General features: G+C 35.8%; 2 protein-coding genes across 13 annotated transcripts in view; both read right to left on the reverse strand.

Annotated features, from left to right (window-relative positions):
* Positions 1-1,823: 1,823 nt before the first annotated feature.
* Positions 1,824-133,040, reverse strand: ADAM18 (ADAM metallopeptidase domain 18). Of its 11 annotated transcripts, none has more exons than XM_081221046.1 (21): positions 132,959-133,040; positions 132,154-132,233; positions 125,170-125,225; positions 122,698-122,776; positions 122,348-122,424; positions 121,359-121,533; positions 120,385-120,450; positions 109,641-109,712; positions 109,278-109,441; positions 108,800-108,881; positions 80,427-80,563; positions 76,130-76,313; positions 73,132-73,227; positions 68,214-68,409; positions 42,020-42,110; positions 41,173-41,302; positions 24,768-24,854; positions 23,900-24,011; positions 8,524-8,686; positions 7,213-7,263; positions 1,824-1,990 (listed from the first exon to the last, which is right to left on the reverse strand). In XM_081221046.1, the coding sequence occupies exons 1-21, from the start codon at positions 133,011-133,013 to the stop codon at positions 1,978-1,980; spliced, it is 2,166 nt and encodes a 721-aa protein (XP_081077172.1). In that variant the 5' UTR covers positions 133,014-133,040; the 3' UTR covers positions 1,824-1,977. The 11 variants fall into 11 exon arrangements, with proteins under 11 accessions (XP_081077172.1, XP_081077168.1, XP_081077171.1 ...); XM_081221042.1 differs by having other exon boundaries at positions 41,173-41,392; XM_081221045.1 differs by lacking the exon at positions 109,641-109,712 and having other exon boundaries at positions 41,173-41,392.
* Positions 133,041-137,477: 4,437 nt separating this feature from the next.
* Positions 137,478-288,358, reverse strand: part of ADAM32 (ADAM metallopeptidase domain 32) — a 177,831-nt gene continuing 26,950 nt past the window's right edge. The window contains exons 4-24 of one of the 2 annotated variants that reach the window (XM_081220688.1): positions 288,102-288,177; positions 285,288-285,364; positions 283,804-283,981; positions 270,720-270,788; positions 267,457-267,528; positions 266,859-267,025; positions 243,468-243,549; positions 223,180-223,316; positions 212,549-212,726; positions 199,506-199,598; positions 197,711-197,909; positions 182,962-183,067; positions 182,422-182,602; positions 178,345-178,428; positions 166,529-166,628; positions 165,349-165,402; positions 157,566-157,598; positions 145,007-145,045; positions 141,060-141,098; positions 138,990-139,028; positions 137,478-138,204 (exon numbers count right to left, since the gene is read on the reverse strand). In XM_081220688.1, coding sequence (XP_081076814.1) covers positions 137,978-138,204; positions 138,990-139,028; positions 141,060-141,098; positions 145,007-145,045; positions 157,566-157,598; positions 165,349-165,402; positions 166,529-166,628; positions 178,345-178,428; positions 182,422-182,602; positions 182,962-183,067; positions 197,711-197,909; positions 199,506-199,598; positions 212,549-212,726; positions 223,180-223,316; positions 243,468-243,549; positions 266,859-267,025; positions 267,457-267,528; positions 270,720-270,788; positions 283,804-283,981; positions 285,288-285,364; positions 288,102-288,177 — 2,230 coding nt within the window. In that variant the 3' untranslated portion in view covers positions 137,478-137,977. Of the gene's footprint in view, positions 138,205-138,989; positions 139,029-141,059; positions 141,099-145,006; positions 145,046-157,565; positions 157,599-157,987; positions 158,053-165,348; positions 165,403-166,528; positions 166,629-178,344; positions 178,429-182,421; positions 182,603-182,961; positions 183,068-197,710; positions 197,910-199,505; positions 199,599-212,548; positions 212,727-223,179; positions 223,317-243,467; positions 243,550-266,858; positions 267,026-267,456; positions 267,529-270,719; positions 270,789-283,803; positions 283,982-285,287; positions 285,365-288,101; positions 288,178-288,358 lie in introns of those variants that run through there. The other variant, XR_014014083.1, reaches the window with a different exon arrangement.

Here is a 288,358-nt window from a genome sequence, read left to right on the forward strand (position 1 = left end):
GGAATTGGCTCATGTGGTTATGGAGGCCAAGAAATCCCATGATCTGCCATCTACAAACTGGAGAACCAGGAAAGCTGATGATGAATTCCGCCCAAGTCTGAAAGTCTAGAATGGGAATAGGGCTGGTGACAGTATAAGTCCCAGTCTGAAAAGCACGAGTGCCAATGTCTGAAAGCAGGAGAAAATAGAAGTCTCAAATCAAGCACAGAGCAAATTCACTCTTCCTCTGTCCTTTTATTCTATTCAGGAGCTCAGTGGATTAGATGCTGCCCACCAGCATCCTTGAGAATGGTCTTTACTCAGTCTTCTGACTCAGATGCTAATCTCTTCCAGAGACTCCCTCACAGAAACGTTCAGAAATAATGTTTTAATCAGCTATCTGGGCATCCCTTAGCCCAGTTAAGGTGACACATAAAATTAAAAGTCACAAAAATTATAATATTTTATAGATCTTAGTATAACTTCAATATACATAACGCAAATTATTGTCAGAAAAAAATTAGAAAAATCAACAAATATAGTGAGGGATTTGAAAAACATGATGAAAATACATGACCTACCTCGGGCTTCTCCGGTGGTGCAGTGGTTGAGAGTCCGCCTGCCGATGCAGGGGATACGGGTTCGTGCCCTGGTCCAGGGGGATCCCACATGCCACGGAGCGGCTGGGCCCGTGAGCCATGGCTGCTGAGCCTGCGCGTCCAGAGCCTGTGCTCCGCAACAGGAGAGGCCACAACAGTGAGAGGCCCGTGTACCGCAAAACAAACAAACAACACATGACCTACCTCATATAGAGAACAGTATACCCAACTTCTGCAAAATACACATTTTAAATATGTATAAAAGATTTAATGATATATACCACATGCTTAGGTATAAAATAACTCTTAACCAATTTCTCATGACTGAAATATTTCAAATTATGTTCTCTAACGAAAGTTAATTTAAGACAAATATATTATAAAAATATAAAAATCCCCAAATATTTGATATAACACTTTTCTAATTAATCCATGGATCAAAGAGGAAAATTCAATGAAAATTAAAATATTCTTTGGTACATACTATAAAAATACTAAAGAAAAATCCATGACATAGGTAGGTCTTGCTTAGCGGGAATCTAAGCCATCTGAAAACTGTTGACACAAATAATCAATAATGAATCTATAATAAGGAATAGAGGGGGAAAGGGGTGGGGTGGGAGGAATTGGGAGACTGGGACTGACACACATACATTGATACTATGTATAAAATAGACAACTGATGGGATCATACTGTATAGCACAGGGAATTCTACCTAATGCACTGTGGTAATCTAAATGGGAGGGAAGTCCAAAAGGGAGGGGATATCTCTATGTGTATGGCTGATTCATTTTGTTGTGCGGTGGAGGCTAACACAAAATTGTAAAGCAACCATACGCCACTAACAATTAATAAATTAAAAAAAAGGAATCTGAATACACTAAAGCGGGCATACAGCTTTCAAAGAGGAGAAGCAGTAACAAGGGAAACACTGGATTCAACTCCTAGCTGAGTAAATGCCACTGGGACAAGTCACAGGCTAGCTGAAGTTTAGAAGCTCTTCAAGGAAGGAGGAAGGTAAGACTTCTGGGGGTGGGGAGGAGATTCAGGTCAACCTAAAGAGCAGAAAGGAAAAGGGTTGCTCTCTATCCTGGGGTCATAAGGCACAACTGGCAGGCCCTCATGGCTTTATGGGGTGAGGGTATTTGGCTGCTTTTAACTGATTCAGAGTCTTTTCTGGATTCAAGTTAGAGTAGATAGGTTGGAAGTTGGAACTGAAAATACAGAGAAAACACCAGACATAATTCAGGTGATTCAGGTGCAAATGATTTATTATTTCATCATTTAAACCCTCAGCAGTGACAACAGAGGCGAGGGAGAAATATGTTTTTTTCCTTCTTGGTTTAGGCCAGTTTCTGGTGATTTATTTGGTACCATCCTCTCTTCAGGCCAAGATTGTTAGAGACTGTTACTGTGAGGGAAAACAAGACAAAGCACAACACAAAATACCAGTGTTATTTATTTATTTTTGGAGCCCACATATTTCTAACACAAGAATTTATTTAAAAGGCATGGAAAACTGAAGAGAAAGGATGAAGAAAATAAAAATTGATTCCAGAAAAAAACAATCATCTGTTACCTTCAACTGCAAATATTCTTAGTCTTCTACTAGAGTGGCTTCCTAAAATATCCTAAGTGTTTATCTATTTTTGGTAACTAGGTCAATAAAGCAAAGTGCCTTTAAATTTCCATTCTAAGTATATAAACTGACTTTAGAATAAAAAAGAAAAATTGTGATGTTTCTAAGTACAATCACATTTTATAAAAGATAAAACACCAACATATACACACACATGCGTCTGTACATCTATATATATATTGAAATATTTTAAAATGATCATCCTAGGTGCTAAGATTAATGATTTTTTTATTCTTTTGCATATTTTTAAATGAATGTTTATTACTTGTACTGCTATAATAAGAGACAGAATGATTCACCCACTCACAAGCACATGCAATTTACTGAATAAATCAAGAGAAGAGAGTCAAGGTAAGATTTGGGTATCCCAAGCTCTGCGGACTAAAAAGAATCTTATTGTCATTAAAATCTAAAATAATCCATCAGAATTATGAATAATGAAAACAGTTAAGCATAAAATAGAGTCAAAATGTTTGTTGTAAACCTCAGCACAAAACTGAAAACGATAAATGTTTTTGGAACCAAGAAAATAATGTTTAAAAAACAGGGATTTATTAACATTAGGCTAGGTCTAAACTCCCAACTTACATAACAAAAAAATCAGTGGAGAGAGAGAGATGGGAGAAGGTAAACGTATACTAAGCATCCCTCATACTAAAGGAAGTCTCAAAAATGCCTCTTAGCCCTTACTTTTATATTATATATTTTTCTTTCTATGCCATACTCATTTAAGAAACAGCTCATTACTAAGAGACACAGTGGAAAATACAGAAAATTCAATACGATAGTGAAAGAAAGTAAAATTTAAGATATGTTATAACTAGAAAGCACATCACTCAAATGTACAAATGACTAAAAATAACTAACTTATGAAGGTTACAACTTGATACAAATGGATTGGTGGTGATCATTACAATCAGGTAATTTGGCAGTAGATATCAAAAAGCAAGAGTGTAAATATTATATTTATGCATTGATCAATCTCTCTTCTAGGGATTTATCCTGAGGCTATAATTTATATAGCCTTTATAATTTATTAATTATTTAGACTATTATAATTTATATAATAATATAAGGATGTTTATTACAGGGTGTTCATAATACAGAAAAACTGGAAGTAGTTTACATATTCATAATAATGGATTTTTTTAATGTTATTTTTCTTTTTTTTTTTGTGGTACACGGGCCTCTCACTGTTGTGGCCTCTCCCGTTGCGGAGCAAAGGCTCCAGACGCGCAGGCTCCGGATGCACAGGCTCAGCGGCCATGGCTCACGGGCCTAGGCACTCCGCAGCATGTGGGGTCTTCCTGGACCGGGGCACGAACCCGTGTCCCCTGCATTGGCAGGCGGACTCTCAACCACTGCGTCACCAGGGAAGCCCTATTTTTCATTTTTAAGTTGAATACTATTTGTCACAAAATGATGATGTAGGCCTAGATTTTAGGATATAAAAGTTTCCCATAACAGTCTCTAAATAAAAAAAAAGTACAAATAAGTAATTTTATGTTTATTCTTTAGAAAAATTTTTTAAGAATATATACATCTATATTGTTAATGGAACTTTTCTTTGGCTACTGTGATTATGAGAAATTTATCTTTAATTCATATACCTACCAAGGTATTTTAGATATTTTAATAAATACTTGATAATCATTAAAAATCAGAGAGATGCGTTTTGAAAATAAAAAGATCTATATTTTAACTAATTGTTAGTTCTAAAGTTTACCTGGTTATCCCTACTTTCCTTTCATATGAATTTCAGAATCTTTTTCTCAATTTTTCCTACCCTTTTATATAAAAAATATTTAGTGAATTTATGTTAAATATACAGAAGCTTACCTATATATAGATTATTGATATTTGAAAAGAAAAGAATAAGATTTAAAGTTAAAAGTATAAAAAAAGAATTAAGGCCAGCAGATTCAAATTAAATGGAAAAGGAAAAAAATATTTTAGGTAATTAGACTCAAAATTTATGGAAAATCTCCTTTGCAAAATTCTAGGAAATAAAAGTTTAGTTATAATATAAAGTAAATATAAAATGTAAGCATGATAGTTCTAAAAATGAAAATTAAAATTATAAACAATTGAAACCTGATAGCTTTAGAAGATGCTAAACTGCTGAACTGTAATAAAAGTATTAAAGTAATAAAATATATGCTCCTGCCTGCAGTGTGTGAGAGTCCTTGTTGCTTGATATTCTAACCAACACTTGAGGTTGCCTGTTCTTTTAATTTTAGCCACTCTTATAGGTGTGTAGGGGACATTCGTTTTTATTTTAATTTGTCTATTTCTGATGATTAATGATGTTGAGCAATTTTTCATGTTTTGAGCTCCTTTGATATCATCTTTTGTGAAGCGTCTTTTCAAATATTTTGCCTATTAGGCTTTCCCGCGTTTTGTTACTGGTTTACAGGGATTCTGTATATATTCTGAGTATGAGTCCTTTATTGGAAATATGTATTACAGACATCTTCTCCCACATTGTGGCTTCCCTTTTCCCTTTCATAAGGGTGTCTTTTGTGAAGCAAAACTTCCTCAAGGTTTAAAAATTTTATTCTACTGTGCTTAAGAACACTTAAATGAGATCTACTCTCTTAACAAAAATTTAAGCATACAACATTTTTAACAATACGGATAACGTTGTACAGCAGATCTCTAGATTTTGCACAATTGAGACTTCATTCTCATTGATTAGCAACAGCCCACTTTCCTGTCATCCCAGCCTGAGGCAACAACCATCCTCCTCTCAGTTCTACGAGCTTCACTATTTGAGATATCTTAAGTGGACTCATGCAGTTATTTGTCCTTCTGTGACTGGCTTATTTCACTCAGCATAATGTCCTCAAGGTTCATCTATGTTGTCATAGATGCAGGATTTCCTTCTTTTTAATGGCTGAACATTCCATTATATGTATATACCACATTTTCTTTATCCATTCATCCAATGATGGACATTTAGCTTGTATTCACATCTTGACTATTGTAAGTGGTGCTGCAATGAACACGAAAATGCTAATACTGCTTTGAGATCCTGATTTCAATTCTTCCAGAAAAATATCCAGAAGTAGGATTGCTGGGTCATACAGTAGTTTTATTTTTAATTTTTTGAGGAATCTCCAACAGTTTTGCACAGTGGCCACAATATCTTGCATTCCCATCAACATTGTACAATGATTCCAATTTCTCCACATCCTTGCCAACACTTGTTGACTTTTGTGGGTTTTTTAAAATAATAGCCATTCTAACAGGTGATACCTTATATGGTTTTGATTTGAACTTCCCTGATGATTAGTGACCTGAGCTATCTTTTCCTATATCTGTTGGCCCTAAGTATGGTATTTTGAGAGAAGCATCTATTCAAGTCTTTAGCCCATTTTAAAATCAGGTTTTATTATTTCTTTTGTATCGATGGTAGGAGTACCTTATGTGTTTTGGTTATTAACCCTTTTTCTGATACATGGTTTACAATATTTTCTCCCATTCCATAGGTTGCCTTTCACTCTATTAAATGTTTCCCTTGTTGTGTGGAAGGCTTTTTAGTTTGATGGAGTCCCACTTGTCTATTTTTTGCTTTTGTTGCCTATACTTTTGGTATCAACCCAAAAATTCATTGTGAAGACCAATGATATGAAGTTCTCCCCTATGTTTTCTTCTAGGAGTTTTACACTTTGGGGTCACTTTTAATCCACTTTGAGTTGATTTTTGTGTATGATGTAAGGGTTCAATTTCATTCTTTTGCATGTGGCTATCCAGTTTTCCCACCGCCATGTCCCACTGCATATTCTTGGTACCCTTTCAAAGGTCATTTGACCATCTATGTGGGGATTGAATCCTGGGCTCTCTATTCTGTTCCATTGGTCTTTATCTGTCTTTATAACAGTACCATACTGTTTTAATTCCAGTAGATTTTCAATATATTTTAAAATCAAGATGTATGATGCATCCAGCTTTGTTCTTTCTCAAAATGTTTTGGCTATTGAGGGTCCTTTGTGGTTCCACATAAATTTTAAAACTTTTTTTATATCTCTGTGAAAAATGCCATTGGAATTTTGACAGGGGTTTCATTGAATTTGTAGATACCTTTGAGTGGTATGGATATCTTAACAATATTAATTGTTTCAGCCCATGAACACAGGATGTCTTTCCATTTCTTTCACTGCTTTCTTGGCAGGTTGTATGTTTCCAGGAATGTATTCATTTCTTTTTGGTTCTTCAGTTTCTTAGCATACAAATATTCACAGTAATCTTTCATAAACTATAAACTATAAAAAGATTATTTGTATAGTATCATTTGTAATGTCTCCCCTCTTATTTCTGGTTTTATTTATATTAGTCTTCTCTCTTTTTGTGTTAGATGGTCTAGCTAAAGGTTTCTTTCTTTCTTTTTTCAAAAAACATGCTTACTTTTGTTGATGCTTAAAATTGCTTTTTTCTTCTTCATTTTGTTCATATCTCCTCTGACCTTTACTATTTCCTTCCTTTCACTTACTTTGGGCTTAGTTTGTTCTTTTCTTCATTCCTTGATGTGTAAAGTTCGGTTGTTATTTGGTATCTTAAGACAGTAAAATGAATGAAAACTCCAAGGCTCTATCTTATTAGCAATAATTTTTTTCTGAGATAATATTATAACTATAAGCACATCTGACATTTTTATAATATCAATTCTCTTTTTATTGCCAGTAAAATGTCATCAACATATAAGTCCTGTTTACCAAACCTCAAAAAAAAAATAATCCTAAAATTTATGAGGTCATAAATGCTAGTGTGGGTGCACAAAAATCACTCCTTTGGTGTAGGTCAGGGAGGAGAGGTTGAGACATAATGAAATCAAGTTTTATTGTTTAGCATTATAAAATCACCTACAGTGGGAACCACAAAGAATATTATTAACAAATGTTTTGGTTTCAAGCTAACAATTTTTAAGTGCTCCTTCAATAATTATCAAAAGGTATGATGCCGAATGGTTAATCAACCACTCATTCTACACTCACCTTACACTGAGTGACAACTTGCTGTTACTGCTGCTTTCTTCTGACACAGATCTATAACATCAATAAAGTTTATTTTAAATAAGTGGGGGAATTTAAAAATGTTGAACATTTAAGTGACTATTTGAACGAAAAATGTTCTTCAAAGAAACAGAGTGATTCACTACACAAAATGTCTCCTTCCAGCAAAATAAGACAAAACAAATAAAACTGGTACCATCTCAATATTACAACAAATGCCATCAGCCACCTTGCTTTGTTGACAAAATCCTCTCATCCTCATTTTACATTTACTCAATTTTTACAGATAGGCCCCCTGATTCTATGATATCACTAATTCCTCAGGCCAAATTAAACCAAAACCATAAAGTAGCAGTCAAAAATTTCTGTTAATTTTTCCATATATTTCTACAGATTTCTTTCATTCTCTCATAACATACTCAGATCTTCTCTTCATATCACTTCTTGGAAGGTAAAACTAGAGGTAAATACCTCTCTGGAAGAATACAGTAAATTATGACTAAGGGGCTCAATAATGATGTTTAAATAGTTGTGTAACTGATTACAGATAATATGGTGATTTCATTTATTAATTTGGTGTACCCAAAAGTTTATGATACATTGGAAAGCTATTATCTCACATTTTGTAGAGTTATAGAGAATAATTTTAAGAACATAAAGATTAAATCCCTTGCTCAAGATATCATACTTAGTAAGATATGCAAGATTTAGGAGTTGAAACCAGGATTTCTGAGGCTAAATATAATTTTCTCACCACTCCATGATGCTTCCTCCTGTCTCCTAACCTGATTAGTATGAATTACACATGTAATTTCTAGTTGAGAGATGACTGGACAAATCAGCAATAATTAGGAAAATAAATATTATGCAGGCAGGTTCACAGATATTATATCTAGTTGAGTGGGGTGTTCTGATAAAGTTATTTACCACTGGTCTGATGATCTATATCTTAAAATTTTATTTGTTTATTTACTTTTTAAATGCAGTGTTATTTATTCTCATGAGGCTCATGGACACTATGACTATTTAGACAGAACCAGTGGATTAAGAGGCCGAATAAACCTCCACAATACCCTTGGCACCCATATCTCCTCCTCAAGTGATACTGGTGGTAAAATGAATGGTTTTAGTAATGAGTAAAACCAGAGAAAACATGAAAACACCAAGCTAGTTTGAAATGTATCCCTGGGCCATCCTCATATTGTTTTACCTACAGTCTTAGCTTATTCCTGATGAAACTTGACTACTTTTTTCTTGACTTATTTAATTTAATAAGAATAAAAACATACATACCTCTCACTTTCAGGTTCTCCTCTGTAGCATAGCTCCCTTATTTTACTCTGGCTTATTATTATAACAGCAATAGTAATGATGAACACAGGTAGAGAAATGTAGAAAATGAGTTGTAATCTGTGTTTTGGATGACTGAGAGATATCTCCCGCAAAAGCTTTTTACCTAGAATGCAAAGCATCCATTTCAAATTATGTCAGAGATTTTATTAACCAAATCAAAAGGTGGAGGGGTATCATTACCAACAATATTCCTCAAAACTAAAAATTTCATTCACATAGACCGTGAATATAATAAAATCTGAAAACCTAAACTAATATATAAAAGGGGCTGTTACTAGCGCTTTACTGATGTTTTTGAGTTTTCAAACTTCCACCATATGGTGATTTCCTTGACTGAAGGTAATGTTCTTTCATGGACCACATATTTAATGCTTACAAATATTTCTTCAATTCTGTTCTGATACAGGGTTTCCGAGGCTCAAACATGTATATCACAAAGAGTATTGGATTGTACCTGTATGTGAGCATTAAATCTGGGGTATCTGGCATTTAATTTCTCTTACATTACTACAATTTTTTTCCTAAAAATTAAAAATCAGTAGTCTCTAAACTTATTTAAGTTCGTTAATCAAATATGTCAAATATGCAGCAATAGGAAATTGTTAAAATGGCTCTAGAATTATTTTATAGAATGCATGGCTAAGCTTGGCTTTGACCCACTTCTGACTGACTAGTGCTAATATCTACATTTTCCTCATCTGTTCTTGTAGATTCTCAGCTGACATCTGCATTCACCTTTCCGGATTCATAATGCACCGAGTTCTGCTCTCTCCATAACTTGTTGGTATGCTTCCTTTTATTTGATACGAACTGTGACTCTATCGCTTCTTTGCCACACTGGAGGAGCTGAGAGTCAGAAGAGCAATTCCCCAGCTACAGTGTGGATGATCGCTGAGGCGCAAAATCCTCCTCTTACTACTGTCCCAGCACTTCTCCCTTTTCCCCCATGTGTTTGTTTTAAGCAAGTTCAAGGTAGGAGCAACATTTTCTTTTTCAGTCAGCTTTGTGCATGCGCTTGGGGTTCCCAGTATCTTCGAGACAAAGATTACATGATATTTGTAATTAGAAAACAAGTGAATCAGATGAAGAGATCAGCCTCTCTGGCCACATACTGCAGATTGATTCTCAACTATGTGTATAGTCTTCTGGGTAATCAGTGATACCACATGGGTTATTTGAAAATGAATGTAATATATGCCCAGGTGGCCTTGGAAGTCTAAGTAGGAAAAATTGGTCTCGCTTCTTTCGCTTATAGTGTCTAGTTTTAACAAGCACTACTTATTTATACCAGCCAACAAAGAATATTTTCTACTAACTCTCCTCTCAGTTTGGTGACCTTCATTAAGTTAATTACTCGGAATCTCCATTTCCCATTGGTTAAACTAGTCCCCAGTAATCTGCCTCAAGGCTTCTACCTCCTTCTAAAGATGCCTCAGGGAATCATCCAGTCATTTAACTATTATTCATGGTTTTTCACCTCCTTCCTTTTATGACCCCAAAGTGTCTTAGCCTTTATGACTCAAGCGTTTAACTGTCATACCAAACTCCCCAAAACATAGATCTTACCCATACCAAACTTTATGGGTAAATATCAGGTATAGAAATAAAAGATTTTTCCCTGGAGGAGCCAGCATGCAACAGCGGCAGCTCCCAAAGCTTCCCTATCCTCCACCCTGTGCCACATTCAGACTGATTACAGAAAACACAGACGGAGAGCTTTGTGTAAAGCAGACACAAGATTGCTCATAGTCATTTCACTTTTGCACTGTTACACAGTTTACATGATTACCCAGTTTCTCCAGCCAGCTATTCCACCATAAATCAGTAACTCCAGGTTTACTTAGAATAATCTATGTATACGGATGAATATATCCTGCCAAAAACATTTTATAGAGAGGGACTCCTGTTATCTTTCTCTAGCAAACACTGTTCATACATGTAACAGTTAATTTTATGCATCCGTTTGACTGGGCCACGATGACCTCAGATATTTGGTCAAATATTATTCTGGGTGTTTCTATGGGGTGTTTTCAAATGAGATTAACATTCAAATCATTAGACTGAGTAAAGCAGTAGCTTTCTTTAATGTGGGTGGGCCTCATCCTGGAGGCCTTAATAGAACAAAAACACTGACCCTCCAGTGGACATGGGAAGAGTCTTCCTGCCTAAGGTGCCCAAACTGAGACACCAGCTGTTCCTGACCTTCAAGCCTGCCGTCCTTCACACAAACTGCACCATCGGCTCTCCTGGGGCTGCAGGTTACTGACTCACTCTGCACATCTTGGGATTTGTCAGCCTCCATAATCACATGAGCCAATCAATTCCTTCGAAAACATGTCTCTCTCTCTCTCTCTCTGTCTCCATACCATTGATCCTGTTTCTCTGGAGAATTTTGATTTTGGTACCAAGAAGCAGGGTGTTGTTATAACAAATACCTAAATATGTGGAAATGGCTTTGGGACTCGTAAGGGGTAGTGGCTAGAGGAATTTTGACGCACATTTCCGAAAACTCCGAGATTAATCTGAAGACTGTTGGTAGAAACATGGACGGTGAAAGCAACTCTGGTGAGGGCTCAGGGAGAAAAGAGGAGAGCAGAAGAGAAAGCCTACATCTTCTTAGAGAGTACAAAGGTAATCATGAACAGAATGGTGGTAGAAATAGTTACATGAAAGTTGTTTCTGGTGAGATTTTAGACAGAAAGGAAAATGATTAAGAAAAGGCAACTACTGCTGTAAAGTGGCAAAAAACTTGGCTAAATTGTAACCTCGTGTTTTATGGAAGATAGAACTTGTGAGCCATGAAACTGGATAATTAGCTGAGAAGATTTCTAAGTGAAATGTTGAAGATGTAGTCTGGGTACTCCTGACTGCTTACAGTAATATGTGAGAGGAGGAGATAAATGGAAGAAGTAAGCGTTACACACGGAGGTACCAGAACTTAAAGATTTGGAGAATTCTCAGTATATCCATATTGCAAAAAATGGGAAAACATGTTTTAGAGAGAACATAGCAAAAGTGTGGATGGAAAAATCATCTGATAAAGAGACTGTGCATGTGATCCACCTCAGGAAAAGTCAGGAATAAGGATGAGATTACACCAGCAGAAACATTGCCAGGCTGGACCAAAGGGAACAGCATGGGGCAATAGAGCTATGTGGCTGCCAATATACTTTATCCTTCAAGAAAAGAGAAGGACGCGAAGGTGATTCAGAGATCATCAAGGCTTCCTCCCCCATCACAGGTCCAGGAGCTGTCCCCTCCTTGGTTTTGACCAGCCAAGCTCCCCCACCCAGTGGTTGAGAGGGGCAGGGCCACTCCAAAGAGCATATGGATGGGGCCTCTATCCAGAGCTGAAGGAGTGGGGTTGACTCTACTTCAGGCTCTGGGGTTATGCTGCTACCCCAATGGGCCTGGAGGGCAGAACATCAACCCTAAGAGGATTATCTTCCAACCTTAAAATCGAATTGAATTTGCCTTGCTAGGTTTTATTTGTATTTACTGGGATCTGTCACCCCTTTCTTCTTTCCAATTTCTCCCTGTAGGAACAAGAATGTCTATCCTATGCCTGTCTCACCTTTGTTTTTTGGAAGCACATAACTTGTCTGATTTCACACGTTCATAAATGGAGAAGAATTTTGCCTCCAGATGAATCATACCTCAAGTCTCACACATTCCTGATTTAGATGATATTTAGAAGAGACGTTGTATTTGGAATTTATACTGAAACGGGTTAAGACTTTTGGAGCTACTGAGATGGGGTGGACGTATTCTGCATAAAAGGAGGACATGAATTTGGGGAGCCATACGATGGAATGTTATGGACTGAATAGTGTTCCCCCAAATTCATATGCTGAATTGAATCCCTAAACCCCAGTGTGATGGTATGTGGAGATGAGGCCTTTGGGAGGTAATTAGGGTTGAGATCATAAGGGTGGGGTCCTAATCTGATGGAACTGATGTTCTTATAAGAGGAGGAGGAGACACCAGAGAGCTTTCTCTCTCCACACACACAGAGGACTCAGCAAGAAGGCAGCCATATGCAAGCCAGGAAGAGAGCTCTCACCAGAAACCAAATTTGCCAGCACCTCGATCATGGGTTCCCAGCCTCCACAGCTGTGAGAGAATAAATTTCTATTGTTTAAGATACCCAGTCTGTGGCATTTTGTTATGGCAACCAAGCAGACTAATAGTGTATTTTCATGAAAGAATGGATGAGGTCATTTATTCCCTAGGCCATCCACTGAAGGAAGGACTAGCTGTGGAACACCAAACAAACGAGTGATTACCAGCGGAGAGTGGGAAGAGGGGAGGGGAAAGGGATTAAAAGGCATAAACTTCTATGTAGAGAATAAGCTACAAGGTTATATTTGTGCAGCACAGGGAATAGAGCCAATATCCTAATAACATTAAATGGACTATAATCTATAAAAACTTTGAATCACTATGCTGTAAACGTGAAACTAATACATTGTAAATTGACTACTTAAAAAAAAACCTTCCTTCCTAGAGATATTCATTACCTAATAGTCTAGAGAACTTCAGGTTAGAAGATGGTTTAGTATTAGAAAATCTTCAAAGGCAATATAAGACACAATATAATCAGTTCAATAGATGCCTTCCACATATCTAATAAAGCCCAAAATACATTCCTGATTTTAAATAAAATTGGGAGAGATTAATATTTTCTCAACAAGATGAATATTGAATCAAAAGGAGCAGCCTTTTCATGAGACAATATTAGAGGTATTCCTAAGAAGTAATGATAGCCTCTTTCATGATGATTTCCTGTTATTCTAAATGGATTACCCAATACAATTATGAAATGAGAGAGAGAGAGAGAGAAGGTGAAATTAACTGAAGAAGAGGAAAGAAAGGAAAATTATTATTAAAAAGGTGTGGCAAAATTATTATTAATTTCAGTTCATATCATTTAAAAAATATAAACCCCCTAAAAAAATCAACTAAAAGCCTTTTGAAAATGATGACAGTCCATTGATAAAATGTACGCACAAAAATCAGGTTTCCTATAATTAAAAGTAGCAATTTAAAATACAACAGATCTTCTGATATCAATGTTCAACAAAATGATGATATTCTTAAAAATTAAACTGGTAACTTTTGATCTATAGATCCTGCTATACCCATAGAGATCAAAACCACAATGAGTTATCACTTTACACTCATTAGGTTGGTTACTATAAAAAGAAGAGTTGGTGAGGACATGGAGAAATTGGAAAACTCGTTGATGAGAATGTAAAATGATTCAGCCTCTATGAAAAAGAGTTTTGTGGTTCCTCAGAAAGTTAAATATAGAATTACTATATTATCCAGCAATTCCACATTTAGGTATATACTCAAAGTATTGAAAGCATGGACTCAAACAGATATTTGTACACCCACATTCACAGCATCATTATCCACAATAGTCAAAAGGTGGAAGTAAGCCAAGTATCCATCAACAGATCAATGGATAAAGCAAATGTGATATATACATGCAACCGAATATTACATGGCCTTAAAATAGAACGAAATTTTGACATGCTACAACATGGGAGAACTTTGAAGACATTATGTTAAATGAAATAAACCATAAATAAAAGGACAAATAATGTATAATTCCACTTCTATAAGGTATGTGAAAGTGGTCAAATTCATAGAAACAGAAATTAGAATGGTGGCCTCCATGGGTTGAGGAAGAGAGGAATGGGGAGTTATCATTTAATGAATATAGAGTTCCAGTTCTGCAAGACGAAAGAGTTCTGGAGATGGATGGTGGGTTTACAACAGTGTACACCAATATATTTAATGCCACTGATTCATACATTTAATAATGGTTAAAATGGTAAATTTTATGTTATGCATATTTAACAATTAAACATATACATATAAAAATGTATGTGTGTTAGGTCAAAAATATCACTAGAAGTGATTGTCAAGGGTAATGAAAGAAAAATATGCAGAATAATTATAAATTTCCTACAACCATAAGATAAATGGGAAGCCTCATGAAATTAAAGAAATGCGAATGGAATTTTTTTTACTATTGGCTTGTCATAGATTTAAAAGGTTGATAATAACACCTGAAAATCAATAATAATATATAATATTAGTAGTGGTTAACTTCTGGGGTTAAGATTATATAAAATTATTAAAAGAAAAATTATAATATAAGATTAAGTAAACTTGATGTATAAATTTTATATACCAAGTAGACAAGTTAACAAAAATATATGAGGATTTAGATTCTAGAATATGCAAACAAGTAAGTCATACACACAATCACATATATATTTAATTATATTTAATTATGTACATATGTTATATCTTTGCATGTAATGCTGTAAAAACAGATTATACATTCTTTGAAAATATCCATGAAATATTAATAAAAGACAATAAGGTACTGGTTACAAATAAGGCCAGGATAAATTCCATAATTTGAGGTTTCCCCAGGCCATATTCTGTTAACATAAGTCAGTGATATTCAAAATAAATAAAATGAGGATATAAAGCAAACTTGGATTCCTTGGGATCACCATGCCTCTCAAACTCTTTATGCCCCCAAATGCATTCAGCATCACAAGGGCTTCTCCCACATTGAGTCCAGGCCCATCAGCAGCCCAGGGCTTCCTTGACTGGGTACAGGGCCGCAAGGAGATAATTTGGGCACAGAACAGGCAGTCAGCTGGCATACCAGCCCAGGGCTTTCGGGGTAGACCTACAGGTCCCAGAATAGAGGGGATGAATACAGCCTACGGCAGCTGACTAAAAGAAACTAGTTGTATTGGAAGGTTTCCTCTGAGCCCAGGCTCAGGTGCAACCACAGTACTGCCATTTGGACCTAAAGTGGCTTAGGGTAACTAACCATGATTGTTGGCCTGGCACTGTTCCAAGTGTTGTAAGGAAAGCCTTATATACCAGGGTATCCATTAACAGGCTGGGTAATTTTCTGATTTTTAGAAACTGGCTTGGAAGTTTGGAAGGAAAAAACAAAATTCATACAGAAGCTTAAAAAAAATACCCAGGAACTAAAAGCAACATTGTTTTGGTGTCAAGTGAATATAGCATAGATTATCTGCAATTGCTGTTGCTGTTTTTAACTCTGACTACTGATGTTCACTCTGAGTGATGTGACTTAAGTGTGCAACCTAAGGGTACTGAAATCATTAATGTGAACAGTACATCTTTGACTTAGTCTGTGGATTAACTGTTGTGCTTTGTGTCAAGATAGCACTAATTTTTCATATTGTCAATACTGTGATCTTTTCTAAGAGCTCAGATAATGAAAATCAGAATGATGACAATACTAACACCAGCATGACCCAGACATCACTGAACAAGAAGGCTAAACGACTGTTCCTAGTGACAGATGGAAGAACATATACAACTAGATTAGATACGTAAGTAACCAAACATAGCGTATTGTACAACATGCCAAAAATAATTTGGACCTAGAAATAAACCATGCATATATGGTCAATTAACATATAACAAAGGAGCCAAAAATATACAATCTAGAAAGGATAGTCTCTTCAATAAATTGTGTTGGGAAAACTGAACAGCTACATGTAAAAGAGTGAAACTGGACCACTGTCTTACACAATACATAAAAATTAACTCAAAATGGATTAAAGAGTTGAATGTAAAACCTAAAACCATAAAACTCCTAGAAGAAAATATAGGCAGTAAACTCCTTGACTTTAATCTTGGTGATGATTTTTTGAATCTGACACCAAAAGCAAAGGCAACTAAAGCAAAAATCAACAAGCAGCAAAACATCAAATGTAAAAGCTATTTCACAGCAAAGGAAACTATCAACAAAATGAAAGGACAACCTAGTGAATGGGAAAATATATTTGCAAATCATACATCTGATAAAGGGTTAATATCCAAAATATACAAAGATGTCATACAATTTAAGAGCAAAACAAAAAAAAAGTCCAATTAAAAAATGGGCAGGGCCTCCCTGGTGGCGCAGTGGTTGAGAGTCCGCCTGCCGATGCAGGGGATACGGGTTCGTGCCCCGGTCCGGGAGGATCCCATATGCCGCGGAGCGGCTGGGCCCGTGGGCCATGGCCGCTGGGCCTGTGCGTCCGGAGCCTGTGCTCCGCAGCGGGAGAGGCCACAACAGTGAGAGGCCCGCATACCGCAAAAAAAAAAAAAAAAAAAAAAAATGGGCAGAAGATTTGAATAGACATTTTTCCAAAGAAGACATCCAAATAGCCAACAGGTATATGATAAGATGCTCAACGTCAAAAATCATTGGGAAAATTCAAATCAAAACCACAATGAGATATTACCTCACACCCGTCAGAATGGCTATTCTCAAAAAGATAAGAAATAACAAGTGTTGGTGAGGATGTAGAGAAAAGGGAACCCTCATGCACTGTTGGTTGGAATGTAAATCGGGTTAGCCACTATGGAATACAGCATGCATGTTCCTCAAAAAATTTAAGAATATAACTACCATATGACCCAGCAATTCGACTTCTGGGTATATACCCAAAGGAAATGAAAACACTAACTTAAAAAGACACATATACCTCCATAGTCATTGCAGCAGTATTTACAGCAGCCAAGACATGGAAACAATCATCTATCATCCTGACCAAAAAATGTGATACATGTGTGTGTATATATATATATATATATATATATATATATATATATATATATATATATATATATATATATATATATATATATATATATATATATATATAATGAAATATTATAAAAAGAATAAAATCTTGCCATTTGCAAGAACATGGATGAGCCTCGAGGGCATTATGCTAAATGAAATAAGTCAGACAGAGTAAGACAAATACCATATGATCTTACTTACATGTAGAATCTAAAAAACAAAACAAAACAAAAAACAAGCTCATAGATACAGAGAACAGATTGGTGGTTGCCACACATTGGGGTGGGGGATGAGCAAATTGGGTGAAGGGGGTCAAAAGGTCCAAACTTCCACTTACAAAATAAATACATCATGAGGATTTAAGGTACATCATGGTGACTGTAGTAAATAATACAGTATTTTACAGTTTTTTTCTTATAGTTGATTTCTAATCTCATAGCACTGTGGTCAAAAAAGATGCTTGATATGATTTAAATTTTCTTAGATTTACTGAGGCTGCTTTGTGGCCCAAGATGTGAGCTATCCTGGGAATGCTCAGTGTGCACATGAAAACAATATGTATTCTGCTGTTTTCAAATAGAATGATATATAGATATCAATTAAGTCCACAGGATCTAGTGTGTCATTTAAGGCCTGTATTTCCTTATTGATTTTCTCTCTGGATGATCTGTCCATTGGTGTAAGTGGTGTGTTAATGTCCCCCACTATTATTGTGTTACTATCAATTTTTCCTCTTATATCTGTTAACATTTGTCTTATATATTGAGATGTTCCTGTGTTGGGTGCATATATATTTACAATTGTTATATCTTCTTAGATTTATCCCTTGATCATTATGTACTGCCCTTCTTTGTCTCTTGTAACAGTCTTTATTATAAAGTCTATTTTGTCTGATGAGTATTGCTACTCCAGCTTTCTTTTGATTTCCATTTTCATGGAATAACTTTTTCCATCTGCTCACTTTCATCTGTATGTGTCTTTAGATCTGAAGTGGGTCTCTTGTAGACAGCATATATATAGGTCTTGTTTTTCTATCCATTCAGCCAGTCTATGTCTTTTGGTTGGAGGATTTAATCCATTTACATTTAAGGTAATTATCAATATATATGTTTTTATTGCCATTTTTTTAATTGTTTTTTTTTGGTCTTTTTCTTCCCTTCCTCTTTTGTTCTCTTGTGATTTGATAACTAACTTTACTGTTGTGTTTGGATTCCTTATTCTTTTTGTGCGTGTATCTACTGTAGATCTTCAGTTTAGGGTTACCACGAGGTTTTGATATAGCAGTCTATATTTAAACAAGATTGTTTGAAGTTGCCAGTCTTTTAATTTCAAATGCATTCCCAATATCCTGCATTTGTACTATCTTCTCACAATTGCCGGTTTTGATATATTTGTGTGCAGATTATTTCCTACCTTTACTATATATTTGCCTTTACTGGTGAGCTTTTCCATTCATATATTCCTTGTTTCTTGTTGTGGTCTTTTCTTTTCTGCCTAGAAAATTCCTTTAGCATTTATTACAAAGCTGGTCTGGTAGTGCTGAATTCTCTTAGCTTTTGCTTGTCTGTAAAGCTTTTGATTTCTCTGTCAAATCTGAATGAGAGCCCTTCTGGGTAGAGTATTCTTGGTTGCAGGTTCTTCCCTTTCACCACTTTAAATATATCATGCCACTCCTTTCTGGCCTGTAGAGTTTCTGCTGAAAAATCAGCTGATAACCTTATGCAAATTCCCTTACATTTTATTTGTTGCTTTTCCCTTGTTGCTTTTTATATTTCCTCTTTTATTTTTGTCAATTTGACTACTATGTGTCTCAGTATGTTCCTCCTTGGGTTCATCCTGCCTGAGAGTCTGCGCTTCCTGATTTGGGTGACTGTTTCCTTTCCCACGTTAGGGAATTTTTCAGCTATTATATCCTCAAATATTTTCTCAGGTCCTTTCTCTCTCTTCTCCTCTGGGACTGCTATAATGAGATGCATTTAATGTTGTCCCAGAGGTCTCTTAGACTCTCATTTCTTTTCATTCTTTTTTCTTTATTCTGTTCCCTGGCAGTGATTTCTACCATTCTGTCTTCCAGGTAACTTAGCCATTCTTCTGCCCCATTTATTCTGCTATTGATTCCTTCTAGTGTATTTTTCATTACAGTTATTTTACTGTTCATCTCTGTCAGTTTGTTCTTTAGATTTTCTAGCTCATTGTTAACCATTTCTTGTCTCTTCCCAGTCTGTGCCTCCATTCTTTTTCCAAGATTTTAGATATTTACTGTCATTACTCTGAATTCTTTTTTGGGTAGACTGCCTAGCTCCACTTCACTTAGTTGTTCTTCTGGGGTTTTATCTTGTTCCTTGCTCTGGGATATATTCCTCTGCCATCTCATTTTGTCTAACTTTCTGTGATTGTGGTTTCCGTTCCACAGGCTGCAGGGTTGTCATTCTTCTTGCTTCTGCTGTCTGCCCCCTGGTGGATGAGGCTGGTCTAAGGGACTTGTGCCAGCTTCCTGATGGGAGGGCCTGGTTCCTGCCCACTGGTGAGTGGAACTGGGTCTTGTCCCTATGGCGGGCAGGGCCATGTCAAGGGGTGTGTTTAGTGGGAAGCTGTGGGCTCAGGAAGACTTTAGGCAATCTGTTCACTGATAGGTGGGGTTATGTTCCCATCCTGCTTGTTGTTTGGCATGAGGCATCCCAGCACTGGAGCCTATAGGTAGTTAGGTGGGGCTAGGTCTTGGTGAGAAAATGGCAGCCTCCAGCAGAGCTCATGCCAATAAGTATGCCCCAGAACTACTGCCACCAGTGTCTTTGTCCCTGCAGTGGGCCACAGCCACCCCCAGCCTGCACAGGAGACCCTCCAATACCAGCAGGTAGGTCTGGTCCAGGCTCTTATGAGGTCACTGCTTTTTCCCTGGGACCTGGTGCACACAAGACCTTGTGTATGCCCTCCAAGAGTGGAGGTTCTGTTTCCCCAAGTCCTGTGGAATTACTATGATCAAACCCCGCTGACCTTCAAAGGCAGATGCTCAGGGGGCTCCTCCTACCAATGACAGACCCCTAGGCTGGGGAGCCTGACATGGGGCTCATAACTTTCACGCTTTGGGAGAACCTCTGCGATATAATTATTTTCCAGTTTGTGGGTTGCCCACTCAATGGGTATGGGATTTGATTTTATCACTACTGTGCCCCTCCTACCATCTTGTTGTGGCTTTTTCTTTATATTTGGATGTAGGGTTACTTTTTTGGTAGGTTCCAGTATTTTTCTGTTGATGGTTGTTCAGCAGTTAGTTGTGATTTTGGTGTTTTTGTGAGAGAGGGTGAGCTAACTAACATCTTTCTACCCAGCCATCTCGTCTCTGCCTCCTTTTTTTTCCCTTTGTGCTTAGTCTTGTTTCACTCCCTCATAAGGTGCCGAGTGCAGAGGCTTTGCACCCAGCACTTCAAACCAGAGTGCCCAGTGTGAAACGGCTGTGCCGACATCTCCGCTCAGTGTGCAGAAGCATTCAATAATACAGTGTTGCTTATTTAAAAGTTGCTAAGAGATTAGAATTTAAAAGTTCTCAACACAAGAAAAAAAATTTTGTAACTATGCATGGTGACAGCTGTTACCTAGACTTATTATAGTGATTATTTTCCAAGGTATACAATAACAAATCATTATGTTGAACACCTGAAACTAATGTAATGTTATACATCAGTTCTATCTCAATTAAAAATATTTGGATTTGGGTATGGTGGAGAAGGAGTTGTGAAAGCAACATATGGAGATGGAATCTCAAATGTCTGCAGTGAGACAAGAAAGTATTTCTAAGTCAGTCATATTTTTCTGTTTCCTAATGAAAAAAAACAAATTGTCTTCCCAAAAGATAGCAATGTTCAAATAAAAATAGCTACCACTGAATTAGTTTGGGTACACCACAAGAACAAAAATATTTTCTCTATTCATTCAGTTTCTTGATTGCTCTACAAAACTGAGTGAAATTACATTTCTAGATTCATAAATTGCAACTAAAATGCCCAATGGGAGAAAAAAGAGTTATTTTGATAACATCTGTTGACTCCTCACAGTGAAGTAATGATTCTGTCACATTTTACCAAGTGAATGTGGCAGCAAAATATTGTCCTCAGCTCTTAGGTAATTTGGTTTCCAGAACAGAGTTTCAAATAGGCTTCTGAATTTCTATGAAAATTTTAATAAAACCATATAAAACAAAAAGATTTTTGCTATCTTGCTCAAATACAAACTAGACTTTGCTCATCTATATGTGTAGTTAGCAGACAGGGCAAATGTAAATTTTTGCAAGTTCCATTCAGTCTATAAATTTCTTTTTTTTTTTTTTTTATAAATTTCTTAATGAAGAAAATAAAAAGATCTCACTTGCCAAATGTCCTGTACACCTGGTACACAACACCAAAATGGGTGTGATTTGTTTTCCTGTGATATAAAGGCTTTCATAATGAAAGGTTCAGTCAGTTTCAGTTTCCTCAAAACGCATAAGCACTTACCAAGAATTTTTTTTTTAACTTCACAAAATGGAAAGAAATTGCTTCCTTAAACAAGTGTAGAAGATGGCTGTACTCCTCACTGACCATAAAAGATATGTTAAAATATTTAAGATGTAAAATCTTATTTTTAAAAGTTTGGACAAGAAGAATGTACTTCTCTAATTTTGAAATTCATGGAGGATGAGAATAGGAAAAAAAGTGTGTAGTGAAGCAGAAACTTATGTGCTATTTCTCCAAAACAATCTGATGATCTGTGATGGGGCCATCAGGATTATAGAAAAGGATGCACTGACTGCACCTGGGTAGTTCTATGATTTGCACAGGTTGTGACAACAACTCATACAATGAAAAAATGACTCATATTTTTGGAAATAAGACTGCTTCAGAACTCAAAAAAATGTAACCAGAGATGGGTTAAGCAAGTTCAGAAGGACCCTCTCAGTTCCTTTATTAAAACTGTAATTTATGTGGAATTCAACTTAGATTTCACTAATTAAGATTACTTCTATGCTTTAAAGCATGCTCCCTGAGAAAGAGAGATTTAACACATGACATCCAATGTGCTTTGGAGTGTATAAAAATGATGGGCCTTATAGACGTGGACAGCCTGTAAGATGAATTTAAATATGCAAAGGAGCTGATTGACAGAGAGGTGGCCTACTAGAATAAGCCTGTAGAAAAAAAGAGAATGATTTTTGAAGAGCTGCAAAATAATATTTCCAAGCCTGAAAACCTGCTGTATCTAGTAAGTAAGACCCAAGTATCCCATGCTCAAATGCTTTTGTCAAGATACTTAGCTTAATGCCACCACGATGGACTGACACCAGAATTCAGTAAATGTGGGTTTGTTAAAACAAGAGCTTCAAGTCAAAATGAATTTTACATTTGATTCTATTCCATTTTGCTACTACTTAAAAGAAGAATGTCTTACAGGCTGCAAGAGCAGTTCAGAAAAGTATAACTGGAAAATGAAACCAAAAATCAAAAATATGTCTGACTGTATTACGGCACAGAAGGAAGCATGTCAATGCTATTTTCATTAAATATGAGCATATCTTTAATCATTCCTATCATATTTATATTCTTTCTCCTTTCTAAAAGTCCTGTGTTTATGTATCTTAAGAATAAACAATAAGATAGCCGTGTAAAATTTAAATATCTAGTAAAGAATTTTTTAAAAGAGGTAAAATAAATTGCTGTATCAGAGGTTACATTATAAAATATTCTCATTATAAAGTATTGCTGTTTTTACTCACGTTTTATTTTTTAATTGGTTGTTCTATAAACTACTAATGTTCAGCACTATTTACTAATTCTATTGCTATTTCACTTAAATAATAGCAATTTATGTAACAAAAGTACACAGTACAGAATAATATACAATTTCAAATAAATGCCTATTCTTTCAACATATTTATGTGAAAATAATAATATACGTGTAGTTGTATATTATATGTTAAATGATTATGTTTATTTTTTGGTCTGATACACAGTCTGATACAGCTGTGTTTTAGCTGTCTAAAAAGTTACTCACCCTAGGTATGCCCCCCCCCAATAGTCAAGCTACACATAAGTCTGCCCAGGAGTTCATCATTTAATTGCCCCAAAAGAAGAAGGGTTTGTAAAGGTAGACAGACCTCCTCTTCTCCCAGGTTAGTTTAGGTGGGTTCCAATAACCTTCTGGAACCAGGGACTATCCCCCACCTGTTCCCAGTCTCATCCAGGCCTGCTTGATCTCAAAATACTACTCAGGAACCCTAGAGGGGATATCCTAAAGGGAAATTTCTAAAGATTAGATTGTAGCCCCTAAAATGCAGGAGAAAGGAGTAGCCTTGAAAGATTCTGGTGGCATTAATATTACAATGACTACTAACATCATTTAAAACTAGGAATATATGAGACAATACAAAGTGAATAATCTAAATTAACCAATCAAATTATATGCACTGGAATTTCTACTTTAAAATTTCCTACCACTAGTTACACTTTTTCTTAGACAATGTCAGTGTTGATATAGAAAGAAGAGTTCAAACTTAACTGTCTTAGAGTCTTTTAAATATTACAAGTAAAGTAAAACCGTAATTGTTGACATTAGTTGCTTTGCAATGTGACTTAGAACCTACAACCGTAATTTATTGTCTTACATATTGTCTTTGATTAATAAAGTTTTAAAGACACTAACCAACTTTGCCCCTGTGTCCATCATCAACACTTCCAAAATCTCCTGCCATCGGCTTGCAATGAGGAGGAGCAAACCCCATTTTACAATGGCAATTGTTAAAATTGTTGCAGACCTAGAATAATCAGAAAATAGAACAATTTTTATGTACAAAGATGGTTTTCAATAGAGACCAATTAATATTCTACACGTATTCAACAGAGAATTTATTCCAGAGAATTTATCCATTCCAGAGAATTTACCTTAAATAGACAAATTCAACAAATTTTCTCTTGACATTTCCCATACTGTAGAAAGTATATCTGGCTTCTGTTGCCAAATCAATTTTTTGCCAAATAAATTCTTTTCCCAAATAAATTCTCTCAACTCTCCCCACAGCCAGACCAAAATATTGTCAATCACCAGTAACATGCCTCTAATTATCATTTACTTCCTAGCTTCACAGAACAGCCCAGACACTAAATTAATGAGCAAGACCAGCAAGAAAATCCTAATGACCTTTATTTACCATTTCCTGCCTTCTCTCTGTAAAAATAAGATCATTTTGGTTAGATGGTAACACATAGTGCTTATAGCACATCCAGCCCACATATTTACCAAACATCTTATAGATGTTTGGTAAATCTATAAGGTAAATAGATTTGGTAAATATAGAATCATCTTAAATGTTTCTACTTTATCTTCTCTAATAAACAGTTTGGCAAGATTTCTCAAGAAGATAAGATTGAAGCTATAAGTTACAAACTGTTAAATGACACCAAGCAGCATGAAAGTGATCAAAAACATTATTCAAATGATTTCTTTAAATCTCCAAACTGTTTATTGAATTGTTCAAAGCATGTTGCTTAAAATGAAAACTGAAATTACTTACTCCACTTGAATTACAATCTCTGGTAGAATTGCAACTCTGAAAATTGACATGGTATTTAAGTTCTACACAGTTAAATCTCAGACAATACTGAAACAAAGCAAAAGAAGTAAAAAACAAGTTCAGTCAAACCATCAGATTGTGTGCATAGATAATACATAAGAAAAAATTCAAGAAAATTCAAGAATTTGTATTACCAAGAATTGGCATAAAAATCCAAAACATAAAGTAATAATTGTGACTGCATTGAAATAAATGTGAAATAAGCTATATGCTTTCAGATTGTAAAGATATAGTCTTATATAAGAAGTTGAAACTTTTATTTTCTTACTATCTAGCACCAGAAGTCCTCTTAGAAAGAGAAATATCTGGAAAAATAATTTGATTAGTCCCTTCAGTTCAATAATTATCTGAGAAGCATTTAAAAAATACCCAGGCCTGGGTACCTCCTGAGACCATTATATTAAAATCTCTGGGTCCAGGGTCCAGGCGATTATCATGTGCAGTCAGGGTTAAGAAGCATCGAGTGGGAGGCTGAGGTATTGAAATCATTGGTATGAGGAGCAAAGGAAGGTAAGTTACTATTTCATATGGGGGAAAAAATGAGGAGAAAGCAAGGATAACAGGTAGTTATATGAGGTAATAGGATAATGAGAGACTCCCATGGGTGAGATGGCTAAAAGGCCTTCTAAGAAAAGGAATGTTTAATGTGTGAATTACATTGTCCTAATTTATGGCATTAAATTGTGTGACCTTTCCCAATTATATAAAATTTTTCAGTAAAGTCAATACTTTATGAAAGAGTTTTGTTCTTCGGTGAGTTGTGTCTTTGGATCATAATAACAGGGTATGCAGAAAGAAGAGGATCAGAATTCTGAAACAGAGATTTGAGCCAATATCATTTACATTTCAAGGGGAGAGAGATCTCAGGTCTTATTTGTATCTATATGTTTCCAAATGAGCAAGATGTGACAGATACTTGGATTATTTTCTTGCGCTATTATCAAAGAGCATTATATAAAAATAAATTTGAATTTAGCAAGCAAACCTTGAGACTTTCTCTCAAAAGAAATGTAAACTTATTTAATTTTCCAGAGTAGCTCTTGGAATTAATAATTTCTAGGATTAATTAGAACATTAAATGGTTGTTAGATATATTGTTTGTTTATAGGATATTAGAACATTCTAAAATTATAGTATGCTATATTATTAATTGTTAATACTGTTCTCTTGTTCTTATGTATAACATAAATGATAACTATAATATGTGTTATAGCAGAATATTGTAAAAATAGTATTCAATTTAATTAAAACATTCATCTACCAATCAGAAAAAAATCAGAGTTGATTATACGAAGTTAAAATCAGTGTAAATTTGGAGGTTCTATTGAAACAATGAATACAATTCAAGAAAGTTGTTACAAAAACATTCCAAAGGAGGAAAAATGCTTGATCATATAATACCTTACTCGTGCCAAACTAGTATTCACATGCGATCTTCAAATGTTAGCTAAAAAATTACTCCCTACAGTGCATGCAAAAGCACTTGATTACATATTGCAGAACATAAAAAATGATCTGTATAAAAATTATTTTAAAGTAATGTTGCTGTTAAAAAGAGGTGTGGAGATCATTAAAAACAAATATTGCTGGAATATTGCTAATATACCTGTTAAAAATTGTCCACACTTGGGGGCTTCCCTGGTGGTGCAGTGGTTGAGAATCTGCCTGCCAATGCAGGGGACACGGGTTTGAGCCCTGGTCTGGGAGGATCCCACATGCCGCGGAACGGCTATGCCCGTGAGCCACAACTACTGAGCCTGCACGTCTGGAGCCCATGCTCCGCAACGAGAGGCCATGATAGTGAGAGGCCCGCACACCGCGATGAAGAGCGGCCCCCGCTTGCCACAATTGGAGAAAGCCCTGGCACAGAAATGAAGACCCAACACAGCCAAAATAAATAAATTAATTAATAAACTCCTACCCCCAACATCTTCTTAAAAAAAAAAAAAAAAACTGTCCACACTTGAAAATAGAGAAAATTGGAGAACCATATTTCTTTTCAATGTCATTTTTGAACATTCATTAAAGGACCCATCTAAGGTAAACCTAAAGATTATTTAATTATTTAAGGGAATGTACTTTGTATAACTTGCTAGTCAGTACTGATAAGAGCCTAGATTTTGTGAACTTATATGCTAACATAGTTTCTGTCTGGCCAATATGTAAATGAGTTTTGTCTGATTGAAACCATAACCCAAAATTATGGTTTTATTACACTATAGGACATTAGCAGATTTTACTTCGAACCTAACAAGTGTATTTCAACATTCTTTTACTTAATGCCTCTAAAGTAGGGTGATTCCCAAGTGGCATCAAAAATTTAACTTGGCTGACTCTCCATTTCTCTAAGTTTTTTTCTTCTCATTTTGGTTTTTTGTTGCTTTGTTTTTGTTTCCGATTCTTGACCAAGTCAGTAAGTCTGCCCATGATGTGTATATATTTGTGAGTGCTTGTATATATGCATATACACATGTGCATACACATACAATTTTGCTTAGTTTATATATTACAGAATGGCTATAACTTTGGGTTGTATTAATTAACTTGTTCGTTTTTGTCACTTTAAAAAGAAAATGAGTGTGACTGTAAGGGATTGTATTAGGTGTGTATGAGTTTTTAGGCTGCTAACTAGCTTCTGTATGAGAGGCAGAAATAAATTATCTACCTCTCACATCTTTCTGAAATATAACTTAATTGGGTTAAAAATTATAATTACTACAATTAGGACATGCCAGTAGCAATAATGGCAGAAGACAATTATGTATCAGGATAATAGGATGTGTAACTGCTTCTCAAAAGACAAAACTGTTTTATCGTAATGCTATATCTGGTTGTTTCAGAATATGAAAGAGGACAGTGAAAGTCAAGGCCTGAATGAATATGGAAAATTATAGACATTTTGTGCAAAGTAACCTTGGTTTTGTTGATAATACCTATGCACAAGAAAATAATGAGTCTGAAAAAAATTTAGCAACAATTGTTCAATTTTGGTGGGGTCATTCATAAGATAATTTTAAAAATATGCTTGTGAATACCGTAAAGCCTCATACTATATTGATGCAAAATTAGAATTTGGGTTTTAAAAATTGTATACATGGAAATTGCCTGTGAAGTATTCAATTTGCTCTTAACAGTGGTAGTACAAGGTTTTTGTTTACTTTCTATAAATTTACCTGGATGGCAGAGATTCAATATTTCACCAGAATAATTTTCTGTGCTTTGTATTATGTAAATGGTTATTTTTTAAAACTTCCCCTTTTTTTTGAAAGAGCTAAAGTTCCCTATAATTTTACTACCTTTTCCTATTTTATGTAAGCTCTTGCACTGTCACTTTGATTAACAGGGAGTTAAGCAATTTTTACTAGATACCAATAATCCTTTTTAATTAAGTAACCACCTTGGACAACTCTGGTGATTTTACCTTACCAAGGTCAGAGTCTAAAGTCAAAACTATGGCACAGTGGTTGGGAGTCTGCCTGCCGATGCAGGGGACACGGGTTCGTGCCCCAGTCCGGGAAGATCCCACATGCCATGGAGCGGCTGGGCCCATAAGCCATGGCCGCTGAGCCTGCGCGTCCGGAGCCTGTGCTCCGCAGCAGGGGAGGCCACAACAGTGAGAGGCCCGCGTACCGCAAAAAAAAAAAAAATTTTCTTCATGATTTTATTAACACCTAAAACTATCTTTGAGATTTCTGAGATTGCCATCAGAAAATAACAGATTTGTTCTCTTATCTCATAAATATAAGAATGCTAGAAATAATTACAGTTTGTTTGGTATTCTCCATTATTTATTTATTTTTGTAAGATATTAATTTTTTAATGAAAACTCATCATATTGTAATGGCTTTTTACAAAATAAGAGAAACTATTGTTCCTAATTGCAGCTGGGAAGAATTTTACAATATCTTTCTTTTTTTAATCCATTTTTAAATTTAAGTAGTTAATTTACAATGTTGTGTTAGTTTCAGGTGTACAGCAAAGTGATTCAGATATATATATATATATGTTTTCTTTTTCAGGTTCTTTTCCATTATAGGTTGTTACAAGACCTTGAATATAGTTCCCTGTGCTATACAGTAGGTCCTTGTTGTATACCTAGTTTATACATAGTAGTGTGTATATTGTAACCCCAAACTCCTAATTTATGATATTCTCCATTATTTCCTAATAGATAGCAATGTAAGAGCTGCATAGGAAGAACTGTCAAAGAACTTCAGCCAGCCTTCCCTAGGTTAATTTTAAATATTATTAATATAAGCATAACTAACATTCTCAGCATAAATGTTTCATATATTGTACATGTAACAAGAATGGATTGAATGCTTATAGAAGATCAAGTCCACTTCTCTTCATAATATTTTCTTATCGTCAAGAGAAACTTTGATCAAACTCTTAATAAATAGTTATTATCACACCCCTGTCTTCAAAATAAGAGATTTTGCTTTTCTCCATTCTCATACTATTGATGACTCTAATAAATGAATCATTCAAACTTTTCAGGCTTTTGATCTACTGGTAGTTTCTGCTTTTCTCTAATGTTTACCTAAAGTTTCTGCTTTAGGTAGAGGATAGAAACTAGGTCTTCACTGACATGTAGAAAAGATCACATCAGGTATTCTAAACTATTTGAATTCAAGAATTAGACTCACAGGTACAGGATATGGTGCTTAAGCTGATACTGAGTAGACAATTTTAGAACACACCATATGGCTGAATCAGGCTTTATTGGAATCCTTTATATCCAGGAATATAATGCCATATGAAAGCAAACTGCTAACTCAAGATCCACAGGAATAAGAATCAATTATACAGGGCTAAATTAAATAATGAGAAAAATTAACTGTGGTTATACATTTCTGATGATATATCAGAAAGCCCTTTTTCTTTCTTCTTGATGCATTTCTAATCCTCAGTTTATTAGCTATGCTTTTATAAACTGAAATGAAACATTTTAAAACTAGGAACTGGTTCTCACTAGTGCCCCCAAATTCAGAAACAATACATTTACTGTTCCTTCAGTTTTTATGGTAATGCAATTATTTATAGGCTCAATAATGGTCCACCATTACCCTCCTACCATAAATAACTAGAAAACTAGACAAATTATAGAAAACAACTATTTTTACACATTGGACTACAGGCAGAACAAGACTATGATTTCTGAGAAAAAAAAAAAATGAGGTGAGCCCTCCTATTTTCCAGGCTCTTTGCTTGGAGGCAATTTCCTGACTAAGGTGTAGTGAGGAGGAACCCAAACACAGTCGGGAAATCTTGTTGAGTAAAGGAGATGGAGGTTCAAGTATGTGAAGGTTAAGAGGCTGTGGAACCTAGAATTTGCTGAGAAGACTATTCTAGAGGAGGGAACTACAAATGAAAGAGTTCTATAAACCTACGTAGGAACTGCCTTCTGTCTTTGGCTGAATACAATCTGCACCTGCACAGGGCTAACATCCATAAGACTGAATAAGAACTACTTCCAGAGGAAAAAAATTAGCAAGGAACTATAAGATGAATAGTTCCTGAAATCACACAACCTGGAAATCATACAAGGTCCTATCAGAGTGAATGTACAGGCCATGTTGAATGCACAGAATATTCAACAGACACCATAGAAGGGTCACAACTCAGAACTGGGGCAAATTTAGCCTAAAGTAAAATTTAGGCCCTAAAATATTTACTCTATGCTTTCAAAGAGCTTAACAACAAGTCTTGAAAGGTTTAAAATGATCTGCAAGTTCTACCCAATAAAGAATTGAAGGTAATGATCAAAGGACTCAGGAGAAGATTGGAAGAAAAAAGTGAAAAGTTAGAAGTTTCTAAAAAAGAGTTAGAAAATATAAGGTACAACCAAACAGAGATGAAGAATACAATAACTGAAATAGAAAACACACTAGAATAAATCAATTATAGACTAATTGATACAGAGGAATGGATCAGTGAGCTGAAGACAGAGTAGTGGAAATCACTAATGCTGAACAGAAAAAAGAAAAAAGAATAAGAAGAAATGAGGAAAGTTTAAGAGACCTCTGGTACAATATTCTGTGCACTAATACTCATTTTATAGAGATCTCAGAAGAAGAAGAGAGAGGGAAAGGGACTGAAAACATATTTTAAAACATAATAGCTGAAAAAAATCCCTAACCTGCAAAAGGAAGCAGACATCCAAGCACAGGAATCAGAGAAAGTTCCAAATAGGATCAACCCAAAGAGGACTACACCAAGACACACTGTAGTGAAAATGGCAAAAATGAAAGACAAAGAATATTAAAAGCAAAAAGGGGAAAACAACAAATTACATACACGAGAACTCCCATAAGGCTATTAGCTGACTTTTCAGCAGAAACTTTGCAGGTCAGAAGGGGGTGGCACAATATTTTTAAAGTGATGAAAGGAAGAAAAACGACAACCAACAATACTCTAGCTGGCAGGGCTTTCATTCAGATTTGATGTCAAGATCAACAGTTTTACAGACAAGCAAATGCTAATAAAAGAGCACCACCAAACCAGCTTTACAAGAAATGTTAAAGGAACTTCTCTAAGTGAATAAGAAAAGGCCACAACTAGAAATGTGAAAATTACAAAACAAAAAATCTCACTGGTTAATGAAAATATATAGTAATGGTAGTAAAAACAAAAAATCTCACTGGTTAATGAAAATATATAGTAATGGTAGTAAATCAACCACATATTTATCTACATGAAAGGTTAAAAGACAAAAATAGTAAAGTCACTTATATCCACAATGAATAGCAAAGGGATATGAAAAACAAAAATACGTGAAATATGTCAAAAATGTGGGGGAAAGGGGAGTAAAATGCAGGATTGTTAAAACGTGGTTGAACTTCAGAAATCAGCAATTTAAAATTATATATATATATATATATATATATATATATATATAGTTTTATATAAACTCCATGTTAACCACAAACCAAAAATCTATAATAGATACACACACACAAAAAAAGATAATGAGTGTGCAAACATAACACTAACTATAGTCATTAAATCAGAAGGTAAGAGAGCAAAAAGAGAAAGTAACAAAAAAGAGAAGTACAAAAACACTCCAAAACAAATAATAAAATAGCAATAAGTACATGACTATCAATAATTACTTTAAATGAAAGTGGACTAAATATTCCAATCAAAAGACATAGAGTAGCTAAATGAATACAGAAACAAGATCATATACATGCTGCCTACAAGAGACTCACTGCAGAACTAAAGACACACACGGACTAACTGTGAGGGAATAAAAAAGGGTATTCCATACAAATGGAAACAAAAAGAAACCCAGGATAGCAATAATTATATCAGATAAAATAGACTTTAAAATAAAGACTGTTACAAGAAACAGAGATGATAATATAAATGATGACAATGACAAAGGGATTAGCACAAGATATGAAAACCTTTAAATATGCATGCACCCAACATAGAAGCAATTAAACACATAAAGCAAATATTAACAGACATAAAGGGAGAAACTGACAGTAACACAATCATAGTGGGGGACTTTAACTCCCCACTTACAACAATGAACAGATCATACTGACAGAAAATCAGTACGGAAACACTGGCCTTAAATAACACATTAAAACAAAGAGACTTCATAGATATATATAAAACATTCCATCTAAAGCAGTAGAATACACATTCTTTTCAAGTGCACAGGGAACATTCTCCAGGAAAGATCACATGCTAGGCCACAAAACAAGTCCAGGTAAATTTAGTTGAAATCATATAAAGCATCTTTTCTGACCACAAGGTGATTGACTAGAAATTAACTATCAGAAAAAAAAAAACGTGGAGCCTGAATAATATGCTACACAACAAAAATGGATCACTGAAGAAATCAAAGAAGAAATTTTAAATGCCTGGAGACAATGAAAATTAAAACACTATAATTGAAAATCCATGGGATGCAGCAAAGGTAGTTCTAAGAAGGAAGATTATAATGATACAAGCATACCTCAGGAGACAAGAAAAATCTCAAACAACTTAAACTTACTTAACAACTTAAACAACTTAAACTCCTTTAGTTACTTAAAGGAACTAGAAAAAGAACAAACAAACTCCAAAGTTATTAGAAGGAGTGAAATCATAAAGATCAGAGCCAAAATAACTAAAATAGGGACAAACAAAACCCCCACACAATAGAAGAGACCAATGAAACAAGAGCTGGTTCCTTGAAAAAGAAACAAAATTAATAAACCTTTAGCCAGACCCATCAAGAAAAAGAAGAGAGAGGGCCCAAATCAATAATACCAGAAATGGAAAAAAAGTTACAACTAATACAACAGAAATACAAAGGATCATAAAAGATATTCCAAAAATTATATGACAATGAAATGGACAAAGTCCTAGAAATGTACAATTTCCCAAGACTGAATAAGGGGTAAAAACAAAATCTGAACAGACCAATTACCAGTATGAAACAGAATCAGTAATTTAAAAACACTCCCAACAAACAGAAGTCCAGGACTAGATGGATTCACAGTAAAATTCTACCAAACATTTGGAAGAGAGTTAACAGCTATTTTTCTCAAATTATTCTAAAAAATTGCAGAGAAAGAAATGTATCCAAAATCATTCTAAGAGGCCATATCACCCTGATACCAAAAGCAGACCAAGATATCACACACAAAAAAGAAAATTACAAGGAAATATCACTGACAAACATAGATGTAAAAATCCTCAACAAAATATTAGCAAACCAAATCCAACAATATATGAAAAGGATCATACATCATGATGCAGTGGGAATGTATTCCAGAGATACAAAATGGTTCAATACCCACAATTCAATCAATGTGATACACATATTAACAAATTTAAGAATAAAAATTATAGGATTATCTCAATACATGCAGAAGAATCTATTGACAAAATTCAATGCCACTTATAATACAAACTCTCAACAAAGTGGGAATAGAAGGAATATACCTCAATGTAATAAGGGACATACATGTTAATTCCATAGCTAACATCATACTCAATGGTGAAAAGCTCAAACCATTTCCTCTAAGATCAGGAACAAGACAAGAATGCCCCCTCTCACTACTTTTATTCACCATAGTATTGTAAGTCCTAGCCAGAACAATCAGACAAGAAAAAAATAAAAGAAATCCAAATTGAAAAGGAAGGAATAAAATTGTCACTGTTTGCAGATTACATGATATTATGTATAGGAAATCCTAAAAATACCACAAAAACTACTAAAGCTAATTCAGTAAAGATGCATGATACAAAACTAATATACAGAAATCTGCTCCATTTCTATACATTATCAGAGAAATTTTTTTCAAAATTCCAATTTCAGTTGTGTCAAAATAATACAACACCTAGGAATAAATCTAACTAAGGAGGTAAAAGACCAGTACTTAGAAAACTGTAAGACACTGATGAAAGTAACTGACAACAATACAAACAGATGGAAAGACGTACTGTGTTCATAGATTGGAAGAATATTGTTAAAACGTCCATACTACCTAAAGCAATCTACAGATTTAATGCAAGCCCTATCAAGATACCCATGACATATTTTCACTGAAATAGAACAAATAATTCTAAAATGTATATGGAACCACAAAAGACCCCAAATAGCCAAAACAATCTTGAGAAAAAGAACAAAGCAGGATGTATAACTCTCCCTGATTTCACACTATATCACAAAGCGACAGTAATCAAAACAATATGTTACTGGCATAAAAAAAAAGACACACTAATTAATGGACCCATATAGAGCCCAGAAGTAAACCAACACACTTATGGTGAATTAATCTATCACAAAGGAAGCAAGAATAGACAATGGTAAAAAGACATCAATAAGTGATGCTGGGAAAACTGGACAGCTACATGTAAAATAATTAATTTAGAACATTTTCTCACCCCATAGACAAAAAATACACTGAAAATGGATTAAATACCTAAATGTAAGACTGGAAACCATAAAACTTCCTGAAGAAAACATAAAAGAATGCTCTGTCATAAATTGTAGTGATAATTTTTTTTTGGTCTGTAACCTAAGGCAAAGGAAACAAAAGCAAAAATAAACAAACAGGACCTAATTAAACTCAAAAGCTTTTGCACAGCAAGGAAACCATTGACAAAAATGAAGAAAACCTACTGAATGGGAGAAAATATTTACAATGATATGACCAACAAGGGGTTAAGATGCAAAATATATAAACAGGTCATACAACTCAATATCAAGAACCCAAACTACTCAATTAAAAAATGAACAGAAGACCTGAATAGACATTTTTCCCAGGAAGACATAGAGAAGGCAAACAGGCACATAAAAAGATGCTGAAAATTCATAATCATCAGTTGTAACTTGTCCTTTTTCAATTTTAATTTTATTGACTTGAGTCCTCTGCTTTTTTTTCTTGATGAGTCTGGCTAAAGGTTTATCAATTTTGCTTAACTTCACAAAGAACCAACTTTTAGTTTCATTGATCTTAGCTATTTTTTTCTTTGACTCTATTTCATTTATTTCTGCTCTGATCTTTATGATTTCTTTTCTTCTACTAACTTTGGGTTTTGTTTGTTCTTCTTTCTCTAATTCCTTTAGGTGTAAGGTTAGATTTATTTGAGATTTTTCTTGTTTCTTGAGGTGGGTTTGTATTGCTATAAACTTCCCTCTTAGAACTGCTTTTGCTGCATCCCATAGGTTTTGGATCATCATGTTTTCATTGTAATTTGTCCCTAGGTATTTTTTGATTTCCTCTTTGATTTCTTCAGTGATCTCTTGGTTATTTAGTAGCATATTGTTTAGCCTCCATGTGTTTGTATTTTTTACAGCTTTTTTCCCTGTAGTTGATATCTTGTCTCATAGCATTGTGGTCAGAAAAGATGCTTGATATGATTTCGATTTTCTTAAATTTACTGAGGTTTGCTTCATGACCCAAGGTATGGTCTATCCATGTGCACTTGAGAAGGACGTTTATTCTGTTGCTTTCAAATGGAATGTTCTATAAATATCAATTAAGTCCCTTTGGTCTATGTGTCATTTAAGGCCTGTGTCTTTATTGGTTTTCTGTCTGGATGATCTGTCCATTGATGAAAGTGGGGTGTTACAATCCCCCACTATCATTGTATTATTGTCGATTTCTCCTTTTATGGCTGTTAGCATTTGCCTTATATTTTGATGTGCTCCTATGTTGGGTGCATATATATTTACAATTGTTATATCTTCTTATTGGATTTATCCCCTGATCATTATGTACTGTCCCTGCTTTGCCTCTTGTAACATTCTGTATTTTAAAATCTATTTTGTCTGGTATGAATATTGCTACACCAGCTTTCTTTTGATTTCCATTTCCATGGATTATCTTTTTCCACCCCCTCACTTTGAGTCTGTATGTGTCCTTAGATCTGAAGTGGGTCTCTTGTAGACAGCATATATATATATAGGTCTTGTTTTTATCTCTATTAAGCCATTCTAGGTCTTTTGGTTGGAGTATTTAATACATTTACATTTAAGGTAATTATTGATATGTATGTTTTTATTGCCATTTTTTAACTGTTTTGGATTTTTTGGGTTTTTTTCCTCCCTTTGTCTTTTGTTCTCGTGTTGTGATCTGATGTCTATCTTTAGTGATGTGCTTAGATTGCTTTTTCTTTTTTGTCTGTGTATCTATTGTATATTTTTGTTGTGTGGTTCCCATGAGGTTTCGATATAGCAGTCTATATGTACACCAGACTGTTTAAAATAGTTGATCTCTTAGTTTCAAATGCATTTCCAATATCCTGTATTTGTACTCTCCTCTTCTCACAATTGCTTGTTTTGATATCATATTTGTGTGTGGATGAATTCCTACCTTTACTTTTTGTTTGCCTTTAATGGTGAGTTTCTCCATGCATAATTTTCTCTTTTCTTGTGGCTTTTTCTTTTCTGCCTAGAGAATTTCCCTTAGGATTTTTTGTAATGCTGGTTTGGTGGTGCTGAATTCTCTTAGCTTTTGTATGTCTGGAAAACTTTTGATTTTTCCATCAAATCTGAAGGAGAGCCTTGTTGGACAGCATACTCTTGGTTGTAGGTTTTTCCCTTTCATCATTTAAAATATGCAGAACCATTCCCTTCTGGCCTGCAGAGTTTCTGCTGAAAAATCAGCTGATAGCCTTATCAGGGTTCCCTTGTGTGTTATTTGTTGACTTTCCCTTGTGGCTTTTAATATTTTTTCTTGTCTTTAATTTTTATTTATTAATATGTGTCTCAGTGTGTTAATCCTTGGGTTTCTCTTGTATGGGATTCTCTGCATTTCCTGGACTTGAGTGACTGTTTCCTTCCTCAAGTTAGAGAATATTTGGCTATAATCTCTTCAAAAATATTCTCAGGCCCTTTCTCTGTCTCTTCTCCTCCTGGGACCTCTTTACTGCAAATGTTGATGCATTTAATGTTATGCCAGAGGTCTCTAAGACTGCCCTCTTTTCTTTTCATTCTTTTTTCTTTATTCTGTCTTCTGGCAGTGGTTTCTACCATTCTGTCTTCCAGCTCACTTATTCGTTTTTCTGCCTCAGTTATTCTGCTATTGATTCCTTCTGGTGCAGTTTTCATTTCACTTATTGCATTGTTCATCTCTATCTGTTCTTTAAATCTTCCAGCTCTTTGTTAAACATCTCTTGTAATTTCTTGGTCTGTCCCTCCATTCTTTTTCTGAGATATTGGATGATCTTTACTATCATTACTCTGAATTCTTTTTCAGGTAGTTTGTCTATCTCCACTTCATTTAGTTGTTCTTGTGGGTTTTTATTTTGCTCCTTTGTCTGGAACATTTTTCTCTACTCTCTCCTTTAGTCTAGAAATACACCCACACACCTGTGGTCAATTAATCTATGACAAATGAGGCAAGAATATACAATGGAAAAAAGACAGTCTTTTCAGTAAGTGGTGTTGGTAAAACTGGACAGCTACATGTAAAAGAATGAAATTAGAACATTCTTTAACATCATATGCACAAAAAAACTCAAAATGGATTAAAGTCCTAAATATAAGACCAGATACTATAAAACTCTTAGAGGAAAACATAGGCAGAACACTCTTTGACATAAATCAGAGCAAAATATTTTTTGAGCCCTCTCCTAGAGTAATGGAAATAAAAACAAAAATAAACAAATGGGACCTAATTAAACTTAAATGCTTGTGCACTGCAAAGGAAACCATACACAAAATGAAAAGAAAACCCACAGAATAGGAGAAAATATTTACAAACAAAGCTACCAACGAGGGATTAATCTCCAAAACATACAAACAGCTCATGCTGCTCTATTTCAAAAAAGCAAACAACCCAATAAAAAATGGGCAGAAGATCTAAATAGACATTTCTCCAAAGAAAACTGAGAGATGGACAAAAAGCACATGAAAAGATGCTCAACATCACTAATTATCAGAGAAATTCAAATCAAAACTACAAAAGGTATCACCTCACACCGGTCAGAATGGCCATCAACAAAAAGTCTACAAACAATAAATTCTGGAGATGGTGTGGAGAAAAGGGAACCCTCCTACACTGTTGGTGGGAACGTAAATTGGTACAACCACTGTGGAGAACAGTATGGAAGTTACTTAAAAAACGAAAAGTAGAACTACCATATGATCCAGCAATCCCATTCCTGGGCATACATCCAGAGAAAACCATAATCCGAAAGGATACATGTACCCCAATGTTCATTGCAGCACTGTTTACAATAGCCAAGACTTGGATGCAACCTAAATGTCCATCTAGAGAAAAATGGATAAAGAAGATGTAGTACATATATACAATGGACTATTACTCAGCCATAAAAAGGAATGAAATAATGCCATCTGCAGCAACATGGATGGATCTAGAGAATTTTCATATTAAGTGAACTAAGTCAGACAGAGAAAGATAACTATCATATGATATCACTCATATGTGTAATCTAATTTTTAAAATGAAACAAATTCTTATTTAAAAACAGAAACAGGGCTTCTCTGGTGGCGCAGTGGTTGAGAGTCCGCCTACCGATGCAGGGGACACGGGTTCGTACCCCAGTCTGGGAGGATCCACATGCCGCGGAGCGGCTGGGCCTGTGAGCCATGGCTGCTGAGCCTGCGCGTCCGGAGCCTGTGCTCCACCACGGGAGAGGCCACAACAGTGAGAGGCCCGCATACCATAAAAAAAAAAACAAAAAAAAAAAAACCAGAAACAGACTTACAGGTATCAAAACCAAACTTATGGTTACCAAAGGGGAAACATGGTGGGGAGGGACAAGTCAGGAGCTTGGGATGAATATACACACACTACTATATATAAGATAGAAAACCAGCAAGGATCTGCAGTGTAGCACAGGGAACTCTACTCAATATTCTGGGAAAACCTATACAAGAAAAGAATCTAAGAAAAGAATGAGTATATGTACATGTATAACTGAATCAATTTGCTGTACAGCTGAAATTAACACAACATTGTAAATCAACTATACTCCAATAAAATTAAAATTAAAAAATAAATGTAAAAAATTGTTAATGATCAGAGAAATGCAAATCAAAACCACAATGAGATTATCACCTCACACCTGTCAAATGTTTATCATCAAAAGTCTACAAATGGGGCTTCCCTGGTGGCGCAGTGGTTGAGAGTCTGCCTGCCGATGCAGGGGACACAGGTTCGTGCCCTGGTCCAGGAAGATCCCACACGCCGCGCAGCAGCTGGGCCCGTGAGCCATGGCCACTGAGCCTGCGCGTCCGGAGCCTGTGCTCCGCAACGGGAGAGGCCACAACAGTGAGAGGCCCGCATAGCGCAAAAAAAAAACCAAACAAAAAAAGTCTACAAATAATAAATGCTGGAGAGGGTGTGGAGAAAAGGAAACCATAGTGCACTGTTGGTGGCAATGTATTTTGCTATGGCCACTGTGGAAAACAGTATGGCGGTTTTTCAAAAACCTGAAAATAGAATTACCATGTGATCCATCAATTCCATACCTAAATATACATCCAAAGAAGATGAAAACACTAATTCAAAAAGATATATGCACCCCAATGTTCATAGCAGCATTATTTATAATAGCTAAGATATGGAAGCAACCTAAGTGTCCATCAACAGATGAATGGATAAAGAAGATGTGGTGTATATATATATAATAGAGTATTACTCAGCCATAAATAAAAATGAAATTTTGCCTTTTGTGACAACATGGATGGACCTTGAGGGTATTACACTTAATGAAATAAGTCAGAAAGAGAAAGACAAATACTATATATTATCACATATATGGAATCTAAAATATGAAATGAGTGAACACAACAAAACAGAAACAGGTATAGAAAACAAACAAGTGGTTACCAGTGGGGATAGGGAAGTGGGGAGGGGAAAGAGAGGCACAGGTGATTAAGAATATATATAAAACAAAGAAACTGCAAGTATATATTGTACAGCAAAGGGACTATATCCAATATTTTATAATAACTTGAGTATAGTCTATAAAAATGTTGAATCACTATGTTACATATCTGAAACTTTTATAATATCATAAATCAACTATACCTCAATAAAAAATGTATGTATATCCTGAGCCCTCAATAAGACAGAACATAACTTCCTACTTTTTAAGTCTGGTATATACATAGTGACTTTTTTCAATAAAGTGCAATATGGAAAGAGGGGGAAAAGAGTAATTTTACAGTGAGAAATCTGGAAACATTACCTCAGCCAGGTAATCAAGGTTAACGTCAACATGCACATATACTTGATATGATGAAAGGGCACTTTACCTGTGCATTTTCCTCCCAAGAACACATAAACCCAATCTAATCACAAGAAAAACATTACACAAATCCAAATTGAGGGACATTCTACAGAATATCAACCAGTTCTACTCCAAAGTGTCAAGGCCATCAAAAACAAGGAAATTTTGAGAAATTGTCAAGAGGAGCTTAAGGACACACATTTAATAAATGTCCTATGGTATTCTGAGTGGAATCCTGCAAAAGGACACTAAGTAAAAGCCAAGGAAATCTGAATGAAGCATGGAATTCAGTTAAAAATAGTGTATCAACATTGCTTCATTGATTATAGCAAATGTACCATACTGTTGTTAGATGTTAATAATAGGGGTGTTGCTTAGGGGTGAGGTGTTCAATATGGGCAACAGGGAAATCTGGGGGGCGATAGCATGGTCTAAAACTGAATGTGGTGATGGTTGTGCAACTCTATAAATTAATCAAAAGCAGTGAATTGTACACTTATCATGGGTGAATTTTATGGCAAATGATACCTCAATAAGGCTGTTTTAAAATGCATTGGTTGGTATATTGGCAAAATGAGTATAAGCATAAAAAATAATTTTTAAAACACTTAAAATATTTAGTTATAATTACCATTTCAGGACCACACATAGTGCCATCTTCTACAAATGTCTGATCTCTGTCTTCGGGTTTTTCAACTGTGGTCAGTGTATCTCTAGGTGTCTTCTCTGTGTTTAGAAATGTTGATGTACACACGTCATCTCTTACATGTGTATAAATCACAGATAAATTTGTGCGTGTTACTAAAGCTTTGTGAGGCCAGGTACAAACTAATTTTCCACATAACATATTGCTAGAAGCATAACGAAGAAGAAAAGTTTCTTATTATTTACAGAAATAATGTAGATTGCTGATATAGCTAAATTTTTAAAGTATTTTACTAACTTAAATCCATATTTCAAAACTTTTCTCTAAGTAAATTTTTTTGAGCACACTGACTCATGTATGATGTGGCTCTTTTTGTTTTGTGCAGAAATGTAGCAAGGGAAAAATTAATCATTTTTGTAATCTGACAGCCATGATCTGTTCTATATTAGCTTCTGAAATTTGAGCAAATGATCATTGGTCTTTGACTTTTTTCATTAGTACAATGGGATAAATAATTCTAACTACAAATATTTGATGTATATAAATATATATTTATAATGTATAGCATAAATATATAATGAATATAAAGGACCTAACAATGCCTACCTCATCCCATCAATAAACACAGGTGATTTTTATGGTCATTATTCTAACATTACAGGTACTGAACACATGTTGTTTGTAGGAAATAGGTAATACTGTTCAGCTCAGATCATGAAACAAGAGGAAACTTGTTATAAAATGGCATCTTAGCTTGTACATAATATGTTCCAGAATCTGAGCAATATACAACCTACATTCCAAACAAAATTATAATTTTCTAAATACATACGGGTAATTACAATAGTTTCGGCCACAGTTTCCAAATTTATCTCCTCTTGAATTTATTTCATCAAAACAAGCAAATGGAGCACCTCTAGATGCTAAAAGAAAAAAAGAAACTTAAGTAAGTAAATTACAACACACAATTCCAATTATCATGATAGAAATAATAGACTCAGTCTGGAAATTATAATGTTATCCCTAGGAAGGTTTATAATTACCTTGCATTAAAAAGTTGCTGGAGATAGATCAAGATTAATTACACAAAGAGCAGCATTACTCAAATGTCTATACACTATTAGAGAAATAAGCAGTCATTGCCTCTCTATTCCTCTAAACTGTTTATGTTCTGTCTTAGTTACCTACCAAATGTGAAAATAAAGTCTGCTTTTACTACAAAAAAAAAAGAGGAAAGAGATGGGATTTATAATGCAATACTGATAAGAAGCCCAAAGAGCATTTGATTTAACTCTTCCTATTCCATACTAGAGTCCTCAGCTGTGTTCCCTAGTATCCTAACAATCACTAAACAAGAACTATTGAATTTTAAAATTAGGAAGGATGTGAATGTTCATCTACTTTGGCCATTTAAAATACTTATATCTAATTTTAAGATCATGAAAAATTAAAAGATATTTAAAGTTGCCCCATCACTTTGACTTGATGATTTAGAGGTGGGTAGTGCTGCTCATTTTAATCACATGTAATAAGAACTGAGATCTTTTGTTGTCACTACTTTTAATTGACAAGGGAATTCTCCTTAGCAATTTCACAGATTTTTATAGTTGGAGAACATGATCGATAAACTTCACTCTCTCTCCTGAAAGACGCAATCGGTACATATACAGTATGCTACAAAACAGGCCAAAACAGATTTGTGAGAAGAATCCACCATAATTAGCAATTCTCTTTTGAAAACACCAGCTCCTTAACTCACCAGTAAGTACTTAGCTTCTGATTGATTTGCTGCAGTCAAAATACTGATTTGATTAAATTTAATTTAAACTTCCCTACACCCCCAGATTCTATACAGGGCCAGCATTAAGATGATGCAAAATTTATGGTGACCCTTTCTTCAAATGTGCAGACACCTATGCAGGTCTACAGGGATCATGAAAAATATGACACAACCAAAAGAACACAATAAACCTCCAGAAAATGGCCCCAAAGAAGTAGAAGTCCAGGAAATGTCTGACAAGTAATTCAAAATAATTGTTCTAAAGATACTCAGAAAACTACAAAAGAAAACAGGTAAACAATTTAATGATACAGAGAAAATAATATAAGGATGAATTAAGAGGTTCAGTAAAGAGGTTGAAAACATTAAAAAAAAACAAATTTTGGAGATAAATGAATACAATGACTAACTGAAGAATTCAATAGAGCTTCACTAGCAGACTTGAACAAGTAAAGAGAGAATAAATGACCTAGGAGACAGATCAATTAAAATGACCCAGGAATGTGGATCAAAATGGCAGAGTAGGAGGTCCCTGAGCTCACCTCCCTCATGAACATATCAAAACTACAACTACTTATAGTGTTACTCTCACTGACAGTGACCTGAAGACTAGAAGAAAGACTCTTCTACAACCAAGGCTGTAAAGAAAGAACCACATGAAGTCTAGCAGGAGGGGAAGAGAAGTGAGCTAGTAGGGTCCCAGACCACTACTAGGTGACCCAGAAAAGGAGGGGGAAATCACAGCCTCAGGGATCCTCCCTGGGTAACAATGGGTTTGAGTCACATATTAAGCATCCCAGCCCTGGGGTGTGACACGTGGGAGAAAAGCCCCTTTACTTGGTTTGAAAAGCGGTGGGACTTCCAGAGAGCTGTAAGAAAATGAGACTCAACTCTTTCTATTTTTTTTTTTTTTATTGGGGTATAGCTGTTGGGAGACTTTACTCTTAAAGAGTGATACACAGACTGGCTTACTCCCATTTCCAGCACAGAAGCAGCATATTGAAAACACATTTGGGAAAGAATGGATCCGAGCACAGTAGTGTGGCTCCAGCCCCTCTGGCACAGACCAAGCCACTAACCAAGATGCAAACATTGGAGAAAAACTGGAACCGGCTCAGAAGTGCACCCACAAGCCCTTGTTCGCAACCAAGGTGGAGGCTGCCATTGCAACTGAGAGAAACCCAACTCCCTCAGGGCTCCTGCTCCAGCTCCTTAGGCCTCAGCCATACCCTCAATAGGGTGGAAACTACCACTGAGCCTAGAAGTCCCAGCTCCCACCTGGCTCAGTGGGGAAGATGTGGCCCATGCTCACTTTAGTTCCAGCTGTCCCACTAAAGCCACTGGGCACACGTGGACTTGTACAGTGACAATCCCAGACAAGGACATGCCTTCAAGACTGGGATAGGTAACTGTCTCACCTAATTTCATAGAGACAAACAAAAAAAGTTAAACAAAATGAGAAATGGGAATGTTAAAAAAAAAGATAAAGCCCCTGAAAAATCCTAATGAAATGGTGACAAATAATTTACCTGATAAAGAGTTCAAAGCAATAGTAATAAGAATGCTAACTGAACTTGAGAAAGAATAGACTAACACAATGAGCACTTCAGCGAAGAACTAGAAAATATTTTTTTAAAAGAACCAGTCAGAGCTGAAGAATACAAGAGTGAAATAAAAAATACACTAGAAGGACATAAGAGCAGATTAGATGATACAGAAGAACACTGAAATAACCTGGAAGACAGGATAGTGGAATACACCCAATCAGAAAAGCAAAAACAATTTTTAAAAAACTGAGACAATCAAGTATATTAACATTTGCATTGTAGGGTATTCACAAGGAGAAGAGAGAGAGAAAGAGGTAGAAAATATGACTGATGAAATTATGGCTGAAAACTTCCCAATCGTGAAGAAGGAAACAGACATTAAGGTACAGGAATCCACAGACTCCTAAACAAGATGAACTCAAAGAGACGCACATCAAGATACATCACAATTAAAATGGCAAGAGTTAAATATAAAGAGAATTTTAAAGGCAATAGGAGAAAAACAAAGTCACATACAAGGGAACCCCTTAAAGGCTACAAGCTGATTTTCTCTAAAAAATTTGAAAGGCAGAAGGAATTGGCATGATATATTTAAAGTGCTGAAAGAAAAAATCTACAACCTAGTATACTCTACCCAGCAAGGTTATCATTCAGAATTGAAAAAGAGTTAAGAGAGTTTCCAAGATAAGCAAAAAGGAAACGAATTCATCACTACTAAACTGACCTTACAAGAAAGGTTAAAGAGTCGTCTTTAACTGAAAAATAAAAATCACACAAAAAATAAGAAAATATAGGAAGGGAAAAATCTCCCTGGTAAAGACACATATAGTAAAGGCAGTGGATCAACCACATAAATTAGCTAGTACAAAAGTTAAAAGACAAAAAGTGTAAAACCAACTTTAACCAAAATAAACACATAGGGATAAACATGAAGATGTAATATATGACATCAAAAAACACAAAACCTTAGGGAAGGGAGTAAAAAATGTAGATCTTTTAGAATGTGTTAGAACAGAGAACTACAAAAACAACTAGAAAAGCAAGAAAATGTCAACAAGTACATACCTATCAATAATCACTTTTAACTGTCAAGGGACTAAATGCTCCAATCAAAAGACACAGAGTAGCAGACTGGTTTTTAAAAAAAGACCCATTTATATGCTTTCTACTAGAGACTCATTTCAGACCTAAAGACAAACATAGAGTGAAAGTGAGGGGATGGAAAAAGACGTTTTATGAAATGGAAATTTCAAAAAAAGCCAGAGTAGCAATATTCATATCAGACAAAGGAGACTTCAGAATAAAGTCCATGATAAAAGACAAAGAAGGTCGTTATAAAATGATAAAGGGGTCCATAGAGAAAAGAATGTAACATTTATAGACATATATGCACCTACTATAAAGGTACCCAAATATATAAAGCAAATATTAAAAAACATAAAGGGAACAAGTGACAGGAATGCAATCATAGTAAGGAACTTTAACACCCCACTTAGATCAATGGATAGGTCATCCAGATAGAAAACCAAATAAGGAAACAGTGGCCTTAAATGACACATTAGACAAGTTGGATTTGATAGATATCTACAGGACATTCCACAGAAAATCAGCAGAATATACATTCTTTCCAAGTGCACATTTCTAGTCTCTAGGATGGATCACATGCTAGCCCAGAAAACAGGACTTAGCAAATTTAACAAGTTGAAATTATATCAAGTATCTTTTCTGACCAAAACGGTATGAAACTAGAAATAAATTACAGAAAAAGCACAGAGATGTGGACACTAAACAACATGCTACTAAAAACCAACAGGTCAATGAAGAAATCAAAAAGGAAATCAGAAATTACCTTGAGACAAATGAAAATTAGAACACAACTTTCCAAAATCTAAAGAACACAACAAAAGCTGTTCTAAGAGAGAATTTTATAACAATACAGACTTACCTCATGAAACTAGAAAAAATCTCAAATAAACAACTTAACCTACCATTTAAGGGAATTAGAAAAAGAAATAAAAACAAAGCCCAAAGTCAGCACAAGGAATGAAATTATAATAATCAGAGTGGAAATAAATAAAACAGGGTCCCAAAAAACTATAGAAAAGATCAAGAAAACCAAGAGATGTTTTTTTGAGAAAATAAACAAAATGGATAAGCCTTTAGCCAGGCTCATTAAGAAGAAATGAGGGAGGACTCAAATAAACGAAATTAGAAATGAATAGCAGAAGTTACAATGATATCTCAGAAATACAAACAATCATATAACAATACCATTATACATAAACAAATTGGGCAACATAGAAGAAAGTGATTAAGTCCTAGAAACATACAATCTTCCAAGACTGAATCAGGAAGAAACAGATAAACTGGACAGACGTGGATTACTGGTATGGAAATTGAATCAGTAATCAAAAAAACCCAACAAACAAAAGTCCAGGAGCAGACAGCTACACATGGGAATTCAACCAAACATTTAAAGAAAAGATAATGCTTATCTTTCTCAAACTATTAAAACAATTGAACTTGAGGGAAAACACTCAATCTCGTTCTATGAGGCAAGCATTTCTCTGATACCCAAACAAAAACACTACAAAAAAAGAAAATTACAGGCCAATATCTCTGATGAACTGAGATGCAAAAATCCTCAACAAAATATTAGCAAACAAAATTCAACAATACATAGAAAAGATCATGCAACATAATCAAGTTGAATTTATCCTAGGGACGCAGAATGGTTCAATATCCACAAATCAATCAATGTGATACACCATATTAACAAAACAGATAAATATCACCTAATTGTCTCAATAAATGCATAAAAAGTATTTGACAAAATTCAACATCCACACATAATAAAAACTCTCAATAAAATTGGTAAAGAGGGAATGCATCTCAACATAATAAAGGCCATTTATGGCAAACCCACAGCTAACAGCATACTCATAATGACAAGCTGAAAGCTTGTCCTCTAAGATCAGGAGCAAGACAAGAATGGCTACTCTGACCATTTCTATTTAATGTAGTATCAGAAATACTAGCCACAGCAAACAGATAAGAAAAAAAAATTGCACCCAAATTTGAAGGGAAGATGTAAATCAGTCACTATTTGCAGATGATATGATACTATATATAGAATATCCTGAAGTCCCACCAAAAAAACATACAGACTAACAAATGAATTCAGTAAAGTTGCAGGATACAAGATTAATATAGAGAAATCTGTTGCTTTAAAATAAACAGTAAAATATCAGTAATGGAAAGCAAGAAACAGTGCTGCAATGAACACTGGGGTGCACATATCCTTTTGAACCATGTTTTTCTCTGGATATGTACCAAGGAGTGGGATTGCTGGGTCATATGGTAGCTCTATTTTTAGTTTCTTAAGGAAAATCCATACTGTTCTTCATAGTGGCTGCACCAATTTACACTCCCACGAACAGTGTAGTATGGTTCCCTTTTCTCCACACTGTCTCCATCATTTACGGTTTGTAGATTTTTTGATGATGGCCATTCTGACTGTGAGGTGATATCTCACTGTAGTTTTGATTTGCATTCCTCTAATAATTAGCGATGTTGAGCATCTTTTCATGTACCTCTTGGCAATTTGTATGTCTTCTTTGGAGAAATGTCTATTTAGGTCATCTTCCAACTTTTTGATTGGGTTTGTTTTTTTGATATTGAGCCACATGCTGTTTGTAAATTTTAGAACTTAATTCCTTGTCAGTCGCATTGTTTGCAAATATTTTCTCCCATTCTGTGAGTTGTCTTTTTATTTTGTGTATGGTTTTCTTTGTTATGCAAAAGCTTATGAGTTTAATTAGGTTGCAGTTGTTTATTTTTGTTTTATTTGCATTACTCTAGAGAGAGCTCAAAAAAAGATATTGCTGTGATTTATGTCAAAGAATGTTGTGCCTATGTTTTCCACTAAAAGTTTTATAGTATCCGGTCTTACATTTAGGTTTTTAATCCATTTTGTGTTTATTATGTGTATGGTGTTAAAGGATGTTTTACTTCCAAGTTTTTACATGTAGCTGTCCAGTTTTCCCAACATCATTTATTGAAGCGACTGTCTTTCCTCCATTGTATAGTCTTGCATTCTTTGTTATAGATTAATTGACCATAGGTGTTTGGGTTCATTTGTTGAGTTTCTATCCTGTTCCATTGATTTATATTTCTGTTTTTGTGACAGTACCATACTGTTTCGATTACTGTAGCTTTGTAGTATAGTGTGAAGTCAGGGAGCCGGATTCCTCCAGCTCCATTTTTCTTTCTCAAGATTGCTTTGGCTATTCAGGGTCCTTTGTTTCTCCATACAAATACTAAGATTTGTTCTAGTTCTGTGAAAAAATGTCATTGGTAATTTGAAAGGGATTACACTGAATCTGTAGATTGTCTTGGGTAGGATAGTTGTTTTGACAATATTGATTCTTCTATTCCAAGAACATGGTATATACTGTTCCATCTGTTTGTGTCATCTTCGATTACTTTTATCAGCATTTTATAGTTTTTGAAGTACAGTTCTTTTTAATTTTATTCTTTTTGATGCAATGGTAAATGGGATTGTTCCTTAATTTCTCTTTCTGATCTTTCTTTGTTAGTGTATAGAAGTGCAACAGAATTCTTTGTATTAATTTTGTACCCTGAAACTTTACCTAATTCATTGATGAGCTCTAGTCGTCTTCTCGTAGCATCTTTTGGATTTTCCATGTATAGTATCATGTCATCTGCGAACAGTGACAGTTTTGCTTCTTCTTTTCCAATTTGGATTTCTTTTGCTTTTCTGATTGCTGTGGCTAGGACTTCTGAAACTATGTTGAATAAAACTGGTGAGTGGACATCCTTGTCTTGTTCCTGATCTTAGAGGAAATGGTTTCAGCTTTTGACCGTTGCGTATGTTGTTAGCTGTGAGCTTGTTATATATGGCCGGCATTATGTTGAGGTATGTTCCTTCTATACACACTTTCTGGTGAGTTTTTATCATAAATGGGTGTTGAATTTTGTCGAAAGCTTTTTCTGCATCTATTGAGATGATTACATGGTTTTTATTCTTCAGTTTGTTAATGTGATGATTCTCATGGATTGGTTCACGTATGTTGAAGAATCCTTGCATTCCTGGGATAAATCCCACTTGATCATGGTGTAGGATCCTTTTAATGTATTGCTGGATTCGGATAGCTAGTATTTTGTTGAGCATTTTTGTATCTATGTTCACCACTGGTATTGGCCTATACTTTTCTTTTTTTATGGTATCTTTGTCTGGTCTTAGTATCAGGGTGATGGTGGCCTCATCGAATGAGTTTGAGAGTGTGTCTTCTGCAGCAATTTTTTGGAATAGTTTCAGAGGGATAGCTGTTAACTCCTCTCTAAATGTTTAATAGAATTCACCTGTGAAACCATTTGGTCCTAGACTTTTGTTTGTTGGGAGTGTTTTAATCTCAGTTTCAATTGCAGTACTTTTGACTTTGCAGTCCTGTTCATATTTTCTATTTCTTTCCACTTCAGTCTTGGGAGATTGTACCTTTCTAAGAATTTGTCCATTTCTTCCAGGTTGTCCAAGTTATTGGCATATAGTTGCTTGTAGTAGTCTCTTATGATCCTTTGTATTTCTGTGGTGTCCATTGTAACTTCTTTTTCATTTTAATTTTATTGACTTGAGTCCCCTTCCTTTTTTTTTTGATGAGTCTGGTAAAGGTTTATCAATTTTGCCAATCTTTTCAAATAAGAAACTTTTTTTTTTTTTTTTTTTTTATGGTACGCGGGCCTCCCACTGTTGTGGCCCCTCCCGTTGCGGAGCACAGGCTCCGGACGCGCAGGCTCAGCGGCCATGGCTCACGGGCCCAGCCGCTCCGCGGCATGTGGGATCCTCCCAGACCGGGGCACGAACCCGTATCCCCTGCATCGGCAGGCGGACTCTCAACCACTGCACCACCAGGGAAGCCCCAAATAAGAAACTTTTAGTTTCACTGATCTTTTCTATTTTTTTCATTTGTTTCTGCCCTCATATTAATGATTCTTTCCTTCTACTAACTTTGGCTTTTGTTTCTTCTTCTTTCTCTAGTTGCTTTAGTTGTAAGGTTAGGTTGTTTACTTGTGAATTTTCTCATTCATGAGGTAAGGTTGTATTGCTATAAACTTCCCTCTTAGAATTTCTTTTGCCACGTCCCATAGGATTTGGATCATCATGCTTTTTCAACTGTTTCTAGGTATTTTTTAAATTTCCTCTTTGATTTATACAGTGATCAATTGGCTGTCTCATAGCACATTGTTTAGCCTCCATGTGTTTGTGCTTTTGCAGTTTTTCTTTCTTCTAGTTGATTTCTAGTCTCATAGTGTTGTGGTCAGAAAATATGCTGGATATGATTTCAATTTTCTTAAATTTACTGAGCCTCAGTTTGTGGCCCAGCATGTGGACAATCCTGGAGAATGTTGCATGTGCACTTGAAAAGAATGTGTATCCTGGTGCTTTTGGGTGGAATGCTCTATAAATATCAATTAACTCTGTCTGGTCTAAGGCCTGTGTTTCCATACTGATATTCTGTCTGGATGATCTGTCCATTGATGAAAGTGGGGTGTTGAAGTCCCGCACTATTATTGTGTTACTGTCAATTTCCATTTTCATGGAGTAACTTTTTTCATCCCTTCACTTTCAGTCTGTTTGTGTCTCTGGATCTGAAGTGGGTCTCTTGAAGACAGCATATATACAGGTCTTGCTTTTGTATCCATTCAGCCAGTCTATGTCTTTTAATTGGAGCATTTAATCCATTTACATTTAAGGTAATTATCAATATGTGTGTTCCTACTGCCATTTTCTTAATTGTTTTGCATTTGTTTTTGTAGGTCTTTTTTCTTCCCTTCCTCTTTTTTTCTTTTCTCTTATGGTTTGATGACTAACTTTAGTGTTGTGTTGGATTCCTTTTTATTTTTTGTGTATCTATTGTAGATTTTTGGTTTGTGGTTACCATGAGAATTTGATATTGCAGTCTATATATAAACAAGGTTGTCTTAAGTTGCTGGTCTTTTAATTTCAAATGCATTTCCAATATCCTGCATTTGTGCTCTCCTCTTCTCACAATTGCAGGTTTTGATATTGTATTTGTGTGTAGATTATTTCCTATCTTAGCTTTGTGTTTGCCTTTAGTGGTGAGCTTTTCCATTCATAATTTTCTTTTTTATAGTAATGGCGCTTTCTTTTCTGTTTAGAGAAGTTCCTTTAGCATTTGTTGCAAAGCTGGTTTGGTGGTGCTGAATTCTCTTACCTTTTGCTTGTCTGTAAAGCTTTTGACTTCTTCATCAAATCTGAATGAGAGCTTTGCTGGGTAGAGTATGCTTGATTGTAGGTTCTTCCCTTTCATCACTTTAGATATATTGTGCCACTCCTTTCTGGCCTGCAGAGTTTCTGCTGAGAAATCAGCTGATAACCTTATGTGAGTCCACTTGTATGTTATTTGTTGCTTTTCATATTTTTTGTCTTTAATTTTTGTCAGTTTGATTCCTATCTGTCTCATCAAGTTCTTCCTTGGGTTTATCCTGCCTGGACTCTCTGTGCTTCCTGGACTTGGGTGACTGTTTCCTTTCCCATGTTAGGGAAGTTTTCAGCTATTATCTCTTCAAATATTTTCTCAGGTCCTTTCTCTCTTCTCCTTTTGGGAACCCTATAATGTGAATGTTGGTACGTTTAATGTTACCCAAAACGTCTCTTAAACTGTCTTCATTTCTTTTCATTCTTCTTTCTTTATTCTGTTCTGTGGCAGTGATTTCCACCATTCTGTCTTCCAAGTCATTTATCTGTTCTTCTGCCTCAGTTACTCTGCTATTGTTTCCTCCTAGTGAATTTTTCATTTCAGTTATTGTACTGTTCATCTCTGTCTTTTTGTTCTTTAGTTCTTCTAGGTCTTCATTAAAGATTTCTTGTATTTTCTCATACTGTGCTTCCATTCTTTTTCCAGGATCTTGGATCATCTTCATTATCATTACTCTGAATTCTTTTTCCAGTAAATTGCCTATCTCCATTTTACTTAGTTGTTCTTCTGGGGTTTTACCTTGTTCCTTTATCTGGGACATATTCCTCTGCCATCTCATCTTGTCTAACTTTCTGTGTTGCAGCTTCCATTCCGCAGGCTAAAGGGTTGTAGTTCTTCTTTCTTCTGCTGTCTGCCCTCTGTTGGTTGAGGCAGGCTAAGGGGCTTGTGCAGGCTTCCTGGAGGCATCATTCTCTCTGACTTCAGACTATACTACAAAGCTACAGTAATCAAAACAGCATGATACTGGCACAAAAACAGACATAAATTACTGGAACAAAATAGACGGCCCAGAAATAAACCCACACACATATGGTCAATTAATCTACAGCAAAGAAGGCAAGAATACACAATGGGAAAATGACAATCTCTTCAGTAAGTGGTGCTGGGAAAAGCTAGACAACTACATCTTTAAGAACGAAATTAGAGTGTTTTCTCACTCCATTTACAAAAATTAACTCAAAATGTATTAAAGACCTAAATGTAAAACCTGAAACCATTAAACCCCTAGGAAAAATACACAGGCAATACATTGGTCTTAGCAATATTTTTATTGGATCTGTCTCCTCAGGTATGGGAAATAAAAGCAAAAATAAACAAATGAGACCTAATCAAACTTTAAAAATTTTGCACAGCAAACTATCAAGAAAATTAGAAGCCACCTACTGATTGGTAGAAGATATTTGCAAAACATACGTCTGATAAGAGTTTAATATTGGAAATACATAAAGAACTTACAACTCAATATAACCAACCAAACAAACAACCAAATCAAAATGGGCAGAGTACCTGAATAGGTATTTTTCCAAAGAAGACATGCAGGTGCCCAACAGATAAATGGAAAGGTACTCAACATCACTAATTATCAGGAAAATGCAAATGAAAACCAAAATGAGATATCACTTCACACCTCTCAGAATGTGTATCATCAAAAAGCCTACAAATAACAAATGTTGGCACAGATGTGGAGAAACTGGAACCCTTGTACACTGTTGGTGCAAATGTAAATTGGTGCAGTCACTATGGAAAACAGAATGGAGGTTCCTCAAACAATTAAAAATAGAACTACCATGTAATTGAGAAATTCCACTCCTGGGTGTTCATCAAAAAGAAAAATAAAAACACTAATTTGAAAAGATACATGCACCCTAATGTTCATAGCAGCTTTATTTGTTACATAGCCAAAATACGGAAACAAATAAGTGTCCATCAGCTAATGAATGAATAAAAAGTATGTGGTATATGGTATACAATGAAATATTACTCAGCCATAAAAACTAATGAAATTTTGCCATTTGCAATGATATGGATGGACCTGGAGGGTTATGCTTAGTGAAAGTCATATAGAGAAAGAAAAATACTGTATGTTTTCACTTACATGTGAAATCAAAAAAATAAATAAAACAAGCAAATGAATGTAATGAAAAAGAAGCAGAATCACAGATACAAACTAGTTACCAACTGAGAGAGGTTTTTAGGAGTGGCAAGTTATAGGAAGGGGATTAACAGTTACAAACTACAAGGTATAAAAATAAATAAAAAATGTGAATATAAAATACACCACAGGAAATGTAGCCTATATTTTGTAATAACTTTATATCAAGTATAATTTATAAAAATATAAAATCAGGAATTCCCAGAGAGTCCAGTGGCTAGGTCTCTGCACTTCCACTGCACTGGTCAGGAACTAAGATAACATGTGCCACATGGTGCAGCCAAAAATGAATGAATGAATGAATAAATAAAATCACTATATTGTACACCTGAAACTAACATAATATTGTAAATAAACTATACTTCCATAAAATAAAATAAACAAAATTATTGAATTAGAGGAGACAAAAAATAGAATGAAAAGGAGTGAAGAACACCTACCTGACCTATGGGATGCTGTCAAAGAAATGACGAACACATCATTGTAGTCCCAGAAGGAGAAGAGAGTGAGGAAGGGATAGAACGCTTCTTTAAAGAAATAATGGATGATAATGTCCCATGCCTGGGAGGGATTTGGATATCCAAGTTTATAAAGCTAATAGATCACCTCAAAATTCAACTCAAAGTAATCTTTTGCAATGCACATAATCATAAGACTGTCTAAACCAAAGACAATGAGATAATTATAAAAGCAGCAACAGAAAAAACTTTTCTCATACAAGGAAACTCCCATAAGGATATCTAAATTTCTCAGTAGAGACTTTGCAGGCCAGGAGAGAATGGGATGATCTATTCAAACTGCTAAGAGAAAGAAACTGTCAAACAAGAATGTTTTAACCAGAAAAGTTGTTCATCAGAATTGAAGGGGAAATAAAGACTTTCCCTAAGAAACAAAAACAGAGGGAATTCACCACCACTAAACCTGTCTTACAGGAAATGTTGAAAAGAGTTCTACAAGCTGAAGTAAAGGGATGCTAATTAGTAACATTAAAACAAATGAAAATGTGAAACATACTGGTAAAAACAAGCATATTGTCCAATTCAGTGTGCTCTAATACTGTAATATGGTGATGTGTCAACTCCTTGATTCTAATATAAAAGTTGGAGGAAGACAGTATTAAACATAGCTATAGCTTCAATAACTTTTAGTGGGTACACAATATGAAAAGATGTAGTTCTCAGTACAAGAAACATTGTAATTATACATGGTGACAGATGTTAACAACACTTATTATGATCATTTTGCAATATTTAAAAGTATTGAATCACTATGTTGCACAACTGATATTAATATATTTCAATTATACCTCAATTTAAAAAAATGTAAATGGTGACATCAATAATATGAAAGGGGGATAAAAGGATAGAGTTTTTAATGTGATCAAAGATAAATTATCAGTGCTATATATATATATATATATATATATATATATAAAATACACATATATATATGTATGTAAACATGACTTACATATGTTTTATGTGAGCCTCTTGGTAACCACAAAGCAAACACTTAAAGTAGATACAGAAAAGATAAACAGAAGGGAATCAAAGTATACCACTAGAGAAAATCATTAATTTACAAAAGAAGGTAAAAAGAAAAGAATAAAAGAAAAATAGAGTTACAAAACACAAAACACCCAGAAAACAACAAATAAGATGGCATTAGTTGACTGTTAAGTATCGGTAATTCTTTAAACATTAATGAACTGAATTCTCCAGTCAAAAGGCATACGGTGGCTGGATAGAAAAAAAAAGACCCTATTATGCAGCCTACAAGAGACTCAGTAGAGTTTTAAGGACACACAGAATGTCAAAAGTAAGACATGGTAAAATATATTCCATGCAAGTGGAAGCCAAAAGAGAGCAAAGGTAACTATATTTACATCAGACAAAATGGACTTCAGGCAAAAATAGAAACAAGAGACCAAGATGGTCATTATGTAATGATAAAGAGGTCAATTCATCAAGAAGATATAACAATCATAAATATATATGCACTCAACAGTGGAGCACCTAACTATATTAAGCAAATGCTAAGAGATATGAAGGGAGAAATAGATAAAAATACAATAATAGTAGGGGAACTCAACACACCACTTTCAACAATGGATAGTTCATTCAGACAGAAAATCAACAAATAAACGTTGGACATGAACCATACATTAAACCAAAGGGATCTGACAAACATATTCAGAATATTCCATCCAACAGCAGCAGAATTCACATTCTTCTCAAGCACACATGGTACATTCTCCAGTATAGAGTAGTGTTAGGTCACAAAACAAGGCTTAGCAAATTTAAGAAGACTGACATCAAAGTAATTATATTTTCTGACCACAAAGGTATAAAACTAGAAATCAATAACAGAAGTAAAGCTGGAAAATTAACAAATATGTGGATATTAAACAATATGCTCCTGCACAACCAGTGGGTCAAAGAAGAAATCAAACAAGAAATCAAGAAATATCTTAAAACAAACAAAAATATAACATATGAAAATCTCTGGGATGCTACAAAAGCAGTTCTAAAAAGAAAGCTTACAACAACAAATGGTACATTTAAAAAATAAAGATCTCAAAAAACCTCACTTTCCTTAACAAGGAAGTAGAAAAATAACAAACTAAGGCAAATGTTAGCAGAAGGAAGGAAATAACAAACATCAGAGAAGAAATAAATGAAATAGAGACCAGAAAATAATAAAAAGAAATGAAGAGCTGGTTTTTTGAAAAGAAAGAGATTTGACAAAACTTTAGCTAGACTAAGTCAGAAAAAAAGAGGAGGCTCAAATAAATAAGAGAATTTAAAGAGAAAATATTACAACTGGTACCATAGAGCACAAAGGATCCTGAGAGACTACTATCAACAATTATAAACCAACAAACTGGAAAATCTAGAAAAAATGGATAAAATCTTCAAATACCTACAAACTACCAAGACTGAAACATGAAGAAATAGAAAATCTGAACAGACTAATTACAAATAAGGAGATTCACAAAACTTCCAACACAGAAAAGCCCAAGGACCAGGTGGTTTCACAGGTGAATATCAAACATTTAAAGAAGAATGAATGTCCATCCTTCTCAAACTCTTCCAGAAGACTGAAGAGAAGGAAACATCTGCAAACTCAATTTATGGGGCCAGAATTATCCTGCTACCAAAACCAAAGTGTAAGGATACTACAAGAAAATTACAGACCAATAACCCAATAACCCCCATAAATACAGATGCTAAATTTCTCAGTAATTTTAGCAAACCAAATTCAACATCACATTAAAATAATAATTCACCATGATCAAGTGGGATTTATCTCTGGGATGCAAGGTTGCTTCAACGAATGGAAATCAATAAATATGATATGCCACATTAAGAGAACGAAAGATAAAATTATATAATCATCTCAATAAATGCATAAAAGGCATTTGACATAATAAAACATCCTCTCATGTAAAAACTCTCAACAAATTGGGACTGAAAGGAACATACTGCAACACAACAAAGGCCATATATGACAAACTCACAGCCAATGTCATACTCAGTGGTGAAAGGTTGAAAACTTTTCTTCCATGATCAGGAAAAAGACAATGGGACCCATTCTCACCAATCCTACTCAATATAGCACTGGAAGTCATAGCTAGAGCAATTTAGAAAGACAAAAAATGAAAAGCATCCAAATCAGAAAGGAAGAAATAAAATTGCCCTTGTTTGCAGATGATATGATCTTATATACAGAAAATCCGAAGACTCTACAAAAAAATTCTTAGAATAAACAAATTTGTTTAAGTTACAGGATACAAAACATATATGAGACAGTTGCATTTCTGCCCACTAATAACTAAACATTTGAAAAAGAAAAAGAAACAAAGAAACCAATCCAATTTACAAAAGGATTTGAAAGAATAAAATACTTAGGAATAAATTTAACCAAGGAGGTGAAATATCTGTCCACTGAAAACAAGGCTTTGATGAAAGAAATTAAAGAAGACACAAATGGGAATATATCCCATTATCATGTATTGGAAGAATTAATATTATTTAAACATCTGTATTATGCAAAGCTGTCTATAGATTCAATGCAATCCCTATCAAAATTCCAATGGCATTTTTCAACAGAAATAGAAAAACAATCCTATCATTTTTGTGGAGCCATAAAAGAACCTATATAGCCAAAACAATCCTGAGAAAGAAAAATAACAAGCCAGGGGCTTCACCCTTCTTGATTTCAAATTACACTAAAAGTTATAGTAATCAAAACAATACGGTATTGCCACAAAAATAGACACATAGAACAATGGAACATAGTTGAGAGCCCATAAATAATCCCCTACACACAGTCCACTAATATTTGACAAGGGAGCCAAGAAACTCAATAGGGAAAGGAGCGTCTACTCAATTAATGCTGTTGGGAAAACTGCATAACCACATGCAGAAGAATGCAATTTGACCTCTATCTTACACTGCTCAGAAAAATGAACTTGAAATGGACTAAAGACTCAAAGATAAGACATGAAACAGTAAAACTTCTAGAAGGAAACATAGGAAAAGAGCTCCTTGACATTTATCTTGGCAGCAGCAATTTCCTGAATGTGACACCAAAAGCAGAAGCAACAAAAGCAAAAATAAGTGAGACTACATCAAACTAAAAAGCTACTGCAGAGCAAAAGAAACAAGTAATAAAATAAAAAGAAACCTACAGAAGGGGAGAATATTTGAAAATCATATATGTGATAAGGCATTCATATCCAAAGCATATAGAGAACTCTTACAACTCCATAACAACAACAACAAAGATTCGAAAATGCACAAAGGATCTGAATAAACATTTTCCATAGAAGACATGCAAATGACCAATAAGTACATGAAAAGGTGCTCAACATTATGAATTACCAGGAAAATCAAAATCAAAGTGAGACATCACGTCACACCTTTTACTTTTGCTATTATCAAAAAGGTAAAAGATAACAAGTGTTGACAAGGATGTTGAGAAAAGGGAAAACTTTTACACTGTTAGGGGGAATGTGAATTGGTGCAGCCACTATGGAAAACAGTACGGAGATTCCTCAAAATCTTAAAAATAGAACTACCACGTGATGCAGCAAACCCACTTCTGGGTACACATCAAAAGAAATTGAAATAAGGATCTCAAAGAGATATCTGCACTTCCATGTTCATTGTAGCTTTATTCACAATATCCAAAATATATAAACAATTTAAGTCTTCAGCAATGGATGGCTGTAAATAATATACATATGTATAACAGAATATTATTCAGCCATGAAAAGAAGGAATTCCTGCCATTTGAGACAACCTGGATGAATACTGATGGCATTATAAGTGAAATAAATCAGATCAAGAAAGGCAAATATTGTATGATATCACTTATATGTGGAATCCAGATTCCACATATCAGTGATATCAGAGAAAGCCAGATTCAGAGAAAGAGAGTAATGTGGTGGTTATCATGGGCTCCAAGTAGTGGAAATAGGGAGATATTGGTTGAAGGGTACAAACTTCCAGTTATAATATTAGCAAGTTCTGTGAATCTAATGTACAGCATGGTGATTACAGATAAGAATACTGTGTCATATACTTGAAAGTTGCAAAGAGAGTAAATCTTTAAAGTTTTCACCACAAAAAGGAAATGGTAATTATGTGACAGGATGGAGGTGTTAGCTAATGCAATGGTGAGAAACATTTTTGCAATGTTTAAATGTATCATAGCAACAATTTTTACACTTTAAACTTACACCTTATTATATGTCAATTATATCTCAATAACATTGGTGGGGGGAGATTCCCAAGGGAGAAAGACACCAGCAACATAGTGGTGTAGGAAGCACTAGAAGAAAGCCCTCTCACAAATACACTGATTCAGCAACAATTCATAAATAAATTCCCTTTGTGATGAACCTGAAAATAAATGAAAGTCTCATCTTCTTTGGGAGAAAGCAAAACCACTGGAGTCAGTAGGGAGATTCAGGAACCCTCTTGCCAGAAACCTGCCCTAGTGCAGTGCTTACAAGCAGGAAGCTCTCAGCTTCACCCAGAAGAGAGAAGGTATTTGTCTGCAGGTCCAGCACCCATATATTTCCAAGGAGGCTTTCCATAGATCTGGAATTTGCTTTTCAAGTTCTGGGAGCTCTGATGGGTCTGGACAATCTAACTGCCTGGGGGACAACAAGGACAGCATCTTGGCATATTTGACACCAAGGGTACTCCCCCCTGCTCACCAAAGGGTGAGTGGATGAATAATCCCAGCTCTCAATTTCCCCCTTGAAAGGGAAAGAGAAGATCCATTTGTCCAGAGCCCCAAATATCACTTCTACAAACTGAACAGAAAAATGCACTAGAGGGGTTCAACAACAGACTAGATCAAGCAGAAGAAAGCATCAACAAACCTGAATACAGGTCATTGAAAATTATGTAGTAAGAAGAGCAAACAAGACAAAAGAATGAAAGCAAGTGAAGAAAGCTTAAGGGACTTATGGGACACCACCAAAGGCACTAATATATACATTATGGGGGTTCTGGAAGAAGAATAGAGAAGGAAAGGATCAGAAAGTATATTCCAAGAAATAAAGGCTAAACATTTTCCAAAGTGGAGAAAGGAAGTAGATGTTCAGTACAAGGAAGGCCGAAGAAATTCAAATAAGTTGAACCCAAAGAAATCCATACCAAGAGACATTACAATCAAATTCTCAAAATTCACAGACAAAGAGAGGATATTGAAAGTAGAAAAAAAGTGACTTGTCACATAAAAGGAAACCCCCGTAAGACGATGAGTGGATTCTTCATGAGAAACCTTACAGGCCAGAAGGTGGTGGGATGATATACTCAAAGTACTGAAAGATAAAAACTACCAACAAATAATATTATACAGGGGAAAACTGCCTTTCAATTGAGGAAAGGAGATGGCAGAGTCAAAAGACCCTGAGCTCACCTCCTCTCATGAGTACACCAAAATCACAACTATCTGAGAACAACCATTGATGAAAAAGACCGGAACCTACCAGAAAAGATCTTCTACGACTAAAGACATAAAGAAGGAACCACAACAAGATGGGTAGGAGGGGCAGACTCCTGATATAATCAAATCCCATACCCCTGGGTGGGCAACCCACAAACTGAAGAATAATCAGAGGGCAGAGGTTCTCCCACAGGAGTGAGAGTTCTGAGCCCCATACTGGGCTCCCCAGCCAGGGGTCCTACACCAGGAAGACAAGCCCCCACAGCATTTGGCTCTGAAGGCCAGTGGGGCTTAATTTCAGAAATCCCAAAGGACCGGCAGAAATAGAGCTTTCACTCTTAAAGAGCGTACAGAGAAGCTCACGCACATCAGGACACAGGGCAAGAGCACTAATTTGATAGGAGCCTCGGAGAGATCTACCTGCTGGTCTTGGATAGTCTCCCAGACAGCCAGGGGTGGCTACAGATCATCCTGGGGACATAGACACTGGCAGCAGGCCTATTTGGGAGCATACTACCGTGTGGACACTGCTGCTGGTGGCCACCATCTTGGGATACTCCGTTTATCTCATTCGTGCCAAAACCTGGCCCCCTCAAACACCTGTAGGCAACCAGTGCTGGGATGCCTCAGGCCAAACAACTAACTGGGTGTAACACAGCCCCATCTCTCAGCAGACAGGCTACTGAAAGATTCCTGAACCCACAGCAACTCTAGACAGGCCACTAGACATGGCCCTGCCTATAAGAGGGCCAAGACCAAGCTCCACACACCGGTGGGCAGGCACTGGCCCTGCCTTCCAGGAAACCTACACTAGTCTCTAGACCAGTCGCAGACACCAAACACAAGAAAACCACAATCCCACAGCCTGTGGATACAGCCTGTGCATGGTAGGCCAGACCCTACCCTGGGACCAGCTGTGCCATGGCGCTGCCCACTAGCAGCCCAACAACAAGCTTTAAGACACCCCAGTTGCCATACCCAACTGTATCAGAAATCGACCACTCCCACCAGCAATCTGACACCAGCTCTGGGAACCGTGGGTCCTGAAGCCAGACTCCAGGACCTAACTCTGCCTTGGTAATCCAGCACATTAACCCCAGGACATGGTTTCACCCACCAGTGGGGAAAAACATCCCTGGAGTGTTCTGGACCCTGACTCTGTCCACCAGCGATCCAGCACTAGATCCAGAGCTCCCTGGGGTTCTGCCGTCAGCTGCCTTGTAACCCGGCCTTACCACCCAGCAGCTGAGTGCCTTCACAAAAGGCAGGGCCTGGCAATCAACCAGACCAGGGGCCAACCAAGCCTACCACACCAACCACATCGTCAGTCCACCACAAAAGAAGGGCCCACACAGTTCTCTTAGGGCAAATCCATAGAGCATATGGCTTGGCTATCAAGAGGGGTGTGCACTGCTAAGGCACATAAGACATCTCCTACGGAAGTCCACTTTTCCAAGGTCAAGAAATGTAACTAACCTACCACACAGACAAAAATACAATAGCAACTTAAACAAAATGAGGCAGCAGAGAAACATATTTCAGATGAAGGAGCAAAATAAAACCCCAGAAGAAGCACTAAGTGAGGTGAAGATAGGCAACCTATCCAAGAAAGAGTTCAGAGTAATGATTGTAAAGATGATAACAGAACTTGGGATGGGAATGGATGTACAGAGTGAGAAGTCAGAAGTTTTTAACAAAGAGTTAGAAAATATAAAGAACAACCAAAGAGAGATGAAGAATACAATAACTGAAATGATGGGCTTCTCTGGTGGTGGAGTGGTTAAGAATCTGCCTGTCAATGCAGGGGACATGGGTTCGAGCCCTGGCCCCGGAAGATCCCACATGCTTCAGAGCAACTAAGCCCGTGCACCACAACTACTGAGCCTGCACTCTACAGCCTGCAAGCCACAACTACTGAAGCCCGGGCACCTAGAGCCCGTGCTCTGCAACAAGAGAAGCCACCACAATGAGAAGCCCACGCTCTGCAACGAAGAGTAGTCCCCACTCGCCGCAACTAAAGAAAGCCCGCAGGCGGCAATGAAGATCTAACACAGCCAAAAATAAAATAAATTTTAAAAAATAACTGAAATGAAGATACACTAGCAGGAATCAATAGTAGACTAAATGAGTCAGAATAACAAATAAGTGAGCTGGAAGACAGAGTAGTGGAAATCACTTGTGCTGAAAAGAAAAAATAATGAAAAGAAATGAGGACAGTTTAAGAGACCTCTGAGACAACATCAAGCACATAATATTCACATTATAGGGGTCCCAGAAGGAGAAGAGAGAGAGAAAGGACCTGAGAAAATACTTGAGGAAATTATAGCCAAAAACTTCTCTAACATTAAGAAAGGAAACATTTGCTCAAGTCCAGGAAGCACAGAGAGTCACATACAAGAGAAACCCAAGGAGCAGCATGCTGAGACACATATTAATCAAACTGCCAAAAATTAAAGACATAGAAAAAAGCAACATATTAAAAGCAATAAATAACATAGAAGGGAACCCCCATAAGGCTATCAGCTCATTTTTCAGCAGAAACTGCAGGCCAGAAGGGAGTGGCTCAATATATTTAAAGTGATGAAATGGAAAAACCTACAAAGAGAATACTCTACCCAGAAAGGCTCTCATTTAGATTTGACGGAGGGAGCAAAAGGTTTACAGACGAGCAAAAGGTAAAAGAGTTCAGCACCACCAAACCCACTTTACAAAAAATGTTAAAGGAACTTCTCTAGGCGACAAAGGAAAGGCCACGACTAGAAACAAGAAAATTACAAAATGAAAAACCTCACTGGTAAGGTAAAGGTATAGTAAAGGTAGGAAATCATCCACACACAAAGCTAGTATGGAAGTTAAAAGACAAAATAGTAAAATCATTTATATCCACAATAAGCAGTTAAGGGATACACAAAACAATTAGATATAAAATATAATATCAAAAGAATTCAGAGAAATCAGTAATTGCAAGGGGAGGAAAATACAAATACAGGATTTTTAAAGTGTGTTTGAAATTAAGAGATCAGCAACTTGTAACAATCACGAATATATATAGACTGTTATACAAAAATCTCATAGTAACCATGAACCAAAAATCGATATTAGATATACACAAAAAAGAAAAAGGAATCCAAATATAACACAAAGATAGTCATCAAATCACAAGAGAAGAGAACAAAAGAAGAAGAAAGGACCAAAAAGACTGAGAAAGACAAACCCACAACAATTAACAAATGGCAATATGAATATACATAGCAATAATTACCTTAAAGGAAAAGGAATAAATACAAAAACAAGACCCAGTATTGTGAAGGCACAAAAACAGACACACAGAACAGTATAGAAAGCCCAGAAATAAACCCATGCACTTATGGTCTACAATAAAGGAGACAAAAATATACAACAGAGAAAAGACAGTCTCTTCAATAACAAGTGGTGCTAGAAAAACTGGACAGCTACCCGTGAAAGAATGAGAGTAAAATATTTTCTGGGCTTCCCTGGTGGCACAGTGGTTGAGAGTCCGCCTGCCGATGCAGGGGACGTGGGTTCGTGCCCCGGTCCAGGAAGATCCCACATGCCGTGGAGCAGCTGGGCCCGTGGGCCATGGCCGCTGAGCCTGCGCGTCCAGAGCCTGTGCTCAGCAACGGGAGAGGCCACAACAGTGAGAGGCCTGCGTACCGCAAAAAACCCCACAAAAAACCATTTTCTCACACCAGATACAAAAATAAACTCAAAATGGATTAAAGACCTACATGTAAGACTGGATACCAAAAAACTCCTAGAGGAAAACATAGACAGAACACTATTTGATATAAATTGCAGGAATATTTTTTTTTGGATTCATCTTCTAAAACAAAGGAGATAAAAGCAAACATAAACAAATGGGACCTAATTAAACTTAAAAGATTTTGCACAGCAAAGGAAACCATAAACAGAATGAAAACACAACCTACAGACTGGGAGAAAACATTTGCAAATGATATGACAGATAAGGGGTTAATATCCTACATATATAAAAAGCTCAGACAACTCAACATTAAAGCAAACAAACAACCTGATTAAAAAATGGGCAGAAGAACTGAATAGAAATTTTCCCAAAAAAGAAATGCAGATGGCCATCAAGTACATGAAAAGATGGTCAACATCGCTAATCACGAGGGAAATGCAAATCAAAACCACAGTATCACCTCACACTGGTCAGAATGGCTATCATCAAAAAGAAAATGAATAACAACTGTTGGGGAGGATGTGAAGAAAAGGGTATTGGTGGGAAAGTACACTGTGGTAGCCACTGCGGGAAACAGTATGGAGGTCCTAAAGAACTAAAAGTAGAACTACCATATGACCCAGCATTTCCACTCCTGGATATATATCCAAAAAAACCCCCCACAAAAACATTAATTCAAAAAGACACAAGCCTCCCAATGTTCACAGAAGCACTATTTACAATTGTCGAAGCAACCAAAGTGTCCATCAACAGATGAATGGATAAAGAAGATGTGGTGTACGAGTACGCATACACACACACACACACACACACACAATGGAATACTACTCAAACATAAAAAAGAATGAAGTTTTGCCATTTGCAATAACTTGGATGCACTTGGAAGTCACTGTTAACTGAAATAAGTCAGAGAAAGACAAATACTGTGTGACATCACTTATATGTGGAATCTAAAAAATATATCAAAGTAGTGAATATAACAAAAAAGAAGCAGACTCACAGATACAGAAAACAAACTAGTGGTTACCAGGGGGACAGGCAAGGGGAGAGGGTCAATATAGGGGTAGGAGGTTAAGAGGTATAAATTAGGTATAAAATAAGCTACAAGGATATATTGTATAACGTGGGGAATATAGCCAATATTTTATGGTAACTATAAAAGTAGTATAAACTTAAAAAGTGTGAATTGCTATATTGTACACCTGTAACATATAATATTACTGTATATCAACTATACTTCAATTAAAAAATTAAGGAGAGAGAAAATCTCTCCAGACAAACAAAAGCTGAAGAAGTTGATGATCACTAGACCTGCCATATATGAAGTGCTGAAGTGAGTGACATCAGCACTGTGTTGGCATAAGGGATCCTTCCTTTTTGTCCGCCTGCTTAAAAAAAATCCACATATATTTACTACCTATGAATTCTATTTTAGATGCTCATGAAAGCACAGAGGATGGGAGGAAAGAGTTCCCAAGCTTCAAGAAATTAAAGATTTAGATCTAACTATACAAAATATGATGGTACAATGGTAAAACACTAATTGCTAATGGGCTTCAGAGTAAGGAAATTATGCAATGAAGCTTTAAAAAATATGGAGTTGGATTATTTTAAAGAAATTTTAAAAGAGGTAGGTACTAAATATCAAATAAATTGGTTTTTGTTTTCTACAAATTTTTATTGTGTTAAAATACACATAAAGTTTACCATCTTAATTATTTTTAAGTGTTCAGTTCAGTGGTTCATTGTACATTCACATTGTTGTGCAACCATCACTACCATCCATCTCCATAACTCTTTTTATCTTCTAAAATGGAAACTTTATACCTATTGAATAACAACTCTCCATTCTTCCCCTCCCCAAGCCCCAGCTACCACCATTCTACTTTCTGTATCTGTAATATTGATGATTAAGTACCTCCTTTCAGTGGAATCATACAGCATTTATCTTTTTGTAACTGGCTTAGTTCATTTAGCATAATGTCCTCAAGGTTCCTCCATGTTGTACTTTGTTGCAAAATTTCCATCCTTTTTAAGGCTAAATAAGATTCCATTGTTTATATACACCACAGTTTGCTTTATCCATTCATCCATTGATGGACATTTGGGTTGCTTCCAAGTTTTAGCTATTGTGAATAATGCTGCTATGAACATGAGTGCATAAATATCTCTTCCAGACACTGCCTTCAATTCTTTTGGGTATACCCAGAAGAGGACTTGCTGGGTCATATGGTAATTCTATTTTTAATAATCTGAGGAATCGCCATACACAGAATAGTGGTGATGCCATTTTACGTTCCCACCCACAGTGCACAACCGTTGCAATTTTTCCACATCCTCATCAACATTTGTTGTGTTCTGTTTTTTTTGACAGCAGCCATCCTAATGGGTGTGAGGTGGTATCTCATAGTTTTGATGTGCATTTCCCTAATGATTAGTGATGTTGAGCTTCTTTTCATATGCTTATTGGCCATCTGCACGTCTTCTTTAGAGAAATATCTATTCACGTCATTTGCCTGTTTTTGAATCGGGTTGTTTGTTTTCTGTTGCTGAGTTTTAGGAGTTTTCTATGTATTCTGGATATTAATTTCTTATCAGATGTACGATTTGCCAATATTTTCTCTCAGTGGAACTACAAAACAGCCAGAAAGCAATTAATGAGATGGCATCTGGTAAGTCCTTATATTTGGGGTCAGATCATTCTTTCTTATAGGGGCTGTTTTGTGCATGGTAGGATATTTAGTAGCAACCTGGACTTCCACCCTCTAGAAGCCAGTATCAGTTCCACCCCAGCCGTGAAAACCACAAAGGCCTGCAGGCATTGTGTCTGGAAGGAAAAGGCCATGAATGCTGCTAAAAATGCTGAAGTACACAGGATCCCACACCCCTCACAGCAAGAAATGCCCAGCCTAAGATATCCACAGTGCTGAGGTGGAGAAACCCTGACGTAACTGTTCGTTTTGCACTAACATTGCTTTATGTGTCAAAACAAAAAGAGCAATGTTCTCCTGGCATCAGCAAGATGACTCCTTAGGAAATAACATTCCTTTCTCAATCCTGTAAGGGTTCACAATGAACCACTACTTGTCTTCTACATGCAGATCTGGACTATGTATACTGTCAGTATGTTACTTTCATGTATAACCCTTTGTCTTGAAAACATATATAACTGTGCCTTGACCTCTAATGGGCAGAACAGTTCTCAGAGCTTTTTGGAAGACTATCTCCTGGGTTATAATCCTCAGACTGGCTTGAATAAAATTCTCTATTTCTTTCTTAGGTTGACTATTACTTAATTTTTTTGTCAATATAATCTTCCAAGAAGCTGCATTTCCACTTGAGGTTTCTCCCTTGTGCATATATGGACTCCTTATAAATTCAGAAGTTTTTTCTCAGAATCAAGAAAATTTTACTTCCTTTAACACTAATATACATTAGGCCTACAAACAGGATACACTTATCTTAAAATTACACTTACATTTTTGTTTTATAGCATTAAATAACAGAGCTTGGATCATCAGAATTTAGGAACTAAGAAGAAAATTGTGTTCGTTACCTCCTCCAATTAATTTTCTGCACTGTCTGGTAAACGACCGACATCGTCCTCTATAACAGAAGGAGTCGCCCGAATCACAACTCTGTCCATCACGTGCATAAGTGTCAGGCACACAGTGTGCGTTATTCCCATCACAGAATTCTAGAAAATCACATTCATCAACTGGTTGCCTACAAGGTGTATTAACTGGTTTTATCTGGAAGAGAAAAGAAACATATGAAAAAATTACATACAAATGATACCCAAGTTTTCTTTCTCTTCAGGCTTGAAGTTTCCATCCATTTTTTCTAACTTGCTAACAGCAATGAGGAAATTGCCTTCTTGTTAACTACTTAAGCATTGCACAGACATTTAGGTGATTGAATTTGTTGTGCGTAAAGGAGTGGGAGATATGAGAAATTCAAAGATAAGCAGACTACCATAATTATAAAAAAGAAAGAAAGTAGAGCTAAGTAATTATTATAAAAATTACTTTCAACCCACTAAGGATATGCTCACATGGGCAGACTCTGGTTTCTCCAAATGCCATCCTTAAAGCAGAAATCAGCAACCACTTAACAAAACAATAAATATGCCTCATAAACATTTAGAAAAAAGTTTTCATATGAAAGAAAAGAGAGAAGAATTACAGAAACAACCAGAAAGCAAGAAACAAAATATCAATAAGTACATAGCTATCAATAACCCCTTTAAATGTCAAAGAACTAAATGCTGCAATCAAAAGGCTGACTGGATAAAAAAAAAAACAAGACCCATCTATAAGCTACCTAGAAGAGACTCACTTCAGAGCTAAAGACATACACAACAATCTCATCTACAATCACATCAAAAAGAATAAAATACCTAAGAATAAATTTAACCAAGGAAGTGAAAGACCTATACTCTGAAAACTATAAGACATTGATGAATACATACAAATAAATGGACAGATATACCATGTTCATGGATTGGAAGAATTAATGTTAAAATGACTGTACTACCCAAAGCAATCTACAGATTGAATGCAATCCCTAGCAAAATACTCATGACATTCTCAGAACTAGAACAAAGAATTCTAAAATGTGTATGGAACCACAAAAGACCCCTAGCAGCCAAAGCAATCTTGAGAGAAAAGGAACTAGAGTTATCACACTCCCTGACTTCTGACTATTTTACAAAGCTACAGTAATCAAAACAGTATGCTACTGACACAAAAACAAGTATAAATCAATGGAACAGAATAGAGAGCTCAGAAATAAATCATACACATATGGTCAATTAATCTATGACAAAGGAGGCAAGAAGGTATACAATGGTGAAACGACAGTCTCTTTAATAAGTCATGTTGGGAAAACTGGACACCTCCACCTAAAAGAATGAAATTTTTGTATATGATGTGTGTATATCACATCATATACAAGAATAAACTCAAAATAGATTAAAGACCTAAATGCAAGACCAGAAACCATAAAACTCCTAGAAGAAAACGTAAGCAGTACACTCTTTGACTTTGAATTTAGCAATATTTTTAATGGATCTGTCTCCTCAGGCAAGGGTATAAAAAGCAAAAATAAAGAAATGGGACTCATTCAAACAAAATCTTTTGCACAATGAAGGAAACCATCAAGAAAACAAAAAGGCAACCTACTGAATGGGAGAAGATATTTGTAAATATGTTTGTTAAGGGGTTAATATCCAAAATATATAATGAACTCATATGACTCAATACTAAAAAAACAAACAAGCAAACAAAATAAACAACTTGATTTTATTTTTTCCCTTTTTTTTAATTTAGTTTTTATTTTAAAATTAAAAAAAATTTTTTTATTGGGGTATAGCTGTTTTACAATGTTGTGTTAGTTTCTACTGTACAGCGAAGTGGAGTTCCCTGTGCTATACAGCAGGTTCTCATTAGTTATCTATTTTATACATATCAGTGTACATATGTCAGTCCCAATCTCCCAATTCATCCCACCCCGCCTTTTCACCCCTTGGTGTCCATACGTTTCTTCTCTACTTCTGTGTCTCAATTTCTGCCTTGCAAATAGGTTCATCTGTACCATTTTTCTAGATTCCACATATATACGTTAATATATGATATTTGTTTTTCTCTTTCTGACTTACTTCACTCTGTATGACAGTCTCTACTGGTCAGAATGGCCATCATCAAAAAAATCTACAAATAATAAATGCTGGAAAGGGTGTGGAGAAAAGGGAATCCTCTTGCACTGTTGGTGGGAATGTAAATTGATACAGCCACTGTGGAGAACAGTGTAGAGGTTCCTTAAAAAACTAAAACTGGAATTACCATATGACCCAGCAATCCCACTACTGGGTATATACCCAGAAAAACCATAACTCAAAAAGACACATGCACCCCAATGTTCACTGTGGCACTATTTACAATAGCCAGGTCATGGGAGCAACCTAAATGCCCATTGACAGACGAATGGATAAAGAAGATGTGGTACATATATACAATGGAATATTAATGAGCCATAAAAAGGAACGAAATGGGGTCATTTGTAGAGATGTGGATGGACAACTTGATTTTGAAATGGACAGAGAGCCTGAATAGGCATCTTTCAAAAGAAGACACACAGATGGCCAACAGGCACATGAAAAGATGTTCAACATCACTAATCAGGGAAATGCAAATCAAAATCACAATGAGATATCACCTCACACCTGTCAGAATAGCTATAGTCAAAAAGGCAACAAATAGCAAATTACAAGGATGTGGAGAAAAGGGAACCCTGGCACGCTATTGGAGGGAATGTAAATTGTTACAGTCACTATGGGAAACTATATGGAGGTTTCTCAATTAAAAATAGAACTACTTTGATCCAGGATACATATCTGAAGGATATAATACCAGTGTCTTGAAGAGGCAGGTGCACCCCCATGTTCATCGCAGCATTACTCACAATAGCCTAGATATGGAAATGACCTAAGTGTCGAGCAATAGATTAATGTATTAAAAGAAATGTAGTGTGGAATAATATTCAGCCATAAAAAATAAGGAAATCTTGACATTTGCAACAACATGTAGGAACCTGGAGGACATTATGCTAATTGAAATAAGTCAGACAACAGAAAGAGAAATACTGAGATTATAATCTCACATGTGAAATGTAAAAAAGCCAAACTCCTCAAAGCAGAGAGTAGATTGGTGGTTGCCAGTGGGTGCTAGGTGAGGAAAATGGGAAGATGTAGGTTAAGGGTACAAATTTTCAGCTATAAAATGAAAAAAATCTGGGGATCTAACGTACTGCATGGTGACTGTAGTTAACAATAATGCTATTTTATTATATAGTTAAAAGTTGCTAAGATAGTAAATCTTAAATGTTCTCAGTATGTGAAGTGGTGGATGTGTTAACTTTATTGTGGTCATCATTTCACAATACATACTTAGAGCAAATCATTACACTGTACATCTTAAACTAAAGAATTATATGTTGATTATATCAATAAACCTGGGGAAAATTTTTTTAAAGATTAAATCATGCTCTTCTTCCCATCTTAAGAATATGTGCCATTTACCTTTGTTCAAGAGTTTGTTTCTTTCTTCTTAGGGTTCCAATGGATTGTGCTGGGTGTTGGGCAATTTTCAGGGGTTCGTTAAATGCTTTTCATTAAAAGGAACTGAATGGTTGTAACAGTAACTGAATGAATTGTGAAGGCAGAGAGGATTTTTACCAGAAGACAGTAAAGAGAAGTTAGCCAACAAAAAGAACTAATCTAACTTCCTGTCCCTATGTTAAGTATGGTCTTATAAAATAAGAACTTAAGGGGGCTTCCCTGGTGGCGCAGTGGTTGAGAATCTGCCTGCCGATGCAGGGGACACGGGTTCGTGCCCCGGTCCGGGAGGATCCCACGTGCCGCAGAGCAGCTGGGCCCGTGAGCCATGGCCGCTGAGCCTGCGCGTCCGGAGCCTGTGCTCCACAACGGGAGAGGCCACAACAGTGAGGGGCCCGTGTACCAAAAAAAAAAAAAAACTTAAGAAGGTTGCCCAAGGTGAATGTTGATCATAGAGAAATCCCAGCGGGTACAGGGAAGATCTGTAATGTGGTATAGGAATGGGAAGTCAAGTCAGGAGAGAGAAGCATCAGGCATTATGTACAGGAGAGTCCTAGAAATGATAGATTACAGAGTGGACTGAAGTATGACAGGGGCTCCAATGCTGCTTGCATATAATAAGATGAGAAGGACTGCATAGAGTAGTGACATGTCTTCCATCTCCTTGGAACAAGTATTTCAAGAAATTTAATGATGGGACTTCCCTGGTGGCACAGTGGTTAGGAATCCGCCTGCCAATGCAGGGGACACGGGTTCGAGCCCTGGTCCAGGAAGATCCCACATGCTGTGGAGCAACTAAGCCCGTGCGCCACAACTACTGAGCCTGTGCTCCAGAGCTTGCAAGCCACAACTATTGAAGCCCACGCACCTAAAGCCTGTACTCTGCAACAAGAGAACGCACCACAATGAAAAGCCCACACACTGCAACAAAGAGTAGCCCCCGCTCGACACAACTAGAGAAACCCCGCACACAGCAACAAAGACCCAATGCAGCCAAAGATAGATAAATAAATTTAAAAAAAAAAAAGAATTCGCCTGCCAATGCAGGGGACACAGGTTCGAGCCCTGGTCCAGGGAGATCCCACATGTCGCGGAGCAACTAAGCCCGTGCACCACAACTACTGAGCCGGGGCGCCACAACTACTGAAGCTCGTGCGCCTAGAGCCCGTTCTACACAACAAGTGAAGCCACTGCAATGAGAAGCCTGCGCACCACAATGAAGAGTAGCCCCCACTCGCCGCAACTAGAGAAAGCCCACATGCAGCAACAAAGACCCAACACAGCCAAAAATAATAAATAAATAAATATTTTAAGAAAAAGAAATTTAATGCTAACATATAAAATACAGATTGCCTCCTACCTTGCAATCTCGTGTGCAGCATTCCCCCGAACCACATATTTTATTTGTTTTCTTTGTACATGTTCTAGGGTCACAGCAGTCTGGATGTGTACAATTCTGGAAACAAATGCTTTGTTACTCAGTCATGCATGATTAGGTACAATCAAATAAAACTGCAATACAGAATTTATTTATGAAGTATGAGCATTTCTTAAAAACCAGTTTCAGTAATCCCACTCTTTACATGAGACTTATTGAAATCAACATCTCAGCCAGTAGGTTGTAAAAGAAATGTGTCATTTCACTACATTCCATATAATTTGAATATTAACATATTACTGTGGAGCCAAAAACTTAGAGGAAATAGTTATTAGATTTCTTGTTAGCTACCATCCTCTTCTAAATTTTTCCTATATTCTTGCTTTCATAATAAATCTATTTACACACTGCCAGCATGCAGACTCTCAGCTTCTCTGTCTGAAATGGCAAACCCCCAAACTTCTGCCCCCAGAAAAGTGGTCCCAGAAGCCAGTCTGGTCTGTCCAGATTTCACTGGGATGCTGGCCCCATACGTCCTCATATTTTACAAGATTCAGTGCCATCAATCAACTTTTCCAGTCTTCAGTAGCAAGTTTGTTTTAAACTCTGTAATTTACCAATATTAGAAGTTTGAGTTTCCTGGTGTTGTGTTTTTTCTTACTGGTATTTTTAATTGGTATTTTCAATGAACAGCTTCATCACAGGCAGCAATATTATACTTTAAAAAGGCTCGTTATTTCATCTATTGACTCGTGTATTCATGTACTCAAAGTTTAAATATTCCTTTGTTAGCTTTTTTTCTTACTGTCTCTCTTAATCAAATGTTTGGTTATTCTAGTTTGGGTTTTTTTTTTTCTTTTTCAATACAACTCCATTTGTAAGGGCAGACTTTCTTAAGAATAGAATGCTCTGGCTATTTCAAAATGGTTCCTTTTCCCCTCCCTCTGCCAGAAGCATTAGACTTCTCTCCAGTATTCACTGTGACAAACAGTTCAAGTTTCTGCAGGTAAAACTCGTAAGAGTGTGGGGACCTTCCTATGATCGGGTTCCCATGGAGTTTTAAACTATCAGAGTTCTACACACTGAGACTCCAGAAATTTGTCAATTCCAGTTCAGGTTTGCCTACCCAGATGCTGGTTCCCAAAAGGTTTTAGCTTGTGGGTTGCTACTCTAGTAAGTTGTGATTCTCTGCATTCACCTGTTGGTTTTTCCAATTTGTGGGGCAGTGGTTTGCTCTGTGACCTCACATCTCTGATGGATGCAAGAAGAGCTGTTTCTTTTCCAAGTTGGTTAGCTTTTTACTTGTTGTAAGGACTAAGTGGTGACTTCTAAACTTCTCACATGTCAGACCAGAAACCATAACTCTTGTCTTTTGATGTATTTGAATAAAGTCCTTTGAATTGGCCTTTGAATATATTATATATATATATATATATATATATATATATGTTTGAACATATATGAATTGTAAATATTTTCTCCCATTTCAGAGTCTATAATTTTATTTTTCTTAACAGAGCCTAAAAGAAAAAGTTTCTAAATTTAAGTACAACTTACATATTTTTCTTTAAAACCTCATTCTTATTTGCCTTATCTAAGAAAGTTCTGCCTATCACAGAGTCAAAAAGACTGTCTCCTGTGTTTTACTCTATAAGCTTTAGGACTTTCGCTTTTATATTTAGGTCTTTGATCCATTTCAAGTTAATTTTTGTGTATGGTGAGATGTCAAAGTTTTCTTTTTATGTATGTGGATATCTAGTTCATACAATACCTTTGTTGGAAAGGTTTTCTTCACCCATTGAACTGCCTTAACATCTCTGATTGGCAGAGAATCAATTGATCTTATAAATATTTTATATTTGGATTCTCTATACTGTTTCATTAAGGGATATATTTATGCTTTGGCCAATACCACATTATATTGATTATTTCAGCTTTATAGAAAATTTTGAAATTTACAGAAAATTAGTGTATGTGCTCCACCTTTGTTCTTTTTAATTGCTTTGTCTATTCTAGGTCCTTTGCATTTCCATATATATTATAGAATCAGCTTGTCAATTTCCACAGAACGATGGTGGGGTTGGGATTGGGATTGTGTGGAGTGTTGACGTAGAGCTGACATCTTAGCAATATTGTGTCTTCCAATCCACGAAAGTGGGATATGTCTCCCTCTCGATCTTCTTTCATTTCTCTGAGCAATGTGAGTTTTCATTGTACAGGTCTTGCACGTATTCTGTTAAATTTATCTTTATTTCATGTTTTTGAAACAATGTATATGGAATTGTACATTTTAGTTCATTTTCCATTTGTTCATTGTTTATACATAGAAATCCATGGAATTTGGGTTCACATGCATTCATTAATTAGCTTTAGCAGACTTTGGGGGTAGATTGTTTAGGATTCTCCAATCACGTGGCCAAGTTGAATCTGATTAAAGACAGTTTTAATCTTCCTTTCCACTCACTGTGTGTTTCTTTTTCGTGCCTTAATGCAGTTTCATTGTGTGTTTGTGTTTCTTTATCTTCCCTTACTGCAATGGCAGGAGCATCCACTGCAGTGTTGAAGGGAAACATAACCTGTCAATACAAAACTTTTTTTCCGTATAATAGCAAACGATGCATTTTGCTATTGCAAAATGTCTAGTCTATAGTCTTTAGATGTTCTTGTCTTTTTGTTACTGCTTGTTGTTAAAGGCATATTTCTTCAACTCCTTATACACTCTTTGTGGTCACTAATTATAAGATTAGAGCTGATGCATACACTAAAGAATTTAGGAGGGCAATATTTGAAGACAAATATTAACTAAAGGATGTTTGCTCTCCACTTCAAAAAATGGCAATATTAGGAAACTTAAAGGCTTCCATCTTCCCCAAAGAAGGTATTTTTCAAAAATTTTCTTCTAAAAGACAAGGTCTTCTTTTCCACCTCGTACTCACATATACGGGAAATAAAAAATATTTTTGAAAAAACTTCCACTAACCTGTAAAGTGCCACAATCACATTCTTCACCCAATTCCAACTTTCCATTGCCACACATCTTCCTTTGTTTGTGAACTGGCTCATCAGGAAGGATTTTACGAAGACATTCAAGGCCAGAATGTGCAGCAAAATATTTAAAGTCATCCAAGCTACAAGTGCTAAAATCCTTTATACCCCCAGATAGCCTAAAATATAAAAAAAAAAGGGTATGACAAAAATTATTGCTGTATAACTCTACATTTCTCCTAATGTATGATGTTTTGAAGAGAGGTTTAAAGAGCATTATTCTCATGGATAACAATAGGCACACTTTTAAAAATATAAAAGTATTTTTAAAATACTAACATTTTTAACACACTTTTTAAATTTCACCAAGAAAATTCTTATAATGAAAAAAAATTCCAAAATCTTTTGCCATTCATCCTGTTTTAAAGAAGACCAATTATTTATCCATCCTAAAATCTTTATTAATTGTTTAAACATAGGAACTGTGTTACTCGTTATTTACCTTCTTAGTTGCCAAACAACTGAATTTAAAATTTTTGGCCTCAGTATTTAATATACTTTTTATTTATTTACTATCATTTTTGTATTTTTCTGTAAATACCAATATGAACATGTCTGTGTTATCTTTAAAAGTATATTTTAGATCTTTTGCTCTCTGCAATTAGGCATTTTTCAAACAAGAATCTGTTGTTTGATTTATACCATGGGAGGGACAAGAGGAGTGCCTGTCCTGACGGAGTGAGAAAGTTGTTAGTAGTTTGCTAATATATCAGCCTCCAACTAAAACACTAGAAAGAATACAATTTAAGAGTAAAGACTATAGGGTGGGATAGGGAGGGTGGGAGGGAGGGAGACGCAAGAGGGAAGGGATGTGGGAACAGATGTATATGTATGACTGATTCACTTTGTTATAAAGCAGAAACTAAAAAAAAAAAAAAAAAAAGTAAAGACTATGCCCTAGACCAGTAGCTGACAAACTTTTCTGTGAAGGGCCACACAGTAAATATTATAGGCTTATATGCAGTATGCTCTGTTGCAGCTACTCAACCCTGCCACTGTAGTGCAAAAGCAGTCATGAAGAACACGTAAAACAGTAAGCCTATAAAATTAATTTACAAAACAGACAGGCAGCCAAATTTAGCCTATAGATCATTGTTGGCTGACCTCTGCCCTATACTAAAATCTACTCTGTATCAGTCCTAACAGTTAGAGCCTAAACTCAAGCCCTGACAACATCCCCAGAGGAAACCAAGTTTGGAAGTTCAGGCCTGCCATTTTAGAGGGGTTTGGAAATGCCTTGAGTTTTCTATAGACTCATGTTAACGAAGTATAAAACCAAGCACATAAAATTTAAAATGATTACCCAATAATTGAATTGCCTGGTAGAAAAAGAATCAATGCTTTTCAGAGGAAGGTAATGAGAATCTAGGCTTTCTATTGTACTATCAACAATATCCAATATGCTACTATTAATAATAATCATACAAAGAAATAAGAAAATGTAAACCATAGTCAATAAAAAAGCAGTCAATAGTAAGCAACACTGAGATGACCCAGGTGTTAGATTTGGCACACAAATACTTGAAAGGAATCATTATAAATATATTCAATTAATTAAAGAAAAATGTTAAAATAATTCAGAGAAATTACAGCCTTATAGAGTGAACACTCAAAAGAGAGTGCATATCATCTAATTTACATAATGTTCTAGAGCCAATAAAACTAACTGTAGTGATAGAAATCAGATCAGCTGTTGACTGGGGCAGGGTGGAAGGTAAAAAGGACAGCCAAGGATCACAAAAGAACTTTCTGTGGAAATGGAAATGTTGCATAGCCTGAATGACACTGTGGTTCAGTAATTTGTATATATTTATCAAGAGTCATAAACTCGTACACTTAAAGTTTAAAGTGTATGAATTTTATTGTGGACAAACCATACCTCAAAAGTTGATTTTTTGGGGCCTCCCTGGTGGCGCAGTGGTTGAGAGTCCGCCTGCCGATGCAGGGGATACGGGTTCGTGCCCCGGTCTGGGAGGATCCCATATGCCGCGGAGCGGCTGGGCCCGTGAGCCATGGCCGCTGGGCCTGCGCATCCGGAGCCTGTGCTCCGCAACGGGAGAGGCCACAACAGTGAGAGGCCCGCATACCGCAAAAAGAAAAAAAAAAAAAAAAAAAAAAAAAAAAAAGTTGATTTTTTTATAGTGTATACAAATACAACACTCAAAAAGATGATGAAAGAAAATTCCTCTGAGAAACAATTTCACACAGAGAAGAAGTAATTTAGTTATTATCTACTTTGTGCCTTCACAGATATTTGGGATAACATAGATTCAGTCATCACAGGACAAAATGAAATAATAAGAATACTGAGCTAAAAGGTCATTATTGGAAACATTTACTGAGCACTCTTCTAGGCAACTGGTGTGTAGTGAAACGCAGACCAAGTGCCTGCTAGGGGCAAAAAGTATGAGCATCAGGAAATAGGTATATGAAATAAGTCAGATAGCTATTGGAATGATGAAGAAAAATCAAACAACACAATTTACAGGGAATAAAAGACACTGTTTTAGAAGAGAAGACATTTATTAAAAAAGAAAAAAACTATAGCTAAGATTGGGAACAAGGCAAGGGTACCCACTCTCACCAGATCAATTCACATTGGGCTGAATTTATTTCAAGTGCAATTAAGCAAAAAAAAGGAATTACACACAAATAGATGGAGAGGAAAACATAAAACTGTTCTTATTCATGGACAAGATCTTGTTTATAGAAAATCTTAAGTAATCAACAAATAAAATCTCCTGGTATTTCTGTTGAGTTTAGGAAGTTTGCAGCACACAAAGTCAATATACAAAAATTATATTTCTATGTACTAGCAATGAGCACTCTGAAAATGAAATTAAGAAAACGGTTCTTTTCAAAATAGCAAAAAAGAATAAAATGTTTAAGAATAAATATAACAAAACAAATACAAGACCTGTAAACTGTAAAATACCATACATTGCTGGGGAAAATTAAGGACCTAAATAAATGAAGACATATACCAGATTCAAGAATAAAAAGACTCAGTATTGTTAAGATGGTAACTCTCCCAAAATTGACTATTTATAATACCCAAGATATGGAAGCAGCCCAAATGCCCATCCACAGACAAATGAATAAAAAAGATATGGTATGGAATATTATTCAGCCATAAAAATGAATGAAATTCCTCCATTTGCAGCAACAAGGATGGATCTAGAGACTATCATACTAAGTGAAGTAAGTCAAATAGAGAAAGATAAATACCATATGGTATTGCTTATATGTGGTAACTAAAAAATAATACAAAAGAACACATATGCAAAACAGAAGTAGACTCACAGATATAGAAAACAATCAAGGGGTTACCAAAGGGGAGAGGGAGGAGGGGAGGAGCAAGTTAGGAGTAGGGCATTAAGAGATATAAACTACTATGTATAAAACAGATAAGGAACAAGGATACAGTATATATATAGCACAGGGAATTACAGCCATTATCTTGTAATAACTTATAATGGAGTATAATCTGTAAATATACTGAATCACTATGCTGTATACCTGGAACTAACATAATGTTGTAAATAAACCATACTTCAATTTTTAAAACTCTCAACAGGAGTTTTCATAAAAATTGGAAATTTGATAATAAAATATATATGAAACTACAAAGGACCTAGAATAACCAAAACAATTTGGGAAAAGATGAAAAAACTTGGGGATTTGTACTACCTGATTTCAAAATTGTTTGTAAAGTGGGGGGAAAGTATTATCAATGATACTAAAATTTTTAAAAAAGCCTTTTTCTTCAGTAGTCTCTCTCTCAGTGGGACATAGTTTTACTTATTTGTGACTTGATGTCTTTCTAAATTAAAAAAAGATATATTTTTAACTTGAATTGTACCGTTCATCCTTATGTTGTATAATGCCAGTATCAAGGCATTTAACTTTAAATAGAATCACTAAAATCACACAATTCATATGGCTTGTCCCCAGAGGGTACCTTCAATCTAGCCAGCAGAGAAAAATACAAGCCAGACTCTGGAAGGTAGGAAGGAGGAAGAGAATGTCCCCAGGCATGGAGAGGCCTTGGGGAGTGCTGGGTCTATTTTGGTGTGTGTTCCATCTGTACTTGAAAAGAATGTGCATCCTAGTGTAGGGTATAGTGTTCTATAATTGTCAATTAATTCAGTTTGGTTAACAGAAATATAAAGTCCCTAACCAAAAAAAAAATTTTAAGTATACTGTGTGTTTAATAAAGAAAATGATCTTACACAGCTTTTGGTGACATGGTGCAAACATCTCCTGAGCAATGGCACATCTCAGTATTATCATAACTCATTCCCATGTTAAGGCCAAGCAACTGCACAATACTGACAGCATATGACTCCAAGGATAAACCCTCTGAATACTAAATGCAATGAAAATAAAAGAAAAATAGTTAGCTAAGAATCTTATTCAGTTATAAAAAGTTACTTACTATAATCAAAAATTCGTACATAAAACTCATTTTTTTAAACATCTTTATTGGAGTATAATTGCTTTACAGTGGTGTGTTAGTTTCTGCTTTATAACAAAGTGAATCAGTTATACATACACGTATGTTCCCATATCTCTTTCCTCTTGCGTCTCCCTCCCTCCCACCCTCCCTATCCCATCCCTCTAGGTGGTCACAAAGCACTGAGCTGATCTCCTGGTGCTATGTGGCTGCTTCTCACAGGAATAAAGACACAGATCTACTAGAGAATGGACTTGAGGATATGGGGAGGGAGAAGGGTAAGCTGTGACAAAGTGAGAAAGTGGCATGGACATATATACACTACCAAACATAAAACTCATTTCTAAAATTCATTAATGCATCCAAGATACTTATGTAGACACAATTGTACTAGAGTTATGTAAGTATTATTAAACACGGATGGATGAGTAACACTACAGTTTAATTTCAAGATACTATTACATAATGACAATACCAGCTATCTTAGAAAATCTAACAGAGTTTAAACACCACACTGTATCGCTTCTTTGAATTATTTTAAACAAGATTCTTTTAATCTTTTAATAATCAATCCTACATTCTCTTTGTAGTATACAGTCTCTAAAATGGGTGCCAATGATCCCTGCCTCCTGCTATTTATGATCCTGTGTATTCTCACTCCATTGAGTGTAGGCTGGACTTACTGACTTTCTTCTAATTAACTGAATACAGCAGAAGTGATGGGTCATCATTTCCAAGATAAGTTATTAAAAGACTGTCTTCTTGGATTCTATGTCTCTCTCCCTCATTCGCTCTGGGGGAAGGTAGCTACTATGTCATGAAGCAGGCCTGGGGAGAGGTCCTCATGAGTGAGCTTGGAAACTCTTTCTGAGGTCTTCCAATAGTCACATGACTGAGCTTGGGAGTAAATCCCCTCTGTGTTGAACCGTGAGATAATTACAGCCCTAGTTGACATCTTATTTTCACCCACTAAGCTGCTCCTAGATTCCTGACCCACAGAACTGTGTTGTTTTCATGTGCTAAGGTTTGGTACAATCAGTTACATAGCAATAGATCACTAATACACCCTCAATAGGTATTGTTGTTTTCCTTTGAAACATTTCTAGTAACTGCACAGATGTTTATAGCAGCTTTATTCATAACTGCCAAAACCTGCAAGCATCCATGATGTCCTTCAGCAAGTGAACAGATGAACTGTGGCATGTTTCAGACAACAGAATATTATTCAGCACTAAAAGGAAATGAGCTACAAGGTCATGAAAAGATACGGAGGAAATATAAATGCATGTTACTAAGCGAGAGAAGCCAGCCTGCAGAGACTATATACCATTTGACTCCAACTATATGACATTCTGGAAAAAAAGTTATGGAGACAAAAGATCCACAGCTGCAGGTGGGGAGGGGAGAAATTAATTGGCAGAGAGCACAGAGGATTTTTAAGGCAGTGAAAATACTGTGTATGATACCATAATGATGGACACATATCATTATTTGACCAAATCCGTAGAAAGTACAACACCAAGATTGAACCCTAAGGCAAATTATGAACTTTGGGTGATTTTTAATGGGTCAATGTACGTTTATCAATTGCAATAAGCATACCCCTCTGGTGAGTGATGGTGACAACGAAGAAGGTTATGCATGTGTAGGGGCAAGGGATACATTGATAATCTATGCACCTTCTTCTCAATGGTGCTGTGAACCTAAAACTGCTCTAAAAATAGTTTTTTTTTTCTTTTTGTTTTTGTTTTTTTGCGGTACGCGGGCCTCTCACTGCTGTGGCCTCTCCCGTTGCGGAGCACAGGCTGTGGACGCGCAGGCTCAGCGGCCATGGCTCACGGGCCCAGCTGCTCCGTGGCATGTGGGATCCTCCCGGACCAGGGCACGAGCCCGTGTCCCCTGCATCGGCAGGCAGACTCTCAACCACTGCGCCACCAGGGAAGCTCTAAGTATAGTATTTTTAAAAAGTTTTTGGTACTTGATGGACCAAGAGCAAGACGGCATTGTGAGGGAGCAGCAAGTAAAGAACAGCTCAGAGGAGAAGATTAACTGACCCATGAAGACGTTTCTAAGTTTCCATCCCACATATTGCCCTGGGTTGCTTGTTGTTCAACCACAGCCACTAAGAGGTAGAAAACAACAATCAGCTGACGCATCAGACACTTCAGTCCACCTTCAGAGGGTAGAGAGTAATTCTGTTTACTGGAAGACTGCTTGAACTCAAGCAATCCCTCCTTCCTGCACCCCAGCTTTTGATCAAAAACAGTTCTTAGGACCAAACAGAAGCCCTTGCCAGGACACACTTTATTCCCTTCATAGTTACAGGCAATATTAATAGTAACCAAGGAACATATTTCGTTTCTCAGAAGACACAATGCCACTCTACTGGAAAAGGCATTCAATATAACTTTCATTGTCCCCAACAGGTCCCAGATAGCTGGTTCAATTGAGAGACATAATGGTTTCCTTAAATAATTCCTTTTCAAATCCAATAAACGGACCCCTAAATGGGTGTCTATATTGGCCAAGCTATTAATGCCTCTTAATTCAAGGATGCTTGTCTGACACACACTTCACACAAACTTTAAAACATTTTTCCCTTTTCCTTCCCTATATTTAAAGGGGCTCATATCTGGCTTCCATGTATATAAAGACTCATTGTATGTGAGTCCCTTTAATTATGTCTCCCCTACTGTTGTAAATATTTTATCTTGCCCCATCCCATAAGGGTTGGAGACCAGATCCAGGTACATACCATCCTGAGGTCTATTGACCATAGATTTCCTCCTGGTCCAGGCAGCTGCTAATTTGACATGAGACCCATTTGAGCCTAAACTTCCACCACAGCAAAACAAACAAATGAAAAACAAAAACAAAAGCCTCTAAAGTGCAGCTGTACAACATTCTGTTGACTGTTCATCTCATTACCATTGGTCTGAGTGTTTTTATTGGTTTGCAATCTGGAGGCCCAAATCCTCCGAGTAAGCCATTATTTCAGCCAGACGTGGCAAATGCTGAGGCCCACATGCCACTGAGTTTGGATAACACAAACCTTACAACCAAAAGACTTCACCAGCTTGCCTGTCAACAACCAAACCAACAACTGAGGCAAAAGGCCCATACTGACTGGCCAAATTAGGGTGCCTGCCTACAGCAAAATTATGGAGCCTTAAACACAGGTATAAATATTTTAAATGGCAAACAACCTGACTTCCTATTAACCACATACACCAAAATCAGGTCATAAAATTAAAAACCTATTTATAACAGAACTCTTTTCATCACCTAATAGGGCAAAACCTTAGACTGTTGGACACTTTTAGATCCAGCCACACCTAATTGGGGCTGTGCCAGTCAGGCTCTGCACATATGTCAATATCACTTCTGCTCGCTGTGCACCCACAAGCCCCTTGAGTTACCAGATATTTATAAATCGAAGTCACAGGCCCAACATTGCCTTCAAATTACACAAGTACTTCAGCACCATTTTAATACCACAGAGCCACAAAAATAAAACCTGCATTCATTCAAATGGGTATCAGCTTAAAAAGGATATCTTAGCACTACACCCCAAACAACATTGCCCTGGCCCAGGAACTCATTGCTAGAGATGTTATTACCTCAGATGACATCACTCCAGCTTAAGACCTGCCTGCTGGAGATGACTCTGCATCCTGCACGGAGACAACTTCCCCTCAGACACTAAAACTTCCACCCCAGGCAGGCTCATGGACTGCCTCTCCCAAGGCACAAATTGCACACAAGAAATGTACTAGTTTTCTTACTTTGATATTAGGGTAACTGCTTATAGATTTTTAATGTAATTGATGTTCTAGAAAGGAGAGAAAATGGAATAATATAAAATGTGCAATTAAAACCACAGAAGGCAGAAAAAAAAAAGGAGAGGGGAAGATTTCAAGAAGAAACAAGAAACAAGGATAATGAATAGAAAATAGACAAAATTCAACATCCATTTATGATTTTTAAAAACTCTCGGTGTGGAGAAAACATACATCAACATAATAAAGGCCATATATGACAAGCCCACAGCTAACATCATACTCAATGGTAAAAAGCAGAAAAGTTATTCCTCTAACGTCAGGAATAAGACAAGAATCTGCACTATCACCACTTTTATACAACTCCTAGCCAGAGCAATTAGGCAAGAAAAAATAAATGAAAGAGATCCATACTGGGAAAAAAGAAGTAAAACTGTCACCATTGGCAGATAATATGATATTATACAGAGAAAAATCCTAAAGCTACACAAACACACACACATACACACACACAAAAACCTGTTATAACTAATATATGAATTCAATAGAGTTTCTAGACCCACAATCAATACAAAGAAGTCTGTTGTGTTTCTGTACATTAATAATGCACTATCAGTAAGAGAAATTAAGGAAGCACTCCCATGTACAATTGTACTAAAAAGAACAAAATACCAAGGAATAAATTTAACCAAGGATATAAAAAAATTGTACACTGAAAACTAGAAGATGGTGATGAAAGAAATTGCAGAAGACACAAATAAATAGAAAGATATTCCACACTCATGGACTGGAAGAATTAATATTGTTAAAATGTCCATTTTACCCATAGCCATCTACAGATTCAGTGCACTCCCTTTCAAAACTCCAATGGCAATTTTCACAAAAATAATAAAAACATCCTAAAATTTAAATGGAAGCACAAAGGACCCCAAATAGCTGAAGCAATCTTGAGAAAGAAGAGTAAAGCTGGAGGTATCATGCTCCCTGATTTCAAACTATACTACAAAGCTGTAATAATCAAAACAGTATTAAATTCTATAACTATTTATGGTGATAGATGTTACCTAGAATTTTTGTGGTGATCATTTTTCAATATATACAAATACCAAATCACTCTGTTGTACACCTGAAACTAATATAATGTATGTCAATTATACCTGAATTAAAAAAAATTTTTTTAAACAATATGGTACTGGCACAAAGGCAGACACATAGATCAATGGAACAAAATATAGAACCCAGAAATAAACCCACACTCATATGGTCAACTGATCCATGCCAAAGGAGGCATAATATAAAATGGGAAAAAGACAGTCTCTTCAATAAATGGTGGTGGGAAAAACTGGACAGCCACATGCAAAAGAATGAAACTGGACCACTATCTCACACCATACACAATAATTAACTCAAAATGTATTAGAAACTTGAATGCAAGACCTGAAACCATAAAACTCCTAGAAGAAAACATAGGCAATAAGCTCCTTAATATCAATCTTGGTGATGAATTTTTAGATCTGACTCCAAAGCAAAGTCAACAGAAGCAAAAATAAACAAGTGGGACTACAGCACACTAAAATGCTTCTGCACAGCAAAGGAAACCATCAACAAAATGAAAAGGCAGGCTACTAAGTGGGAGAAAATATTTACAAATCATATCTCTGAAAAGGGGTTAATATGCAAAATACAATACTCATACAACTCAATAGCAAAAAAAAATCAGATTAAAAAATGGGCAGATTATCTGAATAAACATTTTTCCAAAGCAAACATATAGACGGCCAACAGCTACATGGAAAGATGCTCAACATCTGGGTATATTCCCAAAGGAAATGAAATGAATATCTTGAAAAGATATCTGCACTCCCATGTTCACTGCAGCATTATTCAAAACAGCCAATATATGGAAACAACCTAAATGTTCAATCATGCATAAAGAGAAGAAAGACAAAAAAAAAAAAGAAGGAGGAAATCCTGTCCTTTGAGACAGCATGGATGAACCTGGAAGACATTATTCTTAGTGAAATAAGCCAGATACAGAAAGATAAATATGTATGATCTCATTTATATGTTGAAACTAAAAAAGGCAAATTCATAGAACCAGAGAGTAGAGCGGTCGTTGTCAGTGACCAGAGGATGGGTCAAAGGGTACAAACTTTCATCTTTATAAGATGAATAAGTTTGGGGATATAATATATAGCAGTGTGCTTATAATTAATAATACTTATTGTATACTTGAAATTTGGTAAGTGAGTAAATCTTAAGTTTCTCACCAAAAAACAAATGCAAAAATTGGTATCTATGTGAGTTGATGTGTGTGTTAACTTGATTGTGGTAATCATTTCAAAATGTATACAAAGATTAAATCTTCACATTTTACATCTTGATAAAAATCATGTCATACAACCTAAATATATATAATTTTTATTTTTCAGTAAAGCTTGAAAATAAGATGTACATAAAATAAATGGAAGACAAAGCAGATTAAAAATGAAAAATTTCACAAAAGCATTGGAATTTATAAACAAAATAAATTAAAAACTGTAGAACTGGAATAAAAGGAATATCTGAAATAGCAGAATAGAGTATTACTGAACAGAATTAAAGATCATAGAAAATACTCAAACTGAAGAACAAAACAAACTGAAAAAAGAATTTTAAAGAAAAAGAACAACAGTGACATATGGTGCATCTTTTAAAGGACTAATATATGTTAGTTAGAGTCTAATAAGAAAAGGTGAAAGATAATGGGACAAAAATAATATCTGAATTATAACGGTTGAGAATTTTCCAACGCTAATAAAAGACATCAGGCAATATTTTCAAGAAACCCTACTAACACTAAAGGAGAAATACAAAGAAAAATGAATCTAGGTCCATGATGTCTCTGCAAAAACTGTCTTATTTCCAGCTCATTCTTGTTCTAGGATGTAGTTCTTCTAATTCTCAGTGAAAAGTGTCACAATGATGCTTAACATTGACTGGCCTTGATCTCCCACTTTTTGCTCCTCTCGACCTTGAGTCTGTCAAAAATAACCTTGGTTTAGTGACCTCAATCATCTGGTTGAAACAAACAAAAATTCCCTGATGGAAGGTAAGAGCAACTAGACTCTAAATTATTTACATGAATAATTTTTAAATGGCGAAAATGCAATTACAAATAACCATACCCAAAAGGAAAAAAATACAGCATGAATGAGAATTAACAGGAGTGCCAGAGAGCAGAAAACCAACAGGGGCTCCACGTATTTAAACTATCAGATACATTATTTAATTTAACTATGCAGTATAAAAAGGCAAAATACAGTATAGCCCATGCCATGGTCTGTTGTAAAAGTAAAACATAAGTATATGCCTATATTTCCATAAGAAACATCGGAGAAATTTCATAAGAATCTGATGAAATGGGATGATGAATGATTATATGAGAGAATAAAACTTTTCAGATTATACCTTTTCATTAATTTATTTTTAGATTTACATAATTGTGGTACTTTTTATACTGGGCTCTTCATTGTTTTATTCCTCCCTTTTAATTATTCAAGTAATGCAAGAATAGACACTTTATATAAAAAAATAAAACAAATTCCAGCAATAGGAAAAAAGCAAAGGTCCTGAATTCTTTTATCTTCTTAATTACTTCCCCAGAACTACCACTGTAGTTTCTCTAGACATTTTCCCTTACATTTTTTTTTCTAACTTCTAATTTTATATTGAAGTATAGCTGATTAACAATGCTATAACAGTTTCAGGTGCACAGCAAAGTGACTCAGCCATACATATACATGTATTCATTCTCCCCCAAACTCCCCTCCCATCCAGGCTGCCACATAACATTGAGCAGAGTTCCCTGTGCTATACAGTAGGTCCTTGTTGGTTATCCATTTTAAATATGACAGTGTGTACATGTCAATCCCAAACTCCCTAACTATCCCTCCCCCCCACCCTTCCCCCCGGTAACTGTAAGTTCTTCCTCTAAATCTGTGAGTCTGTTTTTGCTTTCTAAATAAGTTCATTTGTATAGTTTCTTTATAGATTCCACATATAAGGTATCCCAGAATAATGGAAATAAAAACAAAAATTTTTAAATGGGATCTAATTAAACTCAAAAGCTTTTGCATGGCAAAGAAAACCATAAACAAAACAAAAAGATAACCCACAGATAGGGAGAAAATATTTGCAAGTGATGTGACCAACAAGGGATTAGTCTCCAAAATTTACAAACAGCTCACAAGACTTAATATAATCAAAACAAACAACCCAATCAAAAAATGGGCAGAAGACCTAAATAGACATTTCTCCAAAGAAGATATACAGATTGCCAACAGATACATGAAAGGGTGCTCAAAATCACTAATCATTAGAAAAATGCAAATCAAAACTACAATGAGGTATCACCTCACACCAGTCAGAATGGCCATCATCAAAGAATCTACAAACAATAAACGCTGGAGAGGGTATGGAGAAAAGGGAACCCTCCTACAGTGTTGGTGGGAATGTAAATTGATAGAGCCACTATGGAGAACAGTATGGGGGTTCCTTAAAAAAACTAAAAATAGAACTACCATACAACCCAGCAATCCCAGTACTGGGCATATACCCTGAGAAAACCATAATTCAAAAAGAGTCATGTACCACAATGTCCATTGCAGCTCTTTTTACAGTAGCCAGGACATGGAAGCAACCTAAGTGTCCACTGACAGATGAATGGATAAAGAAGATGTGGCATATATATACAATGGAATATTACTCAGCCATAAATAGAAACGAAATTGAGTTATTTGTAGTGAGGTGGATGGACCCAGAGTGGGTCATACAGAGTGAAGTAAGTCAGAAAGAGAAAAACAAATACCATATGCTAACATATATATATGGAATCTAAAGGAAAAAAATAGTTCTGAAGAACCTATGGGCAGGATAGGAATAAAGATGCAGATGTAGAGAATGGACTTGAGGACATGGGGAGAGGGAAGGGTAAGCTGGGACGAAGTGAGAAAGTGGCATGGACTTATAACTACTACAAAATGTAAAATAGCTAGCTAGTGGGAAGCAGCTGCATAGCACAGGGAGATCTGCTTTGTGACCACCTGGAGGTGTGGGATAGGGAGGGTGGGAGCAAGACACAAGAGGGAGGAGATATGGAGATATATGTATATGTATAGCTTATTGTTATAAAGCAGAAACTAACACACCATTGTAAAGCTATTATACTTCAATAAAGATGTTAAAAGAAAAAGAATGAGTGGTGCATATACTTAATTTTAAGGTTACATAAACATGGACTACTAGCATATAAATGTTATATACTCCAAAAAAGAAGAAATAACAAAACCACAACCCAAGTGACAGAGACAGAAGGAAGAATGGAGGGAAAGAATATAAAGTTACCAAATAGAAAGGTATAAGCTTACATTAAAAAGAGGACCAATACTTTTATATGAAAGGTATTCACCAAACTAAAAACCTTCCTGAAATCCAGTGAATCATTTTCAATTTATAAATAAAAGAAAAAAGAATACAGACATGAAATAAATATAATACACAAAGTAAAAACAAAATATATGACAGAAATAAAGCCAAACATGTTTTTTAAAACCAGTTTTCAAAAGTAAGATTTTTAGGTACTCGCAAAACAAAATACAGCTCTCTAGTTTTTACAAGACACACCTTACATAAAAACTTTTCAAAAAAGCGAAAGACAAAGGGATGAACAAAGACAAATAATAACATATTCACAATCTTGATATCTGTCAAGAATGTAATAAAATAAGAGGACAATTTTGTCTCTACCTCAGAAATTAAGTGTAATATTCAGTCACAATGTAATTTCTTGTGTCCTAGATTCTTTTTGCTAATATCTTATTTAGTATATTTGCATTAGGCACATAAATGTGATTCATTGGTTCAAAGTTTATAATGGTTAAGTATTAGTTATATTCACTTGATAAAAATGAATTTATATTTTTTCCTTTCTTTTCTATGCTGTTGATAGAATCATCTGTGAAAGCAATTATCTACTTCTGAGAAACTGGTCCATTTAAACTTTCTACTTCTGTTTGAGTCCTTTTTTTTTATGTTCAAACGTTTCATATCTATGTGCATAGAAATGTGTCTTGTAGAGCAGGATATTTTAAATTATCTGCTTTAATGATTATTCTACACCGTGTAGTCTCTTATGTACTTTGTTGTTTTCTGATTAGGTTATCCTTATAAGTTGCATATTTTATTCATTTTATGAGAAAAAAAACTTTAAAATGTGGTGATGAGTCCTACAGTATTGTTTCTTTAATCATTTATTCCAAACTTCATCGTTTTAAGTTTTCTCTTGACTTCTTTCATTTAAAACATTTTTGGCATTTGATGCTTAAATCATTTATATTCATACCTTTGTATTTATTCAAGGCTGTGAATATTCTTTTCAGCATTGCTTAGTTTGGGTCCCATAGATTCTGACTTACGGAATTTCTCTTAATAACATTTTCAATCATGGTTTGGGTTCCAAGCACTATAATAATGTGAAAAACAATTGAAAACCTTCTTGCTTCTAAGCCCAGTCTTCCCTGTCCTGGAAACAGCTGTATCCAAAGGTGAAACAAATGCCCAAATGCCTTCAGGTTAAGGCATAAACACTGAGAAGATCTAAGACATTAGTTCCTCGGGAAAATCACTTGGACACGATGGGAATCTGAATGGTTTTTCTAAGGAGAAGGGTGCTTAATCTTATTAAAGCTTAGCCTAACCAAGGTCAACTTGATATTTAGTAAAATGTGAAACAAAAGTTGAACCTCATCTTAGCTTCCAGAAGAAAGAGAAAAGTGGCACTTTTGGAGAATCCAAAATAGACAGACGAAAAAACTATATAAAAATCTTCACTGTTATTCTTTATACAATGTTCAATTCACAATAAAAAAAAAGTTATGATCTATATTTCTGTTTTTGTGCCAGTACCATACTATATTGATTACTGTAGCTTTGTGTATAGTCTGAAGTCAGGGACCTGGATTCCACCAGCTCCATTTAACTTTCTCAAGATTTCTATGGCTATTTGGGGTCTTCTGTGTTTCTATACACATTTTATTTTTTTTGTTCTAGATCTGCCAAAACTAACATTGGTAGTTTGATAGGGATTGCATTGAATTTATAGATTGCCTTGGGTAGTGTAGTCATTTTGACAATATTGATTCTTCCAATCCAAGAACACGTTATATCTTTCCCTCAGTTTGTGTCATCTTTAATTACTTTCATCAGCATATTATAGTTTTCAAAGTACAGGTTTTTGTCCCCTTAATTAAGTTTATTTCTAGGTACTTTGTTCTTTTTGATGTGATGGAAAATGGGATTGTTTCCTTAATTTCCCTTTCTTATCTTTTAGTGTATAAAAATGCAACAGATTTCTGTGTATTAATTTTCTAACCTGCAACTTTACCAGATTCATTGATGAGCTCTAGTAGTTTTGTCGTAGCATCATTAGGACTTTTTTATGTATAGTATTATGATATCTGCCAAGAGTGACAGTTTTGCCTCTTCTTTTCCAGTTTGGATTCCTCTTATTCCTTTTTCTTCTGACTACTGTCATTAGGACTTCCAAAACTATGTTGAATAAAAGTGGTGAGGATGGACATCCTTGTCTTGTTCCTGATCTTAGAGGAAATGCTTTCAGCTTTTCACCGTTTAGTATAATGTTAGCTGTAAGCTTGTCATATATGGTCTTTATTATGTTGAGGTAGGCTCCTTCTATGCTCACTTCCTGGAGAGTTTTTATCATAAATGGGTGTTGAATTTTCTCAAAAGCTTTTTCTGCATCTATTAGATGATCATATGATTTTTACTCTTCACTTTGTTAATGTGTTGTACCATATTGATTGATTTGCAGATACTGAAAAATCCTTGCATCCCTGGGATAAATCCCACTTGATCAAGGTGTTAATGTGTTTTGTTATGTAGTTGGATTTTAATGTGTTGTTGGATTTGGTAGGCTAGTATTTTGTTGAGGACTTTTGCATCTATGCTCATCAGTGATGTTGTCCTGTAATTTTCTTTTTTGTGTGTGGTATCTTTGTCTGGTTTTGGTATCGAGGTGATGGTGGCCTCATAGAATGAGCTTGGGAATGTTTCTTCCTATGCAATTTGCTGGAAGAGTTTCAGGAGGATAGGTGTTAACTCTTCTCTAAATGTTTGAGAGAAATTGCCTGTGAAGCCATCTAGCCCTGGATTTTTGTTTGTAAACAGCATATGTAGAGAGAAACCCATACAAGAAAAAGAATGAAAAAATTTGAACACAAAGTGACCTGCAGGATAATAGAAAGTAGTTTAACTGAGGTGTAATCATATCCTAGAAGAAGAGTGATCAGAGCAGAAAAAAACATTTGAAGACATAATAGTTCCAAATTTTCCACATCTGATGAAAAAAATTTACTCACTGATCCAAGAAGTTCAACAGACAGGATAAAACTGGAGGAAAATGGATGTAGGAATAATATTACCATACTGCTGAATATTCAAAGAAAAATATTTCTAAAAGAAGCGAGAAGAAAAAAAGGCATATTTATACAAGAGCAGGATGATTATTTTCTCACCAGAAACAATGCAAACCAGAAGACAGTAAAGTGGCATTTGTACTAAAAGAAATATTTTGGTAGTCTAGGGTTCTATAGTCCAGTGAAAATAATCTGAAAAATAAAGTAAAATAAAGACATTGTCAAATAAACGAAAGCTGAGAGAATTCAATGTCTGTAGATTTAACACTACAAAAAAAAATCATTAAGTAAATTCCTCAGAATGAAGGGACATGATTCCAGATGGAAATCTGGATCTGCACAAAGATTGCAAAATGCTACAAATGGCAAATGAGTAAAAGAAATATACAATACTATTATTTCTTTTCCTAATTCCTTCAAAAAGCATTTGACAATTTAAAGGGGAAAAAAGCATAACTGTATGACAGGGATTAGTGTATATGTAGTAGTAAATATATGGAAATTTAACAAAAAAAGGAAAGGTGTAAAATGGAATTATAGTACTGTAGAACCCTTACATAGAGTGACATAACAGCACATCCAATAGACAGTCATATGGTAAAGACATCTATTTTACTAGGACTAAAAGGGAGAAGGTAGGAAAGGAAGATCAAAGGAGAAAAGCAGAAGCAACAAATGGGACACAAATAACAAGATGGTAGCCCTATACCCAAACTTAATAGTTATATTAAATGTGAATGGGCTAAACATTCCAACTGAAAGCAAAGGTTGTCAGGATGGATTCGACAAAACAAATGTAACAATAAAAACAGATGCACTGATTATAGAAGAGGCACTCTAAGTATAAAGTGGTAAATGGTAGTGGTATTTAGAAGTAAAAAGGTGGAAAATATTTATATACCATGCAAGCATCATAAAGTTGATGACGCTGTATTGATGTTACATTTCACAATGAAAAAAAAGAGTCAATGTATCAAGAATATATAGCCATCCTAAATATTCATACACTTAAAATTAAAGCTTCCAAGTATGAATCAGAAATTGACAGAACTAATTGGAAAAACAGGTAAATCCACATTTATTAGAGCCTTTAACACTAATATCTCACTAGTTGAGAGAACAAGTTGACAAAAGTCAGAAACACTGTCAACCAACTAGACATACTAAATATTTCTAGAATACTATACCTAACAACTGCAGGATGAATACACATTTTTCTCAAGCACAGTTGAAAAAATAGGCCAACATACACTATATGCTAGGGCATAAAGCAAGTCTGAATTAATGAAAAAGGAATAAAATAGTACAAAGTATATTCTCTGACAAGTAAATTAAAGTATGAAATGTCAGCAAAAAGATAATGCACAAATATTTAGAAATTTAGCAACACACATGTAAATCTCATAAGACAAATGAAAAATGAAAGGGAAATAAGAAAATACTTTGAACAATTAGAAAGCATCAAAATATCTAGAATACAGTTAATTTTACACAAAAAAGAATTCATAGCTTTAACTCTCTATAGTTTCTAAAGATTTAAAATAAATCTATAATCTAAATTTGTTTTTAAAAGCCAGGGCAAAAAGCATTATAAATCCAAACAAATCAGAAGAAAGAAATTAATAAAGAGAAAGAGTCAATTAAGTAGAAAACAAACATCAGAGAGAATCAACAAAGTCATAATTTTGTCCTTTGAAAAAATTAAAGAGTTGATAAACCTCCAGGAAACCAATCTAAAAGTAGGATGAGGAAGAGGAGAAATATCACTACAGATCCGACCACAGAATAAGAGAATACTACGAGCAATGTATACCGATCAAGTTGATTACACAGATGAAATAGACACATTCCTTGAAAAACATAACTCACGAGCACTTACACAGGAATATATAAACAAATTGAATATACCCATAACCATGCAATACATTGATTTCTAAATTAAAAAATTTCCCACAAAGAAAGCTTCTTCCCTACACTGTTTCACTGGTGAGTTCAGGAGCAAGACAAGGATGTCCTTTCTCATCATTTCTATTAAACACTGCCCTGGAAGTCCAAGCAAGGTAAATAAAGAATGTGAAAGAAGCAGTAAAACTGTTCACAGACATGAGGGCGTTCAATGAAAACCTAAAGGAATATGCCCGCCAAAAAGATAGTGATGTCATCAAAATGGAGACGTCCCTGACTTCAGTCCCCCTCACAAGAAGACCAACTAACAACTATCCTTGAGCTTCCCTGGTGGCACAGTGGTTGAGAGTCCACCTGCTGATGCAGGGGAAATGGGTTCGTGCCCCGGTCTGGGAGGATCCCACATGCCGCGGAGTGGCTGGGCCCGTGAGCCATGGCCGCTGGGCCTGTGCGTCTGGAGCCTGTGCTCCGCAACGGGAGAGGCCACAACAGTGAGAGGCCCACATACCGCAAAACAAACAAACAAACAAACAAACAAAAAAACAACTATCCTTAAATAAGACACCACTGTGAAAATCCCAGAACCTGGGGGTGAGGCTGAAGCATGTCCCTGGAGCACAGACTAAGAAAGACCACATTAGAAGGATAAGAGGAGCATGAGAAAGAAAAGAGGAATGGCTCCTCTCTGACTACATTGCCTTCCCCAGGCACTGCACCAAGAGGGCCCCCCCAGACCTACAACTCTCCCAATGAGGAAACGAGAGCCCAAGCTGGAGATCCAGCTCCCACAGCATTGTGGCACACTTCCTAGGAGGCTCAATGAGGTCTAACCTCACAGGATCACTGGGGTAATCTGTGGGGCTTGACCACTGGTAATCAGCTAGAGATGGGAGAAGAGGGGGGACAGGTTTATAGCAACCAGTGCACAGAACTTGGCAGATCACAGTTCTGCTTGCAGCAGTGCCTGAGCAGAGATCCCAGCCAGTGGCTCTGCCCATCTTTAGAGCTGAGCCAGTGGCCCTGTCTAGCCAGGGAGCTTGGTTGGCAGTTCTGCCTAATTTGAGTCCCCAGGCAATAAGCCAAACCATACCAGCCCTGGACCCCATCCTATAGCCATGCTTGAGTAGAGAGCCAAGTCAGCAGTCCTGCCAACAGTTAAGTATAGCCTATGGCCCTGCATAATAAGAGAGCCTGAACAATGACCAAAGATATCCTTGAAACCCAGCCCATGGTATCAGCTAGCAGCAAAGCGGAGCCTAATGGCCAGCTCCAGCCTATCGCCTTGCCTGACTGCTGAACAAAGCCTGCAGATTCAACCAGGCAGGGAGCTTAGCCAGTGACACTGCCCAACTGTGGAACATAGCCTACAGGCCCACCCAATGAAGAAGCCTGGACAATGACCCTGCTCTGATGCGCAGTGCAGTCTCTACAGGCTGCACTCTGGAAGCCCCTCCTGACAAGAGTGCCTGCCCAGGGACCTTGTCCAACAGCACAGCACAGCCAGAGACCTACCTGATCATGAGATCTAACCTGGGGCCCTGCAAACTTGGGGGTATAGTTTGGGCCTCACCTAATTTCAGAGCACAGCCTAAGGCCTTGTCAACCACAAAGCCCTGCCTAGAGCTCTACAAAGTACTGCCAGTGGCACTATCCAATCACTGAGCAGACACTTACAACTCACCAGACCAGGAATGATGTGGAGCCCAGCCATGGCCCTATCCAATGGCAGAGTCCAAACAGTGGCACCACCTTAAAAGGACCTCTATGACCTCTACTATGACCTCGTCTGACCAGACGTGATTGCAGAGCACAGTTAGTGAAGGCCCCACCTGACCATGCAGCAGAGCCAGCAGCCCAACCTAATCAGAGAGCACACCCAGTAGACCTGCTTGAATGCAGAGCCCAGCCAGCAGGCTCACTCAGCCAGTGTCTAGCCAGTGACAAGTCTGCTGACCACAGAGCACAAGTAGTGGCCTCACCCAAAGAGAGACCCCAGTAGCAAGCCCCACATAGCCATGACACAACCAGCTGACCCATACGATAACCCATGTGGTGAAGGTCTATGACTGCTGAAGTGAATCTGTAAAGTGTGGAAGAGGAGAATGCTTGCTAAAGTGCACAGATACCAATGCAAGGAATCAAGGATCATGAAGAATCAGGAAAACATGACACCACAAAGGAAACTAATAAAGCTCCAATAATTGAACCTAGTGAAATGGAGATGGATAAATTGTCTGAAAGAACTTAGAATAATCCTCAAAAAATTTCAGTGAACTACAAGAACTAACAGACAACTACACAAAATTAGGAGAACAACATGAGCAGTTCAACAAAGACATAAAAACCATCCCAAAATAATCAAAGAGAAATCCTAGAGCTGAAGTATATGATGACAGAAATGAAGAATTCAACAAAGAGCTTCAACATCAGACTAAACTAAGCAGAGAAAAGAATCAAAGAACTGGAGGATAGGTCATCTGAAATTATCTGGTCAGAGGAGCAAAAGGAGAAAAGAATGAAAAAGGATGAAGAAAGCCTACAGGTTATATGGGACATGATCAAAATAAATAATATATGTATTATGGGAATCCAGGGATAGAAGTCTATTTAAAGCAATAATGGCTAAAAACTCCCCAAACATTGGGAGAGAAACAGACATTTAGATCCACGAGGCCCAAAAGAACCAAATATATTGAATCCAAAAAGGGTTACACCAAGACACATCATGGTAGAATTGTCAAAAGAAAGCAGCAAATGAAAAGCAACTTGTCACATAAAAAGGGAATCTCCATAACTGGATTTCTCAGCAAAAACTCTGTAAGTCCACAGAGAGTGGGATGATATATTCAAAACACTGAAAGAAAAGATGACTGTTAACCAAGATACTACACCAGTCAAAGCTGTCCTTAAGAAATGTCCTTAAGAAATTAAAGATTTTCTCAAAAACCAAAGCTGAGGGAGTTCATCCCACTAGACCTGTCTCACAAGAAATGCAAAGAGGAATTCTTCAAGCAGAAATAAAAGGATGCTAAGTAACATCATAAAAACATACAAATGTGTAAAACTCAGTGGTAATGGTAAATATATAGTCAAAGTATTCTCTAATATGGTAATGGAAATACATAATTCACTTACAACTCTCATTTAAAAGTTTACAAACATGTTAAAAATAACCATAACTATAACAATTTGTTATTGTATACACAATATAAAAAAGATGTAAATTTTAACACCAATAACTTAAAATGCGATTGCAGGGAAGTAAAACAATAAAGTTTCTGCTTGCTATTAAAATTAAGTTGTTATCAGCTGAATATAAGATGCTATCAATGTATTTTATGTAAGCCTCATGGTAACCAAAAAGGGAAAATCTGTAGTAGGTACACAAAATATTATGGAAAAGAGGTCAAGCCATACTACTACAAAAACTCATCAACTCACAAGGAAGACAGCAAGAGCAGAAACAAGAAATAGGCAAAACAGTCAGGAAACAATTAACAAAATGGCAATAGTAAGCTCTTACCAATCAATAATTACTTTAAGCATAAATGGATTAAATTCTCCAATCAAAAGACACATATGGCTAAATGGATTTTTGAAAATCCAATGACATGCTGCCCACAAGAAACTCACTTAGCTTTAAGAATATACATAAAGTGAAGAGATGGAAAAAATATTCAAGGAAATGGTAAGCAGAAGAATGGAGGGACAGCTATACTTATAATACATAAAATAGACCTTAAGCTAAATATGGCCAAAATAGACAAAGAAGGTCATTATATAATGGTAAAGGTATCAATTCATCAAGGAGATTTAAAAATTGTAATTATTTATGCACCCAATATCATAGCACCTAAATATATTAAGCAAATACAAATAACTAAAAGGGGTAACAAACAGCAATACAGTAATTGTCAGGGATTTTAATACTTCACTTTCTATGGTAGACAGATCATCCAGACAGAAAATCATGAAGGAAACAGTGGGCTGGAACAACACTATACACCACATCGACCTAAGAGACATATATATGGAACATTCCATCTGGCAGCAGAATGCACATTCTTCTCAATTGCACAGAGAATATTTTCTAGATTAGATCATATGTTAGGCCACAAAACAAGACTCAGCAAATAACAAGAGTATCAAAATTATATCAAGTATCTTTTACGAACACAATGGAAATGAACTAGAAATTAATAGCAGGAGGAAAGCTTGAAAATTTACATATACATGGAAACTGAGGAACACACTCCAAATAACAAATTGATAAACAAAAAAAAAGGAAAGGAGAAATTTGTTTTACATCTTGAGACAAATGTAAATGGAAAGACAATATATCAACACTTAAGGGATGCAGCAAAAGCAATTATAGGAGGGACGTTAATAGCAATAAATGCATACATCAAGAAAAAATAAAGATCTCTAGAGAGTCAAGATGGTAAGGAGCAGTAGGACGTGGAATTCATCTCTCCCCGCAAATGCGTCAAGAATACATCTACAAATGGAGCAATTCTCACAGAGTACTGGCTGCACACTAGCAGAGGACCTCGGATACCTAAAAAGACAAGAAAGATCCCCGTGTAACCAGGTAGGACGAAAGAAGGAAGGGAAAAGGAAGAGGAGAGGAAGCAGGGTGGGACCTGAACCCCTGTGAGGGGAGCTGAAGGAGAGGAGAGGTTCGCACATCCAAGGGAAGGCCCTCAGCAGGGACATCATTGGGACAGAAGGGGAGCTTCAGGGGCTACTGGAGGAAAGTGCAGCAACCAGTGTGTGGCAGGCAGGACAGCGTGAGACCTGCACAGATGGTCCACGCCACAGCCTGCACATGCCAGCCTGAGACATGTGTCCGCTGGTGCAGATGGGGGCTAGGTGCTGGAATACAGGGTTTGGAGAGCAGACCGGGGGGGGGGGCACTGCTCCAGCTTTGAGTAAATAGCCTGAGCGGTGGGAGTGAAGAAGTCTGCAACCAGTAATTCTTGTGGAGAAAACACCAACAGCCATGGAAGCGAAGTGCCATTGTTGAGTGACTCACAAGGGGCTGGGCCGCCATTGTAGCCTCACTACCCACGTGCTGGCCCTGACTCCCCAGGCACTAGGAAGGGCCCCTGCCGGGGCCAGCTCTCTCACACCTGCAGCCGCTGGCTCCCCCACACATCCCATCGCCACTAGCCCCGTCCCTGCAGGGACCCCACAAGGGCTCCTGCGACCCCAGCCGCTGCCGCCTCCATGTCCCCTTCTCACTGGGGTGAACTCGTGTGCTCCAGGGCAGCCTCAGGAGCAGACCCCTGTGAGGAGCCCACACAGAGAGGTGGGGCTGAAACCACAGCTGTGCCCCAGGGGTTGTGCAACTAAGGAAGAAAAGCTGAAATCTCTCCTTGCAGCTGAGCAAACTGCAAATTGACTCTCCTGCGACCAGCTTTGCAAACTCAGTACCTACAGAACATCTGAATGGACGAGTGCTTCTGCAGCCAAGACGGGTCTAGCTTTAGCAGCTGTAGGAGTTGTGGGCACGTACACGTGGGGGGTTAGGGCAGGCCAGAATCTGAGCTGTCCCCGTAGCACTCACAGCAGGTCCAGATCCATGATTACCGCAGTCCTGGGGCCTGACTTCAGTGGATCTACTCTGGTGGCCTGGTGAAAACAATGTCCGAGAGACACCAGGGCCAACTGCTGGCACACCCACAGTTAAGGTGGGGCTGAGAGCAGTGCCAACAACAATGTAACTTGTGAGCTTGCACAGTGGGTAAAGGTGACACAACAGATCACAGGTGAACAGCTCCAGAGGAGGAATACTCAATGGCTGACCTCCCAGCGGGAGTGCTCCAAACCTGCCTACCTCACATCACGGATCAGAAACACAGCTAAGAAGCAGATCTGGGGGTCTCTACTCCAACAGCTAGGGATCAGACCCTGCCCTACCAGGGCAGTGACAACCACAGAGCAAAGGGGAGGCCCTGCGCAATATCCAGTGCAGGCTCTGGTCACCACACCAGTCACACCTCCTGTAAAGGGGAGCATGGCCAGCATACACTGAGGAAAGAGATGGAAGACATCTATATGAAAAACAACCCTCGCACCAAAAAATATTAAATCCACACAGGCTACACAGGGACGTTCCCACGTAAAATAGCCCTCCAACACAGTCTGAGGGTCTGGCATCGGGTGGAAGAACCACCAGAGCCTTTAGCCTTGAAGGCCAGCAGGGCTTGAGTGCAGGAGCCCCACAGGGCTGGGGGAAAGAGAGACTCCACTCTTGGAGGGGGCACACAAGGTCTCAAGTGCACTGGGACCCAGCACAAAGCAGTACCTCCACAGGAATCTGGGCTACATCTACCTAGGAGTCTTGGAGGGTCTCCTAGGGAGGCAAGGTCGACTATAGTTCACTGTGAGGGCAAGGACAATGGTAGTGGAAGCCCCAGGGAATACTGACTGGAGTGAGCTCTCTCGGAAGTCCACATTTCAGCAACAAGACCCAGCCCTAGCCAACAAACTGCAGGCTCCAGTGCTGGAAAGCCTCAGGCCAAACAACTATCAAGATAGGAACACAGCTCCACCCATCAGAAGACAGGCTGCCTAAAGTTGTACTGAGCTCACAGCCACCTCAAAACACACCCCTTAACATGGCCCTGCCCATCAGAGAAACAAGACCCAGCTCCACCAACCAGAGGGCAGGCAACAGTCCCTCCCACCAGGAAGCCTGAAAAAGCCCCTGGACCAATCTCACCCAACAGGGGGCAGACGCCAGAAGCAAGAGAAACTAGGGTCCTGAAGCCTGTGGAAAGGAGACCACAGAGAAACTTAGACAAATTACCAGTGGCATTTGTCACAGAACTAGAACAAGAAATTTTACAATTTGTATGGAAACACAAAAGATCCTGAATAGCCAAAGCAATCTTGACAAAGAAAAATGGAGCTGGAGGAATCAGACTCCCTGACTTCAGACTATACAAAAAAAGCTATAGTAATGATACTGCTACAGAAACAGAAATATAGATCAATGGAAGCGGATAGAAAGTCCACAGATAAACCCATGCACCTATGGTCACCTAACCTATGACAAAGGAGGCAAAAATATACAATGGAGAAAAGACAGTCTCTTCAATACGTGGTGCTGGGAAAACTGGACAGCTACATGTAAAAGAATGAAATTAGAACACTCCCTAACATCATACACAAAAATAAAATGGATTAAAGACCTAAATGTAAGAACAAATACTATAAAACTCTTGGAGGAAATCATAAGCAGAACACTCTCTGACACAAATCGCAGCAAGATCTTTTTTGATCCACTTCCTGGGGTAATGAAAATAAAAACAAAAATAAACATATGGGACCAAATTAAACTTAAAAGCTTTTGAACAGCAAAGGAAATCATATACAGAACTAAATGACAATGCACAGAATGAGAGAAAATATTTGCAAATGAAGCAACCGAGAAGGGATTAATCTCCAAAATATACAAACAGCTCAGGCAACTCAATATCAAAAAAACAAATAACCCAATCAAAAAATGGGCAGAAGATCTAAGTAGACAGTTCTCCAAAAGAAGACATACAGGCAAAACAGGCACATGAGGAGATGCTCAACATTGTGAATTATTAGAGAAATGCAAATCAAAACCGCAAAGAGGTATCACCTCACACCAGTCAGAATGTCCATCATTAAAAAGTCTACAAACAGTAAATGCAGGAGAGGGTTTGGAGAAAAGGGAACCCTCCTACATTGTTGGTGGGAATACAAATTGGTAAAACCACTAAGGAGAACAGTATGTAAGTTCCTTAAAAAAAAAAAAAAAAAAGAGAGAGAGCTACCCAGCAATCCCAATCCTAGGTATCTATCCAGAGAAAACCATAATTTGAAAAGATACATGCACTCTGATGTTCATTGCAACACTATTTACAATAGCCAGGACATGGAAACAACCTAAATGTCCATCGACAGAGGAATGGATAAAGAACATTTGGTACATATATACAATGAAATACTACTCAGCCGTAAAAAGGATGAAATAATGCCATTTGTAGTGACATGGATGGACCTAGAGATTGTCATACTAAGTGAAGTAAGTCAGAGAGAGAAAGACAAATATCGTATGATATCGCTTATATGTGGAATCTAAAAAAATGGCACAAATTAACTTGTTTACAAAACAGACAGAGAGTCACAGATGTAGAAGAGAAACTTACAGTTACCAAGCAGGAAAGGGGGTGTGTGACAAACTGGGAATATGTGATTGGCATATACACACTACTATATATAGAATATATAACTAATAAGAACCTACTGTATAACACAGGGAACTCTACTCAATACTCTGTAATGACCTATATGGGAATAGAGTCTAAAAAAGAGTGGATACATGTATACGTGTAGCTGATTCACATTGCTGTACAGCAGAAACTAACACAAGATTGTAAATCAACTATACTCCAATAAAAATTAATTTTTAAAAAAAGAGAAAGATCTTGAATAACTTAATTTTACTGTTCAAGGAAGCAGAAGAAAGAACAAACTTAGCCCAAAATTAGCAAAAGGAAAAACATAGTAAAGATTAGCATAGAAATAACTGAGATAGAGAATAGGAAATCAATTAAAAGAATTTTTAATTAACAATTTTTTCTTTGAAAAGATAAACAAAATTGACAAAACTTTAACTAAAGAGAACTCAAGTAAATAAAATTATAAATGCAAGAGGACAATTTCAGCTTATAATACAAAATTACAAGTAATCATAAAAAACTACTATGATCAAACACCAACAAACTGAATAACCCAGAAGAAATGGGTAAATTCTTAGAAACATACGATCCTGTATAACTCAAAAATCTGAACAGACCACTAATGAGTTGAATCAGTAAGCAAATGCCCCCCCCCAAAAAAGAAAAGCCCAGGACCAGACTGTTTCACTGGTTAATTCTACCAAACATTTAATGAAGAATTAATGCTAATCCTTCTCAAAATCTTCCCAAAAATTGAAGATGACCTAACACCCCCAAACTCATTTTAAGAGTCTATTACTACCCTAATACCAGAGCCAGATAAGGACACTACAAGGAAAGAAAACCATAGGCCAATATCCTTAATGAATACAAATGCAAATATTATCAACAAACTACTAGCAAACCAAATTCAAGCATGTTAAAAGGATCATATACCATGGTCAAGTGGGATGCATCCCAGCAATGCAAAAATGGTTCAACATATAAAAATAAATGAATATGAGGCACCACATGAATAGAATGAAAGAAGAGAATCATATGATCATCTCAACAGATGCCAAAAAAGCATTTGACAAATTTCAACATCCCTTCATGATAAACATTGGGAAGGAATGTACCTCAACATAATAAAGATCATATACAACAAACCTATGGCTAACGTCATACTCAAAGGTGAAAGGTAAATCTTTTCCTCTAAGATAAAGATCAAGACAAGGGTGCCCACTCTCACCATTCCTATTCAACATAGTTAGCCAGAGCAACCAGGAAAGAAAAGGGTATAAAAGGCAACCAAATCAGAAAGGAAGAAGTAAAATTATTTCTGTTTGCTGATGACATACTCTTTTATGGAGAAAATCCCAAAGACTTCACAAAAAAGCTATTAGAATAAACAAATTCAATAAAGTTTCACAATACAATACCAATCTACAAACTGAGTTGTGTTTTGATATATTAACAATGAATTAACAGAATATAACTGAAGAAATCAATCCCATTTACAACAGCAATAAAACAACAAAATATCAGTAATAAATTTAACCAAGGAAGGGAAAGATTTGCACAAAGAAAACTATAAGACTGTGATGAAAGAAAGTGAAAAAGAGGGAATTATCTGGTGGTCCAGTGGTTAGGACTCTGTGCTTCCACTACAGGGGGCCTGGGTTTAATCCCTGGTCAGGAAACTAAGATCCCACGAGCTGTGAGGGACAGAAAAGAAAAGAAAAGAAAAGAAAAGAAGGAAGGAGGGAAGGAAGAAGAAAAAGAAAAAGAAAGAAAGAGAGAAAGAGAGAGAGAAAGAGAGAAAGAGAGAAAGAGAGAAAGAAGGAAAGAGAGAGAGAGAGAAAGAGAGAAAGAAAGGAAAGAAAGAGAGAGAGAGAAAGAAAGAAAGAAAGAAATTGAAAAGGACACAAATAAATGGAAAGATATCCCATGTCCATGGACAGGACAAATTAATATTGTTAAAATATGCATATTATCCAAAGCCATCTATAGATTCAATGCAATCCCTCTCAAAATTCTAATGACATTTTTTCATAAAAATACAGAAAACAATCTTAAAATTCGTTTGAAACCACAAAAGGCTCCAAGCGGTCAAAGCAATCCTGAGAAAGAAAAACAAAGCTGGAAGCATCACAGTTCCTGTTTTCAACCTATATTAAAAGGCTATAGTAATCAAAAAGTATGGTCCTGGCATAAAAGCAAGTGTTGGGAAAACTGGATATTCACATGCAAATAATGAACTTGACCCTTGTATTACACTATTCACAAAAATTAACTCAACATGGACTAAACACCTATATGTAAGAAGTGAAATCATAAAATTCTTGGAAGAAAACAGTGAGAAATCTCCTTGACATTGGTCTTGGCAATGATTTTATAACTATGACAACAAAACCACAAAGGCAAAAATAAACAAGTGGGACTACAACAGTATAAGTGTTCTGCACAGCAAAAGAACTGATCAAAATGAAAAGGCAACTACAGAATGGTAGAAAATATTTACAGACTATATATACGGTAAGAGGTTAATATCCAAAGTATATTAAGAAGTCATATAACTCACTAGCAAAAACTAAATTATCTTATTAAGAAATGGTCAGAGGACCTAAATAGACATTTCTCCAAAGAGGATATTCAAATGGCCAACAGGTACATGAAAAGGTGCTCAACATCACTAATCATCAGAGAAATGCAAATCAAAACCACAAGTGAGATCACCTCACACCTGTTAGAATGGCTACCATCAAAAAGATAAGAGATAACAAATGCCGGCAAGGATGTGGAGAGAATGGAACCCATGTGCACTGCTGGTGGGAATGTAAATCGGTACAAACACTATAGAAAACAGTGTGGAGTTTCCTGGAAAAAATTAAATATAGAACTATCATATGAATCAGCAATTCCACTTCTAAGTATATATCTGAGGAAATGAAATCACTGTCTCAAATAGGTCTTTGCACCCCATGTTCACTGCAGATTATTCACAACAGCCAAGATATGGAAACAACCTAAGTGTCCACTAAGGAACAGATAAATTGTGAGATGTGTGTGTTTAATAATAATGTATATATGAATATTATTCAGTCATAAAAGAAGAAGGAAATCCTGTCAGTTGACACAACATGGATGAAGTCAGAGGGCATTACCCTAAGTGAAATAAGTCAGACAGAGAAAGACAAATACTACATGATCTCAGTAGGTGGAATCTAAAACAACTGAACTCATAGAAACAGAGAACAGATTGGTGGTTGCCAGGATGAGAGTTGGGGTTGGGAATGAGTGAAAGTGGTCAAATGGTACAAATTTCTAACCTGGGGACACAATGTAACTATAGTTAACAATACTGTATTGAATATTTGAAAGCTGCTAAAAGAGTAGGTCTTAAAGTTTCTCAACACACACACACAAATGGTAACCATGTGAGAAGATGGATTATCAAATATATATATATAACCTTATTGTGGCAATCATTCTGCAATATATACATATATCAAATCATTACATTGTACACCTTAAACTTATGCAATGCTATATATCAGTTGTATCTCAGTAAAACTGGAAAAAAGAGTGGGTCTTGTAAAAAATAATAAACAGAAACCTCAATTAGAGTCAGCCTACCAGAAGGGGAACTCTCACAGCCAGGAGGATAGCAGAACCCAACAGGAAAAAGAAAGAGTTTTCTTCTTTCCTGGCAAGGACTCAGCCAATAAAAAGTCATGGACACTTTGTTTACTACAGCTCCCTTCAACTTTCTTTTTCCTTTCAACTTTCAACTTTCCTTTAGAAAAGTCTTGTTTCCCTTGCCATGAGAGGATCTGCACCTGGCTCAACATGGTTGCAGACCCCGAATCATAATTCTCTGCTGATTCTGAGTAAACCCATCATTTCTGGAGAAATCTGGCAGTCTATTTGTTTTAGATCAACAATCTCATAATGTAAGTTCAGCAAGGTTACTGGATATTTACAAAAATATATATAAAAACTGGCCATATATTGATATACACTAGCAGTGAGAAACTGGAAGATGAACTTAAATGATCAAGACCAGTTGCAATAGCACCAGAGCATATAAAATACCTAAGAATAATTTTAGCAGTATATGTATTAAACCTCCACAGAGAATTTTTAAAAGACCTGAATTAATGGAGAGATATATCATGTTGGTGGGCTGCAAGATCCAACATTATTAAGATATCAATTCTCCCCTAATTGATTCATAAATTACACACCATCCCAATCAAAACCTAAGTAAGCTTTTGTGTATGTGCAGAACTAGACAACCTGATTCTAAAATCTATATGAAAATGCAAAGTTATACATAGACATACATAGTATTGACAAAGCACAAGGTTGGATAGCTTTAACTACCTGATTTCAAAATATTTAACAAAGCTACCATATTCAAGGAATTGATTCTTAACCTAAAAAACAAATTTTAGAATATTATGATTGGTGTCTATCATTTTAAAATTTAATCTTCGTACTCTTTGTTGTTGGAATAAACAAAAATGTATTTTTATATTGATATTTGTATTTTAATTTTATACTGGCTTTTTATAGCATTCTTCCTTAACTCATATATTTTTCCTTTACAAATTTTTATTACAAAAATTCCAATCAAACTTAAAGTCTGAAGAATGGCACCAGGAAAACACATACTAACCACTTATATTCAATAGTTCCTATCATCTGCTTTATTTTCTTCACACACACATGATCTAAACATTAGTTCTCAGCAAAGAAACATTGTTTTCAGGAGGATTCACAATAGTGACAACGACCTGGACAATTGCTGACAGTCTTTCCTGAGGCTTTGGCTGAAAGGAGACCGACAGCAAGGACTGAGAATAAAACAAATTCCTAGGGAATATCTGATTCTTCTTTAGCCACGGTGACAAATAACCCCTAGAAATTGTTTTAGATTTATCTAATCAATCAATATGTCTTTTATACTAATGGTAGCAAGTACACACCAGTACAGATTTTAATTCTGTCTAACCTGTCAATGGCAATTTGAATCACTGTACATGCTACTAAAAGTCAACTAAATATACAAATGGGTCAGTATAAAAATCATAGTGTAGCCTTATTTTTCTGAAGCACTGTCAAGTTCGCTCCCCTTGCTACTTTTTATATAGCTTGTTGTAAAAAGAACATAACTCTGTAGAAAAAGCTCATTCCCATTTTCCAGAAAACAGTAGATTATGAATATTTGATGGCTATTCCTTCCTACAACAGTCTGCTCCTCGCAAACATAATAAAGAATTGAATGCAATAATAAAAGTTACCTGAAACAATAATACAATGAACGTCACTTAACAAAAAGTACATGAATGTATACCAATTATTAATTTTGAGGAAAATACTGATTTTATTTTTTTATATTTATTTTTATTTGATATTTATTTAATATTTTGATATTTATTTTTATTAATTTTGAGGAAAATATGTTTAATAATTAACATTAAAATCACACTGATTATATAATAACTATTGATGCAAGCATACCACTGCTCAAAACAATTAAACAGACTTACAAAGGTCAAATGATTTTTAAAACAATATGAAATTATGATCAGTTGACTTTATAAATATTCTGATTTTTAAAGCAATTATATACAATTTAATTTTTATACTCTTAATTAGTAATAAAAATACTATTAAAGGAAGAATAAACTAAGTAATATATATATATATTCCTGCTTTAAAATATTTAGGAAATTTTGAAACATGAAAATAATGAGAGCAAATTTGATAGTAATTACATACCAAAGCAACTCCTCCAGCAAAATTCTTATCACATATTTTTGCAGGATATGTGGCTCCTATAAAAGTAGGAGTTTTCTGGAAGCTAAAAAAATTAAAATTTTCCTCATAATTACATTTCAGTGGTATTGATAATCAGATCAGACACAAGAATGTAGAGATAACAGGTAGTAAAAGTTTATTAGCCAAGAGACATCAAAAAATTGCATCACTCATAATTAACCTCCTTTAGTTATTTCAAAACTTTTATGTAATTTTACTTCTTTCAGGTAATTTTATGTCATTTGATAAAAGATTTTAAGTCTTACCTCACATTAGCTACTTGAGGACAAAGACGTTAACCTACATTTTTTTCCCATCCCATGGTGTCTACCAAATTTACAGAACTCAGTATACATTAAGTAAATGCTTGTTTTTCATAATTAACATTTAAAATCATTTTGGGTTATTTCTTTATACAAATATGAAATACTATACTCACGCAAATAAGTATGCAGTATGATGAGGTTGGGAGAGAAATTCGTATTTCCATTCTAAAAGTCTATATAATATATGATTAGGATGTCTTGTAGTAGAAATTTTGTTTTTGTTTGACCAAATCTCTATGGAAGATATTCTAACAGTCAGTTTTAACTGGGTAAGCATCTAAGTGGAGAAAATAAATGACATTTTTAAAATAAATTTGAACATTATATTAAATTTTTGTAAAGGTATATTTAAGACATTTAATTCAATATTTTGAATGTAGAAACTCTTCAACACCACAGCAAAATAGTATATATGTCAATTCATATTACCTATAATCTTACAGAATATATTTAAAAAATAGTTTTAAAATACTTACACTGTTAACAAAGCCAATGATCTGAATAACCTTTTGTGTTACAACTTTTACATCAGAGCCCATGTAATCAAACTGAAAAAGATAAATTATTATCAAAAAATAGTGGATACCATTAATATACCACATAACCTTTATATCTATAATATGCTATATACTAAACTAGCCAGAGGGCTACATTCCAACTGAAATCCAGGAAATGCATATTTACATTTGTACATGTAAATGTATAAATAATAATTTATTTAAATAAATTAATTAAATGTATAACTTTATCTATATGAGATAAATAAAAATATTTAATAACATGATTTTAAATAATGTTTAATGAACTTGTAGCATTATTTATTTATAAAAATTGAATCATAAATTTTTAAAATGCTATTTCAAAATATACTTATTTCTAAAATAATACATATAATCACAAACCAAAAAATATATGCATAAAGAGGGAAAAATCTTTAATAAAAGGTTCACTGTTGAAGTGATCATGGATACTGTGTTAGGTTACATCCTCTGATATCACCACGTTAACTCATGTTACTCATGCTTCTTTATTCCAATAAGCTCTTTCTATTTCTAACTGCTTAAAAATGCCAGGACAATATTAAAAAACAATGGTGATATCAGGAATGTGAGATTTGCTCCTGATTTTTCACTGGAAAATCTCAAATATTTCACCATTAAGTGGTGTTCAGTTTAAGATGAGTATTCCAGATCATGTTGAGAAACACCTACTTATAAATCTTCCTACTTATAAAACTTTTGTTAAAAATGAAGTTGAATTTTTATCCAAAGACTTTTTGAAGCATACCCAAAATGATAATGACTTTTGTCTTTTGACCTACTGATGGAATACATTTCATTAACACTTTACTTAATATTAAACCATCATTATACTGTTTGATCAAAACATTACATTCTATTAATATACTATCAAAATTAATATAATATTTTGTTTAGAAGTTTGTAGCTTTCAGAACGATGGGCCTGTTGGTCATGTGTGCATGCATGCATCCTTTGTCATAACTGAGCAAATGAATGTTGCTTACTAAATATTAAAGCACTACCTAAACTTAAGTTGCTTGTTTTTTCTACATCCTAGAATTGTATTAGCTTATGAATTATATCTTCCTGAAACATTTTTTAAAACTCTCCTTTAAAACTATCTATACTTAACACTGGCAACTGACCCATTCAAATTCTTTTTATTTCCAGTTTTTTGAAATATAATTGACATATAAGATTGTGTTAACTTTAAAGTATACAATGAGATGATTTGATTTAAATTCTTATCTCCAATGGAGAATTCATGAAATCTGCATTTGTTTGTTTGTATTAATCTCCCCCAAGGACACAGTTATACCATCTTAACCCTTTTCACACCATAACATGTTTTCTTCCTTTTTGCTTAATTACACTTTCTACCTACTTATTTGCCTTTTCAACAGTTTGTGAATTTGCTTATCCATTTTAATGTTTCTGTTTATCATTAACTTATCAAATATCAAGTATTTTTCCTTATTTTTCTAATATCAAATTATTTCAAGAATATGAATTTCCTCTCCGCTTAGTTTTTATACTATCCTCTGCGACAGGTATTATCTGTATTTACCAATATTCAGTTCTCTTCTAACTCAGGAGCCCTTCTTTTAAAGGTAGGCATGGGCAGGTCATTCACTTTGGCCAATGCAATGAGGGCAAAAGTGATGCATGCCCCTCCTGAGAAGTATTTCCTTATTGTAGCTCATGTCTCTCTAGTCTGCACTTCTATCGGTTCAGCAATTGGAAAAGAAACTATCAATTTAGAAGTGCCAAAAAATCTAAGCATTCTCTAGTGCTGAGCCAACACATGGAAGACTGCTGCCCTGGAGAGTCAACCAGGAGCATGGTTGACATTGATTGAATGAATGAAACTTAAACTGTGTTTAGCCACTAAGATTTGGGGAGTGTTTCTTATGAAAGCATAACCTAGCCTCTTCTGATTAATACACATCCACCTGGGCTTCCCTGGTGGCACAGTGGTTGAGAGTCTGCCTGCCGATGCAGGGGACACGGGTTCGTGCCCCGGTCCAGGAAGATCCCACATGCCACGGAGCGGCTGGGCCCGTGAGCCATGGCCGCTGAGCCTGCGCATCCGGAGCCTGTGCTCCGCAACAGGAGAGGCCACAACAGTGAGAGGCCCGAGTACCGCAAAAAAAAAAAAAAAAAAAAAATTACAACTCTGTATTAGAATTGGTTGTTAAGCACTTCATAGAATAAAGGTTAAAGGCAGCTGGGTGGAGTAGAAAAATTACTATAGCTAATTCAATTTGGTAACAAACTCACTACATAAAAAGGGATAGATAATTTGAGATAACAAACACAAAACGGGAAGAGGAAAAGAATGGAACTCATACAGGCAAATGAAGATAAGATGCTACCAGCAGAAAAAGAACTATTTTACCTAAGAGATGTTTTATACAAACTTCATGATAACAATGAAATATAAATCTAGAACAGAGACATAAAACACAAAAAAAGAGGAAACTGAGAAAAACATCATGGAAGACCACCAAACCAAAATGACAGACAGAAACACAAGAAAAAAGAAACAATGGAGATACAGAGCAACCAGAAAACAAAAGCAGCATTATGAAGACCTCATTTATCAATAATCTCCCTGAATGTAAATGGACTGAATTTACCAACCAAAAGACACAGAGTGGCTGAATGGATTAAGAAACAAGACCCAATAATATGCTGCCTCCAGAAAACACATCTTAGCTCTGAAGACAAACATAGGCTCAAAGTGAAGGGATGGAATATGACACTCCAAGCCAATGGCAGCCAAAAGAAAATGAGTGTAGCCATACTCATAACAGACAAAATAGACTTCAAGCCAAAAAAAGTAACAAGAGACAAAAATGGACAGTATATAATGATAAAAGGAACAATTCATCAAGAACACATAACAGTTATTAATATGTATGTACCAAACATAGGAAAACCAAAATATATAAAGCAATTATTAACAGACCTAAAGTCAACAAGGAAACAGTGGCCTTAAATGAAACATTAGACAAGATGGATTGATAGATTCGTACAGAACATCCCATCTAAATGCATCAGAATACACATTCTTCTCAAGTGCACATGAAACTTTCTCAAGGACAGACCATATGTTGAGAAACAAAACAAGTCTCAATAAATGTAAGAAAATTAAAATCATATCAAGCCACAAGGCTTGATAAAAACAAATTTTAAAATAGCAATAAAAACATACATATCGGTAATTATCTTAAATGTAAATGAATTAAATGCTCCAACCAAATGACACAGACTGGCTGAACAGATACAAAAACAAGACCCATGTATATGCTGTTTACAAGAGACTCACTTCAGATCTAGAAACCTGTACAGACTGAAAGTGAGGGGATGGAAAAAGGTATTCCATGCAGATGGAAATCAAAAGGAAGCTGCAATAGCAATACTCATATCAGACAAAATAGACTTTAAAATAAAGACTGTTACAGGAGACAAAGAAGGACACTACATAATGATCAAGGGATCAATCCAAAAGAAAGATATAACAATTGTACATATATATATATATGCACACAACACAGGAGCACCTCAATATATAAGGCAAATGTTAAAAGATATAAAAGGAGAAATTGATAGTAACACAATAATAGTGGGGGACTTTAACACCCCAGTTACATCAATGGAGGGATCATCCAGATAGAAAATCAATGAGGAAACACAGACCTTAAGTGACACATTAGATCAGGTGGACTTAATTGATATCTATACAGTGTTCCATCGACAAGCAGCAAATACACATTCTTCTCAAGTGCACATGGAACATTCTTGAGGATAGGTCACATGTTGGGCCATAAGGCAAGTCTCAGTAAATTTAAGAAAACTGAAACCATATCAAACATCTTTTCTGAATACAACACTATGAGATTAGAAATCAACTACAAGAAAAAAACTGCAAAAAACACAAACACGTGGAGGCTAAACAATATTTTACTAAACAACCAATGGATCGTTGAAGAAATCAAAGATGAAATCAAAAAATACCTAGAGACAAATGAAAACGAAAACACGATGATCCAAAACCTATGGGACAGAGCAAAAGCAGTTCTAAGAGACAAATTTATAGCAATACTATCTTACCTCAGGGAGCAAGAAACATCGCAAGTAAACAACCTAACTGTACACCTAAAGCAACTAGAGAAAAAAGAACAAACAAAACCCAAAGTTAGTAGGAGGAACGAAATCACAAAGATCAAGGCAGAAATAAATGAAATGGAGAAGAAGAAAACAATAAAAGATCAATGAAATTAAAAGCTGGTTCTTCGAAAAGATAAACAACATTGATAAAGCTTTAGCCATACTCATGAGGAAAAAAAAGGAGAGGGCTCAAATCCATAAAATTAGAAATGAAAAAGGAGAAGTGACAAATGACAACACAGAAATACAAAGGATCATAACAGACTACTAAAAACAAGTATATATCCCTATAGTGGACAACCTGGAAGAAATAGGCAAACTCGTAGAAAGGTACCACCTTCTAAGACTGAAACAGGAAGAAATAGAAAACATGAACAGACCAATCACAAGTACCGAAATTGAAACTGTAATTTAAAAACTCCCAACAGACAAAAGTCCAGGACTAGATGGCTTCACAGGCAAATTCTATCAGAGTTAACACCTATCCTCCTGAAAATACTCCCAAAAAGTTGCAGAGGGATGAATACTCTGAAACTCATTCCATGAGGCCATAATCACCCTGACACCAAAATCAGACAAAGATACCACAAAAAAAGAAAATTACAGGCCAATGTCACTGATGAACATAGATGCAAAAATCCTCAACAAAACACTAGCAAACCAAATCCAACAATACATTAAAAGGATCATACACCATGGTCAAGTGGGATTTATCTCGGGGATGTAAGGATTCTTCAATATCCACAAATCAATCAGTGTTATACACCACATCAACAAAGTGAAGAATAAAAACCATACGATCATCTCAATAGAGGTAGAGAAAGCTTTTGACAAAATTCAACACTCATTTATGATCAAAAACCCTCCAGAAAGTGGGCATAGAGGGAACCTACCTCAACATAATAAAGGCCATATATGACAGATCCACAGCAAACATAATTCTCAACAGTGAAAAACTGAAAGCATCTCCTCTAAGACCAGGAACAAGGCAAGGATGTCCACTCTTGCCATTTTTATTCAAAATAGTTGCAGAAGTCCTAGCCATGGGAATCAGAGAAGAAAAAGAAACAAAAAGGAATCGTAACAGGAAAAGAAGAAGTAAAACTGTCACTGTTTCCAGATGACATGATACTATACATAGAAAATCCTAACGATGCTAACAGAATACTAATACAGCTCATCAATGAATGTGGTAAAGTTGCAGGATACAAAACTAAGACACAGAAATCTATTGCATTTCCATACACTAACAACAAAAGATCAGAAAGAGAAGTTAAGGAAACAATCCCATTTACCATCTCATTAAAAAGAAGAAAATACCTAGGTATAAAACTACCTAAAAAGGCAAAAGACCTGTAGTCTGAAAACTATAAGATGCTGAAGAAAAAAATCAAAGATGACACAAACAGATGGAATGATATACCATGTTCTTGGATTGGAAGAATCAATATTGTCAAAATGACTATACTACCCAAGGCAATCTACATATTTAATGCAATCCCTATCAAATTACCAATGGCATTTTCGGCAGATCTAGAACAAAAAATCTTAAAATGTGTATGGAAACACAAAAAACCCTGAATAGTCAAATCAATACTGAGAAACAAAAATGGGGCTAGAGGAATCAGGCGCCCTGACTTCACACTATGCTACAAAGCTATACTAATCAAAAGAGTATGGTACTGGCATAAAAATAGAAATACTGATCAATGGAACAGGATAGAAAGCCCAGAAATAAACCCACACACCTATGGTCAATTAATTAACAACAAAGAAGGCAAGACTATACAATGGAGAAAAGACAGCCTGTTCAATAAGTGGTGCTGGGAAACATGGACAGCCACGTGTAAAAGAATGAAATAAGAACACTCCCTAACACCATACAGCAAAATAAACTCAAAATCGATTAAAGACCTAAAATGTAAGAGGAAAACACAGGCAGAACACTCTTTGACATAAATAGCAGCAAGATCTTTTTTGATCCACTTCCTAGAGTAATGAAAACAAAAATAAACAATTGGGACCTAATTAAACTTAAAAGCTTTTGCACAGCAAAGGAAACTATCAACAAAATGAAGACAGCCCACAGAATGGGAGGAAATTTTTGCAAATGATGCTACCGACAAGAGATTAATCTCCAAAATATACAAACACTTCACACTTCAATATCAAAACAATAAACAACACAATCAAAAATGGGCAGAAGATCTAAATAGACATTTCTCCAAAGAAGACATACAGATGGCCAAAAGGTACATGAAAAGATGCCCAACATCGCTAATTATTAGAGAAATGTAAATCAAAACTACGAGGTATCACCTCACACCAGTCAGAATGGCCATCATCAAAAGGTCTACAAACAATAAATGCTGAAGAGGGTGTGGAGAAAAGGGAACCCTCCTACATCATTGGTGGGAATGTAAATTGGTACAGCCACTATGGAGAACATATGGAGGTTCCTTAAAAAACCAAAAAGAGAGCTAACATATGATCCAGCAATCCCACTCCTGGGCGTATATATCCAGAGAAAACCATAATTCAAAAAGATACACGCGGGCTTCCCTGGTGGCGCAGTGGTTGAGAGTCCGCCTGCCGATGCAGGGGACACGGGTTCGTGCCCCGGTCTGGGAAGATCCCACATGCCGCGGAGCGGTTGGGCCCGTGAGCCATGGCCGTTGAGCCTGCGCGTCCGGAGCCTGTGCTCCGCAACGGGAGAGGCCACAACAGTGAGAGGCCCACGTAGAGCAAAAAAAAAAAAAAAAAAAAAAAGATACACGCACCACAATGTTCACTGCAGCACTATTTACAATTGTCAAGACATGGAAGCAACCTAAATGTCCATCAACAGATGAATGGATAAAGATGATGTGGTACATATATGCAATGCAATATTACTCAGCCATAAAAAGAATGAAATAATGCCCTTTGCAGCAACATGGATAGACCAGGAAATTGTTATTCTAAGTGAAGTAAGTCAGACAGAGAAACACAAATATATGATAACACACATATGTGGAATCTAAAAAAAAAATGGTACCAATGAACTTATTTAAAAAACAGAACCAGGGGCTTCCCTGGTGGCGCAGTGGTTGAGAGTCCGCCTGCCGATGCAGGGGACACGGGTTCGTGCCCCGGTCTGGGAAGATCCCACATGCCGCAGAGCGGCTAGGCCCGTGAGCCATGGCCGCTGAGCCTGTGCGTCCGGAGCCTGCGCTCCGCAAGGGGAGAGGCCACAACAGTGAGAGGCCCGCATAACGCAAAAAAAAAAAAAAAAAAAAACAGAACCAGAATCATAGACTTAGAAAACAAACTTATGGTTACCAAAAGGGAAAACAAACTTATGGTTACCAAAAGGGAAAGGTGGGGAGGGATAAATTAGGGGTTTGGAATTAACATACACACACTCCTATATATAAAGTAGATAACAAGGACCTACTGCATAGCACAGGGAGTTATATTCAGTATCTTGTAACAACCTATATAGAAAAAGAATCTGAAAACGAATAGATACATGTATATGTATAACTGAATCACTTGGCTGTACACCTGAAACTAACACAACATTGTAAATTAACTATACTTCAGTATAAAATAAAAAAATTTTTTAAAACAGAAGATACAAATGACTAAAATTAGAAATGAAATGAGGACATTACAACTGATATCACAAAAATAAAAAGGATTATAAGAGACTACTATGAATAATTATATGCTAAGTAGATAACATAAAAAACATAAATTCCTAGAAACCTAACCTACCAAGACTGAAATACACAAAAATATTAAAGATATTACTAGATCAATAATGAGTAAGTAATGAAAATGAATCAGCAATCAAAAACCACATAATAAAGTAAAATCCAGGACCAGGTAGATCCACTAAAAAATTCTATCAAACATTTAAAAAAGAAAGATCCCAAAGAAATATTGACACATTCATGTTCCTTGCATCATTATTCACAATAGCCAAAAGGTGGAAGAAACTCAAAGGTCCATTAATAGGTGACTGGATAAAGAAAATATTGTATAGGCACACAATGGGATATTATGCAGCCTTAAAAAAGAAGGGCATGCTGTCTGTCACATGCTACAACATGGATAAAACTTTAGGACATTACGCTAAGAAAACATAATACTCTGTACTCCTTCATTAGAAAACAATTCAAGAAATAGGTGATTTCACACTGGTGGGCTATTTCAAGAAAAGGCACTAGGAGAACTTCTTCTGCAAGCTCCCCACTGGGCTTCACAAAGGTCGCAGTTAATCCTCATACCTGCCACTGGTAACCACATAGCAACGTATATTTTGTTTAAAAGAAGTTGTTCAGGGGCTTCCCTGGTGGCGCAGTGGTTGAGAGTCAGCCTGCCGATGCAGGGGACACGGGTTCGTGCCCCGGTCCAGGATGATCCCGCATGCCGCGGAGCAGCTGGGCCCGTGGGCCATGGCTGCTGAGCATGCGCATCCGGAGCCTGTGCTCCGCAACGGGAGAGGCCACAACAGTAAGAGGCCCAGGAACCACAAAAAAAAAAAAAAAAAAAAAAGTTGTTGAAACCTTTTAAGCTGTATTTCTATGCCTTTGAAATCTTAGTAAAGAACATTTTCTGTGTGAGGAAAAACAGGTGGTTAAAAAGTAATCCTGTAAAAAGAAAAAAAAAAGAGAAGAGAAGAGAAGAGAAGAGAAAGAAGACTACAAAGGTTTTAAGATACTGTATCAATAAAAGGCCACCAGATTAGATAAAAAGGGTCTGAGATTGATAAAAGTCCAAAAACATCTCTGGGCTCCCAACCAAATAAATAAATGGTTATTGGTTTAGGCCACTAAATTTTGGAGTGGTATGCTACACAGTAAGAGATAACTTACACTTATCTTAAAGTCTACTTTGTCTGATATTAATCTAGCTAAAAAGGTTTTTAGAATATTTTTATGGTATATTTTTATAATCTTTTACTTTCATGACATATATTTTTGACATCAGTTGTAAGCAGAGCGAGTATGTACGTGTGTGTGTGTGTGTGTCTGTGTGTGTGTCTTACATCATACTCTGTCTTTGCTTTTAATTAAACTTTATCTTTGGATTTTTTTTTTTTCTTTTTGTGGTATGCGGGCCTCTCACTGTTGTGGCCTCTCCCGTTGCGGAGCACAGGCTCCGGACGCGCAGGCCCAGCGGCCACGGCTCACGGGCCCAGCCGCTCCGCGGCATATGGGATCCTCCCAGACCGGGGCACGAACCCGTATCCCCTGCATCGGCAGGCGGACTCTCAACCACTGCGCCACCAGGGAGGCCCTATCTTTGGATTTTAACTGCAGGACTTAGTCCCTCTACATCTAATATAATTACTTACATATTTGAGTTGAAATATTTTATCTTAATTAGCTTTTAACTTGTTCCACATTTATGAAACAAATGTTTAATGTACGTTTTTCCTTCCCTTTATTGCTTTCCTTTTGTTGATTATGCTTAAAATCCTGCTTTCCTACTTCTAATTGCTTTGTAATTTTGTAAGAATGTGATTTTAGTGCATGTGTTGACTTTGTACTGGGTCAGCTTAGCCACACTAAAAAAACCTATCAACTCTTTAATGAGTCATACACTTCAATTTCTGTCACCTCTGCCAAGAGTTAGCTCAGCTTCCCTGCCTCATATTCACCTCTTCAGAACCAATGACTTCCTTATGGGAAAAAATATCTTTATTTTATAACTTATATTTAAAATTTTAATATCTCAAAATTTTGTGGGTCTAATCTATGAGTTTCTGTTTTGCTAACCCTTGTACATGGTGGCTAAGTCTCTTATGGATTTTGAGCTCATATATGGCTGATATTAATCTGTAGGAATCCAGCTTGAAGTTGCATTCCTCCAGAGAGAAATACTACTTGCTTCCATCAGCTGCCCTCAGATCTACCAACCTGGGACAAATGTAGCCTCATAGCTTAGAATCTACTAATTGCCTATGCTGTATAAATTCAAAACCCAAACCTATACAAGACCTGAAGTACAGTCATGCGTGCTCAATGAGAATTTTGTTCATTTTCTGTCATTTCATTTACCTTGAACTTAGGAGAACAAAACATAACCTGTTCCCCTAGAACTTAGCTAGAACGAAACAGATAACTTGTTTTCTCCCTTTGCTTAGAAGGAGTGGCATATTTGTTTTGTAGACTACCCTTCCAATTAGGCTGAGGCAATTAGATATTATTGTATGCGGGGGTAGGGTTTGGAGGAGTTCTAATCTATGCTTCCATTGAGGATGCAGTCCTTTTGAAAAAAAGAAAAATAGCTGGCAAGCTTCAGAAAATGAAAAGATAGTTCACTTTACAGAAGCAATTAGAGAGCCCAGAATACAAAATAAATGAATTAACAAAAACTTGGTGTATTCATAATTTTTAAGAATTCATTCATTGCAAAAGCAAAATAAACTTTTATCAAAAAATGGTTTTAAAATTTTTATTATATTCTTGAAATCAGGTTAAAGATGACTGTTAAATCATTTAAAAATAACAATGCAAAAAAAAAAAAAACCTACCAGATTTTTGTCCACAACAATATACATATCAAGGTATCGGGGGAATAACTTGAAATAGCCAGGTCTCTGAAAAACATACAACATGAGTCTTGAGAAATTTCCAAAAATTTGCCTTCTATTGAAATTATGTTCAGAGATAAACTGAGAGACGAGTTGATACTGATTAAATATTAAGGTGATTTTCAACTACGAAATTTATGTACTACTTGGAAAATTCCAGTCCAAAGCATGCCTGTGATTAATAAGAATTTTCAGTGAGACTCCAAGCTATACAAGAACCCAGGTATATTTCGATTTTTGCAGAAGCTGAAATTAGAAATATTAAGTTTATAACATAAAAGTTTCCTTCCCTTAGCCTTGTGATAATTTTTCATAGTAATCTTCCATGTGTGCAGATTTTCTGCAACCAATTATTAGAAACTACTTTTGACAATGTAGTTTAGAAAAATATTACTAAAGTTTACAATCATGGGCAGTTCACTAGAGCCAGGAAAGTTATTTATGGCAGCTTACAGGTCTTTGTGGAGGAAGAATTCATCAGTTTGCTTTACATGTACCTTATGTAAGCCACAGATATTATTCATTTCTGAATTCTCACATTAACAAAGACTCATTTAGAAATCTAGATCACATATTATTTTCACCTAAATTACGAGAATAATTGAGGAAAAGGAATAATTTACATTAATTATCCAAATGCCCACATAAGAAAATTAGTTTTTTGCTTTATTTAATCTTATATTCACATATCTGTTTCCAAGATCAATTACCTAAGTTTTTGCTAAACTTTCATCTAATAACAAGCATAACAAAGAACTTAATTTCATTCTCCATCCATTTGAAAAGTCATGCAGAGCCATCATGAAAAAGTAAAACAAATTTAAAATTTGCATATCACCAAATTTTGCTCTGAAAGTATTTTTCATTTCATAAAATTATACTGAAAAATTTAAAATTAAACAGTCCACACTTACTTCTGAACTTTTTCTGACTTGATACTGTGAGCTATCATAGATGTAAGTGTCATTTTCCCATAACAGAGGAATATTAGTTATATCATTTTTTTCTTCATGAATCATATGCACGAATCCTGATACAGCTTCCATTGGTTCAATTCCATATGAGATGTTTTTAAACTGCAATATTCCCCTGAATGTTAAAATAATCAAAACAAATCTGATATGATTCTACTGAAACTATGAGAAATGTTGATGTTGGCCAAAAATATTTTTACATTTAAAGTCACTTAATTTTTCTATTTATCTCTTTATTCTTTGAGGTATTGCTCCAGAACTGGACCAGTGATAACACAGGATATGTATGGCTTTTTATTACAAATATTCTAATAAAATATTTTGATTATCTTAAAGAAAGCAGGTTAGTGACATGCATCCATGTGCTTAAATGGGTTAAGACCTCTACCTAGGGTGTTGATTTTCTAAGCCAAACTTTAGGAGCCATGGGCACTCTTTTCCTTAGTCTTAGGTCCCTTTCTTCTCTTTGAAATCTCTACCTCTCCTCTGACACTTCGCATCTTAAATCATTTATTTGTGTGGCTGAGTTAAAGGTGCTATTCGCCTAAGAAAGACTATGAACAGAGCCAAAGTACCTGTCAGACTCAGGCATTCCACACTGTCAACCACTCTAGGAAATTAAGACACGAGTAAAAACAAAGAATTTGGAAAACTAGATTAGTATGGAGAGACCCAATCAGCACCTCCTACACTCAAGATTGCTCAAAGCCTCAAGCAGCATATCCTGTTTAGAATCAACAAGTAGCCTCCCATCTGGAATGGATGCTGCCAGGGTGACACACTTTATTTTATCAGTAATTCTGGTTCACACCTTTGGGAACTGAAATAACAAAGGTGACCGTAGAACTAGAAAAGATACATAAAGGATCAACTTATAGACTAGCAAGATCTAGTACTGGCAAATGGAATGTCTTTAAACAGGCTACAACCTGAGTCCTGAACAAATGTTGAGTGATACAAGAGAATTTGGAAAACCTGCAACATATCCATGATAATTGCAATCCATCTGAAAAAAAAAATACACAGAGAAAAACAAATGGATAAGTTCTTTTTGAAATGGACATCCCAGATATCTCACTTATACTTTTTACTTTCACTACCTTAGTACTTTAATATGAGTGGCCATTACCCAATGAAGTTGTGCCAGGTAGAAATAAGAACTAGTTCACATTATTCAATTTCAGTGAATGTGTAAAATAATATTCTAAACTTTCATAATGTTTGTATTTTTTAAAAAAATCCAGAATAAGAAATCTGTAACAAAATACCTAAGTCCTACCTGAGCTGACAAAGGCTGAGAATGTTGGGTGTCATCTTTGTCATAAGAATAAACAACAGAAGCTGAAGATAAAGATGACCTAGGCAGAAATCACCAAAACATGGTCAAATTGTGAACAGAAGACATAGAAAAATTATTCTTCATAATACAAATTTTCCTTATGAGGGAGAAATTTAAAGTAATGCCAATTTTATCTTAGCATATCCTATTGCCCCAATGCTTGTCATTCACAATAAATTAGGGGCAGAGGGAGGCATTTTAATTATAGTGACACATAATACTAAAATGCTTGATAATGAACGACCTAAATTGCTAGAAATACCAAATAGCGAAATAACATAGGTCTCAATTTCCAACCAAGAACTTTCAATTCTCTGTCATTATTGCTCATTAATTCCAGATTTTAAACTTGAATCTCACAATTAAAATGTAGGGTTAGGACCGAATTTTGAAAGATTTTTGAGCATCGCTACAAATTCATATTCACTAAGCTTAACTAAGTACCAATTCTTCCCAATAATCTTGGTCTGAATTTTCTTTCATTCTCCTCAGTAAGTATTCAGAAACTTGACACGACTCCTGTCAATCATCTCAATAACTTCCATGTCACCTCATCAGATCACCTGTACCCATCTTCACTCCTTATATTTATTCCCAGAGAATGACTACTTCTTTTGTTCAAAGCAAACACTTGTGCGATGCATCCTACTCTGTGCCATGTACTGAAGGTACATACTTTATTGGTACTGTAATTTCAAACTCTTCCTCTCTACTGGTTTTTTTTTTTTTTTTTTTTTTTTTTGCGGTACCCAGGCCTCTCACTGTTGTGGCCTCTCCCGTTGCGGAGCACAGGCTCCGGACGCGCAGGCTCAGCGGCCATGGCTCACGGGCCCAGCCGCTCCGCGGCATGTGGGATCTTCCCGGACCGGGGCACGAACCCGTGTCCCCTGCATCGGCAGGCGGATTCTCAACCACTGCACCACCAGGGAAGCCCTCTCTACTGGTTTTTATCTTAACACTATTGAAAAGTTTACTGTCAAGTCATTACCATCCTAAATAGCTCTCCCTTGGCCCTGTGTCCTCCTCTAGCTATTCCCTACATATGTTCAATTCTCAACAGATTTTACCAGAAGAGTGGTCTACACACAGTTTCTTTGCTTTGTCAATTCTTACTCACCCTGAACTGCTCTGGAAAAGATTCCTAACCACCAGAATGTCAAATCCGAAAGACAGGTTTAAAACTGTCATTGCACTGGACTTCTAGCATCATTCTGAAAACTGGGACCACTCACTCTAATCACTTAATGTACATCACACATCACTCTTCTGCTTCTCGTCCTACCTCCCTGACCCTTCTAGCTTGATCTCCTTTGGCAGAACCGAAAAGAGAAATATTGGTCTTTCCCAAGATTCCGTCTTTAGCCACCAGTATATTTGTAAGCACTCTGTAAGCTCTCATTTAAAAACAATTACACCAAACTATTGATTACTGCTAAATCTATATCCCTATTGCCAATCTCTCCTTAGAGAGATTCAAATTCCTACATTCATATACCTAAGGGAAAAAAACTCCACTTGAATACCTTATAAGCAATGCAAACCAAACTCAACCCTTCCTCACATAAATATCTCCTTCATTAATATCCCTCATTTTATTACACTATAACCTACCAATTTTCTTAAGCAACAACTAAATTATCCAAGATTCCTCACTGTTTCCCAATCATTCTACCAAATCTATCCTCAAGGTTTACTGAATTTTTCTTTCCAGTGCTATGATCATTGTTCAAGCCACTATCATCACTCACCTAAACTATTGTATAATCATACAGTTAGACACCTTACCTCCACTTTTACCCCCTCAGAAACAGCCTATAAAGACTCGACGGACCTATATAAGTACATGCTTTAAAAACATTTTGGCTTCTAATACCCTTATCATGGCATTCTAGACCTTCTACAGTCCGGCTCCTCCCTACTTTTCCAAAATGTTTTACTTCTATCCTCAATAAATATGTCCTTCAGTCATTCACACTACTTTTTGCACACCACAAAAATCCAGTCTGTCTCACACCTGCACATGATTTCCTTGAAACAGAATGTCCCCCAACACTACCCCACTTCTTCACAGAGCTAACTATCTTCGCTCAAGTCATCTCTTTCCAAAAAGCCTTCTCTGATTTCCAAAGAATACTATCTACACATTTATCTTAATAACGCATTATAAAACAATTCTCCATTTCTCTATTGATGTGTTTGAATATATCTTTCTATATTATAAATTATTTACCTGGGCCCATGTTTTATTGCCTTTTGTACGCCTACGACTTTACCCAGTAACTGATATACAATAGGTATCAAATGTATATATGTATCAAATATACATTTGAATTGAAATAATCCTATTTGTAATTATTTTTAAAAATCAAGAAACAAAAAATTAAAATTTGAAAAGATAAAATAATTACTTACTGCTTTTTGAGATGGATAAAATATGGTTTTCCTTCTATTGTAATGATGTAAGCAACCTGTACATGAGCATCCAAAAAAATTTCAATAACACTTGTAAATAACATATGCAAAAAATGTTTTCTTCAAGTTATGCTCTTAAAATTGACAAAATTAGTAATAATATAAAACTATCATATGTGCTTCCCTTCCCATGTGGATACTGGAATCTTCAGGATTCTGAATTGAATTGCCTCCTATTCAGCGTTACTCACATATCTGAGGGACAAGCTTGCTGATAATTATCTTTTGGCTTAGACACACACCACCAATTCACCATGCCCAAGGCAAATACCAAGATGCCCACCTCACTTGAGAGAAACCTTTGCTTGCTTACTCCCAGCCCTCCTGGGAAGTAAATTTTCCTGCTCATTGGAAGAGACACTCCTAAAAGATAGAGCTACAAGAAATCTACTATACCTCTAGCAAGGTAACACAATAAGTACCATTGTACTTTGTTTATCGAATGCAAGCAATGAAATTCCTCTGGAATAGAAGGTAGGAGAGGATAGAGGAAGGGCAGAGACATGTCTAGAGAACCCTCTAGAAGATAACAGAAAATATAAGATTCATTAAATTATTTATTTGGTTAATTTAAAAAACTTATTTTAGCAAGAGGAATAGCCACTTAAAAGTTTTCAGTTCTTTAACTTTCTATTAGAACAGAGCAAGATTCATTGCAGCAGATAAATGTTCTGAGAAGAATCATTTGAATGGCACTCTACAAAGAAGTCTAAGTGGAATCTTGAGGGGACCTGAAAATTGCACCCTCTAAAAATGGCTTCTTATTAATATGATGAAAAATAAAGGGGAATATGATAGCACCAATAAAATTTAAAATCCACATGTCTTACAAAGCAAAACAACAACAAAACTAGGATGCAATTAACAAGAAATGTACAAAACTGACAGGAGAGAAAAACTCAAAAAAGACATCATCCAGAGCTTCTACAACTTTTCATACAAAGCATCCAACTGTTTGGAATTGTGTCCCCCTCCATCCAAATTTACATGTGAATTCCTAACCACAGTACCTCAGAATGTGACCTTATTCAGAGACAGGGCCTTTACAGTGGTAATCAAGTTAAGGAGAGGTCATTAGTGTGGGCCCTAATCCAATGTGAGTGGTATCCTTGTAAAAAAAAATAAAAGTAAATTTGGACACAGACATACACAACAGGAGAATCCCACGTGAAGATTCATACGAAGACATCTATCTATAAGCTAACGATAGAGGCCTGGAGCAGATCCACCCCTCATAGTCCCTAAAAGAACCAACCCTGGGCTTCCCTGGTGGCGCAGTGGTTGAGAATCCGCCTGCCGATGCAGGGCACACGGGTTCGTGCCCCAGTCCGGGAAGATCCCACATGCCGCAGAGCGGCTAGGCCCATGAGCCATGGCCCCTGAGCCTGTGCATCCGGAGCCTGTGCTCCGCAACGGGAGAGGCCACAACAGTGAGAGGCCCGCATACTGCAAAAAAAAAAAAAAAAAAAAAAAGAACCAACCCTGCGAACACCTTGATCTTGGACTTCTAGCCTCCAAAACTATGAGACAGTAAGTTTCTGTTGTTTAAGCCACATTGTTCATGTTTCTTTGTTATGGGAGCTCTAGTAAATGAATACACCATTAAAAAATTACAACAAATGCTAAAGAACAGGATCAAATTTTTAAAAAAACAAATAAAAAATAGAGAATAATAACAAAGCCACAGTAATATCTATAAAATGACCATGATTAAAATGAGAAGATGGAGAATTTCAGTACAGGTATAGAATCTTTAATACAGGAATTAAAATCAGAAAGAAATTTCTGATTTTACAGAAGAAAAAATCAATATCTGTTATTAAAAATTCAATTAAAGGGTATAAGAGAATATTAGACATAGCAGGGGATAAGATTGGTGACAGGAATATAGGTCAGTAGAAAATATCCGGATTGAAACACGGAGAGAAAAATATGAAAAAGAAAACAAGAGAAATGTGACCAATTAAAAATGTCTAACACTCATGTAATTATAGTCCCAAAAAATATGATAAAGATAAGACTAGGAAAGAAATGACGTTTTAAAAATTCATGGCTGATATTTTCAAAGCTTATGAAAGATGTCAACCCACAGTCTCAAAATATTCTATTATTCCAAATCAGGATGAAAACAAAGAAAGTAAACCTAGGCATGTCATGCTCAAACATTTAAAACAAAAGACAAAGAGAACATACTCAAAAATCAGTAAGAGAAAAATGACCCATTACTTTCTAAATAATTCTTAATAAATTATGTGTGGATGGATCTACAGACTGTCATACAGAGTGAAGTAAGTCAGAAAGAGAAAAACAAATTTTTTATATTAACGCATATATGTGGAATCTAGAAAAATGGTACAGGTGAACCGGTTTGCAAGGCAGAAATAGAGACAGATGTAGAGAACAAACGTATGGACACCAAGGGGGGAAAGTGGTGGTGGGTGGGTGGTGGTATGAACTGGGAGATTGGGATTGACATATATACACCAATATGTATAAAATAGATAACTAATAAGAACCTGCTGTATAAAAAATGAATTAATTAAATAAAATTTTAAAAATAAATAAATAATGTGTAACTCTACGACTGAAACAATGGACACCAGAAGGCAATGGAATGACACCTTTAAAGTTTAGAAAGAAAAGTAGGAGTACCTATACTAACTTATATTAAGACTTCTAATAAAGCTACAGTAATTAAGGCAGTGGAATATGGGTCAAAATAGGAAAAACAGTCCAATGGCACAGATGATAAAAGGATCAAGCCAACAAGAAGATATAACAATTGTAAGTATATATGCACTCAGCACAGGAGCACCTAAATGCATAAAGCAAATACTAACAAACACAAAAGGAAGAATTGAGAGTAACACAATAACAGTAAGGTTTTTAACACTCCGCTTACATCAGTGGGCAAATAATACAGACACAAAATTAATATGGAAACAGTGGCCTTAAATGACACATTACAAAATGCACTTCAGAGATACTTACAGAACATTACATCCAAAGCAAAAGAATACACACTCTTTTCAAATGCACTTGAAACATTCTCCAGAATAGATCACATATTACGCCAAAAACAAGTCTCAGTGAATTTGAGAAAACTGAAATCACATCAAGCATTTCTTTTCCCAACCACAGAGGTATGAGACTAGAAATCAAAACTAGAAAAAACACAAACACGTAGAGTCTGAACAATATGCTACTAAACAACTGATGTGTCACTGCGGAAATCAAAAAATACCTGGAGACAAATGAAAATGGAAACAAAGTGATCCAAATTCTATGGAATGCAGCAAAAGCAATTCTAAGAGGGAAGTTTCTAGTGATACAAGCCTATCTCAGGAAACAAAGTCTCAAATAAACAACCTAAACTTACACCTAAAGAATCTACAAAAAGAAGAACAAACAAAACCCAAAGTTAGTAGAAGGAAAGATAACAAAAGATCAGAGCAGAAATAGATGACACAGAGACTTAAAAAAAAATCAATGAAACTAAGAGCTGGTGTTTTGAAAAGATAAATAAAATCAATAAAACTTTAGCCACACTCATTAAGAAAAATGAGGGCCCATATAAAATCAGAAATAAAAAAGAAGTTATAACAAACACACCAGAGCTACAAAAAATCATGAGAGTACTGTGAACAATTATGCACCAATAAAATGGACAATCCAGAAGAAACGGATAAATTCTTATACATGTACAATCTACCAAGACTAAATCAAGAAGAAATACAAAATATGAACAGAATTGTAATGAACTGAATCAGTAATTTAAATAAACTCCCAACAAACAAAAGTCCAGGACCAGATAGCTTCACAGATGAATCCTACCAAACATTAAAAGAAGAGTTAACACTTGTCCTTCTCAAACTATTCCCAAAAATTAAAGAGGAAGGAACACTCCCTAACTTATTCTATGAAGCCAACACCAGCCTGATACCAAAACCAGACAAAGACATCACACACACACAAAAAAATTATAGGACAACATCACTGATGAACATAGAGGCAAAAATCCTCAACAAAATATTAGCAAACCAAATTAAACAATATATTCGAAGGACCATACACCATGATCAAATTGAATTTATGTCAAAGATACAAGGATATCTCAATATCTACAAATCAAATATTGTGATACACCACATTAACAAATTCAAGAGTAAAAATCATATGATCATCTCAGTAGATGCAGAAAAAGCTTTTGACAAAACTCAACATCACTTATGATACCTCAACATAATAAAGTCCATATCTGACAAGCCCAAAGCTAACATACTCAATGGTGAAAAACTGAAAGCTTTTCCTCTAAGACCAGGAAAAAAACAAGGATCCTCACTCTCATCACTTTTATTCAACATAGTACTGGAAAGCCTAGCCAGAGTAATCAGACAAAAAATAAATAAAAGAAAATCAAATTGAAATGGTAAAACTACAACAGTCACTGTTCCATACAACATGATACTATATAGAGAATATCGTCAAGAGGCCACCAAAAAACTATTAGAACTAATAAGTGAATTCAGTAAAGTTGCAGGATACAAAACTGATATACAGAAATCTGTTGCATTCTATACACTGACAATAAACTATCAGAAATAAAAATTAAGAAAACAATCCAATTTACAATTGCATCAAAAAGAATAAAATACTTAGGAATAAATCTAACCAAGGAGGTAAAAGACCTGTACTCAGAAAACCATAAGACACTGATGAGAGAAACTGAAGATGACACAAACAGATGGAAAGATATACTGTGTTCATGGATTCGAGGAATTAATATTGTTAAAATGACCATACTACCCAAGGCAATCTACAGATTCAGTGCAATCCCTATCAAACTACCAATGGCACGTGGCTAGAAGAGCCACACTCAAATAACTAGCTTCTGCAAGTTAGCAAATCAATGACAGCCCAAAGTTTCTGAAAGTCAGCCAATCAGTGACAGCCACAGCTTCTAGATAGAAGTAAGTGCCTCCCTCCTCTGACACTGCACTGATGAGGACTCTGAAAGTGAGAAGGCCAACAAGTAGTCTTCCTGTACTAACTGCACTAACACAGCTGAAAGCCTGCCACTAACACTCTCACTTCTGAAAGCCCATGGCTCCCTGACACCAGGCTTCCCAAAACCTTAGATAACATTAACTCTGGCTTTCTTCAGAAAGACTGTGTTTACAACTGGCCCTTACAGGCAAATTGGAAGTTCCCCATTTTTTAAAATAACATATCAAGTTCAGTTTATAGTTTGTTCACAGGTTCACAATCTTTTCAACAGTTCAGCTCATTTATGATTAGTTATGAGTTGGAACGCGTGAGTTTCACTGACATAGCTGTAAGATTTTCAAATTCAATATTTTCAATTCTTTTTGAAATGTTTTGGAACTACTACCTATATTTTTTATGTGTATATTTAAACCCCAAAATGTCAAAAGGCAAGTGCAAATTTTGTAATGAATTTGCTCACAGTAGAAACTCAACTGAGGAAAAAGTCCTTTTGAAGCTCTTTGTGCAGCTTGCAATTGTTCACTAAACATCAAAAATGGCGGAAAGTCAAATATCAACCAGCACATACTAACAGCTAGGCAAAAAAAATAAATGGTTTCCTCCTACAGTACCAAAGAAGGTCACATAACAAATTTGGGGGATTAAGAAAAATTCAGAGGAAGAAGATGTAAGAATTGTAGCAGGCACTGTAATGGTTTTCCACTCTGTGTATCAGCAGTCTTTCTGCCCAAATGTCTAGCTGAATGCACAACTACCAGAAATACCTTTTGATTCCAAAATTGCAAGCCAATTTTCAAGTGCCAGGTTAAAATCCACTGCCACGGGGCTTCCCTGGTGGCGCAGTGGTTGAGAGTCCGCCTGCCGATGCAGGGGAAACGGGTTCGTGCCCCGGTCTGGGAAGATCCCACATGTCGCGGAGCAGCTGGGCCCGTGAGCCATGGCCGCTGAGCCTGTGCGTCCAGAGCCTGTGCTCCGCAACGGGAGAGGCCACAACAGTGAGAGGCCCACATACCGCAAAAAAAAAAAAAAAATCCACTGCCACAATCAAAGAAGTAACACCGGCTGGCCCTATGTTTAACACCTGTGGACCCTTATCCTATAAATATCTGTCTAAATGGGTCCATTTTACCCAAGGTGATTTAAAATTACACTGGCCAAAATGAAGAACTTTTGACATTCCCAAATTAGTTTATCTCCACATGCAATTGGGAAAAAAAAAAAAGTGTAACAACTAGGCAAAATGAGTGGGAAGCTTATTTAATTGGTATCTAGAGGCCTCTAAACACAACACTGAGAAAACTGTCCCCCTCCAAGCTATGGCTGAAAAGCTGACTCAGACTGTCTCTTAACTTGAAAAATCAGCTGATCTTTCTCACTTTCACTCACTGATCACTTTCAGCTCTTCCCTGACTAACTGAAAGTTGAGGTAAGTAGCTGCGGGCAAATCCGCAGGCCTAGGAGCAGGCCTAGGATGAGGGGCGGGGCCCAGAAAACTCAGTAATCAAGATAAATACTTGAAATACTATTTCAATGCAATACTTTAAACAATCAAAATTAATGCAAAACTTCCATGATGGGAAAAAATATCAATATCTTCAAGAAAGACAGGATCTGACCTGGTCTAACCTCATTCAGCCTCATCCTAATCCCAGTTTTTTGCCACTCCCTTAAATTCTGCACCTGAGTCAAGCACTTTGCTTGCCTCTCCCTAGTGCTGGCCCCGGTGGATCCTCCTTAGAATCCTTCGTCCCCAACAGAAACACACACATACAGGGTCACACACACGAATACACATCAAACCTAGTCTGAGTGGTCAGCTGTGCCTCCAAGAGCTGGAGCCCACCTTCAGCTACTAGGGTCTTGATATTAAAAGCAACTTAATACAATGTAAGAAATAAAAATATTTTTCCCAATTACATTAGCTTCTGGATGTTTTATTGCCTCGGATATTGAAATCTTTTCAGGAACTGTGGTCTGCACAAAGGTTTTATGAGGATCTAAAACAAAAAATAAGGAGAGTTACTGTGATACTTGTAATCTTGCATTATTCATTTCTAAACCCAATTCATTTGTTTCTCTACATTACCAAGTTTTTCTTATAATCTATGCATCTACTTTTCCTTTCTGCTGTCCTTCGGTCATTCTTACCGATAAATTTCTTAAGCCTTGTCAAATCTTAACTTTTTATTCTCCACACACACACACACACACACACACACAGTCGGGCGGTTTGACTAGGTAACAGTAACAAATTACAGTTTTGCAAAAGAGGTATGGAAATAAGAAAACACGGGTGCATCAAGAAACTAGGATCCTTGCAGGAAAAAACGATCCAGAATACTGAATACAAGGGTGGTCTGCAATTTTCCACGGAGAAGGTGGAGGACGGCAGTCACCAAATCGGGAACTCATTGATAAACAGCTTCTTCATGGCGATGCAATTATTTCCAGAAGAGCAGACTGCCGCAGGTAGAAAAGGGCCACACCTTTCATTTCTGTCCGTTTTACAGACAAGGAAACCACCCCACGGAAATGAAAAGATTTTCCGCCCGGGGGCTGCCTCTCTGCCTCCTTAGCTGCAGACCTCGAGGCCAACGGTCGGGAGGCTCTGGGGGGCGAGGGCGAGGGGCGAGGGGCGGGAGGGAGCACTGGGCCTGGATCCTGGACCAACGAGGGCAGCCCCCCGACCGAACAAAGCGAGGGGAACGGTCTCTGGACTTACCGCGGCCCCCATGCAGCCCGCCGAGGCCGGTGAGCAGGACCAGCATGAGGAACATGGCTCCGCCGACCTGGAGCCGCGCTGGCCCAACAGCGACGCCCGTTGCGCTGAGTGAGGGCGGAGCGCGGGAGCGAGACGCACGCCAGCAGGGGGCGCACGGGAGGCCGCGCGGGGAAAGCGCCGGAAGGAAAAATCCGGCGGAGCGCTCGGCGGCGGCGGGCGCGCGCCCAGCGTGCCGCGGGTGGGCCGGTAGGGCGGGGGGAAAACTTTCGGTCCCTGGTTAAGGAAGGAAAAGCCGCGCGAGTTCCAGTTCTCAGATGAAGCGGGTGCCTAGTTTTGTTTGCGTCTTTTTCTTAGGCCGGCGGTTTTTGAAGTAATTTTTAATCCCAGTGAAGAGAAGGAGCAAGGATGAAAATGCTCAAGTTACCGACAGCAAACAAGGTTCTTCCTAGTACATTACTTACCGCAGGAGGCGGCAAAATGCGTTTATTTGCAAAGACTGGTGCAAACACGGTGGCTTCTCTACATTTCATGGTTGGATATGCCATTGCTCGAAAGCCATGGAATGCAGAAGACCCCGTATACGATCCTTGTCCGAATATAGACTCTTACAAAAGATCTTCCTTAGTACCCTAAGTTATTGTTGCCACACTCTGTGTAATCCTGCAGCCCCTAGTTTTTACGTGTTTACCTAGCCCTTTGTACGTTCTACCTCTATTAGGAGCAAGAACAGTTTGATTTCTTGACGTCTGTAGGCGTTCTTCCCTTCGCAGATCCTAGCCCACATCACATTAAATACATTAAAATACAGCCATACTCGATCCTGACTATAAGTTTGCTTTAACAAATGTTGAAATCATGTCTATAAATTCACTTTGAAATTGCTTGGCTGTCCCGAAAAACCAAGAGAAGTTATTAGCAGAATAGAACAGTAACAAATAATCTTTAAAAAGAATCAAGTAGCAAGAAATAAAGTCACAAGTGCTGGAATAAATAGTAGAATGTATACTTATTGCTTTGTGGATTAGCAGTTTGGAATATCCGATTGACAGACTCTCCCAGGAAGGAACAAAAAAGGATTTTTAAACATAGAAAATACCAAGATAAAATTAAGAGATAAGGAGAATAGAAGTAGACTTGTTAATAGCATTTTCCAGAAAGAGAAAAATTAAAATAATTAGGAGGAAATATTTAAAGGGATAATGGGGAAAGTTTCTCTTAACTTGAAAAATAAGAGAATGACTTTAGAAAGGACCCAAGTGTTAAAAACTGGGCTTTGAAGGAAAAACAAATCTGAAATTTTAAATGACAGGAAAGATTCTGAAATCGTCCAGAGGAAAAGAACAAAGCACCTATCAAGGGACAAGAGTCAGATTGACATTAACAGCCATACTAGATGCATGAAATCAGTGGGTCATTAAAGTGTTGACTTCCAAACAGCTAAGGATGGCAGTCGCACTAAGCCAGCCTCTTGCACACACTTTTAGAGGAGGGCCAAAGAATTAAGTGGGCATCACTGAAGACAGTACTCTTGGAATTTACCTGGACTCTACAGCTAAAATCAGACCTGCTTCTCACAGACCCCTATTACTTGTGTGTGCTTAATAATGTGGCTGACTTATCTGGCATTCTAATGGTGGAGAACTGTGACTTTACCATTGAACTGGTCAAATATTTCTACACTTGAGTTTCTGACAGTTCCGTCACTATTGAAAAACTAATTTCCTCTGTGGATACCCACCAGATTTCTAGTGTACATTAACACGGGACAATGCTGTTGGTGTGCATGCAAAGCCTATAGCTTCTCTGACACATCAAACACCCTGAAAACAAATAAGTGTGTGCTTAAAATGGACACAAAAAAAGGATATTGCCTTTGTATGAATCCAAGCTAAAGCAGTGTAAGAATATCTTTAAGAAACTCATGACTGTGGAGTTAGCTACAAAGTAGCTCTTGCCCAAGGTACCTAATGTTCCTATTGGCACTGCCTGTCACTTGCAGAGAGATTGCAGTGGGTCACTCACTCACCTAATCATTAAGGAAAAAGTATATTTTCACTTGAGCTAATTCTTATTTGGGGGGGGTATAGTTGTTTTCCAATGTTGTGTTAGTTTCTAGTGTACACGAAGTGGAGTTCCCTGTGCTACACAGCAGGTTCTCATTAATTATCTATTTTATCCACAGTAGTGTATATATGTCAATCCCAATCTCCCAATTCATTCCACCACCCCCATTCCCCCTCTTGGTGTCCATATGTTTATTCTTTACATCTGTGTCTCTATTTCTGCCATTTACAGGCAACTCTGCAGGAGCTACATTATCCTTGATTCCATAGTACCTGTTCAGAAAACACATTTTTGCACCTGCTCTCTAGCTTTCACATGGTATATCGATGTCTGAGGTTGGTAAGGCTGGACCAAGGGTCTAGACAGCTCAGCTGGGTTCAGGAAACTATTCCACAAGCCAATAAACTGGAGAAGGAAATTTTCAAATGTAGTGGCTGGAAAAGCCACAACTCTTCTCTTCAAATCTTCCTGGAGCTGACCTACTGCAAGTAGTTGTCACTCTGGCTGAAATGTGTTGTATTATAGCCATGCACTAGCCGCTTATATTATTGATTGTGAAATATCCTTTCATTGGGATCCACAGAGCGACATGCAACAAAATAAAGAAGACATAAATAAGTGGAAATATCCCATTTTCGTGAATTGGAAGATTTATTACTGTTAAGATCAATACTACCCCAAAGCTTTCTACTAGCTAAATGCAGGCATTATCCCAATGACATTTTTTGCAGAAATTAAAAAACCCATCCTAAAATTCATTCGGAATCCCAAGAAGCCCAAATACCCAAAACAATCAAAGAAAAACATGCAGGTATCACAGAAGTTATTTCTGCTCATTCAAGCTTTCAGTAGTATATTTTTCAAAGAGAACAACCTGTAGTACAAGACAGAGTGAAGTCAGTCAAAAAGAGAAAAACAAATACCATACGCTAACACATATATATGGAATCTGAAAAAAAAAAAAAGGTTCTGAAGAACCTAGGGGCAGGACAGGAATAAGACGCAGATGTAGAGAATGGACTTGAGGACATGGGGAGGGGGTAGGGTATGTTGGGACGAAGTGAGAGAATGGCATGGACATATATACACTACCAAATGTCAAACAGATAGCTAGTGGGAAGCAGCCACATAGCACAGGGAGATCAGCTCAGTGCTTTGTGTCCACCTAGAGGGGTGGGATAGGGAGGGTGGGAGGGAGATGCAAGAGGGAGGAGATATGGGGATATATGTATATGTAAAGCTGATTCACTTTGTCATACAGCAGAAACTAACACACCATTGTAAAGCAATTATACTCCAATAAAGATGTTAAAAAAATAAAAACACTGTCTGACTGGATTTTTTTTAAAGTACAAGATCTAACTGTATGTTGTTTATGTCAGATACATCTTAAATATAAAAAAGATATATTGGAAGAAAAAGGACGAAGAAAGATATCCCATGCAATGACTGACTATAAAAAAGCTGGCATGCTTTATTAATATCAGAAAAGGTAGAATTCAGGCCTAAGAGTATTACTAGAGATGAAAAAGAGAATTGTATATGATAAAGGGTCAGGAAAACATAACAGTCCTAAAGATACATGCATTAAAGTATAACTTCAAAATACATGAAACACAAATAATATACCTAAAACAAATGACATATCAACAAAAATAATTGGCAACTTTAACACACCTCCCTCAGGAAATGATAGAATAAGGAGAAAAAATTAAGATTTTAAAAAGTGTTAATAAGCCTAACTTGACATTTATATATTTGACAACTACAAAATGCACATTTTTAGTGCACATGGAACATTCACCAAAATAGACCATAGGGTGGATCATAAGCAAAACAATAATTTCAAAGTATTGAAATTATGCAGGTATTTTCTCTGATCATGACTGAATTAACTAAAAATCAGTAAGATTAAACTGAAAATATCCAAATATTTGGAAATGAAACAACACACTTCTAAGTAACCCATAATTCTGAGATCAGACTAAAAATTAGAAAATATTTTGACCTGAAGAATAATGAAAATACAACACATCAAAATTTGTGAAACGACGCTAAAGAGATTCATAGAGCAAATATATACCTTTAAATGAAGTAGAAAAGGTTTAAAATCAAGGATCTGAACTTTCACCTCGAGAAGCTAGGAAACGAGCAAATTAAAAAAGGCATAAATCAATGAAACAGAAAACAGAGATGCAATAGAGTATCACCATGGTCAGGAACGAAGAGGGGACATAACTTTGGATCCTACAGACATTGAAAAGGATATTATGAACAACTTTATGTCAAAAGATTGACCATTAAATGAAATAAACTCCTTTAACAATACAACTTGTGAAAAAAATATCACAAGAATGGAAAATCTAAATAGTCCATTATCTGTTAAAGAAATTGAATCCATAATTTAGAATCTTCCCACAAAGAAAACTCTAGCTTCATTGATGATTTTGGCCAAATATTTAATTGAAAAACTGAGCAATTTTATACACTCTCTGAGAAAATGGAAAATGAGAGATATTTTTCCCAACTCGATTTATCGATCTTCATACCAAACTCTGATAAGGGATTAATTAATCTTTGCCCCTGAGACCGAAACCCAAGCTCTCTGGGTCCTTCTGCCTTCTGGGATTCACCCTGCAGGTCACCCAGCCGAGGGGCAAGAGAAAGGTGGTAAGCAGAGGGAGAGGCCTGGAAGGTAAAGCACAGTCCCCAGAAGGAGCACAGCTTCCCTGAGAAGCCCTGGTTCTGTGGTTGTGGGGAGGGTGAGGTGGTCAAATGGCTGTATTCACTGAGATCTGCATGCAGCCAGCCAAGTCCAGTGAGAAGGACCCGGAGGAGGAACACAGTCCACGCCCAGATCCTTTCCTGAGTGAGAGCAGTTGATGCAGAACCCCAGCATCTGGGGCCCCAGGCAGTAAATCCGAGTGGGTGGTAGAGAGAGCTGTGGAGAAGAGCTCAGGGAGTCAGTGGGAGTTGAGACTGACTATCTGCAGTCAAGGGCCCTGAAATGACAAAACTGCGCCTCAGGGGTGGAGGAAGAAATAAAAACAGACGCTCCTGCAAATTGGTCCATCTTGGTTTATTGCTTCCTTCAGCTGTGACCAGGGGAGAAAAGGCTGCATTTTCATTTCTCAATGAGATCGCCAGTAATATCCATTGCCTTCTGAAGGAATTATTAGTTACTGTGGAAGAGAACAAAGACACATGTGCTTAGGTACTTAGGTATAATAAATAAATTACCTTCCACTGCAAAACATACAGTTGGCATACTGCCAAGTGAAAAATTCATACGGAAAGAAAAGAATTCTAGGAAGAATCTTTACAATTTTGCTTGTGAAATTATTTAGCTGTGAGTAACTTATTTACTAGCAATTGTGATTTCTGGGAAACCATTGTATTTAATCAGAAGTACTTGCAAATGAGAAAATCTAATATTTTTTCCACATGCAGTGAAGTGTTCTTGAATGTAACAAGTCAAATCTTTGCATGTTTTTAGAAACTTAAATACATATCAATTTTACTTTTTCCATATCTTGGAGCCAGTCATTTTAAAATTTTTTCATATGGTAAACAGTGTTTTGGTTTGGGCACTTGGAAACTCATAGGCCTTAAGCATTTTGCCTACAGTGCCTACTGGATAAAGTGGCTTGATTATGAATTCATTTAAAAGACTAATTTACATATCATATATCTTATTAGAGTCAACTCTAATTCCATTCTGTCCACAAGAGCAAGTTCCCAACAAACTTAAGAGAATTTTACTAAACTGAGGAAAAAAGACTAAAGTCTTTAAAAAATGATTTAAATACTCATTAATAACAAGATTAGTAAAGATTAAAACATTATTTTTGGTGCAGTACTTTATGAATTCATCTAACCAATAAATATTTAGGAATTAGTTGTGGATTATAAATTTCATTTTAATTTAAAGCAAGTTATTTTAAGAGATATTTCCTAATGTACTTGCCTACTGTTAAGTGTTTCACTGCTTTTCTGTGACTTGGAGCTAAATAAATAAGGAAATAATGTTTTTATCACGATACACTACAGTCTGACAAAGATATATTTTTATGGCAGTTTCTTCTTCTTTCCCTTCAAAATTGTGGTAAAAAAGAAATATCTGCCACATTTCTATTTTTATACTCATTATTACCAGAAGTCAAAATCAAGTTCTTCAGTCTCTTTTCCATTTTTATATCCATAGATTTCTTATTTCTGATCCCCCAACCAAAAGAATGAAAAAGAATACATTGAAGACAAATTAGTTGAGTTTAATTGACAAAGAAGGTAATATAGGTAGTAAGATTAGGGAGAGAATTCAGTGATAAGAGTGGCATAATTTTACTCCTCCTATCCTTTCCCTACCTCTGCTATTTTATATCTTCAAAATTTATACTAGATTTTTCCTACTATTCTGACCACGAAACTCCCCTATTTAATATAGTTAGTTCTTCCCAAACCAATAAAGGGATTTGTATATATAGATTTGTGAGTCTACTGGATACATAACCCATCGTATTTCTGGCTTTAAAAAATTTTTTTGTCGTGGTAGTGTTTACCCAAGGAGTTGGTTCTACCAACATCTCCCACTGGCTTTCGAAATGTTTAAAACAGGGAAAAAAGGAAAATATAATGGGTGCTATAACAGTAAAGCAGAGCAACTACGTCTGCCTAGCTTATTAAATTTAAAAGAAATAATAATCCAAGAATGCTTTTTTTTGGTATATGCTAAACACAAGCTAGACTTATGGGTTAACACTCCAGATTACACTCTTCAAATGCAATATATATTGTCCTATGGATGATGACTATACCTCAATCTTGAAAACCACTTCTAGAAGAGGATGACTGTGCAAATGACATACTCTATAATGAGAGATAATGTGAGGGGACAACTGGAGTAGTTATAACGTCAATTATGTGTGTATATGAAGTTCAAGATGTATGTGATGTTCATTCACTAAGCAAGTATTTATTGAGCATTTACTCTGCTAGGTGCTAACTACAAATTAGTTCGCAAAATACACATGGTCGTTATCCTCAAGCAATTTCAGGGTGTATCGGCAAAGTAATGCTTTATTTAGGTAAGCAGAAGTTTGGAAGTATTAGAGTGTTTGAGCACTATATCACAAATCCCTTGGTAATGGTGACAGAGTGGAGGCAATAAAGAAAATCAGCTTTTTTCTTCATACTTTGGAGAAAATAATATCTATAAAAAGGTAATAATGTTAGTAAACATATAAAAACAACAGAATAAAGGATAGAGAAATGCCAATAGCTTCCCAAATGGTGGGGGTGACTTCATCAGGAACGACAGAAGCTATATAATGTAGTGGGGTGTAGCCTGAAAACTTAACCTGTGGGTATGAAGGATATTCTGGAATATCAGTGGATTGAAAGTAACTAAAAGAAGACACTTTAAGGAAAAACGCCAGGCAGGACAAGAAAACCAAAACTCTACAAGGGAGAAAAGAAGATTAGCAAATCAGTATGTATTAGATGACTTCAGAAGGATCACAAGGCCACATGGGAAACTGAAAACTCAGAGAACCCTTATTAACACAATTGAGGGCTGTTGGACTGAGGTGGGCAATGTGGAAAACGTAGAATTTTAGTGTGTTTATGATAACTGTCTCTTAGATAAACTCCTCCTGATTGGGGTAATAATTCACTCAATTGTTCATATTGAGTTTGTGGGTATAAATGTAATCTAAACAAAAAAGTAATATTTCCCTTTGTATTTCATCATAAAACATGCAAAAATGCTCTATGAGTTAGTTTCACAAAATAATTATAAATATCTTGTCTCTCATTAGACAACTAGTTTTTCCCTGTGTCTCAAAAGAGTATGCAATCAATAAAAATTTAATAAACTGAAGAAAATTAATACTCATTCCCAGAATGGAAAATTTTAATACGTTGTTTTTAGTGTAGGACTTTATCAATTGTGGCTGCTCAAAAAATATTAAACAATCTTTTGTTCATTCTTATTTTCAACATATACTTACTTATAAGAAACATGTCTTATGTCGCTTATGTGCTGGTATTTGTTTGGTCACTACTTTCTGAACTCGATCTAAATAAAAATAAAAACGTCCAAAAGTTAATACTAAGAAACCTGCCTACTTTAAGAATGAAGATCAAGCCATTTCATACCAAAACTAACTCTTTTAACACCTGGGACAGGAAAATAAGTAGCAGTCTTATTTACCCAACACCAAGTGCAACACATAGTGAAAAATTTAAATCCTCCAGTGGGGAAACGTATCAAGACAGCAGAGATGCATTTTTTTCTTTATCACCTCTAAGCACAGTATATAAGTTTGATTCTGAATGCCTAAATTTGGCCTTCCAGTTACAAGTTAGCTTTTTATTTGTTAACAAGTAAATTGCTACATTTTGCAAATTAACATTCACATTTACTTCTGGGCAAACTAGCAGACTTAACTGACAGAATAAGTTCCCCTTTCTATTCCACAAGGAAAGTTTCCCGTTTCTACTCTGCAGAAAAGCTGAAGATAATAGCGCAAAAATTTAATACCAAACTGAGATTGACAGCCAGAAAAGGCTCTTTGTCTGTCAGTAAAAAATGAAGACACTAGAAATTCAGAGAGAAAACAGAAGCAAAAGCTGAATGACTACAAGGGACTCTGAATTACTTGTACCCTAAGGGATATGATTTTAATAACCCTAGCTTGGTAGGAGTTTAGGGTACAGATATTTAGATGTTAGAAAGCTAGAGTGAAGCCCAAGCCTGGTAGTCTTGAATGGAGTTAACAAAAGGTATGGCCACTGGGAATGCAATAGGCAAATTTTCTCAGCCATGTGGATGGAAAAGGATCACCTAGAGTTGCAGGACCCCAGACCTCCACCATCTATAGAGGCAGGACCACAATTCCTCAATTTCATTACCCACAAATTTGAACTAGCAAGCATAGAAAATATTAAAACATTCATGCCCCAAGACAGGGAAAGCTGAAACATTTCCCTCTTCCTAACGTATGCCTCTACAACTTGGGGTGTGCAGAGTTCCCATGAGAACAATCATTGTCCCTGAGGATGAGCTTACAAGTCTAAATTACAAACAACTGTGTGTTAAGTGCCCACAGGCACAGCACAGCAGAACAAAAAATTCACATATTGAGATCGATGGATAATATAAAAAACCTTTAATAGAAACATTAAGGATCTCCACAGAGATTCAGGTGGAAGTAATGCAAGAAAAGGATAGCTGTTAAGAGAATGGGTGATTTGGGAACTAATATGAGGGAATCAGTGCCAGAGAGAGACATGAAAAAGCACAGCATATGAACAGCCCAGTTAACAACTATGGAGGATAAAGTGAGAAGACTCTCCCAAATATAGTCATTTCAGAAGCAGAAAAGATAAAGAATGGAAAAGAGGCGATAATTAAAGAAATAATGACTGATTGTTTTCCCAGAATTAATGACCTGAATGCTGGTATCTAAATACTATATGGAATCCAGAGCAGTGTAAATAAAAACAAATTCTATCAGAACATATCATAATAAAATAACAAAACATTCAGGACAAAGAGGAAATCTTAGAAGTCACTTAGAGTAAACACATTAATTGAAAGGGAATAAATAAGTGAATCAGACTGTCAGCTGAGGTCTCATCAATGCCAGTCAGTGTCACATTACAGCAACACAATACTTTAAAAGAGCTGGGGAAAGTGACTCCCAACCACAAGTCTGTAACCATCTAAGTTGCCTTTCAAAGATGAGTGTGAAAAAGACATGTTCAGACATTTAACATCAAATGCTTATAATCACAGAAACTAAAACTAAAAGGGGTGTACTTCAGGAGAAAGGAAATTGGAATCAAAATGAAAAAAAAAACGGATTCAAGAATCAATAGTGGGAGTTCCCTGGCAGTCCAGTGGATGGGACTCAGTGTTTTCACTGCTGTGGCCCAGGTTCAGTCCCTGGATGGGGATCTAAGATCCCACAAGCCATGCAGTGCAGCCAAAAATCTAAAATAAATAAATAAAATAAAATCCAGGGTTAAATAGCATTTAAAAAAAAGAATAGTGACCAAAGCAATTGGTAAATATGTTGTTAAACCCTAGTAAGTATTCATTTAATATAAAATGATAATAATAATAATAATAACTGACAAATGGAGGGGGAGTTGTGTAGGTGATCTAATAGCCTTCTGTTGTTTAGAAGAAGACTGAAAATATTGAATTTTAGATATTTAAAAAATTAATTAGACCTAAAGTGGTACTAATATAACATATACTGGGATTCATCCCACCTCCCTGCCTTCTTTGACCTCAACAGTCTTTCCCACTGACTTTCTACCAGAAAAAGATTATTCCAAAAATAAATGACCTGAAAACTACAGTGGATGTTATGTTAGTAAAACATAGCAGTAGAGTCAAGTGACATTCTTTAAATATAAATGAATAAAATTATCCTAAAAATATTTCCCTGGTATATACCAAGCCTGAAGGCTAGACCAGTGGATTAACATTCCAAATTATACTACTCTAGTTGAAATGTGCATTTACCTATGGGTAATTCTATCATCCCTTACCCAGTGTAGGTGAATTAATATCCTAGGAGAGATGAATTATGTTGACAAGGTTTCAGGATGAGAGATAATATAATAAGAGAGGGAGAAAAGGGTGCAGTTATAATATTATAGATACATAGATTGTGTGTGTGTGTGTGTGTGTGTATTTGTCTATGTACCTTTGTGTTTGTGGATTTTTTTTTTGGTCTGGTTGCCTGTGTGTGGAAAAGATTAAGTAATCATGCATTCATTCAACAAATATTTATTGAGCACTTACCATAAACCAAGGACTCTGCTACATGCTGGCTATACAGTGCTATCCTCTACGATAACAGAGTTTAATAAGACATACATCCAAGGTGAGGAAAAAGTAACTGTGTTTGAGGACCATAAGATAACTCCCTGATACTGAGAGGACATAATAATGAAAATCAATTTTTTTTAGTTTGGTGACAGTAACTCATGACTCCATAAGTGTCACTAAAAGGAGAAGATCATAATGTCAAAAGAGAGATAAAGGACAAGAAAAGCAGGCATTGTAATAGAAGAGGAAGACCTCTTCTGGAATAAAAGAAATTAAACAACCCTGTTGTGCAGCCTAGACAGCTTACTCTGTAGATTTGGGTGTGTCTGCTAAGTGTACTTTGGAGGGACCTAGGTAGAATAACACCATCCAAAATTGTTGGATATAGAAAACTAAACAATTATTGTATTATTATACAGACACATTCACCTTTCAGGAAATGGAAGGAGACCTAATTAAAACTACTTTGTAATCCTGAAAGGCTATGGAACACACAGAATTGTTATTCCTGTACAATCTTTTTCTTCAGCAAATTTTTCCTACGTGACCAGGGTAAGCCCTCATTCAGTTGTTCATGAGCATACATATTGGATTTCTAGAGTCTCCAATTAAAGAAGTAAACTTCCCCATTTATGAGTTAGCACCATAAACATTTCACCAATCATTTATTCCTTTGTTTCTCCAGAATAAACTCCCAACATACATTAACAAACTGAAGAAAAGAAGACACTGATTTATTTAGACAAATACTCACTACTTAACTAAGTTGGCAAATACTAAGAGGAATTTTTTTGTGTGTAGTACCTTATCAATTGTTGCTGCTCAATTAATACTTAGCAATTACTTGTTGATTATCAATTTGTTCATCTTATTTTTTATTTTTTTTTTTTTTGCGGTATGTGGGCCTCTCACTGTTGTGGCCTCTCCCGTTGCGGAGCACAGGCTCCGGACGCACAGGCCCAGCGGCCATGGCTCACGGGCCCAGCCGCTCCGCGGCATGTGGGATCTTCCCGGACCGGGGCACGAACCCGTGTCCCCTGCATCGGCAGGCGGACTCTCAACCACTGCGCCACCAGGGAAGCCCTCATCTTATTTTTTAACACATACTTATTTTAAGAAATCTTTTCTAATTTACTTACCTGACAGTATCTTTTTGGCTACTACTTTCTGATGTGGACCTAAAATGCAAGTGAAAATAATGCTTCTAAGTTAACACTTTAAAAAAAGTGTGCCTCCATAACAAATGAACGTCAGACCATTTTGTAACCTGTATTAATGCTTTTATACCACTAATCACCACTAATGCATCATTTCAAAAGATTACTAAGTTACCGTATGCAAATAAGTAACATTTTTATTTACCAGTATACCATGTCCATAGAGAACATAAATGTCAAGTTCTCAAACGAGGAGAAGGAAAACAGATTTGTCACTTCCCAGCTCAATATATGCTTAATTTTGAATTCCTGATTCTGGTCTTTAGGTTCTAACCTAATGTTTTATCCACTAGTAAACAAATTACTGCAGACTGGGCTGACAGGGTAATTTCCACCTCCTATTTGACACACAGAGAAATAGTGAAAAAAATAACACAAAATGCTAATGAAAATTTAAGGGAAGGAAGCAACATTTCTAATGATAGTCTGAAAAAAAAAGAGGATATAGAAAGCACGAAAGGTAAATAGGAACTAAAGCTGAATGACCCTAGAGGTCGGGGAATCAGTTAGGGAGTGGAGCCCACCTGGAAAACTGGAGCTGACCACCTCCTCTAACCTTGGAAGCCATGAAAGGCCATACCACCCACTAAGTGGGGATAGTATTTTCATGAGTCTTAGAGATGCTGCAGGGAGACTGCTTCAGAAGTATAGATGGAAACGGATCATCTAGAGACACAGGAAACTTAGGTGCTTAAAATGCTTTAGGGATATGGATGGGAAAAAAACATTAAATACAGAAAGAGGAATCTTAAGCCTTTACTGTACAGGTTCAGGATATTAATTCATGTTTCCTATGAATTCTAGATCTCCATGTGTAACAAACACCTCAAAAGTTTATGACTGGGAGGGGGAGTCTGGGGGAGAATGGATGCATGTATATGTCTGGCTGAGTCACTTTGTTGTGCACCTGAAACTATCACAACATTGTGAATTGGCTATACTCCAATACAAAATTAAAAGCTTTTGTAAAAAGTTTATGACTTAGGAGGATAAAACAAAATAATCTTGACAAGGATGATTCTACAAAGCAGGATATACAGAATTCTCATGAGACAATCATTGCTGCTTAAGATGGCCTTACAATCAAATAAAAAAGCCAGTAAGAGGTAATGTCCACCTCTTACAGAGTAAACTAATGAATTCATACACTAACAATTATAGGTAACAGGAAAAACTTCAAAGAAAAGAATGTTTAGGGTTTCCATTCAGATCAATAAAGGAACAGAATTCATTAAACAAGTAATGACAGAATGAGACCGGCCAAGATGGCAGAATAAAGATATTGAGCTCACCTTCTCTCACACCAAAATCACAACTATTTGCAGAACAACCATAGATGAAAAAGACCAGAAGCTACATGAAAAGCTCTACAACTAAAGATATAAAGAAGGAACCACACGAAATGGGTAGGAGTGGCAGAGTCAAGACCCATACGTCCTGGATGGGTGATCCACAATAGGAAAATAATTACAATTGAAGAGGTCCTCCCCGAGGTGTGAGGTGTCCCACATCAGGATGCCCAGCACAGGAGTCCTGTGCTGGGAAGATGAGTCCCCAGAACATTTGCTGAAGGCTAATGGGGCTGTCTTTCGGGAGACCAGAGAGCTGTGGAAAATAGACTCCATTCTTAAAGGGCACACACAGAATCTCACACACTCCAGGACAGAAGCATGCAGGGCAGAAGCGGTGAGTTGAATGGAGCCTGGGTCAGACCCACCTGCTGATCTTGGAGAGTCTCCCGGAGAGGCAGGAGGCAACCGGAGTTCACCCTGGTGACACAGGCACTGACGGCAGCCATTTTGGGGAGCTCGTTCTACCTCGTGGACACCAGTACTGGCAAGTAGCCTTCTGGAATCCTCTTTCTAGCCTATTAGCCCCAGGACTAGTCCCATGCCCGCCCAACATTCTACAGGCACCAGTACTGGGACAACTCAGGGCAAGGAAATAATTGGGCAGGGACACAGCCTCACCCACCAGCAGACAGGCTGGCTTAAGACCCCCTGAGCCCACGGCCGCCCCTGGTTATGGCCCTGCCTACCAGAGCGTGCAGGGCCAGGCCCAAAACAGCAGTGCACCGGCACTAGACCCAGGACCCCCATGATTCTGCAGCCAGAGACCCTGGGACCCAGCTCGACTCCTAAGTAGGTGGGCACCAGCCCCAGAATCCATAATCCCACCTACGAGAGAGCCTGCTCTAGACTCAGGACCAGGCTCACCCACAGCAGGTGGACACCAGGCCCAGGACAAGTGCAGCCCCATAGCCTGTGCCCCCGCCCCAACTAGAAGGCCAATTCAAGCTTCTGGACACACTGGGCCCTGCAGCCAGCTGTGTCAGGATCTAGCCCCACCCACCAGTGGTCTGACACCAGCTCTGGGACCCCTGGGCACTGTGGGCAGGCCCCAGGATTAGCTTTGTCAGTGGGCCAACACTAGCCCCAGGAACCGGCTTCACTCACAGAGGGATTAGCAACATCTCCAGGATCTCCTAGACCCCAACTCCACCCACCAGTGAGCCAGCACTAGCCTCGGACCCCTGCAGGGTTTCACATCCATCTGTCTTGCGACCCAGCCCTGCCAACCAACAGACCACAGCTTCCACACAAGGCAAGGCCTGGCAACCAACCAGACCAGGGACCAGCCAAGCCTATAAAACCACTTACTGTAGCCAGCCTGCCACAACAGAAGGACCCACACAGCCCACATAGGGAGCACCCCTAGAGCACATAGCTCTGGTAATGAGCAGGGAGTGTGCTGCTGGGATACATAGGACATCTCCTACAAAAGGTCACTTCTTCAAGATTGGGAAACATAATCAACATACTAGATACATGGAAATCAAAATAGCAAGTTAGGTGAAATGAGACAACAGAGGAGCAGGTTCCAAAGGACAAAGATAAAACTCGTAAGAACTAAGTGAAATGGATACAGGCACTCTACCCAGGAAAGAATTTAAGGTAATGATCAAAAAGAGGATCAAAGAACTCAGGAGAAGAATGGATGAACAGAGTAAGAAGTTAGAAGTTTTTAACAAAGAGTCTGGAAAATATAAAGAACAACCAAACAGAGATGAAGAATATAACTGAAATGAAAAATACACTAGAAGGAATCAATAGTAGACTAAATGATACAGAGGAATAGATCAGTGAACTGGAAGAAAGAGTAGTGGAAATCACTGATGCTGAACATAAAAAAAAAAAGAAATGAGAACAGTTTAAGAGACCTTCAGGACAACATCAAGCATATTGACATTCACATGATAGAAGTCCCAGAAGGAGAAGACAGAGAGAAAGGAACAGAGAACATATTTGAAGACACAGTAGCTGAAAACTTCCCTGGAAGTAGACATCCAGGTACAGGAATTACAGACTGGGTGCTTAAACAGCAGACATCTGTTTCTTAAAATTCTGGAGGCTGGGGAGGTCCAAGAACAAGGTGTCAGCTCATTTGGTTCCTGGCGAGAACCTATTTCCTGGCTTGCAGGTGGCTGCTTTCTTGCTGTGTCTTCACATGGTGCAGAGAGAAAAGGAGCTCTGGTCTCTCTTCCTTGTCTTATAAGAACACTAATCCTGTCATGGGGACCCCACTTTCATGACCTCATCTAAACCTAATTTCAGCCCAAATGGCCCAACTCCTAATACCATCAGATTGGGGGATAGGGTTTTAACATGTGAATTTGGGAAGGGAGACATTCAGTCCATAAGACTACTTAAAAAATCATTCCAAAACTTAGTACCTCAAAACATTTATTATTAACTCTCTTGGTTCAGTGAGTTGTCCGGGATCAGCTGAGTAGTTCTCATTTGGTGTCTCTCATGCAGTTGTAGTCATGTGTCAGATGGATATCTAAGATAGGTGGATGTTCACATGCTGTCAACTAATGACAGCTATCAGCTGGGAGCTCAGTTGGAGCTGTCACCCAAAGTGCCTGCATGTAGCTTCTCCATGTACTGGAGCATCTTGGAGCATGGCAGCTGGGTTCCAAGATAGAGGAATGCAACAGCAAGCATTCCAAAAGGCCCAGGTGACAGTTACGTGACCTCTATATTAGATATACATTGGTGATTACATACAGAATCATAAAGAGATTCAACTACTTCTTTTGGTAAGAATATTTCTTAGGTGGTATTGTGCACTTCCAGTGGAAGGGACGTAATACCTGGTTGTTTGTCTTTTTATGATAACATCCATTGATGATCAAACATCTAGATAAAGTAATTCATCAGGAGTTTAAACTTGCATTTTTCAAAGATCATTGTGGCTAGACTACAAGTTGTCTTAAAAAGAAATAAATGTCACAGTTATGTGCAGCTTTATGAGAATGGCAATCAAAACCAAGTCATAATGATATAAAGATTTATTGGGTATCTCATCCTGGTTTGGTCATTTTAACAGTCTAAAAATAAGTAAGTTCAAAGGGAAGAAAAAAAGGAATAAGTTGTTTTGGCATATTGTTTCCCTGATGCTGTTCAATTACATCAAAAAGAACCTCATTAAAAATATTGTTTTGAAATAAAACATCAGTCCTTAAAGGTTAACAAAAAATTCATTAACCCCACAACCAGGATAGATAACTGTAGTCTTAATCACTGGGTTGCAAGTGCTTGCTTTTTCTTTACTTTCTCCTTTAAAAAATTTTTTATATTAATTAATTAATTGTTTTGGCTGCGTTGGGTCTGTTGCTGTGCACAGGTTTTCTCTAGTTGTGGCGAGTGGGAGCTACGGTTCGTTGTGGTGCATGGGCTTCTCATTGCTGTGGCTTCTCTTGTTGTGGAGCATGGGTTCTAGGTGCATGGGCTTCAGTAGTTGTGGCTCACGAGCTCTAGAGTGCAGGCTCAGTAGTTGTGGCGCATGGGCTTCGGTAGTTGTGGCTTGCAAGCTCTAGAGTGCAGGCTTAGTAGTTGTGGTGCACGGGCTTAGTTGCTCCGTGGCATGTGGGATCTTCCTGGACCAGGGCTCGAATCCGTGTCCCCTGCATTGGCAGGTGGATTCTTAACCACTGCACCACCAGGGAAGCCCTAAAATGTTTTTAAAATTTAGGTATAGTTGATATACAATATTTTATAAGTTACAGGTGTACAGTATAGTGATTCATAATTTTTAAAGGTTATACTCTATAGTTATTATAAAATATTGGATTTTCCCCCTGTATTGTACAATATGTCCTAATAGATGACTATAAGGAAACAGAAATACAAATCCAGGAATCAGAGTGTCCCCAAAGGGATCAACCCAAAGAGGAACACAAGACACATTATAATTAAAATGGCAAAAATTAAAGATAAAGAGAGAGTATAAAAAGCAGCATGGGGGCCTCCCTGGTGGCGCAGTGGTTGGGAGTCCGCCTGCCGATGCAGGGGATGCGGGTTCGTGCCCCGGTCTGGGAGGGTCCCATATGCCGCGGAGCGGCTGGGCCCGTGAGCCATGGCCTCTGGGCCTGTGCGTCCGGAGCCTGTGCTCCGCAACGGGAGAGGCCACAGCAGTGAGAGGCCCACATACCGCAAAAAGAAAAAAAAAAAAAAAAAAAAAAAAGCAGCATGGGAAAAGCAACAAGTTACATGCAAGGGAACTCCCTTGTATGTACATACATATTAATAAGTACATATTTATTAATAAGTATGCACATATTAATAATTACTTAAATGAAAATGGACTAAATGTTCTAACCAAAATACATAGAGTGGCTGAATGGATACAAAAATAAACCCGTATATATGCTGCCTACAAGAGACTCATTCAGTGCTAAAGAAACACACAGACTGGAAGTGAGGGGATGGAAAAGGTATTCCATGTAAAAGAAAATTAAAAGAAAGTTTGAGTAGCATTACTTATATTAGATAAAATAGACTTTAAAGCAAAGACTGTTGGAAGAGACAAAGAAAAATATGATATAACAATCAAGGGTTCAATCCAAGAAGATACAACAATTGTAAATATATATGCACCCAACATAGGAGCACTCAAATAATTGAAGTAAATTTCAACAAAAATAAATGGGGAAATCAAGAGTTACACAATAATAGTAGGGAATTTTAACACCCAACTTAGATCAACAAACAGATCACCTAGACAGAAAATCAATAAGGAAATATTAAATGACATATTACAACAGATCGACTTAATAGATATATATAGAACATTCCATCCAAAAGCTGAAGAATACACATTCTTTTCAGGTGCTCAAGGAAAATTCTCCAGGACAGAGTTCATGCTAAGCCACAAAACAAGCCTCGATACATTTAAGAAACATTGAAATCATATCAAGCATCTTTTCGGACCACAACACTATGAGACTAGAAATCAACTATAAGAAAAAAAAACTGCAGAAAACACAAATGTGTAGAGGCTAAACAATATTCTACTAAATATCCAATGGATCACTGAAGAAATCAAAGAGAAGATTTAAAAAAATACCTGGAAACAAATGAAAATGAAAACACAACCATCCAAAATCTATGGGATGCAACAAAAGCAGTTCTAAGAAGGAAGTTTATAGTTATACAGGCTTACCTAGGGAAACAAGAAAAATCTCAAATAAACAACCTAAACTTATACTTAAAGGAACTAGAAAAAGAAGAACAAACAAAACCCAAATAGTAGAATGAAAGGAACCATAAAGATCAGAGTAGAAATACATGAAATAGAGATAGAAAAAAAAATAGAAAAGATCAATGAAACTAAGAGCTGGTTCTTTGAAAATATACACCAAATTGATAAAAACTTTAGCCAGACTCATCAAGAAAAAAAGAGAATCCAAATCAATAAAATCAGAAATAAAAGAGAAGTTACAACTGACATCACAGAAATACAAGGATCATAAGAGACTACTAAGAACAACTATATGTCAATAAAATCAACAACCTAGAAGAAATGGACAAACTCCTAGAAATGTACAATCTCCCAAGACTGAACCAGGAAGAAATAGAAAATGTGAACGGATCAATAATCAGTAATGAAATTGAAACTGTGATTTTAAAACTCCCAGCAAACAAAAGTCCAGGACCAGACGGTTTTACAGGTGAATTGGACCAAACATTTAGAGAAAAGTTAACACCCATTCTTCTCAAAGTATTTCAAAAAATTGCAGAGTAAGGAATGCTTCCAAACTCATTCTACAAGGCCAGCATCCTCATGATATCAAAACCAGTAAAAAGAAAGGAAGGAAGGAAGGAAGGAAGGAAGGAAGGAAGAGAGAGAGAGAGAGAGAGAGAGAGAGAGAGAGAGAGAGAGAGAGAGAGAAAGAAAGAAAGAAAGAAAGAAAGAAAGAAAGAAAGAAAGAAAGAAAGAAAGAAAAGAAAAGAAAAGAAAGGAAGGAAGGAAGAAGAAAACTACAGGCCAATATCACTGATGAACACAGATGCAAAAATCCCAGACAAAATATTAGCAAACAAAATCCAACAATACATTAAAAGGATGATACACCATGATCAAGGGGCATTTATCCCAGGGATGCAAGGATGGTTCATTATCCATAATTCAATCAATGTGATATGCTACATGAACAAATTGAAGAATAAAAATCGTATAATCATATCAATAGTGCAGAAAAAGATTCTGGGTACAAAATTCAACTTTCATTTCTGATAAAAACTCTCCAGAAAGTGGGCATAGGGGGAACACACCTCAACATAATAAGGGCCACATGTGATAAGCTCACAGCTAACATCATACTCAATGGTGAAAAGCTGAAAGCATTTCCTTTAAGAAAAGGAAGAAGACAAAGATGCCCACTGTCACCACTTTTATTCAACACAGTAACAGAATTCCTAGCCATAGCAATCAGACAAGAAAAAGAAATAAAAGGAATCCAAGTTGGAAAGGAAGAAGTAAAACTGTCACATTTTTGCAGATGAAATGATACTATACGTAGAAAATTCTCATCAGTGAATTCAGTAAAGTTGCAGGATACAAAATTAATATACAGAAATCTGTTGCATTTCTATACACTAGCAACAAACTATCATAAAGAGAAATTAAGGAAACAATCCCATTTACCATTCCATCAAAAAGAAGAAAATACCTAGGAAGAAACCTACCTAAGGAGGCAAAAGACCTGTACTCAGAAAACTATGGCACTAATAAAAGAAATTGACAATGACACAACAGATGGAAAGATATACTATGTTCCTGGATTGGAAGAATTAATATTGTTAAAATGATGCTATTACCCAAGGCAATGTACAGATTCAATGCAATGCCTATCAAAATACCAATGGCATTTTTCACAGAACTAGAACAAATAATTCTAGAATTTGTATGGAAACCCAAAAGACCACTGATAGCCAATACAATCTTGAGAAGGAAGGACAGAGCTGGAGGTATCACACTCCCTGATTTCAGACTATATTACAAAGCTACAGTAATCAAAATAGTTTGGTACTGGCAGAAAAACAGACATGTGGATCATTGGAACAGAATAGAGAGCTCAGAAATAAACCCACACACTTATGGTCAATTAATCTACAAAAAAGGAGGCAAGAATATACAGTGGAGAAAAGACAGTCTTGTCAGTAAGTGGTGCTGGGAAAACTGTACATCTGTATCTAAAAGAATGAGATAGAACATTTTATGACACCATATACAAAAATAAACTCAAAATGAATTAAAACCAGAAACCATAAAACTCCTAGAAGAGAATGTAGACAGAACACTCTCTGACATAAATTGTAGCAATAGCTTTTTGGATCTGTCTCCTAAGGCAAAGGAAACAAAAGCAAAAATAAACAAATGGGACCTAAGTAAACTTCAAAGGTTTTCCAGAGCAAAGAAAACCAATGAGAAAACAAAAAGACAACCTACTGAATGGGAGAAAATATTTGCAAGTAATATGACTGAAAAGGAGTTAATATACAAAATATATAGTGCATCCAACTCAAAATCAAAAAACCAAACAACCGATTAAAAAAATGTGCAGAAGACTTGAATGGACATTTTTCCACAGAAGATATACATAGGCTAACAGACACATGGAAAGATGCTAAACACCACTAATCATGAGAGAAATACAAATCAAAACTGCAACAAGCTATCATCTCACATCTGTGAGAATGGCTATCATCAAAAAGACCACATAGGGGCTTCCCTGGTGGCGCAGTGGTTGAGAGTCTGCCTGCTAATTCAGGGGACACGGGTCCGAGCCTGGTCTGGGAGGATCCCACATGCTGTGGAGCAACTGGGCCCGTGAGCCACAACTACTGAGCCTGCGCATCTGGAGCCTGTGCTCCACAACAAGAAAGGCCGCGATAGTGAGAGGCCCACACACCGTGATGAAGAGTGGCCCTGCTTGCCACAACTAGAGAAGGCGCTCACACAGAAACGAAGACCCAACACAGCAAAAATAAATTAATTAATTAATAAACTCCTACCCTCAACATCTTAAAAAAAAAAAGACCACAAATAACAAATGTTAGTGAGGATGTGAAGTAAAGGGAACCCTCATACACTGTTGGTGGGAATGTAAGTTGGTGCAGACACTGTGGAAAACAGTATGAGGTTCGTCAAAAAACTAAAAATAGAACTACCACGATCTAGTAATTCCACCCCTGAGTATATATTGAAGAAATGAAAATACTACTTCGAAAAGATACACATACCCCAATGCTTGTAGCAGCATTATTTACAATAGCCAAGATATGGAAGCAAACTTGTGTTCATCAACAGATGAATGGATAAAGAGGATGTGGTATATTAACATACAATAGAATATTACTCATCCATTAAAAAGAAAGAAATTTTGCCATTTGTAACAATATGGATGGACTTGGAAGGTATTATGCTTAATGAAATAAGTCAGGGAAAGACAAATACTGCATGTTATCACTTACTTGTGTAATATAAAAAATGAAATGAACTAGTGAATATAACAAAAGTAGAGTCACATATATAGAGAACAAACTAGTGGTTACCAGTGGAGATAGCAAGGGGGTGAGGGACAAGAGAGGGATAGGCAATTAAGAGGTATCAACTACTATGTATAAAATATATAAGCTACATGGGTATATTGTGCAGCACAGGGAATATTGCCAATATTTTAAATAACAATAAATGTAGCATAACCTTTATAAAAATTATTAATCACTATGTTGTATACCTGAAACATATAATTTTGTAAGTCAACTATACCTCAATAAAAAAAGAAATGACAGAACTGAAAAAAAAAGAATTGTTGATTTTAAATTGTTTAGGGAAAACACTAAACAGAATATAAAATATACATAAAAGTCCAGTTAAGAAACATGGAGCAATTTAGACACAGAAAATTTAGAATGAGGGAGAGTCAGTATTTTAAGAGAAAAAGTCTAAAACTTTTCCAAAATTGAAGAAAGGTATGAGTCTTCACACTGAAAGAAAATATTGGGTCCAGCTCATGATTTAAAAAAAAAATCTCCACCAGAATACATTATAACAAAATAACAACTCTAAGGACAAAGAATACATGTACAGGCTATGTTAGGCAGAATTCTAACAATGGCTACGTTAGGCAGAATTCTAAGATCCCCATTCCTTGGTTATTCAAACACTTTTCAAAGTACTGCTCTGAAAAGATTTTGCAAATGTAATTAAAGCTCCAAATCTGTTGGCCTTAAAATACAGAGATTATTTTGGTGGGCCTGACCCAATCAGGTCAGCTCTTTACAAGTAGAGTTTTCTCCTGCTGGTACAGGAAAGAAATTAAGAGAGAGTCAAAGCCTTAGGAAGACTTATATTGCCCTTGTTTCTTTAAAGGTGAAGGGAGGTACATGAGTAGCAATACAGGTGGCCTCTGGGAGACAGAGGGGCTCCAAGCAGACAGGCAACAAGGAAAGAGATACCTCAGACCTACAGCTGCAAGAAATTGGATTTTTCTTACAACCCAAATGAGCTATGATCCCAGCCTGGCCTTCAGGCCTTCAGGTCAGACTTGTGACAACCCAGCCAAATCCACCTGGATTTCTGACTTACCGAACTTGCACATAGTAAATGAATGTTGTTTAAGTCACTGAGTGTGTGGTAATTTGTTATGCAGCAATAGGAATACAATGACTAGGTAAAACTCCTATTAATCATAAAGGAATAAATGAATCAACACACTAACAGAAGATTTATCATCATCAATTGTAAATGCCACACTACACTGACATATCTTCAAATAGCAAAGGCAAAATAACTCTCAGCATACTGAGAGTCCATACTACATAAACTCATACTCAAGAGTGAAAATAAAGATAATTTTAGGTGGGTAAGATAAATAGTTTACTACACACAGACTCACTAATGGAAATTCTAAGAGAGGTACTTCACCAAAAGGGAGATTGAACATTAAAAAATGGAATTAAATTCAAAAAAGAATAGTGAGTAAATAAGTTACAAATATGTAGTGAAATCCCAGTATGTTTTGATTAAATATAATAATGATAATGATGACTTATTTGTATCAGGTTAAAATTCAGGAGTAACTTGAAAGCCAAATGATAATGCTATGGAAGAGTGAAGAAAAGAGTATAAGGTTTAATGGTCTAAGATCCATAAATTGTTAGAAGAAGATTATAAGTACTTTTATATCTAAAATTGTAACTTTATCTACAGTTAATTTTAATAATTTAATGTCATTATATAATAATTAAAGAATTAAAGAATATCACTAAAGAATATAACTAGAACATATAATGACCAAATTCATAGAAGAAAAAACAATGAAAGCACAATCAATATGATGGAATACATGAAAGTAGAAAGAAAAAATACTGAAAAAGCATGATAAATAGAAAAAAACAAAACAAAATGGTAGAATTTAGTCTAAACATATCAGCAAACATATTATAAGTATATAAACATATTCAATTCAACTACTGAGAAACTCTTGAGGTTACATATTTTAAAATTCCATTGGCAGGCTGTTTTCAGGAGACCAAATTAAATAAAAGGTTGAAAGTAAGGGGATGAAAAGTTACATTAGATAATGTAATAGAATAGAATGTTGGTACAGCAATTATAAAACAGTAAGGACTGAATTTATGGTTAAGAAATATTAATGGGGACAATATGCTATTTATTAATGATTGAAAGAAAAGCACAGTTAAGTCAGTGTAATTAGTTCTCATCAACCCATAATTATTATAAAAATTTATACATGAGTTTTGTCACGTACAATCTATCAAATGTCAAGCATCTGCTTGTTTGTTTACCCAAGCAGTACATAAATATAACCCAAGTTGGGTAATTTCCAGGCACTATACATCCTTTTTCTTTACTAATTATACATATCCTATCTTTTTTAGAGTCAGCCATTTTATTCCTTGTTTCCTCAGAGTAGACTTCCAATAAGTATTTATTAAATGAATAAAAGACTAATTTACTAGAAACTAAATTACTATATACTAGTAGCCTGGTTTTCAGTGGATTACTTTACCAAACTTAGCTGTTCAAACAGTATCTAGACATTGTGAATTATTAACTCATTCTTAATTTTCAACATGTGTCTTAAGATGCCTTCCAATTTACCTACCTGCTAGCATTTCTGTGAGTGCTGCCTTCTGATCTGGATATTAAAAAAAAAAAAGGAAAATAGTGTCCAAAGTTAGTCCTAGGAGCACTTGCCAACTGCATAAATAAAAGTCAGGCCATTTTATAAGCAGTATTATCTCTTTTACAAGGTAAGTTACCAAAAAAGAAAATAATGTCCAAGGTCACTGAACGAAGATGCAAATAAATAACATTCTTATTTACTTATATACCTCATCCACAAAGAGTGCATTTCAAACATGTACTAAAGAAATTATCAAGAAGGCACAAATTTTCTTTTCTCTTATCACTTCTAAACACAGAATATAGGTTTGACCCTGAATTCCTGATTCTGACCTTTATACCCCAACTTTTAATTCATTGATAAAGAAATGCTACATTTTATAAGTTAAAACCCATACTGACTTCTAGACAATCTGACAGAATGAGCTGGTGGGACAGTTCCCCTTTCCATTCCTCATAGAGGAGTGCTGAAAAAAAATAAGACAAACAGTTAACACATAACTGAGGTTAACAACAAGAAAAGAATTCTCCTGGTGCTAGTAAAAAATGAAGAAACTGAGAGTTCAAAGGGTAAACAGGAGATAAGAGTGAATGATTGCAGGGGTGTCTAAACCAGTGATATGACTTTGGGACTAGAGAATTAATAGCCATTCCTTAGAAGTTATGAGGGCTTTTCATGCAAGGAAACTAAGTGAGCTCCTTAACTGGAGCCATTTAACCTGGGAGCCATGAATGTCCATACCACCCATTACACAAGGATAGTAAAACTTCTGACAAGTGGCCTTTGGAATGCAGCAGGGAAAGGGGGATATGCAACAGGAATAGATGGGGGAAAACGCATCACTGCAGAGTCCCAAGCCTCCAAAAAATGTACTTTCAGGGCCCCAGTCACACGCCTACAAATTCTTGAACACCGTGCATAGCAGTTGTTCCAAATCTTTTTGCTTTAAAAGAAGCAAAAATGAAACCACCCACGTGTGTATGTCTTCAGCACAGGGCATGCAGAATTCTCATGGGAAAAGCATAGACACTGAAAGGAAAAGACACTGAAAAGAGGTTTGTATGATTATAAACCCCTAATAGATAATGTCAACAGCCAGAGCAAAACAATGAGTTCACACACCAAGAAATACAAATGATTAAAAAACTTTGAGAATATTTAGAATCTCCATAGATATTTCTGCAAGAATAGAATCCATAAGTCTAGAACAGGACAGAGAAGGAAGAACTGGTGAAATGAGAGTGATCTGAGGAAATCAAACAGAACGTGAGATGCAGAGAGAGCTATGAAAGTGCAGTTACAAACCATAAAGACACACTTCCAATCCCGGTCAAGATGGAGTAACAGACTGGATTTACCCTCCTGCCCAAAACAAATGAATATCTGGACAAAATATATTAAATGCTGGGTTTCAGACACTGAATATTAGGCAGGATAGTGATCTATGAGAGAAGGGAATAAAGGTGAGATCTGTGATTGCCCCTTGTTACTGCCTGAGGAGAGTTGCCATCCTGTAGCACAGCAAGGGAAACCCAGGCAAAGCCAGAAGTCTCCCTGAATTGAGGTAATAGGGTCTGGGAATGCCAAGGCAGCTACACTTCTCAGGGCAGAATACCAGAGACGGAAGGAGGTGCAGAGAGAGCTCCTGAGATCTGTAGAGGGTTCTCTTTGAGTGTTCTGAAGAGTACCAATCACTGAATTCAAGTGAAGAAACTCCCTGAGCCAGAGGAAAATTATTAGAAATTACTAAAGGAAGCAATCTCTTGTACTCATATAGGAACAGGAATAGTTTGTGTTCCCACCATCTGAGTTGAAAAATCTCATAATTCACAGTGAGTTTGGTAGAGTTACATGGAAGAGTATTGCCTCCGTAGTGCTAACCATTCTGATCCTACTTAACGAAGCTTAAAAGCAATGGTGTTAGAACAACTGGATATTCTTATGCAGGAAAAGAAAAACACTCAATTCATACCAATACAAAACTTAGTTCAAATTGGATATAAGCCTAAATGCAAAACCTAAAACTATAACACTTTTAAAAGAAAACATGAGAGAAAATCTTCATGAATTTTGGTTAGGCAAATATTTCCTAGATACAACATCAAAATCATGATCTATAAAAGAAGATATTGATACACTGGATTTCATCAGAATTTAAAACTTTTGCTCTTTAAAAGAGTGAAAAGAAAAGCCTTAGACTAGAAGAATATATTTGCAAATCATATATATAATAAAGCGCTTGTATCCAGCATTTATAATGAACACTCAAAATACAATAAGAAAACGAACAATCCATTTTTTAAATGATCAAAAAGTTTTGACTGACTCAATAATAAAAAGACAACCTAATAAAAAAAATGGGGTCTTTCAGCTGAAACTGTCATCTTCCAGTAATTTGTGAAAAAGACCAACACAAAAGAAAAGAGAAGAGGCACCTGCTATACATTCTCTAGACTTTTTAGAAAATATGGGGTTGTTCCTTAGGTCACATACATGGGAATTTACAAAAAAGTGATATTGTAGACAGCAAGGGAATTGGCACTATTTAAAAAAGAAACATCCCACAAATGTTACAAAAACTGGGAGTCTACAATGTTACCCAGCATGCTGTTGGCATTGTTGAAAACAAACGAATTAAGGGCAAGATTCTTGCCAAGAGAATTAATGTACTTATTGAGGATATTAAGCACTCTAAGAATCAAGATAGCTCCCTGAAATGAGTGAAGGAAATATGATCAGAAAAAGAAGGAAGCCAAAGGGAAAGGAATGTGGGTTTGACTGAAGCACCAGCCTGCTCCATCCAGAGAAGCACACTTTGTGAGAACCAGTGAGCTGGAACCCATTCCCTATGAAATCATGCCATAATCGGTGTAAAAATAAAAAAATAAAAGACCTCCGGATTGTAATTTTAATTAATTAATTTAAAATGGGTAAAATATTTGAATACACACTTCTCCAAAGAAGATGTACATCTGACAAATAACCACATGAAACAACAGTCAGCATCATTAGTCATTAGAGAAATGCAAATTAAAACCATAATGAGATGCCACTGCACACCATCGGAATTGCTAAAATTAAAAAAATATATGACCATATAAGTGTTGGTGAGAATGTGGAGGAACTAGAACTCTCACATACTAGTGGTTGGAATATAAGATAGAAGAACTGCTTTGCAAAACAGTATAGCTCTTTCTTTACAAGTGAAACATATACCTACCATATTACCCCGTCGTTCCAGTCCTGGGTATTAACTAAGAAAAAGAATGCATATGTTCACATAGAAATTTGTATGTAAATGTTCATAATGGCTTTATTTATAACAGCCCAAAACTGGAACACATCCAAATAACTATCAATAGATGGAATGGATGAACAAATTATGGTATAATTGTACAACTGAATACTTATCAGCAATAAAAGGAAAAAAATGATCACACAGGAACATGGATGGATTGCAAAATAATCATGGTGAGTGAAATAAATCAGACAAAAAGAAGAGTACATACTGTATGATTCCATTTATATAAAATTCTAGAAAATGCAAACTAAGAATGCAGATCGGCAGCAGTATGGGGATAGAGCAGGTGGAAGAGGCAGGAGTGGGGCTTACAAAGGGGCACGAGGAAATTTGAGGGCATGACAGATATCTTCATAACCTTGATCATGGTGACGGTTTCATCAGTGTTACTTTTCAAATTATCAAAACATACAAAATTATACACTTAAAATATATATAATTTACTGTATGTCAATTATACCACAATAGAACTATACATTAGAAAAAGAACAAGCTATTGATACACATAACATCATGGATGAATGTCAAATGCATTATGCCAAGAGAAAGAAGACAGACTCAAAAGATGACATACTACAGTATACGATTCCATTTATACAAAGTTTTGGAATTGGCAAAACTATAGGCAAAGAAGACATCTGTCAGTGCCAGGAGCTGAAGGTGGGGTGAGAGGGAATTCTGAGGTGATGACATTGTTCTATGTTTTATTGAGGTTGTAGTAAGTGTACGTATTTGTTAAACTCATAGAATTACATAAACTAAAGAGATTAATTTTACTACATGTAAATTGTATCTCAGTTCTTAAAAGCTTCATTCTTAGTGTCAAAAGAAAAGAAGCAAAAGGAGGAGAAGTATAAAGATGAGGAAGAGAACAACCATCACCATCTACCATGGAGGCTAGAATGGAAGGCCCCAAAATATAGGGATTTCAGAAAAATAAAAGGGATAGAATGGGGAAGAGTCAATCATTACAGAGATAATGACTGAGAATCTTCCAGAACTGAAGAAAGACATGATAATTGAAGATTATTGTGAATTCAGAGCTGGAAAAATAAAAACAAACTCATATCAGAACAAGTAATAATTCAGTAACATAATACCTTGGACAAAAGAAAACTTGAGAAGCTAACTTAGAAAACAAGTGCAGCAAGTATGAAGGTAAAAATGAATTAATTAATCTGACAGCAGACATCTCAACAACAGTAAATGCCAGAATTCAATGGCATCATAAAAGGGCTGACAGAAATAACTGTCCACCTAAAATTCTATACCCATATAGAATTTCAAGAGTGAAAGTGAAATAAAACCATTTCCAGGCATATAAGGCAAACAGATGATTACACATAGACCATCACTGTAACAACTACCAAAGCAGGTACTTCTTCAAGATTGAACCTAGAATGAAAAAAGCAGGATTCCAAAAAGAATGGTGATAATTATGGCACTGGAATACAAACCATGTGACAAAATTTCATAATATATACACACACATATTCAAAAATGACTGTACGTAAACACTGGTGAATATAAGGTGTATAGTTTAACTGATAATATTGTACCAATACCAATTCTCTGGCTGTGAAAATGCACTATGTTAAGGTAAGATGTTATTACTGAGAAAACCTAAGTGATGAGTACAATGGAATTCTGTGCTATTTTGCAACTTTTTATATTTCTTAAATTATTTCAAAACTAAGTTTAAAAAAAGGGAATCACAGGGCTTCCCTGGTGGCGCAGTGGTTGAGAGTCCGCCTGCCGATGCAGGGGACGTGGGTTCGTGCCCTGGTCCGGGAGGATCCCACATGCCGCGGAGCGGCTGGGCCCGTGAGCCATGGCCACTGGGCCTGCGCGTCTGGAGCCTGTGCTCCACAACGGGAGAGGCCACAGCAGTAGGAGGCCCGCGTACCACAAAAAAAAAAAAAAAAAAAAAAAAAGAGAATCATAAAGAATCTGGGAAATATATCAGGAAATCCTAATAAGTATTAACTAAATATAATAATGATAAGAAGACAATAACACAAAACTTATTTGGAGGGAACTGAAAAGCCAAATGACAAACAGATTGAAAAAGATAGGTTAGTGTTAAAGGGCTAAGATCCTTGTGTTATTCAGAAGATTATATACAAAGATTAAATTAAGATATTATACAACATTAGCTACAAATGCTAAAAGTTAACAAAAATCATTAAAACAATAAAAACAGAATATAGGGCTTCCCTGGTGGCGCAGTGGTTGAGAGTCCGCCTGCCGATGCAGGGGACACGGGTTCGTGCCCCGGTCTGGGAAGATCCCACATGCCGCGGAGCAGCTGGGCCCGTGAGCCATGGCTGTTGAGCCTGTGCGTCCGGAGCCTGTGCTCCGCAACGGGAGAGGCCACAACAGTGAGAGGCCCATGTAACGCAAAAAAAAAAAAAAAAAAAAAAAAAAACAGAATATAAAAATGTACAAAATAGAAGAGAAAAAGAAATGAAGAAGAAAAAGCACAATCAAGAAAATGGATTTTGAGAAAAGGAAAAAATGCAAAAAAAAAAAAAGAAACAAAAAAGAGGATAGTAAGTAGGAAGAAAATAAGATGGTAAATTTCAATGTGAATATATGTCATAATATATTAAGTGTATAAATGTAACAAACTCCACTACTGCATTTCATATAAAGGCTGTTTATAATATACCAACTAAAATCAAAGAAAGGTTGAAAATAAGGGATGAAAAATAGTAATAGGTAAGTCTAACTTTCAAAGAGCAAGTTGATATATAGCAATATAAGAATGAGAATAGAATTTAAGATACAATTATTAATGATAAAAAGAAAATACACCAAGAAGATATAACTATGTTGAACATTATGCATTTCGTCACTGCCTCAGAGTATATAAAGCAGAAGTCTCAACAATCAAAGAGAAAGCCATGACATATTAGAAAACCTTAGTTTGCCTCTCATAGAGAATGAATTATCAAGTAGAGAAAAAATTTAAAAACCCAGTAAGTATAAAGATGATTTGAAACAGCACAATTAAAAATTTTTTTCTAAAAACAAAGAAAAAAACATACTGTATCACATTAATCGAAGTATGCGTATCAAGCATACATTTTTACAAAAAAAAGACTTCCTTTGTGGTTCCAACATTTAAGAGTCTAAATCAGAGACAAAGCTTTCCCAATAAGGTAATAAAATTGGAAAATAACTTTTACAGCAACAAAAATAAATCATATAACTGAAAACTAAAGACCATGATTTGTTCATGATTTAAATAAGAAATCGTGCTGGAAGTTTCTAATTTTTTAAACTGAATATCAGCTGTATCTTAAAAACTGGAGAATGTAGATGAAATGATATATAAGGGAGAAAGTTTTTACTTTAAAAGCGTATTAGGAAAATAAGAAAAATTGAAAATTAATAAACAAAGCATTAGACTCCACAAAGGTAGAATTAACAAACACATAGCAAAGGTGAAGAGAGTAGCAAAGAGGAACAGAGCATAAGTTAAGGATAATAAACACAAGGAAATATAGGGATCTCAACAGAATGACAAATTATATTTTTAAATTACTAATAAAATAGAAAAATCTCTGAGAAGACTGCTCATAAAAAAGAAAAAGGGAAAACAAACTTAGAATTAGAAGAGTATACATATGCATAAAGTATAAACATTTAAAATTATATATAATTCTAGATATGGCACAGGGATGTAGCCATGTGTAGTAAAAATATGTGATACACACCAGCTTTCAGTGCAGAGGTTGTTCTCCGCAGAAAGGGAGATGGGGATTGCAGCTGTATATACAGCGGTTTATTTCATAAGAGAAACAAAATATTCATGTTTATTTCCAGTGGTGGGCAAACGGTTGTTTGTCACCTTCTTCTGTCTTTGTTTTTGAACTATATTTTTAAATAAAAATATTTTATATACTAAATTATAAATTTGCCTTCTGAAGACTTTTCCCAGAGAATATTTTTAAAATTATTTCTTACATGAGGCAGCAATGCAAACTGAAATATTTCATTTGTGATATGGCTCATAAATCTGCATTCCAAATAAATACTTCTGGTACTTCTCCTGTAGGTGACACGGATCACTGGGCATTTTAAAGCAATAGATATGGATACATTTTAGTTCTTCCTCTCTCAATTACCAAGGCGATGACATTGGCAAGTCATTAAAACCACATTCCAAAATTTTTGCATCTATAAAATAAGGATATTCAAAACTATCTCAAATAATTAAATGAGATACTGATGTAGCATTCAAAATTCCTGTAAAATGTAAAGTATTATGGCTGCTCATAATATTTTCTTATATGTGACTAGATTTAAATGGTGCTAAAGTTTAACGTCAGAACACAAATTCAATTTACTCGCTACTTTGGGGTTCCTCTTTCTTGCTGAGCCACTTTTTCAAAGGCTTCCATGAAACAGCTACTACGGTTGCTACGACGAGAACAGGTGAAGCAATGTAGATACCCAAAAGCCACCACTTCTTCCCAGCCTTCTCAAAACCTCTTTCCTTGATTAAACCTAAAAATAAAAATACATTAAAAAATCAGAGTAAAAAAATTAAGCTGTCTACTTTCACTTTCAAGTTACAGCAAACTAATTACAATGTTCTTAATTTTTATTGTTATTCAAGGAACATGGAAAATAATAATAGAATCATAATACTTGAGACTATCTCTATAAACTCTCATTCTAAAAGAATAGAAACTAAGTTCCAGAAAGTTCCAATGTATTCTACATTATACAGCAGCTACAGCAAAATCCCACTATAAGTGGGACCCCAAAACTTCAATGATATATAATCTGTTTGTAAGGTTATCCAACAAACTTGCATTGTTACAAGGTGCATTATCACAGAATTCCACTATATCTGTGCATATCCTGTTTTTATTTATTAGACTGTTGGCTCTTTTACATTTAGGGATCTGTTTTTACATACAGAGTCACTGCAGTGCTACTAAAACGTCACTGCCATAAAAAATAGGAGACTTGATTCCTAATCCTAATTCTGCCGCTAGTTAGCACTGGGTATTCTTTAAATTCCATGAGGAGTGGGACTTTGTTTTGTTTACTGTACATGCCTAGTGCCATATGATGAGCACCTGGTATATATTAGGAATTCAATAAATATTTGCTGAATCAATGAATGAATGACGAAAACTAAAGTCATGGTGAACAAACAGAATATTGTTTTAGCCCCTTCTGTCATCTCTTTAGCAGCAATTAATGGATTTTTATCATTTAAACTATAAATGCCAGACTAAAAACTTATCTTCTATTTCCTTTATTTCTTCTATAACAGACACATATTAACAGTGCTGGACACAGGGTGTGTTGCTTATATAGAGCTGAGACCACAGGATCAGGCATAAAAGGGGGAAAAGGTTGAAAGACAGTTTAAAGGAGAAAGTCAGACATAAGTAAATAAAAATTTTAAAAGATACCCTCAACTTCAATCATATTCAAAATTAATATTAGGACAAAAAGCAAGATTAAGAAAGCACATTTGGTGTCTATTTCTTGAGGCAGCCTATTTACCTTTTAATTACAAATACTGATTTCTTTCAAAGTGGCAAAAATCGAACTTTGTGAAGGTAAGCAATTTGAGAATTTTATTAACTGGATACAAGAAGAGATAGATACTTGCCCTGTCCCCCAGGCAATCTGGAAGATATTCTGGAGCGCGCTTGGCAATCTGGAGGGCTGTAGCCACTAGAACAGTTGCATGTCATCTCAGAAGTGCACACCTAGAATCATTTTTTTAATTCAAATGGTCATTTAAAAATATGTTCTCATAGAAAACAAAATTATCAGATGGATCATCAAGCTTACTTTTGTATTTTCATCTAGTGTAATTTTATTTGATTTATTTAGAGAGAGAATTCTACAAATTGAATGCTTGGTTTTTTAGCCTAAAGTGCACACACACACACACACACACTAAAAAGCAGCTGTAAAGTGAGGCTCACAATATTTGCACCTGGAAAATTTAACACCTTCAAATGTTCACCTGAAAATTTAGTGTGCAATTTCAGAAACACCTACATAAATTCTAATGAAAATGAGACCATTCCAGTGGTGTGTTAGAGCCAGCCAGTATCAGCTCCCAGGGCTGAGTGTGTAACATCTCTTCCCATCTCCAAGTTCTGTGACATCATGGGGTAGTTTGAAGTATTTGTACTTACAAATGAGGATTTTACCCTTCCTCACACTAGTTGGTAAACATTTACTAGCATAATACTGCCCTTGACCAGGATCAGGTTTGTTTAATTTGTTAGCTTTTGTTTGTTTGATTTTTAAGCAAAGGTTTTTTTGTATTCCAAGAGGTCATCAGATAATTAATTTCTGTAATTAATTAATTAATAATAGCAAACAACTTTATGGTGCTTACTATGTGTGAGTCTCTATTCTGAGCACTTTATATAGATTCACTCATCAAATCCTCACAGTAGCCCTACAAGGTTGGGACTATTATTATTCCTACTTTACAGATGAATAAACTGAGGCATAGATATTTAACTTACCAAAGGTCACATGGCTAGTAAGTGATGGAGACAGGATTTAAACTGAAGCTATCTGGTTTCACAGTCTCTGCCCTTGACCACTATGCTATGCTACTTCTCAAAATAATATAAAACATCTCTCAATTTCTAAGATCTCAGTTTAAGAACATGAATCTAATTTCTTTACTCCATGGCTTAAATGTACAGGAAAAAAGTATTCTGTTTGGGGTATCCATTGCCTTAGCTCTATCACAGCACATCACCTTCATGTTGTTGTGTGTGTATGTGTATGCCTACTGTGAAATACCTCACAGAAGTATTTCGTCCTTCTCAGGAGACACCATGTTGTCACTTTGTCATAATACTGTGTTGTTACTTTTGGATCACTTGGTTAAGGTGCTGTCTTCCAAGTTTTTTCCACTGTAAGTTACCATGCCTCCATTTGTAATTAATAAGCAATTTGTGAGGAGATACTTGTGAGATTATGAAAGTATCTGGGTCCTTGTAAAACTTTCACCCACTAGTTTTAGCATCCATTGATAATTATTTAACTCCATTATTCCTTCTATATTGTTTATACTATAAAAAAGAGTTTTCCCATATCTCCATTTATCTATTCAGTTACTGTTATTGGTAAACATATTACTGATATAGTCAAAGGAGCTTTGACAAGGGTGCCAAGACCACTCAATGGGGAAAGGAGAATCACTTCAGCAAATGGTGCTCGGAAAACTAGATACCCAATGCAAAAGAATGAAGTTGGGCCCTTATCTCACACCATATATGAAGATTAACTCAAAATGGATTAAATACCTAAATGAAAGACCTAAGACTATAAAACTCCAAGAAGAAAACATAGGGGGAAAGCTTCGTAACATTGGACTTCACAATGATATCTTGGATATGACACTAAAAGCACAAGCAACAAAAGTAAAAATAGACAAATGGCTATACAACGAACTTAAAAACGTTTGTGCATCAAAGGAAACAATCAATATAGTGAAAAGGCAACCTATAGAACAGAAAACTTGCAAACCATATATCTGATAAACGGTTAATATCCAGAATATACAACGAAATCCTACAAGTCAACAAAAAAAATCAAATAACCTAACTTTAAAATGGGCAAAGGACTTGAGTAGATATTTCTCCAAAGATGATATACAAATGGCCACCAAGAATATGAACCGATGCTCAACACCATTAATCATAAGAGAAATGCAAATGAAAATCACAGCAATAGAAACAACTTTGCCTAAATATGCTATAAATGCCAGAATACATTATTATTGTGTTTACTGTAAAAAGTCCATTGTCTTCTTAAAAGTTTAAATGAAATACACTATTTTATATTTATCCACATCTTTTTCATTTCCAGCACTCTTCATTGCTTTGTGTAGATCCACATTTCCATATGACATTTTTTTCCTTCCATCTGAATATAGTTTAATATTTCCTTTAGTGCATATCTTCTAGCAACAAGTTCTCTCATATGTTTATATCTGAAACAATTCTTTTATATCCTTAATTTCTGAAATATTTTCATTGGATATAGAACACTAAATGAGTTTTTTTCTCACACTTAAATGACGTCTTTTAATTTTTTCTGTCTTACATATTTTCTGATAAGAAGCCTGGAGTCATTCTTACCATTGTTCCTCCAGATGCAATGTATCTTTCTCCTCCGACTACATTTAAAATATTCCTTTTATTAGGGAAAGCAAGTACAGCAAAATGTTAATCACTGGTAAATCTAAGTGAAGGGTATGTGGATGTTCATTGTAATAGTCTTCAGTGTTTCTGTAGCTTTGAAATTATTAGGGGAAAAAACGGGGACAAAAGAACATCATATTTTGCTTTCATGTTTGTTTCGGAATGAATAGGATTGACTGAACACCAATAGTTTATCTTTTTATAACTAAAGCAACCACCTCTTTTATTAATTGGATGCTACCTGTTTCAATCAACCTTGGTTGAGTAGAAATCATAGTATAGATATGGATTTTAGGCCTCAAATCTCTGCTCTTGGTCCTTGGTATATTTTTTATTGTCATTTATTATTGTGACAAGCCAAAGTTGAGCATTTGTTCTTGTGTTCAATATTGTTTGTGGGCATTTGAGACTACCTTTATGAATACATTGGTGTAGACTTAATCACTCAATGTCCCTTTTTAATGTAATACTCTAACCATCACACACATAGCTATTTCAGTAAACCTCTTTATCTGAGAAATATGGTTAAGTGGTTATGGTCTTAAGATAATAGTAATGAACATCTGCTATTTTTTTCTTCCCAGAATCTACACTATTCAGCTGGTAACAGTACCTGAAATTTTCTTGGGGGAAATGAATCCTTTATAAATCGGCAGTGTGGTTACTGCGGGACGTGACCCTGCCCAGCTTCCATGCATCACACTTTCCATGCCCAGAGGTTGGTGCATGAACCAGATCAGGCCAATTAGTCAATGTATTGGAACCCTTTAGAAAGAGAAGCTATTTGTCTCAGAGTTACTGCTGGTAGGATTTAAACTTAGAGCTGCTGAATGCCACTTTTATTACCACATGTGTGGAGAGTTCGCATGAAAGTGAATCCTAGAGGGAAGGGAGCCAAATTGGGGGATGGAGGGAGGGAGAATCCTGACAGCATCATCTGAGTCTTGGAATCTAGCCATGCTTGGGCTTTTCAGTTATGTGTATCAGTCAGTAATAATCCTTCTTCTTGATACATTATTAGTTCTTGATTATTATTTTCATTATTATATATCATTATTCATTCTTAATAAATAAAAGTTGTTCTTCAGCCTAAAAAAAAAACTACTCCCTTTATTGTTGATTTCAGTAATTTGATTATAAGGTGTCTTGGTATGTATCTGTGTTTTTCTGGCTTGAGATGTATTGAACTTCCTGGAACTTTGAGTTCATGCTTTGTCAAATTTTGAAAATTCCTTAAAATTTTTTCTAGCCTCCCCTCTTTCTCTTCTTCTGCAACACTAATTACACATATGCTGAACCATTTGACAGCATCTAATGGGTCACTGATTCTTTTTTTTTTCAGTCTTTTTTACGTTTTTTGCTTCAGTTTGAATAGTTTCTATTGCCTTATCTTTAAGTTCACTGACATTTTCTTCTGCTGTGTCAGTTGTGCTGTTAATACCACCCAAAGAATTTTTCATTTCAGTTATGGTGTTTTCCTATTTCTATAAATTCCATGTGCTTTTTATATCTCCCAGTTCTCTTCTTACCATGTTAATGTTTTATTTTAAATCCATGGGAATATTTGTAATAGCTTTTTAAAATTCCTGTCGACTAATTATATTATTTTTAACACTTCCGGGTCTATTTCTATTGACTAAATTTTTCTCCTGGTATGGGCCACATAATTCTCCTTCTTTGTATGTTTGTTACTTTCTAAAATGTTATGATGGATACTGTGAATATCATATTGTAGAATGTGCTGTTTTCCTTTAAAGGTTGCCATATTGGTGCTGGCAGGCAGTTAAGTTACTTGCAGAACAGCTTGATCAAGGCTTGTTTTTAAACTTTGATAGGGCAGATTTAGAATATCCTTTTCTCTAAGGCTAATTTAGTGCTACTAGTAAAGCATGACTCTTCTGGGATCTCTAGTGAATGTCCCAGGTTTTCAAACACACCCCTTCACTCTGACTGATTATAACTCAAATTAACTCCCAGCCTTCTGTAAACATTGATAATTGTTCAGCTTAACAGTTCTGTCATTCTTTCCCTGGTCTTGTGTGGTTTGATCTTCATCAATAGACCCATAAGGACCTCTATGCAAATTTCTGAACCTCTTCCTGCATATCAATGCTTCTTCCCTGGAACACTGCTTCACAGATTCCATCCACTTTCATCTCTCATAAAGCCAATCTCCTTCTCCTCAAGCTACTGAGCCTGCACTCAGTCCAGATCCCACCCAAGTCGCTGCAGTCCAAAACCTGACAATAGGAAGAGAGTCAGGGAAATCACATCTCTTTTGTTTCCCTTCTCTCAGGGAATAAAGCCCTATGCTGCCTATTGTCTAATATCTGAAAACTGTTGTTTCATACATTTCTTTCCAGCTTTCTACTTGTTTATGGCAAAACTGTGATTAAAGATCCATGTATTCTTCCATACTCCAAAAAATCCATGAACTTCTGAGAAAAGGGTAATTCTTTTAAAAACAGCAGATAGTAGCCTCACTGTTTCTCCACTGTGTCTCTCCTCATGTGAAAAAAAATACAGTGTGTACCCCTAGGGATCTAATTATGATCTTGAATATCATCCTCTTTTCAAAAGTACCAGAGCTTCTCAGAGCGATTGATTACATAAATAGGGCTGGATAACTCAAGAAGAATCTGAGACACATTGCATCAGAGGGCAAGGTTGACTTACAAGGTACCTAGGAAATAACCACTTATATTTTCAATTTTCCTTTAAGATCCAGTCAATATAATAAAGCAATAGAAAGAACTGAAAGTACAGCCACTAGAAATAAATGGGTAATTTTATTGCTATTTTCAAGAGATGACTGTCTACCAAAAAACCTCAAAAATTTTCTATAGTTTAGTAAGTTGCCTGAATAGAAATGAATATGCAAATATCATTAACTTTCTTACACAGTAAATGTAATGAGGAAAGATCCCTAATCACACCAGTAACAAAACTATGTGATATGTATAAATAATTTTAAGAAGGAAAATGCAACATCATGTGAAGAAAACATAAAACTATCCTGAAAATAAGAAAGAGTTGAATAAATAATCCAAAAATGGGATAATTAGAAAATCTGACATATCAATATAAATATTTGATTTTTACCAATAGTTATAAAATGCAAAAAATATTATACTGGTATGAGAATACATAGGTCAAGAAAATAAAACAGCCATTATACATACTTGACAAATGAATAATATACTTGGAACCACATCTTAGACACCAATGGGCAAAAGGCAGGAATAGATAATTTACTGATCAACACATGGTTATTAAACATATGAATATATGTTCAATCTCACTAACAGTCAAAGGAGACAATTAAAACCATAGTGAAGAACTTTCTCTTGTGTGTCAAGTAGGCAAATATCAAAAATAAAATAGTACTTAGACTTGAGAGGAAGAAATGAAAGAGGCATTCTCGTATGCCTGTTCCCATAAAATAAATTTATAAAACTTATTGGAAAGCATTTAAAAGTTTTAGGTTAATATCTTAAAGGGGATTACCCCCTTACACTCTATAATTCTAGTTTTGGGAATCTATCCTATAGAAATAGCAAGAATGCTTACAATTATTTATGTACAAGTTTGTTCATCAAAGCAAATTTTGATAATAATGAAGAATCAAATATCACATGACATTTAACATAACAGAATGGTTAAAATAAAGAAGTTACAGACATCTCTCAGTATCCAATGGGGATTGGTTCCAGGACCCCTGTAGATATCAAAGTTCTTTATATAAACTGCATAGTAGTTGGCCCTCCATATCTGCAGGTTCCACATCCATGGATATGGAGGGCCAACTGTAAATAATATTGTTTCTTATAACGGTTTTTAGGCAATATTTAAAGCATGGAAAAGTTCTTAAGAGAGAAATGCGTGGGATTAAAAAAGTAAACTATTTCCCTTTATATATAGTACCATGTCTGCTTTGTTGAATCAGTGACTCAATGAATAAATTTGCATACCCACACAAATAAACACATTTGATGAATGAATGAATAAGTGAATTTATACATATGTACACGTGTACATACATTGACAAAGAAACAAAGCTTGCAGGAGAAGAGTTAACTCTGTATTGTAAAAAAACTATGGTTAATTTTTTTCTTTCTACTTTAGATTTCTAAATTTTCAAAGTCTTCAATGATGAGTAAGTACTACTTATTTTACGGGGAAGAAAAGAATAAGCAATGTCCGTGAATTTGAAGGAGTGAGAACTTAGATTGTTAGCAGGTCAACAATTGCCCTGCTGGACAAATTTAGGCTCCAGATAAATTTTATTTGACATGCACAGAGTGTTCAAAGGAATATTTCTAGATCTCAAGCTCAAGAAGATTGGGGGTAAGGGAGAGAGATGAAGTAGAGGAGGTATTTGTTTACATTGCAAGTAAATTTATAAGTGTTTGGGCATTTTGGGAAAGAAATATGGCTTTAACAGATTTATATTAGAATTTTAAACATATATACCCTTCAACCAAGCAGTCACACTCCTGGTAATCTTCCCACAGAAATACAGGTGCCAGCATGCAATGACATATGCACAAAAAAATACTTATTAAACCTATATCTACTGACTCGGAAGAATTTAAGTAAAATATTGTTGAATGAAAAAGACATAGAAAAGTGCAATACCACCTATATCTATCTAATATCCATCCATAGACAGATATTCATTCAGCAAAGATTTGAGTTCCTACTATGTGCCAAGCAGAGCTCTGAGCTCTTGCTAATATCAAAGAATATATGTATATATATATTTCTGTACATGACTAAATGAGTCTAGAATTAAAAAAACAGTAACGAAACATGGTTTCGAAATATACATTTATACATTTATATGTATACATGTATACATTTATACATTTTCAAAATATATATTTTCAAAATATACATTTTGAAACATATATTTCAAAATATATGAAATATACAAACAGCTCATAAAACTGAATATTGAAAGTTTATAGCAATACAGTCATACAGCAGGAAAAAAAATATCAAGTAAGCAACCTAACCTTACACCTAAAGCAACTAGAGAAAGGAGAAGAAACAAAACCCAAAGTTAGTAGAAAGAAATAAATCATAAAGATCAGAGCAGAAATAAATGAAATCAGAACAAAGAGACAATAGAAAACATCTATGAAACTAAAAGCTGGTTCTTTGAAAAGATAAACGAAATTGATAAACCTTTAGCCAGACTCATCAAGGAAAAGTAAAAAAAAAAGGAGAGGTCTCAAATCAATAAAATTAGAAAAGAAAAAGAAGTTACAACTGACACCACAGAAATACAAAGGATCATAAGAGACTATACAGGCCAATAAAATGGAAAACCTAGAAGAAATGGACAAGACTGTACCAGGAAGAAATAGAAAATATAAACAGACCAATCACAAGTTCTAAAATTGAAACTGTAAGTAAAAAACTCCCAACAAATAGAAGTCCAGGACCAGATGGCTTCACAGGCAAATTCTACCAAACATTTAGAGATGAGTCAACCCCTATTCTCTGAAACTCTTCCAGAAAACCGCAGAGGAAGGAAGACTCCCAAACTCATTCTGTGAGGGCACCATCACCCCAATACCAAAACCAGACAAAGATATCACATAAAAAGAAAATTACAGGCCAATATCACTGATGAACATGGATGCAAAAATCCTCAATAAAATACTAGTAAATCGAATCCAACAAAACATTCAAAGAATCATATACCATGATCAAGTGGGATATATCCCAGGGATGCAAGGATTTTTCAGTATCCACAAATCAATCAGTGTGATACACCACATTAGCAAATTGAAGAATAGAAACTATATGATTATCTCAATAGATCCAGAAAAAGCCTTTGACAAAATTCAACACCCATTTATGATAAAAACTCTTCAGGATGTGGGCATAGAGGGAATATACCTGAACATAATAAAGGCAATATATGACAAGCCCACAGCTAACATCATACTCAACGGTGAAAAGCTGAAAGCATTTCCTCTAAGATCAGGAATAAGACAAGGATGTCCACTCTCACCACTATTATTCAACATAGTTTTGGAAGTCCTAACCATAGCAATCAGAGAAGAAAATGAAATAAAAGGAATACAAATTGGAAGAGAAGAAGTAAAACTGTCATTATTTGCAGATGATATGGTACCATACATAGAAAATCCTAAAGGTGCTACCAGAAAACTACTAGAGTTCATCAATGAATTCAGTAAAGCTGAAGGATATAAAATTAATACATAGAAATCTGTTGTATTTCTATACACTAACAACAAAAGACCAGAAAGAGAAAATAAGGAAACAATTCCATTAACCATCACATCAAAAAGATTAAAATACCTGGGAGTAAACCTACCTAAGGAGGCAAAAGACCTGTACTCCGAAAACTGTAAGATGCTGATGCACGATATCGAATATGACACAAACAGATGGAAAGATATACCATGTTCTTTGATTGTCAAAATGACTACACTACCCAAGGCGATCTACAGACTCAATGCAATCCCTATCAAAATACCAATGGCATGTTTTGAAGACCTAGAACAACAAAAAGAATCTTAAAATCTGTATGGAAACACAAAGACCCTAGAGAGCCAAAGCAACCTTGAAAAAGAAAAACAAAGCTGGAGGAATCAGGCTCCCTGACTTCCGACTATACTATAAAGCTACAGTCATCAAAACAGTACGGTACTGGCACAAAGACAGAATTATAGATCAATGGAACAGGACAGAAAGCCCAGAAATAAACCCATGCACCTATGGTCAATTAATTTGTGACAAAGGAGGCAAGACTATACAATAGAGGAAAAACAGTCGCTTCAATAAATGGTGCTGTGAAAACTGGACAGCTACATGTAAAAAAAAGAAATTAGAACATTCTTTAAAACCATACACAAAAATAAGCTCAAAATGGATTAGACCTAAATGTGAGAGAGGACACTGTAAAACTCTTAAAAGAAAACATATGTGGAACACTCTCTGACATAAATCAAAGCAATATCTTTTTCAATCTGCCTCCCAGAGTAATGGAAATAAAAACAAAAATAAACAAATGGGACCTAATTAAGCTCAAAAGCTTTTGCACAGCAAAGGACACCATAAACAAAACAAAAAGGCAACCCATAGAATGGGAGCAAATATTTGCCAATGATGTGACCAACAGGGGATTAGTCTCCAAAATTTACAAACAGCTTGTGCGACTTAATATCATCAAAAGAAAACAACCCAATCAAAACATGGGCAGAAAACCTAAATAGACATTTCTCCAAAGACAACATACAGATGGCCAAGAGGCACATGAAAAGAAGTTCAACATCGCTAATTATTAGAGAAATGCAAATCAAAACTACAAAGAGACATTACCTCAAACCAGGCAAAATAGCTATGATCAAAAAAATTCATAAATAATAAATGCTGCAGAGGGTGTGGAGAGAAGGGAACCCTCCTACACTGTTGGTGTCAATGTAAATTGGTGCAGCCACTATGGAGAACAGTATGGAGGTTCCTTAAAAAACTAAAAATAGAGCTACCATACGATCCTGCAATCTCACTCCTGGACATGTATCTGGAGAAAAACATGGTCCAAAAGGATACATGCACCCCAGTGTTCACTGCAGCACTATTTACAATAGCCAAGACATGGAAGCAATCTAAATGTCCATCAAAAGAGGAGTAGATAAAGAAGATGTGGTACATATATACAATGGAATATTACTCAGCCATTAAAAGGAATGAAATAATGCCATTTGCAGCAACATGGATGGACCTAGAGACTGTCATGCTGAGTGAAGTAAGTCAGACAGAGAAAGAGAAATATGATATTGCTTATATGCAGAATCTAAAAAGAAACGATACAAATAAACTTATTTATAAAACAGAAACACTCACAGACTTAAAAGATGAACTTATGGTTACTGGTGGGGAAGGGTGGGGGGGAAGGGATAGTTAGGCAGTTGGGGATTGACATGTACACACTGCTATATTTAAAATGGATAACCAACAAGGACCTACTGTATAGCACAGGGAACTCTGCTCAATATAATGTAACGACCTAAATGGGAAAATAATTTGAAAAAGAATAGATACATGTATATGTGTGACTGAATCACTTTGCTGTACATCTGAAACTAACACAACAGTGTTAATCAACTATATACAATTAAAAGTTTTAAAAAGAAAGAAAAAATACATGCAGCCCAATATTCACTGCAGCAATATTTACAATAGCAAAGACATGGAAGCAACCTAAATGTCCATCAACAGCGGAGTAGATAAAGAAGATGTGGTACACATATACAATGGAATATTCCTCAGCCATAATAAAGAATGAAATAATGCCATTTGCAGCAACATGGGTGGACCTAGGGATTATCATACTAAGTGAAGCAAGTCAGAGAGAGAAAGACAAATATCATATGATATTGCCTATGTGTGGAATCTGAAAAATGGTACAAATGAACTTATTTACAAAACAGAAAGAGTCACAGATGTAGAAAACAAACTTATGGTTACCAAAGGCAAAAGGGGGTGGGGGAGGGATAAATTAAGTGTTTGGGATTAACATATACACACTACTGTATATAAAATAGATAACTAATAAGGACCTACTGTATAGCACAGGGAACTCTACTCAGTATTCTATAATAACCTATATGGGAAAAAAATCTAAAAAATAACAGATATATGTATATGTATAACTGATCCACTTTGCTATACACCTGAAACTAACACGACATTGTAAATCAACTATACTCCAATTTAAAAAAACAAGAAAAAAATAAAATAGGTGTGTTCTACTGTCACTTGAGATCGACAATCCAACCTTCTATCCACTGCACTTTTTACTTTTTTGGTATGGGAAATAAATTGGCCTCATTGAGAAAAAAAAAATCTATTACAAAATGAGGGATAAAACCAATAGTTTTCCCTCACCCTATATATTCATAGACACACAAACTTTAGCTTAATTATCTTCCCGTAATGAACAGGTTAATGTATTTATTGGAATATTTAATACCTCTGAAAAGTGCCCAACTGTAATAATAAATTTGCTAGAGTCATCAGTAATTTAATTCTGTACATTGTCCTCTAAAACATATGGCTACAAATTTAGTAACCCAATTCAGCCCCACATTTTAAGTAGATACAACATGTCCTAGCACACAGTAGGAACCCAATAAACATTGAATAAATTAACGAATGATGCTGAAAAGAGAGGTGATTTGGGACAACACGAATCGTGCTTACTTACTCCATGTCCGTTGCACTTTAGTGAACAACTATATGATCTGTCTGCAAGTATCCTTGATTCTACACATTCACGATTTACACAAATCTAAAGAAAAACACATACAAAAATTTTTTTCTGAGAGGAGTCCAGTTATTGTAACATTACCATCAGTAATTTTCTAACATAAGACCACAGCCATTCAATGCAGTAATTTCCATTAACTACTGCTTTTGCTGTAACCCACAAATTTTTATATGTTGTATTTTCATTTAATTAAAAATATTTTTCAATTTCTCTTGAGATTTCTCCTTTGGCATAAGTGTTATTTAGAAATGTGCGGTGTAAGCTACAAATATTTGGGGATTTTTCCAATAAGTCTTATGTAAACTATGGACTTTGGGTGAGGATGATGTAATAGTGTAGGATTGTGGATAGTGTAGGTGTCTGCACTTCTGTGGGGTAAGTGGTTATGGGAACTCCCTGTACTTTCTGCAACTCTTGATGTGAACCTAAAACTTCTCTAAAAAATAAAGTCTATTTTTTAAAATAAATTTTAAAGAAATGGTTCAGGCTTTTGGTATTCGGTTCCCCATTTAAGGAGTCTGGAAGTTGACACTCCATCCTAACAACAAGTAAAAAGTTGAACAGACTGAAGAAGCAACAACTCTTTTAGGATCCATAAAAGAAGTGATTTGGGGGCAAACCACTGACCCCAAGTTGGACAGACAAGCGAACACAGGGAGTCACAGCTTACCAGAGAAAAGATTCACAAGCGGAAACCTCCTCAGGTACCCGTGCCAGCATCGGAAAGCCTGAACTGTAATTGATGTATTGCTGGAGGCTCAATACAGACACCCCTGAGAGTTAGGAACTCCAGGAGAGCCCCACAATTTTGTGAGATGTACATCCAGGAGCTCAGCCAGGTTCTCACAGTAAATATTAGAGAAAAAAATTTCTTGTATTCTGGCAGGAGGAGGGGAAAAGGAACCATTTTGAAGTAGCCAGAGCACACTGTTCTTAACAAGGCTTGCCCTCAGGAGAAGCTAGTTAACTAGAGCCTAATCTGGTGATGTTTTATCAGAGCCTAACTGATCTGGGGGAAGGGAAATACCCAATTTCAGTCAGCTTTAACCTTCCATGTATAGGAAGAGAAATACCCAACTCCAGCCCACTCCAGCCATCCTGTCCCATCTAAGGGAGGAGAAAAAACGTGAGAAACACTTGTGAAGTTCACAGTCCAGAGGCACAGGTTCACTGAAAGACTCAGACCTGTTCATAGGACTAAAGAACACTTCCCCTTCCCACAACACCTCACCACCACATTTCTAAAGGTCTATTTACAGCAGTTCTTTTATCTGGTTCATCATGTCCAGCTCTCAAGAAAACAGATAAGGTTATACTAAGAGCTAAAAAACACAATTGGAAAAACGGAGAAAGTATCAGATCCATACACGTCAGGGATACTGAAATTATCAGACCAGGAGTTTAAAACAACTATGATTAATATGCTAAGGGCTCTAATAGATGAAGTAGACATTATGCAAGAACAGATGGGAGATGGAAGCAGAGAGACAGCAATCCTAAGAAAAAATAAAAATAAATGCTGGGATGAAAAAAAACCCCACTGTAACAAAAATGAATAAATGCCTTTAATGGGCTTATTAGTACACTGGAAATAGCTGAGGGAAGAATCTCTGAGCTAGAGGATATATCAATAGAATCCTTGAAAATGAAAAAGCAAAAAGAACAAAGACAAAAAAATAACAGAATATCCAAGGACTGTGGGACAACTATAAAAGGTATAACATATATGTAATGGAAATGCCAGAAGAAAAAGAAAAAGGAACAGAAGAAATATTTGAAACAATAATGACTAAGGATTTCCCCAAAATTAATGTCAGACACCAAACCACAGTTCCAGGAATCTCAGAAAACAATAAGCAGGATAAATGCCAAACAAACTAACTAACTAACAAACCCCTACACTTAGGCATATTGTGTTCAAACAGAAAATCAAAGAATAAATCCTGAAAAAAGCAAAATTTTTTTAAAAAACCGTACCTATAGAGGAACAAAGATAAGAATTACATCTGACTTCTCCGCAGAAACCAGGCAGTCAGAAGAGTGGAGTAAAATATTTAAAGTATTGACAGAAAAAAATCCCCAACCTAGAATTCTATATACCACAAAATTATCCTTCAAAAGTGAAAGAGAGATAAAGACTTTTTCAGACACACAAAAATGGAGGGAATTTTTCGCTAAGAAAGCTGTCTTGCAAGACATGTTAAAAGAAGTTCTTAGGAGAGAAGGAAAATAATATAGGTCAGAAACTAATAGGATGTACAATAGCTTTACGTAAACTATTTTCTTTGTGTGATAAGCATGTGTCAATGTAGGTTGATCAATTGTAACAACTGTACCACACTGGTGGGCGATGTTAGTAACGGGGAAGACATGCCTGTGTGGGGCCAAGAGGGCATGTAGGAAATCCCTCTAACATCCTTTCGATTTTGTTGTGATCCTAAAATTGTTCTTTAAAAACAGTCCAGGGCTTCCCTGGTGGCGCAGTGGTTGAGAGTCTGCCTGCCAATGCAGGGGACACGGATTCATGCCCCGGTCCGGGAAGATCCCACACATGCCATGGAGCGGCTGGGCCCGTGAGCCATGGCCGCTGAGCCTGCGTGTCCGGAGCCTGTGCTCCGCAATGGGAGAGGCCACAGCAGTGAGAGGCCCGCGTACCGCAAAAAAAAAAAAAAAAAAAAAAACAGTCCAAAAAAATGATTCAGGGCAGGGAAATGGGAGAAACAAATGAAACAAGACTGACATAAAAAAAAATCATAATCAAAAAATCACTTTTAATTACAATAGCCTGAAATCTAACAAAACCATCCCTAAGAGCACAGTTTAAATAATATTCTGTATTACTGCACATATCGAAAGTTTGTATAGAAAGAAAATCAATTCAATAATCAGGAGTTTTCACTAAATATGCACTATTATTTGAGTTCCTAAGAAAGATATTAGAAGTTTTCATTAAAATATACTATAGATATCTAACATTCTATTATGGAATGTATTAAACATCCAAATATTAATTCTTTTAAGTATAAAGTATAATAATCAGAGGATTAAGGATACATTCCCAACTCCCTTATTTCTAGCAATATCAACTTCCCTAAGTTGCAGTTTTCTTAAATGAGTACAATAATACTTTTTCTAAACTATTTGAGATTTGTTTCAAGGTTAAAATGAAATAATATATGTGAAAATGATTTCCTTTCAAACATGAAATCACAACACTCTTCAGAGAAATGGCCTCACAAAACCCTTTCTAAACCCCAACACCCTAACCCTTTTAAGCCTTTAATGTGTTCAGTCTTCTCATTAGTTCTTGGCCTCCGTGGTGTGTCTAACAACTCCTTTTAGAACGTAGAGATTTTGAAGTAAATTTATTCCCTCTATGTTTTCTCCAGATTTGGTTGGTTGGTCTCATAGATAACAAATTATAATAACGATAAATAATAATAGCCAACCTATATTTAGCTCTTACTATGTGCTGGGCATTGTGCTAAGCACTTTATACTATTATCTCATTTAATCTTTGCAATAACTCCATAGAGTAAATGTTATTATTATCCCCACTTTACATACAGTTGTGGTATCTCAGACTGGTTAGGTAACTTGAAGAATGTCAGAAACTAAGAGGTGAAGACTGATTCTTAGCAGCCCCATCTAAGTTGTGCTCTTATCTACTGGGCCACAAAGAGACATATATTTACTAAGTGGGATTTCTTCTTTCTTCTCCAAGAAGAAAAGTGAATTTCCATGTTATGGAATATTTAACTACAAGTACAAGTATTCCCAAGATTTCTCTCTTCCCCACTCCAGCCCCAGAACACTTGGATTTTCCTTGCTCACACAACACTGAAATTCTAATGGGGATCAAACAACTCTCATTTCCCTCAGAGACCAATTGAAGCTTATTCATTTTCTCCTTAACCAAATATTTAAGTTTACAAAGCACTAGCAATTAACTGCAATATTTATTAAAGGAATTAATAAAACTAGATTTTTAAAAATAAATTTTAAGTCATTTACCCTCCCAGTATCACAAATAGAGCCATTTTTGACAATCATTGGATCTTCTCCACTCGTCGTTGTGTAGTGCATAGTTATACATACAGTATTTCGTACAAAAGCATAAATCACAGAAGCACCGTCTCGAAGGAAAGGAGTTTGAAAGGGGTAGGTGCAAATTAATCTGCCACATATAAGATTCCTGCAAACATAATAAATTATATTATTATGCATTAGGCATTTATTAGGAATGCATCAGATTGCTTTCTTTGACAAAAAAGTAAAAATAAACAATGGTTCTCCATTTATGGCAATATGTCTAAGGAAAATGTAACGCTTTAATGCTAACATTTAAAGTAAAAAGTAAAGCCATTGATACAGGCTTAATTAATAAGCCTGTAGCACAAGAAAGATGCCAAGGCTAGAGATTTTGATTTCAGATTTATTCCCATACACATGTGATACTTGAAACCACTGGAATGAATGACATATAGAGAGAAAAACTAAAAACAGAATCTTACAGAACACAAGAGAAGTATCTTTAATATTTGCATAGCATACCTCCATGCACAAAATTTATATCTGTTTCCTTCTCTACCACAGTTCCCAAACCTATCAGTTTGAGACTGTATTTCTTCATAGCAGGCAAATGGAGCATTTTTTGAACCTGTCAAAGTTAGAAATATATTTGGATTAAAACTTCCTTTTCTTCCATCTTCCTCAATTTCCTCATATATTTATGTTTCTTATGCTTTTTTCTCTATTATTATCATCTATTCAAAAGTGTCCTAGTGACGTTGTAAGAAAAGAGAAGTGATTAAAGTGAAAAGTAACGCTCATGGTTATTTCTCCTTTTACTTCATTTTCAGTCCTTTCCATCACAAAAGATATTTTGAGGATAGGGGAGAGCTATAGAAGTGTAAACCTCGAGAGGGCTCTGTGAAAGAAGACGAGAGAGGAAACTATACTTGTTCTCCTAGATTCTGAGTAGGAATTTATAAAAAGCCAGGTGTATAAAAAATTCTCATTAAAGAAACCTCGTATCTTCAGAAAGTCTGAAGTGAAGGGACCAAAATTGACAAACTATAAATTTACCTATTTTTCCTTCATTACTATATTAGCTTTTTTATCATTGTGTAAAAAATTACCAATATATTGGCACCTTGAAACAACACTCACGTCACAGTTTCTGTAAGTCAAGAGCCTGGCAAAGCACAAGCAGGTTTTCGGTTCAGGGTCTCACTAGGCTGAAATAAAGTTCTTGGCTGGGGTTACAGTCTCATTTGAGGCTGGAGTCCTCTCCAATCTCACTGGTCATTGGAAGAATTCATGTTTTTGCACCCATTGCTCCATTGTCTTACTATCTGCCAGGGGTTGCTCTTGGCCCCTCAGGTCCTAGTCACATGGCCCTCTCACAACAATGGCAGCTTATTTCTGCCAAGCCAGCAAGAGAATCTTCTGACATCTTCCATCTTCTAAAGGCTCATATTATTAGGTGAGGCCCCACTCAGAATGATCTCCCTTTTGATTAATTCAAAGTTGACTAATTATGGACCTTAATTACATCTTTAAAATTCCTTCATATTTACTATATAATCTAATCATAGGAATGATATTCCATCATATATTCACTGGTTCTCCCCCAACTCAGAGAGGGGATTATCCAAGAAATGTACACCAGAAGAATATTGGGGGCCATCTTAGAATTCCACCTAGCACAGTTACCTTCTCCAAAATGAATCTTGCTAAGTCTAACTGCCCATCTACAAAATATAAAAGTAGGTAATGATATCTATCTCAGTGGATTGTTATGAAACTTAATTAAGATGATGTTTATTTAGTCACTCTTTTTTTAATTAATTTATTAATTAATTTATTTTTGGTTGCGTTGGATCTTCGCTGCTGTGCACGGGCTTCCTCTAGTAGCAGCGAGCTGGGGCTACTCTTCACTGCGGTGCACGGGCTTCTCGTTGCGGTAGCTTCTCTTGTTGCAGAGCACGGGCTCTAGGCTCACAGGCTCTAGAGCGCAAGCTCAGTAATTGTGGCGCATGGGCTTAGTTGCTGAACAGCATGTGGGATCTTCCCGGACCAGGGCTTGAACCTGTGCCCCCTGCATTGGCAGGCGGATTTTCAACCACTGCGCCACCAGGGAAGTCCCATATTTAGTTACTCTTAATTCCCATCTAATCCTTCTCCATTTTCTTTTGAGATTAAGAAGGTTTCTCCTATTTACCAGCTCTTTCTATGATTTACATTTTCCCCACTATTCCCTTTAATTTTTTACCTTCTCCTAATTCTATCTCTTTCCACCATTTTTAAACATTGGTCCATCAAAGGTGCTTGTATACATACCGTGAGGACAGGTAATGGTATTTCTGAATATTCACACTGTTTATTAGCTCAGTTGTGAATCTGAGAATACCAGGTTAGGAATGCTCCTCAACCAGGCCAATTTTTACTCATTCAAATAGTGCTTCTAAAGGTACCAATGAGTCCTGTATTTAATTTCTCCCTTGAAATACCCTCTCTAATTAGTGTTAGGGACTTTCTCTCAGCATTTTTCACAGAATTAGAACAAAACATTTTACAATTTGTATGGAAACAGGAAAGACCCTGAATGGCCAAAGCAATCTTGAGAAAGAAAAACAAAGCTGGAGGAATCAGGCTCCCTGACTTCAGACTATACTACAAAGCTACAGTCATCAAAACAGTGTGGTACTGGTATAAGAACAGATATATAGATCAATAGAACAGGATACAAAGTCCAGAAATAAATCCACACACTTATGCTCACCTAATCTACAACAAATGAGGCAAGAATATACAATGGAGAAAAGACAGTCTCTTCAATAAGTGGTGCTGGGAAAGCTGGACAGCTACATGTAAAAGAATAAAATTAGAACACACCCGAACACCATACACCAAAATAAACTCAAAATGGATTAAAGACCTAAATGTAAGGCTGGATACTATAAAACTTTTGAGAAAAACATAAGGAGAACACTCTCTGACATAAATCGCAGCAAGATCTTTTTCAATCCACCTCCTAGAGTAATGGAAATAAAAACAAAAATAAACAAATGGGACCTAATTAAACTTAAAAGCTTTTGCACAGCAAAGGAAATAGTAAACAAAAGTAAAAGACAACCCTCAGAATGGGAGAAAATATTTGCAAATGAAGCTACCAACAAGGGATTAATCTCTAAAATATACAAACAGCTCAGGCAGCTCAATATCAGAAAAAAAAAACCCAGTCAGAAAATGGGTGGAAGATCTAAATAGACATTTCTCCAAAGAAGACATACAGATGGTTAAAAAGCACATGAAAAGATGCTCAATATCAGTAATTATTATAGATATACAAATCAAAACTACAATGAGGTATCACCACACACAGGTCAAAATGGCCATCATAAAAAATCTACAAACAATAAGTGCTGGAGAGGGTTTGGAGAAAAGGGAACCCTCCTATACTGTTGGTGGGAATGAAAACTGGTACAGCCACTATGGAGAACAGTATGGAGGTTCCTTAAAAAACTGAAAATAGAGCTACCATATGATCCAGCAATACTAATTCTGGGCATATATCTGGAGAAAACCATAATTCAAAAAGATACATGCACCCCAATGTTCACTGCAGCATACTATTCACAATAGCAATGACATGGAAGCAACTTAAATGTCCATCAACAGAGGAATGGATAAAGAAGATGTGGTACATATATACAATGGAATATTACTCAGCCATAAAAGAGAACAAAATAATGTCATTTCTAGCAACAAAGATGGACCTAGAGATTGTCATACTGAGTGAAGTGGGTCAGACACAGAAAGACAAATGTCATATGATATCACTTATATATGGAATCTAAGAAGAGGTTACAAGTAAATTTAACTACAAAACAGCAATAGAGTTACAGATGTAGAAAATAAACTTATGGTTTCCAGGGGGTAAGGGGCAGGGGAGGGATAAACTGGAAGATTGAGATAGACATATACACATGACTATATATAAAGTAGATAACTAATAAGGACCTACTGAATAGCACAAGGAACTCTACTCCATACTCTGTAATAGCACATATGGGAAAAGAATCTAAAAAAGAGTAGATATACATATACGTATAACAGATTCACTCTGCAGTACATGTGAAACTAACAGAACGCTTTAAATCAACTACACTCCAACAAAAATTTTTGAAAAGTTTAAATAAATAAATAAAAATTAAATCAAAACCTCAGAGAAAAACAGGAAAATATGTGGATGACTTTCGAGTAGGCAAATACTTCTTAGAAAAACTATAGAAAAAATTTTATGAACTAAACTTCTTCAAAATTAAAGTTTTCTTACCAAAAATCACATTAAAAATGTACATGGGAAACTGCATATTGGGAAAAAAATACAATACTTAGATCTTAAAATGCATTTGAATATAGAATGTATAAATTACACATATAAATAATGAAAAGGCAAAAACCAAATTAAAAATGGGCAAAGATGTGAACGAACACTACAAACGGAAAATACATATATTCCATATATCATATATGTAGTCAATAAGCACCAAATAATGTGCTCAACATCTTTGATATCAATCATGATAGAAATGCAAATTAAAGCCAGAATCAACTACTATTTTACAACCAATACAATGACTAAAATTAAAAAGATTCACAACATCAAATGTCACCAAGAACATGGAGCAACTGAGGTTCTCATGTTGCTGGTAGAGATAAGAAGTAGTATAATGACTTTAGAAAACAGTGAGCAGGTTTCTCATAAAATTAAGCATACAGCTACTCTTAAAACAGCAGTTCCACTCCAAAATCTTTATTCAGGAGAAACAAAAACATATATTTACAAAAAGACTTATATATGAAGCCTCATAACACCTCTATTCATAATAGAAAAAAAAAACTAGAAACAATCCAAATGTCCATAAATATGAGAATGTAAAAACTATCTGTAGAATACTCATATGATGAAATACTTCATTTATATGAAGTTCAAGAACAGGTAAAATTAACATATGATAATAGGAAAGATAACCCTTATTGCCTTAAAGGAACTGACTGAAAAGAGATAGAAAGGAACTTACTGAGCTGATGAAAATCTTCTACTCTTTAATTGAAGTGAGGATTACATCAAAATATACACTTCAGATCTATGAAGTTCACTTCATATAATTATACCCCAATTTTTAAAAGTTCATGGTCAATGCTGCTAGTAGGAATATGATATCTGAAAGGTAAATCCATATCCATATTATGTCTCTATTCCAATGAGAGGAAATTGCTGCCCTTTATACATTGGGAGAGATCTAATGTCATCAAGTTGGCACAGTGGCTGGCCAGTCTGTCACAGCATCGTGCTATACCAGAATCTGAATTTTGACCCATTGCTGTTGACTTAGCCCATGGTTGTTAACCAAGCAACAAAAGTAATCAGATCATCTTGCTGAGGGAAAATCTATTTTTGAACCCACACATTGTCTCCATCCCTGCAGCCATAAACTCTTTGTACATGGATTCGTTATGAAAGTACTAGGGTACCTGGGGAAAAATGCTAGTATTCACAGGACAGATAATGTTATTTATCTGATTATACATAGCCTCCTCTATGTGGCATGCCCTGTGTTGAACTTTACATGCAACACAAATATCTTCACATTCCATGCTCTACCTGACAGGCACAACCATATACATCTTCTCCAGAACTTCTTGTCATCAACTTTTTAATATTATTTTTTCAAGTCCTAATTAATTGCACATGATTAGTCACTGTCAAATATCAATACTGCCTCTGAATTTCTCGCTTTCAGACAAAGTAGAAAACCACATACACTGCTAGAATTCTACACAATAAGAGAATTTTCCTACATCATTTTTCAAAAACACCTCTGAGAGAGGTTATAATTATGCAGAGGTAATCCACTTCCAAATGGTGTCAAATACTGAGCAGACTCATCTGCACCAGGCCTTAATTTTTTCTTCCTCCAGCAACTAGTTATAGTAAACTTCCCATAAAGCCACAGAATTGCATTGAGAAAGGATTAGCAGATGGCTTAGGACTTTTAGCCACCTGCTCATACAACTTACTTAGATCTTCCTCTTTGATGCTTTGCATATCTTCGTATTTCACATAGCATTGTTTTCATGATGGGAAGCTCAGGTTTCATAATTTGGGGAGAACTGAGATTCATCTGCCTTCCTTAAATATGATATACTTTCTCCAGGTTGCCACACTCTCCACAATTCTATAATGACTCCTTGACACAAAGTTTGAGAATCAGATTCCCTTTACCATCATGCTTGCACTATATTTTTGTTTGTTTTACAATAAATATTGTTCATAACTCATGTCTTGATCTAAAATATTCTTACACTCTACTTCTTGCTATAAAAAACCAGCTTCCATCATAAAGACTGAAAAATGGCAGATATTACCTTTCTAAACCTCCTTTGCAGCCAGATCCTGGGCATGTGGCCCAATCATGGCGAGTGGTCCTGAGGGAAATTATGCTAAGGACTTCTGGAAAAGATTGTTCTTTCTTGTAAAAGAGATAAGTAGAACTATATAAGCCCCCTTTCCCTATCTTTGAACAAAGAAACTACCAGGTCAACACAAAGGGGAAAGTCAAGAGAATGATGGGGAAGTCATCAATTCCAGAAACTTGACAATGATGGAAATCAATGATCAAATTCTAAAAGCATCTCTTGTCTTTTTTTTAATACACATGCAAAATAAATCCCTAATATTTAATCCCTTTTCTTCAGGCAGTCTATTAATGTGGAAAAAAGATTGTTAACTAATACAACATTCAAATCCTCACTTTGGAGACAGACAAATGAGCTGCTTGCAAAAGCAAACTACTGTGGTAAAAGATCCTTTCACTGTTCATTTATTCAATTATTGATCAACTATATTGTGCCAGGTATTAATCTATGTGCTGGAATTACAGCAATGGACATAAAATTCAGAAGTTAGCTTGGAAGCACTGAGCAAAAATAGGCACTGATTATTGATGGAATTTAGTAATGAGATATCTAGTAGATGTAAGAACAAGAACCATCTAAAAATGAAGACAGATTAATAATCAAGCAATAATTATTGATCATCTGCCAAGATAAACATAGATGTAAAAATCCTTAACAAAATACTAGCAAACTGACTCCAAAAATGCATTAAAAGGATCACACACCATGATCAAGTGGGATTTAGCCCAGGGATGCAAGGATTTTTCAATATCCACAATTCAATCAATGTGATACACTACATTAACAAGTTGAAAAATAAAAACCATATGATCATCTCAATAGATGCAGAAAAAGCTTTTAATAAAACTGAACATCAATTTATGATAAAAAAAAAACTCTTCAGAAAGTGGGCACAGATGGAACACACCTCAACATAATAAAGGCCACGTGTGACAAACACATAGCTAACATCATACTCAACAGTGAAAAGCTGAAAGCATTCCATCTAAGATCAGAAATAAGACAAGGATGCCCACTCTCACCACTTATATTCAATATAGTTTTGGAAGTCTTAGCCACAGCAATCAGACAAGAAAAAGAAATAAAAGGAATCCAAATTGGAAAAGAAGTAAAACTGTCACTGTTTGCAGATGACATGATATGACACATAGAAAATCCTAAAGAGACTACCAACAAACTCCTAGAGTTCATCAATGAATTTGGTAAAGTTGCTGGATACAAAATTAATATACAGAAATCTGTTGCATTTATATATACTAACAACAAACTATCAGAAAGAGAAATGAAGAAATCAATCCCATTTCCCATCACATCAAAAAGAAAAAAAAAAGAACCTAGGAATAAACCTACCTAAGGAGGCAAAAGACCTCTACTCAGAAAACTATAAGATGCTGATGAAAGAAATTGAAGATGACACAAACAGATGGAATGATATACCATGTTCTTGGATTGGAAGAATCAATACTGTTAAAATGACCATTCTACCTAAGGCAATCTACAGATTCAATGCAATCCCTATCAAAATACCAATGGCATTTTTCAAAGAACTAGAAGAAAATTTTTTTTAATTTGTATGGAAACAGAAAAGACCCAGAACAGCCTCAACAATCTTGAGAAAGAACGCAGATGGAGGAATCCAGCTCCCTGGCTTCAGACTATACTACAGAACTACAGTAATCAAAATAGTATGGTACTGGCACAAAAACAGAAATATAGATCACTGGAACAGGATAGAGAGCTCAGAAATAAACTCACACATCTATGGTCAATTAATCTACAACAAAGGAGGCAAGAGAAAACACAGTCTCTTCAATAAGTGGTGCTTATTGAAAAACTTGACAGCTACATATAAAAGAATAAAATTAGAACATTCTGTAACACCATATACAAAAATATACTCAAAATGGATTAAATACCTAAATGTAAGACCAGATACTATAAAACTCCTAGAGGAAAACATAGGTGCAACACACTTTGACATAAATCAAAGCAATGTCTTTTCAGATCCATCTCCTAGAGTAATGGAAATAAAAACAAAAATAAACAAATGGGACCTAATTAAACTTAAAAGCTTTTGCACAGCAAAGGAAACCATAAACAAAACGAAAAGACAACTAACATAATGGGAGAAAATGTTTGCAAATGATGCCACAGACAAGGCTTAATTTCCAAAATACACAAACAGCTCATACACCTTAATATTAAAAAAGAAAACAACCCAATTTAAAAATGGGCAGAAGTCCTAAATAGACATTTCTCCAAAGAAGACATACAGATGGCCAACAGCCACATGAAAGGCTGCTCAACATCGCTAAATATTAGAGAAATGCAAATCAAAAGTACAATGCGATATCACCTCACACCAGTCAGAATGGCCAACATTAAAAAGTCTTCAAATAATAAATGCTGGAGAAGGTGTGGAGAAAAGAGAACCCTCCTACACTCTTGGTAGGAATGTAAATTGGTGCAGCCACTACGGAGAACAGTATGGAGGCTCCATACAAAAGTAAAAATAGAGTGACCATATGATCCTGCAATCCCATCCCTGGGCATATATCTGGAGAAAAACATAATTCAAAATGCATCCTAATGTTCATATGCACCCTAATGTTCATAGCAGCAGTATTTATAATAGCCAAGACATGGAAGCAACCCCGAAATGTCCATCAACAGATGAATAGATAAAGAAGATGTGACATACACACACACACACACAGACACACACAATGGAATATTCCTCAGCCATATAAAAATGAAATAGTGCTATTGGCAGCAACATGGGTGGACCTAGAGATTATCATATTAAGTGAAGTAAATCAGACAAAGACAAATATCACATGATATCACTTATATGTGGAATCTAAAAAAAGGATACAAATGAACTTATTTACAAAAAGAAATAGACTCAAAGACATAGCAAACAAACTTATGGTTACCAAAGGGAAGAGTGAGAAGGGGGTGATGAAGTAGGAATTGGGGATTAATAAATATACACTACTATAAGTAAAACAGGTAAACGACAAGAATCTACTGTATAGCACAGGGAACTATATTCAATAACTTGTAATAACCTATAATGGAAAAGAATCTGAAAAAGAATATGTATGTATCACTGAATCACTTTGCTGTGCACTTGAAACTAACACAATATTGTAAATTAACTATACCTCAATTTATGAAAAGGAAATAATGGCTGAGAACATCTCAAATCTGTGGAGAGACTTGTATATTCAAGTTCATGAAGTTCATAGAGTGCCCCAAAATTTCATCCCAAAATGAGCTTCTCCAAGGCACACTATAACAAAACTATCAAAAATCAAAGACAAAGAGAATTTTTAAGCAGCAGGAGAAAAATTTTGTCTCATAAAAGAGAACACCCATAGGCTATTAGCAGATTTCTCAGCAGAGACCTTGCAGGCCAGCAAAGAACAGGATGATATATTCGAAGTTCTGGAAGAAAGAAACTGCCAACCAAGAACACTTTACCCAACAAAGTTGTCCCTCAGAAATTATGGTAAGATAAAGACTTTCTCTAACACATAAAACCTAAGGGAATTGATCACCACTAAACCTGCCTTACAAGAAATGCTGAAAGGAGTTCATCAGGCTGAAATGAAAGGAGCTAATCAGTAACATGAAAACAAAACTATACAACACAGTGCTAAAGGCCAACAATATGGTCAACTTCATAATACTCTAAAACTGTGATATGGTGGCATATTAACTATAGTATATATAACTCTAGTATAAGGTTAAAGGACAGAAGTGTTAAAAATAGCAATACCTACAATAATTTCTTAATGAATACAGACTGCAAAAACATGTAAATTGTGACATAAAAAACATAAAAGGAGGTGAGAAAAGGAGTACGGTTTTGCTTGTGATCAAAGTTAAATTATTAACAGCATAAAATAAACTGTTACATATATAAGATGTTTTGTAAGTCTCATGGTAACCATAAACAAAAACCTAACAGACATACAGAATATTCCACTCAACCACAGCTTGACACACATTCTTCTCAAGCACACATGGAACATTCTCTAGGGTAAATCTTATGATACAACATAAAACAAGTCTTAGTAAATTTAAGAAGATTGAAGTCATAGAAAATATCTTTTCCAAAAACAATGGTATGAAACTGGAAATTAATAACAGTTGGTGAACTTACCAATATATGGAAATGTATACATTAAAAAAACACAAAGGATTGTTATAGACTACTACGAACAATTATACACCAACAAATTAGATAACCTAGAAAAAAATGGATAAAATCCCCAAAACATACAACTGACCAAGACTAAATCTTGAAGAAATAGAAAATCAGAACAGACTAATTAGTAGTAAGGAGAATGAATCAGTAATCAAAAACCTCTCAATACAAAAAAGCCCAAGTCAGATGATTTTCCTGGTGAACTATACCAAACATTTAAAGAATTAATGTCAATCCTTCTCAAACTCTTCCAAAAAACTGAAGAAAATGGAACACTTCCAATACCATCCTACAAGGCCAGCTTTACCTAGATACCAAAGCCACATAAGAACATACAAGAAAACTACAGAACGATATCCCTGATGAACACAGATACAAAAATTCTCAACAAAATATTGACAAACCAAATTCAACAGAACATAAAAAGGATCAAACATCATGGGGTAAAACAGCATTTACCCCTGAATGCAAGGATGGCTCAATATATGCAAATCAATAAATGTGATATATCACATTAATAGAATGAAAGATAAAAAAATCATATGATCCTCTCAATAGATGCAGAAAAGGCATTTGACAAAATACAACATCCTTTCATGACAGAAATGATCAACAAATTAAGTTTAGAAGAAACAGACATTAACACAATAAAGGCCATATATAATAAGCCCACAGCCAACATCATACTCAATGGTAAAAAGTTAAAAGCTTTTCCTCTAACACTGGGAACAACCTAAGGGTGCTCATTCTCACCACTCCTATTCAACTAGTACTGGAATTTGTAGCAAGAGTAGTTAGGGAAGAAAAAGAAATAAAAGGCACCCAAATTGGAAAAGAAGTAAAATTGTCTTTGTTTACAGACAATATAATGTCATATAGAAAAAATCCCGAATGTTCCATCAAAAAGCTGTCAGAACTAATCAACAAATTCAGTGAAGTTGCAGGACAGAAAATCAACATATGGAAATCAGTTGAATTTCTGTACACTAACAACAAAGAACTGAAAAAATTTTTAAATAGCATTCCCAATAGCATCAAAATCAATATGATATTTTGGAATAAATTTAACGAAGTAAGAGATGTATAGCCTGAAAACTACAAGACTTTCATGAAAGAACTCTGAGAAGACAAAAACAAAAGCAAAGATATTCTGTGTTCATGGATCAAAAGAATTAATATCATTAAAATGTCCATATCACCTAATGCCATGTTGGCAATCCCTAACAAAAATTCCAAAGGTATTTTTCATAGAAATATAAAACAACAATTTGAAAATTTGCATGGAACCACAAGAGACCCAGAATAGCCAAAGCAATCTTGAGAAAGAACAAAGCTAGAGGTACATCCTTCCTTATTACAATTATATAACAAAGCTATAGTAATTAAAACAGTAGGTTACTGGCATAAGAAGAGACACATAGACAACAGAACAAGATTGAGAGCCCAGAAACAAACCCCCACATATATGACAAACTAATATTTGACAAGGGAGCCAAGAATACTCAATGGGGAAAGGAGAATCTCTTCAATAAATAGTTTTGGGGAAACTGGACAGCCACATGCAAAAGAATGAAATCGGACCCCTACCTTACACAACTCAAAAAAAATGAACTCATAAAGACTTAGATGTAAATCAGAAACCATAAAACACCCAGAAGAAGACACGGGAAAATCCCCTTAACACTGGTCCTGGTAACGACTTTTTGGATATGACACCAAGAGCACTAGCAATAAAGGCAAAAAAATAAAAAGTGGGTCTTCACCAAGCTAAGAAGCTTTTGCACAGCAAAAGAAACAATCAAAAATATGAAAAGGTAACCTATGGAATAGGAGAAAATATTTTTAAATTATATATCTGATTAAAACCATCTCCAAAATATATAAAGAAGTGGAAGTCAATATCAAAAAAAATCGTATTGTAAAATGGGCAAAGTAACTGAATAGACTATTTTCAAAGAGGATATACAAATGGACAAAGGTACATGACAAGGTGTTCAACATCACTAATCATTAGGGAAATGCAAGTCAAAACCAGAATGTGATATTACCTCACACCTGTTAGAATGGCTTTCATCAAAAAGTCAAGAGATAACAAATGTTGGTGAGGATGTGGGGGAAATAGAACATTTGTGGACTGTTGGTGGGAATGTAAATTGGTGCAGCCACTATGAATAACAGTATCGAAATTACTCAGAAAGTTAAAAATAGAACTAGCCTAAAATCCTGCAATTCCACTTTCAGTCCACTTCATATCCAAAGGAAATGAAAACAGGATCTCAAAGAGATATCTGTACACCCATGTTCACTGCAGCATTATTCACAATAGGCAAGATACGGAAACAACCTAAAACTCTGCTGGATTGTAGGGGTTCAGAACAAGCCTCCCCATGATGTACCACTTTGGCATGTGGATTATTTTGAACTAAAGGCAATTGAGACCCTGCAGGCTCAAGAGAAACTACTACCCTTCCCTTAGCTAACTAGAATAATTTAAATTAGGGATTTTTCCCAGAAAAAGAGTTATTATCAGAGATAAATTCTATCTCATGGCTTCCCTGGTGGCGCAGTGGTTAAGAATCCGCCTGCCAATGCAGGGGACACAGGCTCGATCCCTGGTCCAGGAAGATCCCACATGCCGCGGAGCAACTAAGCCCATGTGCCACAATTACTGAGCCTGTGCTCTAGAGCACGCGAGCCACAACTACTGAAGCCCGTGCACCTAGAGCCCATGCTCTGCAACAAGAGAAGCCACTGCAATGAGAAGCCCATGCACCACAACGAAGAGTAGCCCCAGCTCTCCACAACTAGAGAAGGCCCACTCACGCAGCAATGAAGACCCAATGCAGCCAAAAATTAATTAATTAATTTTTAAAAATAATTTTTTTAAAATTTGATTGTATTTTATTTTAAAAAATCTATCTAACTGGCCCTATCTATATGACAGGGCAAATATCTAATTACCAAACATCTGCTCTTCTTATTGTCCTGTGAATGACCCTGCTGTCCTTGAAAGCCCCAGGCCCCTATCCCATTCCTTACCTCAGGATGTCATATAGGACTTATTTTACCTTTCTGACTCTGAACCTCTTATGTATGTGGGATCTCTGACCCTCTCATGTATGTGGAGTTCTCATATGTATGAATTAAAATTTTATTTCTCCAGTTAAGCCGTCTTATGTCATTTTAATTATCTGACCAGGTGAAAGAACCAGAGAAGGTAAGAGGGATGGGAATCTTTCCCCTTCCTGATAGGATGAATGGGCAAAGAAAATATGAGATATGAATATTATTCACTCATGAGAAAGAAGGAAATCCTCCCATTTGCAACAACATGGATAAAGCTTGTAGGCATTATGCTAAGTGAAATAAGTCAGACGGAGAAAGACAATATGATATCACTTATATGTGGAATCTAATTGAACTCAGAGAAACAAAGAGTTCAGCAATAGTTAGCACAGGCTGCAAGGCGGAAAGAATGGGGAGATGTTCATCAAAGGTTACAAACTCCCAGTAATAAGATGAATAAGTTCTTGGAATCTAATGCACAGCATGATGTTTATACTTAATAATACCATATTATATACTTGGAAGTTGCTAAGAGAGTAGATCTTAAATGTTCTCACCATGAAAAAGAAATGGTAATTATGTGACATAACGGAAGTTTAGTTAACACTATGGAGGTAATGATTCTGAAATATATAAAAGTACCAAATCAATATGCTGTACAACTAAAACTTACAAAATGTTATATGCCAATTGTATCTCAATAAAGTGGGTGGTTGAGGAGACTTAAACTTACCTGAAACTATAAACCTACTAGAAGAAAACATAAGGAGAAAGCTCTTGGACACTAATCTGAACAATAGATAAGTGGGACTGCATAAAACTAAAAAACTTCTCAGCAAAGGAAACAATCAACAAAGCAAAAATGAAACCTACAGAATGGGAGAAAATATTAGTAAACTATATATCTGATAAGGGACTAATCTCCAAAATATATGTTACTCATACAGCTCAATAAAAAAGACAAATAATGAGATCTAAAAATAGCACAGGACCTAAATGGACATTTCTTGAAATAAAAGACATACAAATGACCATCAGATATGTGAAAAGGAGCTCAACATCACTAATCATCAGGGAAATGAAAATCAAAACCATAACTCACAGCTTTCAGGATAGCTGTTATCAAAAAGAAAAAGATAATAAGTATTAACAAGGATGTGGAGAAAAGGAAACTTTTATATACTGTTGGTGGGAATGAAAATTGGTACAGCCATTATGGAAAACAGTAGACAGCCTTCTCAAAAATTTAAATGCACTACCTTATGATCCAGTAAGCCTATTCCTGGGTATATATATGCAATGAACATGTTAAGTAGATGACTGTGGCAATTATTTCACAATGTATATGTATATCAAAACATTATGTTGTACACCTTAAACATATTTTTCTCATTTATACCTTAATAAGCTCAAAAAAATAAAAAGAGAGTTAAACAGAATAAAGAATTTAAATATATATAATTGGCCATTGTCTTGGTAATGTTAATAAAAATACTGAACACCAACTACATAGATGTTACAATACAATACCTTTTCCATATATGCTTTCACAACGTGCATCAAGATCTTGGCAGCCTCCATCAAAACAAAAAGCTTTTCCTCCTTTACATTTGTGTCCATTGTGTATAGTTATATCAGCCGGACAGCTTCCTGAGCTTCCATTACAAACCTCAGAAACATCACATTCAGGATGCACAATGGGCCTACATACAGCACCTGCTTGCATAAACTAATAGAAATTAAAACATAAAAATTAAAGCATTATATATAAGGTTGTTGTGTTCATCAATATTTATTTTAAAATTGCTCTAATTCTATTTATAGTTTGATGATATACTTATTCATTAGTGTCTCTTACTATCTTCTTGTTATAAAGCATTATGATAATCATATTGAAAAAAATTGAATGTTATCAACCAAAACAGGAGATAAGACATATGTACAAGGAAAAGAATAACAGAAATATGATATAATGAGAGCCCAAGTTTTGTTTGTGCTTTGGTAGAAGGGAGGAAAAGTAGCTTTTAGCTTGGGATAATTATTCCTTTGGGGCAAAAATTATGAAATTTAGATAATTTCCAAATAAAATATACTTATTCAAACCATAGTTTTAAAGTATGGAATATCTGTAATTCTATGAAAATGTGAAACCTAAATAACTGAGAATGAACAGTGGGAAACCAAAGAGTGATCAAAAGAGGCAGGTCAACTACTGAAGTCTTAGAAAAGAAGGAATCCAATTGTAATTTTTCTCCTGAATTATCCTATGGTTAATCAACACTTTCATGTATAATATTCTGAAATTTTATATAAAGAATCTTAACTGGGCATTTATCTCATACGTCTTAATTGATGACTTCCAGTTTACACTAAAAAGATTATGGAGGTAAGAATTAACCACAATAAGATTCTAGGAGAAAAATAACATAAAACCGCATCAGTCAAAGGATAGTGAAGAACACAGAACAGTGGCAGATTGTTCAATAGAGGGGTTCTCATGTGACGAATCTGTCACATATATGTTGGAAGAGCTGAAAAGTTAAACAGGGGACAGGAATCAACATCCTCACCATATAAGCTAAAATGTGACATTTAAGTCAAATGATCTTTGTATAACAAATTCATAGTTGAAATTTTGTGCTAACGTAGCATTTGGAAAGTGTTACATCTAGTGAGTTTCATTATTTATGCATTTATGGAAAATTGCTGTATCTTTCAGTTACACACTTACAGATACCCATCACAACCTAAAACATAATTTTTATTCACAAAAATATAAATATTGGGGGCTTCCCTGGTGGCGCAGTGGTTGAGAGTCTGCCTGCCGATGCAGGGGACACAGGTTCGTGCCCTGGTCTGGAAAGATCTCACATGCCGCGGAGCGGCTAGGCCCGTGAGCCACAGCCGCTGGGCCTACGCGTCCAGAGCCTGTGCTCCGCAACAGGAGAGGCCACAACAGTGAGAGGCCCACGTACCACACACACACACAAATATATATATATATATATATATATATATATATATAGGATAAAATAAATGAAAACAGTCCCTTTTAATGGTGATCTTCTGTATCAAAAAATTCTGTAATAGCTCTCAGTCAAGGCTTAAAAACAATAGCAACGTTAGGGAGAATAATGGCATTATAAAGAGGCCTCAACATCCAACTATAATTCATAAAATCAGAAACATCATCCTGAATTTAGTATTTTTTTCTTTACATGAAAGGTCATTTATTTTGACTTACAGCTAAGTGTCTATGTATTCTAAAATATCCAAGACATAATTCATTATATACTTAGAAGATAGTAATAAACTAAAATCTTACTTGACAGTTGTTGCAGCATGATCCTCTATCACATTGTGTATTTGGTTTCAGCACACAAGTTTGAGGATTACAACAGCTATCAGGTCCGCATTGCTATAAATCAGTGGAAGGCACAAGTAAAAATACATCATGGAAGTAATATAAACTTTGTCAGGAGCTGTGCTACAGGGCTTATTTTTTTTATTTGCGGGGTAAAAATATGCATGCTGTCAACATTTATAGATTTTTGCATCTCTAAACAATTATAATACTAAGGTGCCACTTTTACTTCAGGTCACAACAGAGTAACTGGTACCTTACTAATTCTTATTCAACTAGAAAACTGGGCAAAACAACTTTTTAAAGAAACTGAATAATAGAACAGAGTGTAGAATGGTAGTTACCAGTGCCTGAAAGGTGAGAGGAAAGGGGAGACACTGATAAAAGGGTACAAACTTTCATTTATGAGATGAGTTATTTCTCAGGATCTAATGTACAGCTTGATGACTACAGTTAACAATACTGTATTGCATACTTGAAATTTGCTAAGAAGTAGAAGAGGTATTTTCACCAAGCCAAAAAAATGATAACTGTGTGAGATGATGTATATGTTAACTGGTTTGATGCAGGAATCATCTCACAATGTGTACATATACGAAAACATCACATTGTATACCTGTACACCTTAAATATATACAATTTTTATTTGTTAATCATACCTCAGTAAAGCTGGGGGAAAAAAGGGTGGGTAGAGTTTAGACCCACTGCAAAGTTAGAGAGAACAGTTCCCAAGACTGTCCTCATTTCTTTCACCAATCTCAAGTTCAGTGGATTCCCAAAACCACCCTCAGGTTTTATAATTTACTGGAAGAACTCACAGAACTCACTGAAAGCTGTTATACTCACAGTTATGGTTTATTATATGGAAAGGATACAAACTAAAATCAGTCAAGAGAAAAAGCACTGAGGACAGAATCCAGGAGAAGCATTAAACATGGAGCTTCTACTGCCTTTATGACATGGAATCACAGCCATATTACTCTCCCAGCACTGATATGTGATGCTTCCTAACTCATTCTATGAGGTCAGTACTAGCCTAATATAAAGCCCAGACAAAGTAAAATTACATATCAATAAATCTATAGATCTCATCAATAAATCTACAGATCAATCAATCAATAACTAGATCTCATAAACATAGATGCAAAATTCCTCAACAAAAAATTAGGAAATTGAATCCAACAATGTGTAAAAATAATTATATACTACAACCAAATGGGATTTATCACAAGTATGCAAGGCTGATTTATTATGCAAACATCCATTAATATAATCCATCATATTGACAGGCTGAAGAATAAAAATCAGTGACCATAACAATTGCTGTAGAAAAAGCACTTGACAAAATCCAAACTCACTTATACAAAATGTTAGCAAACTAGGAATAGAGGGGACTTCTTCAATTTGGTAACATCTGGAAAAAAATCTGTGGCTAATATCACAGTTATGGTGAGAAACTATAAGCTTTCCGCCTAAAAAAGAAACAAGGCAAGGATGCCCCCTCTCACCACTCCCTTCAGCATCTTACTGGAAGTCCTAGCTAATGCAATAAGACTAGAAAATGAAGTGAAAATATACAGGTGGGAAAGAAACAAAAACTATTTTTGTCCATAGATTACATGACTGCCTATGTAAAGAAAATACCAAATAATTAGCCAAAGAACAATAAAAATAAAAGCCTCCTGTGACTAAAAAACAATTATAGCAAGGTTGCTGGAAATTGTTTTCCTTTACACCAACAATGAAAAATAAAAATTTGAAATAAAAAACACAGTACCATTTGCATTAGCACCAAAACAATGAAGTACTTGGGAATAGTCCTAACAAAATTTTACAGGATCGATATGAGAAAAACTACAAAACTGGATGGAGAAAATCAAAGGAGGTATAAATAAATGGAGAGATAGTCCATGTTCATGGATAGGAAGACTAAATATTGTTGAAATGTCAGTTCTTCACAACTTGATGTAGAGATTCAGTGCAATTACAATAAAAAATCCAGCAATTATTTTGTGGACATAATCAAAGTGATTCTAAAGTTTATATGGAAAGGCAAAAGACTCAGAGTAGACAACCTAATGCTGAGGAAGAGAAGGAAGAAGAACAAGAAGAGGCAGAAGAGGAAGAGAAGGAGGAAGAGGAGGAGGAAAATTGAAGGACCAAAAGTACCAGCTTCAAAACTTAATAAAAACTATAATAGTGGCAGTGTAGTATGCACAAAAGAATAGACAAAGAGTTTAGGACAAAATGGAGACCCCAGAAATAGACCTACACAGAGATAACAAAATCTTTGTTAATGGAGTAAATGCAACTCAATGGAGAACTATCAATTAGTGGTGTTGGAACAACTTGGGCATTCACAAGGAAAATAATGACGCTAGACACTGACCCTACACCTTTCTCACACACACACACACACACACACACACACACACATAAATAATAACTCAAATGGGTCATAAGCCTAAAACTAAAATCCAAACTATAAAACTACTAGGGGCTTAGATTTACGGGGGTAAATCTCCTCTTAAGTGCTCTTCCACAATAAATAAATAGGAATAATACCAATATTAAACAAATTCTTTCAGAAAGTAGGGGTAAGGGAGCACGTTCCAACTCATTTTATGAGTCCAGAATTACCCTGACACCAAAACCAGAAGAAAAGATTGCAAGAAAAGATAAAACTACAGACAATTCCCTTGTTAAAATAAGTGCCATAATCCTGAACAAAACATTGGCAAATTTTAAATTTACATATATACATACAAATTTATATATATTAAATAACCCAAGTGAGGCTAATCTCAGGACTGCATGATGGCTGGGTTAGCACTCAAAAACCAATGAATGAAATGTATCATATTAACAATAGAATAAAAACAGAAAATTCATATGATCAGCTCAATAGACACAGAAATATTTGGCAATATTCAACACTAATTCTTCATTGAAAATTCTCAGCTAACTAAGATTATACTTAACGGAGAGAAATTGAAAGCATTTCCCCTAAGATCAAGAACACGGCAATAACGCCCTCTCTCAATATGCCTATTCAGTTTAGTACTGGAAGACCTAGCTAGAGCAACTGGTCAAGACAAAAAAAAATTAAAGTCATCCAAATAAAAAGAGAAGAAGTAAAACTGTGGTTATTTGCTGATGATATGATCCTACATACAGAAAATCTCAAAGAACCAGTCAAAAAACTGTTTGAATTAATCAATGATTTCAGTAAAGTGGCAAGATACAAAATCAACATACAGAAATCAATCACATTCCTTTACATTAATAATGAAGCATCTGACAAATAAATTTTTAAAAAACCATCCCATTCACAATAGCATGAAAAACAATAAAATATTTAGGAATAATTTTAACCAAGAAAGTGAAAGATCTGCATAATGAAAACCACAAAACTTTGCTGAAGGAAATCAAAGAAGACATGAAGAAATGGAAAGATACCCCATGTTCATAGATTGAAAGAATTAATATTGTTAAAATGGCTATAGTACCCAAAGTCATCTACAGAGTCAACATAATCCCCATAAAAATACCAAAGGTATTTCTCACAGTAATAGAGAAAACAATCCTAAAATTTGTGTGGAAACTCAAGACTCCAAATAGTGATTCTGAGAAGAAAAAGAAAAAAAAAAAAAAAAACTGGAGGTATCATGCTTCTGAATTTCAAAGTACACTACAAAGCCATAGTAATAAAAACCATATGTGTGTGAAAGCACAAAAGATCCCCAACAGCCAAATCAATCTTGAGAAAGAAGAACAAAGCTGAAAGTATCACACTCCTTGATTTCAAATTACAGCTGGTCCTCCATATCTGTGGGTTCTGAATCCATGCATTTGACCAACCTTAGACTGAAAATATACAGAAAAAAATCCAGAAAGTTCCAAAAAGCAAAACTTAATTTTGCTGCATTCTGGCAACTATTTATGTAGCATTTACATTTTATTTACAACTACTTACATATCATTTACATTTTATTAGGTAATATAAATAATCTAGAGATGATTTAAGGTATATGGGATTATGTGGGTAGGTTATATGCCATTTTATAAAAGGGATTTGAACATCCATGGATTTTGGTATACCTTAAGGGTCCTAGAACCAATCCCCTGTAGATATCAAGGGATGACTGTTTCCTACAAAGCTACAGTAATCAAAACGGTATGTTTTCTTTCCTACAAAGCCACAATAAGCAAAACAGGATGGTACTAGCACAAAAACAGATTCACAGATCAGTAGACCAGAACTGAGAGCACAAAAGTAAACCCATACATACACAGACAATAAACTTACAATGAAGGAACAAAGAATATACAATAGAGAAAGGAGAGTCTCTTCAACAACTGGTGTTGGGAAAACTGTACAGTCACATGCAAAAGAAAGAAACTAGACCAATACCTTACACCATACACAAAAATGAACACAAAATGGATTAATTTGAATATAAGACATGAATCCATAAAATTCCTAGAAGAAAACATAGGCAATAATCTCACTGATATCAGTCTCAGTAAGGTTTTTGTGGAACCCACTCCAAAGGCAAGAGAAACAAAAGCAAACTAAACAAATGGGACTATATCAAGCTAAAATTCTTCTTCACAGAAAAGAAAACCATCTCAAAATGAAAAAGCAACCTACTGAATGAAAATATATTTGCAAATCATATAACTGATAAGGGCTTAATATCCAAAATACATAAAGAGCTTATACAACTCAATAACAAAGTAATAAACAACCTGACTAAAAACCGGGCACAGAAACTGAACAGACATTTTTCCAAAGAAAACATATAGATGGCCAACAGGCACATGAAAAGATAATCAACATAACTAATTATTAGGGAAATGCAAATCAAACCACAATGAGATATCACCTCACACCTGTTAGAATAACTATTATCAAAAAGAAAAAATAACAAACGTTGGAGAGGATATGGAAAAAGAGAACCCTAGTACACTGTTAATGGGACTGTAAATCAGTACAACCACTATGAAAAACAATGGTGATTACTCAAAAAATTAAGAATTGCCATACAACCTAGCTATTCCACTTCTGGGTATTTATCCAAAGAATACAAAAACACTAGTTAGAAAAAATATATGCACTCCTATGCTTATTGCAGCATTATTTATAACAGCCAAGATGTGGAAACAACCTAAGTATCCACTGATGGATGAATGGATAAAGAAGACCTAGTATACATACACAGTGGAACACTTACTCATCCATAAAAATAATGAAATCTTGCCTTTTGCGACATGGATGGACCTTGAAGGTATTATGCTAAGTGAAATAAATCAAATGAAGAAAGACAGATACCATATGATTTCATTCATATCTGAAATCTAAAAACAAAACAAATGAACAAACAAACAAAAACACACACACACAAAAAAAGCCAACAAAATAAAACCAAAAAACCTCATAGATGCAGAAATCAGATTAGCGGTTACCAGAAGGGAAGGGGGTTAGGAGGTAAGAGAAACAGGTGAAGGGAGTCAACTATACGGTGATGGATGGTAAATAGACTTGTGGTGCTGATCACTTTGTAGTGCATACAGATGTTGAATTATAGTGCTATACACCTGAAACTTATATAATAAAACAAACAAACAAACACCAGTATGGTACTGGGACAAAAATAGACATGTAAACCAATTAAACAGAATAGTAAGCCCAAAACTAAACCATGGCATATATGGTCAACTAATATTCGATAAGGGAGTCAGGAATAACCAATGAGGAAAGGATACTCTCTTCAACAACTGGGAAAACTAGAGAAACACATGCAAAACAATGACAATGACTCCTATCCCACATTACCCGGAAAAATTAACTCAAAGTGGATCAAAGACTTAAACATAAGATCTGATACCATGAAACTCCTAGAAGAAAATGTAGGGAAAAACCTCATTGATACTAGTCTTGGGTATAAAGTTTGGGGTGTGATGCCAAATGGACAAACAACGAAAGAAAGAACAACAAGTGGGACATCAAACTCAGAAACTTCTGCACCTCAAAAGAAACAATTATCAAAATGGAAAAAACAACTTACATGATGGGAGAAAATTTTTGCAAACCATGTATCAGATAAGGGGTTAATATCCAAACTATATAAAGAACTTACTCAATTTGTTAACAACAAAAAAACATTCCAATTTAAAAATGGGCAAAAGAACTAAATACACATTTTTCTAAAGACATACAGATGGCCAACAGGCACATGAAAAGATGCTCAACATCACTAATCATCAAGAAATGGTAATCAAAACCACTATGAGATACCACTTCACACCTGTCAGAATGGCTATCACCAAGAAGACAAGAGACAACAGGTGCTGGCAAGGATGTGGTGAAAAAGGAAGCCTTATATACTGTTGGTGGGAATGTAAATAGGTCCAACCAATTGGTCCACTATGGAAAACAATATGGAGGTTCCTCAAAAAATTAAAAATACACCTACCATATGATCCAGCAATTCCAGTTCTGTGTATATACCCAAAGGAAATGAAAACAGAATTTCAAAGAGATATATGCATTTATCACAATAAATCTTGGCTATTTACAATAGCCAAGATATGGAAAAAACCCAAATGCCCATCAATGGATTAATGGATAAAAACGATTTGGTACATACACAATGGAATGTGTTATTCTGCCATGAAAATGGAAGCTATCCTCCCATTTTCAACAACATGTGTGGACCTTGAGCACATTATGCTAGTGAGATAAGTCAAACATAGAAAGACAAGAACTGTGTGATATCACTTATATGTGGAATCTTTAAACCTGTGAAAAACAGAGTAAAGTACTGGTTACCAGAGGTTGCGGAGGCAGAGGAGTAAGAGTGATGGTATTTAAGGGTACACACTTGTATCGAGCAATAAATAAGCCACAGAGATCTAATGCACAATATAATAAATATAGACACTAATATTGTACTGTAATTATGTAATGTAATAAATATCACTACATCAGCAATCATATAACAATATATAAATGTATCACAGTAACACACTGTACAGCTTAAGCTTACAATATTACACTTCAAATTTATTCAATTTTAAAAAACTCTTAGTTAACTAGAAATAGAAGGAAATTTGCTCAATATGGTAAAGGGCATCTATTTTTTAAAAAAGCTTATATCTAATATCATATTTAATGGTGAAAGTCAGAAAACTTTCCCCCTAAAAATAAGAAAAAAGCAAAGAAGGCTACTCTCAGCACTTCTAATCAACACTAGAATTCAGAAAAGTCCACTGTAATTTTTATACTATTGTTAGTATGAAATTGTTAAATAAAATTGTTAAATAAAATTTGTTAAATTTTATTTGTTAATTGTTATACAATTGTGATACAATTGTATACAATTGTTAAATAAATGATACAATTGTTAAGTAAAATTTTTAAACACTATCAAAATAAGATCTATAGAAGAACTAAAGAAGATCTGAATAAGTGGAGAGATACACAATGTGCATAGATTGGCAGACTTAATATTGGTAAGAAAAGTAATTCCCCCCAAATTGATGTATGAATACAACACAGTTTGAATCAAAGTCCCTACATTCACATGCTGGTTCTCCAATTTACATGGAGATAAAATGGTCCTAGAATAGTAAAGCTATTTTGGAAAAGAGGACCAAAGTTGGCTGATTTACACACAATGTTTTCAAGACTTACTGAAAAGTACATTAGTTAAGACAGTGTGGAATGGCATAAGGACAGACAAATAAACAGAAAAGAATTCAGGGAAAGACGCATATATATGGTCGTTTATTATCATAGGAACAGGTGTTAACTGTTCTCTAAATGTTTGGTGAATTCACCTGTGAAGCCATCCGGTCCTGGACATTTTTTGTTGGTAGTTTTTTAAAATATTATTACTGATTCAATATCATTACTGGCAATTGGTCTGTTCATATTTTCTGTTTCTTCCTGGTTCAGTCTTAGTAGAGTGCACATTTCTAGGAATTTGTACATTTCTTCCACATTGTCCATTTTACTGGCATATAGTTTGAAGTAATCTCTTATGATCCTTTGAATTTCTGTGGTGTTGGTTGTAGCTTCTCCTTTTTCATTTCTCATTTTATTGATTTGGGTTCTCTCTTTTTCTTGATGAGTCTGGCTAAAGGTTTATCAATTTTCTTTATCTTTCTCAAAGAACTACCTCTTAGCTTCATTAATCTTTTTTTTTTTTTTTTTTTTGCAGTACACGGGCCTCTCACTGTTGTGGCCTCTCCCGTTGCGGAGCACAGGCTCTGGACGCGCAGGCTCAGTGGCCATGGCTCACGGGCCCAGCTGCTCCGCGGCATGTGGGATCTTCCCAGGCCAGGGCATGAACCCGTGTCCCCTGCATCGGCAGGTGAACTCTCAACCACTGCGCCACCAGGGAAGCCCAATTAATCTATTTTTTTAGTCTCTATTTCATTTATTTCTGCTCTGATCTTTATTATTTCTTTGCTTCTACTAACTTTGGGTTTTGTTTTTTCTTTTTTTTTAGTTACTTTAGGTGTAAGATTAGGTTGTTTTGAGATTTTTCTTGTTTCCTGAGGTAAGCTTGTATCACTAAAAAACTTCCCTCATAGTACTGCTTTTGCTTTGTCCCATGGATTTTGGTTCATTGCATTTTGCTTTCATTTGCCTACAGGTATTTTTTTAATTTCCTAATTGATTTCTTCAGTGATCCATTGGTTCTTTAGCAGTATATTGTTTAGTCTTGACATATTTATGTTTTCTGCACTTTTTTTCTTGTAGTTGATTCCTAGTCTCATAGCATTCTAGTCAGAAAAGATGTTGGATATGATTTCAATTTTATTAAATTTACTGAGTCTTGTTTGGCCTACCATGTGATCTACCCTGGAGATGTTACAGGGCACCTGAAACAATGTGTATTCTGTTGCTTTGGTGTGGAATGTTCTATATTTACTTCTATTAATTCCATCCGGTCTGATGTGTCACTTAAGACCAGTCTTTCCTTAATGATTTTCTGTCTGGATGGTCCATCCATTGATGTAAGTGAGGTGTTAAAGTCCCCTACTATTATTGTGTTACTGTCAATTTCTCCCATTATGTCTGTTAATATTTGCTTTATGTATTTAGGTGTTCCTATGTTAAATGCATATATAAGTGTTGCATCTTCTTGGATTGATCCCTTAATCATTATATAATGTCCTTTGTCTTACAGTCTTTGTTTTGCAGTCTCTTTTGTCTGACATAGGTATTGCTACCTCAGCTTTCTTTTGATTTCCATTTGCATGGAATACCTTTTCTGATTCCCTCACTTTCAGTCTGCATTTGTCTTTAGATCTGAAGTAAGTCTCTTGTAGGCAGTATATATATATATGGGTCTTGTTGTTTTATCCATTCAGCCATTCTGTTTCTTTTGATTGCAGCATTTAGTACAATTATATTTAAAGTAATTATTGGTAGGTATGTACTTACTGCCATTTTCTTAAGTGCAGGATACAAAATCAATATACAGAAATCTGTTGCATTTCTTTACACTAACAATGAATTAACAAAAGAGAAATTAAGAAAACAATCCCATTTAGACTTGTATCAAAAAGAATAAAATATCTAGGAACAAATCTAACTAAGAGGTAAAAGACCTGTATTTGGAAAACCATAAGACACTGATGAAAGAAATTGAAGATGACACAGATGGAAAGATATACAGTGTTCATAGACTGGCAGAATTAATATTGCTAAAATGGCCATAGTACCCAAGGCAATCTATACATTCAATGCAATTCCTATCAAAATATTAATGGCATTTTTCACAGAGCTGTAACAAATAATTCTAACATTTGTAAGGAAACATAAAAGAGTCCAAATAGCCAAAGCAATCTATAGAAAGAAGAACAGAGCCAGAGGTACCATACTCCTTGATTTCAAACTATAGTACAAAGAGACAGTCATCAAAACAGTATGATACAGGCACAAAAATAGCTACATAGATCAGTGGAACAGAGTAGAGAGTCCAGAAATAAACCCATGCACTTATGGTCAATTAATCTTCAACAAAGGAGGCAAGGATATACAATGGGGAAAAGACAATCTCTTTAATAAGTAGTGCTGGAAATCTGGACAGCTACATTAAAAGAATAAAACTGAAACATTTTCTTAAACTATATATTAAAATAAACTCAAAATGGATTAAAGACATAAATATAAGACCAGAAAACATAAAACTCCTAGAAGAAAACATAGGCAGAACACTCTGACATGAATTGCAACAATATTTTTTGGACCTGTCTCTTAAGGCAAAGGAAACAAAAATAAACAGATGGGACCTAATTAAACTTAAAGGCTTTTGTGCAGCACAGGAAACCACTGACCAAAGCATAAAACAACTTATTGAAAGTGAGAAAATGTTTTCAAATAATATGCCTGATAAGGAGTTAATATCCAAAATATATAAACAGCTCATACAACTCAATATCCAAAAAACAAATAACCTGATTTAAAAATGGGCAGGAGACCTGAATACACATTTTTCCAAAGAAAACATACAGATGGCCAATAGGCACATGAAAAGATGCTAACAACACTAATCATTAGGGAAATGCAAATCAAAACCACGATGAGATATCAACTCACATGTGTCAGAATCGCTATCATCAAAAAGATCACAAATAACAAATGTTGGCAAGTAAGTGGAGAAAAGAGAACACTTGTACACTGTTTCCCACTATGGAAAACAGTATGGAGGTTCCTCAAAAAAAACCCTAAAAATCAAGCTACCATATGACCCAGCAATTCCACTCCTGAATATATATCCAAAGAAAACAAAAACATTAATTCAAAAATACACATGCACCCCAATGTTCATAGCAGCATTATTTACAATTGCCAAGATGTGGAAGCAACATAAGTGTCCATCAACAGATGAATGGATAAAGAAGATGTGGTATACATATACAATAGAATATTACTCGGCCATAAAAAAGAATAAAATTTTTCCATTTGCAACTACATAGATGGACCTAGAGGGTATTATCCTTAGTGAAATAACTCAGAGAGACAAAGACAAGTACTCTATTTTATCACTTATATGTGGAATACAAAAAATAAAACAAATGAATGAATATGACAAAGCAGAAACAGATTCCCAGATATAGAGGTCAAACTACTGGTTACCAGTGGGGAAAGGGAAGAGGAGGAAGATGGAATTAAGAGGTACAAACTACTATGTATAAAATAAATAAGCTCCAAAAATACATTATACAGCACAGGGAAATATAGCCCTTTTTAAAATAACAACTTTAAATGAAGTACAGTCTATAAAAAGTATTTAATCACTATGCTGTATGCCTAAAACTAATATAATATTTTAAATAATTGATACTCAATGAAAGAAAAAGATATATGCACCCATATGTTCCCTGCAGCATTATTTACAATAACTAAGATATGGAAGCAAACTAAGTGCCTATCAATAGATAAATGCATAAAGAAGATGTGGTACATATATACAATGGAATATTACTCAGCCATAAAAAAAAGAATGAAATTTTACCATTTGTAAAAACACGGATGGGGGCTCCCCTGGTGGCGCAGTGGTTGAGAGTCTGCCTGCCAATGCAGGGGACACGGGATCGTGCCCCGGTCCAGGAGGATCCCACGTGCCGCGGGGCGGCTGGGCCTGTGAGCCATGGCCGCTGAGCCTGCACATCTGGAGCCTGTGCTCCACAACGGGAGAGGCCACAGCAGTGAGAGGCCCACGTACCACAACAAAACAAAACAAAACACGGATGTACCTAGAGGGTATTATGTTAGGTGAAATAAGTCAGACAGAGAAAGACAAATACCTTATGATTTCACTTTTATGTGGAATCTAAAAATATAACAAATGAACAAACATAGAAAGACAGAAACAGAGTTATAGATACAAAGAACAAACAGGTGGTTGCCAGAGGGAAGGGGTTTGGGGAGAGGAAAGAAATAGGTGAGGGAGATTAAGAGGTACAAAATTCTAGTTGCAAAATAAATGAGTCATGAGTATAATATGTACAGTGTGGGGAACATAGTCAATAACTATGTAATATCTTTATATGGTGACATATCATAACTAGACTTATCAAGATGATCATTTTGAAATGTATAGAATGCTGATTCACTATGTTGTGTAATAGGAATTAACACAGTGCTGTAGGTCAATTTAAAAAATGAAAAAAAACTATCTGAATTGTACCAATGCTTGTGTACATGTGCAAACATTCATCCACCTGTATACTTATATTTGTTGTATTTTATTGTACGCAGATGATGCCTCCAAGAAAATTGATTTAAAAACAGATGAAGAGTAAAAAGGGAGGACTTGTTCCACCAAATGGTGAAACATAATATAAAGGCACAGTATTAAAACAATGTGATATGAGTACAAGTTTGTTCTGACCCATGCATGTGTCCAATCCTAATATCATTTCTATCTTATGATCATGAACATTTATGATACTTGCAGTTCTGCTGCAAAAAACTGTCTAGAAGCATTACGCCCTGGACCTTTTGCGTTCATTATATTTTCTCTAGGGCTTCTCTATCAAGTGAGTAATCAAAATCACCCAATGTTCAGACTGTAACTTTAACAGTCTTCCCTCCCCATACTGCTGATTCCAGTGTGAAGCAATACCCTAAAGGATACTTGATGGTCTGTTCTCACATTAATCTTCAATAAGACACTTATCAAATGTCCAAAGGTTAAGCACAGGTTTGAAAGATTTTACACATTTAGTCTGGAACCAAAAGCTCATTGTAGACTTCCCTTTTTTCCTGTCAGCAATAATTTTTGGGGAATATTCTTATATTTGTCCAAAACTCTTCAACCTATTAAATCTAGATGGTATATTCTTGTATGTATTTCAACCTTGATTTCATTACTGCCAATATTTTGCACAGTACTCAGTCATATTTGAGATAATAACATTTATGACAAAGAGTTGAACTAAAACAATAAATTTATCAATTTTCCAATTATCAGACTTACTTCCTCAGTACCACAGTCACAGATTTCATTTCCTTCCACTCTGCCGTTCCCACAGATTGTTGCCGGAGCCCTCTGCATTTGTGGCTTATTCTGAAGACACTGGGCACCCATATTTGAAATGAAATTTTCAAAGTCACTCAAACTGCAACTGCTAAAAGTCTTCACACCACTGGATTGCCTAAAGATGAATCCGTATAATGTCATGGCAGTATACTTCTGAAAACACAATTCTATATTATATAAGTTAATTTCAAAATGTTAAATTCAAGAGGTAATGATAAATGTTCATAACAAGTGCTCAGAGGCCAAAGTCATTCTGCAGGAGGTCATGTGATTTCATTCACTGGAATACATATCTTCTTAAAACAAAATTAAGTTCAATAGGCAAAATGAAACAACCCAACTAGAAAATGGACAAAGGATTTGGATAGACATTTCCCCAAAGAAGACACATATAAATAACCAGCAGGTATCTTAAAAGGTTATCAATATAACTAATCATCAGAGAAATGCAAAAAAAAAAAAGACCTCACACCTGTTAAGATGGCTATGATTCTTTAAAAAATAGATAAACAGTGCTGTCGAGGATGTGGAGAAATTGGAACCCTAGTACATTGTTTATGGAAATGTAACTTGGTCCAGGCTCTTTTGAAAACAGGTGTGAGCTTCCTCAAAAAATTAAAACTAGAACAACCATATGATCCAGCAATCCTACTTCTGGGTATATATCTAAAACTATTGAAATCAGGATATATAAGTTATAACTGCCCTCCCATGTTTATTGCAGCAATATTCACGACAGCAAAGATATGGAGTCAACCTAAATGTCCACTGAAAGATGAATGGATAAAGAAAATGTGGTACATATCTGCAATGGAATATTATCAGCCTTAAAAAAAAAAGAAGCAAGTCCTGCCATATGCAACAACACAGAAAAACCTCGAGGACATTATGCTAAGTGAAATAAGCTAGTCACAGAAAGTGAAATACTTCATGCTTTCACTTATACAAGATATTTAAAACAGTCAAACCCATAGATGCAGAGTTGACAAGGGGCTAGGAGGAGGGGGAAATGGGGATTTGTAAAATGGGTATAAAGTTTCAGTTATACAAGATGAATAAATTATAGAGATCTGCTGTTCAACATAGTGCCTGTAGTTAAGTAATAAATTTAAAATTGGTTAAGAGAATTCCTGTTGAGTATTTCAACTACAATTAAAAAAATTAAGAACAGATTAGAGAACGACCAAGATTTTGGAGTAGGAAGACTCTAAGCTCACCTCCTCCCATGGGCACATCAAATTTACAACTATTTACAGAGCAATTTTTGATGAGAAAGACTAGAAGAGTAGCAGAAAAGATCTTCTACAACTAAAGATATGAAGAAGGAACCACAAGTAGATGGGTGGGAAGGGTGGAGATGTGGTAAAGGCAAGACCCATACCCCTGGGTGGGTGACCCACCAGTGAGCCAGTTCTAGCCTCCCTGACACCAGCCACCCCCCCACCAGCCAGCTCAACACTCGCACAACCTCTCCCACCAGGGGATACCACCAGCCCTGGTATCTCCTGGACTCTGGCCCCACCAACCAGTGGGCAGACACCAGCCCCACCAGGACCATCAGAGCCCTGCAGCCTGCCATGTCAGGACCCAGCTGACCCACCAGCAGGACAGCACCAGGCCCAGGACCCTCTGAGCTACACGAGTAGATTAACACCAGCTCTGGGACACCTCAGACCCCTTCATCAGCCAACCCGGGATCCAGCCCTGCTTACTAGCAGGCTGTCAACAGCTTTGGACACACTGGACCATGCAGTAAGCCATGTCAGGAACTGGTCCCACCCACCAGCAGACTGCTACTAGATCCAGGACCCCTGGCCCCATAGCCACCCACCCCAATCCCAGGTCCACCCACCACTGGGCCAGCACTAGCCCAGGACCCCATGGGTTTCCACGGTCAGCCACCTTGTGACACAGCTCCACCCACCAGTGGCCAGCAGCCTCCGAACAAGGCAGGGACTGGCAACCAACTGGACAGGGGGCCAGTCCAGCCAAGTCTACCAGACCACCCACAGTAGTCAGCCTGTCACAATAGAAGGACCCTCACAGTCCTCTTAGGGGGACCACTAGAGCATATAGCTCTGGGACCAGAGAGGAGTGTGCTGCTGTGATGCATAGGACATCTACAAGAGGTCACTTCTCCAAGTTCGGGAAACAACCAAATACCAGATACATAGAAATAAAAACAGCAAATTAGGAAACATGAGGCAACAGAGGAATACGTTCCAAATGAAGGAAAAAGATAAAACCCCAAAAGAAGAACTGAGTGGAGTGGAGACAAGCAATCTACTTGATACAGAGTTCAAGGTAACAATCATAAAGATGCTCAAAAAATTCGGGAGAAGAATGGATGAACAGGGTGAGACATGAACAAAGAGTTAGAAAATGCAAAGAAGAAACAAAGAGAGATGAAGAATACAATACTTGAAATAAGAAATCTACCACAACGAATCAACAATAGGTTAGATGATACAGAGGAACAAATCAGTGAGCTAGAATAGAGTAGTGAAAAATCATTGAAGCTGAACAGGAAAAAGAAACATGTATAAAAAGAAATGAGGACAGCTTAAGAGACCTCTGGGACGATATCAAGCATACTACCAGTCACATTATAGTAGTCCCAGAAGGAGAAGATAGAGAGAAAATGGGGCAGAGAACATATTGTATTTGAAGACATAATAGCTGAAGACTTCCCTAACCTGGGAAAGGAAACAGACATCCAGGTACAGGAGTTACGGAGAGTCCCAAAGAGGATCAACCCAAAGAGGAACACACCAAGACACACTGTAGTGAAAATGACAAAAATTAAAGATAAAGACAGAATGTTAAAAGCAGCAAGGAAAAAGCAACAAGTTACATACAAAGGAACTCCTGTAAGGCTATCATCTGACTTTATAGCAGAAACTCTGCAGGCCAGAAGAGAGTGGCCCCGTATATTTAAAGTGATGAAAGGAAGAAAAACTACAACCAAGAATACTCTAGCTGGCAAGGCTTTCATTCAGATTTGATGGCAAGATCAAAACTTATACAGACAAGCAAATGCCAATAAAAGAGCACCACCAAACCAGCTTTACAAGAAATGTTAAAGGAACTTCTCTATGTGAAAAAGAAAAGGCCACAACTAGAAATATGAAAATTACAAAAGAAAAAATCTTATAGGGAACTTCAAATATACAATAAAGGTAATAAATCAACAGCTTATAAATCTAGTAGGAAGGTTAGAAGAAAAAAGTAGTAAAATCATCTACATCTACAATAAGTAGTTAAGGGATACACAAACAAAAAGGTGATGTCAAAACAGTAAACATTGGGGGTGGGAAGTAAAAATGCAGGGTTGTTAAAACGTGTTTGAACTTAAGAGATCAGCAACTTAAAACAAGCATATATATATATATATATATATATATATATATATATATATATATATATATATTGCTATATACAAACCTCATGGTAATGACAAACCAAAAATCTATAGTAGATATACACACACAAAAGAGAAAGGCATCCAAACATAACACCAAATGTAGGCATCAAATCATAAGAAAAGAGAAAAAAGGAAGAGGACCTCAACAAAAAAGAACTACAAAAACAACTCCGAAACAATTAACAAAATGGGAATAAGTACATACATATCAATAATTAATTTAAATGTAAAAGGACTAAATGCTCCAATCAAAGGCACAGAGTGGCTGAATGGATACAAAAACAACACCCATACATATGCTTCCTACAAGAGACTCACTTCAGATCTAAACATATGACAAATCCACAGCTAATATCATACTCAAATGTGAAAAGCTGAAAGCATTTCCTCCAAGATCAGGAATAAGACAAGGATTTCCACTCTCACCAATTTTATTCAACATAGTATTGGAAGTCCTAGCCACAGCAATCAGACTAGAAAAAGAAATAAAAGGAATCCACATTGGGAACAAAGAAAGAAAACTGTCACTTTTTGCAGATGACATGATACTATATATAGAAAATCCTAAAGACACCACCAAAAAACTACTAGAACTTATCAATGAATTCAGTAAATGTGCAGGATACAAAATTAACATACGGAAATGTGATACATTTCTATACATTAACAACAAAGTATCAGAAAGAGAAATTGAGAAAACAATCCCATTAACAATTGCTGTTAAAATGATCATACTACCCAAGGAAATCTATAGATTCAATGCAATTTCTATCAAAATATTAATGGCATTTTTCACAGAGCTAGAACAAATAATTATAAAATTTGTATGGAAGCACAACAGACTCCAAATAGCCACAGAAATCTTGAAAAAGAACAGAGTTGGAGGTATCACACTACCTGATTTCAAACTATGGTACAAAGTGTCAGTCATCCAACAAGTATGGTACTGGCACAAAAACAGACACATGGATAAGTGGAACAGAACAGAAAGCCCAGAAACAAACTCACACACTTATGGTCAATTAATCTATGACAAAGAAGGCAAGAATATAAAATGGAGAAAAGACGGCCTGTTCAATAAATTGTGTTGGGAAAACTGGACAGCTACATGCAAAAGAAACAAACTAGACTACTCTCTCACACTATGTAGAAAAATAAATTCAAAACAGATTAAAGCCTTAAAGGTAAGACCTTAAACCATAAAACTTCTAGAAGTAAACAGGCAGTAAGCTCTTTAGACATTGATCTTAGTAATATTTTTTTGTGTCTGTCTCTTCAGGCAAGGGAAACAAAAGCAAAAATAAATAAATGGGACTACATCAATCTGAAAAGCTTTTGTACAGTGAAGGAAACTATCAACAAAATGAAATGGTGGCCTATTGAATGGGAGAAGATACTTGCAAATGACATAGCTAATAACAGGTTGATATTTAAAATATACAAGGAACTCATACAATTCAACATCAATAAAACAACCCAACTGAAAAAGTGTGTAGAGGACCTGAATAGCCCTTTTCCAAAGAAGACATACAGATGGCCAACAGGCACATGAAAATATGCTCAACATCGTTAGTCATTACGGAAACTGAATCACAAGAAGATACTACCTCACACCTGTCAGAAGGGTTATTATCAAAAAAGACAACAAATAGCAAGTGTTGGCAAGGACGTGGAGAAAAGGAAACCCTCATGCACTGTTGGTGGGAATGTAAATTGGTACAGTCACTATGAAAAACAGTATAGAGATTCTTCAAAATTTCAAAACAGAACTACCATATGATTTGTCAATTCCACTCCTGTGTGTTTATCTGAAGAAACAAAAATGCAAATTAGAAAAGATACATGCATCCCTATGTTCACTAGAGCATTATTTACAATAGTTAAGGTATGGAAACAACCTAAGTGCCCATCAATAGATTAGTGGGAATAGAAGATGTGGTGTGTATATATATATATATATATATATATATACACACACACACACACACACACACACACACACACACACAGTGGAAATTAGCCATAAAAAAGAAGGAAAGCTTGCCATTTGTGATAACATGGATGGAACTAGGGGGCATTATGCTAAGTGAAATAAGTCAGGCAGAGAAAGATAAATACTGTATGATTTCACTAATATGTGGAATCTAAAAAACAAAACAAATGAACTAACAGAGCAAAACAGAAACAGTTATAGAATCAGAGAACAAAGAGGTGGTTTCTGGGGTAGGGGGGGAGAAATAGGTGAGGGAGATTAAAAGGTGCAAACTTCTAGCTGCAAAATAAATGAATCACAGGTATAAAATGTACTGTGGGGACTTCCTTGGCGGTCCAGTGGTTAAGACTCTGCACTTCCACTGCAGGGAGCGCCAGTTCGATCCCTGGTCGGGCAACTAAGATCCCACATGCCTCTCAGCGTGGCCAAAATAAATAAATAAAATAAAATAGTTAAAATAAAATAAATAAAAGTAAAATATTTAAAATAAAATGGGGAACACAGTAACTATGTACTATCTGTATGGTGACATATAACTAGACTTATCATGGTGATCATTTTGAAATGTATAGAAATATCAAATCACTACGTTGTATAACAGGACTAACAAAACAAACAAAAAACTCATAGAAAAAGAAATCAGATGTGTGGGGGGAAGGGGAACTGCATGAAGGCAGTCAAAGTCACAAACTCCCAGTTATAAGTAAGTACTAGGGATGTAATGTACAATGTTATAAATATAATTAACATTGCTCTATGTTATGTATGAAATTTGTTGAGAGTGAATCCTAAGAGTTCTCATCACATGAGAACATATGTAAAACATATGTAAAAAATTTCTTTAATTATTTATCTATATGAGATGATGGATGTTCATAAACTTATTGTGATAATCATTTCATGATGGATGTAAATCAAATCATTATGCTGTATACCCTAAATTTATACAGTGCTATATGTCAGTTATATTTCAGGAAAACTGGAAGAAAAAACAGAATAGATAAATTTTATTTTTTATATGCATTACAAACTAAATCTACCTAAGAGAAAGTTTTGAGCTTCTGGGTGTGGTTGTATGTAAATTCTTGCATATACAGAAAAAATATGGTTATGTATGTGTATGATAGCTCTGTCTAGGTGAAATACAACTGAAATAATGGCAGGGAGAAAACCAAATATCCATTATGTAAATTCCCAGATGTATATAAACAACTCTTCAAACTTCTATTTCCTCTATCTTTCCCTTGACCAAATTAAGAATCAAACACTTTGAAAGTTTGAATCTCTTCTATTTCAATGGTTTTTCAATGTTTATTCATATGTTTGTACTACATATATAATATGATAGATAATTCATTGAATTGTAAGTTGTTTGAAGCAGGAATTTTGTCATCTTTATGGTTGGTATCACTTATTACCTGCACAGTTCTAAGCAAACATAGAACCAACTGTCTGTTGATTCTTCCTAATAACAAGAAACTTTCGTTAAACAGACTGTACTGTGCTTAGTCCTGAGCTTTCTCAAAGATTTCACAGAAATTGTATATTAATCAAAATTTAACATAATTACCATAATTACCATATACCACTAATAAAAATAACTTCAGACAATATTTCCATAAGATGAGTCACTCTGCATATGCAGTACAACTTTGTAAGGTAAGGAGGTAACTGACATTTATTGAGCGCCTATTATCAGCCAGATATTTTATTCACTTGATTATTTAATCCTCACAACAAACCAAAGAGGTTGGTATTGTCATCAACATTTTATAGAAACTGAATTAAAGTTCAGAGAAGCTAGAAACCTCCTCAAACTCAGATAGTTTGTACATTAGCAGGATCAGTATTCACACACAGTTATCTAAGACTCCAAATTCAGGTACTTTTTACTCAAAATTTCATCTTTGAACAGTAAATAATGCAATAAAATATTTATATTAAATATTAATAGATATTTTACTATAAACCATAAATTTTGACGATCTTAGCATCAAAACTGAAAGGTGAAGAAAACTTTTAAATAAAAAAACTATATAATATTTTTGATCTGGGAATTATTTATAGCTAACTGTATATAATCCCTAATTATTCACCTTTTCGCTGCCCATATGGCAGTTCTTAACTAAGAATGTGTGTTCTCAAAGTTTACTTGAATCAATTATCTGAAGTTTTTCCTAACATTCATTTGGTTGCGATTTTACACTCTAAATTCTAATGCTATGTTATTTTGCTCCCAAATTATTTTATAAAGGCTTATTGAAACTATGATATAACTAGCCTAAGTTCTGTATTCAAAGAACAGAGAAATTATGTGACAGAAGGAAATTATGCAAAAAAATTGTTGTACTCTCTACCATTTTTCTGAAGTTGGGGTTAGCACTTGACAGCATTTTATAGTATTTCATTTTTCTTTCAGGGTCTGTCTCTTGTCTACACTTCTTTCCCAACATTCCATATTCTCACTGTTCTTGTGTATCCTTACACCACCATTTTAATACCTCTTGGGTTTTTCTACTCCTCAAATAAGAAGAGATACCAGCACACTGATAAGTAACTTACTTGATTAATTGCATCCTCACAACAACTGTGAGATATACCTATCATGATCTTCATTTTTCAGATGAGAAAAATAAGGGTTAGGGAAAATAGCAAACAAGTGAAAGATTCCAAAGCCCACATTCTCCTCAATGTATTCCTTACTCCAAGATGGTATCTCCTCTTCCCCAATCAAATTCCCATAGCTTAGTAAAATTGGTCTTAGTAAGAAATTAAGAGAAAGCAATAAGAATAAAATAATTCAATTTCTTTGGATAACTGATAACTCCATACTCCTTCTAAATGTTTTTGCCTTTTTGTAAAATGATGCAACTGGATAGGTAAGCAAACCTTCACCATGAGTTTTCCCTAAGTTCCTACATTCATAGCTTTTGCCATTTTCTATGCTCTTTCCTCCCTCCACTTCTGAACTCATTTGTTTGTGTAGACTATGTTAAAAGTTACCCACTTTTAAAAAGTAGATATAAATTGCATCATCAAAATAATACACTAGGAGGATTACTGAACTAAAGAATGAAGTTTGTACGAATACATTTTAATGTTCTTTTGCTACTTGGTTTAAATCAATTCCAATATATTAACTGTCCTCTATATGAAGTCAATATGGAGTAGAGAAAATAACAAAAGCTTTGAGTTAGATAAACCTGTTGACTAGTACCAATCTTGTGACTTATGAGCTTTTAAGCAAAGTGATCAAACTCTCTAAGTCTCAGTTTTCTCATCTACAAGATACGGATAGTACCCATCCATTTCTTAGGGTTGTTAGGAGGATTAAATGTTAATAAACAAGTAAAGTACCTAATTCAACTCTTTGGCTTATAGTGAGTACCCAATAAATCACTGGTGACATTACTGATATCAGCTGAAGTTGGCTACTTATTATCTGTATACCCAATGTAGAGTCACTTGGCTCTCTCTCTCTGTACTCCAGGGCTTAAAAAAAAAAAAAAAAACACATGGAAAAAGACAAATGGAAATAATAATATTTGCCTTACTTACTCACATGCCTTCTTTGAAAATTATATAAAATAATGAATGAGATGTACTCCAGAAATGTAAAAGATATATCTATCTACATTTATAGATAGATCTTATATATTCATTTATATATCTTACATATATATGCATATAAAATTGTTAGATTTTATAAAAGTTAAGATAATACTTGCTCTACACACATCAAGAAAGTTTTTTAAGAAACTGGACAATATGTATGAAAGCAGTTTAAATGTCATAAAGCACCATACAAATCCAAAAGTTTATTAACACAGATTCTAAAGCCGGAATGCCTGGGTTCAAAACTCAGGACTGCCACAACCAGCTCTCTGACCACTGATAGTTATCCTTTTATAATTCAGTTTCTTATCTGTAAAGATGAGAATAATAGGACCTACCCTAAAGAGACGTGAGGATCAAATGACTTAACATATGTAAAGTGTTTGAAATAGTCTCTAGCACATAGCAAGCACAATGTAAATATTTGTTATTTTTATTATCATTAATCCCAGACTCTGGGTGACCTACACAAAACATCTTGTCATATCATACTTGAGAACAGTTGGCCAAATGGACAATAGGCCCAGAATGGTAATTTTCATATTGCTTATATAGCTATATAAATTTTATATTTGATTAATAAATGTTATTATATTTAATTTATTATACATTTAATTTAATGAAATTATATATTTTATACATATAAAATATTGTTTTTATATATAATCCATGGAGAACTATATTGTAATAAAATGTGTGTATATAAAAATATATAGGTTTGTGTTTGAGTTATTTTTAGAATGTAAGAGTTAACCTTAGGTGGTGTTTAGAAATAACTATAAAAAGAGCATGTTTTCAGAAATTAATGGCTTGTTTTCACTTTTGACTTTTGATCGTTCTTCAGTTATGAATAGGTCACACTTAACATAGGCCCTTTTTACAAATAAAAACTGTAGAACACTAATGACATCTGCTATAGCCCTTGTACGATATACTATGTGGGGAACACTGGCAAATTTAGAAATCACTGTAACTAATCCATCACATACTTGTATGATTTTACAATTTAAAAAACACTTTCCCATTTTATTTTCTCATTTTATTCCTATATCACTCTGAAATAAGAGAACAGGCATAATCATTCCCATTTTAAAGATGACAAAAATAAATCTAAGCAAGGCCTAGTAATTTATCCAAAGTCACACAAATATTATATTCTTTAGATCATAGTTTTTCCACAACATTAATATACTCTAAAAGCAAAACAGAAAATTTTGTCTAAAAACAAAGGCCACTTGTTTTGGCCTACGACATATCTTTAAAGATCCTTATTAAGTGATTTCTTAAAATACACAGCCTATGGAGAATTCCTTTGCTAATGTATCTTGCAGACTGGATTTGCTATCTTTGACTGTTCTTAATGCTAACCTCCCACCATACTATTCTTAGGCTTAAAATATCATATTTATATTTTGTGGTCCTTGGTCCATTTATAGTTAATTCATGCTATAAGCAAATACTAAAATTTTTCACTTCAGTTATTTAAAACAAAATAAATACAAAAAAATAAATAAATCTTATTTTTTAAAAACTTACATGGCTTTTGGACTCATTACGCAGATGGCTCCTGAACATCGACATTTCCTTGGGTCATCATATGATATGCCCAGACTGAGTCCCAGCATCTGGGTGACAATAACTGAAAATGCCTCCAAAGTTATCCCCTTGGGAAACTACATTAACAACAAGGAAAATTCAAATAAAAGACAATTCACTGACGGGTGGTAAAAGTAATATTTTTCTAATTATGAACATTTTATTGATTTATCGAATACTTAAGATTATGGAAATGCAGTTCATTGGACAAGTAAGAAGCTGAAGATCTTCTTATGAAATTTTATTGAGATATAAGCCATATTGAGCCTATGTCTAGCTTTGCCATGATTTAACAATTGAATGCTTTTAAGATAATTCTTAAATAATTGTCCTAACTATATAAAAGGGCTATTTTTACATTAGATTTTTGGCTATATGGACTATGATCTTCCATTTACCTAATTTCTTAGAACAGCTGTCATGTTCATTCAGGAGAGTCCACATGATACTCCACCTCCCAGCTCACAAAGTGGCCACATAACCAAATTCCTCAGTTGTAAGTACGCTATCTGCTTCCTGCCAAGATTTTCAATGACACAGTAACTAGTATCAGGAGAAACCACAGAAAACAGACCCTCAGGAAAGCATTCTTCTGATTAGGCTGTCACATATTTAATGAGTGTATAAATATCTTCCTTGCCAAGGAGAAATGGGACACTGGTAATTCATGATATGCAATGACATCATAATTTCTCAATTTTTGCCAAATGTGGCATAAGTTAAGGTGCAGGTAGAGGTCAACTTGTGAGGAACATCAAGGCACTTCACTGTTATAAAGACAAGCTATAATAAATATTTTGGGGTCAACTGGCTTCTTCTGGTAGTGCTAGAGGAAGCACATTATGAAAAACAGAAAGGAAAAACTGTAAATGAACAACTGATAATGCAAATAAGCAATCAGAAAGCCTCTGCAGCAGCACTGTGGTGACTATCACCTCCTGCAGTTGTTGGTTTGATACAGCTGAGGACCAAGCTCAGGGCCTAGCTATAAGTACTGTAGGGACCCAGCTCCAATTTAACTATCAAACCTACCAGGTTTGGTGTGGAAGAAGTCAGAATCTGAAACTTGTGGTGGGAACAACTGGAGTGACATGAACAAATATCCCTGGACGTCCCTTGCCCATAGAGTAAGCCTCTCTCTAAACAGTGAAAGAGGGCTTCCCCAGTGGAGCAGTGGTTAAGAATCCACCTACCAATGCAGGGGACATGGGTTCGAGCCACAGCCCGGGAAGATCCCACATGCCGTGGAGCAACTAAGCCTGTGCACTACAACTACTGAGCCTGAGCTCTAGAGCCCGCGAGCCACAACTACTGAAGCCCCCGTGCCACAATTGCTGAAGCCTGCGCACACCTAGAGCCCATGCTCCACAATAAGAAGCCCATGCACCACAACGAAGAGTAGCCCCCGCTCGCCGCAACTAGAGAAAGCCCGTGCACAGCAACGAAGACCCAACACAGCCAAAAATAAATTAATTAATTTAAAAAAAACAATGAAAGAGCCTCTACATTTAAAAAAATGACACTTTTAATGACAAAACCTGGGACATTTGTCTCATCACCCCTCATTGTCTCCAGGTCCATAATAAGAATTAAATTGCAACAGGAGTGATATCACCAAGATGGCAACATAGGTCTTTCCCAACTTCACTCCCCCTCACAAGAAGAACAACTAGCAACTATTCATAGACATCACTGAGAAAATTCTAGAACATGGAGGTGAGGCTGAAGCAGCCCCTGTAACAGAGACCAAGACAGTCCTCATTAGAAGGTTAGGAGGAGCAGATATACCCTGAATGCATTGCCCCTCCCCAAGACTGGTGCAGCACCACACCGAGAGGTCTTCCCAGAGCCTACAGTCCCTCAAGTGGGAAAGGAGCCTAGAGTGGACATCCAGATCCCCTAGTATTGTGGGTCACTTCTGGGAGCCCCTAATCTGGTCTTACCTCATAAGAATCATAAAGGATAAGTGAGATTTGACCCCTGGGAATCTGATCATGACAGAGAAGGCAGGAAGGGCTTGCAGCAATCACTGCTTGGATCTTGGCAGGCCGAGTTCCCATTTATAGCACCTGTAGTTGCCAGCTACCAGCTCTGCTCATCTGCAGAGCCAGGACAGTGGAACAGAATGACAAGGGAAGTCAATGAGGTATAGGAATGCCTGATTTGAGTCCTCAGATGAAAAGCCTTGCCAGCCCTGGAACCTGGTCTGCTACCCACCTCCACCCAGTCAGGGGAGCTCTTCATAGCCCTGCCTAATGCCTAGTATAGCTCCTGGCTCCCCCTGACCAGAAGCCTGGTCAGAACACCTGGTAGCTGCATAGTGCAGCAACACTTGAGCAGAGAGTATGGCAGACAGAGTTGATTGTTCACAGAGCAAAGCCTGTGGCACTGTTTGGCCAGGAAACTTGGAATGCCAGTTAGATTGAGTCAAGACCACAAACAAAGAGCTAAGCTGGTTTTCCCACTACACCTGGACAAGGACACATATTCATAGCCCTGCCCACTGCTACATATAGCCTTCAGAAAGCCCAACCAACAAATCTAGCCAGAGCACACAGGAAGCTGTGCCGCCCATCCAACAACCCTGCTTACAGTGGCACTTGAACAGAGAGCACAGCGCATGGTTTTCCCCATCTTCAGAGCAAAACCCAGTGGCCCCATGTGTCCAAGGAATTAAGGGCACAGTCTGCTTAATGTGGGTCAACAAACAATGAGCCATGCAGGTCATGTGCTCCCTGTCAGGGCATGGAAGCTAATTCATCTCCCAGCTACTGCTGAGTAAAGTTCCCTGCCTGACCTTCTAGGAAGCCTGACCAGTGAATCTAAAGAACCACAGAGTATATCCTACTGCCTCGCTTGGGCAGGGAACCACACTATCAGTCCTATCCAACAGTTAACAGCCAGTGGTACCCCCTCCCCTGACCTCAGAGGTTGGGCAGTGGCCTTGCCCAAAAATAGATCCTGCCTGCCCAAGGACATGTCCAGAAACCTAAACTGAGCTGACTAATGAAGAACTGTCTCTGCCAAAGTGAGCCTGTAAAGTCTGGAAGAGGAGACCAATAACTCAAATGCACAGGTACCAAAGTAAGGAATGAAGGAGCAAGAAAAATCAGGTGGATGTGACACCATCAAATGAAAGTAAAAATGCTGACAAATAACTAACCCAAAATAAATGGAGATCTATGAAGTGTCAGAGAAATAATTTAGAATAATCTTCTTAAAGAAGTTTAGTGAATTATAAGAACACACAGATGACCAAATGAAATTAGTAAAACAATGAATGAACAAAATAGGTTCAACAAAGTAACAGAAACCATTAAAAAGAGATATCTTAGAGCTGAAAAACATAACGGAAGCATTCAATAGAGAGCTTCAACAGGAGACTCGACCATGCAGAATAAAGAATCAGTGATCTAGAAAGCAGAAATATTTAAAAATATCCAGTCAGAGGAGCAAAAATAAAAAAAGAATGAAAAAGAAAGCAAGCCTACAGGACTATGGGACAGACAAACACACACACACACACACACACACACACACACACACACACCAATAACCATAAATGGGAATTCCAGAAGGAAAAGAAAAAGGGACAGAAAGTACATTTAAAGCAATAATGGCTGAAAATTTCCAAAAACTGGAAAAGAAATGGACATCCAAATATATGAGGCACAAAGGACCCCAAATAGGTTGAACTTGAATAGGGCTACACCAGGACACATTATAATTAAAGTGTCAAAAGTAAAGACAGGGGCTTCCCTGGTGGCGCAGTAGTTGGAAGTCCGCCTGCCAATGCAGGGAACGCGGGTTCGTGCCCTGGTCCGGGAGGATTCCACATGCCGCGGAGCGGCTGGGCCCGTGAGCCATGGCCTCTGAGGCTGCGTGTCTGGAGCCTGTGCTCCACTACGGGAGAGGCCACAGTGGTGAGAGGCCTGCGTACCACAAAAAAAAAAAAAAAAAAAAAAAAAGTAAAGACAAAGAAAGAATTTTGAAAGAAGAGAGGAAAAAAACCAAGTTACATACAAGGGAACCCCCATAAGACTATCAGCAGGTTTCTCAACAGAAATATTTCAGGTGAGGAGAAAATGGGATTATATATTCAAAATACTGAAAGAAAAAAAACTGTCAACCAAGAATTCTATGCCCAGCAAAACTGTGCTTCAGAAATGAAGAAGAGACCATGATTCCCAAACAAATAAAAGCTGAGGGAGTTCATCATCACTAGACATGCCTTACTAGAAATGCGAAAGGGAGTTCTTTGAACTGAAGTAAAATAATGCTAATTAACATCATTAAAACATGAGAAAGTAGCATAAAACTCACTGCTAATGGTAAATATATAGTCAAAGTTAGGTTCTGTAATAGTGTAATGGCGGTGCATAATTCACTCTAGTCTAAAAGTGAAAAAACAAATATACTAAAAATAATCATAGTACAATATATGTTATAGGATACACAATATAAAAAATATGTATACTATAACATCAATAACCAAAAAAAGAATAAGAACCTGAGGGAGAAGTAAAAGTATAAAGTTAAAAAATGCTACTGAGAGGCAGGAGATCAAGATGGCAGAGTGGAGGAACCTGGAACTCACCTCCTCACACAAATACATCAAAAATACATCTACATGCAGACCAAGTCTCACAGAATACCTACTGAAAGCAGGCAGACGATCTCATACAACCAAAGCTGCAAGAAAGATCCCCACATAGTGGAGTAGGATGAAGGGAAAAGGGAGGAGAAGCGGAATCGGGATGGGACCTGTGCCCATGGGAGGGAGCTGTGAAAGAGGAAAGGTTCCCTCACCCCAGGAACCTCCTTCACCAGTTGTGAGGTCTGGTGGGACAAATAGGGAGCTTTAGAGGTTCAAGGGGAGAGTGTGGCCCAGCAGGGTACAGAGAGACCAGCACAGACTGCCCTTGCCATGTCACTGCACTTTCCACATGCCTGCTAGTGGATTCTGAAACTTGGGCTTCAGAGGACAGTCTGGGGAGAGAACTCAGTTTGGCTGTACAGAGACAGCCCAAAGGGCCTGGAGTGTGGCCCAAGTTGCAACTGGGGGTACGTGCAGGATGGAGCATGGGTTCACCATAAGAGCCCCATTGTCAACACATGAAAGGAGGGTCATGGGTCTACCATACCAGCCTCCTTGTCAGCATGCTCACAACAGGGCACGGTTCCCACTGCCGAGGGTTTTGCAAACTTTTGGAGCACCCACACATGCAAGTGGGGGCTGAAATCTAAGCCAATTATCCATGGTCCCACAGTGGGCACGGTGGTATGGCGTTGGTGGGATCTCAGGCCGGCGGGTTTTGGGACTAGGACCACAAATGCATGCCGGACACCTGAGCCAATTATTGGTACTACCATGGCAGAGATGATGCCAGGTGCCAGAAGCAGCGAACTTTGTGGACACACACACCAAGTGGCAGGCAACACCACAGAGTCACACATCTTGGTGGACAGTACCTGGGGAGGAATGCACAGCAGCTCCTGTCCCAGAGAGAGTGCCCCAGTCCCACCTATCTCATACTGCAGCTTAGAAATGGATCTGGGGGCTTCTACTCCAACAACCGGGGAGCCGACCCCATCCCCAAAAGGGCTGTGACAACCACAGAGCAAAGACGAGTCTCTGCACAACATCCAGTGCAGGCTCTGGTCACAACACCAAGCACACCCCCTTATCAAGGGGACAAGGGCCAGCACACCCTGAGAAAGATATGGCAAGCATCCATACCAAAAACAGCCCTTGAGTCAAAAATATTGGACTCACACAATCTACACAGGGTCACTCCCACATAAAAACAGCCCTTCAGACCACAGTAGATAATGGTTTCTCCTAAATTCATAGAGTCAGAAAACTATATAATTAAAATGAAACGGCAGAGCAACTACTCCCAATGCAAAGAACAAGAGAAATCCCCTGAAAAAATAAGCAATGAAACAGACCTCCCAAATCTACCAGACCCCAAGTTCAAAAAGCAGGTAATAAAAATGCTGAAGGAATTAAGAAAGATTATCGCGGGCTTCCCTGGTGGCGCAGTGGTTGAGAGTCCGCCTGCCAATGAGGAGGACACGGGTTCGTGCCCCAGTCCAGGAAGATCCCACATGCCGCGGAGAGGCTGGGCCCTTGAGCCATGGCCGCTGAGCCTGCACGTCTGGAGCCTGTGCTCCACGACGGGAGAGGCCACAGCAGTGAGGGGCCCACGTACTGCAAAAAAAAAAAAAGAAAGATTATCAACAGAAATACACATTACTGAAACAAGGAACTAGAAACTATAAAAAGGAGCCAAATAAAATTAGACAATTCAATTGCCGAGATAAAAAATGAGCTAGGGGAATTCCCTAGCACTCCAGGGGTTAGGACTCCATGCTTCCACTGCAGGGGGCATGGGTTTGGGGAACTAAGATCTCACAAGACGTGTGGCAAAAAAAAAAAAAAAAGAGCTAAAGGCAATAAATAGCAAACTAAATAATGCAGAAGAACAAATAAATGATCTGGAATATAGAATAATAAAAGTTAATCAGAACAGCAGCTTGAAAGACAAATGAAAAAAATGAAAGCAACATATGAAATCTATGGGATAATATAAATCATGCCAATCTACAAATAATAGGAATCCCAGAAGGAGAAGAAAGAGGAAAGGGGATCAAAAATATGCTTGAAGAAATTATGGCTGAAAAACTCCCAAACCTAAAGAAGGAAACAGATATCCAGGTACAGGAAGCACAGAGGGTCTCAAACAAGGTGAACACAAAGACACCTACACCAAGACATAACATAATTAAAATGGCAAAAGATAAAGAGAGGGTTCGAAAGGCAACGAGAAAAAGAGTCAGTTACAAGGGAACCCACATAAGGCTATCAGCTGATCTCTCTACAGAAACTTTGCAGGCCAAAAGGGAGTGGCAAGATATATTCAAAAGTCCTGAAAGGGAAAAACCTGCAACCTAGGATACTCTATCAAGCAAGATTATCATTTAGAATAGAAGGAGAGATAAAGGATTTCTCAGGCAAGAAAAATCTAAAAGAATACAGCAATACTAAACCTATCCTAAAAGAAATAATGAAAGGTCTTCTCTAAATAGAAAGAAGCAAGAATCTATAGGAAAGGGAAAACTACAATAGGAAAGGCAAATATATAAAAAAAGATTAAAGATCATTTAAATAAGCCAGTATATAGATTAAAAAACAATCGAAAAGTTCTGTGAAAGCGATTATAACTACAACGAACAGCAAAGAAATAAACATGAAGATGTAAAAATCACAAAATTTGGGGGAAGGGAGTAAGAAAATGTAGATCTTTTAGAATGTGTTTGAGCTTATATGACTACCAGTCTAAAGCAAGTAGATATAGTTATGGGCTTACATACTTGAAAACTAGGGTAACCACAAATCAAACATATAATAGATTCACAAAAACCAAAAACAAAGGAACTCGAGCATAATACAAAAGAAAACCATCAAACTACAGGAGAAAAAACAAAAATAATAAGGAACAAAGAAGAAATACAAAATCAACTGGAAAACAAGGTTTAAAATGGAAATAAATATATACTTCTCAGTAATTACTTCAAATGTCAATGGAGTAAATGCTCCTATCAAAAGACACAGAGTGGCAGACTGGATAATAAAACAAGAACCTACAACGTGCTGCCTACTAGAGAACCACATTAGGGCCAAAGATACATATAGATTGAAAGTGAGGGGTTGGAAAAGATATTTCATGCAAGTGGAAATGACAAGAAAACAGGGGTAGCAATACTCATATCAGACAAAATAGATTTTAAAACAAAGCCCATAAAGATAACCTCAAAATGGCTTAAAGACTTAAATATAAGACAGGATACCAAAAAAGTACTAGAAGAGAACACAGGAAAGACATTCTCTGACATCAATTGTAGTGATGTTTTCTTAGGTCAGTCTCCCAAGGCAATAGAAATAAAAGCAAAAATAAACAAATGGGACCTAATCAAACTTACAAGCTTTTGCATAGCAAAGGAAACCATATAATGAAAAGACAACCCAGAGACTGGGAGAAAATATTTGCCAATGATGCTACTGACAAGGGCTTAATTTCTAAATATAAAAACACCTCATACAACTCAGTAACAAAAAAACAAACAAACCAATCAAAAAAAGGGCAGAAGACCTAAATAGACATTTCTCAAAAAAAGACATACAGATGGCCAATAAGCACATGAAAAGCTGCTCAACATCACCAATTATCAGAGAAATGCAAATCAAAACTACAATGAGATATCACCTAACACCAGTCAGAATGCCCATCATCAAAAAATCTATAAACAATAAGTGCTGGAGAGGGTGTGGAGAAAAGGGAACCCTCCTACACTGTTAGTGGGAATGTAAATTGGTGCAGCCACTATTGAAAACAGTATGGAGGTTCCTTAAAAAACGAAAAGTAGAGTTACAATAGGATCCAGCAATCCCACTCCTGGGTATATATCTGGAAAACATGAAAACTTTAATTCAAAAAGATACTTGCACCCCAATGTTCACAGCAGCACTATTAACAATAGCCAAGACGTGGAATCAACTAGTGTCCATCAATAGATAATTGGCTTAAGAGGATGTATATACAATGGAATATTACTCAGCCATAAAAAAGAATGAAATATTGCCATTTGTAGAAACATGCATGGACCTAGAGAGTATTGGGCACCCAAAAAGTGCCTTTGGTTTTTAAGTAAAAATAAAAGACATATTTTTCATTTTCATCAAGATCTTTATTGAACAACATATTCACCATTTTGTTCCACTACCTTCTGCCATTTTTCAGGCAACTTTATAATTCCATCTTCCCAAAACTTTTTATCTTTTTGAGCAAAGAACTGTTCCACATGTCTGTTACAGTCTTCCAGGGAATTGAAATTTCTTCCATTAAGAAAATTGTGTAAAGACCAAAAAAATGGAAATCCAAAGGTGCAATGTCTGGTGAATATGGAGTATGAATCAGAACGTCCCAGCCAAGCTGTAACAGTTTTTGCCTGGTCATCAAAGAAACACGCAGTCTTGTGTTATCCTGATGGAAGATTATGTGTTTTCTGTTAACTAATTCTGGATGCTTTTCATCGAGTGCTGCCTTCAGTTGGTCTAATTGGGAGCAGTACTTGTTGGAATTAATCATTTGGTTTTCCAGAAGGAGCTCATCATAGAGGACTCCCTTCCAATCCCACCACATACACAACATCACCTTCTTTGGATGAAGACCAGCCTTTGGTGTGGTTGGTGGTGGTTCATTTCACTTGCCCCATGATCTCTTCCATTCCACATTATTGTACAGTTTCCACTTTTCACAATTTGCTTTAAAAACAGAATGTTTTCTTTACGTCTAAGTAGAGAATTGCATGCGGAAATACGGTCAAGAAGGTTTTTTTCACTTAACTTTTGTGGAACCCAAACATCAAAGTGATTAACATAACCAAGCTGGGGCAAATGATTTTCCATGCTTGATTTGGTTATTTTGAGTATGTCAGCTATCTCCCACATGGTATAATGTTGACTATTCTCAATTAATGTCTCGATTTGATCGCTATCAACTTCAACTGGTCTACCTGATCATGGAGTGTCACCCAGCGAGAAATCTCCAGCAAAAAACTTTGTAAACCACTTTTGACATGTTCGATCAGTCACTGCACCTTCTCCATACATGGCACAAATCATTTTTTGTGTTTCAGTTGCATTTTTACCTTTCTTGAAATAATAAAGCATAATATGCTGAAAATGTTGTTTTTTTCTTTGATCTTCAATATTAAAATGGCTACACAAAAATTCACCAATTTTGATAAATCTTTTTTTAAATGCACACTGATATGACAGCTGTCACATACAATCTAACAAAATTGTTTCAAATGAAGTTAAAGACAACTAAGTGCTACTACAGCCATCTTATAGAAAAAAACCGAATGAGCCTTTTGGCCAACCCAAAATTATACTTAGTGAAGTAAGTCAAACAGAGAAAGACAAATACTATATGATATCACTTACATGTGGAGTCTAAAAAATAATACGAATGAATCTATATGCAAAACAGAAAAAGAATCAAGGACATAGAAAACAAACTAATGGTTACCAAAGTGAGAGGGAGTAGGGAGGTACAAAGAAGGAGTATGGAATTAACAAACTATTATACGTAAAACAGATAAACAATAAGGATCTACTGTATAGCACAGGAAATTACATTCAATACCTTTTAATAACCTATAATGGAATATAATCAGAAAAAATAACTGAATCACTATGTTGTATACCTGAAGCTCACACAATATTGCAAGCAATTATACTTCAATTTAAAAAATGATGGAACTAATAATAGAAACAGAAAAATCTATTAAAATAGTTGGAGACATCAACATCTCTCTATCAGTAATTTACAGATGAAGCAGGTACAAAATTAGGAGGAATACAGATGACATAAAATTCACTATTAATCAATTTGATCTAATTGATATTTATAGAGTACTCCACTTAACAACAGGAACACATTTTTTTAAGCTCACATAGATCACTCAGCAAGATATGCTGCATTCTGGGTTATAGAACATTCCTTTAAACATTTATAAAAATATAAATAAACCATGTTAAGAGTATTCTCAAACTACATGGAATTAAACTAAAAATTAACTGAAAAACAAAAAGATAGCTGAAATTTTCCCAAAATATGTGGAAAATGAACAGTATGATTCTATATAATCACCTGGTCAAAGAGTCTCAAGGTCTCTTTGAATTCAATGAAAATGAAAACACAACTTACCTGAATCTGTGGGATATAGTGAAAATAGTCATTAGAGGGAAATGTATAGTGTTAACGGAACACCTTTGTTTTTGGTCTTTATTTTCAGCCATTGTAATTTCCTAAAAGACTAACAGCGAAAGCGATAAAAGCATCGTTTGTTATAATTTTGGGGTTTTGGTCCCAAAATAGCTCAGGAGAGATAAAAGTGAAAGGAGCATCTTTTGTTATTCATAATATGCCCCTTTCAATCATAGTTTATGTTAATGATGTATTTTTGGAAAGCCCTATGGATGGAGAGGAACCAACTATTTGATTAGAGGGTGGCAACTTTCACCCTGCTCCAGTCCTCTAGGTAGGGAAGAGGGGCTGGAGATTGATTTCAATCACCAATGGCCAGTGATTACACCAATCATGCTAAGGGACAAAATGAAGCCTCCATAAAAGAACCTGAAGGAGTTCAGGGAGCTTCTGGGTTTGTGAACACGTGGAGGTATCAGAAGTGCAGCATTCCTGAGAAGGGTACTGAAGCTCGGCAATACTTCTCCCATATCTTGCCCTATGCATCTCTTCCATCTGAATGTTCCTGAGTTGTACCCTTTTATAATATTGATAATATAGTAAAAATACATATATAAGGAATATGGCAAAATGAGGAGACAGAGGAATATATGTTCCAAACAAGGGAACAAGACAAAACTCCAGAAAAAGAACTAAACAGTGAGAAAAGCAATTTATAGAGTTCAAGGTAATGATCTTAAAGATGCTCAACAAACTCTGAAGAAGAATGGATGAACACAATGATAATTTCAACAGAGTTAGAAAATATAAAGAAGAACCTAACAGAGCTAAAGAACACAATAACTGAAATTAAAACTATACTATAAGAAATCAACAGCAGATTAGATAATACAGAGGAATAGATCAGCAAACTGCAGGACAGAGTAGTAGATATCAACAAAGCAGGAAAGAAAAAAGAAAAAAGAAATTTTAATGAAAACAGTTTCAGAGATACCTCTGGGATGACATCAAGCATACTAACATTCCCATTACAGGGGTCCCAGAATGAGAAAAGAGAGAGAAAGGGGCAGAGAACATAATTGAAGAAATAATAGCTGAAATTTTCCCTAACCTGGAGAAAGAAACAGATATCAAGGTCTGAAAAGCACAGAGTCCCAAGCAAGATGAACCCAAAGAGGTCTACACCAAGACACGTTATAATTAAAATGTCAAAAATTAAAAAGAGAAATATTAAAAGCAGCCAGAAAAAAGCAACCAGTTACATACAAGGAAACTCCCATAAGACTATCAGCTGACTTTTCAGTAGAAACTCTGCAGGCCAAAAGAGAGTGGCATGATGATATATTCAAAGTGATGAAAGAAAAAACCTACAACCAAGAATACTTTACCCGGCAAGGTTATCATTCAGAATTAAAGGAGAGATAAATGTTTTATGAACAAGCAAAAGCTAAAAGAGTTCACCACAAAACTGGCTTTACAAGAAATGTTGCAGGGACTTCTCTAGGCACAAACAGCCATATCTAGAAACACGAAAGTTATGAAAGGAAAAAAATCTTTTTGGAAGGGCAAACATAGAGTAAAGGTGTAGATCAATTGATTATAGAACTAGTAAAAAGGTTAAAATATAAAAGTAGTAAAATCACCTATATCCACAATATGTAGTAAGGGATACATAAAACAAAAAGTATAAAATATGATGTCAAAAATATTAAACATGGGCAGGGGGAGTGTAAATGCAGGGTTGTTAGAATGCATTCAAACTTAAGAGATCATTGACATAAAATAGTCATGTACATATGTAGGTTGTTATATATGAACTCATGGTAACCACAAACCAAAAACTTATAATAGATACACAAATACAAAAAAGGAAAGTTATCCAAACAAAACACTAAAGATAGTCATCAAATCAAAAGGGAAGAGAGAAAGAAAAGAAGGAACAAAAAAGAGCTACTACAATTAGAAAACAATAAACAAAATGGAAATAAATACATACGTAGCCATATTTATTTAAATGTAAATGAACTAAAAGCTCCCAGGAAAAGAAATGGAGTGGCCTAATGGATACAAAAACAAGACCCATATAAATGCTGCCTGCAAGAGACTCACTTCAGCTCTAAAGATATGCACAGACTGAAAGTAAGAGAATGGAAAATAATATTCCATGCAAATGAAAATGAAAAGAAGGCTGGGACAGCAACACATATCAGATAAATAGACTTTAAATCAAAGACTGTAATAAACAAAAAGAACAATACATAATGACAAAGGTATCAATCCAACAAGATATAAAAATTGTAAATACATATGCACCCAACATAGGAAAACCTAAATAGATAAAGCAAATATTAACAAGCTAAAGGGAAAAACTGACAGTAATTCAACATAGCAGGAGACTTTAACACCCTACATACATCAATGGAAAGATCATCCACAGACAAAACCAACAAGGAAACAATGACATATTAGACATATATAATTAATAAATATAATAGATAATAGATGAAATTAATAGATTCCTTCCAAAAACAGCAGACTATACATTCTTTTAAAATGCACATGGAGCATTCTCCTGGATAGATCACATACTAGGCTACAAAAAAAGATTCAATAAATTTAGGGAGACTAAAATCATATCAAGCATTTGTTCTCACCACAGGACATAAGATTAAAAATCATCAAAAAGGGCTTCCCTGGTGGCACAGTGGTTGAGAGCCCGCCTGCTGATGCAGGGGACACGGGTTCGTGCCCCGGTCCGGGAAGATCCCACATGCCGCGGAGCGGCTGGGCCCGTGAGCCATGGCCGTTGAGCCTGCGCGTCCAGAGCCTGTGCTCCGCAACGGGAGAGGCCACAATAGCGCGAGGCCCACATACCGCAAAAAAAAAAAAAAAAAATCATCAAAAAAATTGCAAAAAATATAAATACGTGGAGTGTAAAAAATACGCTACTAAACAACCAATGGGTCACTGGGGAAATCAAGAGGAAATCAAAATATACCTTGAGACAAATGAAAATGGAAACACAATGATATAAAATCTATAGGATGAAGCAAAAGCAGTTCTAAGAGGGACGATTATAGCACTACAAGCCTACCTCAATTAACCAGAAAAATCTCAAATGATATAACCTTAAACCTAAAAGACTAGGAGAAGTATAAACAAAGCCCAAAGTTAGGAGAAAGAAGGAAATCATAAAGATCAGAGGAGAAATCAATGAAATAGAGACAAAAAACAAAAAAACAATAGAAAAGATCCATGAAACTAAGAGCTGGTTCTTTGAAAAGATTTTTAAAAATTGATAAACCTTTCACCAGGCTCATCCAGTAAAAAGAGGGAGCCCAAATAAAATCAGTAACTAAAGAGGAAATTTAAAACAGACACTACAGAAATATAAAGTATCATGAGGGATTACTACAAACAATTACTATAAACAAGCTGAACAAACTAGAAGTAATGGATAAATTCCCAGAAATGTACAATCTTCCAAGACTGAATTACGAAGAAATAGAAAATCTAAACAGACCAATTACCAGTAATAAAACTGAATCAAAACCCAAAAGACTCCCAAAAAACAAAAGTCCAGGACCCTAACAGCTTCACAGGCCAATTCTACCAAACACCTATCCTTCCAAAATTTTGAAGAGGAAGGAATGTTTACAAACTCATTCTACAAGGTCAGCATCATTCTGAATCCAAAACCAAACAAAGACACCATACACACACACACACACACACACACACACACAGAAATTACAGGCCAATATCACTAATAAACATAGGTGTAAAAATCCTCAACAAAATATTAGCAAACCAAATTCAACAATACATTAAAAGGATCATACACCATGATCATGTGGGATTTATCCCAGGGATGCAAGGATGGTTCAACATCTGCCAATCAATCAGTGTGATACACCATATTAACAAATTTAAGAATAAAAGTCACATGATCATCTTAATAGATGCACAAAAAGCTTTTGACAAAATTCAACACCCATATATGATTTTAAAAAAAATTTCAACAAAGTTGGTATAGAGGTAACATACAACAACATAATAAAGTTCATATATGTCAAACCCATAGCTAATATCATACTCAACAGTGAAAAGTTGAAGGCGTTTCCTCTAAGATTAGGAGCAAGACAAGGATGTCCACTCTTGCCACTTTTATTCAACATAGTATTAGAAGTCCTAGCCACAGCAATTAGACTAAAAAAAGAAATAAAAGGAATCCAAATTGGAAAGGAAGAAGCAAAACTGTCACTGTTTGCAGATGACATTATACTATATGCAGAAAATCCTAAAGATGCCACAAAAAACTATTAGACCTAATAAATGAATTCAGTTAAGTTGCAGGATACATACAAAACTAATATACAGAAATCTATTGTTGCATTTCTATATACTGACAATGAACTATCAGAAAGAAATTTTAAGAAAACAATCCCCTTTAAAATTGCATTAAAAAATACCTAGGAATAAATCTAACCAAGGAGGTATAAGAACCATACGCAGAAAACTGATGAAAGAAATTGAAGACAACACATATAAATAGAAAGCTATATGGGTTCATGGACTGGAAGAATTAATATTGTTAAAATGACCATACTAGCCAAGGCAATCTACTTGGCTTCAATTATCCCTATCAAACACCAATGGCGTTTTTCAGAGTTGGAACAAATACTTCTAAAATTTGTATGGAAACACAAGAGTCCCGGAACAGTCAAAGCAATCTTGATAAAGAACAAAGTTGAAGTTATCATGTTCCCTGATTTTTTGTACCTGTCTCCTCAAGCAAGGAAAATAAAAGGAACAATAAACAAATGGTACTACATCAAACTAAAAAGCTTTTGCATAGTGAAGAAAACCAACGACAAAATTAAAAGGTAAACTACTAAATGGGAGAAAATATTTGCAAACAATATATATAATAAGGGGTTAACATTCAAAATATACAAAGAACTCACACATCTCAACATAAAAAAAACCCCAAAAACCTGATTTAAAAATGGGCAGAGGATGTGAATAGACATTTTCCCAAAGAAGACATACAGATGGCCAACAGACACATGAAAAGATGCTCAAAAACACTAATCATCAAGGAAATTAAAATCAAAACCACAATGAGAAACCACCTCACACCTGTCAGAATGGCTGCCATCAAAAAGACAAAAACAAGTGTTGGCAATGACGTGGAGAAAAGGGAGCCCCTGTGAATTGTTGATGGGACTGTAAATTGGTGCAGCCACTATGGAAAACAGTATGGAGGTTCCTCTTAAAGTTAAAAATTGGACTGCATATAATCCAACAATTTCACTTGTGGGTATTTTTCCAAAGAAAACAAAAACACTAATACTAAACGTTCATTGCAGCATTATTTACCATAGCCATGATATGGAAGCAACCTAAGTATCTATTGTTAGATGAGCAGATAAAGGAGATATGATATGTGTGTATATACATATACATACATATATATATGCGTGTATGTATATGTATATACACACACACACACATACACACACACAGTAGATTAATACTCAGCCAATAAAATCTTGCCATTTGCATCTACTGTATAGCACATGGAACTCTGCTCAATATTATGTAACAACACAAATGGGAAAAGAATTTGAAAAAGAATAAATACATGCATATGTATAACTGAATCACTTTGCTGTAAATCTGAAACTAACACAACATTGTTAATTACCTATACACCAATATAAAATAAAAAGTCAAAAAACATAAAAAATAAATTTTAAAAAATCTTGCCATTTGTTGTACAGATGAACCTGTTTACAAGGCAGAAACAGAGACACAGATGTAGTGAACAAATGTATGGACACCAACGGGGGAAAGGGGGTGGGGGGTGGGATGAACTGGGACTGACATATATACACTAATATGTATAAAATAGGTAACTAATGATAACTTGCTGTATAGCACAGGGAACTCTACTCAGTGCTCTGTGGTGACCTAAATGGGAAGGAAATCCAAAAAAGAGAAGATATATGTATACATACAGCTGATTCACTTCACTGTACAGCAGAAACTAACATGACATTGTAAAACAACTATACACCCCCCAATAAAAATCTTGCCATTTGCAAAAACATGGAAGGTCTATCTGGAGAGTATTACACTGAGTGAAATAAGTCAGACAGAGAAAGAGAAATATGTATGCTCTCACTTATATTTGAAATCTAAAAACAAAACAAACAAACAAAAGAAAATGAAAACAAACTCAGGTAGTGAAGACAGATGGGTGGCCGCCAGAGGGGAGGGGGTGGGGTGGTGGTGAAATAGGTAAAGTGGATTAAGAAGGACAAACCTCCAGTTATAAAATAAATAAGCCATGGGGGTATAATATACAGCATATGAAATAAGATCAATAATATTAATTTTGTATGGGGACAGACAATTACTAGACTTGTCATGACTTTTTTGTAAGGTATGCAAATGTCAAATCACTATGTAGTACACCTGAAACTAACATAATGTTGTATATCAACTACATTTCAATTTACAAAAAGATCAAATGGAAATTGGAAGAGTTATGTATAGAGATATTTATTAAATATTATTCATAATGGCAAAAATAGAAACAACCAAAATTCCCATGAAAATCATAAAGGATACAGTGTGGCATTCATATAATAAAGTATCAAGCACCAATGCAAAAAATTTCCTAGGCACAAAGGATTTTGAGGACAGTGAAGCTACTCTCTATGCCACTATAATGTTAGATATATGTCATTATATATTTGTCAAAACTCACACAATGTATACCACCAAAATGAACCTTAATGTAAGCTGTGAACTTTTGGTGGTTGTAATGTGTCAGTGTAGGTCCATCATCTGTAACAAATGCACCTCTCTGGTGTGGACGTTAACAGTGAGGGAGGTTATGTGTGTGGGGGGCAGGGACTATATAGGATATCTCTGTACTTCCCTCTTAATTTTGCTATGAACCTAAAATTTCTCTTAAAAAACAAAGTCTTTTAAAAATTAACTGTAATTCCGTTAAATCTCAAAATTGTAAGTGGAAACCAAAAAATTCTATTTGCAGAATGATACAGCAGGATACAATTTATATTATGTTTAAAGCATAAAAAACAGTTCTTGTTTAGAGACATATTCAATTGTGGTAAAAGTATAAGAGCTTTTAAACAAAGAAATATAAAGGTTTATAAAAATATAAGTATGAAAGCTTTGTAAAAGCATCATGCCTTGAATTCAACTCCTCTAATAATTCTATCCTACATCCTGCCTCACCCATTCATTCCTATGGTTCACACTCTAGACCTTGTCAACAGATTTTTATCAATAACTGCAAGCCCTCCGTCATCTCTGTGCATCCCACATCCTGACCACCTGCTGTCTCTCCTGATAACTCCACTAGCACCTCAACTACAACAATCTGCATACCCATCAGCACAACCAAACCATGGTTCCTACATTTTCACTGTTCCTAACCTCCTTACTGACTTCTCTCCTCCTTTAAGCAGTTCAGATTCTCTTACAAACACCCTCAATTTCCTTGCCATCCAATCACTTCATAATGAGTTGACAAAAACACAATACATCAATCTTCAGAATGCTGAGAGAGAAGGATGTTAGAACTAGGATTCTAAACCTAGCCAAATTACCAATCAAATGAGGAGGGAAAGCAAAAGTGTTTTCATTAATAAAATAACAGTGTTTGCCACTTATATACACTGTGTCTAAAATTTTGAAAGTTGAGTTATTCCAGAAAAAGAGCAAAGAATTCCAAGAAAAGGAAGATGAAGTTTAATTTTCTGTGGCAGTTGGTTCCGCCCACAGAAGTAAAATAAGTTAGAAAAAAATTGACAAGACCTCTTTTGGCCATCAAAGCTTTACCAGAATAACAACATATTTACTTCTTGATTCAGAGTTAATATCATTTTTATATTCATAATATACCATAAAATATTTATTGATTTAACTTAAAAATCAACCTGTAGACAAAGCACAAAAGTTCTATAAAATAAATTATAAATTTTATAACTCTTAACAATGGACATGAGAAGTGTACTATTTTACATGTCTCATTTTTCATAGCAAATAGTCAATGGACTTTGCATAAGGTAAAAAGATTTTTTAAAATAACTAATATAAATAAAAACATAAATACATTAAGATAGTAATATATTATGCAATAATATTTAATATATTATATATTATTGTGTATTATATATTGTATAACATCTATAATATATAATTACATATATTATGTATATACATATAATATGTAAGAATGTGTTTAATACAGATTACTAATATAATAAGTATTAATAAAGTAATAAAAACTTCACAATATATATCACAAATAGAGAGAAGGGGTTACATATGTCAAAGATAATATTAGCAATGTTGTCTAAAGTTTATTAATCAAAGTAGGGGTCAAAGTATATACATTTTAAATAAATAAACTTAACTACCAGAGAATTTAAATAGAAAGTATAAATTCTTACAGGACTTCATGAAGGGGATAAAGAAGAGAGTTTTGCTAACAAACTTTGCTTTGTATAGCTACAATTTAAACAATTTTACATATACATGCATGTATGCATAAATTCTGTAATAAAAATAATTGGAAGAGTATCAGAAATAAAAATATGTATGCAAAGTCCCATTTTTGCAAAAACATATAGTGGGGAGCCACAGTAACAGATAAAAACTCAAAGTAGGAGATACATATTAATCAAAATGTTAACAGTGATTATTGCTTCATCCCTGGGAAGATGCCAGATTATATGTTTCCTTTTATGTTTCTATATGTTCTTTTAAAAATGGACATACATAACATAAATTACTTTGTAATTTAAAAATACTATATAGTACTTAAACTTATTTTTAAAAAGGATGAATAGGTGGGGGAAAGGCTCAATGAATCACTTCTCTTTCAGTGATGCATCTAATTATACCAATAATTTATTTAAATATAAAATATTTATAAGAACTATAAATACTTAAAATAGACAAATTTTCTTTTAAATGTTATGTAGAAAAATTTGAAACATTTTAACAGATTTTTATCATACTTTTTGGTTCATCATTTGTTTTGATTTTGAAGTTAATTTATCTATAAGACTATTTTTCCAATTTTATACCTACAAGAAAAAAAAATCTATTTTGGTTATAGAAATATCTTTACAAATAATTTTTCATAATGCACTCTTCTATATAATAAGGGATACATGTGTATTTATTATATTTTTATTCCACTTTAACTTCCAAATAATTGCAATAAGACACTTGTACTTCAGAATACTATTCCTTCTACATACTTCAAAGTTCTAAGAGTGATGGAATATAAATGCAATCTCTAAATGTAAATATAAATGTGAAGTGTATAAAATATATGCTGTAATGCTAGTAATTTTTAAATGTATTTTTTTCAAATAATAAGATTAAATGATTACATACCAAAGCAATTCCTGCAGAATAACTGGTAACACACATCTTTCCAGGAAATGCTGCTCCCACATAATCTGGATAATCTCTATAGCTAAATAAATAAGTATATAATTATAGTTAATTTTGACAAACAATTCACATGTGATAACTCCTGCTAGTAATTTGTCTGTAGTTCAGAAATTTCTAGTCTGAAGCAAATTGAAGTACAACCTTTCCAAATATATTTAACTGCTTCAAATTTGTAAAATAGTCTTCATTAAATGAGATTAAGCAATCTGGGTTTCTAAAACGTATCCAATGGATCCAAGTTATTGATGACTTTACCGTTCTTGTGACATTTGGTTAGGGTTAATTACCAAAGCCTTGATCAAACATTTCAATCAAAAGCATTTTGTTGAATTACAATGAAAAATAGTTTTAATGTATGGATTAAAAGTTTTCACTGAAATGTAGAAAAGCTCACCATTTTCTCACTGGAATGATTTTTTTGTTCTACAACTTAACCATTATTTTTTTCTGCTTTGAGAAGAAGAGTCCATATAAACTGCCATATAATAACAGCACTATTCTCATGGATTTACATAAACTATTCTATTTAATCCTCAAATCCAGCCAGCGAATTAGATACTATTTTTTCCCCACTGAACAAATCAAACATCAGATGGGAAATACAAGTAACTTGCTCAGGGCAGCACAGGTAAGTGCTGCTGAAGGATATGAACTTGGACAGTTTGAATGCAGAGCCATACTCTCAATCACTAAGATATAGATGCTCCAAACATATTCTGCCATCATTAGAGCCCCAGCCAAAACGAACATTCCAAGACGTGTGTAAAAAAGCTTGGTACGCAATTCTCAATTTGAAATGCCTCCTCAGTTTCAACTGCACTGCACTTCACAATTGCACTCTCTCCACTGCTCCCTTATTCTGCCTCGCTGATATTGTTTATACGTAAGCACTTGTTTCCAAGTATTCGCCTTTAACACCCAACTTTGGCTTTACATTCCAATATCAAAGTATTGTTTACACTCTTTCTTCATTCAAGATAGTTCTCCCAATAGATAAGACTTTCCCCCAAACTCTATGCATACTCCTGATGAGCTGGATTCAATAATAGCTATTTTTTACTTAATATGGCCACCCAGTCTCCACATCAAATCAGTTATCAAGATTTACTGTTTTACTTCTTCAACTTTTCTTGTATCCCTCCCCTCCTCCAGAGGTTCAGCTCCAGTTATAACTATGAATTCCATACTCTTTGAAAAGAACTATTATTTAGTCCCATGTCTCTAGGCATATTGTTTCCATAACCTGGAATGCTTTCCACCTCCTTTCACTGAATTTAAACATTCCTGGGACTTCCCTGGTGGTCCAGTGGTAAAGAATCTGCCTTCCAATGCAGGGCATGAGGGTTCGATCCCTGGTTGGGGAACTAAGACCACACATGTCACGGGGCAAGTAAGTCAGCACACCACAACTAGAGAGAAGCCCGCACACTGCAACGAAGATCCCAAGTGCCGCAACTAAGACCCGTCACAGCCCAAAATTTTTAAATTAATTATATTAAGTAAAAACAAATATTTTTTTTTAAATTCCTCAATCTGCCTTCTCACTTCTAATTTGATTGGCACGTCTTTAACTTTGCCCTTTTGTTCTATGTTACTTTGAGTCTCTCTCTCACTCTTGCTCTTGCTCTCTCTCATTGTTTCTTCCTCCTGTAAACTATAAACAAGTAGAGATAATGTACCAACATTAATCTTCTGGAGTGACATCAGCAAGATGGCAAAATAGGAGTTTTTTAGCCCTCATCTCTCCACAGAAACAACAATTCTGACAAACACCCACAGATGTGGCCCAAGATCCAAGGAAAGGTCCCATGCCACACTGGACCAAAAAATCCAAGAATAGACACATTGAAGAAGGTAAAAACAGTTTCACTTTACCCATGTCACCATTCCCCCAAGGCAGCACAGCTCAGTGCCAAAAGAACTGCCTTCAGCCATGATTTCTCCCACAAGGGAAGGTGAGAGTATAGTGAATACTGCCAGCCATGCAAGATGATGCCAAAGAGGCCCACTTTTTAAACGTCCATTGAGAGATGAATGGGTAAAGAAAATGTGATATACATATACAGTGCAATATAATTCAGCCTCAAGAAAGAAGGAAATCCTGACATTTACAACATGGATAAACCTGAAGGACATTATGCTAAGTGAAATAAGCCAGACATAAAAAGGCAAGTACTGTATGATCACACTCACGTGTGGAATCTAAAATAATCCTACTCATAAAAGCAGTGAGTTGAATAGTGGTTGCCAGGGGTTGGGAGATGGAGGAAATGGGGAGATGGTCAAAGGTACAAAGTTTCAATTATGTAGGATGAATAAGTCCTGGAGGTCTAATGTACAGCATGATGATTATAGTTAATAATACTGCATTGTATATGTGAAATTTGCTAGAGAAGATCTTAAGATTTCTCACCGCACACCAAAGAAGGTTAACTATGTAAGGTGGTGTATATGTTAATTAGCTTATGATTTCACAATGTATACATATATCAAATATCACATTGTACTCCTTAAATATGTATAATTTTTGTCAATTATACCTCAATAAAGCTGTAACAGAATAAAAATAATAAAAGCAAATATAGGGAAACTGAGGCAGAGAGCATCAATTGCCCTAGGTGACGGCTGAAGTTAAATGCAGGCAGTTGGCCTCCAGAGTTTAAATTTGAATCACTATGCAATATTATCTCAATAAACATCTGTTGAATAGAGGACAGATTGTAAAAGGTTAAAAAATTAAGCTTGCTATGTTCATTGTTCCTACCGTAGGGCCTAAACCAGATTATAAATTTCTGGAGTACAAAGACCAGAAAATTATAAACCAGATTATAAATTTCTGGAGTACAAATTTCTGGAGTACAAAGACCAGAAAATAATAGAGAATTACTGTTATATATCATAATTTCATAGGATTAATTCTAGGACATTACTCATATGCAAAGTATGTTGATGCATTAAAATAACATCAAGGGGGCTTCCTTGGTGGTGCAGTGGTTGAGAGTCTGCCTCCCGATGCAGGGGACACGGGTTTGTGCCCCGGTCCAGGAAGATCCCACATGCCACGGAGCAACTGGGCCCGTGAGCCATGGCCGCTGAGCCTGCATGTCCGGAGCCTGTGCTCCACAATGGGAGAGGCCACAACAGTGAGAGGCCCACATACCACACAAAAAATAAATAAATAACATCAAGGGATCAAGAAGGGGTATTACTCAAGTTCAAGGCGGCTGACTGTACCATAATTTCTACATTTCTAATGGGATAAATTCTCTCACCAATTTCACTTATTACTGTATCAAATTTCAACATCCTATTAAAAGGATAATACATCATGTCAAAATTGAGATTTATTCTAGGAATGCAAGATGGTTCAGGATTAGGAAATATATCACTATAATTATTTCTATTGAATGCCAATAAGAATATCTTATGTCATCCCTATAAAAGCTGAAAGATTTTGTTTTTTTAAGATTTTTTGATGTGGACCATTTTTAAAGTCTTTATTGAATTTGTTACAATATTGCTTCTGTTTTATGTTTTGGTGTTTTGGCCCTGAGGCATGTGGGATCTTAGCTCCCCAACCAAGGATCAAACCCACACCCCCTGCATTGGAAGGAGAAGTGTTAATCACTGGACTGCCAGGGAAGTCCCTGAAAGATTATTTTTCAAATTGTTGGTATAGTATGAATCTATGAATATTGCCTTACTATTATTCAAATTCTAAAACATGCCTGTGCACACACACAGAGCCAAACCTACATTTTAGCCCCCAAAGCTAGAAAGTATTACTCAATGAGGTAACATTCCCTAAAGTAAAGAAGAAAACAGACATGACCCATGTTACCATTATTACAACTACTAGTTAAAACTGTACTAACCTAGTCAAAGCAATAAGAACAGAGAAAGAAACTGAAAATATAAAATTCAATAGAAAGAGATAAAACTACCTGTATTTGCAGATAGTATAATTATATGAGTGAAAAAGCAATGTAATAGACTTAAGAATGATTAAAAACAAAGAAATTTAGTAAGGCAATAGGATATAAAATCAATATGAAACTAAGGTGATTTTACAAACAAAAACAATATATAGTTAGCAGATAGAAGACACATTTACAACAGCAACCAGAAAGACAATATACCTAAGAAAAGTTATCAATAAATGTATAAAACCTATGAGAAATTAACTTCTGAATGACCAAAAACTGGAAAGACAAAATGTGAGATGTGAAGACTAAACGGTTCTCTATAGCTCAATTTATAAATTTAACATAGTCTTAAAAAATAGGAGCTAGACAGGTTGATTCGAAAATTTCCATGGAAAAAACAATTTAAAACTTCTCTCATACCCATGAAATGGGAAGGCCTTTCTAATTATGACTCAAACTCTAGAAACAATCAAATAAAAACCTGATGAATCCTGCCTTAAAAATAAAAGTATTTTGTATGGCAGTTAAAAAATACACACACACAAGAAGCCAAGCCAAAAGACAAATTAAGAAAGGAAACTACTTCTCATTGCAAGGCAAAGAAATTTATCTTTTTATCTATATCTGTGTTGAAATTGATATCTAAATGCACCTATCCTTTATCTATCTAGATATCTAGCTATCTACCATCAGGCTCATGAAAAAGAAATGAAAATTAAAACTATACCAAGATACCATTTCTCAAGTGTCAAAGGTGAAGAAAAACTTGACCATACACTTTGTTGGCTAGACTGTGGGGAAACAGACCCTTCTCATACATTATTGATAAGTGTGCAAAGCACTAAAATCAGTGCCAAAATCTGGTATTAGCTATCAAAATTAGAATTATACTACCTAGAAATATCACTCCTGGGAATCTGCCTTGTAGATACACATGCACATATATAAACGACACATGTAAGGTTTTTTTCACTGTAAGATTTTTTAAAATAATAAAATATTGGAATCAAGCCAAGTACCAATTATTAAAGAACTAGTTAAATAAACTACACGCAATTTTTAGACCCTATTATAAACTGGTTAAAAATAAGTAAGGGCTCTGTGTTCTGATATGAAGAAGACTCTGAGATATATTTCAATTTCTTTCATCACTGTCTTATAGTTTTTGGAGGACAAAACTGTACTCTTTTGCCTTCATAGGTACGTTCACTCCTATGTATTTTATCCTCTTTGATGCGACGGTAAATGGGATTGTATCCTTAATTTCTTTTTCGGATCTTTTGTTGTTAGTGTATAGAAATGCAACAGATTTCTGTGTATTAATTTTGTATCTTGCAACTTTACCAAACTCATTGATGAGCTCTAGTAGTTTTCTGGTAGCATCTTTAGGATTTTCTATGTATAGTATCATGTCATCTGCAAACAGTGACAGTTTTACTTCTTTTCCAATTTGGATTCCTTTTATTTCTTTTTCTTCTCTGATTGCAGTGGCTAGTACTTCCAAAACTATGTTGAATAAGAGCAGTGAGAGTGGACATCCTTGTCTTGTTCCTGATCTTAGAGGAAATGCTTTCAGTTTTTCACCACTGAGAATGATGTTTGCTGTGGATTTGTCATCTTTGGCCTTTATTATGTTGAGATAGGTTCCCTCTATGCTCACTTTCTGGAGAGTTTTTATCATAAATGGGTACTGAATTTTTTCAAAAGCTTTTTCTGCATCTATTGAGATGATCATATGGTTTTTATTCTTTAGTTTGCTAATATAGTGTATCACATTGATTGATTTATGTATACTGAAGAATCCTGGCATACCCGGAAAAATCCCACTTGATCATGGTGTGTGATCCTTTTAATGTGTTGTTGGATTCTGTTTGCTAGTATTTTGTTGAGGATTTTTGCATCTATGTTCATCAGTGATATTTGCCTGTAATTTTCTTTTTTTGTGACATCTTTGTCTGGTTTTGGTATCAGGGTGATGGTGGCCTCACAGAACGAGTTTGGGAGTGTTCCTCCTTCTGCAATTTTTTGGAAGAGTTTGACACAGAATGGTCTTAGCTCTTCTCTAAATGTTTGATAGAATTCACCTGTGAAGTCATATGGTCCTGGACTTCTGTTTGTTGGAAGATTTTTAATTACAGTTTCAATTTCATTACTTGTGATTGGTTTGTTTATATTTTCTATTTCTTCCTGGTTCAGTCTTGGAAGGTTGTACCTTTCTAAGAATTTGTCCATTTCTTCAGGTTGTCCTTTTTTTTTTTTGGCATATAGTTGCTTCTAGTAGTCTCTTATGATCCTTTTTATTTCTGCAGTGTCAGTTATAATTTCTCCTTTTTTATTTATTTTATTCATTTGAATCCTCTCCCTTTTTTTCTTGATGAGTCTGGCTAAAGGTTTATCACTTTTGTTTATCGTATCAAAGAACCAACTTTTAGTTTTATTGATCTTTGCTATTGTTTTCTTCATTTCTATTCCATTTATTTCAGCTCTGATCTTTCTTTCTTTCCTTCTACTACCTTTGGGTTTTTTTTATTGTTGTTCTTCTTCTTCTTTCTCTAGTTGCTTTAGGTGTAAGTTTAGATTGTTTATTTGAGATTTTTCTTGTTTCACAAGGTGAAATTGAATTGCTATAAACTTCCCTCTTAGAACTGCTTTTGCTGCATCCCATAGATTTTGGATCATCGTGTTTTCATTGTCATCTGTTTCTATGTATTTTTTAATTTCCTCTTTGATTTCTTCAGTGATCTCTTGGTTATTCAGTAGTGAATTGATTACCCTCCATGTGTTTGTTTCTTACAGTTTTTTTCCTGTAATTGATTTCTAATCTCATAGCACTGTGGTCAGAAAAGATGCTTGATATGATTTAAATTTTCTTAAATTTACTGAGGTTTGATTTGTGACCCAAAATTTGATCTATCCTGGACAATGTTCCATGTGCTCTTGAGAAGAAAGTGTATTCTGCCACTTTTGGGTATAATGTCCCATAAATATCAGATAAGTCTATCTGGTCTCTTGTGTTATTAAAGCTTGTGTTTCCTTATTTATTTTCTGTCTGGACAATCTGTCCATTGGTGTAAGTGGGGTGTTAAAGTCCCCCACTAGTATTGTCTTCCTGTTGATTTCCCCTTTTATGGCTGCTAGCCCTTGCCTAATGTACTGAGATGCTCCTATGTTGGGTGCATATATAATTGTTGTATATTCTTGGATTGATCCGGTAATCATTTTGTTGTGTCCTCCCTCGTCTTTTGTAACAGTCTTTGTTTTAAAGTCTATTTTATCTGATATGAATATTGTTATTCCAGCTTTCTTTTGATTTCCATTTGCATAGAATATCTTTTTCCATCCCCTCACTTTCAGTCTGTATGTGTCCCTAGGTCTAAAGTGGGTCTCTTATAGACAGCATATATTCAGGTCTTATTTTTGTATCCATCCAGCCAGTCTGTGTGTTTTGGTTGGAGCATTTAATCCATTTACATTCAAGGTAATTATCGATATCTATGTTCTTATTACCATTTTCTTAATTCTTTTTGGTTTGTTTTGGGGGGTCATTTTCTTCTCTTGTGTTTCCTCCCTAGAGAAGTTCCTTTAGCATTTGTTGTAAAGCTGGTTTGGTGGTGCTTAATTCTCTTAGCTTTTGCTTATCTGTAAAGCTTTTGATTTGTCTGTCGAATCTGAATGAGAGCCTTGTTGTGTAGAGTGTTTGTGGTTGTAGGTTTTTCCTTTTCATTACTTTAAATATATCCTGCCACTCTCTTCTGGCCTGCAGAGTTTCTGCTGAAAAATCAGCTGATTTGTAATAACCTATAAGGGATAAGGATCTGAAAAAGAATATATATATATATATATATATATATATATATATATATATATATATATATATGTATATCTGAATTACTTTGCTGTATACCTGAAACTAAAACAACACTGTAAATCAACTATATTTCAATAATAAAATAAAAACATGTAATAAAGATGATTATAAAAGTGTAAAAAAAATTATAAGAATTTTCTGTGTATAATTTTCTACATAGGTTTGACTTTTGAATAATATAAATGTGTTATCAATTCAGAAATATAACATTAAGTTTTGGAACAAAGCTAAGTAAATCAATATCAAATCTCATATAAATTTGATAATAAAGGATTTATTTCAAGAGACTTTGGAGTAAAGTTCTTTGTACATCTTTAGTAAGATATATTCAAAAAACAATTGTTGATTAAAGCAATACATAGTCATGTGAATGACATGAGAAATCTATACTTTCAGAAAAAGAGAAAAAACATGATAAAATTAAAGAAGCCTGGTAAAAATACCATTATGCTAATTATAATTAAATCAGGTTAAACTGACTATAAATATGCATATGAACTCATAATTTTTGCATTAAAAAAATTTATAACTTCATACAATAAGATTTACTTTTTAATGTATAGTGTTGTTTTGACTAAAGCATACACTCATATAACTACACCGTAATTAAGATATAGAGCAGTTCCATTAACCCCCAAATTCTCCCCATACACCTCCCCCTACAACAATCTATTGGCAACTGATCTGTTTTTCTGTTTCTATATTTTGTCTTTTCCAGAAAATACATGTATGTTTTACATGCACGTGTGCTTAGTGTGTGTGTGTGTGTGTGTGTGTGTGTGTGTGTGCGTGCCTGTGTATAAAATTGATTCTTTCACTCAGAAAAATAAATTTGAGATTGATCCTTGGTGTTTGTTACATGTATCGATAGTTCATTTCTCTTTATTTTTGAGTAGTGATTCATTGTATAGATAAATCACAATTCGTTTATCCATTTACCAGTAAGGACATCTGGGTTGTTTCCAGTTTTGGGTGCTTATTAGTAAAGTCATTATAAGCATTCTCTTACAGGTTTTTTTTTAAACAGGTTTTTATTTCACTGCAGTAAATATCTCAGAGTGGTATTACCAGGTATGTTTAACTGCATAGGAAGTAGCCAAACTGTTTTCCAAAGGAACTGTACCATTTTGTATTACCGCCAGCAATGCAGAAGAGTGTTCTCCATATTCTCCAGCAGGTGGCATTGTCAGGTTTTTATTTTGTTTTGTTTAGGCCACTATAAGAATGTAATAGTTTCTCATTTTGGTTTTAATTTAGATTTTCCTAAATAATAATAACGTTGAGCATTTTTCATATGTTTATTTACCATCTGTATAATTATTTGGTGAATAACAAATACTTTATCTACTTTTTATTGTTTTTATTATTATTGAGTTTTAACTTTTTTAAGCCTTCAGGTACATGTCCCTTATCTAATAAGTGATTTCAAAATATTTTCTGTGAGTATTTGGCTGTGACTTGTCTTTTCATTTTCTTAAAGTATTAACAAAGAGCAGTAATTTGATTAAATTCTTACCTTCACTATATCAATTTTTCACTTTATGAATCATGCTTTTGGTTACACCTAAAAAAAATCTTTGCCTAATCCAAAGTTACAAAGATTCCTCTACCATGTCTTTTTCTAAAAGTTTTATAGTTTTAAGTTTTGGTTATTTAGATCTATCACTCATTTTGAGTTGTTATATATGTTATGAGATATAGATGGAGGTCATTTTGCATATGAATAACCAGTTTCAGCACCAATTCTTGAAAAGACTATAGTCCCTCCATGTAATTGCTTTTGCACTTTTGTGAAAAATCATTTGACATTATATGTGTGAGTCTATTTTGGGTCTATCTTCTTGTGAATAACACACTGTCTTGATTACTGTAGCATTATAAAAACTATCTAAATCAAGTAGTGTAAGTTCTCCATACGTGTTATTTTTTTGGAAATTTTTTTGGTTATTCTAAGTTCTTGCCTTTCCACATAGCATTAGAATCAGCTTCTCAGTTGCTACAAAATATAGTGCTGGAATGTTGATTGGAACTGCGTAGAATCTACACATCAGTTTAGGGAGAACTGACAACTTAACAATACTGAGGCTTCCAATCAATGAACATGATATATATCTCCATTTCCTTACGTCTTCTTTGATTTCTTTCATCAACGTTTTACAGTTTTCAGTATACAGATCTTTCTCACATTATGCTAATAATATGTAAGCATTTCACGTCTTTAGTCCTGTTATTTTCTCTTTTTTTTGAACACAGAATGAAAATAATTTTATTTATTATTAAAATATATTTGACACATAAAATTATGCATATTTAAGGTATACAGTATGTGAATTTGAAGCATTTATATATTGTAATATGATTGCCATTGTAGCAATAATTAGCACCTCTATCACATCACATAATTATTATTTCTTTTTAGAGGTCGGAATAATTAAATTGTAGGCCCTTAGTAAGTTTGAAAATTATAATACAATATCATTGTCTATATTCACTATACTGTGTATTAGATCTCTAGGTCTTATTTCCTACTTGCTGCAGATTTGTACTCTGAAACAACAATTAGAACAATTAGTTCTATCATAAATGGTTCATTTTAGTTACGTTTCAAATATTTTATTGCTAGCACATAAAAATCAGATTCATTTTTGTAAATTGACTTTGAAACATGCAAACTTGCTGAATTCAGTTATTAAATCCAGTAGCTTTTTTGTAGACTCTGGGATTTTCTAGGTAGACAGTCACATCATCTATAAATCCATATGCCTTTTATTTTCTTGCCTTACTGAACAGGCTAAGATCTCTAGTGTGGTGCTGAAGACCAGTGGGAGAACAAACATCTTTGCAAGTTGCCAAACCAGAGAAAGAATACAAAAGTGAAAATTACAGGCCAATGTCCCTCCTGAAAATAGACACAAAAATACTTAATACCATAGCAAATAGAATTCAGCAATATATAAAAAGAATAAAACACCATGGCGTTGTGGGGTTTACTCCAGGAAAGCAAGGCTGGTTTAATATTGGAAGATCAATCAATGTCATCCATCATGTTAACAGGTTAAAGAAGAAAAACTACATGATCATATCAATTGATACAGTAAAAACATTTGACAAATTCAACACTCACCTTTGACCAAAAAAAAAAAAAAAAAAAAACTCTCAGAAAAATAGAAACAGAGGATAACTTTCAAAAATTGATAAAGAGCTTCTGCAAAAAACCCCTACAGCTAACATTATACTTATGTGGCAAACTGAAGAATTTCCCATTAAAATTTGTAGTAAAGCAAGGATGTGAGCTATCACCACACTTATTCAATACAGTACTAAAAAAGAAAAGTAAATAAAAGGCATATAGATGAGAAAGGAAAAAATAAAACTGCCCCTATTTGTAGATGACAGATTGCAGATGGCAGATTGTCTAAGTAAAAAAATCCTAGGTAATCCACAAAAATACTCTTAGAACTAGTAAGTGAGCTCATCAAGGTTACAGGAAATAACAGGTCAATATTCAAAAATCAACCGTGTTCCTATTTAGTAGCAATGAACACTGAAACACTGACATTAAAAATACAATACCTTTTACAATTGCTCAAAAAAAGAAATACTTTGGTATAAATTTTACAAAGTATGTACAGGATTTGGATGCTGTGAACTATAAACTGCTAATGAAAGAAATCAAAGGTCTAAATAAACGGAGAGACGTAGAGTGTTCATGGGCTGGAAGAGTCAACATATTACAGATGTCAATTCTGCCCCAAATGATATATAGGTTTGGCCCAATCCCTATCAAATCCCCAGAAAAAATTTTTTGTAGCCATAGTTAATATTTTTCTAAAATTTATGTGTAAACACAAAGGCATTAGATAGCTAAAATAATTCAGAAAAACAAGAATAAAAACACAGAAATCTGTCTAGGAATTTCAAGATTTATTATATAGGTACAGTGATCAAGACTCTATGTTATTGGTAGAGGGATAGACCTATGGATCAATGGAACAGGATAGAGAACCCAGAAATAGATCTATATAAATATGCCCAACCGATTATTGACAAAGATGCAAAAGCACTTCAGTGGAATAAGGATGGCCTTTCCAATAAATGGTACAGGAACAAATGGAAACCCATAGGTTAAAAAAATCCATAGGTTAAAAAATAAATGGTACAGGAACAAATGGAAATCCATAGGTTAAAAAATGATTAGAGTCAAACTAATCCTCAGATTCTACACAAAAATTAACTCAAAATGGATCACAGACTCAAATATGAAATGGAAAACTATAAAACTTTCAGAAAAATGTAGGAAAAACTCTTCAGGATATAAGGCTAAGCAAAGATGCTATGCATCTTACATGATGCATAAAATTAAAAACTGATATATTGGACTTCAAAAATTTTTTTAACTTTTCACTTCAAAAGACCCAGGTAAGAGGATAACAAAGCAAACTACTGACTGGGAGAAAATACTTGCAAATCATATATTATATCTTACAAAGAATTACTTTCTCATATATACAAAGAACCCCAAAACTCAGTAGTAAGAAAACAAGCAGTTCAATTAGAAGACAGACAAAACACATGAGCAGACGTTTCAACAAAAAGGATACGTAAATGGCAGAAAAGCAGATAAAAATATTTTCAACATCATTAGCCATTTGGAAAATGCAAATTAAAACCACAATTAGATATCACCACATAACTATCAAACAATAAAATTAAAAATAATGAGAAAACCAAACATGGTAAAGGATGCATACTCATATAATGCTGGCCAGAATGTAAAATGGTAGGCACTCTAAAAAAAAATTTGGTAGTTTCTTTAATAACTAACTAAAAAACTAAATATGCTACTACTATATGACACAACAATTATACTCCTAGGTATCTGCGTCTTAAAAATAAAAACTGATAGTCACATAAAAACTTGTAAATGAATTTCATCATAGCTTCATTTATAAAAGCCCGAAAGTAAAATATATATATATGCTTCAATGCATAAACAGTTAAACAAATTGAGTACATACATATGATAGAATACTACTCAGCAATAAAAGGTGCCAATAGGTGGAAAAACTTGTTTGAATTTTAGAGTATTATGCTGAGTAAAAATACGCCAATCCCTAAAGGTTACATAGGATATAATGCCACTTAAATAACATTCTTGAAATGATAATATACAAATAGAGAACAAAGTAGTGGTTACCAGTGGATATGGATGGAGAAAAGGTTTATAGGAGGAAGTAGGCATGGCTATAAAAGGGGACAATGAGGAATCTCTTTGGTGATTAAAAATGATCTATGGAAGGGCTTCCCTGGTGGCGCAGTGGTTGAGAGTCCGCCTGCCGATGCAGGGGACACGGGTTCGTGCCCCTATCCCGGAAGATCCCACATGCCGTGGAGCGGCTGGGCCCGCGAGCCATGGCCGCGGAGCCTGTGTGTCCGGAGCCTGTGCTCCGCAACGGGAGAGGCCACAGCAGTGAGAGGCCCGCGTACAGCAAAAAAAAAAAAAAAAAAAGATCTATGCCTTTACTGTATCAGTGTCGAATTCCCATTTATGGTATTGTACTATTGCTTTGTAAGATGTTAACACTGATGGAAACTGTTTAAAGAGTACATGAGGCCACTCTATATTATTTTTTCATTGGTATAATTGACTTACAAATTTAGTTTCAGGTGTCCAACATAATGACTTGATACATGTATATATTGTGAAATGATCGATCGTTACGATAACCCTAGTTAGCACCCATCACCACACAAAGTTAATTATTTTTCTTGTGATGAGATCTTTTAAGATTTGCTCTCTCAGCAACTTTCAAATAGACAGCACAGTGTTGTTAACTATAGTCACCATGCTGTACATTACATCCCCATGAGTTATTAGTTTTATAACTGAAGTTGTACCTTTTCATCACCTTTACCCACTTCATTCAACCACACCCCAACCTCTGGCAATCACCAATCTATTCTGTATAAGTTGAGGGTTTTGTTTTCTGGAGTTTTTTTTGGTTACACATACAACTAAGATCATGCAATATTTGTCTTTCTCTGTCTAATTTACTTCACTTAGCAAAATACCCTTAAGGCCTATACATGCTATCACAAACGGCAAGATTTCCTTCTTTTTATGGTTGGAAAATACTTCATTATGTATATAAACATATTGTTTTTTTATCCATTCATCCATCACTGGACATATAGGTTGATTCCATGTCTGTCTATATCAATATCAAATAAAGTAGACTGTAATTCCAGAAGCATTGGTAGATCATATAATTCTTTCAACAGATGAAGAAAAAACGTTTGATAAAATTTAATATTCATTCATGATTTTTAAAAACCTCTTAGCAAACACAATACAGGAAACTTTTTATTTGATATATACCATCTACAAAACCTGTACTGCAATTTTATACTTAATATTGATACAAGAAACAGCTCAAATAAAAAATGCAAACTTACACCTAAAGCAATTAGAGAAAGAAGAACAAAAGAAACTCAAAGTTAGCAGAAGGTAAGAAATCATAAAGATCACTTCAAAAATAAATGAAAAAGAAATGAAAGAAATGATAGCAAAGATGAATAAAACTAAAAGCTGTTTCTTTGAGAAGATAACCAAATTTGATAAACCATTAGCCAGACTCATAAAGAGAAAAAGGGAAAAGACTCAAATCAACAGAATTAGAGATGAAAAAAGAGAAGTAACAACTCACACTGCAGAAATACAAAGGATCAGGAGAGATTACTACAAGCAACTATATGCCAATAAAATGGACAACCTGGAAGAAATGGACAAATTCTGAGAAAAGCACAACCTTCTGAGACTGAACCAGGAAGAAACAGAAAATATAAACAGACCAATCAAAAGCACTGAAATTGACACTGTGATTAAAAATCTTCCAACAAACAAAAGCCCAGGACCAGATGGCTTCACAGGCAAATTCTATCAAACATCTAGAGAAGAGCTAACACCTATCCTTCTCAAACTCTTCCAAAATATAGCAGAGGGAGGAACTCTCCCAAACTCATTCTACGAGGTCACCATCACCCTGATACCAAAACCAGAAAAAGATGTCACATAAAAAGAAAACTACAGGCCAATACCTCTGATGAAGATAGATGCAAAAATCCTCAACAAAATACTAGCAAACAGCGTCCAACAGCACATTAAAAGGATGATACACCATGATCAAGTGGGGTTTATCCCAGGAATGCAAGGATACTTCAATATACGCAAATCAATCAATGTGATAAACCATATTAACAAATTGAAGGAGTCAGACAATATGATCATCTCAATAGATGCAGAAAAAGCTTTTTAAAACATTCAACACCCATTCATGATAAAAACTCTCCAGCATGCAGGCATAGAGGGAACCTACCTCAACATAATAAAGGCCATATATGACAAACCCACAGCCAACATCATTCTCAATGGTGAAAAACTGAAACCATTTCCTCTATGATCAGGAACAAGACAAGGTTGCCCACTCTCACCACCATTATTCAACACATTTTTAGAAGTTCTAGCCACAGCAATCAGGGAAGAAAAAGAAATAAAAGGAATACAAATCAGAAAAGAACTAAGACTGTCACTGTTTGCAGATGACATGATACTATACGTAGAGAATCCTAAAAATGCTACCAGAAAACTACTAGAGCTAAACAATGAATTTGGTAAAGTAGCAGGATATAAAATTAATGCAAAGAAATCTCTTGCATTTCTATACACTAATGATGAAAAATCTGAAAAGAAATTAAGGAAACACTCCCATTTACCACTGCAACAAAAAGAATAAAATACCTAGGAATAAACTTACCTAAGGAGACAAAAGACCTGTATGCAGAAAACTATAAGACACTGATGAAAGAAATTAAAGATGATACAAAAAGATGGAGAGACATACCATGTCTTGGATTGGAAGAATCAACTTTGTGAAAATGACTATACTACCCAAAGCAATCTACAGATTCAATGCAATCCCTGTCAAACTCCAATGGCATTTTTCACAGAACTAGAACAAAATATTGCACACTTTGTATGGAAACACAAAAGACCCCATATAGCCAAAACAATCTTGAGAACGAAAAACGGAGCTGGAGGAATCAGGCTCCCTGACCTCAGACTATACTACAAAGCTACAGTAATCAAGACAATATGGTAGGGCTTCCCTGGTGGCGCAGTGGTTGAGAGTCCACCTGCCAACGCAGGGGACACGTGTTCGTGCCCCGGTCCAGGAGGGTCCCACATGCCGCGGAGTGGGTGGGCCCGTGAGCCATGGCCGCTGAGCCTGCGTGTCCGGAGCCTGTGCTCCCCAACGGGAGAGGCCACAACAGTGAGAAGTTCGTGTACCGCAAAAAAAAAAAAAAAAAAAAAGACCATATGGTACTGGCACAAAAACAGAAATATAGATCAATGGAACAGTACAAAACACCCAGAGATAAACCCAGGCACATATGGTCACCTTACTTTTGATAAAGGAGGCAAGAGTATGCAATGGAGAAAAGACAACCTCTTCAATAAGTGGTGCTGGGAAAAATGGACAGCTACATGTAAAAGAATGAAATTAGAACACTTCCTAACACCACACACAAAAATAAGCTCAAAATGGATTAAAGACCTAAATGTAAGGCCAGACACTATAAAGCTCTTAGAGGAAAACATAGGCAGAACACTCTGACATAAATCACAGCAAGATCCTTTTTGACCCACCTCTTAGAGAAATGGAAATAAAAACAAAAATAAACAAATAGGACCTAATGAAACTTCAAAGCTTTTGCACAGCAAAGGAAACCATAAACAAGGAGAAAAGACAACCCTCAGAATGGGAGAAAATACTTGCAAACGAAGCAACTGACAAAAGATTAATCTCCAAAATATACAAGCAGCTCATACAGCTCAGTATCAGAAAAACAAACAACCCAATCCAAAAATGGGCAGAAGACCTAAATTGACATTTCTCCAAAGAAGATATACAGACTGCCAACAAACACATGAAAAGATGCTCAACATCACTAATCATTACATTTCTCTAATCATTAGAGAAATGCAAATCAAAACTACAATGAGGTATCACCTCATACCGGTCAGAATGGCCATCATCAAAAAATCTACAAACAATAAATGCTGGAGAGGCTGTGGAGAAAAGGGAATCCTCTTGCACTGTTGGTGGGAATGTAAATTGGTACAGCCACTATGGAGAACAGTATGGAGGTTCCTTAAAAAAACTAAAAATAGAACTACCATACAACCCAGCAATCCCACTACTGGGCATATACCCTGAGAAAACCATAATTCAAAAAGAGTCATGTACCACAATGTTCATTGCAGCACTATTTACAATAGCCAGGACATGGAAGCAATCTAAGTGTCCACTGACAGATGAATGGATAAAGAAGATGTGGCACACATATATAATGGAATATTACTCAGCCATAAAAAGAAATAAAATGGAGGTATTTGTAGTGAGGTGGATGAAGTTAGAGTCTGTCATACAGAGTGAAGTAAATCAGAAAGAGAAAAACCAATACCGTATGCTAACACATATATGGAATCTAAAAGAAAAAAAAATGGTTCTGATGAACCTATGGGCAGAACAGGAATAGACACATATGTAGTGAATGGACTTGAGAACACAAGGAGGGGAAACGGTAAGCTGGGACAAAGTAAGAGTGTAGCATTGACATATATACACTACTAAATGTAAAATAGATAGCTAGTGGGAAGCAGCTGCATCGCACAGAGAGATCAGCTCGGTGCTTTGCAACCACCTAGAGGGGTGGGATAGGGAGGGTGGGAGGGAGACACAAGAGGGAGGGGACATGGGGATATATGTATGCATACAGCCGATTCACTTTGTTGTACAGCAGAAACTAACACAACGTTGTAAAGCAATTATACTCCAATAAAGATGTTTAAAAAAATCAGAGCTGAAGAATACAATAACTGAAATAAAAAATACACCAGAAGGAATCAACAGCAGAGAATGGATCAGCATTCTGGAAGACAGAGTAGTGGAAATCACCCAAGTTAAAAAGAAAAAAGAAAAAATTTTAATGATAATAGATTAAGGAGCTCTGGGGCAACATGAACTGACATTCACAATCACATTGTTGGTGTCCAAGAAAAAGAAGATAAAAAGAAAGAGGCAGAGAAATTATATGAAAAAATAATAGGTTAAAAAACTCCCTAACCTAAGGAAGAAAACAGACATCCAGGTCCAGGAATCACAGAGAGAACCCAACAAGATGAATCCCAAAATGTCCACAACAAGAAATGTTGTAATTGAAATGTCAAAAATAAAAGATAAAGAAGAACCTTTATAACAAGAAGAGAAAAGCAAATAATCAAGTACAAGGAAACTCCCATAAGACTATCATCTGACTTTTCAGTGAAAACTCTGAAGGCCAGAAGGCAGTGACATGATATATTCAAAGTAATGAAAGGCAAAAACCTAAAACTAAGAATACTGTACCTGGCAAGGATATCATTCAGATTTGAAGGAGAGATAAAGAGTTTTACAGACGAGCAAAAACTACAAGAGTTCAGCACCACTAAAACAGAAACAAGAAATGTTAAAAGACACTTCTCCAAGCAAATAAGGGCACAACTAGAAATAAGTAAAATTATGAAAGGAAAAATCTCACTAGTAAAGAGAAACAGATAGTAAAGAATGAGGATCAACCACTTATAAAGCTAAGTAGGAAGGTTACAAGATAAAAGTATTAAAATTATCTGTATCCACAACAAGTAGTTAAGGTATACACAAAATAGAAATGATTGTAAAATATGACATCCAAAAAAAAACATGTAGGAGTAATAAAACGTAGAACTGTAAAAATGTGTTGTAGCTTAAGAGATGATCAACCTAAATATATATAGATATAGATATTCCATCCATAAACAGTAGAATACATATTCTTTTAAAGAGCACATGGAACATTCTCCAGGATACATCACATGGTAGGCACAAAACAAGTTTTAGTAAATTTAAGACTGAAATCATAGCAAGCAACTCTTCCAGCCACAAGAATATGAGACTAGAAATTAACCAAAAGAAAACAGCTGCAGAAAACAGAAAAACGTAGAGTCTAAACAACATGCTACTAAACAAGCAATGGGTTGTTGAAGAAATTAAAGAGGAAATCACAAAATACTTTGAAACAAATGAAAATAAAAACACAATATTTCAAAATTTTTGAGTCACAGCAAAAGCAGTTCTAAGAAGGAAGTTTATAGTTATATACACCTATCTCAGGAAACAAGAAAAATCTCAAATAAACAACCTAACGTTACACCAAAGGAATGAGAAAGTTAGTAGAAGGAAGGTAATAATAAAGAACAGAAAGAAAATCAATGAAATAGAGACAAAGAAAAAATAGGAAAGATCAATGAAACTAAAAACTTGTTCTTTAAAAAGATAAACAAAATTGATAAACCTTTAGCCAGACTCATCAAGATAAAAAGGGCTCCAATCAATAAAATGAGACATGAAAAGGGAGACGTTACAACAGACACCACAGAAATACAAAGGATAAGAGACTACTATGAACAACTATATGCCAATAAAATAGATAACCTAGTAGAAATGGACAAACTCCTAGAAATGTACAATCTCCCAAGACTGAACAAGGAAAAAATAAAAAATATGAAAAGACCGATTAAAAGTACTGAAATTGAAACAGTAATTTAAAAACTCCCAACAAACAAAAGTCCAGGAGAATCCTACCAAACATTTAGAGAAGAGTGAACACCTATCCTTCTAGAACTGTTCCAAAAAACTGCAGAGGAAGGAATACTTCCGAACTCATTCTATGATGAGGTCATCATCACCCTGATACCAAAACCAGACAAAGATATCACAGAAAAAGAAAGTTATAGGCCAATATCACTGATGAATGCAGATGCAAAAATCCTCAACAAAATATTAGCAAACCAAATCCAACAATACATTAAAAGAATCATACACCATGATCAAGTGGGATTATTCCAGGAGACAAGGATAGTTCAATATCCATGAATCAATCAATGTGATAAACATTAACAAATTGAAGAGTAAAAGTAATACAGTCATTTGAACCAGTGGAGAAAAAGAGTTTGACAAAATTTAACATCATTTTATGATAAAAACTCTCAACAGAGTGGGTATAAAAGAACATAACTGAACATAATAAAGGCCATATATGACAAACCCACAAATAACATCATACCCAAGAGTGAAAACCTGGCAGCATTACCTCTAAGACTAGGAACATGCCAAGGATGCCCGCTCTCACCACTTTTATTCAACACAGTATTGGTAGTCCTAGCCACAGCAATAAAACTAGAAAAAGAAATAAAAGGAATCCAAATTGGAAAAGACGAAGTAAAACTGTCACTGTTTGCAGACGACATGATAGTACATATAGAAAATCCTAAAGATGCCACAAAAAAACCTATTAGAACTCATCAATGAATTTAGTAAAGTTGCAGATACAAAATTAATATAAAGAAATCAGTTGTGTTTCTATACACTAATAAAGTCTATCAGAAAGAAACGCTAAGAAAATGATCTCATTTACAATCACATCAAAAAATTAAAAGACTGGGCTTCCCTGGTGGTGCAGTGGTTGAGAGTCCGCCTGCCAATGCAGGGGACACGGGTTCGTGCCCCGGTCCGGGAAGATCCCACATGCCGCAGAGCGGCTGGGCCTGTGAGCCATGGCCGCTGAGCCTGTGCGTCTGGAGCCTGTGCTCCGCAACGGGAGAGGCCACAACAGTGAGAGGCCCGCGTACCGCAAAAAAATAAAAAATAAAAAATAAAAGACCCAGGAATAAATCTAAGCAACATGTAAAAGACCTGTACTCAGAAAACTAATAAAACACTGATGAAAGAAATTGAAGAGAATACAAACAGATGGAAAGATATATATGTTCATGTATTGTTAGAATTATTATGTTAAAATCTCACACAATCTTACAGATCCAGTGCAATGCTTAATCAAAATACCAATGGCACTTTTCACAAAATTTGAACAAAGAATACTATAATTTGAATGGATCCTCAAAAGACTCCAAATAGCCTAAGCAATCTTGAGAAAAAGAACAAAGCTGGAGACAACTCATTCTCTGATTTCAAACTATACTACAAAGCTATATTAATCAAAATAGTATGGTACTGGCAAAAAAAAACAGACACGTATATCCATGGAACAGAATAGAGAACCCAGAAATAAATACAAGTTTATATGGTTGATAATCTATGACAAAGGAGGTATGAACATACGATGGGGAAATGACAGCCTCTTCAATAAGTGGTGGTGGGACAACTGGACAGCCACATGCAAAAGATTGAAACTGGACCATTTTCTCACACCATATTCAAAAAAACCTCAAAATGGATTAAGGAATTAAATGTAAGTCCTGAAACCTTAAAAAGTCCTAGAAGAAAACATAGGAAATATGCTCTTGATATCAGTCTTGGCAGTATTTTTTTATATCTGTCTTCTCAGGCAAGGAAAGCAAAAGCAAAAATAAACAAGTGGGACCACATCAAACAAAAATGCTTTGCACAGTGAAGGAAAATATTAACAAAATGAAAAGGCAACCTATTGAGTGGGAGAAGATATTTGCAAATGATATATCTGATAAGGGATTAATTTCCAAAGTATACAAAGAACTTATACAACTCAACACTAAAAAATCAAATATCCTAAAAAAAAAAAAAAAAAAAAAATCAAATATCCTGATTTAAAAACGGGTAGAAGAGGGACTTCCCTGGTGGCACAGTGGTTAAGAATCCACCTGCCAATGCAGAGGACACGGTTTTGAGCCTGGTCCAGGAAGATCCTACATGCCGTGGAGCAACTAAGCTGGTACACCACAACTACTGAGCCTGCGTGCCACAACTACTGAAGCCCACGTGCCTAGAGCCCATGCTCTGCAACAAGAGAAGCCACCGCAATGAGAAGCTCGTGCACCACAACAAAGACTAGCCCACGTTCACCACAACTAGAGAAAGCTCACATGCAGCAACGAAGACCCAACACAGCCAAAAATAAAGTATAAATAAATTAATTTTTTAAAAAGAAATTAAAATTTAAAAAAAATAAAAATAAAAATGGGCAGAAGACCTGAAAAGACATTTTTCCAAAGAAGACATATAGATAGCCAAGAGATACATGAAAAGATGCTCAATATCACTAATCATCAAGGAAGTGCAAATCAAAACCACCATGAGATATCACTTCACACCTGTCAGAATGACTAGCATCAAAAAGTCTACAAATAACAAACTGATATATAGATTTACCTCTTTAAACATTTCAAGAGGTTGTTTGTGGGACTCAACAAATGCTTGCCCAAAGTGGTAAATTCATGGCAAAACTGGCTATCTAACTGGAAGAAAATAAAATTTTACTTCTCTTTTGTGTTATGTAAAAATTAGACTAAGATGTATCACAAATTTATTTATAAAACGTAATAATATTTATTCTTTAAAAAAAATCTGCAGACTAAAATTTAGGGCTGGGAGAGATCTTCATCAAACAGGAAATCCAAAAAACAAACAAACAAAAAAAACAGGAAATCCAGAAGTAAAAAAAGAAAAGATTAACAACTTTGGCCCTACAAACATAAAAGATTTTATGGAGCAAAAAAAAAATTTAATATCTATAGCAAAATTATAGACATGGAAAAATGTATTTTTTATATACATAAACAAAGGATTTGATAAGCTCTTACAAATTACAACAAAGCTGTCAAATAACATGAAAAGGCAATTCCAGAAGGACAGATCCAAATGATCAACAAACATATGAAAAGATGCTCAAATCTACTAATCTTTGGAGAAAGCAAATGAAAAAACATTAACATCAATTTATATTCATCAGACTGGCAAAAAATGAAAAGAAACACAGCACATTATTGGCAGAGATGTGGGGAAAAGATTAATCTTACACACGCAAAAGGAAATATTGATATTATCATGCCAACTTAAAAATATGTATATGCAGATTTATTGAAAGACATGATGATCATAATTGCTGGTAAATTTTATATGAATAAAATTATAAGTATACAGTTATAATTGATTGTTAGAAAACTAACATTTAAAAATAATGCAGAAAATTCAGAAGGATAAAATATTTTAACCTACTTTACCAAGGCTTTGATCAAAACTCATAGATATAACAACAAAGATATAAACAAAACAACAAAGATATAAACTTCACAAGATAAATCCCATCTCTTTATGTAATGATTAAGATTATGGGCTCTGGAGTTACAAACGTGGATTCAAAACCTATACACACCATCAAGAGTCCTTAGTTGGTTTAACTTCCTGAAATAGCAATCTCCTCAACAGTAAATGTTGATAAGCACAGAAATAAATTTTAGCAATCTTCTTTTATTGTCTGACAACCAGAAAGAGAGCATGAAGTCTGAATGAGTGCATGATAATCAAAGTATGAACAGTCAGAAATGAACAACAATTCCCTAATTTAAGCTACATCAATATCACAAATCTTTGATTTCTAAGAAGACTGAAACATTATACTTACATGAACAGATATGCAATATCATGAGGTCTTAGGGTAAGATAAGACTTTTTCCATTCTAAAAATGTATACAATAATTCATGTGCCTCACCAACAGTAGAGATCTTATTTTTATCTGACCACAATTCCAAAGATGACAGCACAATAGTAATTTTAAATGGGGCAAACATCTAAAAACAGAAGAGATAAATACATGAAAAAATTAATTTTTGTTTTTTTATAATAACCAAGAAATTAATTCAATGTTTTGACAAATCCACCCTCAATTTATATGGATAACTTTATTCAGAAATGCCACATCAGCTGCGGAGCAACTCAGTCCATGCGCCACAACTACTGAAGCCTGTGCACCTAGAGCCCGTGCTCTGCAACAAGAGAAGCCACTGCAATGAGAAGCCTGCGCACCACAGCGAAGAGTAGCCCCCGCTCACCGCAACTAGAGAAAGCCCGCACACAGCAACGAAGACCCAATGCAGCCAAAAGTAAAAAAATAAATTAAATAAATTTTTTAAAAAAAGAAATGCCATGTCAAGTCAATGCAAATTATAATTTCAAAACTAGTATGAATTTTCCTAACTAGTATGAAAAGGAAAATACTTACTGAATTTACAAGGCCAATAATTTCGATGACTTTATTTGTTATTATCATGCTATCAGAGCCCAGGTAATCATACTGAAAAACAGAATTAATTTAAAATTTAAATATCATTTGGTTACGTAATATGTTTGAGATTTACTCTCCATCTACTCTCTCAGGTTGAGGCTGCTTTGGGGTTAGAACACTTCAAAATAAGACAGTAACAATTAAAATAGTAATATAAGTTAGATCACTCACACATGCTAGTACGTATAGCCACTCTGAAAAACAAATAATGGACCTAGAAATTGCACTCCTGGGCATTTATCCTGAAGAAGTAAAAACTGATGCTCAGAAAAACCCATACATGAGTGGGAACAACTCCTATGTCCTCCAACGTTTAAAAGGTTAAACAAACTGTGGTACATTCATAACATGGAATACGATTCAGTAAAAAAAAGTAACTGAACTGTTGATACATGAAACAGCCTGGGTAAACCTCATGAAAATTATGCTAAGTATAAACAAATCTCAAAAGGATACATACTATATGATAACATTTATGCAATATTCCTGAAATCACAGATGGAGAATAGATGAGTGATTACCAGAGGTCAAGTAAGGAAGTGGGGAGAGATGTGTGTGACTCCAAAGGGATAACACAGAGTCTTGTGATGGTACTGTTCAGTGTACTGGTCGTGGTGGTGGTAGTTATGAATGGCTACATATGTGATACTACCACATAAAACCACACACACATACACACACACAAATGAGTGTATCTATAATGGCTGAAATCTGAATAAGCTCTGAAGAATGTGTCAATGTTAAATTCATTTTCTATAAAAAACCTCTCTAAAGTACATTATCCCTTGGATATTACACAGGACCCTCAAGTTAAACATATCCAAAACTATGCTCATTATCCTCCCTCAAAAATATGCTCCCACTTAGATTTCCACTTCTTTAGTGAATGCTATTATCATTTATGACCTCCCACATTCATTATACTATATGTTCTGTGACAGCAAAACTTTTTGTTTTGTTCACTGCTCTATCCTCAATAAATAGTACAGTAACTGGCATCTAGGGGATGCTTAATATATTATTAAATGAATGAATAAATCAAATCCATTTACAAGTTCTTCTAATTCACCCTCATTAGTAACATTTAAAATTGTCCTTTCCTGTCTATTCCTAACACTATTAATTTGTAAAACTTCACCTTGATTACTGGAATAGTCTCTTAAATGCTTTATCTTACTCCAATTTTTACACCAGCATTCCTGTCCCTATGCTATTGCAGAAATGATTCTAAATGTAAATATGAACACATCATTACCCTGCTTAAAATCTTTCATTGACTCTCTGTTACCTTTAGGATAAAATCCAAATATCATGTCAATTCTTCAATTCATCTCTTTCCCTTTCCCTTCTTCAATGCTGTATATTAATTATACTAAACTTCTTGCAATTATCTGAAAAGAACAATCTCTCATATTTATGCACCCTTGCAAAGAAAAGTTTCGCAATGAGTCTTCCCTGGCCCCATCCTCACCCCATTACCCAAACCAACCAAACCAGAACCCAGCCTCCAACCATCTCCTTTACCAGGTTCTCACACTCCAATTCCCCTGCCCTAATCATCCAAGGGCAAGGTACCAAAAAATGTGAAACAACCTCTATTCTCCAGAACCCACTGCAATTTTTCAAGTTAGCCAATGCTAAACCTGTTTACCTTGTTTTGCTGTTCCTTTCCACAGAAATTACAATAAAGGCTCCTACCATGATTTCCTATTGCTCCCTCTGTCTCCTGACCTACTCTGGTGTTTCTCCATGTGGCATGATGTGGTATGCCCTTTCCTCCTGGGAACTGTAAATAACAAACTAACTTTCCAATAGTAATCATCTCCTGATCTGTTGGCATCAGCATACCTGAATAATAATAAAACCTACATGTTAAAACACCTACTTACATGCTCTTACAATACCTCAGGTTACAGCTGTGTGTCTCCATGTCTTTCTCTATTAATGCACTGTGTTTTCATAGCACCATAAACTGCCCTCAATCTGGCACTGAATTCACTAGGCTACAACTGTGGATTTAAAATTTGTGAAGTGATTGAAGACATCACTATTCTTCTTTATATGCCCAATATCTAGTAACACAGATGTCATACTGGCTCAATGTTTGTTTTATTAAAGAATACATAAACATAAATATTTGTAAGAACATAAAAAAGAGATGTTTAATGAGCATTATATGGCTGACAAACCTGGCAATTTGGACAAGAAGCTTTTAAAACAACTCTCAAAATTTGTAACGTAATCCTGAAACAAAATAATTTTCATAAACCAAAATATTCCCTGGAAATTTAGTCATCTTTACTAGAAATATCTCAACTTTCTCTTAAATGTTCCCTTTGCCCTTTTCCCTAATACTCTAAAAAGTCAAGTATTTTAATATCCTTCTCCAAATCTCTCCTGTCTCTGACCCTCAACTCTGGCTTCCTGACAAGCTCTACAATCCTATGAATAGAAAGGGAAATTCACATTCTCTGTAGTATTCCATAGATGTGACAATCAAATACTTATCTTCAAAACAAAACCTGGAAAGTATATTTTATCCCTGTTTTCTGAAATCTTTGAAATATAGGAGAAATAAAACCACACCCAACTGAGTACAAACTGAGTTATCACCTCAAGGGTCTGAAGTTCAGAGATCCTCAAATTGTTTATGGGAATAAGGAATCTAGAGGTGCCTTTAGACTAGATTCAATCAGACTTGAGTCAATAGACTCAAACAGTTGCACCATTAAAAACCACTAAGAAAAATCTTGACATTTTAACGTAAGCAGTTATCATAAATAGTTATACTATCATCATTGCTGTGCCAATAAATATCTTATAGGGCAAAAGATTCTCTAGACTACATGCTGCTCTTCAAGTACCCTAAAACAAAAATTAAAGCTTAGAGAATTTCACTTAAAAAAATCACCATTAAAATTTTTTGTGGATTGAGAGAGGCCCTAAATATGTGAAGTACCAGCAAAAAAAAAAAAATCATTTTGTTATGCAGGTTTGTTATGTAAAGATTTCAAATAAAACATTTCTGATAGAACTAATGTAATTTTGAATATTTGATTCTTCAAATAGAAGACGTCTTCACTGTTCTCTGGGAGCGACATGGAAGTAAGAAGATTGGAATCTTTAAGTTCCTTTCTAGTCAGGGATAATCACACATTCATATCAAATATTCAAAAACAAGGAAAAAGCAAAATACATACCAAAGCTTTGTCCACCACGATATTCATTTCTAGATAAAGAGGAATTAAATCTGGAACAGCTGATTCTGGCTAGAAAAAAAGAATAGTATTTAAAAACTTTCACAAATTGTTTATTCTGAACTTTTAAAATATTTTTCCACCTTTACTGAGTCATAGGTGAAATATATATATATACTTAAGCTATAAGACTTGATGTTTTGATATACATGTACAATGTGAAATAACTGCCACAATCAAGCTAATTAACATATCCACTCTCACAGTTACCATTTTCTTTTTTCTTGCGTGTGTACTCCATAACAGTTTTTTATGGCGTAGTTAGGGTGTTCTATATATAATATCCTGTCATCTGCAAATACTGACAGTTTTACTTCTTCCTTTCCAATTTGAATGCATGTCATTTCGTTTTCTTACCCAATTACTGTGGTGAGAACTTCCAATTCTATGTTGAATAAAAGTGGCGAAAGTAGGCATCCTTGACATGTTCCTGATCTTAGAGGAAATGCTTTCAGCTTTTCACCGTTGAGTATAATGTTAGCTGTCGGCATGTCATATATGGTCTTTATTATGTTGAAGTATGTTCCCTCTATATCCACTTTGTTGAGAGTTTTTATTATACATCGATGCTGAATTTTTTCAAACACTTTTTCTGCATCTATTTAGATGATCATGATTTTTATCCTTCATTTTGTTAATGTGGTATATCACATTAATTGATTTGCTGATGTTGAACCATTTTTTCATCCTTGCAATAAACCCCACTTCAGCATAGTGTATGATTCTTTTAACTTTTTTTTTTCTTTTAATGTTGAATTTGGTTTGCTATTATCTTTTTAAAGATTTTTACATCTATGTTCATCAGGGATATTGGCTTTTCTTTTCTTTTTTTGTGGTATCTTTGTCTGGGGTTTGGTATCAGGGTATGCTGGCCTTGTAAAATGAATTTGGAAGTGTTCCCCCTTCATCTATTCTTTGGAAAAGGAGTTTGAGGATTGGATTAATTATTCTTTAAATGTTTGGTACAATTCACCAGTGAATTGTATAAGTCTGGTCTTGGACTTCGGTTTGTTAGCATATTTTTGACTACTGATTAAATCCCCTTACCAGTAATTGGTCTATTCAGATTATCTATTTCACCATAATTCAGTCTTGGTAGGTTAAGTGTTTCTAGAATTTTATCCATTTCTTCTGGGTTGCCTAATTTTTTTAAATTGAAGTACAGTTGATTGACAATGTTGTGTTACTTTTAGGTGTACAGCAAAGTGATTCATATATATATATATCATATATATATATTTAATATATATAACATATAATATATATGTATTCTTTTTCAGATTCTTTTCCCTTATAGGTTATTACAAAATATTGAGTATAGTTCCCTGTGCTATATAGTAGGTTCTTGTTGGTTATCTATTTCATATATTGTTGTATATATATGTTAATCCCAAACTCCCAAGTTTTCCCCTCCCCAGGTTGCCTAATTTGTTAACATATAATTCTTCCTAGTAGTCTATATTTCTGTGGGATCAGTTGTAACATCTCTTTCATTTTTTATTTTATGATTTCTCTTTTTCTCTTTGTGAGTCTAGCTAAAGGTTTGTCAATTTTATCTTTTCAAAGAACCAGCTCTCAGCTTCACTGACCTTCTCTATTGTCCTTTTGGAATCTGTTTCATTTATTTCTGCCCTACATTTGTTATGTCCTCCCTTCTACTAATCCTGGGTTTCATTTGTTCTTTTTCTAGTTCCTTGAGGTATAAAGTTAGGTTATTAGTGACTTTTCTTGTTTCTTGAGGTAGGCCATTTATCGCTAAGAACTTCCATCGTAGAACTGCTTTTGCTGCATCCCACAAATTTTTGGTATATGCTATTTCCATTTTCTTTTGTCTCAAGGTATTTTTTAAAATTTCTCCTTTGATTTTTCTTTGGCCCATTTGTTGTTCAGTAGCATACTGATTAAACTCCACGTATTTGTGAATTACTCAGATTTCTTCATGTAAATAATTTCCAGTTTCATACCATTGCGGTCAATAAAGATGCTTCTTATGTTATCAATCCTCTTAAATTTATTAAGACTGTTTTGTGGCCTAACATGATCTCTCGTGGAAAATGTTCCATGTGAACTTCAGAAGAATGTGTATTCTGTTGCTTTTACATGGAGTATTCTGTATATATCTGTTAAGTCCATCATTCCAATGTGCCATTTAAGGCCAATGCTTCCTTACTGATTTTCTGTTTGGATGATCTATATCCATTGATGTAAGTGGGATATTAAAATTCCCTACTATTATTATATTGCTGTCTATTTCTCCTTTTAGGTCAGTTAATATTTGCTTTATATATTTAGGTTAACCTATGTTGGGTACATAAATACTTACAAATGTTATATCCTCTTGTTAAATTGACCCCTATATCATTATGTAACACCCATCCTTGTCTCTTATTACAATCTTTTTTTTTTACACCTATTTTGTCTGATATAATTATAACTACTCCAGCTTTCTTTTGGTTTCCATTAGCTTGGAAATCTTTTTCCATCACTTCACTCTCAGTCTCTGTGTGTCCTTACATCAAAAGTCTCTTGTAGGTAGCATATAGATGGGTCTTTTTTTTTTTTTTTTTGCGGTATGCGGGTCTCTCACTGTTGTGGTCTCTCCCGTTGCGGAGCACAGGCTCCGGACGCACAGGCTCAGCAGCCATGGCTCACGGGCCTAGCCACTCTGCGGCATGTGGGATCTTCCTGGACCGGGACACGAACCCGTGTCCCCTGCACCGGCAGGCGGACTCTCAACCACTGCACCACCAGGGAAGCCCTGGGGTCTTGTTTTTTTAATCCATGTAGCCACTCTATGTCTTTTGATTGGAGAACTCAGTCAATTTACATTTAAAGTAATTACTGATAGGTAGAGAAATGAGAGAACTCAAATAAAATTTAAAGTAATTATTGCCATTTTATTAATTGTTTACTGGCTATTTGTTTCTTCTTCTCTTGCTCTCTTCTTCTGTGGTTTGATGACTTTCTTTAGTAATATATTACTTTCTTTTTATTATTTGTGTATCTACTATAGGTATTTGCTATTTGTAAGCCATGAAGCTTACAAATAACAACTTATATATGTCTATTGTAAGTTGACAACAACTTAAGTTTTTTGAAAAAGCTCAACATTTTTACTCCCTGCCACATTTTATGTTTTTTATGTCATATTTTATCTCTTTTTATCTTGTGTATCCCTTAACTAATTATTGTAATCATAGTTATTATTTTTACTACTTTCGTCTTTTAACCTTCATAGTAGCTTTGTAACTGATTAATCCACTCCCTTTGCTATATATTTATCTTTCTGGTGAGAGTTATTATTTCATGTTTCCTTGGAAAAATTTAATGTGAGTTCCAGTTCAAGACGGCAAAATATGAAGATCCTGAAATCAACTCCTCCCAAAGACCTACTGAGTCTACAGCTACATACAGAACAATTTCCTCTTTTAAAAAACTTAAAGTCTGGCTGAGTGGTAACTATACATCAGGCAAATGAGAAGAAAAGCACGGTGAATCAGGTAGGATGTACTGAGACACACTCTTACCGTAAATGCCACCCCCAGTGCTATGACCCACAACCTGGAGAAAATTCTAAACCTGGAGCTTCTGTCTGAGGAGTGAAGGGTTTGAACCTCATATTGGGCACCACAACTTTCAGGACCTGCACCTGAGAGACAAGCCCCAAAACATGGAACTTTGGAAACCAATGGGGCTTGAGTCCCCAGACTCACAAGATTGTGTCAGTCTAGGAACCAGGTCAACAAGGGCCCAGGCACTTGGACTTACCTTCTGTAGGGCCCAGCTCAGAGGGAGCTAGTCATGCCCAGACTTAAAATAAAGGAAATTCCCTTGCTTATATTAAGGTGTCAGCCTGAGAGGCAGGCATCTAATTAGCACACACATCCAGTGATGAAGACTTGCAGGTACCATCTTCGTGCTTTCCCTTTTCCATACTCCAGAGCACTGTATCTCCCAGAAGAGAGTTTTTACATGCATCCAGTGCACCGATCTTTGCAGTTGACTCCCTGGGGACATTACTTGACTGCCTGACTCTGGAAGCCAAAGGAGCTTGCATTCCTAATCCCATGGGATTGTACTAATCATAAAGGAGTTCATACCCCTGTTAGGCACTCCAATTTTTGTGGCAGCTACCCAGGAATACCTCTACATCACCTGGCTCTGGCAGCCAGTGGGGCTTATACTTGTGGGTCCCATAGGACAGTGGCTAACAGAGAAAGAGTTCTTACACAGCTACCAGGCCCCAGCCAGCAAGAGGCAAAAGACCCAAGACCTCAGTCTTTCTGTTACCAAGGCCTATTAGCTAGTCATCATGGCTGCAGCCTGAGAGGCAGACTTCTAATTAAACACACATCTATGGGCTAAGTGTCATGCTTTCCAGACACCTCAGAAGGTGAGTGCTATCTTCAAGAACTGCCTCTGCTACCCTCCAGAGATCCAGTTTCTCCTGCAAGGGGATTTTACATGCAATTGATGCCCCAGTTTTTAAAACTAGTGCCCCAGCTTTTGCAGCTACCACCTAGGGAATGCTCCTTCGATGCCTGGCTCTGCTGGCTAGGGGGCTTGCATTTCTGAGACCCACAGGACTGTAGCAATTGAAGCGATGGTTCTTGGCAAGCTGCCAGTTGCACAGCACTGTCGAGAAAACAGACTGAGGTACTCTGCAGTCTTTCTGTGAGGGAGGTCACTTTGCTTGTTCTGGAGCTTCAACCTCAGTGGAAGGCTTCAGGTTTAGCACACATCCAGTGAACTACAGAGCTTCCCTCAAGGAATGTAGTCTATGGACACCATCTTGGTACACTCCCTCCGCCTTGCTTCAGCTCTCCAACAGCTCTCAGAAAAGAGTTTATACATTCATCTGGAGCCTCAGTTTTTGTGACTGCTATGGTGGGGACACTGCTGGATACCCTGGAGAGCAGGGCATACACATGCAATCCCACAGGACTACATATATTTGCCTACTTTTAAAAGCTGCTGCCTGAAGATCTGGTTTCCAAACAGCCAGAATCTAAGTGCTAAGAACCTCCCCTTCAGGACACTGGCAGGTCTTGCCACATTCTCAACTACTGGGAGCTATTAAAAATATAATATGCTACTTGGATAAGCACAAAGCTTTGTCATTTTTGAGAGATGTTCCATCTACCATATAAAAACCAACACAGAAAGTCAACCGAAACGAAGAAACAGAGGAATATGTTCCAACTGGAAGAAAGAGATAGAACTTCATAAAAAAAACTTAATGAAATGGAGACATGTAATTTACCTGATAAAGAGTTTAAAGTAATGGTCATAAAGATGCTCACTGAACTGGAGAGAAGAGTGAATGAACACAGTGAGGAGAATGTCAACACAGATAGAGAAAATATAAGAAAGTACCAAAGAGAAGTCAGAGAACTGAACAATATAATAACAACTGAAAAATACACTAGAGAGGTTCAATGTTGGAGTAGATGAAGCAGAAGGAAAAAAATCAGTCAACTCAAAGACAATGTGGTGGAACCTACCCAATCAGAGAAACAAAAAGAAAAAAAAAGAATTTAAAATAGGAAAGATAGCATAAGGGGTTATGGAACAACAACAAACTAACAAACATTTGCATTTACAGAAGTCCCAGAAGGAGAAGAGAATGGGGCAGAAATTTTGTTTGAAAACACAATGGCTGAAAACTTCCCTAACGTGTAAGGAAACAGACATTCAGCCCCAGGAAGCCCAGAATCTTTCAAATAAGAATGCAAAGAGACCCACACCAAAACACATTATAATTTAAATGTCAAAAGTTAATTAGGAGACCTTCAAGATGGCAGAAGAGTAAGACGTGGAGATCACCTTCCTCCCCACAAATACATCAGAAATACATCTACATGTGGAATAACTCCTACAGAACACCTACTGAACACTGGCAGAAGACCTCAGACCCCCCAAAAGGCAAGAAACTCCCCACATACCTGGGTAGGGCAAAAGAAAAAAGAAAAAACAGAGATAAAAGAATAGGGATGGGACCTGCACCAGTGGGAGGGAGCTCTGGAGGAAAGGTTTCCACACACTAGAAGCCCCTTCGCGGGCAGAGACTGCGGGTGGCAGAGGGGGAAAGCTTTGGAGTCACAGAGGACAGCACAGCAAAAGGGGTGCAGAGGGCAAAGCGGAGAGATTCCCGCACAGAGGACCGCTGCTGACCGGCACTCACCAGCACGAGAGGCTTGTCTGCTCACCTGCTGGGGTAGGTGGGGGCAGGGAGCTGAGGCTCCGGCTTCAGAGTTCAGATCCCAGGGAGAGGACTGGGGTTGCTGCGTGAACACAGCCTGAAGGGGGCTAGTGCGCCACAGCTAGCGGGAGGGAGTCCGAGAAAAAGTCTGGACCTGCCTAGGAGGCAAGAGACAATTGCTTTGGGGTGCGCGAGGAGAGGGGATTCAGAGCAACACCTAAACAAGTTCCAGAGATGGGCATGAGCTGCGGCGAGCAGCGTGGACACCAGAGACAGGCATGAAAGGCTAAGGCTGCTACTGCAGCCACCAAGAATCCTGCGTGCAAGCACAGGTCACTATCCACACCTCCCCTCCTGGGAGCCTGTGCAGCATGCTACTGCCAGGGTCCCATGATCCAGGGAAAACTTTCCAGGGAGAACACACAGTGCACCTCAGGCTGGTGCAACATCACGTTGGACTCTGCTGCTGCAGGCTCGCCCTGCATTCTGTACCCCTCTCTCCCCACCCCGCCACCTGAGTGAGCCAGAGCCCCCAAACAGCTGCTACTTTAACCCTGTCCTTTCTGAGCAAAGAATAGACACCCTCAGGTAATCTACACACAGAGGCAGGGCCAAATCCAAAGCTGAACCCCAGGAGATGTGAGAACAAAGAAGAGAAAGGGAAATCTCTCCCAGCAGCCTAAGGAGGAGTGGATTAAATCACCACAATCAACTTGATGTACGCTGCATCTGTGGAATACCTGAATAGAAAACAAATCATCACAAAATTGAAGCGGTGGACTTTGGGAGCAACGATATATTTTTTTTCCTTTTTCCCTTTTTATGAGTGTGTATGTGTATGCTTCTTTGTGTGATTTTGTCTGTATAGCGTTGCTTTTACCATTTGTCCTAGGGTTCTGTCTGTCCGTTTTTTTCTTTTGTTTTGTTTTGTTTTAGTATAGTTTTTAGTGCTTGTTATCATTGGTGGATTTGTTTTTTGGTTTGCTTGCTCTCTTCTTTCTTTCTTTCCTTCTTTTTTTTCTTTTTTTATTACTTTTTAATTTTTTTATTGTTAATAATTATTTTCTATTTTTTATTTTAAAAACTTTCTTTTTTTCTTTTTTTCTTTTTTTCCTCCCTTTTCTTCTGAGCCATGTGACTGACAGGGTCTTGGTGCTCCGGCCAGGGGTCAGGCCTGTGCCTCTGAGGTGGGAGAGCCAAATTCAGGACATTGGTCCACCAGAGACCTCCCAGCTCCACATAATATCAAAGAGCGAAAGCTACCCCTGAGATCTCCATCACAACGCTAAGACCCAGCTCCACTCAATGACCAGCAAGCTACAGTGCTGGACCCCCTATGCCAAACAACTAGCAAGACAGGAACACAACCCCATCCATTAGCAGAGAGGCTGCCTAAAATCATAATAAGGTCACAGACACGCCAAAACACACCACTGGACACAGACCTGCCCAGAAAGACAAGATCCAGCCTCATCCATCAGAATACAGGCACTAGTCCCCTCCACCAGGAAGGCTATACAACGCACTGAACCAACCTTAACCACTGGGGTCAGACACCAAAAACAACAGGAACTACGAACACGCAGGCTGCGAAAAGGAGACACCAAACACAGTAAGTTAAGCAAAATGAGAAGGCAGAAAAACACACAGCAGATGAAGGAGCAAGGTAAAAACCCACAACACCAAACATATGAAGAGGAAATAGGCAGTCTACCTGAAAAATAATTCAGAGTAATGATAGGAAAGATGATCCAAAATCTTGGAAATAGAATGGAGAAAATACAAGAAACATTTAACAAGGACCTAGAAGAACTAAAGAGCAAACAAACAATGATGAACAACACAATAAATGAAATTAAAAATTCTCTAGAAGGAATAAATAGCAGAGTAACTGAGCCAGAAGAACGGATAAGTGACCTGGAAGATAAAATAGTGGAAATAACTACCGGAGAGCAGAATAAAGAAAAAACAATGAAAAGAATTGAGGACAGTCTCAGAGACTACTGGGACAACATTAAACGTACGAACATTCAACTTATAGGGATCACAGAAGAAAACGAGAAAAAGAAAGGGTCTGAGAAAATATTTGAAGAGATTATAGTGGAAAACTTCCCTAACGTGGGAAAGGAAATAGGCAATCAAGTCCAAGAAGCACAGAGAGTCCCATACAGGATAAATCCAAGGAGAAACACACCAAGACGCATATTAATCAAACTACCAAAAATTAAATACAAAGAAAAAATATTAAAAGAAGCAAGGGAAAAACAACAAATAACATACAAGGGAATCCCCATAAGGTTAACAGCTGATCTTTCAGCAGAAACGCTGCAAGGCACAAGGGAGTGGCAGGACATATTTAAAGTGATGAAAGGGAAAAACCTATAACCAAGATTACTCTACCCAGCAAGGATCTCATTCAGATTCGAGGGACAAATTAAAACCTTTACAGACAAGCAAAAGCTAAGAGGATTCAGCACCACCAAACCAGCTTTACAACTAAAGGAACTTCTCTAGGCAGGAAACACAAGAGAAGGTAAAGACCTTCAATAACAACCCCAAAACAATTAAGAAAATGGTAATAGAAACATACATATCGATAACTACCTTAAATATAAATGGATTAAATGCTCTAACCAAAAGACATAGATTGGCTGAACAGATACAAAAACAAGACCTGTACATATGCTCTCTACAAGAGACCCACTTCAGACCTAGGGACACATACAGACAGAAAGTGAGGGGATGGAAAAAGATATTCCAGGCAAATGGAAATCAAAAGGAAGCTGGAATAGCAATTCTCATATCACACAAAATAGACTTTAAAATAAAGACTATTGGAAGAGATAAAGAAGGACACTCCATAATGATCAAGGGATCAATCCAAGAAGAAGATATAAAACAATTGTCAATATTTATGCACCCAGCATAGGAGCACCTCAGTACATAAGGCAAATGCTAACAGCCATAAAAGGGGAAATCGACAGTAACAGAATCATCGTAGGGTACTTTAACACCCCACTTTCACCAATGGAGAGATCGTCCAAAATGAAAATAAGTAAGGAAACACAAGCTTTAAATGATACATTAAACAAGATGGACTTAATTGATATTTATAGGATGTTCTACCCAAAAACAACAGAATACACTTTCTTCTCAAGTGCTCATGGAACATTTTCCAGGGTAGATCATATCTTGGGTCACAAATCAAGCTCTGGGAAATTTAAGAAAATTGAAATCATATCAACTGTCTTTTCCAACCACAATGCTATAAAATGAGATATCAATTACAGGGGAAAATCTGTAAAAAATACAAACAGATGGAGGCTAAACAATACACTACTAAATAACCAAGAGATCACTGAAGAAATCTAAGAGGAAATCAAAAAATACCTAGAACCAAATGACAATGAAGACACGATGACCCAAAACCTATGGAATGCAGCAAAAGCGGTTCTAAGATGGAAGTTTATAGCAATACAATCCTACCTCAACAAACAAGAAACATCTCAAATAAACAACTTAACCTTACATCTAAAGCAATTAGTGAAAGAAGAACAAAAAAACTCCAAAGTTAGCAGAATGAAAGAAATCATAAAAATCAGATCAGAAATAAATGAAAAACAAATGAAGGAAACAATAGCAAAGTTCAATAAAACGAAAAGCTGGTTCTTTGAGAAGATAAACAAAATTGATAAACCATTAGCCAGACTCACCAAGAAAAAAAGGGAAAGACTCAAATCAATAGAACTAGAAATGAAAAAGGAGAGGTAAAAACTGACACTGCAGAAATATGAAGGATCATGAAGATTACTACAAGCAGCTATATGCCAATAAAATGGACAACCCGGAAAAAATGGACAAATATTTAAAAAGCACAACCTTCCGAGACTGAACCAGGAAGAAATAGAAAATATAAACAGAACAATCACAAGCACTGAAATTGACACTGTGATTGAAAATCTTCCAACAAACAAAAGCCCAGGACTAGATAGCTTCACAGGCGAATTCTACCAAACATTTAGAGAAGAGCTAACACCTATCCTTCACAAACTCTTTCAAAATATAACAGAGGGAGGAACACTCCCCAACTCATTCTACGAGGCCACCATCACCCTGATATCAAAACCAGACAAAGATGTCAAAAAGAAAGAAAACTACAGGCTAATATCACTGAGGAACATAGATGCAAAAATCCTCAACAAAATACTAGCAAACAGAATCCAACAGAACATTAAAAGGATCATACACCATGATCAAGTGGGGTTTATCCCAGGAATGCAAGGATACTTCAATATACACAAATCAATCAATGTGATAAACCATATTAACAAATTGAAGAAGTCAAGCCATATGATCATCTCAATAGATGCAGAAAAAGCTTTGACAAAATTCAACACCCATTTATGATAAAAACCCTCCAGAAGGTAGGCATAGAGGGAACTTACCTCAACATAATAAAAGCCATATATAATAAACCCACAGCCAACATCGTTCTCAATGGTGAAAAACTGAAACCATTTCCTCTAAGATCAGGAACAAGACAAGGTTGCCCACTCTCACCACTATTATTCAACATAGTTCTGGAAGTTTTAGCCACAGTAATCAGAGAAGAAAACAAAATAAAAGGAATCCAAGTTGGAAAAGAAGAAGTAAAGCTGTCACTGTTTGCCGATGACATGATACTATGCGTAGAGAATCCTAAAAATGCTACCAGAAAACTACAAGAGCTGATCAATGAATCTGGTAATGTAGCAGGATACAAAATTAAAGCACAGAATTCTCTTGCATTCTTATACACTGGTGATGAAAAATCTGAAAGAGAAATTAAGGAAACATTACCATTTAGCATTGCAACAAAAATAATAAAATATCTAGGAATAAACCTACCTAAGGAGACAAAAGACCTGTATGCAGAAAACTATAAGAGACTGTTGAAAGAAATTAAAGATGATACAAACAGATGGAGAGATATACCATGTTCTTCGATTGGAAGAATCAACACTGTGAAAATGACTATACTATCCAAAGTAATCTACAGATTCAGTGCAATCCCTATCAAACTACCAATGGCATTTTTCACAGAACTAGAACTAAAAACTTCACAATTTGTATGGAAACACAAAAGGCCCCGAATAGTCAAAGCAGTCTTGAGAAAGAAAAATGGAGCTGGAGGAATCATGCTCCCTGACTTCGGACTATACTACAAAGCTATAGTAATCAAGACAGTATGGTACTGGCACAAAAACAGAAATACAGATCAATGAAACAGGATAGAAAGCCCAGAGATAAACCCACGCACATATAGTCACCTTATTTTTGATAAAGGAGGCAAGAATATATAATGGAGAAAAGACAGCCCCTTCAATAAGTGGTGCTGGGAAAAATGGACAGCTCCAGGTAAAAGAATGACATTAGAACACTCCGTAACACCATACACAAAAATAAACTCAAAATGGATTAAAGACCTAAATGCAAGGCCAGACACTATAAAACTCTTAGAGGAAAACATAGGCAGAACACTCTATGACACAAATCACAGCAAGATCCTTTTTGACCCACCTCCTAGAGGAATGGAAATAAAAACAAAAATAAACAAATGGGACCTAATGAAACTTAAAAGCTTTTGCACAGCAAAGGAAACCATAAACAAGATGAAAAGACAACCCTCAGAATGGGAGAAAATATTTGCAAACGAAGCAACTGACAAAAGGATTAATCTCCAAAATTTACCAGCTGCTCATGCAGCTCAATATCAAAAAAACAAACAACCCAATCCAAAAATGGGCAGAAGACCTAAACAGACACTTCTTCAAAGAAGATATACAGATTGTCAACAAACACATGAAATGATGCTCAACATCACTAATCATTAGAGAAATGCAAATCAAAACTACAATGAGGTATATCACCTAACACCAGTCAGAGTGGCCATCATCAAAAAATCTACAAACAGTAAATGCTGGAGAGGGTGTGGAGAAAAGGGAACCCTCTTGCACTGTTGGTGGGAGTGTAAATTGATACAGCCACTATGGAGAACAGTATGGAGGTTCCTTAAAAAACTAAAAATAGAACTACCATACAACCCAGCAATCCCACTACTGGGCATATACCCTGAGAAAACCATAATTCAAAAAGACTCATGTATCACAATGTTCATTGCAGCTCTATTTACAATAGCCAGGACATGGAGGCAACCTAAGTGTCCATCAACAGATGACTGGATAAAGTAGATGTGGCACATATATACAATGTAATATTACTCAGCCTTAAAAAGAAACGAATTTGAGTTATTTGTAGTGAGGTGGATGGACTTAGAGTCTGTCATACAGAGTGAAGTAAGTCAGAAAGAGAAAAACAAATACTGTATGCTAACACATATATATGGAATCTAAAGAAAAAAAAAGGTTCTGAAGAACCTAGGGGCAGAACAGGAATAAAGACACAGACGTAGAGAATGGACTTGAGGACATGGGGAGGGGAAAGGGTAAGCTGGGACAGAGAGAGTGGCATGGACATATATACACTGCCAAATGTAAAACAGATAGCTAGTGGGAAGCAGCCACATAGCACAGGGAGATCAGCTCAGTGCTTTGTGACCAACTAGAGGGGTGGGATATGGAGTGTGGGAGGGAGATGCAAGAGGGAGGAGATATATACGGGGATATATGTATATGCATAGCTGATTCACTTTGTTATAAAGCAGAAACTAACACACCATGGTAAAGCAATTATACTCCAATAAAGATGTTAAAAAAATAAATTAAATTAATAGGTAAATAAAAGCAATAACTGCCTTGAAAGAGTAATAAAGCATACATAACTCACTTCTTCACTTATAAAAATATTATAGTCCATTGCGTTTTGTTCTGTGTCTTGGTTATTTTCAGTAAGAACTGCAAATTCATTGTTTTCATTTCCTAATTTATAAAGAAGATGCTGAAATTCAACTGCAGATTCCAGAGGCTCAATTCCATAAGAAAGATTTTCAAACTGTAATATTCCTCTGTAAAATTAAGGATAAAAATTTAAGTGCTTTTAATTAATTCTATATCATAAAACTCTGAAAGAATTCCTAAAAAAAAAGGAGGAGGAGGAGGAGGAAGGAAAGAGGGGGAGAAGAAGGAGGAGAGTGAGAAGAAAGATACGGAATGTTTTTGAGCTCAGTATTTTGACCCAAACTCTTTATGTTTTGGAGATGACTCTGAAGAGATAAAAAAAGGTCTTCCCCAATCCAAAAGAGTAACTTTCCATTTAATTTACTTTATAGTTATCAACGCAGAACAAATTATGTAATCAGTTGCTAGCAAGGACACAGCATTACTGTGATCAAGTCATTCCCCTGTCCCCCAAGTCAGTAATTTAATGAAAGCAATAGCAAATAGAAATCTGTATAAATTTCTGTTTTGCACTGCAATGATTACATTGCTTGCATTAAAAAAAGATACATAATCAGTAATTTTATTCATAAAAATAAAATTCAGCAGTAATTAAAAGAAGGCATTTATGAATTTTGTTTATGTACCTAGTCTGAATAAGAAATTAAAAGCTAAATTTTAAAGAGTAAACAACTTTTATAAGTATTCTTCCTTGAATACAGGTAACAGTTCAAGTGACTACTCTCTAAAAACCAAATTTCAGAATTCCATGTAAAAAGCACTGAGTAAAATTCGTTTGTGGAAACAAGGCTCCTACACTACAAAATGAAGGTGAAGAATATCCTGACAGAATGGAAAACTCTCCAAGCACTAAAGAGGAAACCCTACAGTTCTTAGAGAGATTAAGATAGTGATATTACTAGAAAAATGAGTACCATAATAATACTTATTTGTTTATATAGAAGTGCTTCCTCTCTCTGAAGATGATTTCCCTTTGTGAAAGAACATGCTTTGTTTATTTATTTTTACATCTCCTAACACTAGGCCAGTAGCTGGTACATGGTAGGTATCAAAAATACTCTATTTGCTTAAAAAACAAGCTACCCAAAACTTAGCTCTTCCAACTTGCTATAGTCAAACACGGTCAACTGTCATTTCTGTACTAAAGAAGAAACAAGATACAGAGCAAAGACACAAGGAAATCTAAACCTTCAAGAAGTTAGACATGTCTCTGGTCAGTGGGGAAAGTAAAGAGAAATCAGAGAAGAAACATATTCAGAGGAAGAGATTATTATTATTATTATCATTATTCACTGAATAATCTCCACATGGGAATCCTCTACCAGTTCCACACTTAGTATAAACTAACAAATTCTCTGCAGACAAATATCATAACCATGGTGTTTGCATATCAACAACAAAATAATACATAACCTCAGTCCAGAGCATGTGCTAAGTGTGACAACAGAATTCAGATATCCTTCAATATATCCTTGGTAGTAGCACTGAGTCTAGGGGGGAAAATATAAAGTGGTTACCTAGGAGTTGACAAAACTTTCTAATGATTTCTTAACTTTTTATACTTAATAGAACTTTCTGAATATTTTTCACAGGCTATATACAGTTTATATCAGTATGAATAAAGTGACATTCAGAAAAAAAGTCTCCCCATATTTGCCACTTTCACTATATTAACTACTCTTCTCAGATCAACACTTGGGATTATTATTTTACATCCTGCTTCCAAAGTTTTATCCCATATTTTAGGTAAAATTATTTTCCAATATATAAATTTAGGTCATCAATTAAAAGACAAAGATTGTGAGTATGGATTTCCTTTAAATTCTGATATTCTGCTAAAAAGAAACATCTAAAATTTAAGGGCACAAAAAGATTGAAGAGCTAGAAAAAGACAGACCACACCAACACAAACCAAAAGGATGATTCTGAAGCGATACTAATACAGGAAATGTAGACTTTAAGGCAAGAAGCATTACTAGAGATAAAGAGGGACATTTCATAATGATACATGAGTTTCAACTCACCAGGAAGATATAAATATTCCAAGTTTGTATTTATTTAATAACATAGCTTCAAATTATAAAAAGCTAAAACTGAAAGAATAATAAAAATAAATGCATAATCATACTAAAAGATTTTTAAGCACATACATTTCTGTCAATAACTGATAAATCTAGCATTCAGAATCTATAGAAGAGTTGAACAGAATGTTAACCTAATATAGGTAAAACCCTACTTAAAAACTATATATAATATACTTTTTTTGCACGGAGTTCTTTTCTTTAACCTTTTTTTTATTGAAGTGTAGTTCATTTACAATGTTGTGTTAGCTTCAGGTGTACATCAAAGTGATTCAGTTATACATACACACATACACCTATATATGTATCCTTCTTCAGATTCTTTTCCATTATAGGTTATCACAAGACACTGAATATACTGTGCTGTACAGTAGGTCCCTGTCATTTATCTATTTGATACATAGTCATGTGTATATGTTAATCCCTAACCCCTAATTTATCTCCCCCTCCACCCGCCGCTATCCTTTCTGGTAACCATAAGTTTGCTTTCTGTCTGTTGAGTCTATTTCCATTTTATAAATAAGTTCATTTATATAATTATTTTAGATTCCACATATAAGTGATATCATGTGATATTAGTCTTTCTCTGTCTTACTTCACTTAACATGATAATGTCTAGGTCCATCTACGTTGCTGCAAATGGCATTATTTCATTCTTTTTTATAGCTAAGTAATATTCCATTGAATACACTTTCTTTTTAAAGAACATGTAACATTTACCAAAATGAAACCATATTCTGGGCCATGAAACACAAAAACAAATTGTAAAGGACTGAAATCACACCAAGTTCAGTCTCTGACCACAGTACAATTAACATAGAGACAAAGCAAACATCATCACAGACAAAAAAGGAAAATTATATAATTTCTAAGATAGTGCTATAAATTTTGGTATAAATCAATGTATGTTTTCTTATTAACACATGCCTTTATGTTAGAACTATGTGAAGGAAGGAGCAATAAAAGGAAAGTAATGGTCCTTTCCAATTGAAGTGAAGTAACATATTTCAATAATTCAACAAATTTTTATTATATGCTATGTGCCAGGCATTTTTCTAGGCACTAGGGATGCATCATTGAATAAAACAGACCAAAAGCTCTGGTGAAATGAAGATTATATTGCACTGAAAAAACAGAAAATAAATAGATAAAATGTATGGTACATCATATATTGATAACCACTATGGAGAAAAACAAAACAGGTAAGTTAAGAGAGTAATAAGGTTAACAGTGCTATTTAAAATAGGGGTTAGTCAAGGACTAATAGGATGGTTTTGAGCAAAGACCTGAAGGAAAAGAGGGAGAAAAACATTGTATCTTGGGAAAGAGCAAACATCTGGATCAGAAGAAATAGAAAGTGAAAATTTCTTGAAAGGAGGACACGTCTGATATGTTTGAAGAATAGCAAGGAAACCAAGGCGACTGGAACAGAATAAGCAAGGTAGAGAATAACTGGAAATGAGGTCATAGAAGTAAAGAGAACCAGACTGCGTAAAGCCTGTAGGATACTAAAATGACTTTGGTTTTCACTTTGTGAATGATAAGTCATCCCATGGAGGCTTCTGAACAGAGAAGTGACATGATCTGACCAGGTTTTAATAGGATTGATCTGGCTGTCATGTTGGGAACTAACTGAGGAGGTGAGCAAGGTGTGGAAGCAGGGAGATTATTCCGGAAGTTACAGCAACAACCCAAACTAGATATGATGTTTACTTGTTTACAGTGGTATCAGCAGATAGAGACAGAGGAAGAGGGTGGATTCTTAGTACATAATTTGAAAGGTAGAGTCAATATGATTCATTGATGGATGAGACAGGGACTAAAAAAGAAGGAAAGGATTCAATCTATGATTTCAGATTCAGTAAGATTTGTACTTGTTTTTATTATTATTTAATGTATATTCATTTATTCAACAAAATATAAACTAATTAATTTAATTGTGTCTATGTTCTAGGCAGAGTAGAAGGTAAGTCAATCTAGTTTGTCTTTAATTTACCAAGACTTCAAGAAAGCCTAATAATGGGTGAAATGAGGCATAAGTAGATCACTTAAATACATCCCCTGTGAACAGAGTCTTCTGTATTAGGAAAGTATTCAATGTAAAAAGGGTTTTAAAAATCTTTGAAATATAAAATTTAAATCTTACCTGAATATTTGAAGAATGAGAATTCACAGATCCTTGATTATACAAATAAACCATGAAATTATCTGCTAAAAAAAATCTGAATATAAAAAAAGAATGAGAGAATTTTAAGTTATTCTTTTTGAAACATGTAAAGCAGTAGTTAGCAAACTTAAATCCCTCAAGCCAAATCTGACCTACCTTCTGCGTTTGTAAATAAAATTTTATTTGAACACAGCCATATCCATTCACTTATATATGGTTTATGGCAGCTTTCACGC

This window comes from Mesoplodon bidens, assembly GCF_964165515.1.
Source record: "Mesoplodon bidens genome assembly, chromosome: 20".
In the NCBI taxonomy this organism is placed as follows: Eukaryota; Metazoa; Chordata; class Mammalia; order Artiodactyla; family Ziphiidae; genus Mesoplodon; species Mesoplodon bidens.

Bases quoted from the DNA above. Each gene is read 5' to 3' on its own strand.
- ADAM18 (XM_081221042.1), bottom strand. From the start codon at position 133,013: ATGTTCCTCATGCTGGTCCTGCTCACCGGCCTCGGCGGGCTGCATGGG. The intron at 73,228-76,129 runs GTTAGTGGAAGT...ATTTGTTTCCAG, and splicing joins GTGATTGTGGCACTTTACAG to AATTGTACACATCCAGACTG. The intron at 8,687-23,899 runs GTTAGTGTCTTT...TTTGCATTCTAG, and splicing joins TGGACACAGGGGCAAAGTTG to GTAAAAAGCTTTTGCGGGAG.